The sequence below is a fragment of the Equus caballus genome, chromosome 17 (genome assembly GCF_041296265.1).
Source record: "Equus caballus isolate H_3958 breed thoroughbred chromosome 17, TB-T2T, whole genome shotgun sequence".
Lineage (NCBI taxonomy): Eukaryota > Metazoa > Chordata > Mammalia > Perissodactyla > Equidae > Equus > Equus caballus.
The window spans coordinates 91,754,256-92,022,333 of NC_091700.1; the positions used below are offsets into that span (position 1 = coordinate 91,754,256).

Below are 268,078 nucleotides of genomic sequence, written 5' to 3' on the forward strand. Positions count from 1 at the left end.
TCAGGTACAGGCCATCAAGCTTCTGTGGGTACCACTTGAGGCCAGGGGTGGGGACAAAGCTGTCAGAGGGATCCAGGTTCTCAAAACCAGTACTTATCTCTATATTTTGTGACATCTGACAGCTGAACCCTCACAGCTATTTGAAACTCTCTCCCTTTAGTTTCCATGCCCTCCGAACTTTCTGGTCATTCTCTCTCAATCTCATTTATAGGCTAAATTTCCTCCGACTCACACTTCAGTCACTGGAGTGGGTGGGAAGAGGGCTTCTACGTCTGTGGCCCTCTCCTCTTGTGACTATGAGGAGGCAGCACAAACTAAAAGAAGATCTCATGCATGGGAGGATCAAACACAGAGCCATCTGCTTTCCTATCCTGACCTCCCAGAACAACTGCAAAAATCTACTGCAGAAATAAAATATATCAGTTTAGAAAGCACTTCATGAGGAAACTATATGACTTCATATGATTTTATTTTTCAAGAATACCACAATAGTGACCAGCCTTCCACTCTGGAGGAATCTAGATATGGTAATATCAATTTGGATGAACTGGATTGAAGGGCTCTAAGAGTGACCCCAACAACTTTTTGGATGAACTCCATATACTGCAAGAGCTTGAAATCTTTGCCACCAGAGGGACTCTGAAGTTTCTTTTCCTTAAAGTTTTTTGGGGAACATTCCAGCGAATGGTTTTAGGTATAATCTCCAGAGAGTCTGCTGGTGTACAGGCATAAAAAAATGGCTGGTTTTGTTGTCTTTCAGAATGGAAGTTGATATCCTCCTGGTGAGGTTTTGATGTTGACTTATGTTTGCTTGGGAAATAATCTGATCTTTCTGGCTCATAAATATACACTTTCTTCTTTCTTGTGTGTTTCCCTTTACTCTGTGTACAACTGTAATCACAGTCCCAATGAATGTTGTTCTTTCGAAATAAATCAAATTTGGTCTTCTTTCTTTCTTTGCTTTCTGGATGCCTGTGAGGTTTGCCTTGGCTTTTTGCAAGATGTAATTTAATATTTGATTCTGTTAAGGGAGCGAAAGAGTAACTTGTTCTGCTCCCTGTAGTCCATGAGAACTTCTCTTCACTGAATGAAATATAAGGTGATACAGATGGAACTTCGACAGCATTTAATGAACTGTGACACAAACAATCAGGAGATTGAATTTTGGAAGATGACCTGTATTTCTTGCTTTTGTAGGATTTGTAGTTAGGTGGTGTCACAATCGAGGAATGTTTTCTGCAGCCACTAATATAATGGGAACCTGAATCTTCATTGTAAAATGGTTTCAAATCAGTTTTGATTTTTTTCATCTTGAAGAGATGTTTTAAAGGAATGCCTTTCTGTAATTCAAGTAGAATTTTTTGTGATTCCTGACTTAAATAAGGGTTGGCTTCTAAAAATATGCATTCTTCACTATCACGTAATTCAAGAGGTGAGCATTTATTCAAGTTAGTGGAACTCTCAATTTTTGTCTGACTGTCAGTAAAATAGTCAGGAATCTGAACTGAATGAGAGTCAACTAAACTAGGGGCATTTTTCTGAGTCTTTAAATCAAAAGATTCATATGTATTTATTTCTTGAAACCATACATGGTATTGTTTATCTTTTTCTGGAGTCACACGAGATTTTAACTCTGAAAGAACTGCAGTATCTTTCTGCACTGTGCCATGTTGATCAGGGTCAGAACACACATGAGTTGGTTCGAGGAATTTTCTAGTCAATGACGAGTTTTCATGGGGACTTTGCATTTTGAAAGAGATATGTTGTTCTAATGATCCTGTATCAATGGAAAGACCACCACTTTCTCTACTATCATCTCCTGATTTACACATCGCAACTGTGTTTAATTTAAGAGTATGTTTGGGAAGTGCATTTGGCTTAGGAAACATACTTTTGCCCCGAAGCCCCAGGAGAAAACGAAGGTATTTGTATTGTAGATCAAGATCTATTTGATGAAGAGATTTTTCCTCAAAAAGTAACAAAATTCTGTTTCTCCGTTTTGGTATTTTGACACCAGAATTAATACATTTACATGAAGGTTTCCTTCTCTCCTGAGCATCAGCCATTTCATAAGATTCTCTCACAATTCTGGAAAAGGCTTTCATTTGAATCTCTAATGTTTTCTTAGAAAAGTGTATAAGAAGTTTGTCTTTTTCGTCTACTGAGTAATTTTGGAGAATATGAGGCAATGGCACCTCATTAGCAGAAGTCACTAAAGATGTTCCACTTTCTAGCTTATCAATACACTTTAACTTTCTAATGCTCTCCTCACTGCCACTTGAAACATTAACGATCAGTGTCTTCCTACAGCTGATAGGAGGTGAGTCATTTTGGCATTTATGTTTTAAGTTGAGTTCTATAGTATCAATCCCTTGTAGAGACAAAAAGCACATTTTTTTATGGCTTGGATAGAGCCTCGAACTATTACCTTCTGAAATAGCCGATTTTGGATAAAAGTTGAACTTTGTGAAGGATTGTTTTGCTCTCTCTGGTATGAGATTCAGTTTTATTTCAAGTGCTTTTGACTCTAAATGATTAGTGAGCTTATTTGTTTCTTTGGGAGTCAAACGTTCTAAAATGAGTTTGGGCTGCACTTTGGGATGTATTTCCGTGGCTGTTGTATCTGGACCTCCTACAGAAGGTTGTGACTGCCAATCATCAGGTTTCTGGGCTTTAACTTTTTCTAGCATATCAGCATAAATTTTGTCTTGGATCCAATTTTTTACCTGAGATTCAAAGACATTTTTAATTGCTTTATAAAGAAGAAGTAAACTTTCCACACTTGCACTATCTGCCACTATTTCTATTTCATTACTTTTCTCTTGGGGTGGTACAGGCCCAGTTCCTGGGAACGTTTTTTGTTGCTGGCCCTTTTGTGTGGTTGTGTCCCGTACAGGTTCACTCTGATTTGTATGCTCAGGTCGCCAGGTGCACTCCGTGGTATCGAATGGCTGAGTCTCACATTGTGGTTTCTCTACTCCTGGAGGGGAAATATTCATACTTATGTTACTTTTCATGTGGGTTTCCACATTTTCCTTTGGAACTTCAGACATGGATGGACACTCTGTGGGTGTCAGAATGGGTTTTGGTGCCTTTTCCTCTTGCTCCACTATAAGCAAGTCAGGTTCTTTTATGGTCTTTGAGATACCATGCTCTGGAACAACCCTTTCTTCCATTTGTGGAGTTAAAGTTTTTTCATTTATTTCACAGCTGAAGTTTGCTTCTGATTTGACACTAGGAAGTTTTTGCATTTGTTGCTCGTCCACCATGAAGGGCTGGGAATCTTGTGGAACTGTGTTTGTAAAGTTCTGGTCCCCATTTTTCGCAGTGTTTGAGCTGTTCCTCTTAACAACTTCACAAGTGTTTGGTGATTTCTCTGGGAATTTAGAAAAACAGATTATCTTTTCTCTTTTTAGGTTTGTCTCAGATTCTACTGTTTCTTCAGTCTGAAATGGACTCATCATGGAAATAGAAAGACTTCTGATAAATATTCCTGAGGCATCTTCACCCCATGAAATTACTTTCTCTGGTTTGTTAAAGTCATACTCTAACTTCATTCTATTGCTTGGAGTACCACGTCCTGTGTTGCCAAGAATCTGTGAAATTGGATGGTTCTGGATTTTCATAGTTGAAAATATGGGGCTCAATTCTCTTTTCAAATCTGCTATTGTTAATCTGCCTTTCCGACCATCAAATTTGGGAGAAAGAGGAATATAGGCATAAAATGAATTCAGAACATGTTTTTGAAACAATTTTTGTGGCTGAATGTTTTGTTTCGCACCAGATGCTTTCAGTTCCTTTTGATGTTTTTGCTTGATTGAGCAGCTGTTTGCCATAAGATTGATTGCCTGAGTTTTAGTTTGAGATTCCTCTGTCTTTAGAGATGGAGCTTTCAGGTTTACAGTATTGCTTGTGCCCACTTTTATTTTCTCCTTCTCCAGATTGACAGTCGTATGTCTGTGCATTTCTATTTTGTCCTCTTCCAGATGGACAGCTATGTTTGTGTCTATTTTTAATTTCCCTTCCTCCATTCCTAATTTTTTCTGCTCCAGATTTATAGTAGTACTTGTGTCAGTTTCATTTTTTTCCTCCAGATTTCCAGGTTGAATTGGAACAGTCCAGTGTGGGGGAAGAGACTTCTGAAGTGATTCTAGAATGCTTCCCTCCTGTTCTGGAACAAGCAATGCCTGCTCCTTTTTTCCTCTTATGGAATCAAACTCTGTAATATCCATGTGTCCTCCTGGTAGTATTTGTGTTCCAGGGTACACTGTGGTTTGCTTGTGTACATCTATTTCCAACGGTGTCTTCTGCTTTCCATTTTGAAGTGGAAACTTAAGAGAAAGGCTGGAGTTTAGCCTGGTCTTGTGTCCACTTTGAGACCATAGCACCACTTGCTTTTTCATGACAATTTCTTGTTCTTCTATATTTTGGGGGTTATTTGACTCTATGATAGTCATTTTCTCAAGTGACCTCTTTGTCTGTGGTGCTGACACTGCGGAAGAGAACATTTTGTTCATTTTATCATTATTTTGTACATCTTTCTCTGGCTTATTAAATTTACATGGATCTGCAGATCCTAGAGATGCTTTTGATAAAGTTTCTGGTTGGTGGGCCTCTCGCTTGGAAACAGAAAATCCTCTTGAACTTACGGGGGTGCCAAATGTGATATGTATTTCCTTGGATATTTTCCTTGGCAGTGAAACTAAACCCTGAGGATTCATATTACGGTTTAAGTTATCCATTATTTCAGTTTCTTTCTTCAGATTTTCAATTTTAGTTGGATCCATTGTGGGGTAGGAAAGAAATGTAGTAAATGTTTCTGTTTTGTAATTTTCTGGCTGAGCCTCTCGCCCTGTAAAAAAACATTCCAGCCTTTTTCCACTTCTCATGGTACCAAATCCTGTGAAATAAATATCCTCATGCTGTGAATTTAAAAGCAACTGACTCAAATCTCCTTCGGATTTGACTCGTGGAGGTTCCTTCCTTCGCTGTACACTGATCATGAAGTTTGAGGTCCACTGTTGCATTGCCTCTTCTAGTGGCACAGGGGGTTCTGCCTTTTCAACAAGGATTTCACCATCACCAGCAACTGGCTCTCTACTTGCTGCTTTCTGGGTATCTGAGGATTCCTGGAGAATTTGCTGTGGATGGGATCCTGTAATTCCTGGTGCACCTTTGTCTACTTCACTACTTGAATCTAGAAAAAGGGGAGGTGCTGATGGGATGGAAAGAAAAGTCCGTGTCAGAACCGTACGCTGCTCATCTTTACCTTCGTGCACTCTTTCCTTTGGCTCTTCAATATTCACGACAAATTCCTTTGTTTTAAGGATACGTGAAATTGGTGAAATCCTTGCCTCCTTGTGATGCATCCTGATCCTCATATCTACTGTTCTCACTTCATATTTTTTTTCTTTCTGTGACATAGATTGTTTTCTTCTTCTTACCTCACCACCAATTGCCTTTGTCTCTGCTATCTTGTCTGCATCCGATAATGCTGAAAGCATTAGTGGAAGTAGAGAGGGTCTTTTAATTCCAAGCATTTTTTCATCTACCTGTGTACCTTTGTCCAATGTAAGTTTAGTTAGGGGTTTGGAAACATAAATTTGTCTCAGCAGTGAACCAGCTGGTTTACCTTGACCTTCACATTTCTTTTGTTCTTGCCCTCCAATGTTCAGATGCAATTCTGTTCTATGGACTATATGTGAAGGAGGAGATTGCTTTGACTTCAAAGTTATGTCTGTGGTATGCATTGCACCTCTCATATCTACCGTTTTTTCTCTGTCCTTCTTTTCTTTCTGAGGCTTATACTGTTTCTCATTTTGAACATCTTTCATGATATCACCTCTGATTGACTCTGTAGGTACTACTTCCCCTGCATTGGACATTCTCTGCAAAACAGAACTTTTAAGCATTTCATCATCTACTTGTATTTCTTTAGACAATTTGAAGTGAGGGAGAGATGGTAACGAAGTAGAAAATTTGGTCAGAACCACATCTGGTTCATCTTTACTTTCCTGCATCTTCTTTTCTTGATGTTTGGGGAACGTGAGGTTTACTATTTCCACTCCATTCTCTTCCTTGCTCTGTGGCATATGTTGTTTACTTTCCTGTGGACTGATTAAAATATCATGAGTAATTGGCTCTACACATACCACTTCTTCAGAATCTGACAATTCCTGTAAGTTTAATGGGGACAAAGAGGATCCTGTTAATATCGGCACGCTTCCTCCTTCGATTGTGGTATTCACGTTCAGGTGAGGTGGGGAAGATTTAGATGCACAAGTCTCAGTCAGCATGACATCATCTGGCTCCTGTTTACCTTCCTGAACCTTCTCCATTTGCTCTTTAGTTTTCGACTGAAGGTCACTTAGATTGTATGTAAATAAAATAGGTGATTTCTTTCCTTTCAAATACATATCACTCAGATCCACTATACTATTCATATCCACATTTTTCTCTCTCTCCTTCTCTTCTTTCTGTAGCACGTGCTCTTTGAATTCTTTTATATCTTTCGAAAGTTCTCCAACAGTTGTTTCTTCATGTGCTATTTTTGCTGCATCTGATGATTCCTTGGATTGTAGTTGTGAGAGAGGCAATTTTTTAATTCTTATCATGTACCCCTCTCCTTCTGTTATATCAAATTTAAGATATGGTAGAGTAAGTAAAGAAATACAAATGTCTTTCAGATTTGTAACTAGCTTGTTTCCATCTTCCTGCTCTTTAATTTTCCACTTCAATTTTCTGGTATCAAGTATATATGAAAGTGGTAGTTTCTTTGCCTTCAGATCCATACATTTTGGGAACATTTTGTCTTCAACATTTGTTTTGAGTTTATCTTCCTTGATTAACATATGCCCATCAAATAACTTATTATATGCTTTTTTGCCTGAATTGGATGGATACTGAATCTTTAGTGGTGGAAAATAGGATTTTGTTATTCCTACTGTGTCTTCCTTTTCATCCATTCTAATGTGCCATTTTCGGTCAGATGGAGGAGGTAAGGAAGCATAAGTTTCCCTCCTTTCTGGCTCACCTTTGCCTTCCTGCACTTCTTTCCCTTGCTCTTTAATATTCGAAGGTGGTCCCTTTCTGCTGAGTAGGTGTGTAAGTGGGGATGTCTCTGCTCTCAAAGTTATTGTTTTGGAGAATATTTTACCTTTCTCACCTTCTGTTTTTACTCTTTCCTTTGCCTCTTTATATGGCACATGTTGGTTAGCTTTTATTATTACATCACATAAGCCAATACCTCCACTGGAATCTGCATGTCTGATTTTACCTGCACCTGATGACTTGGGGAGCTGTAACTGTGAAGGAGAGAATCTTGTACTTGCAAGCAAGTCTTTGTCTGCTTTGGTTCTTGTATCCCATCTACTGTGAGAGGGAGAAGGCATGGGAGGAGGAGTTTTTGTCAGAGCCACATCAGGGCCCCCTTTTCTTCCCTGCTGCAGTTCTACTCTCTCCTTACTGCTACACTGAGGCTCCCTTCTCTTGCTCAGAGCATCGTGCTCAGTGACACCAAACACACAAGGAGGTGGTGATGTCTTTGCCTTGAAATCTGTGCCATTGGGGTGTGTGCAGCCATTCATGGCTACTGTTTGTCCTCTGTCGTTTTCTTTCTGTAGCACGTGTCGTTTACCTTTCTTTACACGGCTATCAATTGATTCTGTAGATGCTATCTGCCCTAAAGGCAATGAATTTTGAGGCTCAAGATGTGGCATGTAATTGGTTACTCCTGATTCATCTTCCTCTTCTTTTATTGTGTCCAATTTAAGAGGAATTGAAGAAGTGGTGAGAGGACAGATTTTGCTCTGAAGCACAACTGTTTCCTTGGTAGCTTCCTGCCCCCCTTTTACTTGCTCTTTGATGTTTACTTCCAGTTTATTTGTGTTGAGTATATGGAAAAGGGGTGATTTCTTTGCCTTCAAAGCTACATACTTGGAATGCATTATGTCTTTCTCAAAAATATTCGCTATGTCCTCTCTCTGTGTCACATATTTTGTTCTTTTTGAATCACTTGACATATCGTTCAAAGGTGACCCTGCATATTCTAATTTCTCGGCATCTGATGATTCCCTTTGCCATGAGGGTGGAAGAAAGGGTCTTGTTACTCCTTGTTTCTCTTCCTTGTATTCTATACCTTTGTTTAATTTAAATTGAGGGACAGAAGGTCCTGTCAGAACCTCATCTACTTCACTTTTTCTTTCCTGTACGTGTCCCAATTCTTCTTCATTTGTCTGTACTTCTCTAATTTGGGGGCCACAATCCCCAGGGGTTCCAAGTACATGTGGACATGGTAATATATAATATTCCATGTTGACTATTTTTCTTCTATCCTCTCTTTTCTGTGGCTCGTACTCTTGTACTGCTTTTACATCATTTGAGATATCATCACCAATTGATGTGGTATATGCTATTTTCTCTGCATCAAATGATTTTTGTAGCTGCAGATGGCAAATAGCAGATTTTGTTATTCCTTGTATGTCTTCCTCTCCTTCTATTCTTGTGTCCAATTCGTGATGAGTTAGAGAAGATTCAGAAGCCTGATTTGTGGGCAGAACTGCTTCCTGTTTACCTGTACCTTCTCTACCAGCTTTCTCCTGCTCTTTAAGATTCAGTGGTATGTCCTGTGAAAGTACTTTCTTTCCTTTCAAATCTTTATCTTTTGGATGCATTACTTCTTTCTTGTCTGACCTCTCGATCTCTTCTTTATGCGGCATATTTTCTTTGACTTCTTGTACATCACTTGTGATATCACCCTCAGTGGACTCCTTATTTGCTTTTTGTACTGTATCTGATGATTTCTGGTGTGATAGTTCTGGAAGAGAGTCTCTTGGTACTTCAGTTACAGAGTCTGCTTTTTTAATTCTTGTATCCAATTTTAAATGAGAAGGAGCAGGTATGGAAGTGCTGGTATTGGTCAGAACCCCACTTGGTTCACCGTTAATTTTTTTCTCTTGCTCTTTGATGTCCAACTGGATTTCCTGTGAAATTGGTGATTTCTTTTTCTTCAAAGCTATGACTTTTGCCATTTTTACCCTCTCTTCTTCTTCCTGCATTATATGTTCTTCATCTTTTTTTATACTGTTTGAGATATCACCATAAATAGACTTTTTATATGCTATTTTTCCTATATCTGATGACTCCTGGAGTTTTGATCGTAGCAAAGAGGATCTTGGTTTTATTAGCATGACTTGTTCTCTTCTTGTTCTTGTGTCTGCTTCAGAGTAAGGCAGAAAAGAGATGAAAGCACAAGATTTGCTCTGACTCTCAACTTGTTTATCTTTATCTTCCTGCATCTTTTTCTCTTTTTCTTTGATGTTCAACTGTAATTCCTGTGCAACTGGAGACTGCTTCACCTTCGAAGCTATTCTTTTGGGGTGTCTTATTTCTTCCAAAGCCATTTCCACTCTATTATCATCTTTCTGTGGCATATATTTTGCTTTTTTAATACTGTTTAAAATATCATCAGTTGGCTTCTCACATATTCCCATTGCATGTGATAATTCCTGGAGTGTTAATGACGGAAGACAGAATCCTGTTATTCCTCGCATGTACACCTCTTCTTTTATTCCAGGACCCCATTCCAGGGGAGGTAAAGAAGGAATAGAAGCATGAGGTTTATTCTGAACTATATCTAGATCACTTTTCTCTTCCTGCATCATTTTCTCTTCTTCTTTATTGTTCCACTGTGGTTCTTTTCCATTCAGTATGTGTTTAAAAGGTGTTCTCTTTCCTTTAAGAGTGATACATTTGAGGCCCATTATATCTTTCACATAGACTATATTTTCTCTATCTTCCTCCTTTTTCTGTGGCAAATGTTGTTTTGATTCTATTACATTGCTTAGAGTAGCTCCATTAATGGACACTGCAAATGATGTTTTCCTGACATCTGATGATGCCTGGAGCTTCAATGATGAAAGGCAGCTCCTTGGTATCCCTGACTTATCTTTTCCTACTTTTATTCTTGAATTCAAATTAGGATGTGACAGAGAAGGTAAGGAAGTACACTTGTTTGTCAGTTTCATACCTGACTTACTGTTACCTATCTGCACCCTGCTCTCTTGTTTTATAATATTTGACAGCATAGGACATTTCTTTCTATCGAGTATATATGATGGTGATGATTTCTCTGCCTTTAGAACAACATTGAGATTCATTATTTCTTTCATATTGACTCCTTTTATTCTATCCTTTTCATTCATCTGCGATACATGTTGTTTTGTTCTTTTTAAATTATTTGAGATAATCCCATCAATTGTCTCTTTATTCAATTTGAGGTGAGGTGAAGAAGGGATAAACTCATATATATTTGCAACAACTGAATCAGATTTACCCTTTCTATATTTCACATTTGCTGTTTTCTGTTTTATGTTCTGCTGCCATTCCCCTCTGTTGCTTGGGGTACCATAGTCAGTGGTATTGAATACTTTTGAACATACTGATTTCTTCAATTCCAAAGTTCTTCTTTGGGGGCATATTATGCCTTCCTTAACTCCTTGTTCTACGCTATCCTTTTGTGTTTTACTTTCAGGCAAAATAGGCTTACAGATAGAAAGAGAATGTAAAAACACTCTAGGTAGACATACTTCTTTTTGTACCTTTTGATATGTCTTACATGTTACATGCACCTTCTTTCTGCCTCTTAGCCTAGGGGAGCTGCTATTTGATAGTGAATCAGTTGCCTGTGCCCCATCCAATGATTCCTTTCCTTGTGGAAATGAAACATTCAGATATTTTACAGTGTTACTGCATGATTCTAAAGGTAGCATTGTGTTTTGTTGTTTCATTTGATCTGCTCCAGACTCAAATGGCTGGGTGTACCATGGAGCCATTCTAAACAAAACCTGTGGTCCACACTCTTCTTTCTCCCTAAATTTTGCCTTGTTTAGGGCATTTCTCTCTTCAGAATATTCTTCATAGATGTCCCAGGTACTAGGTGATTGCTCCATTTTTATGTGCAGTGGAATAGGTGTGGAAGCATGTTTAGGTTTTAGGTCTGCATTTAATCCAGTTTTATCTCTCTCTACATCTGTCTTCTCTTCCTGTTCTTTACCAATGCTTAAAGCAGCATGTCCTGCAGTATTAAGTGATTCTGAAATCATTAACTCTTCAACTGGCAACTCCATTTGTGTTGGTTGTACAAGACTAAGCCTTGATACTCTGTCTATCTCTGTTTCGAATCTGCTCTGCCTTTTAATGTCAGAAGTATCTGATGTGAAGTAAATGGTATTTGGAAATGTATCAACCACATTTTTACCTTGCCGCATCTCTTTCATTTTGTTTTCTAAATTGGATCCAAGGTTTTTCCTGTGTTCTGCGGTAAACTGCCTATTGGTTTTAAGGATCTGTGAAATTGGTGGCTTTTTTTCCATAGTTAAACATTTGGGATTCAATATGATTTTCTTTTCTGATAACTGCACTGTGTTTATCTGGCTTTCTGAGTCAGATAAAACAGCTGTGAAGAAATCTAAAGGTCCCAAGAAAGTTGTGGCTAAGTTTTCCCCTGACTTTGCCTTTTCCTCTGTAATATGACCATCCAGATTTTTGTGAAGTGTTCTGTTATATAGAGTCCCCCTTGCTGCTGCAAAAAATGAGTGTTCATCAATCCCTGATTTGGGTGGTGGAATCTTAGCTCCCTCAGTGGCACAGAGTAACGCCTCTCCCGTACTTTCATTCCATGGCCTCTCTTTCATCTTGTACTTGTATTTTTGCTGCTTTTTCTTTCTTTGGCTTTCTTTAAGACATCTTGTGCTATTAAGCAACTGTGAAATTGGTAGTTTCTTTGCCTTCAAAGCTACATGCTTGGTACTCATTATACTTTTCTTGCCTACAAATTCTAATGTGTAGTTCTGGCTTTGGGGTTCAGATGAAACACGGCTAAAAAAATCTAAAGGTTTTAAGACTGTTCTTACTAAGTCATTTTGATTCCACGCCTTTTTCTCAGAAATAAGACTTCCATATTTGCTCTTAGGATTTCCATCCCAGAGACTATCACATTGTACTGAACCAGTCTCTGATGTCCCTGCTTTTGGAAATGGAGTCAGTAGATCTACCATACATTTTGTTCCTTCTTGGGTATGAGGACTTATTTTCACCGTGTCAACTTGAAGAACATTCATCATGTGTCTAGAAAGAGGATCCAAATCAGTTTCTCTAGAGTGTTTTTCTTGCCTCATCTTTTGTGCTGTACAAGATAAATTCCAAGTCCTTCTGCCTTCTGAACTATTCAGTTCAGATTTTGATTTGCAAGGGACAGAATTTTTCATAAAATGGTCATTGAAACTGAAGTGTGGAACTGATCCTGATAACAATTTCTGGATAGTTTTCCCTTCCTTTTCATGTTGCACATTCATTTTCCTTGTGCTGCTTGATCTGTTTTGTCTATAAGTCATATTGGCCCTCCATGCTTTCCCATCACATGGTGATTTCTCTAGCTCTAAATAGGTATGTTTGTGCATTTTTACTCTTGGTTGATCCATCTCTGTTTTTGGTGTGCTATGCATTTCAATATTCATTTTGTTATCAGTTGAAATAGGTATGGGAGACGAAAATATGTTAGTTACACTTTCATTTGGTTGCACATCTTTTATTGTAGATTTCAAACTGCATTCCTGCTCCTTTCTACAGTATAGATTACCATGCTCAGTAATGTTAAGCATCTGTGAACAAAGAGCCTTCTTTGCCTTCATGGTTACATGTTTGGGACTCTTAAGAGCTTTTCCTTCTGGAAATTTAAATAACTTTTTCTGCCTTTTAGACTCACATAAAACAGATGTCATGGACATTGTTAGTAAATCTCTTTGCAACTCTTTATGTTTCTTGGCAATATGACCACCCACTTTCCTTCTAGAGTTTTCATCACACGGACCTCCAAGCACTGAGTTCTCTGACTTGGTAGGTGGGATATTTTGATCAACTATGTATTTTATTCCTTTTTGAGTTTTTATGTTTTCCTCTTCTTCTTCAAGTTGTAGGGAAACTGCGCTGTGAACATCCAGCTTCTCTGTAGAGTTCCCGTCAGATATAGTACTACACTTTGTTTCATCAGTTAAAAGATCGTCAAACGTTGCTTTCCCTGATTTTGGACACAGAATCTTTCCTCCTATTCTATACAGTATGTCTTTTTGTGGTGAGATATTCTTCTTCAGCTTTTGGGTTTGAAATGGAATCATCAGAGGAGAACAAATAGACTCCAATGGGTTTTCTGAAACTAGCATTTCTTGCTGCACTTCCTGCTCTGTAATAAGCATATTTCGATCTTTTCTACTTCCTGTACTATTCAGGAATTGTAGACCTGCTTCAAATAAAACTTCATTGCCTTCTTTCTCTTTTTCATTTTGCCATCTTGATTCTGACATGTTGCTTGAGATACTCCATTTATTAACAGAAGAAGTATACAGTCTTTTCCTGTCATCTGGTTTTAGCTGTATAATGTTGCTTTTTTTTCTGAATGAGCCTTCCTCTGCTTTTACTTTTTTATGCGTGTTGATGGCAGGGGAAGCAGGTGTAGGTGAAAGAAAGGTATGCATAAGTATATTTGACATACCTTGAGATATTTCTTTGGCCATGTTTTCCAAGATGTGGTCTTGTTCCTTTCCATGGCGAAGGGCACCAGATCTAGTGATACTGATTGCCTTTAAAACTGATGCCATCTGTGCTTTCCCAGTTCTAGACTTAGGGATTTGTGCTGCATTTCTCTGCCCTTTAAGTTCAGATGAAGCTGGCATGGAGAAATCAAAAGACTCTAGGCTTCTTGATTGTAAAGCCTTTTGTAACTTCATCTTTCCCTTTAGAATAGAACCAGCAAGTTCTTTTCTAGAGCCTTTTTCAGATGGGATGTCACTCCGTGCTGTAACAATTAAAGATTCACTAACTGATTTCCCTGGGAGTGGAGATAAAATCACTGGACGCCTTGTATGTTTTAAGCCTTTTTGTGTTTTTGTTCTTTTTGGTAACTTCTCAAATGGAAATGAATTCAAAAGACAGCAAGAAACAGAATGTAATACACTCTGTATAAAAAGGATTTGTTGCTGCAGCTCCTGAGTTATGGTAAGTGATTCTGGGATGTTTTTCCTGACTGAATTCTTCAGTTCTAGATCTGATTTCACAAAGCGAGACATCTTCCTTTTATGAGCATTGAGACTGAAGTGTCGAGAATTCTGTAGGGCTGCTTCTCTACCTGGGGCTTTGACTTTCTTTATGCCATTTGAAGCACTGCCCCTCTTATCCCTGGAACAGGCACACCAGGCTCTCTCTCCACCTGATGATTGCTCTTGCTGTTGCTGTTCATGACTCAGTCTTGTTTTCCACAGCATGTTTGTCTCTGCTTGTGTTCTATTATGTATTTCCATGTCAAGTGAAACAGGCATGGGAGAGGAAATGGCCTTTAGGATTATATCGGACACAGGTTTACCTTGTTTCATCACAGTTTTGCAGTTGCATTCAGATTGCCTTCTATGGCTTGAGGTACCACATTTCATGATATTAAATGTCTGGGAAATCAGTGCCTTCTTTGCTTTCAAAGCTACACATTTGAGATTCATTTTATTTCTCTTGTGCATAAGTTTCAAATTGTCTCTCCTTCTTTTTGACACAGGTAAAGCAAGTGTGGATAAATCCAAAGACTCCAGAATCATTGCTGGTAATTTTTGTGCTAATCCTTCCTTTCTTTCTACAGTAAGATCGTCCAGTACCCCAGAGAATTTTATGTAAATTAAAAAGTCAATAATCTGTGATTTCAGGGTCTTTGGAGGTAGGTTTTTTAGACAGCCATTCCCTGAGATATTAAATATCTGTGAAATTGGTGCCTTCCGTGCCTTCATAATTACACATTTGGGACTCATTTTACTTTTTATGGTTCTACATGTAAATGTCTTTCTCTGCCTTTTAGATTCAGGTAGATCAGGTGTGGAGACATGCAAAGACTCCAGTGCATTTGCTTGTGGATCATTTTTATACTCTGCCTTTTCCTCTTTACTGCAACTGTACCATTCCCCTGTGTGGCTCCCATTGCTTGGGACACCATGTCTCATTGTATCAATTAAGGCTTGACCAATCAGTGATGTCTTTGACTCTAGAAGAGGAAGTTGTGAATTCACTGAACTCGTTGTGCCATTTTGTGTTTGGAGGCTTTTCTTTGCCGTTTTAACCTGCATTGGATCTGTAGGCTGCATTTGTTGTGGGACGTCTTGTTCAATAACAAACAGAATTTTCCCGCTTCCTTGGTTTTCTGACTTCTGGAGGTCAAGCTTCTCCCTCTGGCCTGAAAAGAATACAAAATGTTGACTGTGCTGCAGAATTACTTTTAATAACATCTCTTGTTCACTTTCTTCTTCCTCTTTATCTTGATTGTTGGTTTCTTTGGTGTCATCTAAAGTAATATTCCCTCCTTGTGGTGATACTGCTTGCTTTACTTGCTTGGAACTAAGTCTTTTTTCTTCCAAGATGTCTTTTTCTCTTTCTGCCTTGCTATACATATTAATGTCAGGTGTAAAAGTCATGAAGGAGTACATGTTATCTGCCATTTTTTTACCTTGATCCACCTTGTTCATTTTGGTTGTCAAGTTACATCCCAATTCTTTCCTATGGTTTGGGTTAGCACCACCTTTGATATTGAGTATGCATGAGATCGATGGTTTCTTTGCTTTTGAAATTCCACATTTGAGATTCACTAAAGTTTTCATGTCTGAATATCGTTTGAAGTTTCTCTTGCTTTTAGATGTAGATAAAGTAGGCAAGCAGAAATCAGAAGTCACAGTCTCTTTCTTTTCAATACCACCAGCTTGTTCTTTTTGATGGTTTGCACCAGATGGGACACCACATTCTCTTGCAGAAAATATGATTTTATCAGTCTTGCCTTCCTTTGACTTTGGACGAGAATACCTAGCATAGCTCTCTAGCTTTCCAAATTGAAACTGATCCAATATAGGGCATGAGGCAGAACCCAAAATAGTTTGTGTAAAATGTATTTGTGGTTGTACCTGAATATTTTTACTTCCTGGTTGTTTCAGTTCCTCATCTGATTTGACAAGTTCATAATTCTTCTTCTGATATGCATTGAATACGAAGCCTTGGCTATTCTCTGGAACTGGTAAATCTTCATGTTCCCCTTCTACCTCCTTCCCATCTTTCACACCATTAGATAAACCACTCATATCAATAGAACCTGGGCTACACAATTTCCTTCCATTTGGTGATTTCTCTTGCATTAATTGCATTTGACCAAGACTTATTATCTTTTGCCTATCTGTCTCCACATTTAATCTGCTATTCATTTTGATGTTGGGCAAAATAAGCATGTTGAAGTGAATAATATCCAAGAGTGCATCTGTTACATTTTTATTTTGCTGTGGATTTTTCATCTTCGCTTTAAAGTTGCATTGCAGTTCCTTGCTCTGTCTGCCATTAAGCATATGTGAAATTGATGGCTTTTCTTCCCTCATAGTTCTGTGTCTGCGACTCACTGTTATTCGTTTCCTTGCTAATTTCAATGATTTTTTCTTTCTTTTAGATTTAGAAACAAAGAGCTCAACAGAATCAGAAGACTGCAGGAATGTCACTTGCAAATCTTTTGGTAACTCTGAATTTTCTTCCACAAAAGAATTTCGTTCCCTTTCATGGTTTCTACCAGATGGTAAGCCACGCTCTGTAGTGTTCAAAAGTTTATCAACTGATGAGTTCCCTGCTTCTGGAAGTAGAATCTTTGGACCCATAGGGGCTGTTATGTCATTTTCTGTTCTGTTGGTTTTCTGGAGCTGCTCAGCTTCTCTAGGAAGCATCTGGAGGCCAGTCTGCAAAGTAGTTTGTGTAAAGTATGTTTGGTGCTGCACATCTTGCTCATTAACAGGCAGTTCCTGTGTTAAACAGTCCAGTGCCAGGTCTGGTTCATCAAGGTAGGTCTCCTTCCCTTGACATACATCAGGCCAGAGATATTGGGTATGGTGTGAAGCTGCTTCTAGCAAAGTTTTTTGCTCCATTTCCTCTTCATCTTGCACTTTTTCTTCTCTGTCATGGAATGCACCATTCTTACCAAAGAAATCAACATACTGTGGTCTCCCTTCATCTGCTAGTTCCCCTTGCTTTAACATAGTATGACAGAAGCTGTCTGTCTCTCCTTGTAATCTGTTATGCATGGGAGAGTAAAGGGTATTTAGAAATTCAAACAGCAATCCATTAGCTTGGTTGATCTTTTCAAACTTGGCCTTAAAGTTGGAGTCCAACTTCTTTCTATGACCTGTGATATTAAATGTTTGTGAAATTGATGGCTTCACTGCCTTCATATGTACAGACTTGGGCCTCACTGTACATTCTGTGTGTGAGAATCTTACTCCATTTTTCTTCACTTTAGAATGAGTTAAAACAGGCATATGGCAATTAAAAGTCTCTGGGAAAGTTGATGGTAAATCTTCTGGTAATTCTACCTTTGCTTCTGCAAAACAGTAACCCATTTCCCTTGTATTACTTCTATAACCTGGAACATCACTTTCTCTCGTTTGGTTTAAAGGATCTCCAATCAGTGATTTTTCTAATGTTGGAAGAGGCATCTCAGAATCTGCAGTGCATTTTAACTCTGGTTGTGTTGTTAGGCTTTTCATGTTCTCAATATGAGGTGGATCAATTATGGGGGAGTACATAGACTCCAAAATGGTTTCCGCAGATGTGGGTGGTCGATGCATTTCTTTCTCTGTTTTAAGCTTCTTCTCTGGATATGCATCCAACCTGAGGTTCCAGCTCTCAGGAAGGACTGCTTCCTGTGGAGCGTCTTTGTCTCCTCTCACTTCAGCTTGCAATTTAGCTCCTTCTAGTGTGTTTCCAGAGTCACTTCCTTTATTTATGGAATCTGAACACTTTTCTTCCCTTTCAACTTGTGATTTCTCTTGTTTTAGCTTGGTATAACTGTGATTTTCTGCATTTAATCTGCTGTGAGTTCTAATATGAGGCAAAATATACACATGAGGGTAAATAACATTCAGAAGCACATCTTCCTCAATGTTATCTCGAAGGATCTTTTTACTTATGATTTTAAAATTGCCTCTCAATCTTTGTCTATGATTTAGACTACCATGTCTACTGATATCAGGCATCAGTAAAATTGCTGGCTTCTTTGCTTTCATAATTACACATTTGGGACTGAGTATACTTTTTGTTCCTGATAATTTTTTTCTGATTTTCTGCCTTTTAAAACATGATAAAGGAAGCACGTGGATAATGAAAGAGCCCAGGGAAACTGCAGGTAAAACTTTTTTTAAGTCTTCCTTTTCTTCTGCAATACGATCATCCAGCGTCTTCCTGGAGCTTCTACCAAATGGGACACCACATTCTGTTGTTTCAATTAAAACTTCACCAACTGGTAAGTTCTCTGGCACTGTAGCAAGATTCTTTAGTTCTGCAGTTTCTCTGTCTGTAGGTCTATTAGTGCTTTGCTTCACATTCTCAACTTCAAATGGATCCATCGTGGGGCGTGGATTAGTACCCAAAATCGTTTCTGTAGAAAGAGTTTGTGGTTTTACCTCTTGCTCTCTATTTTGAGTTTTTCTACTTCCTGAACTGCTCTGTTCTATTTCAAATTTGACATATTTGGACTTCTGCTTTAGTTGTAGGCTGAATCTGAAATCTTGTGGCAGCTGTGGAACTTCTTCTTGTAAAGCTTGTTCCTCTTCCTCTCTGTCATGTTCTTGTGGTTTTTTAAATACACATTTCTTCTCAATATATTTTACATTCCATATTTTCTTTTCTTCTGGTAATTTCTCTTGCTTTACCACTGAATGACTAAGCTCTATTCTTGATGTATCTGTCTTGGCTTTTAATCTGCTAAGCATTTCCATATCAGGTGGTTGAGAAATGGTAGTGTTGGTGGCATTGTGAAATGCATCAGCTATTCTTTTATCTTGCATATTTTTTATGTTGCTTCTAGAGTTGCATTCCAGTTCCTCACTTTCACTTAGATTATCATATTCTGTAACATCAAGGATTGATGGTTTCTTTGCCTTCAGAATTACATCTTCTGTACTCTCTTGAGTTTTTACAATTGCTAATTGTTCACTGCTTTTACGCTTTTTGGTTCCTAGTGAAATGAGCAAATTGACATCTGAAGACTCCAGAACGATTTCCAGAAAATCTTCTTGTTCTTGTGTATTTCCCTGTGGAAGGCACCTCTGCATCTCTGGTGAACTAGTTGGTAACTTCTCTCCATTTGAAAGTGGAAGATGAGAATTCTCTGTACTTTTCAGGTCCTCCTGTGTTTTCATTCTTCTGTTTGATTCCAGTTTGGGAGAGAAAACAAATTTCTGCAAAGGTTCTGATATATCTTCTTCTAAAGGCATCTCATGCTTTGGAAAAGGCAGGTCAGAAGTTTTTTTCCTATTTGGGGCATGAAACTCTGCAATACCAACTTCATTTGCTTGTGTAATTGGGTCTTTAAAAGACTTTTTATTCTTCCAGTTTGCCTCTATTAAAAGAAAAGGTGCTTTTAGTTGACAGTTATTGACCATGAAAGGCTGTTTCAGCTGAGGTGGAATTTTCAGTGACATGTTTTTTAGTCCTTTATTGTCCCCACCATGCTGCTTTACATTTTCAGTCTTGCCTGAGGTTCCGCTTTTCCCAATGGACTCTGCACAACTGCCTTTCTCTGCATCTAGTGAGACGTTTTGCTTCAGCAGAAAATGTCTACATCCTGTTAAACCTGGCGTGACTTTCATTAGTTTTTTCCTGCAATACTTCTTCATATAAGGAGGAACAAGCTTGGAAACATAAATAAGATGCAATGCTCTATCTGATACACCTTTCCTTTGATCTAGTTCTTTCTTCTTAGTGTTATACTTGCCTCTTAGCTTGCTTTCTTTTGAAGCGTGGCATACTGTAATTTGAAATACCTGTGAAGTTGGTGTTTTCTTTGACTTTTGAGATGAAACTTTGAGACTAAATTTACTTTTACCGTGTAATGTTTTTCTTCTGTTTTTCTGCCTTTTGGTGGTAGGTGAAAGAGGCACTGAGCCATATACAGAATACTGGTTTAATTTTGATGAAGGAATTTGTTTCTGGCCCTTTAGCTTTACACTTTTTAGCTGTGGCATCTCTTCTGCAACTGATTTTGGACTTACAGTTAAAACTAGAGATCTGGCATTCTTAAAAATAGTACTTTGTCCCAGGATTGAATATTTAATCTTGTTTGAATCTTCAAACCAAACAGAATATTGTGCCTCATCTAACTGTTTTTTATCAGACTCTAGGCCCCTGCTTGAATCTTGACTCTGAACAGAATGTGGGACTTTGACTAAATGTTGACTCCCATCCATGTCTTGGGTCTGGAAGGAATATTGTGTGTTGCTGGAAAATGGTTTCTTTGTCAAATCTTGAGGCATAGAAAAGTACCTGGCCTTGATATCAGACTGGCAGTTGACTGATTCTTGGTTGTTAATAAATCGTTGGGCTTGGCTAGTAAATTGAGCTTCATAAAAACCTTGATTCTGAATAGCATTTTGTCCTGGAAAAGAAACTTGTGTTTGGGCAGAAATGTCCATTCTAAAAGAACGTTGATTCTGGATCAAGGACTCTTGAGATCTTGAGTACAGATAAGTAGTTTCACTCTCTAAGACAGCTTTGGATTTTAAAGGAATTTGATTTCTCACATTTTCTTCCAGAAGTCTGACTTGGTCTCTAGAAAGAAATAAATGGGCAGACGGGCATGATGCCACATCTAGATCTTCACTTTCCATAGTGATTCTAGAAGTTCTTGAAAAGTTAAAGTCAGAAGAAAACATTAAATTTTTAGTTTTGTTGGTTTTCATCATTGAAAATAATGTCTTTGATGAAGATTGTATTGCTTCACGTTCATTTTCTGGATACCCTCTATGGCTTAGAGAAATTTCCTTTGCTTCTGAATGAAGCAGTGACAAAGATGGGTTAGTCTCATTTGAAGACAGCATATGACTTTCACTAAAGTGACTTACTTGATATTTACCTTCACTGCTACCTGCCCATGTTATTTCATCTGCTGATAAAACTCTGTCTTTGAAGTAACCTTCATTTTCTTCAGATGTAAGTAATGAAGTGCTTGTTCCTTCTGAAAAGTCATCAGTTCTGAAATATAAGAAAAGAGTGTGCAAATGAATTGTCACTTAGGAAATATTTCTACAAGAACTCTCTTCTAGATTTAAAAAAACCCAATTTAGTTTATGAAAACATAGCTCAATATAGAGATAAATTGGAAATTCATTATCCACATTACACTGTCCAGACATAATTAGGATAACATTTCATCAGGACTAGAGTATGAGTATTCACTTAGGAAAGCTGAACAAATAGTGAAAATATAAGATATAAAAACAATTAATTTTTACACATTTCAGGAAAAAAGAGGAAGCTGAAATCCAAGACAGATATTTCAACAATGTAATATTGTGATTTTAAACATAACAAAACAATACTAGATAATTTTCATATGTTGAACCAACCTTGAATTCCTGGGAAAAATCCCACTTGGTCATGGTATATGATCCTTTTAATATGCTGCTGGGTTTAGTTTATTTTGTTGAGTGTTTTGCATCCAAATTGATAAGGGATATAGGTACCTAGCTTGTATACCTATCTGTCTTTCCCACTCTACATATTCTTTTGGTGAACCTCCAGGTCTGATTTTCCTCCTAACTCACTGGTAGCTCCTTTTCAGTCACCTTTGCTGGTTCCTCCTCTTCTTCCTGACCTCTTTGAAGTGTCCAGGGCTCAATCCTTGCTCTTCTTCCCTTCCCACAATCCCTTTGTAATCTCATCCTCTGTTGTGGCTTTTAATACTGTCTATATGCCAACAACCCCCAAACTTATTATGTCTACCAGACATCTCTCCCAAACCACTTACTATCTCTATTGGATGTCTAATCAACATCTCAAATTCAACAAATGCAAAACAAAATTCCTGATCTCCCCATCAAAATCTGCTCCACTCACAGCTTTCATCTCAGTTGATGAAAACTGTATCTTTCTACTTGCTCAGGCCAAAATCTTGGAGTCATCTTTGCCTCCTCTCTCTTACATCCACACTCTGTTGGCTCCACTTTTCTAAGTACATCCTGAAACCAACCACTTCTCACCACCTCCATTGCTACCACCCTGGATTAGCTCACCTTCATCTCTCACTTGGATGACTTGCAGTAGCCTGCCATTTGCTTAGACCCTTGACCAAAAATAGTCTATTCTTAATACACCAGGCAGAATGATCCTTTAAAAATATAAGACAGAACAGATAATTCTCCTATGCAAAACTCTACAGCAATTCCCCATTATTACTCAGAGTAAAAGCACTGTCCTTAGCATAGCCTACAAGGCCCAACGGTGATCTGGTCACCTATTACTTTTCTGACCTCATCCCTGTATGTCACCCCGCCTCCCTGCATCGGCCATCCTGGCCTTCTTAGTGTTCCTCAAACGTTAGGCACACCCTGCCTTAGGGCTTCTGCCCTAGTTGCTCCCCCGGTTTGGAATACTTTTCTACCATATCTATTTGGTTAACTCCATAATCTCTTCAAAGCTTTACTCAAATCCTACCATATATATTGCAACCTACCTCTTCTCCCCTACTACTGGCACCCTGATTCTTCTTACCCTATTCTATCTTTTGTTTTACCATAAAACTTAGCACCTTCTGACATATTATGTAATTTATTTATTTACTGCGTGTTAGTTTATCATCAGACTCCCCTCTGGCTAATATGTAAGGTAGGAATCGTTGTCTGTTTTGTTCACCAATGTATCTCAAGGGCCTAGAACAATGCCTGGAACATAGGCCCTCAGTAAATATTTGCTGAATGGCCATCTTTGCCTCTAGGTTTCTGATTGCTAACCCTCATCCACAACAAGCTGACCCAGACATACAACCCATCCCTTTCCTCAAGTTCAATGAGGGGGAAATAAAATCCACATACACAAACCACCCATACACATAAACTTTAATAAAAAGTTGGAGGCAGAAATAGAAGGGAGTTGATTATAGCAATACAAACAACTCCCACTTAAACATTAGGCATGTCTTTCCACTTCTGAAATGTCCTTTGGCTTCTCCCCACCCGAGAATCTCAACTGACCTTTGAAAATTTGAAAAGAATTCCCCACACTCCTAGGAAAAGACTGATAGTTCTATAGCCATGGTAACACGTAAGTACCAGAAGTGGTTGTAAATCAAATCAATCAATGTCATATAGTCATAGTATAGTCCTATAGTCATAATGACAAATAAACACCAAATTTGCTTTTAAACAATTTTATCTATTAATGATAACTCGCTTCAGGAAATATGTTTCTGAAACCAACCAGTCAGTGGCAGCTTCAAGCTTTGAAAGTCAGGTAATTGGTGGCAGACTCTCCTAGGAACACACTTCTAAAGCTGAGGTCAACCCTGAAACAATTCATTCCCCAAAACTTGACTGATGTAAGATCAGCAGTTTGCTTTGCTCTCTGAGACTATGCCTGGCCAGCACAGCTCTCCCTGATTCCAGATACTAAGTGGTGGTCTCATCCTTTGACGTCCCTTTATGCCATTGACTCCTGAGCCTCACACCATTTCACCTGCTCCTTCCTCCTCTCTGCCCACCACTCCCACCTTTCTCTTCTCTCCCATCTCATAAGCAAGATAAAATCCACTCAGTCTCTGATGTGATATACTTTAATCATTTTGATGCTTGAGCTTCTACCAATATTCAACCCATTTTATTTCAAAATAATTTAAGATGTTCTCTGAAATACAGTTCTGTCCCAGAAAGGAATTCTAGAGCCAGGGTAAAATATTTTTGCTTTGTTGTACACAGAGTTTTAACTAATCTTCATGATATTCCTAAGAGGTAATTGATCTAGATGCTATTTTGAAAGTAAGGAAATGAAGGTATAATGAGTTTAAGTAATTTGCCCAACATCATGCCATCATTAAGAGGTAGAACTATGACATAAACCTAGACCTCTTTAAATTCAAAACGTGTATTTCTTCACTACAATATGCTGCCACCAAAGGAGCCATATCTCTTCCCTAATCCTTTTCCCTCAACATCACCCTCCTAATCTCTTCTCAATTACTTTCCCCTAATACCTCCTGGAAAGGTGCCACCTAAGGATTAAATCCCACCTAGGCAGGAGTGGAATAATGGCACATAGGGATAGGGAAACTCTTGAGGTCACCTTGATTCTGAAGCTAAAAATCCTTTTCTCCTCATTTCTTCCTGTGGTCTCCTTTCTTGCCTATCAATCCTCTAGTTTTTAATTACATGTGAACTTCAATCACAGTGTACACCTAATCCCTGTATATCTCAAACACTGATTCTTGGTCTGTCCTGTTGACTTTTGGATAGTCACTTATTCTGATTCAAATACTTAGGTGCTCCAGTTTGTGCTGGCATTCCTGTTCCCAACCAGCCCTGGCCAGGCTTCTACCTACTAGTACCTCCAGATATTGTTACTGCTTCCCAGGATACCCACCTTACGACTTGAGGTGCTATGAAAATAGAGCAATCAGATTAAATGAATAAAGCCCCTTTACACCTGACAAATGAAAGAAATTAGACTAAAGTCAAGTAATTGTCAGATTCATTCTCCACACAGCTACTGGTGAGCTAGCTGAAATACAAAACTGTGTCACTCCTATGCTTAACCACCACCAGTGGTTACTAACTATCCTCAGAATAAAATCCAAGCTTCTTAACAGGGTATAGAAAGCCCCCCATGATCTGACATCTGCCTGGCTCTTCACATTCATCTCCCACTACTCCCTGACTCAACCTCAGCATTCCAGCAACTCTGAAATAATCATAATTTATTGCACATACCCTGATGTTTCTTATTTGCTTGCCTCTGCTCACGTCTGGAATGCCTTTCTTATCCTCCTAACCTGCTGTCTTTTTCTGGCTAATTTTCACTCATCCTTTAAAATTCAGCTCCAGTACAACCTTCTTCATGAAGCCATCTCCAACACCCCTTGCTGGCTTAGGTATCTCCTAAAAGCTCCCACAGTATTCCTATCAGTGTGTTACCATACTACAAGGTAATCATCCTTAATGTACATATCTCCTACACAAGAATATAAACTTATAAACTTGTTGAGAACAGAGACTATCTTATTGTTTGTATTCCAGTATCAAACACAGTGTCCATTGCATAGTGGATATCTAATAATTGTTGAATGGATTTTGATGAAAACAATTAAAACACTGAGGGCAACAAGAGTAGTGCTGTTAGTATTTAATCCCAAACTCTGATCTATCTTTAGTATGCTGATGAATTCAGATTGCATAAAGTCCTTTCATGTCACTCTTGCAGCACCTAGCTCAGGGTTTGCTGGGATCACAGTAGCTGCTAAATAAATATTTTTTCAATTGAATTATCAGAACTAGTGTTTCCTATTTCTTTGTGTGTACTGGAGAGAGAGGTCGGAGTAGGGGAGCAAATCACTTAACCTCTTTAAGCTTTATTTTCCGCATCTATAAAAACAGTAATAATACTACCTACCTGGAAGGATACTTTCAATAATATATGAAAAGCCATTAACATAGCTTGGAACAGAGTGACCATTTAAAATCAATGTTAGATTGAATTATGATGTTGAACATCTGTGGTCCTCTACACATGTGGGAAAACCCTTCTCTGTTATTCAGATGTGAATGCAATTTTGAATAGAACAATACCAACCCATTTCATTTAATTTCAAAAATTATCACTTACCTTTCCTCTGAAGATGAATGAATTGACCAATTGTCTAGAGAAAAATGGGAATAAAAAAAGTTAGAGAACCAATGGAGAAGCTCAGGCTGAATCAGTTTTATATTAAAATATGAAATTGTATGATATTTACCAAATTTCATGCTTTTCAGGCAACTGTGTTCCTTCTATTTCAAGAGAGACAATAAAATGTTAGGGGAGTAATCCAAATATCAAGGTTCCACAATTTTATAAGTTATTCTTACATGTGATTTTGAGAAATGGAGGAGAAGGAAATCAGCCATTTGTTCTTACCTCCTGGGCATCTGAATTACTCTTTTCTGGAAGTGCAGGCTTCTTCTGAAAGGATGTACAAATCTTTATGAGTACCATCTCAAAAATAATTCCTAAGGAAATTATAAAGAAGATCGCTATCCAAACATTTTGAGAAATCCAGGATTCTAGAAGGTCCCATAATGTCAAAAACGTACTATCTCCTAATCCACCCTGTAGGGCTTTTTTAAAGAAATAAAATTGCTTCAACATTATTATGTAGTATGTGAAATAGATTGTCTCATTCTGAAGTCCTCAATTTCAGATGCCCCAAAACACACAAAGGTGGTATGACCATCTCATAACCACATGCAACGCTCTGCCAGAAAAAAATTTCCAGGGCTGCTCAGAGTCTTATCAAGTGCAGCAGTGATTGTCCTGAGCCTAAGTCAAGTGAGGTACGTGTCATAGTGGGTGTTTAACTGAGCTCACATCAACTTACTTTAGCAATCATGAAAGTTCCTTGGTAAGACATGTATGGCGCTATAAGTAGTTTATAATTAAAAATTTACAATAACCCCCTATTTATTTCACAATTCTGTAAACAATCCCCTAGCACAGTTGGAGCATCACCACCTTGTAATTTAAAAAATGGAGAACAAATTTGAATTGGACCTAACTATTTTCTATTACCACCAGGAACAGCATATATTATGCTTCTTTGTGATCAGGAGTATACGAATGTAGGGTTGCCACATTTAGAAGAAAAACACCCAAACTGGATGTCCCAGTTTAATTTCAGATAAATACCAAATAATTTTTTAGTATGTTCCATTGTCACTATGTAGGACATATGATAGCTTGTCTTTTATGGGCCTATTTTTTCTTAAAATAGAACACCTCATATTCCTTTTTGCCAGAGAGGCCTGTTGGCGAAGTTCCTCTTCAACAATCTACTGATACGCCAAAAAACCAAAGTTAGACTTTGGAATGGTCTCCTGGTGAATTTCCTTTTCACAGTCTCTAGTGATTCCAAGGAGCAGCCACATGTGACACTTCCTGATGTCAGAATTAGGGTGGGGCAGAGCCAGATCTAATTACTGCTCACTTTCCTTCAAAGTCTAGTGCAGTTTAGGGGCCAGCCCAGTGGAACAGTGGTTAAGTTTGCACTTTCTGCTTCGGTGGCCTGGGGTTTGCTGGTTCGGATCCTGGGTGTGGACCTACACACTGCTTGTCAAGCCATGCTGTGGCAGGCATCCCATACATAAAGTAGAGGAAGATGGGCACGGATGTTAGCTCAGGGCCAGTCTTCCTCAGCAAAAAAAGGAGAATTGGCAGCAGATGTTAGCTCAGGGCTAATCTTTCTCAAAAAATTAAAATAAAAATGTCTCCAGTAGTTTAATCACAAGTAGACAAGAGAGTCTGGACTATCAATGAGAATGTTAATACTACCTTGGATTTACAGCACTTTCCCTTTGAGGATGTAATTAATTAATACTTTCTTTGCCTTTACTTATTCAAGGTGGGTTGAGGAAAGAAGTATTACTCTTTACACCAGAGTTAACTGTTTAGGCCTCCTCTATCACGTAAGTTTAACTGAGTGCAAGATTTATTGAGCTCTTACTTTCCCCAAATATTGGAGATAATGAAATCAATGCCACATCCTAAGTGTCAGAGTTTACAGTCTTCCCATCTACTGGACCATAGCCTGTATTTACTGGACCACAAGTATTTACAATCTTTATTTAGGTTTAACTGTGATCTTGGGGTTTGTCTTTGCAAAAGATAGCCCTCCAGAAGGCAAAGTAGGCATTCATTAGTTCTAGAAGAAACTTCAGCAGCTCCTCTGGATTTTTCTTGGATAAATACACTCTCTTCTCTGACCCCACGCAAATATACAATCTGGATGATTTTATTCTGCTGGGTTTTTCTACAAAATTTAATGCAGCTGGCAAAATATTCAATTTCTCTTGCCTGATAGCAGACATTCTCTAATTCATTTAATGTTAACTACCTTAAAGGGATTCAGTGCTTTAATACTTTACTTTCTGGTTCCTTAGATCTTTCAGAGCTTTTTGGCACTGAATCCCTAATTAGTATAGCACAGAATAGCTCTTCTAAGAACCGAAAAGGAACTTCTGTGTATCACTCTTGCTGATGGCTTAAGTTTGCATACAGGTAAAGAGTATTCCCCCTCCAGGGCTCTGTCATATTTGTTACTTATGTACTTGCCTACTAATAAAAATACATTTACCTAGTTTTCAGCATAGACACCTCATTCCTTTATACTAGAAACCCTTCCACGTCAATCTCAAGTGAGCAGCATAAAAAGTAAATGCTAGATTTAGTTTTTAAAATCACGAAGACAAAAAATAAAGAACACCAGAGAAACCCCATTCCTAACAGTAATATAGACACTACAAGAAAACACTCAGAAAACAATTCTATTAAAGTTTTAAAAATCCATTATATCTACCAATGTCACATTTTTTGAACTATTTGGACATTGTGAACCAGGTTTTTGTTCTTTATGTATCAGGAAAAAGTCCCAATAACAGGTGTATAAGATAGCAATATAAAACCAGAGATTGCTCATAATAGTTAGAAATTCTCCTTCTGTAAATATCTTAGTTCATACAACAAATACTTATTATATAATGAATGTTTAAGGCACTGAAAAAGCCACTAAAAAGTGCTTTATGAACACAAAGATGAGTAAAAAACATTCCCTGACTTGAAGGACTAATATAATGCAAGTGGTATGGAGCAAATATGTCAATAACTTACTGAGAAGGCAGAGTGTGATTAACAAAACAAAGAGAGGAGGAAGATACTATGTGGGTTTGAAGGAGAGACACTTGATTGGGGTAATTCAAGGAAAGCTGTAGAGAGAGAAAGAGAATTTAAGGGCCTTAAAGGATGAGTAGGATTAGGTAGCAGGCAGACTAACAGAGAAGAAAGTTTCAGGAAGAGGAGACAGAAAGATTTGTTCCAAAATTCTGTGTTGTCCAGCTTAGCTGGAGTACTGTGTACAGGTGCAGAATATGTGGGAAAATAAAGCTGAAGTGTTGATAAGGCCTATTGTGGAGAGCCTTGAACTAAGGACTTTAACCTTAATAGTCACCTTTGAAGATCCACCAACACTTTTTGAGTTGGAGGTGTCAGTTGGTTTATTGAAGCAAGGAGACAATAAAATAGGAAAATCAATTAGGAAACAGAAAGAGGGGGTAGAATCAGACTTTGAGAGACTGCAAATTCAGGATTTGGCAACTGAAATAAAGAAAATAGATTCAGAAGGGTGTAGAAAAGCTAATGGTTGGGGAGAAAGGATTTAAAGATAATCCTAAAGCTGGTTTGTCTAGGACGTTTTCTCAACCTGGGCACTACTGACATTTTGGACTGGATACTTCTTTCTTATGACTGGCTGTCCTGTGGACTGTAGGATGTTACCAGGATCCCTTTCTTCTACCTCTGAGATGACAGTAGCATCCCCAGTCATGAGAACCAAAAATGTCTCCAGGTGTTTTCGCGTCTCCCATGGGGCAAAACCACCCCCGCTTGAGAACCACTGGTCTACATGAATGGTTGTGCCATTAACCTGGGCCTACCAGAGCAAGTGCCAGGATAGCTCTCTGACCATAATCTCAAATTTGAAGGGGCTGCACATTCTCCCACCAAGGCATGGCAAATCTGTGGAGCAGATGGGACCTTTTCACAAATGTTCATTTCAGCCTTAGACATATCACTCATATCTTTCTCTAGGAGTTAGATGTTCCCCACCCATAACTAGGGACACAGTTCTCAAACAACAAGCTGTTTCACCAATCAGGAACAGTAGTTTCTTATAGACAACTGAGAGAAAAATCAACTTTAAATGACCTTCTACATTATCTCTATATTTGTAGTATCTTTGAATGGTCATCCATATTATGCCTATAGTTTAATTTGAAAACTTGAATAACTACAGAGCCTGGTTAGTAAATTTTTAAATCTTTCATTCATTGTACTTTCATATTATGGTCTGCTTTATAAGTTTTCCTTTGTATTTTCCTTTTTCTCATTAGTTTTGCTTCTGGTTTACAGTATTTCCCAATTCATTTTTACTTGTTAATAGACCATGATTTTATTTGTCAGCTCTGGATATTTTTTATCTGTGTATAGTATTTTGATATCAGTCTTATTTTAATTATGTTATTTTTAAAAATTTAGGCCTTGTTCAAGATATTATTTAATCCAAAAGTAACTATTATACACTGAATGACACAGGAATTTTGATTTTGTAGTTGTACATGATTTCATCCTATAATATAAACAATTTGGACATTGTTATCTAGATTTTCATTCTTTATGCACTATGTGGAAAAATCAACAAATAATTAAAATCCATTGACTCCAACAGAGCTGCAGGAACGATGGACCTCAAAAATCTGCAAGCTGCCTAGGTTACCCTGGGGCCATCTGAAAGCCCTAACATTAGAGCAGTAGGGAAGCCAGGGACAGGAATTAATTTACTCTAGAAAATCACTCCTCACAACAAATTTATCTATATCTACATCTAAATATCATCAGCCTCATCACATTTTGTGGCCTTTATGGGAAATAAACTATGTTTCTAATATATAACTCAATACCATTCAAGTCCAGTCCAGGTAATACCTAAACTTCCTAAGACAAAATTAAGTGCTCTAACTCTGCTTAGATACAGCACAGATGCTAGTCCCACTATTTAGTCCTTATTTCATTCTCCCCTTAATGAGAGAGGTCTGGACATCAAGTTGTCCCACCATATTTAAGCTCCAAATGTTTACTCATCTTTGCAAAGCTAATGAGGCTTTGCCTCTAACAGGCCTTGAGTAAACATTTCTTGAAGGAACGTTATTTCATTCTAAAAACAACGTTCAGGGTCCCCATATTTGAAAATGTATCCTCATTCCTATCCCTTGAGATTTATTAAAAGATTAGGTGAACAGATGTATACATTCTATAAAACTGACTAAATTTACTACAGTAAAGCAAGTGTTCTTTTCCTTTTTTAAAGATGACACTGCTCTGAAAAATTAGAGTACTCTCAGTTGCACAGCAATGAGACAAAATTTTCTTTGTAAAATTCAAATGTTTAATTTTTTCAAAACTATATTAATGAAAATAAATTATATTTAGACCATCTTCAATATTTGTATATCATCTTTATACAAATCTAACAGTGCTTTCAAAAGACATTAACTTCACAATTAACACGTTTTAAAAATGGCGGAACATTAAAGAACATTAAATTACTCTGAAATATATCTCATAATGCTGAGAGGTATGCTGTTGTCAAATTAACTGTATTTGTATTCAAAATAACATGGCTTTTAACTAAAGACGATTATTTCTTGTCCATTTCAGTGATTTCCTGGATCCAAAACAAAATCTGTGTATTTATTTCTTTGAAAACATCATTTGTTGACCGTCCTTTTACTGCCATGGAATGATTTGCCTTCTCAATCCAGTGGATTTTATTAGGAGCTTGCATTTTCTGTGCCACTTTTTCCAACAAGTTCTAAAGGGAAAAAAGAAGAGGATACTAGACTAATGCTGTATTGATGTTTAATAAAGATTCTCTCCCGCCCCACCAATACTGGTATCCATTCACCAAATATTCATTAAATACCTACTCTACAGACAACTTTTGAGGCAACGGAATGTGCAAGGAAATGCCCACAGAAGTGGCAGTCCACGTCTCTCAGATACAGTACTACCACAGAACAGATCAAGTATTCACTACTGACGATAAAAAGTTAAGTAAATTGGAGCAAAAAAATCCTTCTAAAAATTTTTCCCCAAGGAAATTATACGCTCTGGGAAATACATTAATATTTAATAATATGTACAAGTTACTAACTTTTTCTTAAGAGTGAATTTTATAACAAATTGAAGAACCTGCTTGAATGCTGAAATGATAAACCAAACATAGTCTAGTAATCCCAAAATCACAAGATTCAGACGTTAATCCTTCATTTCCCAAATAAGAGTTAATCCATTTACCAACTCTCTTTCCAGGGAGATGAATTTTGTTAGTATGTTTATATTTTTAGGTTCTCCAAAGCAACAGGGTAACTAAGGCACAAAATTAGCATCCTTTTAAAGAGACTGACTTGTTGCAGGTAATTATCTTGTTCCCAAGACATTTCTGTCTTTCACTCTTTCTCTCTCAGTCCCACAAACATGAAGTTCTAATTCACCTTTTCACACATTTCATCTGCTGAGCCTGACACAAACAGGACAGGTTCTTTTATACGAAAGAGATCTTCATCTCTAAGTTTATGCTGCTGCTTTGGATGGTGCAGTGGATAAGAAATACAAATGAGACCTCGAACAAAATCATCAGCATCATCTGGCTCAATATGACACATTACAGAAGCAGCTGCTCTTGAGCCCATTGAACGACCTAAAACCAATTAAAATTAAGTTAAGTTTAAAATGTAAACATTCACATAAAGTAGTGGTGATAATGTGGCAAATTAGATTTCATTTACTGTTCATTCATCATATTTGTATATCAACAAATTACTTAACTCCAAAACATGGCAATTAACAAGCTGCAATACACATAATGCACATCTATAGCTTTAGGAAGAACTAAAAACTAATCCTAAATCAAACTTTACAAAAAAGGACTTATTTTTCTAAAGAATACTTAAAAGAGGTGAGGACAATCCTTGTGAAGGAATCATTTGAGAGAGAGTGATTCAGGGATATAAATAAAAGGAGAGAACTTTAGATTACAATACATATATATGACATTTAAAATATGCTTTAAATATATAAAGTACATTGATGTTATCTAAGGAAGTGACTTACCAAAACAAAAAAATCCTAAATTAGCTTCCTATCATCAATTAATTTTAATTCTCCATTACCTATTCCTATATTAATATGAGTATATTTAAAAACAAGTATTCACAAATATTGCAACTTACCTCCAAGGAAAACACCTGCAAGTTGGTATTCCCCTGAGGTCCTTAGGTAATTCTAGAAAAATCCACCAAAAAATTATCAATTCTTCCATAAAATATTCCACTGGAAAACCAACATTTATTTCCCATCATTACTGAAATGTATGAAAATCTTTGCAAAGACAACCAGAAAATCTTAAGGATTCTTCTTGAATGAGATAACCAGTTATTTGCTCTTCTGGTCATGCCTTCACTATCAAATCATATGTTGGGTAGTATAGGCAAATATGTGAGCAAAAAATCACTTTACCTCTCTAAAAAAATTCAAGTACTAAAATATTTTTAAAGAAAAAATTATTTTTAAAAAAGCCAGTAAAAGCTTCCAACTAATATAAAATTTGGTAATAATAATACTAAGATCTAATTTAAAGCTCTGAAAAACTTAAACTTGAAATAATTTGGATTAAAAGAAATTTCAGATTTTTTATCCAGGGATTTTAGTTTCTAAATAATATACACAGAAAATCATGCTGTATTTGTACACTCATAGTACAGTGGGCAAAATATCCAGAACTATATTCTAAAGTTATATAATTCCATTAAAAAAATTACATCATAAGTAGCTTCCTTGGCAGTATTGTGGAGGAACATTTATGATGTGAGCATTCATCTCCATGGAAACTAACTGATGCAGAAATCTGACCACTTTCATGTACTGTTGGGTCTCTAGAATACCCATTAAAAAGATTTTTAAATTAAACCAAGTGACTGCTAATAAAATTTCTTAAGAATTTTAAAAGACTCCTGTTGTAAGTAAATATAAAGAAATTTTCTTACCAAAACTGATTTATATGCCTTAATTCTATGTACAATATTAAGGCCTTTACAGGTAAATCTCAGGCAAAAAAACCCATGAGATGCAAGATGGGATGCCAGTGACATCAAATGAGGAAGATTCATATCTCCTGACGCTCCATGTGTAAGAATTATTCCATATGTTAAGCTCTTGTTAGGTACCAAACAAACAGCATCTAGTAATTTATTTCCAAAAGGTATTTTTAATTTAACCTGGAATTCAAGAGAATAAATGGATCAAAAATTACTTCCTTGCCTATTCAGACAACTGAGTAACTATACAGGTTTGTTCTGCGAGACCCATGATTCAAGTCATGGTCTCCAATAAAAAGCAGTGATATTAATAATAAGCTAATATTTAAGAAGTTCTTATTGTGTCAGGTACTCTTATAGGTCCTTTATATGTATTAACTCATTTAACCTTCCTAATAATTCTATGAGGCAAGTACTATTATCATCTCCATTTTATAGAAGAGAAAACTGAGGCATAGTAGGTTAAGTAATACGCCCAAGGTTATACACACACTAGTTAGGATTCACACTCAGGCAGTCTGCTCCAAAGTCTTTACTCTTAACCACTAATACCATACTGTCTTTCACACTACACACTGAAAATAAGAAAATTACTCTGGAGCCACAGAACTACCCCCCCCCCCCAAAAAAAAAGGAACCCTGAAGATGCAAAACATATGAAAATATGTATTACCTCTGTATGACTCATTTTCACTGCTGAATAACAAACTTAAAGTGCATTACATCTGAGAAGCAAAGGACATCTCCCTGAAAAGAAGATTCTGTTGTGAAAGGTGGGTTGGCAGACATGGATATGACACAAGAACTATGAAGGAACACATTCAGTAGCTGAACACATTTAGAATGACTTCTCTAACTGGTGTCTTTACATGTGCTTTATTTAATTAATTATTTTCAAGGTTCCTACAGGCACTCAGAATTGGTTATAGGGCCAGGTGGGGAGCTGGCCGATGTTACATAAAATAAAGCCAATGTGAGATCTTGACATGGAAGGTTTAAGAAAATTCCTATCAAAGTAGGATGCTGTATCTTGGCGCATATATAATATTTTTTCCCCTAAGTATCTTTATTCTTAACAAACTATCTTCAACTTAATTTCACAGCATCTTTCTATTAACCCCTTTCCTTCATGACTTTTGTTCCCAAGTCTTCCTCCCACCCTGTAACAGAAGTATACACCCACACCCTTTGTCATGCAACTTTGCAGAGCCTCCCATCTGCGCCTGATTGGCTTTGGGCTTGGCTATGTGACTTGCTTTAATTACTGAAATATACATAGAAGTTTCAATGTGCCACTTCTCAGCTGAGGCTTGGCAAATTACCAGAAGCCCTGGTGAACTCTCACTCTCAAGCCATGAGAAAAGTATGCTCCAGGTATTTTTGTTTTTTCAACCTAGATCCCAGAATGAAGACACATGGAGCAGATCTGAACTCAAAACTAAACTCTGGAGTCAAGCCTAGTCCAGCCAAGATTTAAACCACTGAAGAACCATGAAATGTTGACCTGAAGAACCAAGAGCATGAAATGTTGTAAGCTCGTAAGCATTCTTTCCTACTGTAAGAGACCTTTTATTGTTCAGGATATTACCAACATCAGGATCTCCATTATTCATCTAGATTTTCCCCATTAACATTTATTCATTCATTCACTGGATAACAATATTCAAAATTCAAAAGGTATCAAAATATACAGTGAAAAGTCCCTCATTCCACTTTTGCCTTGCCACCCAGATCCCCCTCCAAAGGCAACCAATATTACCTTCTTGCACATCTTTCCGATATTTTATTTACATATATATATACACACACACACATCCTTTTTCTTTTTATAAACTGGTGAAACTGGTGATACATTTTTCTGAAACTTCTCTCCCGACTTATATATCTTTTTTTTTCCTGAGGAAGATACGCCCTGAGCTAACATCTGTGCCATCCTCCTCTATTTTTTTGTATGTGGGACACCTCCACAGCGTGGCAGGTGAGTGGAGCATGTCAGTGCCAGGGATCCGAACCCATGAACCCGGGCCACGGGTAGAACTTTAACCACTAAACCATGGGGCCAGGGCCCTTAACATATATCTTGATTACTCTTTTCTTCAAACAATGGACTTCTTTCATTGTTTTTTATGGCTGCAGAGTATTCCAATGAGGGTGGCACATAATTTATTTCATCAACCATCTATTAATGAACACTGATTCCAATTTGCTAAAACAATATTGCAATGAGTGGCACTGTACTTACATTATTTTCACATATGTGTAGCTATCTCTCTAAGGTAAATTCCTGGAAGAGGAATTACTCTGTCAAAGAGTATATTGATTTGCAATTAATTTTTTAAGGGATACATTTCATTTTTGAATAGGTAATATATGTACATGGTAAAAATTTCAAAAGAACAAAAACGTAAATAGTTAAGCCTCCTCACGTTCTTTTCCCCCAGCCACTGAGTTCCTTTCCCTTCCCAGATGCAATCACTGTGATCAGCTGATTGCGTATCTTTCCATACATGGGTGCAAGTGTGTACAAGAATTCTCTTATTTGAGCCTGAATGGTATTAGTCTGGCTGTAAAAATTCTGGGATTTCAGTGGGAGAAGGAGGATGAAGGACTTCAGCCTTCAGTGTCCGTGTTTTCATAAACACTCCCCCATAATTAACTGTGCCTGGGGTCCCCCGGTTCAAAGATCCTGTTTTATCTTCTCAAGAGAATAGCCTCCACTCCTCTGACCGGAGAAAGGCAGTCACCCACCAGTGTGCACTGGGGAAGGAGAGCTAGATATATAATGACTTCTCAAACAGATTTCACCTAAGGCATCTCTATTTAAGCCCTCCACATCCACCCCCAGCACCCTTACCTTCATTGCTAGTTCCCTAGGTGTCCGGGGCTGCCAGTTTCCATGCATTTTGAAGATTCTTTGGTTTATAGAGAATCATTCCACAGTATTCCCTGCTGCTAGTTTACAATTACGCTAAGGTGTGCTAAGACATTTGCTTTCTAGAGCCTAATATTTTATTGCTATCCTTTCCCTTCCCATTCTCTCCATCCTTGTGGGCTTCTGTCTTAAAAAAATGCATTTCCTGTAATTTCAGTGAGATGTCAGAAGTAAAATTAGATACATGTATTCAACCCACTGTCTTAATCTAGAATGCTCTACTATTCCTCAACAACTGGTTTTTTGGTGTTTTCTCAGGAAAACTCTCCTCCCTTCCAGATTTCACGATGAACAGTCTCTGTTCTTCACAGCTGCTGCACACCTGGCCTACTTCGGGAACAAGAAACTGTTCCAGGATGGAACCCCACCGCGCCTGGTCTGGACGACCGACGTTATCATCTCGGGCTCCAGATTCAGACCGGGAAGGGGTAGAAGCCTGGCTCAGCCCCAACGTCTTCGACCGCAGACGGAGACCCCACCAGCAACCTGACGGAGCCGCCGCTGCGATGGTGCATCGAGCGTCTCAGTGCACTCGGCAGCGTCCCCGTCGTGGGCACTCGAGTGACTTTTAGGACTACGCTCAGAACGCAGTCAGCGGTCACATTTACTCTGAGGGGTCAAAATGCCACGCCCGCAGTCACTCTCGGTGGGAGCAGCGCGCGGGCTGACCCGTTGCATCCCCAGCAGGCCGCTGGAGGTCGCGGGGCACCCCAAACGCTAGGCGTTCACGCCTTCAGGGGGGCGACGATCGGCCAGGGCAGCGACGAGCACCCGGCGCTCAGAGGAGGAACCCGGAGCGGGCCTCCCGGGGGTCTGGGACTCGAAGGCACCCGAGGAGCGTTCTACCAGCTCAACCCGCGCTCGGGCGCCGCGGCTGGCCGGGGGCGTCCCGAGGGCCCGCCGCCGAAGCCGGCTCGCGTCACCCGGCGGCACCCGTCCGGCTCTCCCTGCCCGCCCGCCCCCTCACTCCGGCCTCTGAGTCCCCAGCGGCCGGTGCCCGCGGGCACCGAACCTACGGCGAACGCCTCACCGAGCCGATCAACAGCCCCGAGGGCCACGGCCGCGAGCCCGAAGCACTTCAGGCGGGGCCGCCAGGCGCGCCGGCAGTCCCTCGGAAAGCCGTCCTCCGTGTGGCGGCGCCAACCACCACCGCCACCACACTTACCGGGAAAGGAAAGCGGCCAGGAGCACCTAACCGCCCTCACTCCCTTCAGGGAGCAAACTACCACACTCGAAGCGACCGCCTCGACCCAGCCGCCAGCGCGCTCCGCTACTGCGCACGCGCGCGCTAGCCCCGCCCCCGGGCGCACCGGCCGGCGCGCGGGGTCCGCTGGGCGCGGGAGTTTTCCCGCCGCTGCCCGCGGCGACCCGGCCGCTTCTGCTCCCCAACGCGCGGGGGGCTGAGGAGCTGGCGCCAGTTGCTGTTTCCTCCCCGATCCACTCGGCTCTGGACGCTTTCCCATCCCAGCCGCTCCACTGCAATAGTGCGCAGGTGAAAAACCTGGGGTCCACTCTGATTGTTCTCTTTATCTCACAACCGGCAATCAATGCGTCGATCCTCTTGGCTCTACTTGTAATATATGCCCAATCCAACCACTTCTCATACTTCTGCCAGACGGGTCCAAGCCCCGCTATTATCCTGGCCTGCGTTATTGAAGTCGTGGGCTAAATGGTCTATGTTCCCACGCTTGCCCCCACCTCTTCACCACGTTATCAACACATGGGCCACTTGGACCCTGTTGAAACGTACAGCCACTCAAAACCTTCCAAAGGCTTCCTATCTCCTCATAATCAAAGCCAAAGGCCGTACAGTGTCTGCCAAGGTTTTATATGAGTGGTCCGTCACCTCTTACCTCTCTATTTCCTACTATTCTCCTTCCCCTGGCTCCTTCAGCTCTAGGCACCTGGGCCTCTTTGCTATCCTCACACCCAAACCCACCAGACATGCCCCCACTACCAGGCTTTTGTCCTGGCAGTTGCCTCCTCTTGGAGAGATCCCAGTGGCTAGCCCTGCATCTCCTGGAATCTTCACTCACATGTCATTTTCTCAGCAAGGTCTTCCCTAATCACCTCACCCACACTTCCTATCCTTCTACTCTGGACGCTAAGGTACTATGAACGTGTCTGCTCCCTGGACTGTAAACTCCCCACGAAGGCAGGGGTTTTTATTATTGTTCTTTTCCCTGAATCTCCTGTGTATAGAATAATGCCTGCAAATCAATATTTTTTGAATAAATCAATCTTCCCTAAGCCCAGTGCAGTTGGTAACTGCCATCTTTTCTGTCATAGCGCATTTAAGGAAGTAAAATCCAGAAAACCAGTGTTATTTATCTCAAGCTTTTTCCTGAATTACAAAGTGCTAATTAACATTTCTTGTCTCCTAATTTTCTAGCTATGCTTTTTAGAACAGCTTTATTTACATGCCATAAAATCCACTCACTTTAAGAGCACAATTCAATGATTTTCAGTAAATTTACCACCGTTTGCAACCATCACCATCATCTAATTTAAGAACATTTGCATCACCCCAAAAAGAAACCTGTGCCCATTTGCAGTTACTCCCTGTTCTTACCCTTAACCTCAGGAAACCACTAACCTACTTTCTATCTCTATAGATTTGCCTTTTCTGGGCATTTCATAGAAATGAAGTCATGCAATATGCTGTCTTTTCTGTCTAGTTTCTTTCACTTAGAATAGTTTTCAAGATTCATCCATGTTGAAGCATGTGATACTACTTTGTTCCTTGTTGTAACTCATTTTTTTTATTGCTGAATAATATTAGATTTTATGGATAAACCACATTGAGAAATGTACCTCCATTTATGGATAAACCACATTGAGAAATGTACCTCCAGAAGCCAGAAAAGGTAAGTAAATGCATTCTCCCCTTAGGGCCTCCAGAAGAAACCAGCCCTATCAATATCTTATTATCCCAGTAGCACTGATTTCAGACTCTAACTTTGAGAACCATAAGAGCATAAATTCGTGGTGTTTTATTTTTATTTTTGTTTTTTTAAATGCATTTGATAATTTTTTTTTCAGGGAAGGATTCACCCTGAGCTAACATCTGTTGCTCATCTTCCTTTTTTTTCCCCCCCTCTCCAAAGCCCCAGTGCATGGTTGTCTATTCTAGTTGTACGTCCTTCTAGTTCTACATGAGCCACCACCACAGCATGGCTACTGACAGATGGGTGGTGGTGGTTCTGAGACCAGGATATGAACCCTGGCTGCTGAAGTGGTGAAGGCACCAAACTTTAACCACTAGGCTATGAGGGCTGGCTCTTGGGTTGGTTTAAACTACTAAATTTGTGGTAGCTTGTCACCTCAGCAGTAGGAAACCAGTACAAAACTTTGTGGAAACCAAAACTTGAATTTTACGTAAGTTTCCTATATCTTGAAATATTATTATTCTTTTGGTCTTTTCAACCATTTAAAAAATGTTAAAATCACTCCTAGCTTGCAGGCTGTACAAAAAAAGGTGGTAGGTCATGTTTGGCCTGTGGGCTATAGTTTCATGTATCCTAAATTAACTATTAGTACAATTAATCCATCCATGGATTAAAGTAATAATATATAGTGACCATAGAGTTTTTATAATGTTTCAGAGTTGGAATACTATTACTGTAATTCATTGTGGATTAATGCAACTAAAACAAAGCAAAATAAAACATGAATATTTACATAGATGTCTAAAAAGCATTTAATAAAATTTAATGCCCTTTCTTCTTAATAAGTTAGTATTTGAAAATTTAATTTTTTAAATTATTTTTTTTAGAAAATTTAATATTTTGATAGTGGTTGTTTATCATAAACTATAGCAAACATTTTGCTTAATAGTGAAAAATCAATAACATCTTTGATCACCCAATCTAAGGTAGCCACCACCATCCACCCCTCTTTCTCTATGTAATACTGTTTTTAATGATCAAATCCATAATTATCTTATTTTTTTACTTTTTTATTTTTATTCTTCTTCCAGAAGAGACAGTGACTATTCACTGCTATATTCCCAGAGCCTAGTACAATGTCTGGCACATATTGGGTACTCAATAAATACTTGTTGAACAAATTCCCATTCATGATGGTTTATTTTATGCGTCAACTTGGTTGGGCCAGGGTGCCCAGATATGTGGTCACACATTACTCTGGATGTTTCTGTAAGGGTATTGTTGGATGAGATTGACATTTAAATCAGTGGACTTTGAGTAAAGCAGATTGCCCTCCATAATGTGGGTGGGACTCATTTAATCAATTGAAGGCCTGAATAGAACAAAAGACTGACCTCCTCTGTGCAAGAGGGAATTCTGCCAGCAGACAGCCTTCACACTTGAACTGTAACAGGTTTTTCCTGGGTTTCCAGCGTGATGGCCTTCAGACTTGAACCACAGATTTTGGACTTGCCAGCCTCCTTAATAGTGTGAGCAACCCTTAAAATAAATCTCTCTCTCTATATGCACACACATATTGGTTCTGTTTTTCTGGAGAACCCTGACTAATACACCATTGAAGTCTGAAACAAAAATGCTTGTTATCACAATTATTCAACATTGTGGTAGAAGTCCCAGTCAATGCAATAAGGATAGAAAAGAAATAAGATTATAAATATAGTAAGAAGATACACTGTCATTTTCAAAGATGATTAGATTTGAGAAAATCAAGTGAGGTTTATCAAATCTGATAAAACAGTACAATAAGTAGTTGGGTACAGAACATAGAAAAAATTATAGTTTTCTTAAACTCATTAAATAACCAGCTAGAAAAAAATACTATTTTAAAAAGTAGCCTAAACAAAATAGGAACAAATGTGGAAAATACCTAAGAATAAACAAACTGTAAAACATTCAAGATCTTGTATGAAAAAACATAAAATTTTACTTAAGAACCCAAAAGAAGACCTGAATAAATGGAGATATGCACCACTTTCCTGGGAAAACACAAAATTATAAACTTTTTAGTTTCATCAACTGTTCAAATTAATGAAATTTCACTTGGAATTTTTTGTTTTACTTGCACATAGCCTATCTATTTTGGGTTTTTTCCTGGGAAAGATTTGTCCTGAGCTAACATCTGTTGCCAATCTTCCTCCTCTTTTTTTTCTCTTTTCCTCCCCAAAGCCCCAGTACATAGTTGTATATTCTAATTGTAAGGCCTTCTGTTCTTCTATGTGAGCTGCTGCCACAGCATGGCTACTGACAGATGAGTGGTGTGGTTCTGTGTCCAAGAACTGAACCCAGCCCGCTGAAGCAGAGTGCACCGAACTTTAACCACTAGGCCATCAGGGCTGCTTCTCACTTGGAATTTTTATAGTCCTTGATTTTAAAGTTCAAATTGAAGAATAGATGACAAAAAATTAAAAGAATAATTAAAAAAAGAATAGTAAGGAGGGATCTATACTAAGGTATCAAAAGATACTAAAAATTTACAGAATCTTACTTTAAGATAATTTGGGGAGCCAGCCCGGTGGCACCGTGGTTGAGTGTACACGTTCCACTTCAGTGGCCCAGGGTTCACCAGTTCGGATCTCAGGTGTGGACATGGCACTGCTTGGCAAGCCATGTTGTGGTAGATGTCTCACATATAAAGTAGAGGAAGATGGCACGGATGTTAGCTTAGGGCCAGTCTTCCTCAGCAAAAAAGAGGAGGATTGGCAGCAGATGTTAGCTCAGGACTAATCGTCCTCAAAAAAAAAAAGGATAATCTGGGAAATGTTTTTTATATCTCAAAGTGGGAAAATCTTTCTATGCAAGGTGCAAAACCAAGAAATCATAAAATAACAGTTGAAACATCTGATCTCATAAAAATTAAGAACTTCTATACTAAGATAGGCACTGTGAACAAAGACAAGGGACCAAAAAGACTGGGAGACAACATTTCCAACAAACTTAATGGGGTTGATGTCCATAATACATAGAGTTAACACAAATCAGTAAGAAAAAATTTTTTAAATTGAAAAGTTGATAAAATCCCTGAAAAGTCAAAGATAATAAATAAAAAAAGATATTCAGGGGCCAGCCCCATGACCGAGTGGTTAAGTTCGTGCGCTCCGCTTTGGGGGCCCAGGGTTTCGCTGGTTTGGATCCTGGGTGTGGACATGGCACTGCTCATCAGACCACGTTGAGGCGGCATCCCACATGCCACAATTAGAAGTACCTGCAACTAAGATATACAACTATGTACCAGGGGGGATTTGGGGAGATAAAGCAGAAGAGGGAAAAAAAAAAAAAAAAAGATTAGCCACAGTTGTTAGCTCAGGTGCCAATCTTAAAAAAAAAGAAATTCAGTTTCATGATCAGGGAAATTAAAAAAATAAGTTTTCTACTCAAATTGACAAAAATGAAAAAGATGACTAATGATGTGGATCAAGGCTGCGCCAGGGAGGGAAGCCCAAGTTGTCCTGGCCTACATACCAATCTATATGACCCGATTCATATCTCAAGTTATATGACCACACAATAACCAGACCCCACCTGCACTGATACCATTTTAATGACTTTTTGCATCATCTCTCCTTTGTCTAGTAAAAATAAGTCATGTGCCCATGCCTTATAAATTTAGCCCTAACCCTCAACACATTGCAGCCCCTCACTGCCCGTGGGTCCTGTCCCCATGCCTGCAGCTCTTACTGCCCAGGGGTCCTGTCCACATGCTATTCTCTGAATAAAGGAGCACTACTACCAGAGCTTGAGAGTCCAAGAAACCTTTCTTTCGACTCTTTGGCTTGTCCAGCCCACATCAACTAATATCCAGTCTTGCTGAGTACATGGGCAAATGGGATTTAACACCCTAGTAATGGGATCATAGTTTGTATAGTCGCTTCCTGTTTTGCTTTATCTATAAAAATTTAAGTTACCCATAGCCTTTGCATCAGTAATTTCGCTTTGAGAAATCTACCCCATAGTATTACCAGCTTGCAGCCTTCTTTCTGGGAGAGCTGAAAACTAGAAACAATCCTTCCTACATAGTAGAAAGAATGGAGAAGATGAACTATTACCATCTGAGTCCCTGATGGATCTATCCTCCAAGTTTATGGATCCAAGAAAATGGATAGGAAGTCTACTTTTTAACAGTGGTTCTCCTGAGAAGAAGATAGGGATTGGAAGGAGTTGATTTTCTTGTTATTATGAGCATATGTAACTTTTATAATCTTATTAAAAATAAAGCACTACTTTAAAAATTTTTTTTGGAAATAATTATATATTCGCGGGAAGTTACAGAAGTATGCACAGGGAGGTCCTTTATACCTTGCATTTGGTTTCCCCCAGTGGTAACATCTTGCTTACCTATAGTATCAAAACCAGGAGCTTGACGTTATACAATTCGTAGGGCTTATTCAGATTTCATCAATTATATATGCACTCATTTGTGTGTTTGTGTATGTGTGTGTGTGTAGTTCTACGTAGCTTTATCACATGTGTATATTCATGTAACCAGCTCTGTAATGAAGATATAGGACTGATCCATCACAAGTACCCCTCACACCGCACAGTTATAGCCACAGCCTCTCTCCACATGCAAAATATCCTTCTTAAGAAAGATGTAATGAAAGGGATCCGTGATGTACCATTGAGTGGAAAATTAAGTTGCAGGAAAATTTTTTGGAAAGGGAAAAGTTTATATACATTTATATGAGCACGCATAGCTTTCAATTTAATTTCTTATACCCTAATTCAACTATTCAAGCTGAAAGTCTGGTTCTCTAAACCAGACTTTGAAAGATGCTGACAGTTGAGACTTGCCAAGTTTATCGTCTATCAACAGGTCACATATTCCAAGTTCAACAACCAAAGTCAGTCCTCCTGTATTCTTTATTGGAAGCCCAACTCTCATCATTTGAACTTAGACAAAAGATTTATAAGACAAGCAGGGATGTAGTATGAATGTCATCCTGTCAACACCTACTATTCACTTGTTTTTACAACCAGAGGTGGTGTTCATTAGAGGAATTCCTTCTATGGCTAATGTGTCATTTAAAGTCCAGGGAACACACGGGCCATTTGTGGCAGTGCCACTGTGATGGATTGAAATGGCAACACTGTCGGGGTAAAGAAGAAAAGATTTGTATAATGAGAAACACATGTTCCAGAAACTTCTAGAGTTGGTATTTTTTGGTAATAAGTCATAAGGCTTAATTTATTAGAGCCTCAAAGTGAAGGAAATAATAATTCTTCAGCCATTACAGCTGTAGTATACTATTATACTGCTGGTATAAAGCAGAGACAGCATCTTTGCTGATTAAAAATAGTTTTTGCCTGTTGTCACTAATCCTCTTGGAACTGATCTTTGGATATAGTGTGTGCTGGGGATACAATTGTTTTTCTTCCATATATGAATACCTGTGATATTGTGATTTATAATAATATATATTTTGTCTTCATCCTGTTTTTGGCAGAGCTCCTAAAATCCTTGGAATTTCCTAGTTGATGAGAGTGATAAAGGTGTATTTTGTTATGTTAATGAGGTGAGTTTTGAGAAGTACCTAAGAATTGGGGCTGGTTGCCAGGAGAACCCACCATCTGATTAGAGGGTTGGAATTTTTAGTCCTAACACCTCCCCGCTACCCCACCCCTTCCAGGGAGGAGAGAGGGGCTGGAGGTTGAGACAACCGCCAGTGGCCAATGATTTAATCCATCATGCCTATGTAATAAAGTCTTCATAAAAACCCAAAAGGACACAGTTTGGAGAGCTTTCAGATGTGTGAATCTGATGATTCCTTGGGTCACGGAGCAGACCTCAAAGTCTACAATGACAGAAACCCCTTTTTTCAGGACCTTGCCCTATGTATCTTTTCATCTGGCTGTTGATTTGTATTCTTTAATATCCTTTGCAGCAAACTGGTAATCTAGTGAGTAAACTGTTTTCCTGATCTCTGTGAGCCAAACTAGCAAATTAATCGAACCCAAGGAGGGGGTTGTGGGAAGCGCTGATTAATAGCCAGTTGGTCAGAAGCACAGGTAACAACCTGGACTTGGGATTGGTGTCTGAAGTGGAGGGCAATCTTGCGAGACTGAGCCCCTAACCTGAGGAATCTGATGCTATCTCTGGGTAGAGAGTGTCAGTGAGCTGAATTGTATGACACCCAGCTGGTGTCTGAAAATTGCTTGATGGTGTGGGGAAAAGACCCACACATTGGAACTGGAATCAGAATCATTAATGCCAATTGAACCAGCTACATTCACTGAAATGTGCAACCTTTCTCCAACTGTCTGCAGTTCTTGATGGCAGACTGAGCTTCCACATTTACATGGGTCTGTTTATGCCTCAATATTCTGTTATGGTTCTATATTTTCTATCCCTGCACCAATCACATGGCCTTAAATACCTCAGCATTATTAAAAGTCTTGCTATATCGTGGGGAAAGTTCTCACAATTCATCCTTCCTCAAGAGTGTTTAATTTTTCTTGGACATCGTAGGTACTTTTCTTAAGGAAAAGCTTGTAAAATTCCACAAAAAAAGGGGCAGGGTATGTTTTGGTTGGGATTTACATTGAATCTGTATACCTTGTCGGGGAGAACAGACATCATTAATACTGATTTTGCCAATCTGTGAACACGTACTATCTTTCAATTTAATTACTTTTTAAAGTTTTCATAATTTTCTCTGTAAAGGTCTTGTCCATTTTTGTTAGATTAATTCCTCAAGTAGGCACTTGACCGTTTTCAAAGCTATTATAAGTACTATCTTAAACATTTAAATTTAATTTTCTGTTACTAACTAGTATATTGAAATGCAAGTGAATTTTATATGCTGGTTTTGTATTTAGCAAATGCCAAATTTTCTTGTTAATTCCAACAATTTATTTGTAGATTCGTTTGGATTTTTGTGTACTGAAACCTATAATCTGCTTTTAATGACGATTTTATTTATTTTTCAATGCTTCTATGTTCTACTTCTTTTCTAGATTTATTGTGCTAGCTCAGACCTCCAGCGTTATGTCAAATAGTAGTATGTGAAGGTCTCAAGTTCAAGAGGAATCTTTTTAGAGGATGTAGTGGGTTCAATAGTGGCCCCAAAAAGATTATGTCCAAGTCCTAATTTGCTTACCTGTGAAATGTGACCCTACTTAGAAATAGGGTCTTTGCACATCTAATTAAAACTCTCAAGATGAGATCATCCTGGACTTAGGGTGGGCCCTAAATCCAATAACCATTGTCTTTATAGGAGTCAGAAAAGAAGATACAGAGACACACAGAGGGGAGGACCATGTGAAGACAGAGGCAGAGCTTGGAGTGATGTGTCTACAAGTCAAGGAATGCCAAGAATTGCCAGCAGCCACTAAAAGCTGGAAGAGAGGCCTGGAGGAGAGGCATGGAGGGAGAGAGCCTCCAGAAGGAAGCAACCCTGCCAATACCTTGATTCCAACTTCTGGCCTACAGAACTGTGAGAGAATAAATTTCTTGTTGTTTTTAGTCACCAAGTTTGTGGTAATTTGCTGAGTCAGCCCTAGAAAACTCATACAGAAGATAACGTAAGAAACTGGCTTAGTGACCTGGTGATAAGGAAGGATTTCTTTTTTTTTTTTTAAAGATTTTATTTTTTTCCTTTTTCTCTCCAAAGCCTCTGGCACATAGTTGTATATTCTTCATTGTGGGTCCTTCTAGTTGTGGCATGTGGGACGCTGCCTCAGCGTGGTTTGATGAGCAGTGCCATGTCCGTGCCCAGGATTCGAACCAACGAAACACTGGGCCACCTGCAGCGGAGTGAGCGAGCTTAACCACTCAGTCACAGGGCCAGACCCAGGAAGGATTTCTTAAACAAGATACAAAAACCACTAGCCACAAAAGAAAAGATTGATATATCCCTCTATGTTAAAATCACAATCTTTTGAATGTTAAAAGATGCTGCAGTACAATTTAAGACATGTCATAAATTAGGAGGTATGCAGCAGACACAATCAACAAAGTACTAGCTCCAAAATGTTATTTCTATGAATCTACCACGAAGTCAAACAACTTAATAGGAAAATGAGCCAAAATAAATAAATAGAAAATTTACAGGAAAAGCCACACCAATGGCTCATGACCGTATGAGAAGAGGGTCAGCCTCATTAGTAATCACAGAAATGAAAATTAAAACATGAGTTACCATTCATACCAATCAGATTAGCAAAAAATTTAAAAGGCTGATAATATCAAGTATTAGCAAGGAACAAAAGCAATCAGAGATCCTTTACACCGCTGTAGTCTAAATTGGGACAATCAAGTTGGAAAGCTGTTTAACTTGAGTAAAATTGCAGATGTACATACTATAAAAGCCAGTAATTCCAGTCCTAAGCAAATGTGGTCAAGAAACATGAATAAGAACATTCACAGTAGCTTTGACTGGAATTGCAAAAAAATTGGGAACAACCCAAATGTCCATCTACAGTAGAAGGGTAAAAAAACCCAATCCTATTCATATGGTGAAATACTGTCTACATATACAAATGAATGTACTGCCACCGTATGCACCACTGGGCAAGTCACAACAATATTTTCGGTATGATTTCATATATTAATTTAAAAATTGATACTGCTTAGGGAAGTACTTGTAGGTAGTAAAATTATAAGTAAGTGCAAGGAAACGATTATCACAACCATCATGATGGTGGTTACCTGGGAGCAGGTAATAGGGTTATAGGGTGAGGCACAGAGGGCACTTCTAAGGAACCAGCAGCATTCCACTTTTGAAACCATGTGTTAGTGTCAAAGCAAAACCAGACTGGACAGTAGTTAAAGTGTAAAAACAGATGTTATTCACGGCTATTGCAATAGGGGAAAAGAAATCTCAGTATAGAACTGGCTCAATTCTGAATGCAGCAGGGGCAAATGGGAATTTATAGCCAAGGTGCAGGGTGGGGCTCAGTGGATGGAAAATAACTAAGAGGAAACATCAAGGGTGAGTGGGGATCTTGGCTAATCTGACCCAACAGGATTCTTGCTGAAAACAAGCCAGAGTGATCAGAAGTCACCTGGGGGATAGTGGACCAGGAACCTGATTAGATAAGGAGAGTGATCAGATATGGAGGATGGTGACTCTTACTAAACTGACTTATCAGGGTTCTTGCTAAAACTGGATTTTACAGGGACGTACAAAGATGGGCCTAGAAGGTTCAGGAGCTTGACTAACATCTGATCAAGCAAAGAATCTGTCAGTACTTACATGGGTGTTTTCTTATAGTTATTTTCAAGCTGCAGATGTATGTTTTATATTCTTCTGGGTATATGATATATTCCATAATTTAAAAAAATGTATAACAGATTATTTAACTGGAAGATGGATGGAAAGGCAACTATTAGGTAAAGAGATTTGTAGGACATTATATTACTGGTTCAGTGTTGGGATTTGTAGTTCCTTTATAATTCTCTTAATCACATTTCAAGGTGATTTTCATTCATTTAGTCATTCATTCATCCATTCCATATTTATCGAGCCTTTCTAGTTGCAGGTACTCTGTTAGATTACACAGAAGAGGAGCATGGTCTCTCTAGTCAAATTGCTTAAAATCTGGTACGGGAGAGAGACACCTGCCTAGAAGATACCACATAGCACGGAAAATACAGTGATAGAAGTTTGCAGATGGAGACATTCAGAGGAGATTCCTGGAACGAGCACTGAAGGATATCTAAGCCTGAAGAAGAGAGGGTCATGGCATTCCAGGCCAAGGTAAGAAACAAGGCATTGAGAGAACAGGAAAGGAGTGGTTTTGCTGGACTACAGGGTACATATGAGGAAGGGGTGAGAGACTGGATTAAAGATGCAGGCAGAGGCCAGATTATGAAAGGCCGAGTAAAACATCTTAGTTAGCATTGGGTTTGGCTGTGAGTATCCAAATTAATATCCAAATAATAATGGCCTAAAGACAGAGGTTTATTGCTTTGTCATGTAGACCACATGTCTGAGTAGGTGGTGGCTACTGTGATGCTCCACACTGAGTCCAGGACCCAGACTCCATTTCTTTTTACTGCTCCATGGTCCAAAAACAGCTAATAATTAGCATAACACAGGGCTTTAAAATAAGTGGTTTTATTATAAAATTCTAAAAATGTGCTGTAAAGGACAGTCATGGGAATACTGCATAATAAGAAGAAACATATCTTCACAATCCAGACAATTACAGAGCAGATTTTATATTGTCCATGGAATTAATATTTAAAAAACAGTCTTCTTTTCAGTTAACAAGAGTCTTCGGAGCACCATTATTTGAAGGGAAGGTATTTTGCGTATCAGAGTTCATCTTTGGTCTGCAATTAAGAAGCAAAATATTTAGAGCCAGAAAGAAGTCTTACATGAGTCAAGGAGGCTTACGCTGGTCTATTAATTATTTTCCCTTGAAGATGAAAGAAGGAAAAAAGGCCAAGTTACTGCTAGAGGCTTGTAGGGCCTAGGAGTATTGTTGGAATCACCCATGAGTCAAGTCACATTGTGTTTTACAGAGCTATTGATGGGAAACTCAAACTTCTAAGGGTATGTATTACTGTAAAGGGCCTTGTGTTAGGGATGCTATCAGTGAACGGCTCGAGCAGACAATAAGGAAGAAATAAACAAAGCTTTCATTCTGGTCCCTAACTTCCACAAATCAGTGGAAGATATGATTTGGCATCCATTAAAATCACTTAGACAAAGATAAAAAATAAAAAAGAGGAGTGGAGGAAGGAAGCTGCCCAGTTTCATTTGGAGCCCACAGAAGCGTTCTGATACCAAATCACAAAATTCTTGAGGGGGTATGCTTCAATTCTGGCAATTTCTCTTTTGGCTTTAACTGATTTTATGGCTTCCCAGCACTGAGAAGGGTTAATGCTGATGAAATATCACTTCTGAGGTCTAGTTAGTTAGTGGCAGATCAGTTCTCCAAAAAAACAAAACAACCAAAACTCTGATTTATAGCATGTACTGTTGTCATGGTGTAACTACTCTCACCAGATTCCAAACTACTAAAATTTCACCACTGTGCAAAATTCCTAAATCTCAACAATCAGTGAGCTTGTATGACCTGGTTCCATCACACCACTGTGGCTAGTGGTCCTCTTATTCCTTTTAAACCCCCTTGAGAGGCAGACATAATAATTGCCAAATCTGCCTTCTCAACTTTGGTTACAATACCACAATTTTGAGTTTGTGCATTCAGAGACATGGTGATGTTGCTTAAAATAATGTCGAGCTAGCATATTATATATATATAAATAATATATGTTATATATTATTTATATTATAAATAAATAATATAATCACAGTTTATACAATATATATTCCTTCAAACAAAAAAGAACTATAATCAAAATAACCCTTCCCTGCCACATGATGTCTTCATACACAACCATGCACACACTTGAAGATAAGAGACTGGTTTTTGGTTCTTGCTTTGCTATAATCCAGTTAGATGATTCTGAGCTAAATTCTTCTTTGGATTTAGTTTTGTTAACCATAAAATGAAAGCGTTTACTGGATGAGTTCTAAGGTCTTTTTAGCCTGACAAGTCCATATGTGAATCTGCCTTTTATAAATGAAACAGTACATAGTAGTTATCAACAGACTGCTTTTAAATGAATAATCTGTTAACATGAATAATCATGGCCATATATTTCTTCATCTCTAAATTTGGGATGATGAACTTTGCCACACTTATCTCACAAGGAGATGAGGCTACTAGATGATGCGTGGGAAAATACTTTTCAAACTGGAAATCCGTATTTAAATGCCACATGATCTGAATTCTCACATTAAAAGGCCTTTCTCACTTGCCAGGAGCTCCTGTGTCTTCTCACTTATCTTTCTTTCACCTTGTTGTTATCTATTGTATCTGCCTCTCAGGTAGACTGAATTGCTTAGAGGCCCTAGGAGGAGCTCAAATAGCTGTTGCCTGACTGAAAGACTAAAGGGATAAATGAGGACTTGGGTCAGCGCTAGTCCTTACTCTGACATTGGCCAGAAGGTCAGTTCCGGTTACCTGTTTCCTATGGCACGTGCAAGGAAAGAGGTCATCCTCGGTCTGTGGTTCTACCCTCTTCATGCCCTCTCGGATTTGGGGCTCACTCACTTGTAAACTGGCATATTCCTGTATAGGCAACAATACAAAAGCATTCCTTATATAACACTCAAAGCACTTTTACCAAATCAGATACACTGGAATTTGCCAGAATATGGTCCATTTAACTCACATGTGTCAACAGGTGATATACAAAGTCCTCCATACCCCACTTAAACACCCAACAGCAGAGCTTCTGAGAGGTGGCTGTCCTTTGGACATTGACTGCCTATTGCTAAGCGATCTCTATTCTATCCTTCATTTGTACAACTTGCTTATTACCACCTGCTGCCTTGTAGTGAAAATAATTGTGCACGTGATCTTCCCTATTCTGGGAATTTGAGGACAGAGACTATTTCTGCCTTACCCACCACGGTTTGCACAGCATCAGTCACCATCTTCAGTGATTATGTGCTCCCTCTGGGTTCCGCTGTGGGCTAGGTGTTCATGCTCTAGTGTCTGTGAGTTGAATGAATGAACACTACCCTGTGGATCTTTAGGAATTCAGATAGTAAATCCCCCCTTCTGCCCCCAGGGCCCTGCTCCTTCAGTTGACACATTTCACCCTGCTATCTCTTCACCATCCCCGGGGAAAGTTAAAACCAGTGCAGACCAGAAATAGACCAACTGTGTTCTGTAGCAGAGCCTAAGATATGGGGCTCAATATCTGCAATTCTCAGATAAAAAAATTTTAACTTAGATTTAGTACTATTATTAGCAAATTACTTGTTTACCACTGTATTTTTTTTAAAGGAAACTTTCAAATTGTCAGATATGCTTTGATTACAATCTCTAAATGCTTAGGTCCCGAAAACAGTTTCCAAGAGAAGTCATGGCTCATAGGAGGTCAGCACAACGGGTCGAAACATACCTTGCACTGTTTAGACAAAGAAACGGTAAGGCAGCAAGCAAGATTGTACAAAGAGAAAATAAGAATGTGTACACAGTAACTTTACAGGATCAGATGACGCCAATTTCCCAACCATACAGCACACAGTTCTGCCATTAACACTTTCCCCTCAATGTTGCAGCATTCTCCATTAGCGAATCTTGGTTTCGTACTATTTTCAATATTATTTAATATTGGTCCATGGTTTTTTCCCAAAGAGGTGTACATATATCTCCTTATATTAATATACTTTTAGAAATTAAGTGAAATATTAACATGCCACAGCTCTTAACATGTCTAATTACAAGTTGCATGTCTATTTTCTTAGAAAATACTGACCTGGAAAAGTTTAAAATAATAACAGAATATGTCATCACCCATGAGATTATTTCTTGCAAATTCTTGTCCTGCTTTTGCTATCTTCTTGGCCTAGGGGGGAAAAATCCTTTAATTAAATGTTTTGTCCTATGCAGACATACGCAAATCAATCTTCAGAGTACACGTATAGTGGGATAATAAAGGGAAAAATATCTTTGGAGGCAGTCTTATGTGGTAAAGGGAACATTTAATATCAGAGTATGTTTGTTCAAACTAAAGGTAGGTTTCTAAGACTTGAAAGTTTGATTTTTTGAGGACCCTCCATACTGTTTTCCATAGTGGCTGGAGCAATTTACACTCCCACCAACAGTGCACAGGGGTTCTCTTTTCTCCACATCCTTGCCAACACTTGTTATTTGTTGTTATTTTGATGATAGCCATTCTGACAGGTGTGAGGTGATATTTCATTGTGGTTTGGATTTGCATTTCCCTGATAATTAGTGACGCTGAGCATCTTTTCATGTGTATATAGGCCATCTGTATGTCTTCTTCATAAAAATTTCTATTCAGGTCTTTTGACCAGTTTTTAATCAAATTGTTTGTTTTTAAACTTTTTTTAATTTATTTTTTGAGGAAGATTAGCCCTGAGCTAACATCCGCCACCAATCCTCCTCTTTTTGCTGAGGAAGCTTGGCCCTGAGCTAACATCTGTGGCCATGTTCCTTTGTTTTATATGTGGGATGTCTGCCACAGCATGGCTTGGTAAGTGGTGTGTAGTCAACACCCGGGATCCAAACCGGTGAACCCTGGGCTGCCAAAGAGAAGCATGAGAAACCAACCACTATGCCACTGGGCTGGCCTCAAATTGTTCCTTTTTTGATAATGAGTTATGAGAGTTCTTTACTACCATATGATCCAGCAATTCCATTTTTGGATATTTCCCTGAAGAAAACAAAAACACTAATTTGAAAAGATATATGCACCCCTATGTTCATTGCAGCATTATTTACAATAGCCAGATATGGAAGCAACCTAAGTGTCCACTGATAGAAGAATGGATAAAGAAGATGAATGGATAAAGAAGATTTATCCATAAAGAATGAATAAAGAAGATTCCGCACACAATGGAATATTACTCAGCCATAAAAAGGAATGAAATCTTGCCATTTGCGACAACATGGATGGACCTAGAGGATATTATGCTAAGTGAGCTAAGACAGACAGAGAGAGACAAATACTGTATGATTTCATTTATATGTGGTATCTAAAAACATAAAACAAATGAACAAACAAAACAGAAACAGATTCATAGATCTGGAGAACAAACTGGTGGTTGCCAGAGGGAAGGGGGATGGGAGAGTTGGTTAAAACGGATTAAGAGGTACAAACTTCCAGTTATAAAATAAGTCACAGGGATGTAATATACAGCACAGGGAATATAGTCAATAATACTGTAATAACTATGTATGTTGACAGATGGTTACTAGACTATCATGATGATCACTTCGTAATGTGTATAAATGTTGAATCACCATGTTGTACACCTGAAACTAACATAATGTTGTATGTCAACTATACTTCAATTAAAAAAAGAAAAAGGCCTTGAAAGTTAAAGAAATCATATTGGACCTTCTAGAATCAAGCTTCTCTTGTAGAGAGAAGGTAAACATTAAAAGAAGTAACAATGACTTTGCAAAGTAAATGCAAGATGAATCTTGATGCACTGCCTTAACAATTTTCAGCAATTAGTTTGAAGTTTACATCATGCCGTGTCCCTCATTTTAATCCACCAAATAGTTAGTTTTTACTCCTGCCAGGATGGCCGTCTTAATTTTTATCTTGCTAGTAGAGATGAGGCAGTGCTGGGGGCTCAGATCAACCTGACTAAAAGCGAGAGCAGAATCAAGGCCAAGGTCTAGCTTTTTGTTTCACGTGCAGAGTGGACAGTTAATGCCTGTGCTCACCCTGAAGGGAACTGTGCTAGCCATGGGGAAGCAGCATCCTATTTAGATGAGAGGTCTATATCGAGCAGCCCGAATGCTTGCCAGGCACAAGACAATTAAAATGAACCTGACAGTGGCGTACACAGAGACTGACCTTACCTCTTCATCGTGATCTTTTGCCCATTTAAGTTTTTCTAGGAGATCGCTCAGGTTGCTTTTAACTGGAATGTAGTGTTTCCAGGGCTGCAGCTCATTGTAGAAGTGTTCGTAGTAGATGGAGTCCTGCTTCAGCACAACACTGTCACCGACTAGCAGATAGGGCAGGCGATACGCTGCGACAGTGCCATCGACGTTTATTTGGTATTTATGCTGCAAAACAGCAGTGAAGTATAAGAACCTCCACTAAATTTCCTTTTCTCCATTCTCTTTATTCTCCTCCTGTTTCCACAAAAAAACCCTCATCATCCTCAGATACACACTGGCCAGATCTTGCCCTCTGCCTTCGCCATTTAGTAAGTGCTATTATATAACACCCTGATAAGAGCTAATGGCTTATTTTGATGTTCTCCCAAGTTTCATAAAGGGGCGAGAAGTCTGACATTGAAGCAGCCAATAAACTGTGGTCCTTTGGCCACAACCTAAGGAAAGACAGATTTATCATGACTTCGTAATCCCTCTACTACTTTACTGATTGCATGCGAGCACCTGACAACGGCACACTCTCTGCCATGTTAACCATACCTTTTAACTATCAGATGGCCACACACAAGTCTTAAGGAAATTAGCAAGCCCTGGGGCGAGAACATCTGTGAATAAAAATATTCACTGCACTGTGGTAATTAATAGTCTTTAGCTGCAGCAAATTCAACAGGTGGGAACAAAGCAAAGGCCTGAAAGAACACCCTCTCAGGAGGGAGGGCTGGATCAGCTCTCTCTGGTTATAACCATTTCTTGCAAAAACCTTTGTGATATGCATGTGGAAGAAACACTAACCATTCAAGTGAGGGGATTCTTTAGGTCCATCTGCTGCCATGTAACCCAGCAAAAGAAAACCTGGCCATCTACCGCACAGACAGAGCTTGCTAATCACCTGCCTTCCCACATACAGAGGACAGGTGATTGCTTTTGTCAACCTTTCTCCCCATCACACGGGGCTTCAAAGAACCTAGAGAATAGGGCAGTGTCCCACTGCCTGAGAGAAGTTGTTAGAAAAAGGATCCCTCCCTGGGAAACATGAGCAATCCACATTCTACACACAGAATGTACTCCCCAATCCCAGAATTCCCAGACAGAACATCTGGGTTTCAAGACATTTCCCCATCAGAAGTCCTGCTAAGAGACACCTGGTTTCTATCTTCTTTAGTCTGTTGCGAGGCTATGGTTCTGGGGAGAAGTATTTGTGAAGTCATTTACATGTATTTATTAATAAGAAAAGATTTGGAGCTGAAATGTGCTTATCTTGAGGGTCAGTTGGGGAAAAAATTATAGTTCTACCCAGGTCCCAAGCTTCCTTGATGCATATTTAATGTCAGGGCTGGGGACTGAGGACAACCCATGTTGCCAAACCAGTCCCCGGGGCCCCATGCCTTGACAGTCACTAGGTTTTGTGCTCATCTCTCCCATCCTCTAATTTATAGGCCTCCACTTCCCTCCCTCAAATGAAGGTATTTGGAAAAACAAAAAGGACTGGCCACGGACAATGTTATACCTTGAAGAAATCAAAAAATGAAATGTGTTTCACAATGGGACCATATAGGCTTTCATCGTGTTTAAAGAAGAAAAAGTTGGTGAAAGCAGCATCGATGAGTTCTGGGTGTTTTCTGCTGAGTTTAACCAGCTCCAGTCTCTCTTTCCGGCTGTCTCGCCCTCTCCAGACGGCTGTGGAGTTTTTGCTTTCCCAGGGAGGACCTGTGTTCCCTTGCACAGACATCATATCCAGACTTACTCTGGAAGACAGAAAGTGCAACAGATTTTCCTCCCAAACCGTCACCTCACAAAGGCTGTTGGGAAAGAACTCACCAAGGAGAGAAAACCAAGTCTCTGGGTCATCTGTGACCCATCTCTCACCGGCCCATGGTTTCTAGAACAGAGTCAGTCAAGTCATAGGTGGGCATCACAATATCCTTGGAATCCGTGGAACCACACCAGGAAAAGATTGGATGGATGTGTGAACTGGATTTCTTTTTTTCCAAAGGCCAGTCTCCCAAATTAACAAAAAACTCTGCATCTGGCATCTTCACCTAGGAAAAAGAAAGCAAAGAGCTCATTCACATTTCTAGCTTTACGTAATACCTTCTATTTACCAATGTGTTGGGAAAGGCAGTCTCGTGTATGCAGTCTTTGTTGGCTACATGAGGATGGGCCTTGGGCCTGGCATACTTCCTTACCAAGACATAAGGAATCCTTCTAGTCTGGGCTGGGCTTATGGCTTTGTGAGGGAATGTACTCTTTTTGTTCTGTTTAAGCATGGGCACCAATGACCCTCAGGCATGCCCCGAGTTTGTGGACCCACAGGGAGGGTCCAGGGAGCTTCTACTGCAGCAGGAAGTGAGGTGCACGCAGCCACACTGCCAAGTGGCTGCCAAGTGGATCTGCTGGCTATGGGGGTCCACTGCATTGCCTGTGTGCTCTCTCTCCTCTGCTATAAGTAAATGCTGGACCACTTGAGCCTGGTGTGCCTGCTGTCTGTTCCCAGCAACCTCGAATCCTGCACTGCTCTCTTCCCTGGGGGGCACTTACCTGCCTTTTAACCTTGGCTATGCTCATTAGTTACATTCTGTCCCGTGGCACTGCCAGACCACCCAGTGAGCAATGAAACACAATAAAAATTAGAAATTGGACCGAATGAAAGGCCAACTTTACAACCTTCAGGTAATGACAATTACCTTGATTTGAATAGTAGGTAACTTTTCAGAACATTGTCATATGTGTAAGTATACTAGATTTTCTTTCTATGGTGCCCAAATTGGCCAATAAATTTGCTTCCAAAGGGATGAAATGACAAAGGTAATCTCTGTTCTCATGTTGACAAGAGACTCTAAGATGATCAAAGAGAGAAAGAGAATTACTAGCAAATAATGACAACAAATAGCACTTGGGACTCTAACTCTAGTTCTTTGTTAATGAGACAGATGCTTCCATTTAAAAAATACACCCCAGCAAGGTGGTGGGATCAGGATTTGAACTCTGGAAACCCAACACCAAAGTCAGCACTAGTAACTTCCAAGCTAGGCTGCCTCTACTGGGAAGTGGCACAAACATGTTGAAAAGACCTGTTTTATCTAGACATGGGAAAACACTTAGGGTATTTGTAAAATGAGTTATATTTTTTAGGCAAGAACTGTATTGGTCAGTCTGAAAAGCATCTTGAGAAACTGGAGTCCTGAAGAACATCATTTTTCCATGGAATGCAACAGATGAGCAAGAAAAACTTGCCAGCACTCTGATGTCTTAGCTTAAAGGAGGCAAAATATTGATGCTATATAACTACCTACATTCAGAATTAACTTACTGCAAATGCTTTGCAATCTAGAGAAGGGTACTATGATTTTCCATGAGTAATTTAGTCAAGACATGCACATAGATTATTCAATAAACAGCTGTTAAGCAATTGGTAAAAATGTTGGTATTCTTTTTCATATCAGCCATTTTACTATCACTGTCAAAATACTCCTCTAGAACCCTGCTAAAGCACATTATACCAAGGAAGAGGATTCAGCATATGGAAAATCTTGTTTGGGCTCAAAGTAGATTTAGTACCAAAATGATTTTATTATAAGACACTTTTCTCTATAAGGTATTGCTATGGGTTGAATTCTGTCCTCCAAAAAATATGCTGAAGTCTTAAACCCCAGTATCTCAGAATGACCTTATTTGGAAATGGGGTCATTGCAGATATAATTAGTTAAGATGAGGTCATACTGGAGTAGCATGGCCCCTTAATTCAATATGACTGATGACCCTGTGAGAAGTAAAGACATGGAGACCCAAAGGGAGCAAGTCATGTGACAACAGAGAGCAAATGGAGTGATGCAGTTGCAAACCAAGGGATGCCAAGGGTTGCCAGCCATCACCAAAAGATAGGAAGCATTCTTCCTCACAGGTTTTAGAGGGAGCATGGCCCTGCTGGCACCTTGATTTTGGACTCCAGGCTCCAGAACTGTGAAAGAATAAATTTCTGCTGTTTTAAAGCCATGAGTTTGTGGTACTTTGTTGCAGCAGTACTAGGAAATTAATACAGGTATCCTACATGACATAAAACTTCAGAATAGTATTACAATAAAGTTCTACAATAGAACACCCCTGATAGTGTTATTTTTATTTTGAAAAATTATATTGTATGGGCCGGCCCAGTGGCACAGCAGTTAAGTTCACATGTTCCGCTTCTTGGTGGCCCGGGGTTCGCTGATTCGGATCCTGGGTGCGGACATGACACTGCTTGGCACGCCATGCTGTGGCAGGCATCCCACATATAAAGGAGAGGAAGATGGGCATGGATATTAGCTCAGGGCCAGGCTTCCTCAGCAAAAAAAAAAGAAAAGAGGAGGACTGGCAGTAGTTAGCTCAGGGCTAATCTTCCTCAAAAAAAAAAAAATTATATTGTAAAACCTGGGCTTAAATTGTCTATTACACCTAAGAGAAAGGAAATACTTACTTTTCTGGTCAGAGAAAGTAGTATGGCATCCATGAAAATTCTAAAACCTACATGTTCACCATGAGTCTTGATATAAACCTAAAAGAGATGAACATGTTTTTATGTTAGTCTAAAAGTACCACAGGCTTCACTAAGGTAAAGCTTATCACAATGATCCTCAGACTGATTTTTAATAAACCTCTGTAGCTACTTGTAGCCAAATGGACAAAACAAAGTAACTCAAGACAAACAGGCAAACCTCAGTGATGAATTGTACCTTGTTATCCTTCAGGGTATAGTGACACAAGCTCTGCCTTTGTCCAAATCTTTTTGGGATTTCTGTTGCAATCTTTTCTGGATCAACGGTAGGGAAATGTGCCAGATCTCTCTGAATCTGGGTAATGGTTTCTGGGCAGCTCATCTCCTGTAGCCAGGCTGCACTATCTTCCAAAGGACAGTCACAATTCTCGTGATAAACCGGCCCTAGTTACACACAGGTAACAAAATATCACAGTAATAATTTCACTCAGCATGCAAAGCATGTAACAAATAGCCATAACACGGCTTCACAAATTTTGCCCAGTTAGATAGGAAGAACATTTTGATGGAAAGAGTATTTTAAAAGAAAAACATTTTTTATTACACTGGGGCATCACTAGTCAGTCAGTTCTGACAGCTCTTCACAGTAAAGTCTTGTGATATTTTCAGAGTCAGGCCTGCTTTGCACGAGTTGAAAAGAACACCAATGAGTACTATTTTTTGCCCTACAGTGGCTATTATAGTCCACTATTCTTTAGATTTCGTGTACTTAAGAATAACCAAACATTGGTGAAAGGATATCAGAGGAGTATATCCATTTTAATGAAAGACAAAAGTGATATGAAATTAATATTTCAATGGTCTATTATACAAACAGGTTCTTAAAGTGTCTAAGGTATTTTTCTCAATGGGTGAATTGTCCTCAATAGCAACACAAGTAAACAAAGTACCCCTACTCTGCTTGGTATTTTTTTTTTAAGTATTATAAAGAAGCAAAGGTCACCCTCAAAACACTCCACTTCATTAATATTGTAATGAATGAATTATAAGTTTATAGAAATCATACTAACATAGCATAGCAGAACCTGAGTTGAGATTTTACGGTCATTCCTTTCTACAATTCTCAGATTCCCACCTGACCCAGGCAGTAGTAAACAGTGGAATACCTTTTAAAGGTTTAGCCAGTTATACTATACCATGTGGTCCTGGCGGATGTGGGAAAGAAATCTAGAAATTTTTTAAAATGTTTGCCTTTCTTGGAGTGGGGAGACAAGGGAGATCTCTGTCTCTGTATATCTACTGCTTCCCCACTGTTTCAGGTCACTGTCTCCTCTGAGAGGGAACTATACGGCTCTAGGTAACAAAGCTGTACTCTCCTCCCATATAATAAAATATGGGAGAATTTCTCTAGAAAAATAGTAGCAGAATGAAGACAAAAAACAACAGTCAACATGCCTCCCTCTTGTTCAAGCCTTCTCCCTTCCTGAAGTGAGGGACAAACGTCAGTAACACTTGTCAGTTACTTAAGTCATACATCTCCAATTAAGAAAGTGTCCTCTATGACCATAGCTATGGCTTGATTATTCTTGCAAATGCTGTGTCTTCAGGGAGCAAATTCTCCAGGAACATGTTCCTTTCTCTTGAGTAAATTATAATTTTCATTCAAATCTTGCATTTCTCTCTTACCAGGACTCTTAATTTAGCTCTCAAGTGAAATTTTTCAAATGAAAAAAATATCATGCTAACTTCTTTTTGTTGATTGAATGACATACATTATTGTATTCAAATACTGTTGTTTTAAAATTATGTTCCAAATTACCTTTTAAAATATATGGAGATTTGGCTACATGTTGACCTTGGAATTTAACCTCTACCTTCAGATTTTTGTAGCTTGCATACATTCTGTATCTTACTATGAAGGACCCATCCTTTCGGTCTAAAACCTGGACTCCAACTCTAGTGAATTGTTCATCTGGGGCCGAGATTTTAATCTGGAACACCTTTTCACCCGGAGAAGATGTGAACCTGTGATAAGAACAATAAAACATACAGCCTATTTTAAGGAACAAACACACAAAGATTATGCTCTTCAGTCTGTGGACCTTACTATTCTCCTCCACATTCTCCCCCTAACATATGCTTGCTGCTTCTCTTTTATGCTTTTAGTACCAGAATTAATATGATGGATCAGAGATTAAATAAAAGAAGAAGAGGATGACAATGGCCAAGATAACAAAAATGTTTCATTAGAAAAATCGCAAGAGGGGCTGGCCCCGTGGTGGCCGAGTAGCTAAGTTTGCGCGCTCCGCTGCAGGCGGCCCAGTGTTTCATTGGTTCGAATCCTGGGCGTGGACATGGTACTGCTCATCAAACCACGCTGAGGCAGCATCCCACATGCCACAACTAGAAGGACCCACAACGAATATACAGAAGAATATACAACTATGTACCGGGGAGATTTGGGGAGAAAAGGAAAAAATAAAATCTTTAAAAAAAAAAATCGCAAGAGAATATGCTACGACTACTAATCTATGTAAACACAGAATATACATATGCATTCCATATATAAAAATATTCTTACCAACCTACCATTTATTTCATGCCCCTCACATCTGGAAATTTGTGATCAAATGGTGCCTTAAAGATAAGGATCTTTTGAAAAATCTCTCTCAATGATTCTTTAAAAAATCAGTACTATAAACCACGCCCAGCCATGGGCAAAACCCAGTAGGTAGTGTACCATTTAAGTGACATTAAGTGACATATAAGTTTTTGTTTGAGTGAGTGCTCTTGCTACTAAGATTGTTATGATGGAATTAGTCCCCTAATTGTACTATTTATAACCAAGTGACAAAATTTACAACCTTCCTTTTCTTTGCTTTGGAAAATTTCTTATTCCCAAGATTCCCCCCGCCCACCAAATAGACACTGTCAGCATCCACCAATAAAAAAGACAATCATCTCAGAAGTTTGTGAATTCTAAAAATAAGTTTTAAGTATAATTTTAATTGTTGAATTCAATGGAATGAAATAAACGTTTGTTACAAACACGAGATTCATACGTTGATACTTTCCCTCTAAACTCTAAAGTTTCAAGTAGTGCTTCATGTTTCTCTTTGGGTTTCAAAACATGCTTACTGGCTGCTGTGTACGTGAAAACAGAGGGCAGCACCAGAGAAAGACGAAACCAACCAAGTTTTTAACAACTGGGTTTAAATTCCTTATAACAGCTTATGCAAAAGTAGTTGGACACAGTACTTCCAGCAAAGTGCAGGGGCTTTGTCTCCCTCGTCGTGTGGGAATCTCTATCAAAATATTCAGGAAAAGAGCTAATTCGGAATTATTTCTAAAGCTACAGGGAAAAACTGATTGGGACGCGGAAAGACTGTTACAAACAGATGTAGATAGCGCCCAAATATCCTGGAATTTAAACTGCTGTAGAGAAACGAGCTCTCAGGCGGATAAACTTGAAGAGAGAAACCGTAAGTTTTAACTGCAGTTCAAAATAGTTAGGGAGCCGTTTCTCGACTTACTTATTTCCTGATGTATCCACCGCCTGAATATAGAAATAGCGCGCGGGAAGGACGACAGCTGCTTTTAGCCCGGGTCCCCATATTTCGCTCTTCTCTGGGCTCAGTCGCCTTTCTCCACCGGTCTCCGCAAGCGCTGGAACTGTCCCCAGAAAGAAGCAGTAAAGCAGCAAAACGCTAAACATTTACAAGACGGACTCTCGAAATGACCACGGATAAATAAAGGGTAAGACGTGGACGGAACCAGCCGCGGCTTGGGCAGGGGCACGCTGGCCGATCGCAGCAGCAAACCCGGCTCCGAGGGGTGTCGTTCGCTATGCTGGGCAGGCGCGCGGGTCTCCACTTTCCCCAGGAAAATTACAACCCGAGCGCTGGCTTGCCCAGCTGAAGGACGCCAGCACTTCTGCTGAAACCGGCAAGAACCACGCTGCTCCTCTTTCTCGGGACAATGATAAACTTGCGTTGCTCTTGCAACTGAAGCATCATTGGGGGCGAATCCGTCTCAGGTTCCAGCCCAAGGTGCAGGGCGAGGGGATTGGCCCACGCGTCGGGCCGGGCTGAGTAAGACCTTCTCCAAGTGGATGGCGGAGTGGACACGCGTCCCGGCGCCAGGGCTTCCTGGGACGTGTAGTTCGCGACAGGACTAGAGGAAATCCTGCCAGGTCTTACCATCTCTCATTTATTTACTTTGCCGTCATCGCTTTCAGGGAACAGAAAAATACCAGATGCCCAACAGAGGGGCAGCCGGGTCTGGAGGCACACATAAGATATATATATTTTAATTGTCACCATATCCTCCGCACGTGCAGAGGGCAGGTATAAAACACGATGAAAGGAAGGTGGTGTCAATGACATCTGACGACTGGTACCGCCGGGCACAGCCGTCCAGGGCGCTGTCCCCGCGCGCTCCAATGGGACGAGAGACGCCAGCCCCAGGGTAACTGAGGCGCGTCGCGGGCCTCGTGCTGGAAGCTGTGATCCGGGTCCGGTGCTGGGCTGCGCCGCGGCCGCAGTGACCCGACCCCACCGGACAGACCAGAGGTACTGGGGGCTATGGGTAGGGGCCGAGGTGGCGGCCCGCGCCTTGCGCTCTGTGCGCCGGGCCCTCCGCGGAGCATCCCGGGCGCCGCGACCAGGCCTGCCGTCCGCCTGCTCTAGGCGCCGCCAACGCTGCCTGGGCTGCCCCGGGCCATGGCCTCTCCCGAGCCTTGTGGCCGTCCTAGTGGAGGCCATGCGTCGGTGCCCGTCCTCCCGGGAAGAAGTAGGGGTGAAGAGCCAGGCCAGAAGGTGGAGGGAAGCGCTAGGGAGAGAAGGGACGAGTCCTCTCGGGAACAAAGCCCGATTTGGAGGGGCCCGCGCGGATGCAGCTGGCTCCTGCTCTGCGCATCTCCACGCGGTCGCCGTCCCTTCGCGCCCGCCCGCCCGCCCCGGGGCCAGGGTGGCCACAGGACGTGTCACGGTCAGCTCCGAAACCGAACTCGGAGCCTCCTCCTATCCCCCCCCCCCCCCCCCCCCCCACGCTCTCGACTTTGCCAGCCGGCGCTAAAACCCAGCTAGGCCGGCGGCCCTGCCAGCCAAAGCAGGCCTGCTCGGGGCCAAGGCGGGGGTTTCTTTTTCGCAATTGTCATTAGTAATGATATCAACTCGTGCATTCAAAAGCTCGAATCGGGGGCTCCCTCTTCGCCGGGGGCAGTAAATGCCCGCGTCCCACCTCCCCAGGAGCCTGGGGCACCCGGAGCGTCCCCGGGTCCCCGGGTGGCTTGGAGGCGGTCGCCCCGCCCGCGTCCGCCCGCTCCCCCTCGCGGCTTCCGGCGGGAGGGCGGGCGGCAGAGGGGCCAGGAGGCCTCGGTAACTGCTCGGCTGCTGCGGGAGCCGAGGGGGACCCCGGCCCTCAGCGGGGGGCGGTGGCGCGCGGGCCGGGGTGGCCGCCGGCGGGGCGCGGGCAGGGGGCGCAGCCGGGCTCCTTCCTCTCAGCTGGCGCCGCCTCCGCACACAACGGCTCGGTGCTGCGGAGACCCGCCTGCGCCACTGTCGCCTCCGTCCCGGCGGCCTCCGAGCCCGGCGGCGCCGCGAGCGTCGTAGCGGAGGGCGGTGGGAACTTCGCTCGCTTCCCCCGGAGCCTGGGCTCGACGCTGGCCCGGGCGCGGGAGGACTCCCGGTATCCTTCGTAGGCTGGCGGCCTCGGCCGGGAGAGGGCTGGCCGGGGAAGGGGCCTGCAGGGCGTGGGGAGAGGTCCGGGGCAGGGAAGGTCCTTGCTGGCTGGGCTGGAGAGCTTGCTGGCTAAGCTGGCTGGGGCTTAGCGCGTCGGCTCTGGTTCTCGGGCCATTTTCCCCCTTAGGAAGTCACTTACGTGCCCCTGCATCTCAGTGGCCTTCGTACAGACTACAGATCATAATAGTTGTCATATGTGGAGGCCTTTACTGAAGAGACTTTTTAAGATGTTTTATTCTCTTAGCAAACTTGATACTTAAAAATACAGTTTTAGAATATAACCGGAAAAGTGTGTGTAACCTAGGCGATGAATATTGGCCTTGCAAATAGAATCTTTATTTTACAGAACACTTGGTTCCAGTGACTTTTAAAAATCGTTACTCTAGTGGTGCATTTAAAGCTGGTCATGTTATAAAATTTTGTTTGCACACAGTTAAAACAATACTTCTGTTGCTTGGGACATGAGTTTATGAATAAATCATTAAATTGAGCCTCAGGTCCTGCAGTCATTCTTATTAGTAAATCTTAATATAGCATCAGCCTCACTTACTTGGATTAGGGAACCTCAATTCTCACAGGTGAGAACCAGAGAGGAGAAGAAGAGGTCTCTTGGCTAAAACTCCAGCTCTTGATTTATAAAACTACTTTTGGTAAACCCTCCTGGAATCTAGGCTCCTAATCCGGGGCTTACCATAATGCCTGGCCTGATGTAGGCACTTAAAAATAAGTCTTTGTTGATGAGACTTCTACAAATGCTGGTTACTGGCAATACAATAGTCAAGAAAACCATACTTGCAGGAGGCAGACAGTCATCATATCAACACAGACACACACAAATGAAAAATCGCAACCTGTGAAGGAAACGTTATCAGAGTATGCACAGGATGACCTGGCCCAGTTTGAGGAGCAAAGAAAGCATCCCTCAGAAAGTGACATTTGAGCTGATGTCTGAAAGATAAATGAGAATTAACTAAATAAAGGAGGTGAGTGGGAGGAGACAGCAGTCAGAGAATGGAAAGGTGGTCAGTGGAGGAGAGTGGAGGGCACAGAGAGAGGAAGTGGGGAGAGGGGGTGTGCTGGAGTTAAGGTAGAGATCTTGGGGCTGGATCAGGAGTTGGTTTTTTATTCTGAGAGCAGAGGGTTTTAGGCAAGGGAGTTGTTTGATCATATATATGTACAAGCTTTATTTTCTAATATCTATGCACAGATCAGATTAGAAATGGCAATTCACAGGGGTGGGGGAGCTAGGGGTGGCAATCGTTTATAAAAACAGGGACAAAAGGAGATACAAGCTGTGGCAAAACTGTGCCAGCTGCAGGCTATTCAGTGGAGGGACAAACTGCCCCTCTGTACCTTAGTATTTCCTGAGGCTGTAATTACAACATAATACAATAATTGAGGTCTATAATGATTCTGTTATTAGTAATAACTTGTGCTTAGTTCACTTGTAAGAAAGCCAGAGAACACAATAACACAAGTGCCCTTGGCCTCATGGAGCTCTTACTGACGGATAATAGGATCAGACAGATAATAGGAAAGAAAATAGACACTAACAGTGTTTGGGTCATGGGATTTGGATAATTTTTATGTTCTGTAGTATCTTTTGGTATTTTGCAATATTTCCTCTAATTTGTTTGCTTGTGTAATAAAATCTATAAATATTACGCAATTTTTCAAAGAGAAATGTCCATAAACAATGATTCAGCTGAGAAAGTTTTTATACCACTCTAAGTTACTCTTGGCTTTTATTGATAGTCAATTAAAATATACTCTTATGTTGATGATCTTTGCTTTTTTTTTGATAAAAATGCAACCAGAGAGATCATTCTTGTTCGGTGACCACTATTTAAAAGCAAACAAACCCAAAACACAAACAAACAAAACTGGACTGTTAAGCTTTTTATTAATTAAGTGTTACATTCTTTTTTGTTTTTAGCTTCCAGGAAGCTCAGCCCTCCCTTTTGTGCGAAAATGCAGTAATTTCCCTTTGCCTATGTTTTTGGTAAGAATATTCCCCTATATATGTTCCAAATGACCATCCTTCATAACATCTCCACACTGCCACACAGAGAGCTGGTGCCACAGACAAAATTCCATTCAGTCTGAGGAAGGAAGCTCTGGCAAAGTGGAAGCTAAGCTGGAGATGAAGAGATAACAAGGGCAGCACTTGGAACAGTCCTGTCTCCCCCGTCAGACTAACTGGTGCCTTCTGCTCATTGCCCCTTACCATGACCATATACTCTCTTTCATTCCTCACTCTACCACAACCCACCCACACAACCCAATGCCACAAATCCATACCCACCTCTATCCACCACACTGGCGTTTAGAGAAAGGCCCAAGGAAACAGATAAGAAGTAGAAAACACTCTCTTGGACATCTGTTAAGAATCAGAGAAACCGACTCTTCAGAAAAGCTCAGAGTTTGGCCTGTACAACCTTAGGTACTGAGATTCTTTTTGCATCTTCCTCTACTGTCACCAACACACCAGGAGATGAGGAAGGAGATAGCATTAAAGCTTCCTGTCTAGAGATCCACTACACTTACTCCTAGGATTTCTTGACCAAAAAGAGAAGGAAAGTTTCCAAAATGAAATCATTGGAAGTTCCATCTTTGGTGGTGAACGCCTGCCAAACCAACCCTCCTGCAAATAACTATAAACTCTGCACGAATTTATAAAAAATCACTACCTGAAGGTTTGAAAAGCATTCCTTAAAAATTAAAAGAAAAATGGAATCTTCTCTAGGATATGTGGAGTCCTCTTTGTATGGAGCTCTGTTTCCTTAAATTACAGGAAGGACATGCAGTACCTTCACTGGTTTCTTCTCACACACTCAGGGTACCTGGGCTCTTACGGGAATCATCATCTTTATTTCTTATTGTCTTAGTCATAAGTATTTGTCATTCAGTATTTGTATGATAGATTTTATGTCATCATTTCCGTGTAGCCTATGAAAGTTATTCTCATTTCCAGTTTTTTAAGTAAGCAAATGGACAGAGATATTTACTGGTAAAAGTCAGCTGCTCACCCAGGGTGGGTTGCAGCTCTTGAGTACTGCTCCATCGCTAGAACCCTGTGGTTGAGCATGCTCTGCCCTGCCTCGGGTTGCCTCCTACACCCCCTGTAATGGTTGGATTCACCAAGGTCTTCCTTTTGTTTAAAATTCAGCTTCCTTGAATGTCCTCAGTTGCTATTTAAACTTTTCTCTTTTTCTTCTCCAAAGGAATCGGTTTAGACTCGAAATTCAGATTTTCCTGGGACTGATCAGAAGTTAGTGACTACCTGGATTGGATCCTGTTTTTTGTCAGGTGATGATATTTAAAAAATTTAAATTCTGTATTTTTTGTTGATTTAAATCTGTGACCATTATTCATCATGTATCCTTTAAAAAGCCCATATGCTTTTTAAATAAACTTGTAAATGCATTGTTCTTCTAGACAGTTTTATTGAGATATAATTCATACACTTATACCATTCACCCATTTAAAGTGTACAACCCAACAGCTTTTAGTATATTCACAAATTCATCACCACAATCGATTATAGAATATTTTCATTACCCCCAAAAGAAACCTCATGAGCCCCAACTCCCTCCTACCCTCTGGCCTTAGGTAACCACTAATCTACTTTCTGTCTCTATGGATTTGTCTATTTTGGACATTGCATATAAATGGAATTATACACAATCTGGTCGTTTGTGACTGACTTCTTTCACTTAGTACAAGGTTTTCAAGGTTCATTCATGTTGTAGCATGGTTTAGTACTTCATTTGTTTTTATTGCCCAATAATATTCCATTGAATGGATATACTACATTTTATTTATCCATTCACCAGTTGATGGACATTTCGATTGTATACACTTTTGGCTATTATGAATAATGCTGCTATGAACATTTGTGTGCACATATGTCTTCATTTCTCTTGGGTATGTACCTAGGAGCGAAATTGCTCGATCATATGTTAACTCTATGTTTAAACTTTTGAAGAACTGTTCTTCTGAAGTAACTGGACCATTTTGCATTTCCACTAGCAGCGTATGAGGGTTCCAATTTCTCCACATCCTTGACAATCCTTATTATTGTGTCTTTTTGATTATAGCCATCCTGGTGGGTGTGAGGTGGTATTTTATTGTGGTTTTGATTTGCATTTCTGTGATGACTAATGATGTTGAGCATCTTTTCATATACTATTGACCATTTTTATATCATCTTTGGAGAAGCGGCAATTCAACTACTTGGTCCATTTTATTTTTTTTAATTTTATTTTTCTTTTTCTCCCAAAGCCCCCCAGTACATAGTTGTGTATTTTTAGTTGTAGGTCCTTCTAGTTGTGGCATGTGGGATGCTGCCCCAGCGTGGCTTGACAAGCAGTGCCACATCTGTGCCCAGGATTCGAACTGGTGAAACCCCAGGCCGCCGAAGCAGAACGCTCAAACTTAACCACTTGACCACAGGGCCGGCCCCTACTTTGCCCATTTTTTAATTGGGTTATTTGTCTTTTTTATTATTCTAATGCATTATTTTAAAATAATTTTTTAAATAAAATGGATGGTCAGTGATCATGACTCCAGGCATATAGTAGTTGTAAAATAAATATTTATTGAATGAAGGCATATGGAACACTTGATTTTTTTTTAGGGCTGTTTGTAGTGTCTGATGGATTGTTGATCTTTCTTCCTCTTTTCTTAGGAGCCCATTTTGCAGCTTTCAACTTCTTGTAGACTGCTGTAAACACTTGTCACAGTTGTTTTTCAAGAAACAGAGTTGCAGCTTCTTCCTCATAACAGAACTTTTATAGTTACATTCAATGCCTAACGTTGCAGAAGCGGAAAGGGCAAATGATTCTGGAAATGGTGAGCACCAATCTGAGAGAAAGTCTCCTGAAGAGAATCTACAAGGTGCTGTACAATCTTTCTGCACTCGTACCTCAGGAGCGCCCTTGGGTCCCAAAGGAGATCATCACTACCCGTGGAGCTGTCCAGTGACCCACACTCGGGAGAAAATTTATGCTATCTGTTCAGATTATGCCTTTCTCAACCAGGCAACCTCAATCTATAAAACTCCAAATCCAGCCCGCTCTTCTTGCCTCCCTGATGGTCCCTCTTTATCTGCTGGAAACAATTCATCAGTGTACATTGGCATCCCGACGAGTACATCAGAAATCATCTACAATGAAGAAAATAGCTTGGAAAACTTATCCAATAGCCTGGGCAAGCTACCTCTCGCATGGGAAATTGATAAATCTGAATTTGATGGGGTGACCACAAATATGAAACACAAATCAGGTAAGGGAGGAGGCATGAAGTACACGTGTGAAAATAATAAGAAAACAAAGAATATATCTTGTTTAACTTTGCCATTAAATATGTTTGCCTTTTATAATACCGAATGTTGTCTGTCAATTAAAAAATTGCGCATAGGACATTTAGTTCATTAATGGGTTGCCACGAGAAGCTTCAAACATCACCTTTGCGTTTTGAGAGTTTTGACAAATCTAAGAACACTGTAAAATGCAGGCATTATAGATATGGTAGCTTAGAAAAGGCTAATGACGTGGCTAGAATAACATACCAGTACTTTGTAGCCTTGCAGGGACATGAACGCATATTTCCCGATTAAACCTCTAGTTTTCTTTTCTACTGTATAACATTGTGGGTTTTTTGTTCCTGTTAAAATTTCTTGAGCATCCAGCAAGGCCGCCAGGTACCACTGAGTAGGTTGTGTACTGCACAATTTAAGAGGGTGCTGTTCACCTAGGGTGCAATGCACAGCCTTCCCAGTTGCGTTGTGGTGGTCCTGTGGCAGATACTGATGCTTTTCGCTTCTTTCTTTTGATCTCACGGTAATACAGGAATTTTACGTGGTAGGTATCCCAATTTTATAGATTAAAAAAAAATGATGCTTAGAGGGAATAAATTGCTTGTGCAAAGTTGCACAGCTAGTAAGAAATAGAACCAGGATTTGTCTTTTACTTCCAGGTTTCTTGCATCATTTTGTACAATCTCCATAGTTCTTGTTCATTTGCAAAATCAGCTTCTTTCACAGAATGTTATGTAAATCTGTAATTTTTATGGCTGTCAGGGGAATTTCACTTTGTGTCTGTATTTATGGGTGGTTGGTCTATAATGTTTTTTGTAATATCTTTTCCAGATGTGGGAATTAGGGCTGTGCACGTCTCCTAAGAGAAATTAGGAAGTGTTTTCTCCTCGTGTTTTCTGAGGGGTATTAAAAATCTCTGTCATATTGGAGTTGTCTCGATTCCCATTAATTCTGTCAAATTTTAGTTTATCCATTTCATCTAAGCTGTCAAGTTTGTTGGCACGGAGTTGTTTCTACGTCCCTTTTATCTTCTAACGTCTGTGAGGTCTTTCGTGTTAATTCGTCTTTCAATCCTGATGCTGGAAATTTGGGGGTTTTTTTGTTTTTCTTTTTTTTCGGTCTAGCAAGAGGTTTATCAGTGTTGTTCATCTTTTCAAATAACTGGCTTTTAGCTTTGTTAGTTTTATCAATTGTTTTCTATTTCATTGATTTCTGATTTTCATTATATCCTTCCTTCTGCCTACTTCGTTCTTCATTTTCTAACTATTTTTTGAGTTCATAATAGTTTATGTCATTGTGAAATTTCAGTTGTACATTATTTCTTATCTGTCACCACATAGGTGCTCCCCTTCACCTCCTGTGCCCACCTCCAACCTCCCTTCCCCTGGAAACCACTGAACTCTTTTCTTTGTCAATGTGCTTGTTTATGTTCCACATATGAGTGAAATCATCTGGTGTTTGTCTTTCTCAGTCTGGCTTACTTTGCTAAGCATAATTCCCTCTAGGTCCATCCATGTTGTTGCAAATGGGATGATTTTGTCTTTTTTTTTCCTGGCTGAGTATATATATATATACCACATCTTCTTTATCCAGTCGTCAATTGATGGGCACTTGGATTATTTCCATGTCTTGGCTATTGTGAATAGTGCTGCCATGAACATAGGGGTGCATATGTTACTTTGGATTGTTGATTTCAAGTTGTTTGGGTAGATACCTAGTAGTGACATAGCTGGGTCATATGGTAGTTCTATTTTTAGTTTTTTGAGGAATCTCCATACTGTTTTCCATAGTGGCTGCACCAGTTGCATTCCCACCAGCAGCATATGAGGGTTCCCTTCTCTCTGCACCATCTCTAACATTTGTTATTTTTAGTCTTAGTGATTATAGCCATTTTAACAGGCATAAGGTGGTATCTTAGTGTAGTTTTGACTAGCATTTCCCTGATGATTAGTGATGTTGAAAATCTTTTCATGTGTTTATTGGCCATCTGTATATCTTCTTTGGAAAAATGTTCATATCCTCTGCCCATTTTTTGATCAAGCTGTTTGTTTTTTTGTTGTTCACTTGTGTGAGTTCCTTGTATGTTATGAAGATTAACCCCTTATCAGATATATGATTTGCAAAAATTTTCTCCCAATTGGTGAGTTGTCTTTTTGCTTTGATCCTAGTTTCTTTTGCCTTGCAGAAACCCTTTAGTCTGATGAACTCCCGCTTGTTTATTTTTTCTTTTGTTTCTCTTGTCTAAGAAGACATGGTATCCAAAAATAGCCTTTTTAGTTTGATGTCAGAGAGTGTACTACCTATGTTATCTTCCAGGAGTTTTATGGTTACAGGATTTATCTTCAAGTCTTTGATCCATTTTGAGTTTATTTTTGTGTATGATATGATATGATGGTCTACTTTTATTCTTTTGCATGTGGCTGTTCAGTTTTCCCAACACCATTTATTGAAGAGACTGTCTTTTCTCCATTGTATGTTCTTGGTACCTTTGTGAAAGATTAGCTGTCCCTATATGTGTGGTTTTATTTCTGGGCTTTCTGTTCTGTTCCATTGATCTGTATGTCTGTTTTTGTGCCAGTACCATGCTGTTTTGATCACTATGGCTTTGTAGTACATTTTGAAGTCAGGGATTATGATGCCTCCAGCTTTGTTCTTTTTTCTCAGTATTGCTTTGGCAATTTGGGGTTTTTGGTTGCCCCATATGAATTTTAGGATTCTTTGCTCTATTTCCATGAAGAATGTCATTGGGATTCTGGTAGGGATTGCATTGAATCTGTAGATTGCTTTAGGTAGTATGGACATTTTAACTATGTTTATTCTTCCAATCCGTGTGCATGGAATCTCTTTCCATCTCTTTATGTCATTATCTATTTCTTTCAATAATGTCTTACAGTTTTCATTGTATAAGTCCTTGACCTCCTTAGTTAAATTTATTCCTAGGTACTTTATTCTTTTTGTTGTGATTGTAAATGGAATTGTGTTCTTGAGTTCTCTTTCTGTAAGTTCGTTATTAGAGTATAGAAATGCAAGTGATTTTTGTAAGTTGATTTTGTACCCTGCAACTTTGTTGTAGTTGTTGATTATTTCTAATAGTTTTCTGATGCATTCTTTAGGGTTTTCTATATGTAAGATCATGTCGTCTGCAAACAGTGAGAGTTTCACTTCTCACTCCCTATTTGGATTCTTTTTATTCCTTTCTCTTGCCTAATTGCTCTGGCCAAAACCTCCCGTACTATGTTGAATAAGAGTGGTGATAGTGGGCATCCTTGTCTTGTTCCTGTTCTCAGAGGGATGGCATTCAGTTTTCCCCGGTTGAGTATGGTGTTGGCTGTGGGTTTGTCATATATGGCCTATATATGTTGGCCTATATATGTTGAGGTAATTCCCTTCTATCCCCATTTTGTTTAGAGTTTTTATCATAAGTGGCTGTTGGATCTTGTCAAATGCTTTCTCTGCATCTATTGAGATGATCATGTGGTTTTTACTCCTCATTTTGTTAATGTGGTGTATCACGTTGATTGATTTGCGGATGTTGAACCATCCCTGTGTATGTGTATGAATCCCACTTGATCATGATGTACGATCTTTTTGATGTATTGCTGTATTTGGGTTGCCAATATTTTGTTGAGCATTTTTGCATCTATGTTCATCAGTGATATTGGCCTGTAGTTTTCCGTTTTTGTGTTGTCCTTGTCAGGCTTTGGTATCAGAGTGATGTTGGCCTCATAGAATGTGTTAGGAAGTGTTCCATCTTCCCTAATTGTTTGGAATAGCTTGAGAAGGATAGGTATTAAATCCCCTCTGAAAGTTTGGTAGAATTCCCCAGGGAAACCATCTGGTCCTGGGCTTCTATTCTTTGGGATGCTTTTGATTACTGTTTCAATCTCTTTACTTGTAATTGGTCTATTCATATTCTCTATTTTTTCTTGATTCAGCTTTGGGAGGTTGTAAGAGTCTAAGAATTTATCCATTTCCTCTAGATTGTCCATTTTGTTGGCATATAGTTCTTCATAGTATTCTCTTATAGTCTGTTGTAATTCTGTGGTATCCATTGTTATTTCTCCTGTTTCATTTCTAATTTTATTTATCTGAGCTTTCTCTCTTTTTTATGTGTGAGTCTGGCTAGGGGTTTGTCAATTGTAAACCTTCTCAAAGAACCAGCTCTTTGTTTCATTGATCCTTTCTACTGCCTTTTTTGTTTCAATAGCATTTATCTCTGCTCTAATTTTGTTATTTCTCTCCTTCTGCTGGCTTTGGGCTTAGTTTGGTCTTTTTCTAATTCAAATAGGTGTAGTTTGAGATTGTTTATTTGGGCTTTTTCTTGTTTGTTAAGGTGAGCCTGTATTGTGATGAATTTCCATCTTATGACTTTTGCTGCATCCCATAAGATCTCCAGATATTTTTTTATTTCTCCTTTAATTTCTTCAATGATCCAGTTCCTGTTCAATAGCATGTTATTTACTCTCCACATCTTTATCCTTTTCTCAGCTTTTTTCTTGTAATTAATTTCTAGCTTTGTAGCATTTGATCGGAAAAGATGCTTGTTATTATTTCAGTGTTAAATTTATTGAGGCTTCCTGTGTTTTCCAACATATGGTCTATTCTTGAGAATATTCCATGTGCTCTTGAGAAGAATGTGTATTCTGCTGTTTTTGAATGGAATGTTCTATATATGTCTGTTAAGTCCAGCTGGTCTAGCTTTTCATTTAATTCCACTGTTTCCTTGTTGATTTTCTGTCCAGATGATCTATCCATTGATGTGACCGGAGTGTTGAGGTTTCTGACTATTATTGTGCTATTATTAATGTCTTCTTTTAGGTTTGTTAATAGTTGCTTTATGTGCTTTGGTGCTCCTGTGTTGGGTGCATAGATATTTATAAGTGTTATTTCTTCTTGATGGAATGTCCCTTTGATCATTATATACTGTCCCTCTTTGTCTCTCTTTACATGCCTTATCTTGAAGTCTACTTTGTCTGATATAAGGATTCCAACACCTGCTTTCTTTTGTTTGCCATTAGTTTGGAGTATTGTCTTCCAACCCTTCACTCTGAGCCTGTGTTTGTCATTGGAGCTGAGATGTGTTTCCTGGAGGCAGCATATTGTTGGGTCTTGTTGTTTAATCCATCTCTCCACTCTGTGTCTTTTTATTGGAGAATTCAATCCATTTATGTTTAGGGTGATTATCGATATATGAGGGCTTAATGCTGACATTGTATCACTCATTTTCCAGTTCTCCTGTGTTTCCTTTGTTTCTCATCCTGTGTATTTTGGTCTACTAATTGAGTTATGTAGTTTTTTATGTTGTTTTTCTTTATTTTCTCCTTATTTATTATTTGTCTCTGTTCTGCCTTTTTGTTTAGTGGTTACCCTGAGGTTTGTATTCAAAATCTCATGGATAAGATAGTCCGTTTTCCGATGGCCTCTAATTTTCTTAGACTAAACTGATTCAGTCCCATTCCTCCTCCCCTCCTAAGTTGTTATTCTCACATCTTCTTCCATCTTGTCTTATGAGTTTGTGGTTAAAATGACAAGATTATCTTTGTTTTTGTGTTTTCCTTCCCTTTGTCTTTAATGCTACACTTGAGTATTTCCTAGCCTGCTCTGATTCTGTCTACCTATTTGTCTCCTTACTCCGTGCTTTGTGACTCCTTTGTCCCTTTTTTTTTTTCAGGTATGAGGACCTTCTTGAGGATTTCTTGTAGGGGCTGTGTTGTGGCTATGAAATCCCTTAGCTTATGTTTGTTGTTGAAAGTTTTTATTTCTCCATCATATCTGAAGGATATTTTTGCTGGATAGAGTATTCTTGGCTGAAAGTTTTTGTCCTTCAAAGATTTGAATATGTAATTCCAGTCTCTCCTAGCCTGTAAGGTTTCTGCAGAGAAATCCACTGAAAGTGTCTTGGGAGTTCCTTTGTAGGTTATTTTCTTTTGCTTTGCTGCCCTTAGTATTTTTTCTTTGTCATTCAGTTTTGCCAGTTTCACTACTAGATGCCTTGCAGTAGGTCTTTTTACATTGACATATTTAGGAGATCTGGCAGCCTCTTCCACATGGATTTCCTTCCCTAGGTTTGGGAACTTCTCTGCTGTTATTTCTTTGAACAAGCATTCTACTCCATTATCCTTTTCTTCTCCTTCTTGACTACCTATAATTCTTCTGTTGCATTTTCTAATTGAGTCAGATATTTCTTGGAGACTTTCTTCATTTCTTCTTAGTCGTAGTTTTCTCTCCTCCTCTATCTGGAGCATTTCAACATGTCTATCTTCGATTATGCTGATATGCTCCTCCATGGTGTCTGCTTGAGTGTTCAGGGAATCCATATTTTGTTTTATTTCTTCCATTGTGTCTTTCATCTCTAATATTTCCTATTGATTCTTCTTTATAGTTTCAGTCTCTTTTGTGAAGTAGCTCCTGAACTCATTGAGTTGTTTCTCTACATTCTCTTTTACCTTGTTGAGTATTTTGGTGATAGCTGTTTTGAATTCTTTGTCATTTAGATTACATATTTCTCCGTCCTCAGGACTGATTTCTGGGTATTTGTCATTTTCTCTCTGGTCTGGAGATCTAACATAATGTCTGATATTGCTAGAGGGAGTGGCTCTGTTTTTTTGCATCCTGGTGTTATTTGGTGACAGTTACCACTTATTCCCACTGGGTTGGGGTCAAGAGCCATGTATTCCAAGCCATCTTCCTTCAGCCAAAATCCCAGGGGATGGAGCAGCGCTGAGCAGGTTGGGGGAGGGGCACTTTCTCCTGCATGCTCTTGGGGCTTTCTCCCTCTGCGCTTGCTATCTGCTCTCGTGGGGTGTTGGCTTGATGAGGTCATCACCCACGAAAGCTTTTGCTGCCCCGGTGGAGGGCTTTCCTCTAGGCTGCAGCAGCCCTCGGGAGTCCTTGATGTTCCTGTGAGTGAACGTCCCCTCCCCTGTTCCTTCCCTCTCGGAGGCTGCCCGTGGTCCTGGATTGCAGTCTTTAGGAGCAGGAGCGAAGTTTTCTCTTACCCCATTCCACCTCCTCCAAGCGGGGGCTCCAGCCTCTCTGCCTGCCATCGTATGGCTGTGTGGGTCTCTCTGACATTTTTGTGTTGTGTTTGGATGTCCTCTGTTGGAGTATGAATGTCCTTTTTGTTGTATATTGGAGGGGAAAGATTACTGGAAAAACTCACTCCACCATGATGCTGACATCACTCCCTAACTTCTTAAGATGAAAGCTTAAATCATTGATTCGAGACTTTTCTACTGTAAGCATTTAATTCTCTAAATTGCTCTCTAAATAGTGCTTTATCTGCAGCCTACAAATTTTGATACTTTGTTTTTATTGTCATTTCATTTGAAATATTTTCTAATTTTCCTTGTGATTTCTTTTTTGATACATGCATTAGGAGGAAGTATGCTATGTAATTTCCAGATGTTTGGGGTTTTTCTAAATATTGATTTTTAATTTAATTCCATTGTGGATAGAGGACATATGATCGCAGTCTTTTTAATTTACTGAAACTTGTTTTATGGCCCAGCAAGTGGTCTATGTTGGTGGATGTACCATGTGCACTCAAAAAGAAGGTGCAGGCTATGGTTGTTGGGCATTGTGTTCTGTAAATATTTATTGGGTCAAAGTGTTTGAAAGTGTTGTTCACGTCTTCTTGTTCACTACTTAATTTTTTTTCTCCCTTTTTGTTTTCCTTCTTCTTCGTTTCCCCCAAAGCCCCCCCAGTACCTAGTTGTATATTCTAGTTGTGAGTGCCTCTGATTGTGCCACGTGGGATGCCACCTCAGAATGGCCTGATGAGCAGTGCCATGTCTGTGCCCAGTATTTGAACCAGTGAAACCCTGGGCCACCAAAGCAGAGTGTGTGAACTTAACCACTCAGCCGTGGGGCTGGCCCCTACTTAATTTTTGGCTTGTTCTGTCAATAGCTGAAAATAGGGTGTTAAAAATCTCCAGATATGATTGTGGAGTTGCCTTTTCTCCATTTAATTCTGTTGATTTTTGTTTTCTTGGTATTTGAAACTTTGTTATTAGATGCACACACATTTATGATTTTTATTTCTTCTTGATGAATTGACTTTTTTTTATCATTATGAAATGTCCCTCATTATTCCTGGTGATATTTCTTATTCTGAAAGCTACTTTGTTTGATATTAATATAGCTACTCCAGCTTTCTTTTGCTAGTGTTTGTAGGGTATATCTTTTTCCATCCATTTATTTTTAACCTGTGTCTTTTTATATTTAAAGTGAATCTCTTGAAGATAATTAAGTATATTCAATGAGTTATTTATTTCAGATGTTATTTATTTTAGTTCTAGAAGTTACATTTTTTTAATAGTTTCTGTTTTTTATCTTGGTTTCACTATTTTTTCATTCATTGTCTATCTCATTTTATCTATCGCATAAAGCATAGTTATAATATCCACTTTAAAATCCTTTTCTCCCAATATTAAGATCTGGGTCATCTCAGAGTTGGTCTTATCTTTTTTCTTGAGAATGTGTCACATTTTTCAGTTTCCTCACATGTTCGATACTTTTGGATTGTATCCTAGATATTGGAAATATTATGTTATGGTGATTTTGGATTCTAGTGTATTTCTCCAAGAGTGTTTTATGTGTTTTTAATGTTATCAGTTATTAATTTGGTTCAACTAAAACTGCAAATTCTGTCTCTTGAGGACATCTCAATCTCAGTTCAATTGTTTTAGCCTGAGCTGTGCTATCTCGGGTCTGCTCTATGCATGTATGGTTCAGGAGTCAGCCCAAGATTTGGGCCAAATTTGTATACAGAATTTGGGCCTCCCATTCTCAGGCTCTCTTCTTTCTGGGGTTCCCCCCCACCACCTCACTTTCCAGTGACAGTGATTGCCCTGAACTCTGTCTTGTGGTTCCTTAGGTCAAAAAAATGGTGGATATTGTACTTTTATTTGCTATCCTCATACCTCTCTCTAAAAGCCAGTGTGGTGAATAGAGGTGTATGTGTGTGTATGTGTGTGTGTGTAAATATATATATGTAATTTTGGTGTTGGGGCTTTACAGGTGTGTTGTGGGTAGGGTGAGGAGGAATGGAAGAAGGAATACAGCAATGACAAGGCAGTGGACGAAGGTTACTGGAGTTGATGTGATAGAAGTATTCAGGCATTGCTCTTTATGTTCCCCTCTCAAACTCAGCTTGCACTTTGTCAGAGCTTCCTTCTCTCATTTTGAATGGAATTTTGCCTGTGGGACCAGCTCTCTGTGTGGCCATGTGGGATGTTATGAAAGATGCTAATTTGGATCATAGGTGCTTACTTATCCCAGGGGCTCATGGGAATGAGCTAGAAGAGAACAGAGGACAGGCTCTTGTAAGCCTTAGAGGAAAGTATGAGGGTACAGACCACTCTGTGGGCCGCTAAGGTCACAGATCACAGTGCTTCATTAGCCTCTAAAATTTTAAGTGGCTGGGAAAACTACTCAGAGAATCAAGTCATTATTGGGTAGTGAAGACATCGCAAGATGTGGTGAAAGGAGTTTTTCCATCTTCTCACTCTCTAAGATTGATGTTATTAGTAAGAGAAATTTGTCAGAATGAGATTTTGCTCATGTTTGTCAGTGATTGTTCAGCTCTGTGAAAAATTTTGTGTTCTCTGTGAAGACTTGGGAAGAATAACTAGAAGGAAGGGAAAAAAAACCCTTGTTTCTGGATATTACAATGTTTGTGATTATGACATTTTCCAAAAATTAGAGAAATTCCCTGTGTGACAATGGTCTCTGAGTTCCAGCTGGTTGTAGGTGCCAAAGGGTTTCATTAAAGAACATCTCAAATTAATAAAATGGATCCCTTTCCATGTTTGTTTTCTTGGCATGTATCTATATAATCTGTGTTTTACAACTTATGAATAACTCAAAAATAAATTACTGTATTTTATTTAATTTTATAACAGATTTGATTATTTCATTTAAAATGTAATATGTGTGAAAGTTATTAAAGTATTTGAGCATAACTATCTGAAATGTTAATAGTATTTTAGTGAAATGAAGCTTGGATGTTATTTATTATTTTAATTTATGAAATTTTTTTGACTGGGTAATCCATTAGCATGGTTCAGAAATTAAAGTGTAAAAACTAAACAGGGTGAAGTCTCACTCTCACTTTTCTCTCCCTTTTGTTGTCCCCACATAGGTAACCACTGTTATTTGTCTTATGGGTCTTTGGGAGAATGTGTGTGTGGTGTGAGTATGTGTGTGTGTGTGTAACGCAGAGAAAAAGACTTTGTTTTCCATTCTAGTCACTGGTGCCAAAGTTTCATTTTAATAATGTACATATCTGCATCATTCTTAATCCACTTTGTGGCCTCTGTAGGCCTGGAGATATTTTTAAACACATGTTACATCATCGTATTATTGGATCTACTGCTTTTACTTTCTTAACAGAGTTACATTAATATGGTTTTATTGTTTTATAGAAAGGATTCATTTTCTGGAAAGTGATCTAGTTAAATATTTTACTGTTGGTTATTTGATTTTCTAGGTGTGGCTAAAGATTTTTGTGATTGATTCTTTTACTAGCTAAGCGACTAGCCCGGGAATTGTAATATAGGAACCTGATAGGAAATAACATTCATGGTTGTTTAAATTTGCTTTTATTCTCTCTCTTTCTTTAAGGTAGGGGAGTGTTCCTGAAGATTCAAGTATTTCTTCAATATGTTTGCAAATATAATTTTTTAAGCTAGTGGCAGTTACTTTTTAATTTTGCTACATAATTAATTGTATTGCATTGCAGTTTACTTCATCTTAAACATTTTGCTTATTTTATACTCTTGTATTCTAGGCAATGGAAAGAAACAAATTTGCAAGAAAAAAACTTCAGATAAAAAAGGAAGACATCAAAGAGAGTGGCCTCAGTATTCTCCTCTTGAAGATATTAAGCAGCGGAAAGTGTTAGACCTCAGACGATGGTAATCTCTAAAACTTGACCTTTTTTTTTACCTACCCACAATACCATTGTCATGCCTAATAAACACTATTTCCTCAGTATCTAACTCTCAGGCTAAATTCAGATTTCCTAGAGTTTTCTGAAAATATCTGCACACTTGGTTGTTCAAAGTGGGACGCACCATGAACCACACATTGTATTTGCTTGTTGTGGCCCATAAATCTCTCTTAATCTAGAAGAGTCTCCACCTCACTCTTTTTTTTTTTTTTTCAAATTCTAGGATATTGACTTATTGAAAGACTTGGCCAGATAGCTTGTGGAATGTCCTACCTTCTGGATTTGTCTGATTTTTTTCTATTAGTTGTCTAAATTATTCCTATAACCTCAATATTTCCTCTAAACTGGAAGTCAGATATAAAGACTTGGTTAGATTCTGGTTAAACATTTTGGATAAGCATACTGCCTAAGTGATCCTGTGCCCTCACACTGCATCACGTCAGGAGGTCCATGGTGTTTAGTCATCCAGTATGGAGATTCTAAGACTGATTACTGTTTTAAGGTGGTGACAGCCTTAGCCCACATCATAAAGTTATTTTATTTTCCTTCTACAACCAACAAGTAATCTGTAGGGTGACAGTGGTGCCTGGCTAATATCCAGGTTCCCATTGACTTTTCACCTAGCGGTTTTAGCCAAACCCATTGAACAATCTCTGCCTGAATCCTGGTTGCGAAATGGTGATGTTTCAAAATTCTAGCGTTTCTTTTGACTTTGTTAGCTGGCATTCTTCTAATAAGAAGAGTCCCCACTTACTAACTGGGACTGTTTGGTTACCTTAAAGTACAGTCCCTATTCTAAAGAAAGAAAGGTTTAATGCTCAATAGTTTTTAAATATTACTAATCTCTAGTTTTTAAAATTCTTTTGTGTGAGATTTTAGAAATATTAGATTTTTATCACTTAATAAACACTGGACCCTTTACTGTCTGAGAATTACTCTGAGAATACAGAGATGCACAAAACATGGTCTTCATTCTTTCAAGATTTAAAATCTAATTGAGAAGAAGGGCCTAAGCATAAAAATATAGAATATCTCAGCCAATATGTCAGGCGATGGGTATGAATAAACAATCAACATGAGAGGAGGTAATGATCACCAAACGGCTTCACTGAAGAGCTGGGTCTTAAGAGAGAAAACCTAGAGGATAGAGGGTCTAAAGGTCTTTGAATGGATGGTAGAAAGTGCCTGGTGTGTTGGTAACGAAGAGTAGACCAACTTGTCTGGAGTGAAGCTCAGAGAAGCTAAGAAACTTGCTCAACCCCTCATGGCAAAGGAGTAGATCTTGTATTGATCCTGGAGAGAGCCAGACTCTGAAGTCCATGCTCTTTCTTTATATCACAAGTCATGATCTATTTTTTGGACATAAGGCTAAGGATTTAGATTTTTCTTTTCTGGGGGAGAGATAAGCCATTGATGATTTCTTAAGAAAAGGGTATTTTATGAAGGTAAACTGGCAGTTAGCATGTAGAGTGTATTGGAGAGAGACACTAGAATTGAAAACATTAATTTTAGTTACTTTGGAGTAAGGCTTTGCCCATTTTTGCTTTTAAATCTTAGATGTAAGATTTGTTTTAACAATATATATGAGAAATTATATTTTAATAGTATAACACATGAGGCCATAAAGGCTTGGATGAGGAAGGATAGATGAAGAAATACCCTGAGGGGAAAGATTACCAGAATGACAAGCTTATTTCCCACTAAGAATATTACAAGATCAAGGTTGGAATGGAAAGATCCACAGAAGACAGTAGAATGTTGATAAAAGTTTTAAGCCTGTTATGAACAAGACCAGTAAACAAGTTTGGATTGATGAAGAAGTACGAATTGTTTTTTTTCCTGAGGAAGATTCGCCTTGAGCTAACATCCATTGCCAATCTTCCTCTTTTTGTATCTGAGCCACAGCCACAGCATGGCCACTGACAGAAGAGTGGTGTAGGTCTGCGCTCAGGAACTGAACCTGGGCTGCTGAAGTGGAGTGCACCAGACTTAACCACTAGGCCACTGGGGCTGGCCCTGAAAAGTCTTAAGGGTGCCTAGGGTTGATCCCAAGGCTTTGTGAAGAAGTGTTTAAGATGGAAGGGAGAAATTTAAATACAACAGAGTATGATCTTTCTACTCCACTCCTTCCCTCAAACCCATTAAAACAATAACAACAAGATGAAACAGGCAAAAACTGTCTTCCCTGAAACAAAGAAATAGCAGCATCCCCAAACTACAGGCTCCAAAGCACACTTATCAAATCCTGTGCCCTAGTGGAGAGAAGACACTGAGAGCTGCACAGAACACTGCTGGCCTCAGACAAGGCAGGTTTCCTTAAAGTTCATGTGATGGTCCTGAAACCATCCAGTGACCCTTTGATTAGATCTAGGGGTGTGAACAGTCACATCAGTGGAGAAGCATCAGTGTTCTTTGTGGAGACCCAGTTTAGCACTCCAGGAATGCAGGGAGGGTTGCAGAAGGAGACATCATGCTGATCACCACTTTATTATCTTACCCCTCACTTCCATCTGAGGACACTGCCTCTGGTGGATTGCTGGGAAGATGGTGATTGCAGTGGGACACAGGCCACATACTTCCTGATTTCAAAATGTATTACAAACCTACAGTAATTGAAACAGTGTGGTACTGGCATAAAGACAGACATGTAGACCAATGAAACAGAATAGAAAACCCAGAAGTAAACCCTCACGTAACTGGGCAAATAATCTTCAGCAAGGGTGCCAAGATCACAGAATGGGGAAAGGACAGTCTCCTCAGCAAATGGTACTGGCAAAAGTGGATGTCCACATGCAAAAGAATGAAGTTGACCCTCACTTTACACAAAAATCAACTCAAAACGGATTAAGGACATAAATGTAAGACCTAAGACTATAAAACTCCTAGAAGAAAACGTAGGGGAGTATCTTCATGATATTGGATTTGGCAATGATTTCTGGAATATGACACCAAAAGCACAGGTAACAAAAGCAAAAATAGATAACTGGGACTATGTCAAACTTAAAAACTTTTGTGCGTCAATGGAAACAATCAACAAAGTGAAAAGGCGACCTATGGAATGGGAGAAGATATTTGCAGGTTATATATCTGATAAGGGGTTAATATCCAGAATATATAAAGAACTCCTACAATTGAAGTTGCAGATAATCATGGATTTGGTGCAGCTAGGAGTTTACACTGAAATTTTAGTAATTGGTGTCTAAATTTATATATGATTAATTTTTTTCCATTGGCTTTAACTAGTAGTCATACTTAGCCATCTTTATTAAAATGGATGATTTATTGTTAGGCATTTATGATATGTTTAATAAATCTAAAAATATTTTAAATCAATAAAGATTTTACATTGGTTTAAATGATCAAAGTTTCATTAAGTTAACACTTTTAGTTACCATGAGTGTTATATTTTTATTATGCACATTTTGTGTTCATTCAAGTGAAAAAACCAGTCTTTTGTTTTTTCAGGTACTGCATAAGCCGACCACAATATAAGACTTCTTGTGGTATCTCCTCATTAATTTCTTGTTGGAATTTCTTATATAGCACAATGGGAGCTGGAAGGTAAGTATGCTAACTTATTGGTATCCCCAAACCCCAAATTCAAATGTTATTTTGTGTTGCTTTCTTTATAATGGAAGATTTTTAAGAATAGATTTTTCATAAATTGAGAGAAAGCTGCTGTGTTTTCTTATGAGCCTTTTAGCTAAAAATATATGCATGTATTATTTTTCAATAAAATAAAAATTAAAAATATTACTAAAATTGTTTGCAAATCAGACATATGAACATTAAGACAGTTTGTATTTGCATATGACAGGAATTGTAAAATGAAGGGCAATGTTTCTTTTGTAGTCTTCCACCTATTACTCAAGAAGAAGCTTTACATATTTTGGGCTTTCAACCTCCGTTTGAAGATATTAGGTTTGGCCCTTTCACTGGAAATACAACACTTATGAGGTATGAAGTCCTTGCTTAGAGGCAATACCTTACTTTTAGTTCTGCAAAATAATAATGTTCTAGATGTGTGTTGGTAATAAACCATGTATCCAGCTGCTGGGCCCTAATCTCTAGTAGATATGCCCGACTTGGGCTCTGCCTGAATTTCTCTAGAACTGGAATAGTCCCCTTTGTTATGGAACTGTTGCTATGAGCAAATCTTCTTGTTATTTTTCAGATGGTTCAGACAAATTAATGACCATTTCCATGTAAAAGGATGCTCATATGTTCTGTATAAGCCTCATGGGAAGAATAAAACAGCTGGAGAAACCGGTAGGTAAACATATAGAAGATTCACACAAACGTGTGTGTGCACATACGTCTATCTGCTTTAGGATCCATCTCAAAGATTGGCTGTTTTGATTCATGGGACGTTATGGAAACCCTAAACACAGTCTCTTACTTTTATATCTCTTTATCCAAGGAGGAAATCATAATAGTAATCTGTACAGCACTTTTCAATAAGCAGTTGAATATTTTTAGCTCTTTTCATCTTTGCATGTAGAACTTTTAGAACTTTAAGGTATGTCATAAACACTACTTTAACATGTTGCTTGTATTGTTTGGGTCCATGGTGTGTGTGTGTGTGTGTGTGTCCGTGCTGGTAAAACTCTTTCAGGAAGTGGCGTGGAATTTGCAGTTCTTCCTGAAAGGGAATGCAAGGATTTTAGAATATTTGATGTTAGACCTGCGTAATAACGTATAACAACAGGACAATGGACTGTGAAAGTGACACACTTCTATCATAGAACAGTCTTGGTTATAACAGAGAGTAATGGAGTTGATCCTAAGGATTGTTTTTTAGTTATATGCTAATTAAATAATTTGCATTATTTAATAACTTCCATTTTTTAAATTGTGTAATAATCTTTTGACTTTATAAATCAGAAAACTGTAATACAGCATTAAAGAAAAAATTTTGACAGTCGTTAAAATGATAAGGAAGACTTTATTCAAGACTATTGTAATAAGGATATGGCAATAGGGAGAGAGATTGGGCTCAACCCTGAATACAGCAAAGGCCACTGGGAATTTATAGTCAACTAGCAAGGTGAGGAGTCAATGGATGGAAAATTACTAAGAAGAGGCATCCAAGGTCGAGGGATTCTTGCTAAATTGCTCTAACAGGATTCTTACAACAGGCAAGCCAAGGGCTTAGACATCAAGGGTGGGGGATGAGGACTTGATCAGATATCAAGGCTGGGCGATTCTCTCTAAACTGACAGGAGGATTCTTGCTAAAACTGGACTTGGCAAGGATGGACACAGAAGCCTTTGACACAGAGAGACGACTCAATAAATGTTAGCTTTTATTCTTACTGGTTGAATTCTGTGCATTTGCAGGGGGCCTGTCCCTAAGGAAAGGGTAGCTATAAATGGTGTATTCATACGTTTTTCTGTTTCTGGTGAGACTCTCATTACACTTCTCTCAGTAATTGATCAGGCAATTAAAAACTAAGGAAGGATATACTTCCCAGGTTGCTAAATTTTTTCTTTAGCTGTGTTTGATTTACTTTTTGTATTCTCCATTGAGTTTGAATTTTTCAAAAAAATTCAATCATGTTTTTCATTCCATAAATATCTAGTTCTTTTTCCAATCTGCTTTTTTTTAAAGTCTCCTTTTCTGGGGCTGGCCCAGTGGCATAGTGGTTGGGTTCACGTGCTCTGCTTTGGTGGCCTGGGGTTCGCAGGTTTGGATCCCAGGCGCGGACCTAGCACTGCTTGTCAAGCCATGCTCTGGTGGCATCCCACATAAAATAGAGGAAGATTGGCACAGATGGTAGCTCAGGGACCATCTTCCTCAAGCAAAAAGAGGAAGATTGGCAACAGATATTAGCTCAGGGCCAAACTTCCTCACACACAAAAAAATAAATAAAAATTCAAAAAATGTAAAAAAAAAAAAAGATAAAGTCTCTTGTTCTTTACTCATATTTTCAGACTATTTTTTAAAATACATTAAAGCTTTTTTTCTATATTTAATCTAATATCTGAAATTTGAGTGTATCCGATTCTGCTGTCTGTTGTTTCTTTTGGATCTCACTTGAGGTGCCTTGTTTCCTTATGTGTTTAATTTTTTAAGAACTGTAATCCATTAATTGGATCTATTTCTGTGGAAGGCTTTGAGGCTTGGATTGAATTTAGGAATCTTAAGAATCCTCAGAGAAGATTTGCATTTAAATTTGCCTGTTCCCTGGAGAATTGGGGTAGTTATTATTTAAATTCTGTAATTGAGGATTTTTTTGACCACATAGGTTGCATAATTTATACTGACTTATGATTATGAATTCTTGGGGGAAATTTTTTCCTCCTCTGTCAATCCAAAATTCAGACAGGCAGATTTCCTTGGTCCCTGTTATGTGTGGTCAGTTTATTTCTCATTTACCTTTACATTGAAGTTGTGCAGCCTCATGGCGTGCCAGCTTTGCATGCGTTCTCCCCTTAAGACTCTTGTAGGGGAGGCAAAATTTTACCTCTACCCATCTTAGGTTTTCAGCTGAGACCTTTAACAAAAGGGCAAACTAGCAAGAAAAAACCCAAACAGCTTATTAACATGTGCAGCACACATCAAGCAGGAGAAATCTCAACAAAAAGTAACTCAGCAAGGTGGATTAGAATCTTGGCCTAAAAAGCATCTTCAACAAAGAACAATAAATCTGTAGATAAATAACAGGACAAAGGAAAGCAGTTTCAGGCTTCCAAGGGCAGAAACCTGTGGGAAAGTAAATACATGAGAGGAAACTGATGGAGTAAGTTTTATTTGTAGATTCCTCTGGTTGCCATCTTGGGGCTAAGAGTCTGTCTCCAGTAAAAGGAGCATCTATAGCCTGCCTTTAGGCAGAAAAGAGAAGGATTGAGAGAGCTTTTCCTGCATTTACTACTAATTGCCTTTAGCTCAAAATAATTTTTATGTCAAAGGGCCTATTTTGGGTGACATATTCTGTTTTCCTTCCCTCTCCATCCTGGGCAACCCCAGGCTTATTTCCTGCATACTTCCTGCAGCCATCAAAGTGGAACTTTAAATTTTCTACGGTTTAGCAGAAACCCTCAGGACAAAAGCTATCTTTAAAGTTCACTTATTTCATAGAATCCCTACTTTTACTCCTTTTCTAATCTCTGGAAATTTTGTTATGTATTTTAACAGATCTTTTTATATTTAATCCAGTATTATAACAAAATACCTTCTGACCTTCATAATAAACACATTCTCCAGATTATTTTGAAACTAATGATTGTTTGCTTATTTACAAGACAATTTTGCCACAGCAGTTAAGCAAATGTAACATTTTAAAGAGTCTTCCAAATTTGTTCCAATTCTTTTAATGAATTGACCTGATACTGTTTTCTGAATTCCTCTACTATGTTTAAACATACCTCATGTCTTTTTCATTTGAAGAATGGAATAAGCTACAGATTTCTCTCCTCTCATTCCTTTTTTTTGGCTGGGGGAGAGGGGTGGTTACTAGAATTTCTTAAAATAAATTTTAATAATATATTTTCCCAGTTTTATTTCTGTTTTTATTTTTCCTATTACAATGCTTGATTCCTTACTGTTTCTTTTTCTGTGTGTATTTCCTGAAGGATAATTGATCTGACTATCCCTTGGAATTTACTTGTCGTCCTCTTCAGTAATCAGTGGTCCCACGTAAGCCTGCTTTACTGCTGAAGCTTTGCCTGCCATGTTAGGCCTGGATTCCTCTTATTTCCTATCATGCTGTTTGCAGCTGTCATTTGGCCCTTGGCATATGCTACTTTATATATATGTTGTATCTTTTTTTTTTCATGAGGGAGATTGGCCCTGACCTAACATCTATTGCCAGTCTTTCTCTTTTTGCTTGAGGAACATTGTCCCCAAGCTAACATCTATGCTAGTCTTCCTCTACTTTGTATGTGGGATGGTGCCACAGCATGGCCTGATGAGCGGAGTATAGGTCCATGCCTGGGATCTGAACCTGCAAACCCCGGGCTGCCAAATTGGAGCACACGAACTTAACCACTACACCACTAGGTCTGCCCCTATATGTTGCATCTTTTTAATGTGTCTGTCCAGCTCCTTGACCATAGGAACTGCTCTCAATAGCACTTTGATTCCATATATGGTGCCCTAGGACCTCACACATGTTCCCCTAGAACTTCTGATTGTATTCAGAGGGAGGAGCAGTACCTGTGTCAAGCAGAAGTCTCTGTTCTCTCTCATTGTGGAAGAAAGGGTTGTAGAGATAGGCTTTTCTCATTTGTCTCTGGGATGTTCAGTACTGAAAACCATTGCCAGTTGTTGCTGTTCATTTAAAAATCCTTTGTAATGTATCTTCTCTTTTTGTTTAAATTATTTTTTAAGCACTGTTAAGCCTGTTTCCTCAATAGGCTTTAGGTTTTCCTGGGAACTATGCTGCTTTGACTTTGTAACTCCCCAGTGCTTGCTGCAATGCTCGTTTCCAGGGGCCCTCAGTAAATGTAAACTGAGCTCATTCATGGAATAAAAGCAAAATCCAGAGATTTTGATAGAAGTTAACAGATTTAACAAAGTATTTGTTTCAGAGATATAAATACAATAAAAGATTGTGCTATAAATTGCCAACGTTAGCTTCCTACTATTGGTTCACTTATTATCATCATTATTTACATTATCATTCAGGTAACTTCAAACTGTTGGTTCATTTAGCAACCAACATTTGTGCCAGGGAAGTCCAGATTCATTTTTTTTTTATCAGCCAGCTTGGAAATTATACTAATATTCATGTATTTCATTTTTATTCTATTTTAATTCATTATTTTTGCTTAACAGAGAATAGCTACCTCTGTCCTATCTGAACATAACTCATATGTACCCTCACCCTGGCCATTGCTACCAGCTTACTATAGTGCCTTAGCACATCTCAGGTGGACTGTGTGTTCCTCATCCACTGGTTTTCTCCAGTTCAAATTAGGCACAAGACCAGATGAATCTTTCTAACGTGCAGTGCTAACAGATACCTTTCTTCTTTAGGTGCTCTCTAGTGCTCGCTTAAAGCATAAACTCCTTAGCACCATTCAAAGCCAATACAGATTGACCTTCCACTGCTGTCCAACATGTACCAGTTGTATTTAAAAGATGCCAAGGGACTAAGAGCCTTGCAAGATGTTATGTTGCTGGATTACAGAATCTGGTTCATGTCTTTGAAGGTGTAAAAATACATTCTAGTAAGTTCTTCTAGAATTCTCTATAGTTCTTCTATAGATGATCAGTCTTTACAGAACAAACTCAAAGAACATCAGCATGTTGATATATTAACTTAGAGTGAGAAATATAATACCAAAGGCACGAGAATTCTCTTGTTGGCTGATCAGGACATATGCTCCTCCTCACAGTACAGCGGGCTGGCTAATTCTAGTCGTTTTTTCCTCTTTTCTCTATACATACAGATCATGGGCCTACATTTGGTAGTAGTTGCTCATTGCTTAAGTTTCAGATCTTTTGGATATACTCTGGTCTAGAGTGAACATTGTTTTGAATTTAGTTTCCATCTGTAACACATTTATATGTCTTCTCCTAAGTAGATTTACTTTCTTGGATGCCTATCTTAATGTATTAAATACTGTGTTTACTGTCTTTTATTTCAGAATGTGATCTTTTTCTGACCTTGTCCTGAAATCCTGGGGGTGCCCTCCGGTAGGCCTCTCTATACTGACTATCATACCCCATATTCTAAACCGGACTACTTGCTGTTCCCTGATTATTTCCCTTCTCCCCAGTGATTTGGTTTCTCTTCATGCTCTTTCCTCTGTCTGGATTGTTGAAATCTTGCCACTTCATTAAGTTCTGTCTTGAGTATCCCACCTTCTTGATTCCTCAAGCCTAATGTGCTCTTCTCCTTTGAATTATGTCCCTTTTTTGTGGCACTGTCTTACTCTACCCTATTTCAAAGTTACTTGTTTCATCTTCCTTATGAGGGAAGCTGGAGGTACTGTGCATCACTTGTCTTTTGTTTCCCTGCACTTTCTTTTTTTTTTTTAGGTATGCTTTTTTGGTGAGGAAGATTGTCCTTAAGCTAACATCTGTTGCCAATCTTCCTCTTTTTTTTTCTTTCCCCAAAGCCCCAGTACATAGTTGTATATCATTGTTGTAAATCCTTCCAGTTCTTCTATGTGGCATGCCACCACAGCATGGCTTGATGAGCACCATGTAGGTCCAGGCCCAGGATCCAAACTGCTGAACCCCGGGCTGTGGAAACAGAGCACGTGAACTTAACCACTATGCCACTGGGCTGGCCCCTCCAGTTTCTGATATAGTTAGTAGCTGCTCATAAATTGCTTACTGAATTAAGTTAAATGAGATTTTCTTCTTAACTGTAGACCAGTGACTCTCAAATGTGGTCCCTGGACCAATGTCAGCATCACCTGCTAACTTGTTAGACATGCAAATTCCTGGTCCCCACCCCAGACCTACGGGGTCAGACACTCTGGAGGTTGGTACAGGTGATCTGTTGTTTAAAAGTTTGAGAACTACTGCTGTAGTCTTCCTAAAGAGGTGCTGTCCAACTCTTTATCAAGAGCTTGGTCTTACACTGATAGGATATCCTGAATATATTCCAGGACATTAATGTAATTACTATCCATAATCACACTAAATGTCAGCTGTTTTGTATTACATTTAACTTAAGAAAGGAGGAAAGTGTGAAATAGGTAAAGATTTCCATTAAACAGCTATAATAAAAATTCTTTTTATTAAAATTTCTCAAATTGGGCTTGGTTGGGCCCTAGGAATTTCTATGGCAGTGCCTCAGGGCTGGTGGGGGAGAGGAGTGGGTACCTGGATTCCCTACTTCCTTTTTGGCCACAGAAACTCTGCTTTGATCCTTCTTATGGAATAGCCTGCCCTGTAAACTTTCCTTGCAGAAGGGATTCCGTGTCAAAAAGTTTGAGAATTATTGCTCTAAATCAGAAGTTGGCAAACTACAGCCCATAAGGCAGCAGCCTGGTTTGTACATAAAGTTTTATTAAACACAACCATATCCATTTGCTTACACATTGCTTTTGGCTGCTTTTGTCTATGGGTGCTTTCATGCCACAATGGCAGAGTTGAGTAGTGCCTGTGACCCACAAGCCTCAAATATTTACTACCTGGCCCTTTAAGAAAAAGTTTGCTGATCCTTCATCTAAATCAATCAGAATGTTTTGTACCTTGAAGTAGAGAGAAAAAAAAATCCCTGAGTGCACTAAGCCCATAAATATTACTCCATAGAAGAAAAACCACCTCATGTCTTCTAGAAAACTAGGACATGGTCAGAGTATTTGTAGCAGATAAAATTATGGGAATATTAATGAGAGCACACTTTCTTATCTATCTCATTTGCCCCTGAAATCCTGAATATATTCCAGGACATTAAAGTAGTTACTATTTATAGTCACACTAAAGAAGTCAGCTGTTCTGTATTACATATGACTTAAGAAAGGAGGAAAGTTTGAAATACTTAAAGGTTTCCATTAAAATTAATAATAAAAGTTCTTATTAAAAAGTTTAGTTATTTGGGAAAACTTATTTGGCATTTTCACAATTTTTAAAAGATTTAAAGAGTTTTTTCTATACCAATTATGTGTATAAACATCTTTTGTATTCATTGAATTTATGAGGAATTTAAATCCATATGTTTATATTTGCTCACCATCCTGGAACCTATCTAAAATCAGGTTCAACTCTGAAAATGAAATATTGACCGTCTTCTGAATTTTAGCTCTTATACTCTTCATTTGGAGCTGCCCTTGGGTGTTAGTTTTTAATTTGTCAGGGTAATTGAACCAACACTGCAGAAAGACTTATTTATCCTTTGGAATAGAGATTTTAATAGAAAAGATTGCCTTGCTGTGCAGGTATGCTCTGATGGTAGGCCATGAAGTGAAAATCTATGGGAAAGGTCTACATGAAACCTTGGAGAAAGAGTTTAAGACAGAAATGTTGTCTCCATGGAATTCACAAATTTTGTGTGTCTGCAAGGGTGGGGGTGGGGTCCCGCCTCCTTGGCTCTGTTACAGCCATTTACCTGCTGTTCTTAGCGGTCATCAACTATTTCAGTGGTCGGAAAGTCAATCAGAGAAACCATTACTTGCAAGCTTTTATCTGCTTCGACTATTTTTAGGATTTCCAGTTTTAATGGGTTATTTGTTCATGAATAATTTAGTTTCTTCCAGGAGATGCAAGTTAATGAAACCGCAGTTAATGGCCTTAAGTATTGAGAGCTGATAAAGCTTGTTTCTTATGGTAATACTTTCGAAATTACTTCACAACTAATATAGCTTTGGGAAACATACAAGGAGGAGCAGTTATAAGAGAATGCCATGGTACTATGAGTCTATCTCAAGAGATGTTCTCATCTCATCACTTGGCTTATGAAAACTATTCCTCTAGTCTGTGTAACTTCTGTAAAAAGATTAAATTGTGTGTTAGTAGCGGGGAAAGTTTCCCTTTTGGGAACTTTATTATCTGGAATTTATATTTATCCACATACCTCAGTGGTCTTCAAATTGGGATGTACCCACTACAGGAGCTGTGCAAGGTGATCATGGTGGTATGGGAAGAACATATCAGAATGTATATATTTTAATGTAATTTAAAATTCCTACTTTTTGTATATCTTTTATAAAGCCATATTAGTACAGCAGTAAATGCACATAGTTTATAAACAAAAATGCTTATAATGGGCATGCCTATTCAGAAATTTCTAGTGACAGATGTGTACAACCAGAAAAGCTGAGGCCATTGCTGTATACACTAGGTATTACGTTTTATACAGTAATTAAATTTCACAGACAAGTATGTATAATATTAGAAGGTTTTGGTAAGCAAGGACATATTTCAATTCTTTAGTTTGCTATTCAGTTTATCTGAATTTCAGTCTAAAGGGTAAAACTCAAAATAAATTAATCAATTTATTGTGTGTCACCAATAGCTTTTCGTTTTCCCCAGCAATGTCAGTGTGATTTGCATAATGTCTTTTCTGTATTTCAGTCCTTAACTAGTCATTTGTGTGAAGCATAAACAGTGCTTTATGGTCCTTCAGTTTGTTTTCGCTTTTTGTAGCTCCAGGGGCCTTGTCAAAGTTAACTCATGGACTGAAAGATGAATCGCTGGCTTATATCTATCATTGCCAAAATCATTATTTTTGTCCAATTGGCTTTGAAGCAACTCCTGTTAAAGCTAATAAAGCCTTCAGGTAAGCATTTACGAACTTTCTGTGGATACTTCATCAGGAAAATGTGTTTTAGAAAGCGTTTAAGAAATATTTAGTGCTTAGAAATTGGACGGCTTGGTGATTTGCTTTCCTTACATCAAGTACTATTCTGTAAACATTTGAGCTTATTCTTTTGCAGAATGCCATTTGGTTAATTGTGCTCTTACGTCATCTACTTAGATATTGTTGTTCAGAGTCATGACAAGAGAAAGTCATTTGAAAAATCGCTTTTATGTTTATTATAAAATGATGTTAAGGACTTTACATTATTATGTCTCAGTGTCCTCATCCAGTGTCCCACATGGAAAATGTATTATGGAATCTGGTGTCAAGAAGATTGTCATAACTGAGTACATTAAAAAGCACTTCCTTTCTTATGGCGAAACACAGGGAATTTATCGGAGTTCCACTTTCCTCCTGGCTACAAGGCAGCCCAAAGCTAATATTTTTTTTTTTTTTTTTTTTTTTTTTTTTTTTTATTTTATTTTTTAAAGATTTTTTTTTTATTTTTTCCTTTTTCTCCCCAAAGCCCCCCGGTACATAGTTGTGTATTCTTCGTTGTGGGTTCCTCTAGTTGTGGCATGTGGGACGCTGCCTCAGCGTGGTCTGACGAGCAGTGCCATGTCCGCGCCCAGGATTCGAACCGACGAAACACTGGGCCGCCTGCAGCGGAGCGCGCGAACTTAACCACTCGGCCACGGGGCCAGCCCCCCAAAGCTAATATTTATTTAAATTTTTTAAATTAAATATTTAAATGTATTTTAAGTTTATCATCTATATATGTTTACATACAGTTAAACTTGTATCTTTTTAGAAGAGACAAGCCATGATTAAGAGAGGGTGACTGAATTTTAACACTTTTTTTCCTCCTTGGCAAGTTTTCTTCATGATGGGTTGAGATAATGCCAGGATAGTTAGAAGCAAAGGAAGTGGTGTCCTATTTGAGAATGAGGAAACAGAAGCCGTGAAGACTGAGTAAAGCATCGATAGGCACAGTTATTCTCAGCCGGCTGAGGTTCCGGTTTGACTCCTGGGTGGTGGCATTGGTAACTGAGGAAGGGGAAGAGGCAGCGTTGCTCTCTTAGTGAGGGCCTAACGTCAGGCTGAGAGAGCATGGCTGGGCCTCGGGGGGATAGGCTGAGCTCTTTGAGGCTGGAGGCAGTAAGCCTTTGAGTCCCACTCGAGGCACTGAGTGGGGGAATCCTGAGACAGGCAGGAGCCAGCTGGGAGAAGTGGGAGGCTGGACGTTGGATTTTTGTGAATGAGGAGCACGAGAGAGACTACTTGGTCTCTCCGAATCCTGAAAAGCTTTATTCATCTCTCTGGAGGTGAGGCATATTGCTTTTCTTCTATAGTTGCATTCTGCAGCTTCATCTTTCTCCAGACATCTGTCAAATGTAAAGCATGAAAAAGTAGGTACTCCTACTTTGTACCGTCTAGTGGAGAGTTCCTCACCTCTGCCTGTACCTAAGAGTCACCTGAGATGCTTTTAAATCTGCACCAACCCTGCCTGCGCTCCACTCCAGTCCTACTTGAATATCTAGGGGTGGGATTAGGGCATCAGTATGTTTAAAAGTTCCACAGGTGGGGGGCCGGCCTGGTGGCGCAGTGGTTAAGTTCTTGTGCTCCGCTTCAGCAGCCCGGGGTTCACTGGTTCGGATCCTGGGTGCGGACCCACACACTGCTTGTCAAGCCATGCTGTGGCAGGCGTCCCATATATAAAGTAGAGGAAGATGGGCACAGATGTTAGCTCAGGGCAAGTCTTCCTCAGCAAAAAGAGGAGGACTGGCAGCAGATGTTAGCTCAGGGCTAATTGTCCTCAAAAAACGAAAAAAAGTTCCACAGGTGAATTGCTGCTTTAGGGTTTTATTTTTAGGATGTCTTTTGAAACTTTTTGAATGCACAGTGAAAGGAGAAGAGTAGCTGAAGAATGCTGGTAGCATGCTAGAATTTTTTTTTTTCCTCCAAGATGCTGAGAGGTGGTATATTTCAACTTTTTTATCCCTAGATTTAGTAATAGGGGATCAAGGCCTAAATGTATGCTTTCTTTTCAATGGCCTTTAGACATTTGCCCCAGCCTAAACTCCAATATCTATTCTAGCAGTAAAAATGCCACCTTTGAATAAACTTTAGTATATCTTTTATTAATATATAGTTGAAGCAATATTTTCAAGAGAGCTAATGACTTTTATTAAGCTTACTGTGAATGTATTTCATATTTAGCAGGGGGCCCCTCTCACCACAAGAAGTAGAATATTGGATCTTAATTGGAGAATCAAGTAGAAAACATCCTGCTATTCATTGTAAAAAGTATGTTAACTTCCTTTTTTTTTCAATTTCTGCTAAAAAGCCTGTTGGAATTTTGATTAGGATAGAATCCATAGAATCCATAGTTTAGTTTGGGGAGAATTACATTTTAACAATATGGAATCTTCCAATCTATGAGCAGAGACGATGTCTCCACTTAATTAAAGCTTTAATTTTTCTGAGCAATGTTTTGTATTTTTCAATATGGAATTTTATATGTATTTTGTTAAAATTTTCCCTAAGTGTGTTATGTTTTTTGGATGGCATTATAAATTGATTTTTTAAAAAATTCACTTCCTGGGCCAGCCCGGTGGTGCAGCGGTTAAGTTCACACGTTCCGCTTCTCGATGGCCCGGGGTTCACCAGTTGGGATCCGGGTGTGAACATGGCACCGCTTGGCAAAAGCCATACTGTGGTAGGTGTCCCACATATAAAGTAGAGGAAGATGGGCATGGATGTTAGCTCAGGGCCAGGCTTCCTCAGCAAAAAGAGGAGGATTGGCAGTAGTTAGCTCAGGGCTATTCTTCCTCAAAAAAAAAAAAAAAAAAAATTCCCTTCCCAATTATTTCTTGGTAGTTTACAAAAATACAATTGATTTTTCTACATAGGCCTTAAATCTTGCATCTTTACCAAATTAACTTATTAGTTCTAGTAAGTTTTGCAATGCAAAGCAATTTGTAATTGCTTTGGATTTTGTATACAATCAATCATGTTGTCTGTAAGTAAAGATGTTAACTTTTAAATTGTTTGAAAATGTACTTGACTCTAATTAAAAAGGAAATATGGAAAGTTTCTACTTTAGCCTGTAGGATGTCATCAACAGGTTGATATTTCATAGGGAGAGGAATCATTTTTAAACTGAGAACCTTAGCATTAGTTGGATAAACAGAATCGTCATAAAAACAAGACTTTATTAAAGCTTAGTAGATGGAACAATCCTGATATAAGAGACTTGCTGCCATGGTAATATTGTAGTAAATTGCTCATGTGAAAAGTTCCATTACAATGGCATTTTGTACTTAAAGAAAACTGTGCTTTATTCTTCCCCCTTAACTACAGATGGGCAGATATCGTTACTGATCTAAACACTCAAAACCCAGAGTATCTAGATATCCGGCACTTAGAGAGGGGGCTACAGTATCGAAAAACAAAGAAGGTAAGAACACCATTATATCTGAAGGTATTTAACAATTTGCCAAAATGCAGTATTTTACTGAGCAGTCTAGGTTGTAAATAACAGAAACCCAGTTCAGACCATCTTAGAAAAGTGAAAATTACTTTAAGGATACAGGCGTGTCTTTAAAATGGAATGGCAAGGAGTATAGCCTGGATTCAGAGCGTACTGGTACCAGGTCGAAGAATGGTTAGCAGGGGTCAAGTAGCTAGTCTGACTCATTCTTCTGGGAGTTATATGTTGTTCTGGTCTCTCTTTTTGTCTGATTACTTACTTCCTAAAGATCATCATCATCTTTATCTCTCTTCTAGATGAACAGGCTAGACTGAGACTGGCCTGCCTCAGGCCTAATTCCAGTCTTGGCCCAACTTGGGTCAGGTGTTCACTCCTGAGACAAATTAACTGTGGCCATGGGGCAGAGCCATGTGTACAAACAAGGCTGCTGGGGCCGTTCTCAGGGAAAGGTAGAGTCTGTGGGCTGAGGAGACATTCCATCGACATATTCCTACTGCCACGTGAGACTGTATTGGAGAGAGAGGAAGAGGAATGATCTTGCTGTTTGGATTAGGCAGATGGAGAGGTGATAGTGTGAGAGTGGTAGAGAAGCTTATGAGGGAAGGTATTTTGGCTCTTGTGGGCATTGCTATTTTTGTAAAGGCAGCTGGTCAGGAAGAATGCAGGATAATGTGATCTGATGATGTCTAAAAGGATAAGTAGTGAGAAGAGGGACAAAATAAGGGAATTCATAGAAACCCACATATTAGTAGAATTCATTTCCTGTCATTTTCTTCACTCAACTTTTTTTTCTTCTCAGGTTGGGGGAAATTTGCATTGCATTATAGCATTCCAGAGACTTAATTGGCAAAGATTTGGCCTTTGGAACTTTGGATTTGGAACCATTAGACAAGAATCACAGCCTCCCACACATGGCCCGGGACTTGCCAAATCTGAGAGTGAAGACAATATCTCAAAGAAGCAGCATGGGCGTCTGGGACGGTCTTTCAGTGCTAGTTTCCATCAGGATTCGTCATGGAAAAAGATGTCCAGTATCCACGAGAGAAGGAACAGTGGCTACCAGCGTTACAGTGATTATGATGGGAATGACTGATTATGCTGGGTACTGAAAAACTCGTGTTACACACGGAACCGGTCTATACAGGACTGCATTAAGACAGTAGTAGATTTTACTAAGTCTATATGAAATAGGCACAGGTCTTGTGGTAAGAAACATAACCTTGTAGTTCTCCAGTAAACAGGCTTGTTTATGATTATGATGGGTGATTTCAGATATATAAGCAGATAAGCACAGATTATTGTCTTTTTAAATTTAAGAGTATATAAACATTCTGGACAATTTCACAAAATCCAATAAAATTACATATAAATGAATCAAACACAAATTCACTTCATAGCATCAGGATTTGAAATACTTAAGCATGAAATGATTTCTTACATCATGATCCCCAGAATTTGTTGCCAGTAGTTTTATTCCTAAGCTAAAGATGTAAGGCACCATCTGCCTTTAAAAAAGAAAACATTGGGGCTATTGATTTCTAGTTTTCTCTCATGGTTAAAGCTCATTTAAAATTATTTAGTGAGTCTAGTAATTCTTTCACTTGTAGCAGTATCTTGCCTGCCTCATTTCTCTCCTGGTTAACTTTCTCAGGATTCTCAATAAAGAGGCAAAAGTGAAAAAACTCAAGAAACTGATCTTTTCTATTGGTGCAAGTGGGTGACTTAGTGCATTGATTCAGGATATTCTTGATTTTCTTGACTTGGTACGTTACTACCCAATATTGACAAGAACTTTAGGTCTTGAAAGACTTCTGTAAGTCTACAGTAAACCTTGTTTTAGGGATAGAGTAAAAGAACAAGTGGTATCCAGTTTCTGTACCCAAGGTAATCTGTGAAATGTGATCTTCGATATCTGATTGGCCTCTCAGTATGGAGTCATCTGTTGATAACGGCAGTAAAGATGCATTAGGATGCCACGTCACTCAGAGGGCAACTATCCATCTTTCAAACTCTGAGCTGACTCCTTTTTTAAACCATGTAGACAACTAGCTGTTTGAAGTGAGTGTTAAATAGTTCAGAAAGTATGTATTTCATATATTTGAGCTCCTCTCTTGTTGCTTTCCAATTTTCTTCTGCTGCCAACCCGTGACTCATGAAGGACTAGGATCTCTTTTTCTTTCATTTCAGGGGCTGGTCCAGGACTCAAATCAGTAACTTGATTATTACAAGGTGCTGAATATGTTGGTAACCATATTGCAATACACCTCAAGGAGAGGGTTCAGATTTTTATTTTTAAAATATTTTCATTTTCATCTCTTTTGAATTTTATATCCATTTATCCACTCAGACATGCCTAGCCTACAGAAGGGGATATATATTATGAAATGGTCATTTTTCTGAAGAGACTATTTTGCTTGAAATGCAAAGGACTGAAAGAGATTTGTAGGTTGCTGATTTTGTTACTTCACACTGGAAGTTTTAAGAAGTTTTCATCAAATAAAGTTTTGTTTTCTACTTTTAATCATGTGGATGTTTTGAACCTTTGTTTTAGGTGGAGAGTACCCTTATAATTCTGTTTGAAGTACACAACAATTTGCCTAAGTAGTGTGTTATAAGAAGCCATCTTGTGTCTGATTTTTATAATCAATGGAACAATACACATTATGATGACTATAATTTTAGATTTCTATAAGACTTTATAATAGAAAATAGAAAACTTAATTCTTATATTAGCTTGAACCAAATGAAATGTCATTTTTGTAGGTTAAACATGGTTGAATATCAGCAATTTCATTGAGTTTGACCAAATATTTCAGATGAGGTAGGCAGGAAGAGCTGGAAGTAAGGAAGACAAATGCAACATAAAGAACACAGTGACACCTAGGAAAAGAGGATGAGTTTATACAGATTACGTATTGGCCATAAACAATTTTTATAAAGTCTTGATATATATGATCACTTAATAATTTGGCTTACAAGTTTGGCAGTTATTAAGAGCACACTGAGGACTACTTTTCCAGAAACTATAAGCAAGTTACTGCACACTTCTCTTTCAAGATTAGTAACATTCCTGTCATATTTAATTTCTTGGTCAGCTCTTCTTAGAAGTCTCCAGAGAAGCACTGAAGGTTCAAATACTGGATCTGCTCTTACTAGCTGTATCATGTTGGGCAAGTTAAGATGAATTTTTCTGTGCTTATTTCCTCATTAGTAAAATGAGAATAACAGTATCTACTTTATAAATTGAAGACTAAATAAGTTAATATATGTAAAATGTTTAGAACAGTGCTTTGTAAATAGGAATTGCTATTTAAGTGCTTGCTATTATTACTACTCCAAAAGATGTACATTTTACTGTTCAGAATCTTGATAGAGAGCCCTTTAAACGGTACCTAAAAGAGCCAATTCCTTGTAAATCAAATATCCACCTTAGTTGCTGTTCCTTCAGAAGAATATTTGTATTCAAGAAATGTTGCTCTGGTTTTAAAAGCATTTATAGTATTCAAATGCACACATTGGCTGTTTGTTTTTGCCCAGCTCTCTGGTAGTAAGAAATGTTCATTTAGATCAAATCCTGAAATGTTCCTTTTCAGTACTATGCCCCATCATTAGGGCAAGCTGGTGCAGCAGCTCTAACACTTCCTAACTTGCCTTCTCCCAGACACTGGAGGGGCTCAAGCAAGGTACTCTAGGATCCATCACACTCTCTATCTCAGTTTTACTCGTAGGATTTTCTCCCTCAGTCAGTCACTCAACAAACTAATTTTGAGCACCTTTAGCTAGTAGGTGTTTCATGTTAAATGTTAAATTTACTGATCTCAGAGCAACCCCAAGAAGACAGTGGCATCTCCATTTTATTCACAGACTCTCACTGCTTAAGAAACTTGCTCACGGTCATAGAGTGTCTTAGTTTGCTAGGGCTACCATAACAAATACCATGGACCAGGTGGCTTAATCAGAGAGTTATTTTCTCACAGTTCTGGAAGCTAGAAGTCCAAGATCAAAGTGGTGACAGGTTTGGTTTGTCCTCAGCCTTTCTCCTTGGCTTGCAGAAGGCTGCCTCTTGCTGGGTCCTCACAAGGTCTTTCCTTTATGTACACATCCCTGGTGTCTCCGCGTGTCCAAATTTCCTCTTCTTATTAGAACTCCAGTTAGATTGGGTTAGGCTCACCCTAAGGGCCTCATTTTAACTTAATCACCTTTTAAAAGGCCCTACCTCCAAATACAGTCACATTCTGAGGTACCGAGGGTTAGGGCTTCAACATAGGAATTTTGGAGGGGGACAAAACTCAGCCCATTAATACGCGGTTATTATGTAGCTCAGATGGGATCTGGACTAACCTCTGCCTGACCTGAGAGGAGGTTCTCTTTCAGCAGGGTGCAAGATGCACTGGAGAGCTTTAGACTAGAAGCTCAAAGAGTTCATTTAGGTGTATTTATGTAATTCCTGTTAAGTGCCAGGAGTAGGGGATATAAGTCAACAAAATAGTTCTTGGCTTCAAAAAGTTTACAGTCTACCGTGGGAGGAGACAAAAATAGGCAATTATATTAATCTGTAAAACACAACTTGGAACAATTTCTGAGAATTACTTCACACACGGAGTTAACGCAAAAAAAAACCTTTGTCAGGATTACCCCTGATAGACTATTTAGTTGTGACTAGGTCAACTAAACGTGGCTACTGTGAATCATCTCTTTGGGCATAGAAATAGTTTTGTTAAAAACTAATTTTTGATAGAGTTTTGTCATAAAGGATTGCTTTAACAAAATTACCTGTTCATTTAAATCAACCTTTTCACTCAATTTGAATCTAGTTTCAATAGTTCCAATTTGAACCAATATGTATGATAAGACTATCATTTATTAACTGCTAGTGCTAAGTACTTGGCTTCGCATGCATCACCTCTGATCCTAGGCAAAATAGCCTGCGAGATTGGTTTTATGCACAGTTTACAGACAAAGAAACAGAAGTTCTGAACAAATGTTTACTCGGACAAAGCTCAACACTATAATGTGGTGTGGTCGGGATCTGAGTCTTGGCCTGACCAGTCCAGAGCGACCGCCGTTCCAGGAGATACCCTGGCAATTAGTTTCCTGTCATTTCCGACCTACAAGTCATGGAATCCTAAATTTCAGATGCTAGAGAAAACTCTACTTCAAGGGTTAAGGCTTTAAATCACATTACTATCTAGTTACTACAAGTCATCGGACAAATACTAAATTAAAAACACCAACAAAGACTCCCCCTTCCTGTTGTCACTTCACGTGTAAAACACAGTATAAAGTTTGCACAAGGGGCGGCCCAGTAGGGAGAAACTGATACTGAAAAAGAGCGCAGAAAACCGTCACCTCAGCAAACACAGACTTGGCGCATCGTTTCAACGTTTACCCGCCAAAACACGCCAGCGTGCAGGAAGCACAGAGCTAACGCAACACCAACGCTGGGGCTGAACCGCCCCCTCACTTCCGGAGTGCAACGGCGCAGCAAATATACGTCCACGCAGTGAGGCAGGACTTCCGCCCTGAGCATTGTATTAGACGGAAGCCGTGAGGCCCCATTTCGGGAGTGTTTACGCACTCATTCGAGAAGACTTTAGGCAGCGGCGGAGGCACGTCTTCTGGCTGTTTGTCTCGCCGGCGCTGTGCCCTCGCCCCGGTCTTCCGTTAGAGTGCAAACGTTTGGGCCGAAGCACGGGGCGAGACGAAGAGCTGCGTCTTCTCCTCGCCACCGGCCATTCTCTGGTCCCGTCTGTCTTCCGGGAGGCAGTGTCAGCCGCTGGGAAGTGCTGTTCCCGCTGGTGCCAGTTTCCTTTGGAAAACCTCTGGCTCTTTATTATTTTCCATCTTTCCAGAGTGGGAGCGGGGGGAGCTCTTCCCGGGGTCAGGGGCGGTGGTGCGGCTGGTTGTAGGATTGGGATAAGAAGTCTCCCGCGACCCCGCCCCCGAGTTGCGCTCCGCGGACACCCATGGGAGTTCAGGGGCTCTGGAAGCTGCTGGAGTGCTCGGGGCGCCAGGTCAGCCCGGAGACGCTGGAAGGGAAGATCCTCGCCGTGGGTATCCTTAACGCGGCTTCGGTGCTTGGGATGCAGTGATGCGCGTCGGGTGCTCACTCCGCGTTCTCCATGGGGCGGCCGCAGAGCGGTGTTGGGGGGATGACGGTCTCACCCAGGGCGTAGCTCTAGAATCTCCTTCAGGACGTTCTCTTTCAAAGTGTCAGCTTTTCTCCGGCTTTGCAGTCATACTGCTCTGGATCGGAGTTCAGGTTTTATCACTTAGGGGCGGTACTTTACGCCTCTCTCTGCGTTAGTTCTCGCGTCTGCAAAGTGGAGGCGACAGTAGTATCTACACACGGTTGGTATGAAGAATAAAGGGATTATTTAAATGAAAGAAGCTAAGAATAGTGCGTAACACTGTTAATACTGTAAATCTTAAAAGTATTATCTTAGTTGGGAGGTCAGCATGGAGAAAACAAAGGAGACTTCCTTCCAGTAGTTTTCCCTGCTGTCCTGAGTCTTGCTCCATTTATGTTTATTTATTAGAGAGAGGAAGGGTCGTGTGGACCAGTGTTTGACTCTGTATTTGTATTTACATACGTACATAACTTTATTTTTAATTAAAGTTTTTGGAATACGAAATTCATATAGTACAACATTAAAAAGATTTAAAAAGTTATGCAGTGAATTATTTTTCTCCCAGCCCTGTGATGGACTTTTTTAAGGACTGTTGTTTGTGTGCATGTTTGGCTGGGGTTTTGTGTGTGTTTCTTTTAGAATGAAATGTGTTTTTTTCATCATCAAAACATGTGAATGATATTTCTGAAATTTTGGTCTTTTTATTCAAGCATTCGTCGCTTTTTTTTTCTTTGAGTGTGTATTCTGTTTCAGAAGCTGGTGGTACCTTACACCAGTTCCCTGATTGGGAATCTATGAGCCTAGGAGCTCATACGCTGGGTGAAGAAGAGAGGCATATAAATAATTGCTGTGGAGTGGTAAATGCAATGTAAGAGTAAATGGGAGTTGAGACAAAGGAGTCATTGGCTGAGGAGCCATTATTCTTTAGTATGTAGACAATTTATACATAATGGAACGCTGATAATTTTTTAGATAAAGTAAGATTATTATTTTTTTGGCAAAGTGAGTAATCTTGAGATAATCTGTATGGAATTTTGGCTTAGTTAAAAGTTTGTATGCGGGGTACGTTGGGTGAGGGAAAGGAAAAGGTTTTTTTTTTTTTTTTAAAGCATGTGTGCTGTTGCTGCCCTCTAGTGGGTCCTCAAATCACTGCTTTGTAAAGATTTTCTTCCTAGAACTGTATGTGAATGAAAGGACAGTTTTCAGTGACAGGAACCCTTAAAACTTCAGCAAAGATTTAGGTCATTATACTTTGCAACCCGTATGAATGATTAGTAACTTGTAAAAGTATTGATATTACACATGTAATTCAGCATTCTAACTTTTTGGGAGGTTGTCGAGAGTAAGGAAAGGTAAAGCATTTAATTTAGATTATCTATTTTTAGATGGCTCAGAGGCTCTTTTGGGACATGAAATCGTTTTAACGAGCTTATTAGGCTTTTCTGAGAGAATGAGTCATTTAAAGAGGACTATCAAAGATAATTCCACTTATAATGATAACTTCATATATATATGTATATATGTATATGTAAAAGGAGAATATTTGCTTGATAACTTCATATATATATGTATATATGTATATGTAAAAGGAGAATATTTGCTTGTTCTACAATTGATTTTGCTTTGTTTCATTTTCATGAGAATTCAAATATCTGAAATATATTCATATTTTTTTTTTGTTTTACTTGTTAGTTAAGAAATTACCTATGACTGTAACAGGTTCATAATTTACTCTTGGATCCCTATAATAAATTGTTGGCCTTTTTACCATCTATAGCTGAGTGTTTTATTTATTTACACAATCTAAGTGTCTTTGTTCAATAATGAAAAGTTAACATGTTAACTTTTGTCTCTTATGGACCTTAACATTTGTAAAATCCATTTAAATCTCTTTATGCATACTAATAGAGATTAATTAAATTTTCAGCCACCTAACAATAGAACTAAAGTAATTCACTTTTTGTTTCAAAATGTTATTGGTCCTTTGGGTCTTATTGTAAAATGATTTTTGGCTTTGCTGCAGATTTAACTTTTCTGGAATAAATTTAAAGTTGCCTTTGATAAACTTATTCAAATTAGACATGAAGAATTATGCAGATATCTTCAGATTACCTAATTTTATATGTTCTTTAAGGACCTCAAGCTGCAATTCTCAGCCCTAGCTGAGAATTGGCACTACCTATGATTAATTAAGAAAAAAAAGACCCATCTCAGTCTCTTTGATTTAGAGTTTTAGACATATCTGTATTTAGTAATCTATGTTTCAGAAGCCTCATAACCAGTTCTGAAGGATAGCAGAGTTGAGATCTGAAATTAAGTTTTCTCATTTGATTATAAAATCTAAAGTAATGGGCTAAATAGAGACTTGTTTAATCCTATACAGTACTGTAGCAAGCAGAAGCGTTTATCCAATGCAGGGCAGAGCTAGGTCAACACCAGATCCTCCTTCCAAGATGGATCCTTTATCCGACCACTTCTCGTCATGTCTGCCACTACCATCTGCTTTCACTTGGGCTATTGTAACTAGTTTTAAAACTGGTTTCCTTATAGTTTATTATTCACATGCCCACCAGGGTGACCCTTAGGTCATGTTCTGGAAACCTTACAGCGTCTGTACACACACATCAACTTCTGCCATTGCTCCTCTCACTGTGCTCTTGCCACATTGCCCTTAAACAGAGGTGTGCTTCTGTCCCAAGTCATTTGTATTTGCTGTTCCTCTTGTCTCTGCTGTTCCTCTTGAGAGTTTACTCCCTCACTCCTCTTGTTCATTCAGGTCTCTGTTACTTCTTTTGATAGGATTTCCCTAACAATTGGAGCCATTGACCCCCCAGTCACTCTTGTCCTTTTACTCTGTTTATTTTGTTCTTGGCACTGACTGGCAACCTAACGTATTGTATAGCTATTACTTTATTTTTTAATTGTCTATCTTCTCCATTAGAATGCAAGCTTCTTGGGGATAGGGACCTTATCTGTTTTGTTCATGGCTGTGTTGTTTGCTGTTCTATCCCTAGGATCTTGGATGTGCCTGGTACATAGTAGCAGTCAAATGTTATAGGAATGAGTATAATGATAGCTTACTTTACACTAGTTATTTTGTTGCATAATGTATATTCAGTTAATTGTTGGTGGGTCTCATTTTTTCTGGTAGTAAGTTAGGTAATGTACATTCATTTAAATATTTAACTGTTTAACTCATTTACTAGCAGATCCTTGTTGCTGCTTCTATGCCCTGTGACAGGGAGGGCAGTGCACAGAAGTGTGGTCTAGACATGCCATGGAGCTCACAGTCTGGTTTTCTCCCCCACTGGATTGTAAACTCCACAAGTGCAAGTGCTTTGTTTTGTTCAGTGCTGTATCCCCAGGGCATGGAAGGATTTCCACCAGGTAATAAGCAGGCGTTTTTGAATAGGAGTGTATAGCTGGAAGTCTTTATCTGGGCTGAGGCAGTGACCCATAACTGAGACTTACAAGTAGGAGATTACTAGGACAAGAGAGGGAGAAACTGCTTCAGGCAGAGGAAGGAGCATGTCAGAAGACCTCGGAGGCAGGAAGGAGCTTACTGATTTCCAGGGTTTGAAAAAAAGCCCAGTGGCTTGAAATGAGCAGAGGCCAGATAATTCAGGGCTCTTGCACCCCGAGAAGTTGTAGATATTATCCTCAAGGCAATGGGAAGTTTTTGAAGGGTTTTCACTGAAGCTATGTTGAAGAAATCTAATACATACCTTCAAGATAGAGTAGAAGGTAGAATTGATAGGACCTGGAAATGGCTGGATGAAAGGAGTATATAGGATGACATTCCAGAATTCTGGCTCAGTGAATGGAGGTGCATTCACTGAAATGGCATGAGCAGCCTAGTGAGAAGACATTGAGTTCAGTGTTGATCACGTTAAGTTTGAAATGTCTGAGGCGTCAGGAGATGTCAAATAGGATATCCAGTCTGGGGGTTGGGGAGAGCTCTGGGGCAGGCATGCACATGAGGAGAGAGTGTGGTATGGGGTGCTGAGCCAGCCTGCGTAGCTAGAGCAGGCAGGAGGAAAGAGGAGGGCCTGAGTGGGGTCACTGCTGAAGTCAGCACTTCAGTGGTGAGTTCGAGGAACTGGCAGAGATTGAGAGCAGGAAAACCAGCAGTGCCATGGCCCTCTGACTTAGGACAAAGAGAGACTAATCTGTTAAAAAGGGTTTTTTAGAAAAGCTTAAAAATAAGAGAAAACTCCAAGAGGAAAACATAAATTACTTGTAATCACAGCAGAGATAACGACTCTTAATATTTTGATGTCTGAACTTCTAGTTTTTTATATTTAATATATTGCGTGTGTTACAAAACGGAATTATACTTTCCATACTTTTGTAACCTGTCTTATTTCTTTTAATAATAATTTGTGACTGTCTTCCTTATCACTATATATGCTTCTGCCAACTTCCATTTTTAAGGATTCTTTGGTATTCCAGCAAATCAGTATATCGTAATTTAGTTTTAAAAAAAGACCTGTTGGAAAATTTTTGCCTTAAACATTGTTTTGTAAACATTGTTTACATTGTTACTTTTTCATATTTTCATTATTATAAGCAAGCATTCTTACAAGTAGCTCATATTGTAAATCTGTGATGATTTCCTGAGGGTAAATGTCTGGAAGTGGAATTTTTGGGTAAGATAGAATGCAAGTTTTTTGCTATGAATTGCCAAATTGTTCTCCAAAAGAGGCAGGTTAATTTACTAAAATTCTGTGGCGATCATTACTTTTTTTAAAGAAGCAATTCTTTGCAATTAGACCTTTTAAAGGATACATCTGTCTATGTAAGGTTTTAAAATTCAGTATGTGAATAGTAGTAACAAGGGCTCAAGTGAATTTAACTGACTTTAGGTAGATTTTATCAGTGCTAAACATTTCTCAATTTCCAATGAATTGTGATGAGTACTTAGTTCCAACATTTGGATGATCTCAGTTATTAGGAAACTGAAATTCTGAAGGGGAGGGAAGAAGTTCCAGAATGTTTTCCATTAACAATTCTTCCAGATATTAGCATTTGGTTAAACCAAGCCCTTAAAGGAGTCCGGGATCACCATGGGAACTCGATAGAAAATGCTCATCTTCTCACTTTGTTTCATCGGCTCTGCAAACTCTTGTTTTTTCGAATTCGTCCTATTTTTGTGTTTGATGGGGACGCTCCACTGTTGAAGAAACAGACTTTGGTAAGAGTCAGCTATTTTTTTTTTTTCTTCCTGCATTCTTTGAAAGAAAGAAAAGTTCACATACAAGTTTAGTTTTTTTCTTTCGAATTTTGGAAATCAAGACTTATTTTGACATACGTGCAGTTTCATTTCAACTGTTTTCATTTATCTTGAACAAATAAACACTTTTTCTTTTAAAAAAAGGTTTATTTGTGAGAATACATCATGGATGCAGTGATACAATTTAACTTTTCATAAAACTACTAAAATTCTTACAATTGAGAGTTTTCTCTTTAGAGTATCTTCTCAGGTATTTTCCACGTATTCCAGCCGTGCCACTGAGCATTATTGGAAACTTATTGGGGAAGCGCCTCCCTGAGTCTGAGGTCAGGACCCTCAGGGATAACATGCCTTCTTTCAAAGGCGAATTGGATTTCAGGAGTAAGCAATGTTATGAGGGGCCAAGTGTGATTAAAGTGGACTATCAAGCAAGGAAATTGGACAGGATATAAAAGAATGAGAATGAGTTTCTTTATTCTGAAAATAACTTAAAACGCTGTTTGAAAAATGTTGTGAACTTTGGAGTAATTGTTTACCCCCTGAATGACAGCACCCATTTGGATATATGACTTTGATGTGTGAAAATGCCAACTCATCACTTTGTCATCTTACCAGACAGATGCTGTCTCAGTAAGTGAGGACGTAGGATACAAGTAAGGGTTTGTAAATGCTCGGGGACATTGTAGCCTCAGTAAAAGGTCTAGTCGTGAATGTTGCAGTTTTTAATTAGCCAAGTACTGTACCTTTTGGGAAGGAATAGGAAGGCAAAGATGTTTTGGTATTTCTGCCTTGATTCAACCATAAGCACAAAGACTATTCCGCTTTTCCCTACTTGGACATTTCTTACAAGATATTTCTATACATTTTAGGATTTCTTATGACATACTCTTGAATGTTGAAGGACAGAGTTACATATAAGTAATGTATTCTTGTAAAAATCAGTATCAGAAATTGGTTTTAGCATAACAGTGACATTTGAAGAATAAATTAGTTAATTAATATAATAATCCCTTTTGGGAAGCATTTACTTAATTATATATCATTAAGCTTTAGGCTTCTTGGGGACATTAAAGGACATTTGAAAGAAACAAAGTAAATAAATTGTTTCCAAATGTGTTGTAGAATAGCCAACCTATTAGGTCATGGATGGAAACTCTGGGTGTCCTTTACAGAGCAGAAACCTAAAGATACTGAGACAGCAATTAGGAGGAAATACTGAAATAGGCATGGTCTGAAAGCTTAGACAAACCCAATTCTGTGGAAAAAATCACAAGTGTTTTTAATATACTAACACCCTGAAGTAAAATCTTACATTGTTTCTTTTTACAGGCTAAGAGAAGGCACAGAAAGGATTTGGCAACCAGTGACTCCAGAAAGACTACAGAGAAGCTTTTGAAAACATTTTTGAAGAGACAAGCTATCAAAAGTGCCTTAAAAAGCAAAAGGCAAGAGGGAAAGAAATTACATACATTTTACAAATTTTAATTTTTGCGTTGGATTCCTGTGGTTCCCTTTCCCTAATTTAACTCTCAGCAGAAAATAGAGGCTGGGGTGAGAGGAATAAGTGGGATGTCCATTTGACCTAGTAATTTGAAGTTGTGAAAGTTCTGTCCTGTGAGAATGATGAGGAAGGAAAGTGGTAGTGTTGCATTGCAGGCATGTTTTACGTTTTTTTTTCTTTTCTTTTTTTGTGAGGAAGATTAGCTCTGAAGTAGCATCTGTGCCAGTCTTCCCCTACTTTGTATGGGGGACACCTCCACAGCAGGCTGACAAGTGGAGTAGGTCACACCTGGGATCCAAACCCATGAACCTGGGCCACCAAAGCTGAGCCACTCAGCCATCGGCCTGGCCCCCACATTTTACTCTTATAACACTCTGCTGGGTGCCTGCAGTTGAGGCTGTGGCCGAGGCTCTAAGGAGTTCCCTGTTTCTCGAGGCTGCACTTATTCCCGCAGCAGCGGCCTGGGCAGCTGGGTCGGCAGGGGTGACCCCTTGCCCCTGTGTTTTCACCTTCTCACCTTCTCAGTAGGGTTGGTGTAATCAATGGAGGGGTATGATTGAGTCAGACCTCTATTTCCTGTCATCTAAGTCCATGTGTACTTTACAGAGATGAAGCACTACCCAGTCTTACTCAGGTTCGAAGAGAGGATGACATCTATGTTTTGCCACCTTTACAAGAAGAAGAAAAAAATAGGTAAATGTTTATTTAAAAATATTAATTATGGCTGTATTCAGACAGATTTAAACCTTTATGTTTCATCTACCTAAGGCGTGTGGAAATTAACACATCTGAAATTTGTATTCTTGACACCTTTTAGAATATTTTTTAAAGACTAAATTTTTTATTTACTAACTTTTTGTGTTTTGATGGTTTGGGAGGGTTTGTTTCTTTTTCATTCTGTGAGCCTGTGCTAGCACTGTTGGTTTATAGTTCGCAATGACATGAATTTTAGTTTTTCTTACACGTGCTATCTGCCTGTTTCTCAGCTCTGACACCAGCATCCTAAAAGACCACACACAACATCTTCCTTGCTGGATCTAGTAGATGCTTTGCAGTTGTCAGCCGCTCTCAGCTTACTGGACTTTGTGGCTGCAGTTAATGACAGCGTCCACCTGCGCTGTTGTGCTGTCTTGGAACCTCTCTGGCCCCTCCTTCTCAGGCTCCTCTGTGGACTCTTCCTCAGGCTGGCTGTTAATCGTCAGTAGCTTCTGTGGCTGACTTGCAGGTGGAGGGTCAGACAGTTTATCTCTGCCCCCCACCCGTCCCCATTCCCTTTCCAGGACCTCCCGAAAGGCCAAGTAGCTTTTGAATCAACCCAGTTCTCTTTATCTTCATCACTGCCTCCATCATCGTGTCTCTAGGTTACTGTAATGGCTTCTGAACTTCTTTCTCTGTCTCTGTCTTTGATCTTACCCTTTTGCAGCAATCCCTCCCTGGCAAGCCCTGTCTCTGCTTTGTAATGTGGAATCTGTTAGAACCCAAATCTGATATCATCATTTCCTTGCTTAAAACACTTCCTGGCTTCTCATTTCTCTAGGAGAAAGCTTCAACTCCTTAAGCACATGCTTCTCCAACCTCATCGCTTTCCCTCTTCATCCACAGGCAGGCTTTCTTTTCCTCCTTTTCAGATGCTTGTGGAACTTAGTTCTTCTGCCTGGAACACTTTTCTCTGTGAACTTTCCCCGTACCCTACAACTAGACCCCTCACGTTTTTATGGTGAAGTCCAAGCAGTGCAACTGCAGGAGATTCCTGAAAATTTTCAGGACCTGCCAGATGGGGGTGAGCTAACTCTCCTTATCACACCTCCAGCAGCCTGCTCTTCCCTTGTGATGGAGGCTGTTACATCATATTGTAATTGCTCATTTAAACGTGTCCCACACCAGACTGTGAGACCAAAGACGGCACATATCTTGCCATCTTATTCATCATTGCAGCCCTTATAACTACCAAGAAATATTTTTGTAAATAGTCATTAAATCACAGATATTATAAATCTATGCTTGATTTTCAGTTCAGAAGAGGAAGACGAAAAAGAATGGCAAGAAAGAATGAATCAAAAACAAGCATTACAGGTATTTAAATAATATTTGAATTCAGAATTTATTCTATTATAGGAAATGAATGACATGAAAATGAATAATTTAAATGAGGTAGTATGAATTTATGGAATTTCCTGATAGAAAACAAAGACAGATGGCTTCTTCTTGTGTTTGTTATGTACGTGTTCGTGTGTGTATGTGTGTTTATGAAATACACATGCATCCATACACATATATATGGAATTATGTATATTTAGATACCCAAAATAAGCCATCTTTCTTTTCCAACCAACTGATCAACCAACTAATAAGTAAATAGTAATACTGCTTGTGTGAAAGTGTAGAAAACATACCACCCATAAGTGACTAATAGTAACATTATGGAATATATTGGTCCATTCTTCCCTCAACCCCCTTATAGTTGAATATCTATGTGTATGGGTATGTGTATGTATTTGGGTATGTGTGTATATGTATCAAACGTACCTGTCTACGTATATATATAGAGATGCATGTCAGTGCATATATTCCTGTTATCTATTGCTGTGTAACTTAGTAGCATGCAGTTACTATCATCACTTATTATCATCGCCGTCTCTTACAGTTCTGGTAGTTGTTGAGCTCAGCGAGGCAGTTCTTTCTCAGCATCTCCCACGTAGATGCAGTCAGCAGTCAGACTGTAGCTGAGACTGGAGTCCCCTTTTGAGGGGCTTCCTTGCTCGTATGTCTGGCAGTTGATGCTGTCCGTCAGCAAGAACACCTGCCTGTGGCCTCTCCATGTGGCCTGGGCTCGTTCACAGCGTGACACTGTGTTCCAAGGACAGGCATCCCAAGAGCAAATGCCAGGCAAGAACTGTGTTGTCTTTTCTAGCCAGCTTTGGAAATTACGCAGCCTCCCTTCCCCATATTCTGTTCCTTGGAAGCTAGTTAAGGCCAGCCCCTATTTAAGGGGAGGGGAATCAGACAAGAAGAGGGTCCAAGAACCTGTGGACATATTATAAAACCAGCATCATACATATTTCAACGAATAACATTTTTACAAATTGAGGTTGTACTGTATATACAAGTTTTTAAAATTTTTCGCAAGTTTCTTAGAATAGCAGATAACATTTCTTGATCCCAAAGTTCATTGTTTCTTGTATGCTCATATTATTCTGGTATCTCTCTTAGAAGACTTTTGAGCTAAAACTTTGGGATCCTTCAACTCATGGAAGTTCTGCATTATTAATGCAGCAAGTGATAACCATCTTTGGAAGACCATGGACCTCATGGTCAGAAAGACCTGAATTTAAGTTACTGGCTGTGTGATCTTAGACAAATTAACATCTCCAAGGCTTTCTTCTCTATTTTTTTGTAAAACAAAAATAATATCTGTGCCTTCCACATAGGAAGCATCAGTGAGGGAAAGCATGCAAAGCTCTGAGCATGACTGGCCTGTCCTAAGTACTGATTGGTTTTCACATACACACACAACATACACACACACATACATACAGGAAAGCAAATTGTGTTATTTTATCTTCTTTATTAATGAAGAGTTTTAAAGTACTTTTGGTAATTAGTTAAAAGAAGAGTTTTACACTTTTCCATGTTTGTGAAATTTCTCACTTTTAATTTTTTGTTAAGAGCAAAATAAAACTAATCTAATTAAGGGAATTATAAATATTATTCGAATTCATAGGCTCATTCCTGCCTCAGGGCCCTTGCACTTGCTGTTCCCACAACCTGGGATGCTCTGTCCCTGATCAGGCATTTTGGTGTCTTTCATGTCTCTGCTCACAGGTCAGTTTTTTAGTGAGGTCTTCTCTATCTATCAAATAAATTTTTTTCTCTTCCTATTCTCCTAATCAACTCTCTTGTCAGATTAATGTGCTTTATTTTCTCATTGTTGTCTTGTTCAATTATATGTTTATCATATGTCTTACTCCATTCCTAAGAGTAAAGACCTTGTTTGGCATGATCTCCTCAGTACTCTAGCATGTGGAACAGGCCTGGCAGATTAGGGGTGCCTAGTAAGTATTTTTTATTTTGAATAAATGAACGAGTGAATGGATACATTCCCTAATCTGCATATTCACTTTGAGGCCTGTTGCAGATTATGTCCAACTGTGTTTAGTCTATTGTAGGTTATGTAGAACTCTGTTTATGATATAAGCACAAAAAATATCTGTCATGATGAATAGAATTAAGTGTATGAAGTGTAAATTTCATGGTGTTACGTTTTACTGTTTCCAGGAAGAGTTCTTTCACAATCCTCAGGCTGTAGATATTGAGTCTGAAGACTTCTGCAGCCTGCCCCCCGAAATAAAGCATGAAATCTTGACTGATATGAAAGAATTTACCAAGCGAAGAAGAACATTATTTGAAGCAATGCCAGAGGTGAAATACACAACAGCGCATTAATGCTTAGATTAAGAACTTCAGCAAAATTTTTCATTAGGAAAAAAGAGAAAGTTGATAAACATTACTTATACAACATCCATTTCCAGTAAACAGCACTTGTGTATCTCGGAGATCCTATGAAGCATCATATATTTATGTTTGAACTTATAAATACTTACTCAAAGAAGCCTTTCTTGGCTTTCCACCCAAGACCAGGTCTTGTCTTCTGCTCTGTGTTCTCATAGCTCAGAGTGTGCTTAGTGGTTCAATTCTTAGGTTAGTTCATAATAGTTATTTTAACCCCTCATATACATTGTCTGTAGAATATTAATAGTAGTATAGAATCTAATCACAATGGAAAAGTATGTTCTAACTTGAAGTTTAGGTATCTCTTCCTCTGCTGCAGGCCTAGAAATGCAGTTGGATTTCCATCTTCCCTCTCCCTTTTTCTGGACAGTGGTCATAGGGAATTTAGTGGTAAATCCTTCAGCTTGGAGCATCTCATGGTGGCTCCACAACCACAGAATGCTGGAACCGGGACGCCTGCGGAGTTGGGTTGGGTTTTGTTGAGCATGTCTCCTGTACATACTACACCATTACTTACTGCTGTCTTTATTGCTGAATGACTTTTGTTTCCCTTTATATTGCTACCAGCTATTATTTTTAAAATTGTTCTCCTTTAACTCACTGTAGGATGCAATATAAATTTTAAGGCATTATTATTCCTAATGAATTGATGTAGTATTTATTTTTCTATAGACTTTTGGCCATTTCTTAAATTGATACCAAAAATATGAAAAAGGCAGGAAATATTTCATTTCCCATCACTCTTTTCCGTTTTTCTGTGAAGAATATGAACATAGGAAAATACTAAGGTGCACAGAAATGAGATACAAAAGACAGAATGAAATTTATTTTCATTTCAGGGGAAAAATCCAGGGTCAGTCTGTCAAGCTTTTTATTTCTTAAGTGTGAGAAGATCTCTGGCTGATTATTTAAGAAATAGAATTTGGGATATATAAACAATAGTGGGGGAAGGAATGGGAGGAGGAGCGAGAGCCTCTAATTGTTTGCTCCACTTTATTCTCTCTCTGTCACCACGGAACCTCTGGGATTGGTAGAGTAGGGTAGTATGGCATAGCAGCTCATGGATCTGTAACTGATGAGAAGGGAGGTTCTAAGTCATCCAGTTTGGACCTTTGTGTCATCTGTACATTGGGCAAATGCAATATTGATAGTAGTAGTGATGCTAATTGATCACAATAGTAGTAAGCATCATAGTAATAGAAACAATATACTATAAGGGTTAGCAACTCACTTTTGGTCGCAGATCTACCAGTTACTAGCCATGTGGCTCCAGGGAGGTTACCTAACCTGTTTAAGTCTCAGGTTCTTCATCTGTAGAATGGGGATAATGACATCCGTCTCATAGGGTAGTTGAGAATAAAATGGGGTGATATATATAAAATCACTTAGAAGAATGCCTTACACAGGAAACGCTTTATAAATGTTAACTATTATTATTCATAACTGTGATTGCTATGATTTACTGTGTTTCTTTTATGGGCCAAGGACTGTACCAGGCACTTTACTTTCATATTTATTTGTATTCTTGAAGGTTGTCTATCTGTTAAGCCATAAGCAAAATGTCACAGTGCCTGGCATGGATTACATGCTCAATGAATGTTTTTTGAGTAAATGATTAAATCATAAATAGTATCCATGATTTCTTTTGCCCAGTTCTGTTTGTTTTAAAGATTATTCTTTAATAAGGCAGTTATGGTTTTTTCTTAGTATTCAAATTTTACTTTTATAATATGAAAATACCACCAATGAAAAAAATCAATTACTTTTTGTCCACTTTTGGGGAAAAGGATGGAAATATGAGAATGTTATCTATATTTAATATAAAAACATCACTTTATTATTTATTTTGCTTTAGGAGTCCAGTGATTTTTCACAGTACCAGCTTAAAGGTTTGCTTAAAAAAAACTATCTAAACCAACGCATAGAAAATGTTCAAAAGGAAATGAATCAGCAACATTCAGGGCAAATCCAAAGGCAGTATGAGGACGAAGGGGGCTTTTTGAAGGAGGTAGAGTCAAGGAGAGTGGTCTCTGAAGACACTTCACACTACATCTTGATAAAAGGTATTGGGCACCATCACTTATTTCATGGTTGAAAACCAAAAATATCCTTTGTCTCTGAATTCTGTAACCTCCCACCCCTGGATAATATTAATGAAGTCTTACTTCTGTAATAATAAATGTATATTGGTATTAATGGATTAACTAGTATCGTACCAACCCACTTTCAAATTAACTGATGAATTAATTCTTAGTGCTGACTACATGAAAATCTGTAACTTTTCTTATGAGAACCCGTATTCTCTTATTCATCTTACTAGAAGTATATGACCACACTGTACAACTAGGTAGTGAGAAATGTTTTAATTTTTCTTAAGGTATTCAAGTTAAGGCAGTTGCAGAAGTGGATTCAGAGTCTCTTCCTTCTTCCAGCAAAGTGCATAGCTTGTCTTCTGACATGAAGTCATCTCCATGTGAAAAACCGAAGCCAGAGAAAGAGCCTGATGCTGCTCCTCCTTCTCCAAGAACTGTCCTGGCTATGCAAGCCGCCATGCTGGGAAGTAGCTCAGAAGAGGAGTTGGAGAGTGAGACCCGGAGGCAGGACAAGGAGAAGAATGCACCTGCTACTGTAGAACAAGGCTCCGTATCACCTCCGACTCTCTTAGCTATTCGGAAAGCTCTTGATGATGATGAAGACGTGAAAGTGCATGCTGGGAACGATGTACAGAAAGGGGGCTTAGAGGCGAAAGAACTGCTTATGAACCGTTCTGATGAGGAAACTGAGGAAGGACTTAAAGCGAGAGATGGAAAAGAAATGCTGTTGACAACGGTACCTCATTCAACCGGTGTGAACTTTGTAGAGGAGCATGTAACCAGCGCTAATAGTGAAAAAGAGCCCACAGACTTGGCTCGTTTATCAAGAGCTATCTTTTGTCAAGGCAGTGAATCTAATGTTCTAAAAGAACAAATGCCATTAATTCATACGGTGAATGAAGCCTTTCAGACAAGCGATGGGTCTACAGTTAAGGATAGAAAAAATCCATTTCCTTTACCTGGGCGCCAGGGTGAAGGAGAACTGACACCAATACCTCCCACAGGTCCAAGTTCTGTATCAGGGAATGCAACACATACCAAAGTGCTTGAGCCACAACAGGATCTTCATCCGTCTGAGAGTAAATATGATTCCGCTGTTCTTTCAAGTGATGATGATGCAGAATGTGAGAAACATCCTACTTCGGAAGTCATTGGCACTGTCAGTTTGCAAGAAGTGAGTAACACACCAAGCGTCCCTTCAGAGGCTATAAGTAACTTAGAAAATGTGGTATCGTTTAATGCGAAAGAGCATGAGGATTTCCTGAAAGCCATCCAAGAACGTGAGACAATGGAATCTGCAGGCCAGGATTTAATTTCAGCTCCAGAATCCATGGAACCAGTGGAAATTGACTCTGAAGAAAGTGAATCTGATGGTAGGTGTTTCTGCTCTTCCGGAGATAAAGAATGGTAGGATTTCATGTCTGCAGGAACGAGAGATCCTTTAGTCCAGTTCCCGCTTTGTACGGATGATGAGCTAGAGACCCAGAAAGGTAAAATGACTCTCCCAAGGACATGCAGCTAGTAACGGATTCTTGACCTTTCCTATTTTGCTATTCTTTTAGTTGTTCTTTTTAAAGGAAGGGAGTGCCCTAGTTGGAGAAGGTGAAGGTGAGTTTCCCTTTAATTTTTTTAACTTTTCATTTTTTAAATAATTACAAACTTAAAGTTGAAAGAATATTACAAAAATTCTGGTTCCTTCACCCAGTACTTCAGTGGCTAGCATTTTACCACATTTGCTTTATCATCGCCGTCTTTCGGTCTGTCTTTCTCTCTCTCTGTATATGTACACGTGTGTATTATACATCTGTCTCTATACACACTTATATACAGTTGATCCTCATTATTTGCAGATTCTGTATTTGCAAAATTGCTTACTCACTAAAATTTATCTGTAACCCCGCAATCAATATTCATGGTAGTGTCTTTGTGGTCGTTCACAGGCGTGTGTAGGATGGCTAAAAATTTGAGTTGCCGCACTGAGGATGAACAAGCTGACACCCTGCCCTCTTGTTTCAGCTCTCCTACAGAGATGGCCAGAGGGTGGAGTCAGGAGAGAGCAGTGCAGTGTAGACTAAGAAGCTCCAGCTCTGGGGCCAGTTAGTGGGCTTTGAATCCAAACTCTGGCACCTGTTAATGGCGCCGCCTCAGGCGAGTCTCTTAACACTCCCGAACCTCATTTTCCTGTTTATAAAATAAAGAAAATAGAATCAACCAAGGTGGGTTGTTTTTAGGATTTAAGATTGTAAATTTATTTCCTAAAAGGAGCAGTGATTCAGTATTTACGTATTTAGTGTTCACAGTGACTTTATAGAGCATAACTCTGAATAACAAGAGTCGACGGTATGCACGCACACACATGTGCATGTGCCTGTGTCTTTTTCCTGGTGTCTGCCAAGTTTCTCCAATCTAAAGTTACTATTTCCCCTTTGTAATTAATAAGTATTTGATGGAAAGGAATTTTTGAGGCTATGTAAATTGCTGTTCCTGAACAAACCTTCATCCACTTGTGTTGGCATCCATTGATGATTTTTACCTGAGTAAATTATTGCTATGATGGTTGCCAAGTGGTGGCTTTCTAGCTCCATCATTCCTTATATATTTATTAGTTGGCATCCTACTATAAGGAAGATCTTCCCCTTCTCCCCATTTATTATTTTATCAGTGTGGACTCATGGAGTCCTGTTTTATTTAGTGAGTTATAGTACTATCATAATTTACTTTGTTGCCCAAATTGTCCCAGCTTTGGCCAGGGTGGGGAGTCCTGTCAAACTGACTCCCATGACTTGACAATTCCCCATTATATTTTGAGCATTTCTTTACTTTCTGATCCAGATGTTCCAGGTTTATCTTATACATTCTCTACCCTGTCCCTGGATCCAGCCATTTCACCAAGGAACCCTAGTTCCTTGTAATGGAGCTTGGTATTTAGAAACCAAGATCTGGGTACTGAGTGTGCTCACTATTACTGGGCTCTCATTGCTTCAGGCCTTCTTAGCAACAGAGCCAGGAAATACATTTATGTATCCACACATGCAAACATGCACACACACCTATATTTATTTCTCTTTGTGTGTGTATCCGTAAGTTCACACTGATATCTACAGTTCCAATCCAACATCACATTTCATTCTAGCCTCCACCTTTCTTATTATTTCCCTTTCTAACAGTGAGAAACCTCCCATTATCTTCAATATGTTTACTTATTTGCTTATTCTCTCTCTATTTGTAGCTATCTCCTGATCCCACTGGCCTCCTCCTTTGTCCTGGATGTCTCCACGGCCCCAGGCGCTGAGATCCCCAGCCCCCTCCATCTTGATTGTGTCCTCAGACCCAGCCCCCTCTGTCTGAAGGGAAGATAGGGAATAAATAATATTTTTTAAAGAAAAGAAAAAACACAGGAGAGGAGGGGAGGAAAGTGGAAGATGAAAGCTGTTTCTCCTGAGTACTTATCTAGGATTCTTTCCACTAGGTCACAGCTTTATCCTTTGCTATGTCCATAGTGAAATAAACAACCTACATGATTGTTTTCATACCCTGATAGTTCTCCTTTTTGAATCGTCAAACGGTAGTAGTTCATTAGAGAACATATTTCTATAAAGCTAATATGCAAATCTTTGAAAGCTTGGTTCCTAATTTCAAAGACAGTGCCAGTTTATCTAATTGAAAAGGCTTATTTTGAAGTTAGAGGCATTTATTATTAAATTTAATAGTAATATGTTACTGTTACATGTTTTCTATTACATTCAAATCTTTTCTTTTTAGGATAAAACATTTTTCAGGATGCTTTGGAAAGCTCTTGATTTCAGGATAACTTTAATGTTTCAGTTGTAGGTAAAGTGACCTTATTATTTTGGTACAGGAAGTTTCATTGAAGTGAAGAGTGTAACTAGTAATGATGAACTTCAAGATGAGTTACACGAAGCTTCCAAACCTCCCTCTGGACAAGGTGAAGAGGAACTGATAGGAACTAAGAAGGAAGAAGCCACTGGTGACTCTGAAGACCTAAGAGACAACTCTGAAAGCGAGGCCTTGGATGTTGAGCCACATGAAGAAACTGAAAAAGATGCAGACGATTCATTCAATGAATGGCAGGATATTAATTTGGTAATAATGTGACATTGTGTTTTAAGATAGTGCTGAGGAAGCTGAATTCAGTAGATTTTTGAGTTTTAAGGAGTTACTGGATAAATATGTATAAGCTGTTTGCATGCCTCTTCTTGTTCTTGCTGATGGCTCCTTTTTTATGTAGGTTGCTGTCTGGGATAGTCTCCGCTTTCCATGTGATTTAGTGAGGGAACTCTAAAGATATTGCAGACTTGCTCAGAAATCCAAATGGAAAACTTCATAAGGAGAAAAAGCTTATTGGTAATTCCAGCCAGACTAAATGTAGGCTTTTGGGAACAGATGCACTTAATTGGATTATTAGTATAATTATCTACAAATGAAATTATTTTATAGGAGGAACTGGAAACTCTGGAGAGCAACCTTTTAGCACAACAGACTTCATTGAAAGCTCAAAAACAGCAGCAAGAGCGGGTTGCTGCCACTGTGACAGGACAGATGTTCCTGGAAAGCCAGGTAAGTGTACCAGTGTGGGACTCCAATGATAATACCTTCCGATATTTTCTCTCAATCAGATTCTCTGAGGGAATGCATTAAAGGCACTGTTTCAGCACTGGCCCCATTTCCGGGTCAAGCTCAGGTGCTGCATTCAGTGGGCGTCACTGTGTGTCTGTGACCCTGCAGGAACTTCTTCGCCTGTTTGGCATTCCCTACATTGAGGCTCCCATGGAAGCAGAGGCGCAGTGTGCCATCCTGGATCTGACTGATCAAACTTCTGGAACAATCACTGATGATAGTGATATTTGGCTGTTTGGAGCACGGCATGTCTACAAAAACTTTTTTAATAAAAACAAGTTTGTTGAGTATTACCAATATGTGGATTTTCACAACCAGTTAGGTAAGACTTCAGAGTATGATTGCTTTCTGAAATTTACCTTCAGAATGTGTGTTATGAATTTTTTTTCCCAGGGAACTAATTTGATGCGTTAATGAAAATGGTATGCCTATACAAGCTTTCATGTAAGTGATCTTTTGCTCATATAGAGGAGTAGGATTTTTAAATTAGAATTAAGTCATTAAAATCCTAGTAAAGTTGAGGCATTTTCTGCAGGTTAACCATCTGACTGGTTCAGACTCTGACTGGTTGCCTGGATCTCCAGGGTGATCTGAAGGTGGTAGAGGGGGAGGCAGGTGGGAGCTCCTCCCGCTGGAATCAGGAGCCTCATGGTCCCATTGGTGTTTCTGGCAGTAGTTCTTCATTCTCCCATTCATCCAACAAATATATACTGAGTGATTCCTGTATGCCAGTTATTGTTCTTGGCAGTGGGGAAACTGCAGGGAATAAAACAGTCTCGTAGGAGAAACATGATGAAAAAATAAGTAAATCATAATTTGACAGTTAGTGGTATGTACCATATAGTAAAATAAAGCAGTAAAAGTGGATAGAGTGACCTGCAGTCACAGGAAGTGCATGTGCTGTTTTATACAGAGTGTGGTCAGCAAAGGCTTTACTAATAGGTAACTTTTGGGCTGGGACCTAAAGGAAGGAGGAAGCAAATGTAGTAGATATCTTGGGGATGAGCATGTAAGACAAAGGGACTAGAGAGTGCAAAGGCCCTGAGGCAGAAGCTTGCTTGGTGTGTTCTAGGGAAGCAAGAGGCGGTAATAGGCTGAGTTGTGTCTCCCCACAATTCGCAGGTTGTAGTCTTAACCCCTGGTACCTCAGAATGTGACTGTATTTGGAGATAGGGTCTTTAAAGAGGTGACTAAGGTTAAATGAGGTCATTAGGGTGGGCCCTAATCCAATCTGACTGGTGTCCTTACAAGAAGGGGAGATTGGGACATAGAGGGAAGAGCAAACACAGGGAGAAGATGGCCGTCTGCAAGCCAAGGAGAGAGGCCTCTGAGAAACAGTCCTGCCAGCATCTTGTCTTCAGACTTCTAGCCTCCAGAACTATGAGGAAATAAATTCGTGTTGTCTAAGCTGCTTACTCTGAGTACTTCGGGATGGCAGCCCCAGGAAATAAATATAGAGGCCAGTGTATGAGTGAGGAAGAGAATGGCAAGAGTTAAAAGAAAGGAAGGAGGAAACCAGAAATCAAGTAGGGCCTGGTGTGCTGTAGAAAGTGTGTGCAGGTGTACTGGGCGTGTGACGTGAGGGAGGAGAGCATCAAGGATAACTCCCCATCCTGAGCAGCTGGTAGAATGGACTTGCCGTTAATGAGATGAGGGAGACGGGGGAAGGAGCTGGTGGAGCAGGGGAGAAGTGAAGATCTGGGCTTGGATGTGTCACATCTGCGATGCCCGTTAGACATCCAGAGGGGATGTTGAGGTGACAGTTGAGTATATGTGACTAGTTCAGGCGAGAGACCTGGGCTAGATAGCTAAATTTGGGGGTCAGAATTTAGGTGGTATTCAAAGCTGTGAGGATGGATGAAATTTTAAAAATCCTAACATAATGCCATTTTCAAAAAGAATCTATTTCAAATATTAAAGGAGATATTTTTGGATGTTGGAGGAGGATATTTGTACATATATATATATAATTTATATAACAGTGTTTATAGGTGTTATGTAATAAATGTTTACAAAATAAAATAAAAAATTTAAAAATATGTAATAATTTTTATTCCTAGGATTGGATCGGAACAAATTAATAAATTTGGCCTATTTGCTTGGAAGTGATTATACAGAAGGAATACCAACTGTAGGTTGTGTTACAGCCATGGAAATTCTCAATGAATTCCCTGGACATGGCCTGGAACCTCTCCTAAAATTCTCGTAAGTTCTTCCTTAATTTCTTTAATTCAGTTGTAAATACCCAAATTAACAAACAGAACTATTATTACATCACGAACTGTCTCAAATCATTTTTCATTGAGAAAGCAGGAGGAGGTATTGGTTGGGGTTACTAAAGTTTATTTTCCCTTTTCTAGAGTTCTGATGAAGTCAGAGACAATTTTTTTCCAGTGGTGCCAGACTTAGCCTAGTTCAGAGGTACAAAGCCTGTCCTGTGAGATTTCACAGGAGTGTAGAAGTTGACGTTTCATTCCTTCAGACGTTTATTGAGTGGCTGCTCTGTGTCAGACGCTGTGCAAGGCTGGGATAGGAGAGTTGACTAGGTCGTAGGCCGTGCCCTCCAGGAGCTCCCACACCCTTGGGGCTGACAGAGCAGCAAGTACACACTTGTGTTTCTGTGTGCTGAGCATTCTGAAAGAGGTTGGCCAGAGACGAGAGGGGCACGGAAGTATAATGCCAGGAATTTTCTATCAGGCACTGCTGTCCTTTTCCTCACTGTGTGTGCAGTGTGATTTATTCAGTGGTGGGGTCTCATTCCTTCCAGAACCCAGAGTTGTGCTGTACTTGGGGTACACTTTTCAGTTCTGGATATTCTGAGATGGGAGTTATGGATACATCTATGAAAGTAGTTCTTTCTTAAGGTTGGCCCTTGATGGCATCTCTTTTTAAAGAATGGAAATATAATTCACATACCATAACTTTCACTCTTTTACAGTGCACAATTCGGTGTTTTTAATCTGTTCACAAGGTTGTGATGGCATCTTTTAACCATGAGTTTGTCATGAGATACTATTTAGCAGAAGTTGATTTAATGATTCTTTAGCGTTCTCTCAAGTTGTATCTCCTGTGTTTGTAAAATTCTGGGATGTTTGCTCTAAAGAATCAATGATTGGAATTAAAACCTAAATACGAAATTTTTTTCCCAGCTTTACTGAAGTATAATTGACAAATAGAAATTGTATATATTTAAGATGTACAGTGTGATGATTTGATATATGTCCATTGTGAAATGATCACCACAGTCAAGCTAATTAACACATCCGTCACCTCACATAGTTCCATTTGTGTGTGTGTGTGCTAAGAACACTTAAGATCTACGCTGTTAGCAAATTTGAAGTATATAGTCCAGTAATCTTAATTATAGTCACCAGGCTATACGTTAGATTTCCAGAACTTACTCATACTGCATAACTGAAGCTTTGTGCCCTTTGACCAACGTCTCCCCATTTCCCCCACCTTCCAGTCTCTGGCAATCACAATTCTACTCTCTGCTTTTGTGAGTTTGACTACTTTAGATTCCACATATAAGTGAAATCATGCAGTATTTGTCTTTGTGTGTCTGGCTTATGTTACTTTGCATAATATCCTCCAGGTGCATCCATGTTGCAAATGGCAGGATTTCTTTCTTTTTTAAGAATAATATTCCATTATTCTACTTCAAATATATATGCAGTCCTGCACTGAATAGCAATGTTTTGGTCAAAATGGACCTGATATACAACAGGGTGTCGTAAGATAGTACCATATAGCCTAGGTGTGTAGTGGGCTGTACCACCTGGGTTTGTGTAAGTGCACTCTCTGATGTTCACACAATCACCTAATGACACATTTCTTGGAACATATCCTCATTGTTAAGTGACACTTGACTGTACCACATTTTGTTTATTCGTTTGTTGATGAATACTTAGGGTGTTTCTTTATCTTGGCTATTGTGAATAATGCTGCATTGATTTATGGGTGAAATTGTTTTAACGATTGCCCTCCTCCAGCCTTAGCACACATACTAATGTATTTCATCTTGTGCTTTTTAAATCTCTCTTCATAATTTTTTTATTGTTGAGGAAATTTATATACTATAGGTAAGTTATTAGGTAGCTGATAGATCGTGGTATGTAAATAATTTGAAAAACTTCAAACAACTTTATAATACAAATAATAAAGTAAGTAAAATAGAAATATAAAATATGGATTAAAGAAGATGATTACAGTTAACATTTTGGGTCATGTGATTTTAGACTTTTCTATGTACATGTGTACTCATATACACTATATATACACATGTATACTCGTAAGTGTGTGTGTGGTTTTTTTTTTACACGAATGGGATGATGCTGTATACCTTTTATATTAGCTATGATCAGTTTGGTGATAGAACAAGGCATAGTATCAGCAATGTGTAGATTTATATCATTGTTTTTGATGGCTCTCTAGTGGTTTGTTTTCTGAATGTATCATGATTAATTAATTTAACTAAATGCCTAATATTATTTCTGCTTTTTAAAGATTTTATTTTTTTTTTTATTTTTTTTTAAAAGATTTTATTTTTTCCTTTTTCTCCCCAACGCCCCCCGGTACATAGTTGTGTATTCTTCGTTGTGGGTTCTTCTAGTTGTGGCATGTGGGACGCTGCCTCAGCGTGGTCTGATGAGCAGTGCCATGTCCGCGCCCAGGATTCGAACTAACGAAACACTGGGCCGCTAGCAGCGGAGCACGCGAACTTAACCACTCGGCCACGGGGCCAGCCCCTTATTTCTGCTTTTTAAAAGTATAAACAAACATTGATTTGAGGGTCCATGTATATGTATATTTATATCTTTGTGTTCTTATCTGTTTATTATTTGGGGATTAATGAAAATGGCATCTAACTTTTCAATTTGTTTTCCTAATTATTAGTGAGACTGAATTTTTTTTCTTGTTTATTGACAGTTTGCATTTCTGATTTTCAGTGTTTTCTAACGCTAGATGGCACTCCTGCATTGATGAAGTGAATGGCCTATTTATGCCATTTTTCTTTTCTTTCAACAGTTTTTTTTTTGTTTTTTGCCAGTTGACTGGTTTACATTTTTCGATTCAGCATTAGTGATTTCCGCTTTGGTCTTCTAGCTTGTCGATGGCAGCTAGGAGCAGCCTCAGCCTTGCCTGGCTCAGGAGGGTTAGGACAAATGCAGGGTTAAGGAGCAAGAAGAGCAGTCACATTGAGAATGTGGCCTTGCTTTCTTCACTGCTTCCTCCTTTTCCTAAGCCAACTCTGGCTAGTGTCTCCCCCTTTAAGGTAGAGCTACTCCAGGCCTGCAGGCTGCGGTTAGCCAAACCGTGTGTGGTTTGACCTACACAGTGTGCTCTTCTATGGCGCTTTCATTTTGAATTGGCTACCAACATTTAAATTGGGGAGATTCCACAGAAAATTTTGGATTTTCTTGGGGGAAAATGAGATGTGAAATACTGGGCCCCAAGGCCCAAATAGCCCAAAAAACAGCTGGGGTGGAGAACAGCAATTCTGCCCCACTGACTTGGCCAGGACAGCAAATCCTTCAATTTTGCCATAGTTGCTACCACTCCCTATTGTGTCCTGCACAGCTAAGCTGTTGTGTTAAGTGCCTGGTCGTCTTGCTTTAAGGACGGGTGATCCTTTTGGTTTGATGAACTCACAGTATGTTGTGCTGGTCCTCCTAGCAGGCAATCATGATTGCTATTTCAAAGATGAAAATTCAAAAGAGAGTAGGGGATATAGATATTCTCCCAGTGCACTCTAGGAAACAATATTGGAAAACTGATAAAGAAAGATCTTTTTTTCCTCTTTGCCTTTTGATCCTGCAATGAAGACTGCAGTCAGTGTTTTCTAACGCTAGATGGCACTCCTGCATTGATGAAGTGAAACACTCCCTGAGCCAACAAATCTGAGTCAGTTGCTAATACTAGTAAGTCTGAAGTGGTGAACATGAGATGCAGGGTTTTGTTAGGTTCCATTGAATGCACTGATTGGTGAAGTTTACATTTATGTTTTTAACTTTTATGCCGTTCATTTTTCTTAATTGTGTCGTGTAAATGTTTCTGGTTATCTGTTGCCACATTAACCTTAGTGACTTCAGACAGCAACAGTCATTGATTTTGCGCTTGAATCTGCAGTTTGGTCAACCATGTGGGCATGTGCTGTCTCTGTTCCCTGTGTGTCAGGGTGCAGCTCAGTTGGGTTAGAGGATCCACTCAAGATGGCTCACGCACATGGCTGGCAAGTGGTGCTGACTGTCAGCCGGGAGCTCAGCCAGAACTGTGGGCTGGGGGCCTTGGACCCGCTCCATCTGGACCGCTTCACAAGCTGGAGCTTCCTCACAGCGTGTTGGCTGCTTCCAAGGAAAATATTCCAAGAGACAGGATGTGGAAACCACAGTCTCGAAGGCTGGCACAGTGTCACTTCCTCAGTCACAGAGCCTGCCCAGCTCAAGGGGAGGGGACCCGGACCCCACTTCTCGATAGGAGGGGTGTCAGAGAATGTATGGTTATCTTTAACCTGCCATCATAGTTTATGTTCATAAGGGAAAAATTGAAAAATGAAAAAAATATAAAGAAGAAAATGAACAGCTGTATTCTCACTTGGAGCATTGCCCAACACACAGTAAAATAGTAGTTGTTATTTTTTATTATTTTATATATCTGTTTACTTTTTCTCTCTTTCTCCATTTACATGCATTTTTTCCAAAATTGGGATTATGCTTTATATAGAGTTATGTCCTGCATTTTAAAAATTTAACATGTTCTTGGCATTTTTACATTTTATTAAATATTCTTGGGTCCATTATTGTATTTGATTTGAGTTAAATAATACCAAATATGTTACTTCCATTTTACCACTGAGAAAGAGACCCAGAGAAGTTGTCACTTTTCTATGAGTGCAGGCTCTGGAGGGAGAGTGTCAGGCCCTGACTGTATGGTCCAGGCTGTGCAATCTTGTGCGAATCGTCTCTGTTTGGGCTCAGTTTCCTGGTCTGTGAGGCGAGGACAGCAATAGGACTGTGCTCATGTGACGATTGGGCGTGTAGAACAGTGCAATGCCAAGCACACAGTAAGCTTTCACTGTTTCCCATCATTATATATTGTGGTTAATGACACGAAAAATATGAAATTGGTATTCTTGGGTCGTAGAATTTGTTTTGGAGTCACGACTTGAGTTTATGTCTCCTTACTTAAATTTAGCTCTTCATCTGCAGCGCATCTACTGTGTCTTATTGCTTTATAAAGACATGTTTCCTTTGCCTTATAGAGAGTGGTGGAATGAAGCACAAAAAAATAAGAAGATAAGACCCAATCCTTATGACACCAAAGTGAAAAAAAAATTACGCAAGTTGCAACTCACACCTGGCTTTCCTAACCCGGCTGTTGCAGACGCTTACCTCAAACCTGTGGTGGATGACTCCAAGGGCTCCTTTCTGTGGGGGAAGCCCGATCTTGACAAAATTAGGGAATATCCTTTTCCTTCGTAAAATATAAAGGAAATTGAGCCAAATATGTGTTTTGGTTTGAAACTTATAGAACATGATCTTGGATCAGTTTTTTCTTAATATTTCATTTATCTAAGATGTGCCTTTTAGTTCCTTTCTCTTTCTTCTTAGTTTTTTGTGTGTGTGTGTGGTAGAATACACATAACATAAAATTTACCTTCTTAACCATTTTAAGTGTACAGTTTAGTGGTATTAAATACATTCACATTGTTGTGCAACCATCACTGCCATCCATCGCCAAAGCTCTTTTCATCTTATAGAACTGAAACTATTCCCAGCAAACAATAACTCCCCATTCCTTCTCTTCCCAGCCCCTGGCCATCACCATTGTTAAGTGCCTCATATAAATGAAGTCATACGCTGTTTGTCTTTTTGTGACTGGCGTGTTTCACTGAACATAAACTCTTCAAGGTTCATCCATGTTGTAGCATTTCTCAGAATCTCCTTCCTCTTTAAGGCTGAATAATATTCCATTGCATGTGTACACCACATTTGCTTATCCATTCATCTGTCAGCACACACTTTGGTTGCTTCCACATTTTAGCCATTGTGAATAATCTCCTTAGTTTTATAGAGGATCTTTATTTGAAATAAGCAGTAAATAAGCATTCATAGATACCATGACATATTGAAGTATTACTCTGAAAGAATGGAAAAGATTACTATTGTTCTTTGTATTACTGATGTTCCTTTGTGTATATTTAAATAATCATTTGCATAGATGTTTAAAGGTTTGCAATAGAATTAATCTAACTACAATTTTTTTCTCTCAGAGAAATATGTATGATATCTGAAACTTGTTCTTATTCTAGGTTCACCTTTTTTCATAGTCACAAGTTTCTGATGTCCTAAAATGAGAGTTGGATATGTTTATCTTAAAGGATATTAAAAAGAACACAGTGCTAGATGATTATGTTAGAGTAATTTTTGTTATTCTTTTGCCACTTCTATCTTTAGAAATATGGAAATTTTTGGAGATAGGGGAATAGAATCAAGGGTAGTTCTTGGGGCCTTTTTATTTGTCACTTGTTTAAATGTCTTTAAAAACATGTATTAGTCTTAACTGCCTGCATGTTTTGTCAGCGATATTTTGGCTGGAACAGGACGAAGACCGACGAGACTCTCTTTCCAGTATTAAAGCAGCTAAACGTCCAGCAGGTAATCATGGTAGCTCTTTTTCTCAGTTTGGGATAAAGAGTAAACTTAGGAAAGCTGTGAGTGGCAACTGTTAAAGACCAGTTACTCTTTTATCTTAGGACATATAACATACATTATAAAATTATTATACTTTAGGTAAGAGAACAGAGGAAAACAGAAAAAGAGGAAAATTGGACATTGTCTTCATTTTCTAATGTCACCCTTAGGGTTGGACTTTGGTGTCCTTTTGATTCACTTTGACTTTGGAAAAAACCAATCTAATAATTGATTGCATGCTAAGGTGTTTTTGGTTAAATATTGTACCCTTTCAGAGTTATTTTCATTTTTAACAAATCTAGGAAGTGTCCAGTCCAAAGCACTTCTGAGCATTAAAGTCTCTTAAGTGCTAACGCTCTTTAATTCTATAGATGAATCATCAAAGGTGGATGTTCTGTCATTATAGTATATCGGTGGGAGAGATTTTGAAAAGAGGCCTTTATACGGCCCTCGGCTCCCCTGTGTGGGTAACCACATCTTGCTTTAACTGTGAGTATGTTCCTAACCATACAGAAACCTCCCACCCAGGAGCCAACCCATAAAACGTACGTATAAGTAAAACATTTAGCATATCCTATAAGATAGAACCTGTAAGATATATATTCAAATTAAATCCATTTCCATTAGGTTGAGTCAATTTTGAAAAAAACGTGAACAAAACTGAGGTAGACGACATTTCCAGAAAGAGTTTCCCATTGTTTGTTTGCTGACTTTCATACGGGAAACCTCATATACCAACAGACAGGAAAGTCTAGTTGGCTTCGTGACTGATTGCTCCTTAAGTTTAGGTCAATTTTGTTGTAATATTTTTCCCTCTTTTCATTGTAGAAGTTAATATACATTTTTTTCCCCAAAATTAGAAAGTGAAAAAAAGTGATTTGGAATTAACTATCTACTTCCTCTAACACAGATGTTAACATTTAGGTTTATATTCTTTTATTTCCCCCTCCTTCCCATATGCATTTGTTATCACACATAAATGCCTATATATCTAACTTCTCCCTCCCACTTATTAACATAAGGTTTTTTTCCTGTGTATTGTATAGTTGTCATAATTTCAAATAACCGGGTTACATTTCATCAAAGAGATTTAACTTAATTGGTTCACATCACTTAGTGGGCCTTTAATTTTCAGGTTTTCATAAATAATGCTGTGATGAACATTAGACATGTAACTTTTCCCAAATGTAAATATTTTTTAAGAATATCTTCCTAAAAGTGGATTTGCTGAACAAAAGACATGACTATTTCTTATGGCTTCTAATATATAATACTATGAAGTTTCCTCCTAAAGGTATCATGATGATAATGTTTCTAAAAGAAAGAAAGAGTGGAATTTAGAAACAAACCCCATGAAATTGTGTTGCTCTAAAAGGTGATAATATGTTTGGCTACTGGAAAATATTTGACTCTTTGGGTACCTAGGAAGAGATTTCTTATTTGAGATGCAGACAGAGGAGTTAGTTGACGGAGGAGGTGCAAGTACTGCTTTAAGTATAATCTAGAAAGTAAAATTTACTGTCAGTGATTCATTTGGGAGGGATTGGCTTTGGAGAGAGAAGGAATTAGTATTCTTTGAAAGAGTGCTCTTGTGCCGGTGGATCAAGGTAGAGCTCTTTGATTTGCTTCAGAAACTTTACTGACTTGTCTGATTTATTATTATTTCATTTCATTTTCTAGACACAGCTCCGAATTGATTCTTTCTTTAGAGTAGCCCAACAGGAGAAACAAGATGCTAAGGGTATTAAGAGCCAGAGACTTAACAGAGCTGTGACATGTATGCTGAGAAAAGAAAGAGAAGAAGAAACCAGTGAAATAGAAGCAGTTTCTGTTGCCATGGAGAAAGAATTTGAGTTCCTTGATAAGGCAAAAGGAAAAACCCAGAAGAGAAGCATAGCAAATGAATGGGAAGAGTCATCAAACCTGAAAAGAAAGAGGCTTTCAGATTCTAAACGAGAGAATGAATGTGGGGGGTTTCTGGGGGAGGCCTACCTCTCACAGTCTTCTGATGCATCCTCAGGTGAGGATGCCGAAGGTTTATCTTTAATGAACATGCAGAGGGGAAAAGCAGTTCAAGAGTCAAAAATCAGTTCTTCAGGTTTGCACAGCACAGTGAAACCTGTTCCTGTGAGGGACGAAGGTGCGACTACAAGCAGCTCCAGTGATGATGATGGAGAGAAAGCGAAGCCAGCCCTTGTGACTGCCAGATCTGTATTTGGGAAGAAAAGGAGGAAACTGAGAAGGACAAGAGGAAGAAAGAGAAACCTAATTTAACCATGTGAATTCTCTATAAATGTTAACCACTTAACATTGCGTAATGAATTTGATGTGAGGAAACAATAAAATTAAATGTATCTGTACAGTCTGTATTTCATATGTGATTTTAAAAAGTATGGATGCTAAACTTTACATTTATTTTTCAATGTGTTACATTTTCTAGTGTTTTCTACTTCATTGACTATTTCCTTGTATTTATAAGCTTTGTCTATTCATGTTTCTATTATCATACAATGATACTTTCTGACAACATTGAAAAAAAGAAAAAGAATTTATATTGATCAGTACTCACGCTCGATATGCATCCTTCTGAATTTCCAGCCTAGGAGAGAAGGAAGATATTCGTCTGCTGTGGTTACAGCAAAATAATCAGGAAACCTAAATGGGGTGCAGGATTCCACCTGTGAGCATTAACTGTGTGGGGAAACCCTGCACCTGCACCGTAATGTTTGGCTTTTAAAATACTTCAGTCATCAGAAGCTGACTTCTGTGTGAGTGGATGTGGGGGCTCAGGGCTGTAGTTGAACCAGTGTAGGTGGGTCAGCTTTAGGAGTGGCTTCCAGAGGTTGATTACTATTAACAGACATTTCTTCAGAGTGGTCCAGCCAGGGTTGCTTTATGATTGCTCCTGCTGAGACCGCTCACAATAACAACTCACAAAGTTCTGTTTGCTTAGAGTTGAAAACAATCTGAGAGCAATATTACCAATTACTTTGAGCTTGAGTTCTTCTGTTTTCAGAGGTATGCTCTTCCCAAGTCTTTTCTGGAATCTTTGGTATTTCCATCTTTACACATTTCCTTGCCTCAGCCTTTGAATAGTTCAAAGTCCTCACCAATGAAAACCAAGTATAAATAAATACCTTTCAACAATCTTTGAGTGACTCCTGGATGCTTCTTAAGGCTCTCATTTATGGTTACTTTTCAGCCTAACTCCTCAAATATCTGGACTACAGCTGCTGCTTTGCGTATTTATTCCTTCCTGATTTGAAATATGTCTTCTGCTTCTGTCTGTCTGCTCCAGCAGCTTTCTTCTAAAGTCAACAATGACTTCCACATAAGTAAACTCAGATCTTTTCTTAATGCTTCTTTTCTCTGGAGGTATTCTAAGCAGAACACTTTTTTGGATGGAAGAGGGGAACATTAATTTTTTCATGTTACACTCATTTCTCAGTATGAAGTGAAGTAGCTTCTCAAAGCTACTTATAATTGGGAGTTTTCTGCTCATATGTTTGTATGTAGGATAGCAGTAGATTTGCTAAAATTTAACTTTGTTGCCTTTAATGGATAATTGACATTTGTTTTGCACTGCAGTTGCTGGGGTGAAGGCCAAGCTCCTGTAAAAAAGAGATGTTTGCACAATGGCCTGAATAAGCTGAAACATTATTTTTCCCTTACTCAACAGTCTAGTCAATCTGACGTTGTGAGGCAGGTGCACCATGAGGTCATCCAGGGTCCCAGGTTCAGTCATCCTCCAGGCTGCTGTCTGGCTTGAATGGTCTGTACAGGATCACTGCTACATCTGCGTTTCAACCTGCTGGAAGAGGAAAGAACCAAAGTCCAGGGCAAGCAGAATGTCTTATGTTAAATGTGACTAGAAAAGTCACTTCTGCTTTCATCCTGTTGACTTGAACTGAGGCATATCCTTCAGAGTATACTAGAAATACTCAGACATTACATTTTTGGCTATGTGCCCAGGAAGAGGAGAAAAATGGATATTCAGGACCATTAGTAGCTAACACCATAGATAGAGTATTTATAGAACAGTTTGATGTTATATCCTTTTTTCGTCTTAATCCTGTGACCAACGTATATCCTTTTACAAGTGAAGAAATAGGTTTAGAGAGGTTAGCCAGATTTATGAAATTCACTTATCTAGTAGGAAAAGTTGTGATCTGAACCCAAATCTTAACTCAAAATTCAGTGTGTTATTTTACCTATAAAACAGGTTGCTGTTTAAAACAAACGGCAGCAAATCAAATTTATCATTATTCCAAGCAAGTTGGTATACTTATAACTTGTTTAGGATGATGACGACCATATACTTTTTCTATAAAATTATCTTTCATTTTACCTTAGATTTATCTACATTTGCTGTTAAATTCATCTGAGTTCTTTACTTTATTGTATTTTCAGTTCTGTTCTATCTGTTTGACTCATTTTTATGGATTCCAGTTCTCTGGTGTAGTTGTCAACATCTATTTTTTGAACATCTTTGTCACGGTTACTTTAAAGTCTGTGTCAAACAGCTCCAATACCTGGGTTAGCTGTGGGTTTCTTTCTATTGTCTGTTTCTTGGTATGACTAGTAAACGTTGAGTGAATGCTGGACACTGTGTATAAAACATTGTAGATGTGGCTTTTCCTCTAGAGAGGATTCCAGAAGGTGTTCTGGCAAGCAGCAGAGGGGAAGATGAGCTCACTTTAATCAGGACCTGGTGGCTTCAAGGCTGGTTTGCAGTCTTTGTAAGACTCTGTCTTCTAGTTTCCCCTCATTCCTAAAAAGTAGTTTTCCGGGGTGTTTCTTCTTTTGAGCTTTGCTTTTAGCCACTTTGTCCTTGGAAAATTAGCCCTTGCCCTAAACATTTACTGAGCAAACACCCTAAGTGAAAAGCCAGTGCTGAGTGTCAGGCTTACTTCTCTGTCTCTTCTTTCTGGGATCTTGGGCTCCTAATGCCTGGCTGTTTGGCCAGCTCCAAACACTTCTGTCTCCCCAGTTCTGTGAGACTGCCTAAAGTTCTGCTGGGATCCTTTCTTGTCCTGTCTTTGGCTTCTCAGCCTCTTCAAACGAACAATCAATAAAACCATGAATTCTCGGCTGCCTTGGCAGCTCTCTGATGCCTTCTAACAGGTGTGTGTGTGTTTAAAATCTGCTTTTCCAGTCCTCAGAAGCAGAGGTCTACTCTAAGCTACTTATAGCTGCAGGCAGAAGTCTTTATGTACTTTTTAAACAGTTCAATATACCTGAAATAATCATCGTCATCACGTCAGTTTAGATGATTCATTTAGGGATTCTCCCTCTTAAGAAATCCAGCATTGAGGTTTCAGGATCTTTTTAAATCACTCCTCGAAAAAGACAGGTAATTTTTATTCACCAAATCATTTTTATTCTTGTTTTTAAAAAAGCAAAAAAGAGTGTCCTTTGCCAAGAATTAACTATAAATAATAATTTTCATTGTTTAGGATTTTGCAGTTTCCAGAATGTTTTTACCTACCATATTCATCCCACAAATGTATATTGTGTACCTTTTATATCCCTGTTTTATAGATGAGGAAGCCAAGAAACACACTTAGTAAATGCCTAAAATCCCAAGCTAATTATTGACAGGAATAGCTAAAATCCAGACCCTCATCCTGTCCAATACATTAACATGACCTCGATGCAACTTTGTATACATCATTGTATATAAGGTATTTCTTGGAAGCTGTACCTACACTCCTAAGTTTATTTAACTTTATAATATCACTTGATTTTTTTACCTATAATAATTTCTTATTAAGGATATTTCAGTGACCAGGGAAATTTATCCGTACTCTGAAATGCAACCCTGCCTGCACATGTGCAGTTGCACAGGTGGCAGACCCCCGCAGCCTCCCTGTTCAGTCTGAGTAGGAAGGAATCCTGGTCATTTGATTCCTGCATCCAGAGCTCTGCTGGACACGTTCACGTACATTCTGGTGTGGTTGATTCTAAAAATGATGTTCGTACCCAGACGGGTGACATGAAAAAATGCATGACCTCCGTGTCACAGGACGTCATAGCTGTGGAGTCTTAAATAACTCTTGGCATTGAAGTTAAAAAATGAATCGCTTAGCTCAAACAGTCTTCACTCACTTGCAGGAGTGGTTTATATTCACCCATTGCCTCCATTGCCTCCATCTCCGTTCATGAGACACGCACATGGAATAGTCCTGCTGCTCTTCAGCCCCCTCACTTACGGGCATTCCGTTGTATAACAGAGGCTCTGAAGCTGCAGCTGTCAGGATCCTAATCCTCTCTGCGAGCGCTCGCTGCCAGCGTGTACAGTAGTAAACTGCGTGCTTCGGTGCTCGCCTTTCAGGCACTATCAGAGGTCTCAGCAGCAGAACAAAAGTTGTGGATGACACTTTTTAACCTTCTAGAAACTCAGCTAACTCGTTTAGGTATGTCCAGACTTAACATTTAATAAATGTTGACCTTCAGGCAGGCATGTATAATAAAGACTGTTTCTTTAATGGAAGAGAAGCTGAACTGAAAACAAAACGTGTGACCACCTTTGCTATTGTTTAGCTGTGTGACCTCAAGGATATAATTTAACCTTTGATTTTCCTCGTTTGTAAACTGTAGAGAAAATAATTTGACTTCTAACTTACTGAGGCATACTAAGGAAAAACGTGGTGGCCATGAAAAGTGTTTTGGGATCCTTGGAAGAAAGGAGTGCTCCATAGATTCAGGCAGTACAGTGAAGATTATTATATGACCCCAAACTGGCATGTGAAACAGCAAAACGCTGTTTTCCAGAGTTGGAATAGCAGTTTATTCAAGCTTATTCGCGTGATCCGCGCTATTCGAGAGGCATAAAATACTTTAGTTTCTTCCATTTTAAATATGTTTGCTAAGATGGTATGGATCCTTTAAAGTAGAAGCTATTCAAAAGACCATTTGGCAGCTGGGCAATTTGACACTGGGGACATGTGAACGGTACACTGACAGGAACAAGTGAACTTCACATTATTGCTATATAGGAAGCTTTATTTCAGATTAATACCGTGGTTTTCATTACATTGAACAAAACCCATTATCTCCAGGGTTTTAATCACCTCTTAAATGTTAGGACTGCTGTCTGACTAGTCAATATAAAGACGATGCTTTCTTAGTGATAGCTGAGGTAGTCTTTGGTGAAGAATGTGTTTTCTTTCTCCAGGAGCTTCTAAAATTTTTGACTCTGAAGCCTTTGTTCAATTTTTGATTGGTACTAGATAGATTACATTTTGATGGTCATTCTTAAATCATGATTTATTAATATATGCTATTTTAATATAACTTTCTCTGCTATATTTGACGTTAGCCTTTATTAGGTAAATGTAGAAGCACTTAAGACACACTTTGAATTAATTATCACCATTTGATATTTTAACGTATTTGCATAGTTTTCAAGAAATGATCAAGAAAACATCAATATATAGCCATCCATTAGTTCATCACTTAATGGATCCAGAAGCTCAAAAAGGTAAGTTATTTTATGTTTCTTTATGTAATTTGTCCAATTCTGAGAAGCAACTAATAGAATATAAATGGTTACCTTTGCAGTGTTCACTCATGTCTTCAAGAGAGCTGGGACATTCATCAATTGCATATTCTATCTTGGCTTGTGTTGGCTAACTTGTAAATATCTCTAATAATGTTTAATGTCTACTGCTCTATATGTATGGTCCTGATATGTTAGAGAGAATTTTGACAGCAATAAATTAAATATATAGACTTGCTAATACTTAGAGTTGTTTTTCTTTATCTGCAAAAGTGGAATAAATTTTTTTCCCAAGTGCTATACACTAAATACGTGATTGTGATTTCTAAGTTATTTATTTTCAAATAGGTAGGTTACAAGAGAGATAAAAATCGTTTTATTTAAAACTACAAGTTTTTATGAATGCTTGCATGAATGATGATTTTAGACTATAAAAACATTTCTAGCCCGAGTTTATGGTTCGTCTGATGTATTAATTAGAGTCGAATACACAATGCAATTTGACCTCTCAATGTAAGGAGAATTTAAGTTTGAATTCTACTACTAGTGTAGTTATTTGAAATTGACCTACCGTTTTTACATCGTCTTAAATACCTAGTGTGACTTTGCATAGATTATACAACTATCCCCATTGTCTTGAGATAAAAAGTGCAGACATAACACTGTGACATACACTAGAAGAATTATCACTATGTTTTTGTAGAACAGGTGTAGGAACAAATTTAATTATCTTGGCCCTTTTCTTTCTATTTCTCCTTTATCTACACACTGTGGATGTTTTCTAAGGACTATAGTCTTATTTTTTTCCTTTTTTAGGCATACCAGGTGTCCTCTACCTAGGTGAGTATGTCTTCAGGCCAAGAGAGCTGGGTGTATGCCCAGTGTTGGCAGCCTGCGAGGCTGAAGCATGAACGGTTGTACTGTAGTGATTTTTGCAAACCTAAACATTTAAAGTTTTAATCACTTAGAGAATCCAGCCATTTAGATGATTTGAATGAAAAGGCATTTTCTTTGTGGTTTATGAATAAGATTTCATCATTATCATTACCTCTAGTAACAATGCTTGGTTTCAACTGTGCGTACAATAATTTGGCAAATTACAAAGGAAAGAGAAGTTCAATGTAAGGTTGAGACAGAACTAGTATTAAAATATTTTATAACATGAATAAACACACCCCATATTATCTATATAGCCAATTAAAGCTTTAAAAATATGTTCACAGGCCCAGTGCTAAGGGGATTAAGTGTGTGCTGTTGGGGCAGAGTCAGATGGCATTTTGTTGGAAAGACTTCCACTAACCAGAGGAACGCTCAGTTCTCAAGTACTGGAGAATATTGACTTTTCCTATCCTAACTCTTTTATGCTTAGTTTGTTGTGCTAGGAAAGGATGGAGCAAACCTGTAGCCCAGTTCTTCTATTTCAACAGTGGCCTGAAGATCTAAGAATTATGGGATGTCACTTAGTTATACACACATTAAAGTTAGGACTATGGTAGATACTAAAAATTGCTCTCTCTGTGCTTTCTAATGCTATGTTATAGTCTAAGATGTCTAAAACCTCATCAATATTAACTATTCCAAGTATTTTATGTTGCCTACCTCTTGCCAACAGCCACTCTCCAGCTGTTCACTCTTGTAAGCAATGTGTTATAAAATAGTGGAGTGTTCCTCAGGGTCTGGAGCCTTGCAGCAGGTTCATCTTAACCCAAGGCTTAGTGGTTCCTGTGCACAGTGACTCCCAAATCTGCCCCTCCAACTGCTTACTTGATGTCTTCCACACTGTTTTATGTTAGCTTGGCTCCTTCAAGAAGCAGATGCCAAAATGGGATTAGACATGTGAGAGAGTTATTGGGGTAAATGTTTGTGGAGGATAAAGAAGGAAGGAACAGAAGTAGGCAGGGAGAACTCTCAGGTCACAATGCAGGTCTGACACTTGTGAGAGGAGAGAAAGAAGGACAGTTTGGGAAGGAAGAGCCTCAGACAGCAACACAGTTCTGAGAAAGTCTTACGCAGGCCGAGGGAGTCCCCCAGCAAAATCCACCCTCTAGAGGAGTGTCCTCTATGGAACGGGAATGGGTTGGCTTTAGTAGGCAGCCCCAAGGGAAGCATGGCCCTGAGGAGCCAAACGGACAGCAGCTGGCCCTGTTGGGCAGCTATGCGCCCTGAAGCATGTTCTCTTAATCTGAGCAGCACACCTCTGTGGGCAGCATGTCATAACACAGATTAATAGGCATTAAAAAAGAATTTTCCCTTGCAGATTTGCCCCTCTGCCTATGTCTTCTCTCTCAGGTTATGGCAACACCATTTCCCTGGCTACCCAGAAAACTAAAATCATCCTAGTCTTTCCCCACTCCTCACACCCTTCATCATTACATCCCATTGGTTTCGCTTCCTAATAGATTTCGCATGTTTGCAGCATTAGTTGCCTTGATTCAGGTTTTATTCTTTCTTCTCTTGGGATAAAATGAAGACTTCTAGCAAAAAGTGTTTTGTGTTTTATCTCACGCTATGACCCCCACTTACCCTATATTCTAGTTCTCAGAGTTTCCCAAATGGGAAAATTGATCGATAGTCTTTTTGCCAGTGGACTTTTGCGCGTCATTTCCTGTGTATGGCGTGTCTTGCCCTCTGTTACTTGTCTGACAAACTCATAATCATCAAGGCTCAGGTCATTCTTTCCTGAGCTTTCTGAGACAGGGAGCGTTCTCCTTCTAGTTTTGAGTTAACTAGTTAAGTCTCTGTTACAGTACTTATATTTATATTCACAGTGCCCAGGTACTCAATAACTGCGTGAATGAATAAATTAGCTATAACTGAGGCCTGTTGACTGGACTTAAACTTTGCTCATTAGTGATGATCTTGTATTTCTGGTCACCCATGGGTCGACTCTTTATAGGACCAAGTATAATGTAGTACTTAGGTCCACGAAAATCTTTCACGAGGATCTTCATAAATCTTTACAGAGTTGGATTAATGGGTAGTATGACTTTTATAAGCAATATTGCCTTAATATATGAAGAAGAAAGTTTACTTGAGTAATTCCATTATTGTTTAAGAAACATATCAAACTATAGTCTGAGGCAATATATTTAATATACTGGTTGGAGTGCTATAGCACATATAATTACTAATGTGAGAATCATTTACAGTGCATTTTACAGGTTTAAAAAGTAACCTGAATAAGTATCTGCTAAATAAGACTAAAATATTTGCCACATATTGAATAAAAATAACTCTTAAAGATAACAATCTGCCTCAGATGTCATTAAAACTCAGATTTGAATGTCAAGTTTGAAAGTCAATTGTTGCGCTGGAGGGGAGGTCTATCGCTACTTCAAAAGCTCACAAATTCATACTTGGCTCCTAGACCCCATGCTGCTGCCTTAGTTCAGACTCTTGCATCTTTTGTCTAGATTATTGCAACGGTCTTCGAATTAGCTTCTACTGTAGCTTTCAGCTGCTGCTGCCAGAGGTGGGTTCTTAAATATCAAATCTGATCGTGTCAGTTCCTGTCCTAACAATCGTTATTGGCTTCTCCTCACCTTAGAGAACAAAAGTCAGCATTGCCCATAGCTCTGATTCCAACCTGCTTCTTCAAGCTTATTTTCTACAGCACCCCAACATGCACCTCGTATACCAGTTCCTCCGATCTTCCGACGGCTCCCCGAGAGCCTGCCTCCACGCCTTGACAGATGTTTCATCTCCCTTGACATTACTTCTTCCCTTCTCTGCCTGGTAGCCTTCCTCGTCCCTCCAACTCAGCTCAAATGTCTCCTCCTTGAGAATGCTTTTCTTGCTTTGACCAACCAGTGGTGCTTCCCACAGCATTATATTTCTTTTATTGCATTTATCACACACCATTGGCATTTGTTTAGGTGTCTGTACCCCACTATGATCCCAGTAGCAAATTTTGAGTACAACTAATTTTAGTTCTTTTTTTTTCCTCACTTGCATCCTGAGCAGTCTCAGCAAAAGATGAATTTTCTTTCTTCTGTAAGTGTAGCATCATTTATCCACCTGAGTAAAGTTACAGCCTCTGTATATTCTTGAAATTAAGCAGAACTTCAGCAAAAAATATTTGTGAAATCTTTTCAGGAATTAGTTTCAACATAAGGGCCCAAGACCTTGACATTGCTGAGGCGCTCAGAATTCTATCTTTTAGGTTAGCCTGTGACCATTTACTAATCTGAAAATATCTTTGACATCTTTTTTTTTTTTTTTTAAATCTCTAGGTATTTCTAAGAAGCACATGACATTCTTCTTTGAACAGAAGATTCAGTTGAATGACAGGCTCTTTCATTTAGTAGAGGGGTTTTTACTTTAAATTTTGCTGACAGGTTTTCATGACAGCCCTCAAATGGAAGCTTAAATTCACTTGTCATAGCTATTAAAGAATTTTTTTTTTGGTGTATTTCTGTGATCTGACCCTTCCATTTATTATTATTGTTATTGACCTTTGAAGTATAAAAGAGAAGAATATAGACAGAGCCTCTATTTTTGAAGAGTTACTGCAATCCAGCCTCAGAAGTCAATTCACTGTTGAATTTTTCTCTTAAGAAAATCATCATCATAATGTGGCAGAATCTTGCTAATTTTCACTTCATACTTGAAACTCCTGTAGTTCTCAGGAGAACGAGAGCACTTGGTAGATTATATTCACCATCAGCAAAGATTTAATAGTAGGAAAATGGTGCTGAGACTTTTTTTGTATCAAAAAGCATTAAAATAGATAAGCCCAAGATAGCAACATAATTGTAATACTGTCTTGATTATGTTTTATTTACAATCTGTTTTAATATTTATGTTTCCATATTAAATTCATTAATAAAATAATACTCTAAGATTACAGTAGATAGCTTTTATCTAAAGATACAGATCTCGGAAGTTTTCTGCTTTCATGTAGGGAAGCCAGGATTCAACATTTTCTGTAACATTACTCGGTTTTAGTTATTTGTCCTGGGGCCTAAGTGTTAGATAACGAGGAGAGATTATGTGTGGAAAAATTATTCTTCAGAAATGTAAATTAGAATTCCATTGTATAATAATGCTGTTAATTTTTGGAGGGAATTGTTCTTCAAATCGTAACTAAATACCAAAGTCTACTAATTCACTGATCTTCTCAAGATTCAGCCTTTGTTCAACCAATCACGAAGCACGCACTTTGAGGGACGCATTCTTTGTACCTTATGTTTGGAACATAGATTTCTTTCTCCCTTTTGTTACAAGGCTGCTTCACGGATGCCCTTACAATCGCGCAGCTCCTTCCATTAGATTTCAGTTCAGAGGTTCTTGTCGTCAACCATGAAATCAGTGGTGATAGGGCTAAACCTAATATAATTTTTAATTGTAATAACTTTTTATATAATTTTAATTGTAATAATTACATACTCATGTATATATTTTTAAATCTTATTTCCTAATAAAGATAAAGATATCATCATTCTTAAAAAAATGACTAGCTCTGTTCATTTAGAAGGCCAGTCAAAAAGCAGGAATCATTTATGATACAACTATCATCACAGTTATTAGGGCAACAGCACTAATCTGGTCAACTAACCTTTAAAAGAAAGTACAAAGTCAGAGATGTCAGTTTGTAGCAGTAAATATTCGTTGGCAAAGTTTTTATGTCAAAGATTGGAACTTTAGGAGATGCTCCTGGGATTTAGTGTACTCTAACGTTTATTAATCGCTGATACCTAGGTGACTTGTCAAAGAAGTGTTGCATTTACAAGGGGTAAGCGAGGAGGCCCAAGAGGGCACCTTCAGCTAAAGGTCAAGGAAGCAATTAAGGTTCTCTGCTTTTCCCTACAGAACTTCCACAGCACATGTTGCCCCCTCCCCACCCCCCATCTTAGAAAGGCAATTGAATATAGTGAAATGAAAGTTAAAGTTCAAGTCAAACATATTACCAGTATTATTTGGTTCTCTGAGCTCTTCCTGAATATGAATGCACACCATTGTTTAAGGAGAAATACAGTGAAAAATATTAGAAGAGGTGGCTCTTGCTGGAGAATATCAGTTTTTCATCTCTGTTTCCTCTGCATCTCTGCCAAGGCTCAGTGTTTGTGGTGGTGATAGAGTTGGGTGGTAGATTGGGCCCTTCCTACAGTGTGTAGTGGAGTTGGAGTTCTTTTTGGGAATACTTGGTTCTATCTGAATCTTAAGCAGGACTCTATTAAGGGATCACAGAATTTAAGACAGGAAGTCAGATTGGCTGAAAGTCCCTGCTAGGATTGTGGCCTCCAAGGGGAGTTTTCAACAATGGCAAACTTAATCTACCTCCATCTTGCCATTGTACTCCCCGAATACTAGGGAATGATATTATTGGAGCTCATGGGACAGAGTCCGGCAACATCTTCCCTTAGGACTCAGGGACTCAAGACCCTCTTGCTCCCATTCTTGCCCCACTGCTATGGAGAAATTTGAAAGTGTCTTGAGGTCTTCGCTTACTCTTGAGTCCAGAATTTTTAAGACTGGTACTGGACTCTTTATTTTTTTTTTGCATATTTCCCCCTTTCTTAAAATATTGGGACATGTTTTAAAAATGAAATGTTGCTCATCTGCAAGCTTACTTTTAGGAATAATAGATTTAAAAAATTGCTGGTGTCAGATTTTGGAATTAGGAGGAATTTTCAGTAATCAAATTTTCTAATTGCAGAATGGGCACCTTGTGAAGTAGCTCATTCACCCTCGTTGGAAAGAGATTGAACAAGTGGGGCATGTAATTTATGCCCAACATGAACATGAGGTTCCCAAACTAAGTGCAAAGTTAAACTAGAAGGCATCCAAGGGATTTTCCATCTTGACCTTCTAGGATTCTATGACATTTATTTTTGAGTGTTACATCTGTTTTAAAAGTCTGAATAATTGCAAGTTTGGAAAATGTTAAGGTTTTCAACTTTTTTTTTTCTTTTCTTCTTCTCTCCAAAGCCCCCTGGTATATAGTTGTATATTCTAGCTGTGAGTGCCTCTGGTTGTGTTATGTGGGATGCTGCCTCAACATGGCCTGATGAGCCATGCCATGTCCGTACCCAGGATCTGAACTGGTGAAAACCTGGGCCACCAAAGCGGAGTGTGTGAACTTAACCACTCGGCCATGGGGCCAACCCCTTAACTTTTTTTTTTTTTTTAAAGATTTTTTATTTTTTCCTTTTTCTCCCCAAAGTCCCCCAGTACATAGTTGTGCATTCTTCGTTGTGGGTCCTTCTACTTGTGGCATGTGGGACGCCGCCTCAGCATGGTCTGACGAGCAGTGCCATGTCCGCGCCCAGGATTCGAACCGACGAAACACTGGGCCACCTGCAGCGGAGCGCGCGAACTTAACCACTCGGCCACGGGGCCAGCCCCGCAACCCCTTAACTTTTTAAAAATTTCCTACGAGGAACTTGTCTTCTATGGAGACTAGAATGAAAAATTTTGTACTTCCCCGAAATTTATTGGAAATACTTCTATTTATTGTTTGTTTATTTACTTATTTTTGGATCTTAGGAAAGAGTTGTGATTGAATCATACCCATCAGGTCATGGTGCACTCTCATCATGAAAGGTGCAGCTGCTGTCTGTATATCTGTCTGTTTCATTCATTCATTTATTCATTCCTCTTTTACCCGTTTCCTACTTCCTTTCCATTTCCTGCTTCCTCTTGGTAACCATTTTACTGTGTTTGATGTTTATCCTTCTGTTCATATGTGTTTTCATAAAGCACATACAGTTTTGTGTGCAGTGTTTTAATTTAAATAATGGATATCATATTATAGATATCATTATACAGTCAAGCATTGCTTAGCGACTGGGATACATTCTGAGAAATGCACCGTTAGAGGATTTCATCAATGTGCAAACAGCATAGAGTGTACTTACACAAACCTACATGGTATAGCCTGCTACAAACCTAGGCTAACGGTACTATCATATGGGACCACTGTTGTATATGCGGTCTGTTGTTGACCAAAACATTGTTATGTGGCGCATGACTGTATAGTTTTTTTCTACCCTGTAGTATCCATGTTGCTATGCATAGATCTAGTCTGGGCTTTGAACTGTAGCATGGTGCTCCAAGGCATTTACCTACCACATTGCCCTAGTAATGGATGTCAGATTGCTTCTCCCCACGACAATCACCACCACCACCAATGTTGTGATACATATTTTCATACATACGCATTTAAGGACTTGTGTAGAAATTATTTTTGGGGGGTGCTGTATACACAGGAGCAGTATTGCTGGGTTATAGGATATTTGTATACTTCATTTAACAAAATACCCTAAGATTACTTTCAGAATGAATGCAGCATTCTATATCTTTACCAGTGGTACCTGAGGTTCTGCTGTCTGCACAGCCCACCATCACTCAGCATTGTCCAGCTTTCTAATTTTTGCCAGTTGAATGGGTATAGAGGGATACTTTGTTGTTTTAATTTGTGTATATCTGTGTTTGAATATCCTCATATTGTTTTGTGGCTTTTTTTGGCTGCTTCTGTAATCTGCCAGTTTATATTCTTTGCTCATTTCTAAATGTAGTTTCTATCTTTTCCCTTGTTAATTTGGGGATCATACAAATTTCTTGTGTATTCTAGATATTAGTCTCTTTTCGGTCTCAGACATTGTAGAATATCTTCTCTCACTTCTCATCTTTTAATCTTGTCCATCATGTCCTTCATTGAATAGAAATCTTCACTTTTGATATAAGGATCTTCATCACTTTTGTGTATTGCAGGTTTTAAGAAGTTTTTCTCCTCCCCAATTTCAGAAAATGTCCTTCTCTACTACTAAATATTAAATTTATTTATTTTTGCCTTTCACGTTTAGGTTTTTAACCCATCTGCAATCCACCTTTATAAAAGATGTTGCATAGAGGTCCAGTTTTATTTTTCTCCATATAATGTGCCAGCTTAGCTATCCCCTCTGTGTATGCTGGTCTGTCTCTGAGGTCCCTGTTTTGCCTATTGGTCCATTTATCTCTTGCACCAATACCATACTGTTTTTGTTATGGTGGCTTTGTGGTATATGTAAATATCTAATAGAGCAAATCCCTCCCCTCCTTGTTCTTCTTTTGCAAAGTTGACTTTTCATGGATGTTTACTCTTCCATATAAATTTTGGAGCGAGTATATCAGGTTTCTCAAAAAATCTACTTGGAATTATGATTGAAATTGTATTGAATATATGATATCTTTATAGTATTGCTACCCCATTTAGGTGTATAGAGTCTCTTCCCATTTATTCATATCATCTCTTATATCTTGTATGGAAAAGTATTTCAAACTGGTAAGTGTGAAGTTGGGATTGCTGAATGTAATTTCAGCCTGAGGCGTGTATAACAACTTTGAAATACATGTTTAGAATGGCAGACTTTTAAAGTTATGTGCTCTGGATGTAAGTGATGATTCTGTTCTGCATGAGAAATCAAGAACTGCAGCCCTACATACTTTCATTGGTCAAGTTCTCTCTGAGGCTGGACTTTGCCTAGCTCAGCAGTCACATGCGGGCTGAACTTTTAAGGCACAGCCACCCCTCCTACTTGGAAAAAACATGGCCCAATAAGATGAACAGCTTTCCTTCTCTTGTAAGGGGCAGCTAGTAAGGAGTCTAGAAAAGGAGAAGAACATGGGAAAAGGAGCCAGAGTGTTTTAATATGTGGTTTCATGTGTTCCCTGACCACTCCCCAACTGGGGCTGTTCAAAGATGCCGTCTTCATCCTTAGCTTCCAGTCCTTTCTTTGGAGTGACAATCTTACTTGCTTAGTTCACAATGATGTAACCTTTCTGTAGTACATATCTCTAACCTACAATTTAGCTGTCGCTTCAGTGCATACACAGTGTATATACATGACTCCACAATTATCTGAGTTTTCTCCTTTGTTCTGTTACTCATGAAGTCCTACTGGTTTTGCATCCTAACACCTTTGGTTTTGTCTCCTCTTCTCCATCTCTATTGTATTAAGTCAGGTACCTTTGTTCTCACCTGGATTATGACTGGTAAATTTTATAACTGGAATTCTAGCTTCTGGCCTGAATGATGATGATGATGGTGGCAACAACAGCAATAATGATCATGACTATCACTACTGATCACCATTGAGTTCTTACTTTATAGTAAAAATTTCATCACTGCTTTTTATGATTATGTCATGTAATCATTCTAATAACTCTATGAAGTCTGGGCAATATTATTATCATTGGTTTAAAGCTAAGAAAACTGAAGTTCGAGTGGTTAAGCGTCTTGCTTGTCAAGGGGAAGAACTGTGATTTGCACCCAGACTTCTTAGAGGGAAAGCCTTGGTAGTCATTGTTCCTCCTTTTGGAGCCTCTTTGCATAATTGTCTCTTCCTTATCATATATATCTCAGTTCAACACTACCTTTTCGGAAAGATCTTGCCTCACCAAGCCCTCACCAGTCACTCTCCATTGCATCACTATTTAATTCCTTCACAGCCTTGACAACCCTCTGAAACCATTTTTGTTTGCTAGAATATAAGCTACATAATAGCAAAGATACTGTCTGTCTTGTTCATTACTGTACCTCAGGCACCCAGGCCAATGATGGCATAGTAGGCCCTTAGGCAGTGTTTGTTGAGTAAATGAATGACTCATTCTCTTAATTATTACATGATATTTCCTCCAGTCAGTTCTCCACATCGCTACCAAATCCACCCGTGTCGCTTTCCTGCTTAGAGTTCTTCATTGGCACCTCCATTACCTACAACAGGAAACTGAAACTCCTCAGTATCACATGTAAGTGATGCTTAGTCTCATCTGTCACTCACCTCCAACGACTGAACTATATAGCATTATATATGTATTATGTATTTTATATTATACTAGTGTATACTATATACTGTTATATATAACAAAAACACACAGAATATAATAAATAACATAGAATATACTACATATTCTCTCATGTCACATTCTTTCATGGACCCACACTTATGCAAGTGCTTGTCCTTGTCTTGGACTTTCTTTTCCTCCACTGTACCCTTGTTATCTTTCAGATCTCTGCTTAAAGATACCCTCTCTGTGAACTTTTCTATGAATTCCACAGGCTGACATGGGGTTCCTTTTTCTGTGTTTCATTGGGCTTTCCTTTCACCCTCATTTTGGCAATTGTTGTATAACACTGTGATCTTCCATTCGCATGTCTCTCTCTGCACATCTGTAAGCTTCACCAGCACAAGGAATGTATCTTTGAATCTTTTTATTCCCAGTCGCTAGACAGCATGTAGACTATAGTGAATGCTCAATTAATGTTTGTTGAATAAATGAATGAATTCCTTAGCCTGTCCTTTGGAACACGTCTTTTCTGCCTACTGACAAATCTTACCCCTATTCATTCACTCCCCTTCCCAAGTCTGATCTCTCTCTCTCTTGCTGCTGGCTTCCTTTCATCTGCTTTCAGATACTTTCTTTCCTACATTTTCTTAGCGTGCTGGATCTCTATCATACTCTTCTTTATGTGATGGCATGTAGTTATTTCATTGACTCATAGAAATTCAGTTGTACAGTGGCCCTAGTCCAGTTAGACCAAACATCAATTCTGATGTTTCCCTAAGATCCTGAAAGAGTAGTCATCTGGTTTCTGTTTGATAACTTCTGGTGATTAATTGCTTACTGCTTTCTGAGGCAAACCATTGCATTTTTGAAACGGTGTGATTTTAAGAAAAATATTAAAAATCCACCTTACTGTAACTTTTCCCCGTAGTTTCAGATTCTACATTCTGGGAACACACACATGCACACCCACACACACATTTTTATCTCTTCTGTTTATCAGTCCTTCAAATTTACAAAAATTCTTGAGTTCCCTCAGGTCGCTTCTTCGTTGTGATGAAAATGCTGATCTCCCCAAACTGTCCTTTTATGGCTTCAAGATTTCTCACCTCCTAGTTGCTCCAGTTTCTTAATACCCTTCTAACGTGGGGCTTTTCAAGCTGAACACAGGGGTACAAGTATGACCTGACCAGAATTAACTAGAACGGAGCCTTTATCTCCCTCGTTTTAGAAATTGTATTGTTGATATGACCTGGGTGTAATAGCTTTTTTTATAGTTGCTTATACTTTTGACTTGTATTGAGCTTGCAGCCAATTAAATCTATATGTCTTTCCCTCTCCAAAAATAGTGCAGCCTGAATGTGGCCTTTACTCTTGTCTTTATTACGTATCATATTGTTAAGTCCAATCCACTGGAATAGCCCATCAAGATATTTTGTATCACATTTAGTTATCTAGTAAAATTCCCCATCAAAATCATATCGTATGAAAATTTGATCACACTCTTAAGATAATCAGAAAAACCAATAACAAAAATGTTGATCAGGGCAAAGCTGAGAATACACCATTTATTAGAAAGGTTTATCCAGGTGGGTGTCAAAGCCAAGCGCTTTGGGGGCACGGTGGAAAACTAACTAGCATCCAATCCAGAGTTTCCTCCTGGGGATGTCATGAGATACCACCTGTATTACTGAAGTTCAGATAAATTGTGTCTATGCAGCTCTAGTTTTCTTGAGGGCAGGGACCATGTCTGTCTGGCCAACTGCTGTCTTCCCATCATCTGGCACTCATGTGGTGCTGAGCCTGGTACAGAGCAAGCCTTCAGTACAGTTTTGTTGAGTAAGTAAATGGAATAAACAAGGAACAAAGGTTCTTCTGGCTTAAGTTTTAAAAATGAATCTTTGCTCTCTCATCTCTTCCTCTTTTTAATGAATTGTAAACTATTTTTTCCTTTTCTTGGCTTTTGTAACACTATTCCTTCCTTATACTTGAAGTTCGGTCTTTATTTTCTGTCGTCTCTTCTGAGGAGAACTAAGCTGCTTTCATTTGTGTTGGGGTGGTGGAAGATGCAAAGAGCAGAGAGAAGACTTGAAGGATCAGTGGGTTTAAAGGATCAGTACAAGAAATGAAGTTTCTCTATCAGTGCAAATCTTATTTTAGATTAAAGCTTAAACCTAAGACACTTCCTTTATGAAGCCATCCCTGATAACCTTCACGACAGTGATTTACTCTTCTTTACTTAACTCAAGAACTTTCAAGTCTGTACCACACAATCCAACATTCCAATTACACTGTGATCTCGTCTTATCATTCAGTTTCATGACCAAAATATAATAACACTTACAATAATAATAATTATTATTATAGTTGTAATGATTATTATTATTTATTGAGCTGTATGTAATTATAGACAAGATGCTAAGCACTTTGCATACATTATCTTATTTAAATCTCCCACCACTATTTGATGTAGGTTCTTCTGTTTCATATTTTACAAATAAGAAAATGGAGGCTTAGAAAGAGATGTATATCTTGCTCCATAAGTAGTTTGTAAATTCTTAGAGACGATTTGTTTTTAAAAAATTACATCATAGCTTTTTAACAGTTTAGAGAGAGTCCTTTGGAACAACCGAAATAGGAGCTCAAATTTTGGCTCCTTCGTTTACAAGTTTTATGAGCTTGGTCAAGTTAATAAAGCTCTCTGAGTCTTAGTTTTGTTATCCATAAAAGTGCAAATAAGAATGTCTAATTCACAAGATTTGTTGCAGAAATTACATGAAGTATCATATATAATGCATTTAACATGGTCTGGCATATTAAGCATGTGCTCAGTACTTGGTAGTTAATATTGCTTAAATGTTACACAGTGTTGCAGATGGTAAGATGCCATGAGTTGCCCCAAATATATAATATATTTTATATTATAATAACAAGTTGCCCCAAAATAATAATATAAAAATAAGTAATAATAAAATAATACAAGGGCATTGTTGGGTGGTATTAAATATCTTTTATCTGAATAAAGGCAGGTCATAAAGGATGTACTACTATACATTATTGAAATAACTGGAATTGCACTACATAGCCAATATGAAAGTTGAAATCTTATATTCCATTGCCAATCCTTTCTCTTGTTCTAGATGAGTAGATTGGTAGCCCTTAAAATATATTGCTTTTAAGAAAGTATATCAACTAGTATTTGTTTCACGTCACATTGCAGAAATGAATAGTGATGATGTCAACTTCAGTGAAAATCAGAAAGATGTTGCTGTCCTGATATATGAAACGTTAGCTTATATTGTGAGTTATTTTCAAATAGTTTCCCTTACTATTGCATTGCACCTAAAGTCAATGAATATTCAAAAGTAACTTAGAATAGGTAAGAATCCTGCACTTGCGTTAGGTTCTTCTTTTTCATACTTTTACTAACATAACCACAACCATTGCCTTTTTCTTTTCCTTTCAGAGAACAGAGAAAATGACGATGACAAGAAAGTGGTTGCGGAGATCATGGCAAGATGTTTTGCTCCAACTTTAATAACCACCACTTCCTGGGAGGGGTTTCATTTTGTCGGTCATGAGATTCGGATTACGGAAGCCGTGGATTGTTACGGTGCTGTTGTTTGGCCATCGGTATAATTTCATACAAAATTTTCTACATTTCAATGATTTTTCAGCCAATATTGCTTATTATTATGTACTATTTGGAAGAAGAAAATAAGTTCCACAGTTCTATTTTGTGACCTCAAACAACACTAAGATTTAGAAATCATGAAATTGGGAAAATACTTCCACCAATTAATTCTATTTCTGACCTGTAGGGTTAGTAAAGAGTATTGTTTATACCTTCAGGTTTTTGTGACTCTAAGAGTTTAGATTAGTAAACATTTTTATTTCCCATTTAACTGACTCCATTTGAGTTAAAGAGTTAGAACGAAATCTGTACCAGTCTCAACACACAGAATATGAAAGCCCACTACTCCTTTACAATTGTCCCACAAAGGGTGTAGACCCCCCACCACAATCAGCCCCAATTCCACATACATCTTTGAAATAACTATTATTATTAACTTGCTTTCTTTAAAGATAATCAAATCTAAGCAACTGAACTCCATATTTTTAGTTATGTTTTCTTCCCAACAAGCCCCAGGGACCTTTTCTAGCTTAGATGTTGAACCTGACAGAGGATGTATTTCTGTTGATAATTTTCTGTAGTGATCTGTATGTATACACACGTATCCTCACAGGTGCACACACACGTCATAACATTAGTGAGATATTTATCTAATAGAGTTTAATTTTACTTTCTGTTATTATTTGCCAAGCACCACTTTCTCCTTTTTTTAAACTTTCATAGGCTCTTGTTCTATGCTATTTTCTGGAAATGAATGTAAAACAGTATAATATGGTTGACAAAAATGTGATTGAAATTGGAGCTGGAACAGGGCTGGTCTCCATTGTGGCAAGTTTACTCGGTAAGTAGGTATTTTTGATTGAATGGGGTCAGATAATTTAATATCAAATATCATTAGCTGTTTTACTATCCTGTTTACTATGACCTGGGCCTATTTTTAATTCCTTAATTGTTTGACTGGGCTTCACTAAGAAACTTTACCAATTTTTAAGTCATCTTACTGGTTTCTTTCAGAATTTTCTGTGAAGATGTATTAATTCTCCTCCTGGAGTGCTAAGTCGCAGTGTGTTCTAATTGGAGGTGCATTTAAGCGTCCTGGCTGTTAGAGGAGGTGTGTGAAATACTAGGCATAGGCAGAATCTACTGCTGCTGACTCTGATGTTCTTTATTTAAAATTTAGCCCTATTGTAATGTTCTCAAGTAGCTGTATGTTCCTTTTGGGTTTTGAAGTCTTATGCTTTTATGAAAAAGCACTGTTAGACTAGAGAAGGAGTATTAGAAATCATATCGAAGCCACATCTGCTTCTAATTTTAGGTGTTCACCCTTGAATTTATTTTTTTCAGTTCATTTCTTTTCTTCTTTTATGATCCCTTGTTCTCTCAGTAGCATCTTCTTTTCCAACTAAATGTGTGATGGTCTCCATGTATGCCTGAGCCTGCTCCAGTTCAGTCTTTTTGTTGTTGTTATGTATTTCATTCATTTAATTTAGCTGCCTTCTCCGATGTGCTACCCAAATCTGTCTTGATTTCCTTGGTCTTCAGAAGTCCACACCTGCCACTCTAAAATCTTGAGAGGAATGCAAGACTTAGCAATTTATAACTTTCTAAAAACTGGAGAAATACGACCCTTAAAATCCTTCCCACATATTTTTTAAAGAAATTGCTCTGTCCTGATATTGGTTTCCAAAGTCACCGTTCCGCTTAGTCTGGAGACAGTCAGGCACTATTGGTTTATACCTGAAGGCTTCCTGGTCTAGGAGCAGAGTTTGTGTTTTGGGAAATTATTTGTTTCATTAAAAAGAATTAATCCTTTTGATTTGCTTGTATAACTTGAAACAAATATCAAAAGATGGGAGCTTTGTTTAGTCAGTATTCTAAAAGTGATGGTGTTTACCTCTCTAGACGCAAAGATGTTACTAGTCAGATAGTTTATATTCACTATGGCCATGTAGGTATTCTTTGTCTTGGGATTTTAGAAAGATTTGTTGAAAATGATAAGACACCCACACTAAAAGAGGAAGGTTCATATTTCTGTGATTCTACCAATGATATGCATATTTCCCTCTCATTTTAATGTTTTCCACTAAGTACAATCCATGGCCAGAGAAACTTGCCATTGTGGTTAAGGAACGGGCTCTAAACTCGTCTGGGCTGGTCTCTTCCGGTTCTGCTTTCCCATTCCTTACCCAAGTCTGTCTTTGTCTGATGATGTGGAATTGGCCAATCCTAGATTTATTTACATATTATCTTCAGGCTCTGCTGCTGCTCAAAATTCACTTTAAGGGACAAATTTTACTGGTTATTGGGTACTACAATTTTGCTCCTTCCAATTTCTTCCTGAAAATGACCATCACTATTCACTTTTAATTCAGAAATTATTTATATCTTTGTCTGAGCATTCTATCCTGCATCTATGAACTTTGGCTGGATGAGCACTATATACATGTTGTGGCTAGGTTTTAAACAGCTTTTGATGGGAAGATTTACGCTATTATAATGGAGTCAAACTGAAAACTTGGGCATAAACATGGATGTCATGTTACTTCCAATGTAATGCCATTGAAAATGTTTTTTTTCTCCCTCAACTTCTCACGTTTGAGCACTTCCTGTATGATGATAAGATGCCCAGGGTGTTATATACACTCATTTTGTCTCACATGACTTGGGCTCAGAATTCTTTTAGGGAAGAACCTGTTCATCTTTCAATCCTGACTTCTGATTGTCCCAACGAGGGTACCAAATATTTTGAATTTCCCTTTCTCTTGATTATTTTTCTCCTAGCATATAGTAGGTAAATAGAAGATAACAATAGCAACAATAACAAAACAAAAAACCAGTAGAACAGAAAAATGCAATGGAGTGCAAAAGTGCCATGGGAATCTAATTATTTTTAAGGGGCAGCATAAAGCTGCCTTAGCATCCATTTTGAAAGGGATTTCCGTCCTGTGTGTACTGACCGGTCTTTTCCTTAGGGCTAGCAATTGTGCAGAATTGCAAATGCATATTGGCTTGAAACCTAATTGCTTTACTTTATCCCATGAGGGTTACTTTTCCTACTGTCCTTTGTTTCACAGGTGCACATGTGACTGCCACAGATTTACCTGAATTACTTGGAAACCTGCAATATAATATTTCCCGAAACACCAAAATGAAATGCAAGCATTTGCCTCAGGTTAAAGAACTCTCCTGGGGTGTAGCTTTAGACAAGAACTTCCCCAGGTCTTCCAACAATTTTGACTATATCCTGGCAGCTGACGTTGTCTATGCTCATCCTTTCCTGGAGGAACTCCTCATTACCTTTGACCATCTGTGCAAAGAAACTACCATCATATTCTGGGTCATGAAATTCAGGTTGGAGAAAGAAAATAAATTTGTAGATAGATTTAAGGAGTTGTTTGATCTAGAGGAGATTTCTAGTTTCCCTAGTCTGAATATTAAGTTGTATAAAGCTATGAAGAAAAACCCGAGGAGCGCAGGATATCCTCAAAGCAGGGCCTGGAAGGCTAAGGCAATTTCTAGTAGATTATTACTTTAAGAAAGACCCTGGATAATCTGACATAGCCCTGACTTTCCCAAGGGGAGACACACTCACCACCCCCACCCCTCACACACACATTTGCCACACCCTAGACAGGGATTTTCCCAGATATAGCACATGGGTCTAGAGGATGACACAGCCATGCTATGTGGTCATTGGTTAGGACAGTGTCCTTATATTTTCCTTATCCCTCTATAGCACCATTTATTATTATGATCATTTAAATAAAGGGTATGATTATTGTTATTTTTAATGTATAACTGTAAAATGGTGGTTTTTAATAATGATATCTCTAAAATGAACATTCTTATTGTTTATAACACTAGCTTATATGATTCTCTCCTTAGAAATAAAGAAATGGGCAATAGTGAGATCTACAAATAAATCTGAAAGGGCAGATACATAATGTAATGATAAATGTTAGATGATTGTGGTCATTGTTAGTGCCAGCTTGTAGGTGGTCTGTCATCTCTGCTTGGCAGGGTGGGCCTCCAGCACAGCCTCTGAAATCAATCAAGCTTGTGGATTTGAGGTTATAGGCAAGGACGTTCACTCTAGTAAATGAAAAATGAGTGGAAGCAAGCATAAAAATAGTTGAGATTTTGGAGGAGTTATTGTTTTATTTGTAAGCCAAGTACAGTTATTCTATATCGCAGAAACAGAAATAAACATAAAAAATTTGGGTTGAAAACACACATGAAAAGATTTAGGCTTCTAATCTCAAATAACCAGACATATGACTGGTTTTAAAGTTTAAAGCTTTTATGATGCCTATTTAGAGCTAGATATTTGAAATCCTATGTGATTTTTTCACATGGGCCTTAGAGATTAGAATAAAGTCTGAAGTAATTAAAGTGAGTGCGAGGAGAGAAAAAAATTATAATTTTGTACCATGTAACAAGACTGTTTTGGTTGGTCACTGCTCTTCAGTGTCCCCAGTGATGTTTGTTAGGCTGTTACTGTGCCCTCAGGCTGATGCTTGCTCTGTTAAGCCCAGCTCTTTCTGCTTTGCTGGAGTTTCTCAGTCTATTCAGGGTTGAGCAGAGCTGAAAAGATTATTTCCTAGGGCCCTGACCTGTAAGCCAGGATGCAAGTATGCATCTCCTGGATTTTTTGCCACGTGTGGTTCATAGGACCATCTCTCAATAATTCCCAATATTCACTCGGCCCTTTATGGTTCTCACAGCCTGATAGGCAGGTAAAGTCATTTAATCGTCACAACCATTCTAAGAAGTCTAAGTAATATCGTTATCCCTACTTCACAAATAAGCTGAGGTGGAGAGGGGTGGAGTGAGTTGCCTCAGGCCATGCAGCTGCGGACTGGCAGCCCTGGGGCAGCCGGGTCCAGGTCTGTGAATCCAGAGCCTGTTCCTTCCCACTGTAGAGCCTTCATGTATTTAAAACAGTAATTTCCAAACTCGTTCTTAGACGAGTGAAGTCATTTCTTCAAAATGAAATCTATACCCAGAAAGATAAGCAAATACATTAGGAAAAGAGGAGAAATGTCTCCCCTTTAAATCTTCTCTTATTTCCTGCCTTAACTGGGGGGTCAGGGTAGGCTCCTTTAGAAGGTGACATTGAAGCAAAGCTGGAAAGAGGTGAGGGAAGGAGCAGTGCAGATATCTGGGCAAGTGTGTTCCAGGCAGAAGGCACAGCCCTGCAAGGACGTTCAGGCAGGAGTCTGCCAGTCCTCTGGAAGAAACATCAAAGCCAGTGTGCTTGGAGCCAGGAGGAGCAGGGGAGACTGGTCGGATGTGGCGTCAGAGAGGCTGGAGCAGGACTAGATTGTGTCAGACCATGGTGCAGGCTGGGTTCTCTGGAAGCAGACTCTGAGGTGGAATTTGGTGTGCAGGTCATTTGTTAGTGAGTGCCATTGGGATTAAGACCTGTGGAAAGGAGTAGGACAGAAGTAGACGTCAAGGTGCAATGCAGGCCCAACTGCGGCCTCAGCTGACTCCATCACCCCCCCCCCCCACCCCCCGCCCCATGGAGCGCTGGACCTAGAGTGGCCTTTCAGAGTCACCCTGGCTTGGGGCTAGATGTCTGGGCCTTGATAACCCCATGACACTCAGTCGCTGGCCCTGGGAAGGCTCTGTGACCTTGGGTGAGGTGACTGTCTTTTGGCTGAGGCAACCCCTGAAATGTTGACAGCTGAGGGCCATGTGACAGCAGCACTCCTAGCCGCCAGGTATCAAGTCATTCTGAAGGGAATCTGGGCAGCAAATCGCAGTGTCCCCCACAACCTTTAAGGCCATTGAAAGAACTTTGGCTTTTCCTCCGGTGAAATGGAGAATCACTGGATGGTTTGAAGGAGAGGAGTGAAATAATATCACTTCATGTAAGGACCACTCCGGCTAATGTTTTGAGAATACCATGAAGGGGCAAAAGGAGCAGTTGGGAGGCTGTGGCAGCCATCCAGGCAAGAGAGGATGGCAGCCTGTAGAGGGGAACGTACCCTGGAGGTGGAGGAAGTGGTTATTTCTAGACGTGTTTGGAAGCGACAGCCAACAGACCTTCCTGCCATATTGAACATGAGTGTGAGGGAAGGCCGACTCTGAAGTGTTTGTTCTGAGCTACTGGACGTGAAGTTAGAGCCCTCAGCTTAGCGATGGTTTGTAAAGCTCATTCACGGAGCAAGAGTGAATACACAGAGAATAAAATAAGGACTGAGCCCTGAGGCTGGCCAACATGAGGAGATTTTTTCTGAGCCCCCTCGCAAAGTTGTATCTGTTGACTCTGAAAGATATGAATTTACTGCCCCAGTGGTCAGTAGAGTTCCAAGTTCTCTCAAAGCTGCCTCAGAGGCTCCTAAGAGTGTTTTAGGTACAGCAGCAGGAATCTTGAGTTAACAAGTGGAAAAAGAGGAGTCTTCTGCTGAAAAACGTTTGAATACCACTACTAAGTTATTTGTAGGTAGAATAGATAAAGTGTCCTTCTTTTAAGACAGTGTGAGGACCAAACCAGCCATCCGGTTCCTAATGGTTCCCCTGCCTTTAGGTATCAGTCTTCAAACACAATGTTCAATAGCCATTGTCTTAGTCTTTTCATAGCACTCACTTGCAGGTTTTAGCCCCTCCAACACATGCCTCTCCTGCCTCACTTCATTCTGTGTACTTGTCTACTACGATCTTTTGCTGCAGTTTCTTCACACCTTTCAATTCAATTCAATTCTATGATAATTTAATTTCAAAAGATATAATTTGAGTAGACTTTTTCTATCTTACAATTTTTCTTTTATGTCTAGGAATTGATTTGTTAACTTTAATCCAAGGGCATTATACTGTCTTTATAAAGCCCTTACCTGGCTTTTTTTTGGACAAGTTAAACTATCTTACTGAAAATCTCAGTCCAATTCTTGCAGTGATGTTCCAGGTTTCTGATAGAATAAATGTACTGATTGTCAAGGTTTGACTAGAAGTGATCACAGAATAGTTATTGCTCTGTAGTAGACACACCAACTTGCTAGTGGTAACTCTGCAGCTTAAGAGTTATATGTGACGTACATATAGCCACAAGAGTTTTTGTGCCTCAGACCTTTTCAACTGCCATTAGGAGACTAAGTACTGCACCAAATCTCCTGTCTTAGCACTTGCTGATCTATCCTAGTTCATTGGTAACAATTTTTGTACACTAGAATTTAAAAAAATTGGTCTTCATTCCATATTTATATCCCGTTCTCTTTTTTGGATAAAGAACTGTGGTATTGCGTAACTTCCTAACAGGTTTGGAGCCAGTGGTGTCAACTCATTATTGTGGAAGAAAAAAATGAGGAAACATAACAGGATGGAATGTTCCTTTTTTTCCTCTAACTCCTCAGATCCCAGGAGCTTGGTGTTCTCTGTGAATGCCTGGTCTGTATAGACGGAGACCATGTCCCACTTGTTTTAAGCAGTGCCATTGGCGTGTAAGCAAATAAATAATTTCTGAATATCCTTTCAAAGTAAAATGTGTCCACTGGGTATGATTTTAAGACAGGAAAAGATATGCATTTACAAATTTTGAAAAGAAGCTGGGGACCCTGGGTTCTAGACATAAAAGAATTAAAGTCAACTTTAAGGAAATCAGATAAGTAAGTCTATTGATAAGCTTAGAGGAAAATTAATATATTGTGCCTCTTCTTTCAACTCCGTTTTAACTTAGTTTTCATAGAAATCTGTATGTGGAGGAAGTAAAAATTGTCAAATATCTGCATTTTTTTCACGAAATTATAAGGCAATAGTAAGAAACAAAATTGGGAAAAAAGCAGGCAAATATTTTCACAAAATGTCGGGGGTTATGGGCAAAGCAAAGTTTTAAAACCATAGACACTCGTGAGTGTGTTTGTTTGTGGACCCAGTTCTTTATATCTTCTTTATGAAGCCTGGAGATAGTTCACAGATGATTTCCACATACAAGTTTTGGCAGTTTTGAGTTTGTGGTATGAAATTCAGTCTAGAATATTGCCTGCAAGCTCAACTTCAATATTTGCTCTGCTTCTTGCTTCCACATGAAATCATAGACAGTATATAATTCTAACCTCTATAATTATGTGGTCGTATTAATGGGACAGTTGTGTCTTAGGTGGCCTTGCTTAGCAGCAATTAGTTCTATGGTCATATTAACTCCTTTTATTAAGAGTTCTGGGCTGGATATTAGCATTTCCTCTGACTGTGTGTAGCTGCGTAGTATTCAGATTGCTGGGCCCTCACCACCGATGGCCTATTCTGTTGAACTAACCTTTAGCTGCTATCATGAACAGCGTTTTCACTGGGAAAGTTCAAAAGTAGGGGTTTTTCCTCTCAATTCTCTCAATTTCTTTGTTTCTAAGGCAATTGTCTTTCCCTGAAATCTAATCAGGTTTCAGAATTGGCACTCAACCATCAAGGAATTTAAAAGCATCAGTAAAAATGAAAACAGATGTCCAGGTCAATTTTGTGATAAATAGCATTAATAGAAAAAAAAGAAGAATATTGGATATATGCTGCCAACCACTAACACTTTATCATACCAAAAAATATTGCTTGGTTTTCTAAACAAAAGCACAAGCTGAATAAGATTAAAACAGGGCATTTAAAAAATATTTTAATAGTTAGGTGTTATTTCATAATGCCACAAATATAGGACACAGGCTTCCGAAAATTAGTTATTTGGTAAATGCTAGATTTTGTAGTTTAGGTTTTGAGAACTCCAATATTTTCATTGTCCACAGTCTATGCAGCTCTACTCTTCTTTGTTGTAATTTTAAATTATAAATCAGCTCCTTACCCTCACTGGATTTTTTGTGTCATGATTTAATTTGGGTTTCTTATCTCTTTCTGTGTTTCCTTTGTTGGAAGAACATAAATCATAATGGCAAAGGTTGTCTCTTTGTCACAAACCATCATAAATAAGCCCAAAGAACAGGCCATAAACATGTAAGAAATTTTTAGATTAAAAAACATGAGTGATGTTTTCTACCCACCTGGCGTTCAGAGGTAAAAGTACAGTCTGCAACTAGTAAATTATTAACACTTTTCTAACCAAGGATTTCCTCCTTTCTTAGGATGTCTGTGATTAATAGGTAGTCAGTTTAAGAATTAGAAGGCTGTCAAACATGATAAACACATTTCATGATCACATATTGAAAAAAGAGTTGAGGAATAATTATAATAAGATTATAATTACTTTAATAATTATTCATTATTATAATAGGATACAATATATAATAAGAATGTCCCGCATTCTTGGTGTTGGGGGAGCAAGGTGCTAGAGCCGTTGGGAACTGATTTCATATTTTTTTGAAGGTAATTCTAGGAGGCTTAAGGCAATTATAAGACTGCAAAGCAACTAATGCAACTACCTTTTACTTTCCTTGGATTTTATTTTTTCTTCTCTGGAAAGCCATCTAATGGCTGTCATTCGTTCATTCAATATTTACTGAAACCCCACAATATGCCAAGCAGAGGCTGCAGACACACAGTGAACAAGGCAGAGGGAGCAGTCCTCCTGGAGACTCAGGGTTCAGTGCACGTAGGCAGACTCAGAGAATCAACGCACGGAGAGGGAAAGAGACATGGTTACAAAGCAGTGTTAGATGTCCTGATGGGAGGGGAACTGACCTACAACCAGGGGAGCAGTAACCTGTAGCTGGGCAGAGGAGGTGGAAAGAGGAGAGAGGGGTCACATTCTGGGCAGAAGGAATAGCATGTGCGAAACTTTAGAGACGGATGAGAGTGACCTATTTGAACTACTAGCTGGAAAAATTGTAGCTTCTATTAACCCTTCCTGCGATAATAACTCCAATTATGGAATACTCACTGTTTCAGCCCTATTTTAGAGATTTCACACATAGCATCTCACTGAATCCTCTCGGCAACCCTCGAGGTATTAGCTCAGATTACACAGGAAGAAAATGAGGCTCAGTGGGGGTAAACAACTTCTCCACCGTTACAAAACACACGTGTGTGGGCTGGGCTGGGACCCTCGGTCTCTATGGCACCAAAACTCTTGCTCTTTTCAGGGTACCACCTCGTGCCTTGTGTCCGCTTGCCGCTCAGCCCTGCAAAAAAATCCTGAATTTGAATTTTATTCTAGCTAATCCAGAGCAATCAGTTTAGTGAATATTGCCTTTATTTACTTCCTGAGCACAAATTAGCATAAGTGGGACACTGTTGAGATATACCTGCATAAGATGAACTCCTTTTCACAATATATCATGAAGAGTATGATTTTATAAATGTATATATATATCCAGCAAATACATAAATTTTTCTTTGCAAAGAATATTGGACAAATATTAGATTAATTAAAGACATGTAGTGATTTAGAACAGCTAATGTTGGGGTCAAAAAAGACCCTCTTGTACAACGAAGGTGCTGAGGTGGAAGCAGAAGTTATTCTTTTTCTTGAAAGATGGCTCAGGCAGAATGAAGTGACGGAAGTGTAGGACTCAGAAAAGGCCAAGGAGGCGGGGTTGAACTTTAGAACATCATGGGATCTGTCAACGATGCTAGTGTTTACAGGCCTGTTACTAGGTGGTAAGCTCACTGCATCAGCACAGAGGTAAGCCCCGGGCTGATGTGAGCACCCTGGTTCCCGGAAACCACCTCTCAGCAATCTTTCAAGGCCAGGGCAGTACTGACTCAGGCAGCCTAGTCTTCCGAATCCAAGGAAAAAGGCAAAGGGACCCTTGGGGGAGACTGGAAGCACACCAGCATCTCTGCAGCAAAGTGCTTGGCTCAGTGGAAATGGCCTTTGGCGTCCCTCAGCCTGAGGTTCATCCAGTGGCAGGCACCTCCATTCTGGGAAGTTGATATTGCCCAGTAAGCCTCAAACCCTGGCTGGAGGCCTTGACAGGTGACAAGATGTAAGCCGATGCGGGCGTGGGCAGCTCAGGGCGCTTCCATGATGTCAGAGGAGGACAGGCTGTCAGAGGCTGTCATGTGAGGACAAAGCTCAGGGGACTGTGCCAACTGCCACTGGAGAGCGATGTGAGCCAGAGTAGCCATGGAATGTCCTAGAGTCCAGAGAAGGGAAAGTAATGTATGTAAGACTTCTGGTGGGAAATGGCCTCCCTTGGCAGTTACAACTTCAAAGGGAGGATGATAGGGATGGAAACTCTAGGGAGAAAAACCTCAAGGTTATTAAAGCAAAAGAATCACAGGATAAGTTTCTCTCTGGTCGTCTTTTTATTGTGTGTATTCCTGGTGGATGTTTACATTGACCAGCAGAACCTGAAGCCTGATGACTGACGTCTCTACTCAGCAAATGACTGAATGTGGAGTCTGATGAAGGGAAGAAGGGGAAGCCACCGTCTCAGGAAATCTCAGCTCGGATGTGCTATCATCTACCTCAGATTAAACACTGGCTTTGATTCCATCTTAGGCTTCAACCACCTCGGTGAGAAGCGAAGGATTTGAGTACCATTCCCCAAAAGCTCCCAGGATAAAATCCGAGTCTGAAATTACCTAAGATTGCCACCGGGAGGCCCCAGTGATCTGTAAAATGAACTTTCCCATCTGAATAAATAAATGAAAATAAAAGAAATGATTTAAACAAGTGAATTGAATTATGAAAGATTATATGCAAATGCATCAAAAGCGGCACGGGGTAAATATACAACAGTATAATGTGATAAATGTGTGGTGCCATCCTCCTTAATTAGGGATTGTTTAAATTCCACCCTTGCCTCAGCACTGTGCACACAGTATGAAATGAACTCTCCAAGAAAGGAAAAATATAGGCTGATTTTCGGTTCTTTGAATGCTATACAGGTGTTCAACGGCTGCGTGTGCGTGCATGTGTGTGTGCATGTTTGTGTATGTGTGTGAGGGGGGAGGGGAAGACAGGGAAGAGGAGAGGAGCGTGAGAGAATGGAGAGAGGCAGCTAGAAGAGACTACACCATGGGGGAAAGAAAGGTTTTCCATTCCTACAGCCCGAGGAGAGGAAATATCTGGCCAGACTTGTCAGTTTTCGATTTCTGTAGTACAGTGGTTCTCAAATTTGAGTGGTATTAGACACCTGGAGAGCTTGTTAAACACAACTAGCCTGGCCCCATCCCCAGAGTTTCTGATTTAGTAGGTCTGGGTGGGTCTGAGAATCTGCATTTCTAACCAGTTCCCAGGTGATGGTGACGTTCCTGGTCTGGGACCACGCTTTGAGAACCGCTATTGTCATACATTACACTGCAACCTCCAGTGTTAATCACTTGAGACTAGGGCATTTTGGCATATAAGGGAGATGCCTCCGTCTAATTGTTCTGCTGTATCCTCTATTCATTTCATCTGTATGTGATGATTCATATCTTAAAATGCACCCTCTTCCTGGGATGAATGCTCTTCCCCATGAGAGCTTCCATGAACCCCCGAGGTAAATTCCTGCAGGCTCCAATCTTTCTAAGTTGTTGGGAAGACAACTTTATTCAGCATTCCATGATACAGACTAACCTTTTTGCTTGCACTTCATGTTCTCTTATGTTTATGCACCATTATGTCCATTTTAAGTCTAACACTTTAAGCGTAGTTATAAATAGTCCATGAAGTGAAGAAGTGAGAAAAATCGTACAGAGATTATTTCACAGTCAAAGGCTAAAGGGATATTTCTTGAAATTCTAGCTTGGGGATTCTGAATATAAAATACTTGTAAGCTATTAAGAACAGACAGTGACAATGCTTAATTTTATTGCTACAGCATGTAATAGCTCCATATTCAGATGGGCTCTTAATTAAAAAATGTGTTGATGCTCCTAGTACCAGAGATTTGACTCCCAACACTTACGTTGTCTTTAGAGGGAAAGTTCTAAGATACACAAATAGTGATAGTGTTTGGGGTAGGATTTGTGGTGGCACAAAGGTGTTTGTCAGGCCTGGGGTGGGAACAGGGGGAGCTCAGTCCAGCAGAGTCCTTGGTTTCATCACTGTGCATGAGTATCTGGGTAAGCACCCATTTGTCGTCGCCTTTCACCACCTGCCAGATAAGCTAGAAGATGTTGGCATTGGTGAGATTTTTTTTTTTTTTTTTAACACAAGTAAATTATTCTGGCAGTGGGGTATAGTACTTTTTCTCTTCAAATTTTTGATGAATTACAGTCATATTCTTCCCTGCAATTGGCATACTAATACTTCCAACTAGATAATCTCCATGAAGCAATTTGAAAAACTGGAATTCATCATCATCATTGTAGAAAACTAATTTAAAAATAAAAGCGATTAGAAAATTCTGGAAATGGGGATGGAGGGAAGTGTTCATTTTCTCTTTCCTTATATGAGAACACACTCATCATGTTGAAACATGTTGGCTCAGAGCAGTAGTTCTCAACCTGGGCCGTCAATCAGAACCCCTGGGAAGCTTTAGAGAAATGCTGTTCCCTGGCCCTGCCTCAACCCACTGCATTAGAACCCTCAGGTGTTGGCATTTTGGTGCAGAAATCTGTATTTGTTTAAAGCTAGCCACAAGGTTCTCTTGATTGGCCATTTTGGGGGAAATATTGGTTTAGTGTATGTGACTAATCATGCCCAGAGTGTCCCTCTTTGGCTCTTACTGCAACTCTTCATGGCTTGTGAGTTACTGAATCACTTATGAATTCCAAGTTTTTTCATTTCATGTAATTGCTAAATACAGAATTTTCCACATGAAAGCCTCCAACTATATTGAAACCGACCTCAGACATATCCTAGGATGCATTTGCCCTGGAGCTAAGTCAATACAGATTAATTAATTGTTTTTGGAGGAAAGAAAACAGACTACCTCACCACAGCGCTGGAATATTAATTGACCTAATCAATAGAAGTTGGAATATTGCCATGCTAGACACAAACTACATGCTTTGCTCAATGAGGCACAACACCACCATTTTCCAAAATCCTGAGAAGTTCAGCTTCCCAGAACAGGGGTTCTACTGTTCACAAGGCAGTGGGCTAGTGTTATCTAGAAAGGAAAATTCAGCAGGGAGAGAAAAATGTCAAGCTGAAGGGAAAAACCAAGAGTGACTGCCTGGGTCCCGAAGGGGGCACCCTCCCAGGTTCTCAGCACTTTCGGCAACGTTTATTATTTCCAATCTTTGCATCAGTAAGTTGGATGAAGGAAAAAAACTTGACAACAATGCCTAACATTGTAAGAAAATAACATTACATAAAAACGTACACAATGTGTAAAGAGTACATGAAATGTCTCTGTATTATTTTTACGACTACGTGTGAATCCACAATTATCTCAAAATAAAATGTTAAAAAAAGAGATGTATGTGTATTCAGATGTCTTTATTTACATATGGATGATGCACACAAAACTTTGTGTCCTTCCGTCTCCCCACCACCATCTTCTATATGTCAATGACTAGGATGCATGTGGAAAGTCTTCAAACAATGCAGTACTCAGGTTGTAGGCACATTGAAGTGCATGTGGGTTGTCTCATAATAACAGCTACCCTATATTGATGGGTTTCTTTGAGCCAGGCACATGGCTAAACTCTTTATATTCATCATCCCATTTAATCCTTATAACAATCTTGTAGCTAAATAGTATTATCCCATTTTACAGATGAAGAAATTAAAGGTTAGTGGGATTAAGAGCCTTGCCTAGGTCACAATAGGCTATAAATGGTGAAGTAGGGATTTGAACTTAAGTTAGACATTGAAGTCCAATCCTTCATGGTTTTATTTACCATCCTATCTGTAAGGTAATGGGAATCATACCATCTGGCATCAAATCAAGCATTTTTGGCTTATTGAGCTGCTTTAGAAGAAACTATTGGTTCCAGGAATGATTCAGAATTCCCATGCAAAAAAAGTTTAAGCATAATATGTTATGAACTAACCAAACACATAGACTAATAGGAACCTGGAATTTCAAGCTACCTTAGAGGTTAAGTGTCTGACTTCTCACTTAGTGCAAAATCATCGTCTAAAGTATTGCTAGCAGATGGTGAATGGGAATTCTTTCAGGGAGGGGACTCCTGTCTTTGACAAGGCAGTGTATTCTAATTATGAGAAAGTATTTCCTTATATGGAGCTGAAATCTACTCGCCTCTTATCCAATGAAAAATAAGCCTTTCCTATAAAAAACAAGCCTTTTCTACACAAAGGCAAGGAGAGGAATACAAGATAGTTGTCTTTTTCACGCTAAACATCTCCAGTCCTTTTTCAATCACTTGTTATTTAGAATTTCTTTGAGAATCTTGATTACATTCCTTGGACATACACCAATTACTCCTTCTCCTCTTAAATTGTGGTCTCCAAAACTTGAGGCAGTGCTACAGAGGTGATCTGACCATCCAGAGAGCACTTTTTCCGAGCATACTTTAGCACGGGAATACAAGCAGCGCCTCTACTTCATAAATATTGTGGGAGTTAAGAAGTGTTGCTTCTATGAATCTGACTCATTGGTCCACAGGAAACATGGTACTGGAATGCCTTAGGGTATATGTGTGGGTCCAGCCAAGGAGAGTACAATATGTGGGATTTCCGGTGGAAATTTCTACCTTCTATAAACTTAAAGAATTATTTGCTTTGCAAGATCAGAGTCCAATGTTTCTCTTTTGGTAACTGATGAAGTTACTCAAACCCGTGCAAGGGTTGAGCAATAGGTAAGAGGGAGTGGTCATCCACCTGGAGGACCTGGGAAATTCTAAGTACCTACCTGAACTTAGCTCCCAGCTGAAGGGTCAAGAGGATATATGATCTTTATATTTGGCATTAGGTATTTTTCCTATATATGCAGATCCATTAAGGAATTTGAAAGCCACATTCAATATTTTTCAAAAACCATTTCTGTTTTCTTCAGAAGGCTCAAGTTAAGTCATAGTAATAAACCTGCTTTGGAACTTCTCTTTTTAAAAGAAATCCTACTTGCTCTTCAAAATAGACTGATCATTTCAAAATAGCACAGAGCCGAAGATAGCCATATTGACCACTAGAGTTGGCATATTTATGTCTACTTTTTATTTGGGTTGAATTTCCTAGGTCCGTTTATATTTTACTATTGAAACAGATATCAATCACAATATTGTGTAAAAAATATTATACTTTTCACTTTTTTAAAAAACAGGTAAGAACAAATTGGTATTCTTCCATCTCCAGGGTTAGCAGAAGAATATTACATTAGTCTTATTATGGCTTGACTCTTTGCATTGTTCAGGAACTCCAGAGGCTGGCTTGGTCTTGAAAAAGGGGGCGAGGGTTCTTAGTCCAGGAGAGTTGATGCAGGTACTGTTAAGCAGGCAGTGTTCTTTCACCATCTGTAGGGCTCCAATTCTCCCGATGGACCGCAGAAGTGACCGGCTCCTGCAGGGAGTCATAGGAGCCCTCGCCAACATTCCCTGGGGTCTGTGCTCTATGTCCAGTTCTTTGGAGATATCCTTCTGTTGACAACATGTTTCCAAGCAGAGCATAGACCCTCCACAATATTGTTAGGGAGAAATTTTTATTTTGCAACTTTAATTCCTTCTGGAGAAATTATTTCTCTTGACAGATCATCTTACCATACTATCTTGTTTTAAACTATTTCAAGTGTTTTGTGGAAACAGGTACATACAGATGTGAAAACTTAAATTTATTTAATTTTATCATGATGCTAAGGATTGTTAAATGAAAATGGCCACTTAGCTGAAAAATCTTTAATAGACACTATTTCTTTCCTTTGTCTTGGTCAGCATCTGCATGCATGGTATTTTATTTTTTATTAGGGGAGCCGTGGTTGCTATGTCAAACGACCTCCACAATTTTTGTTTTCTTTTCCTTTGACAGCAACTTGATGATGAATCCTTTAGGTTTTTGTACCTTATTGCTTTGATGGTTTCCAGGTTATGATTTAAAAAGAAACTTCTGCTAGAATTCTTGTTTTTATTCACTGAAGAAATACATAAAGACCTAATAAGCTGATTTGGAATGTTAATAGACTGTCAGCAATACAACCAGGCGGCTGTGATTAGATGTCAAGAAACCTGTTGAATCGGGAGTTCGATCCTTAAAACGTTTTGTGCGGGGCTCAGGAAGAGGAAATTATTTGCCACCAGCAAATCCTGTCCAGGCAGGACCGAGCCGGAAACAGCATCCACGGTCTTGCATCAGAGAGGGGCTCTGCAGGCTGCCCAGTTTGGCACGTCTTGTTTCTGTTTTCTTCAATCTCTAAGAGAGTTCATCAGAAAAAGCTCTTTTTGAATCTCAAGGCAAAGTACAAATGCCAGGCACAATTCATATGGGATTTAAATTGGCTCATGCTTCAGGTTATCTTTGGTATGTTTCAGATGGTAAATTGAAGAGGAAAAAGGACATGGCTTTGCGGAGGCAGAGTAGATTCTGAGCAGTCTATTTGAGTGGCTGTCCTGATAGGTGTTACCAAGAAATACAGTAAGAAAAATTAAGCTCTTTACTGTGAGTGCAAGTAAAACAATTTAGTAATCAGTTTACTTGGGTTACCAATTTTAGTCAACAAAAGCAAAAATGAAGATTCTCTTGCAAACAGGGATTTACCTACACACATCAAGTCTGGAGTAAACTATTGTTTAGAAAGCAGGACAGAAATATGATTTTGCATGAGAACAGCATGGATGACTTATAGTGACTTTTGAGAACCTTATGAAAATGTCTTCTGACTTCCTTGTGTTTATATTTGTAACATAAACATCATTAATACACATCTTTTCCTTAATTTCCTGGGATTGCGAGAGAAAGAAAGAGTAAGAACAAAGAACAAAACCTTTGCTGGAACCAGCTAGGAAGTAGGAATGATTTTACTATGTAGTTTTGATACAGATTAAAAACCAAATGAAATAGCTTATTGTGCAAAACCATGCTTAAGTGGCTTATAACTTTTTAAAAATACCTTTTCCTTTTGGAATTGAGTAAAACTCCTGCATAATGGAGTACTTGTTAACTTCAGTGTAAATAGAAAAATTTACCTGGTATTGAGTATTCAAAATGCCTGAGGGGAAGCTTGGGAAAATGTGATTTTCAAGTACATTTTGCACCAGGCAAGAGACTATTTGCATAGCTATGTCCATCCATCTGTCCATGTATTTGAAAGTGTGTGCTCTGGGTGCCAAAGGCAAAATGAATAATGTACAGGCCTGGATCCCCGAAGGCCTGGGGAAGAGGAGGCAAATGTCTGCAAGGCTGAGGGAGGGGCCACCACTGGCCCAGACATGCCGCCGCCACCATTATTTGTCTCATATTCATGTGAAATGGGTTCACCTTTCTATCATTGTTCACTGTTTCTGGACCTTGAGTGGTTGCACAGATTTTTGAGCTCCAACCTTAATAAGAAAACTAACGTACACTCTTCTCAGGGAGATAAAATTGAGATCGCATTTAAAATCAGGAAGTTAGGAGTGAATGAATGTGGGGCTTTATCATTGAAATGCATTTTCCTCCTTAACTCCAAATGTCACGTTTGCTTTCTCATACACCATAGGCACAGGAAACAGAAAGTATATGTTTGCTAAACTATAATATATATACATATATTTTTAAAGATCGGCACCTGAGCTAACATCTGTTGCCAATCTTTTTTTTTCCTTCTTCCCAAAGCCCCCTGGGACATAGCTGTATCTTCTAGCTGTGAGTGCCTCTGGTTGTGCTATGTGGGACGCTGCCTCAGCATGGCCTGATGAGCAGTGCCATGTCCACATCTAGGATCCCAACTGGTGAAACTCTGGGCCCCCGAAGCAGAGTGCGCGAACTTAACAACTTGGCCACGGGCCGGCCCTTAAACTTTGAGAGAATACTTTCCTTGATCTCTGAGGCTCATGTGGATTAAAGTATTTCTTGTCATTTTCTGACACAGATCAGAAACATGTCGTTTGCTCATGCCTTTAAGCATAAAATAGTTCAACATAGTGACGAAAATTTTGAGATAATTTTGAGGGCCAAGTGTCTCTTTTTCGGAGTTAAAAATAGAGGTTCTAGTCTTCTTCTGAAAAGCATTTCTTCAACCATTCTGTTTCCTTGTCAGACACCTCAGAGTTATCTTCAAGTCCGTCTTCTCTTAACTTACAGATCATTTAATCATCAAGCTTTTCCAATTTTACCTCCTAAATATTGTCCTTAAAATAGCCATCAAATAGTCTCTCTGACTTTATTTTTCTTTTACTCCAATCTATTTTCCATACTGTATTGTTTCTAAAAAACAGAATCTTCTAGTATCTCTCTGTGAACATTCATTCAAAGCTTTATTCATTCATTCATTCAAAGCTTCCAGAAGGACACTCAGGGAGTGAATGGGAATAAGAGGGACACTGACTGAACTAACAAAATTAGGTAACTTGTCCTGCAGCTGGTCTGATCTGCTAACTCCCTTACTTCACGCTTTGGTGGTACCTTGTTGCCTGTAGATTGAAGTCCACACTTGTTTCTAGGTAACACACAGGCCTATGTCAAACTTTCTTATGCAAGCTTTCTTAGTTTCTATCACTTTTCTGTCTCTCTCCTTCTACCTTATCTGCCTGCTTTCTTCTCTACCCTGTTCCATTTCCCTTATGAACCTGATGCTCAGTGACCTATTCCTCCCCAGGGTCACTGTGCTCTCTCTCAGCACGTTCCTTGCTCTTCTGTCTGCTCACTCAGCCTGGAACACTGTTCCTTTCCCATCTGGGTTTCCTGCTCTCTCTATAAAGACCCAGCTCGAATGTCTCTCCTCTACAAACTCCCCAGAGCGGGTAACCCCTCCCCTGTACTCTCTGAGGTAGTCTAGGATAGCTATTTCACATTGTTTTGTCATTATTAGTTCTCATCTCTACCCTCTCAACGAAGTTGAACTCTAGCTGAGGCAGAGTCCATGCTTTTTGTCTTTGTGCCCAAGTGCCTAGCACAGGGTCAGACACATGCTAAGTGTTAATAAACATTTGTTGATTGAATAAATTAAAGAACGCCACCTCTCTAGCTAATGTTACACATTTTTCATTTTGCTCCAGGCACTTTAATGTTTGACTTTAGCCAAGAACATCAAGTTTGGCTGAAAGGAATGAACTCAATCAGTTGCTATAAAGTCTATTGCTTTTCTAGCCTTTAAGTGACCATCCAGCTATTTATCCATTCTGTCATATGGCAAACAGTGTTGGGCATTGTCTATGGTCAGGTGTTTTGTCAGTCATTAAGACTAAAAAGATGTGCAGGCCAGGTATCTCATTGACTTCATCCTGGATTCCTTTTAGAAAGGGAAAGGAAGCTTAAAAAGAACACGTCTCTCCCCTTACCATCTGTGGTAACTTCGCTTCGTCTGGCAGTGTTGTGTCTGGGTTAATTTTTCAATTCCCCAAAAAACTTGAGTGAGTTGAGGGCAGGATCAGTTGACACATCGATCTAGTTATAAATGGTCCTGAAAGGTCCCTCTTGATTTTGGCTAATGTCTGGGCTTAGGCATCTCTGCAAGGCTGAATTATTTCTAGGTCAACCATTTCTTGGTCTTTTTCTCCCAAGTGAATGCTCAAAAGCTCAGATAAAAAGTATTTTCTAAGTAATAATAAAGCAAAGGTGGAAAGTGAATAGTTTTCATTGAGTCTCAAACTTATTGTTGTTCTTAGGAAGACAGAAGGGCATTGACTTATATGCTGATACTCTAGCTCACCTGGTGTGACGTTGTTAATCAAATACCCACTCTCTTTTCTACTCCTCTCTGCTCAGCCTTCAGAAAGTGCTGGCATCTGAGTTAAGTGAAAGGGAGGAACAAGTTTTATAAGGTGGCAGAACGCCAACATTCCTTTTCCTTCTGTTGTCTTGTGAGTGATGCCAAGCAGCCAAGTAATCTGGTGGCCACTTGTAGCAGAGGAAAGGATTATTAATTGTTCCCTGGCATTTCGCTCAAGGATTTCTCGAACCACTGACTTAAAGTAGCTATGGTAGAGATATTAGAATGACAAACACAAGAGCACTTAGTAGAATTAATATTCTACAAAAAGAAACTTGTGCACAGGTCTTGTTTTACTTAATTTCACATCATCCCTCTCGTCTCTTGTGAAGTAGGTAGGATGCATAAATACAGAGAAGCAAAGCTAAGACAGATGGCCACATCTCCTCCCAGCTACCGGGTGACCCCGTTGCACAGTAATGAGAATAGACAGTATGGCCTTTGTGGCAAGGGAGAAAAAAACGCTGACAGAGCACTTGCTTCGATTGGATTTATATTATGGGAAGAAACTGAAAGTGAGAGGGAGAGATAGGAAGGGGTGAGGTAATATGGGGTGAAGACGGGGAGACCTATTTATGACTGTTCAGTGGTCATAACTCAGCAGCTTTGTTTTGCCCACTCAGTGAACTGACCTTCCCCAAAACTCTCGTTTGACAGCCTCAGAGAATAAATTCCTCCTTAATCCACCTCCTCGGCCTGGCAGAGGCGGCAGGAACAGAGCAGCTCCACACAGAACCAATAAGTTCACTTCCAGAGGCGAAAGGGTAATTCGTTCTGCCGGCTCACTCCATCACTGACCTCTCCGTTCGACTGCTGCCCAGGGTACCAATTAGTGGTAATTGCTGCCGTTGGTGGTGAAAGATTCTGTGACATGTCTCTGCTAAGAAGAGGGCGAAGACCCCTAACTCATTTCATGTAGAGTATGCCCATGAGAGGAGGTACTTTGGGATAATTCAGCAATAAGGCTGGGCTGGGAAAATGATCATTACCAAGAGCACAGTGGTTTTCAACAGGCCTGTCTCATTACAGTCCACTAACAGCTACTGAAAATCACACTTTAATTAATTTTCCCAGAAAGAGGAATTATGCTACTTCTTGTCCAGATCTTACTTTGATGTGGAAGGGACCCAAAAGTATCCCCAAAGTAAGAGTCAATCTAATTATGTCTGGGGTAAAAATTCTCTGCTTCAGCTCCACCTAGCAAAGCAGCAGGAGATCTTTATGCCCAGTGAAATAAATTTTTAACAGACTTGCTATAATGTGTCAAAGTTTCCTGAATAAAGTTGAGTAAGCATTGCTTTCAAGATCTTTCAATTTGATGGACAAGAAAATATCAGTGTAGGAAGTCAGTCTCCACGTATCATTGCAATTAGCCACATTATTGCAAGTGGAAAAATCCTCTCACTGGGGATTGGTGGCCCCCAAGTCACATTTTTAAATTAATCTAAAAAGAGCTGCTGTGTATTAGCCAAGAAAAAGTTAAGAGTTTTCTGATTTGCCCATTATACTGCTGAAAAAGGCAGTTCGTTTCATATATGTATATATTTTAGCCAGAGCCAGCTTCAACAATTGCCAACTGTCAGTTATAAATAGCTTTCCCATTTGAAACAAAGCCTCATCTTTCAAATTGCTACTTTCTTAAGCAAAAAAAAAAAAAAAAAAAAAAAAAATGTAGTGAACTTCTTTCAGTGCATACCAGCTGTTCCAGATGTTATGATTACACATTTAGGACTACATTCTGAACTAAAAATACATACAGGAGACTGACTTACAACCTCTTTAGTAAAGTAACATCATAAATTATGTTATTTACCCCTTAGTTATGTTCTAGAAGTGTTTGTGAGTAGTTTGTAAGGGAAAGGATAACTTGATACTCATTTTTCCATGAAACCTATTATGATTAATAATAAATTTCACTAATAAGGTTAGAACCTAGCCCATTAGAGTCTGGTCTAGACTTTGTTTTACTTACAATGAAAAATAATAAAAGATCCTATTGCTCTCATATTTATAAAAACAAAAAGAAAATAACTAAATTGAATAACAGATGCTTTTAAAAGTGGGACTGGAAAGAATTTGATTAGAGACTGAGAAGTACAAAGTCTTTGGGGGATTTTCTGGGAAGACGTAGGTATTTTCAGAGGCTGTAGGATCCAACAGTTCCTAAGCTGGCCACCAGATGGCCATATCAGACCAGAGCTTTGTGTGTAGACACTGGTGTGGTGCAAGGGTGGCGGCAACAGCAGTTTCAAGGTGGATTTGGCATCAGGTAGAAAATATGCAACTGGCCAGCTTTTGTCTTTGCTGCGTCTCCTCAAACAGTGCTCCATCTCAAACATTCATCAACCAGTGTGATATTTTGGAAATGGAACTCAGATGATGACATTTTCTTGCTCAAAACTCTCCAATGGCTTCCCAGCACTGGTAGACAAACTCTAGACTTCTTACCAGGGTTACAAAGCCCTATGTGACTGGCCTATGTCTGCATCTCTGACCTTATCTCAGAGCATCCTCCCTGAATCTGACTGCATCCTAGACACACTAGCCTCTGTGCTTTTTGAAAGAGCAAAGCCTGCTCCCTAAGGGCCTTTGCTTCATTGTCCTATTTGCCTGGATGCTCTTATTCTCATCTTCAAATGGCTACTTCCCTCTTGTCCTTCAGATTTCAGCTCAATGTCACTATAGAGTGAGTCCATTTAATCTAAAGTATTAACCCAACTGCTTTGCAATTCATTACTTTAGTTTAATTCTCTAAGCTTTAACTATGATCTATTTCCTCCACTCCTTCTTTCCTGTTATTTATCTATCTATCATTTATCTATCTATCATAGGTGATCTGTCAGTTCCTTCCCCACTGGAATGCAAACCCCAAGAAAGCTGGAACTTTGCCACATTCATTGCCATTTGTCTCATCACTAGCACGGTGGCTGTTCTTGTATAAAGAAGGAATGAATGTTTGAGATATTTATAAATTAGGCTTTTATAGCTTAAGGGGTACTAGTATTGATAATTCCTTACAGTAAAATTTGCCATAATTGATTTAACTTTCAGTTTTTTCATCTATATTTTTGTGTTTTCATCAAAAATTTACTGAGGAGAAATTAAGTGCCAAGCATTGAGATAGGTACTAGAGAGAATTCAGAGCTGAATGTTGGCAACAAAAGTTATATTTTTGGAGCTGAGTCTCTATGCTAAGGGCTTTACACATATTATCTCATTTAATACTCACAACAATACTCTGAGACAGGTTCTTTAATCCCTAATTCCATTTTACAGACTAGGAAACTGAATTAGTTAAATAATTCACCCAAGATAACATGCCTATTCAATTATGGATCTGGGACTCAAACCTGTTAGGAAACAGTCCACCCTGAAGGAGTAGGCAAAGAAGACAAACAATGGACTTAGACTTCAAGCATGTCAGGTAATAGAAGAATTAGACAGTGACTACAACAAGGTTAAAGTCATAAAATAAGTTATCAAAATGAGAACAAGACTATCAAAATGATCCAGATACATTTGACAACCGAATAAAATTTTTAGAATTAAAAAAGACATAGTCATTGAAATAAAATCTCAGAGGGTAAGATAAAGTCCAGATAAAGCTAAACAAAGTTAGTGATCAGATGAAGAGAGGATTAGTGAACCAGAAGATCGATTAAGGAAATTATCAAGAATACACCAAAGAAAGGTTAAGAGATGGAAATATATTAAAGAAGTCTAGAGATGTGGAGGACAGAATTAGAAGTCCAACATATTTCTAGTAGAAGTTCCAGGGTGAAAGAAGAGAAATAACTGGGAGGGAAGTATTTGAAGAGATGATGACTGAAACTTTGAAAAAGTGGATTAAGGGCATATGTCTTTAGATTAGGAAATTCAATGTATCCTGAGCTGAGTAAATAAAATAAATTCACATCTAAATACTTCAAAACCCCAAAGGCAAACAGATCTTAAAAGCAACCAGAGAAAAAGATATAGTGCCCCAACAAAAGAATAGCTGTTAACTGACAGAAACTTTATCATCAGCCAGAATAGATGCTGGAATATAATGCAATGATATTTTCAAAGTGCTGAGGGAAAATAATGGTTAGCAAAAATTCTGTACTCAGTTAAGTGATCTTTCAAGAGGCAGGGCAAAACGAAGACGTTTAGAGATAAAGAAAGGCTGAGTAGCTTACCACTAACAAAACTCTTCATTAAAAACACCAGTATAAGAGGTACTTCAGGAAGAAGGAATCTGAACCCAGAAGGAAGGAGTGAGATGTAAGAAAGAATGGTAAGCTTGTGGGTAAATATGAATAAGCATTAACTGAATAAAACAACAGAGACGGCAATGGATGTAAAAGGTGATAAAATTAGGATGGAATGACATTTCTGCACAATCATAATATATAAGATGGGAAGGGGGTGTCTGGACTTAAATCACTCTAAAATCATCTAAGGTTAGATATACTGATTATCTTTGGATCTTAAATATGCTTTTGACTATGCTGAGGTAACGAATCAACGCTGAAATTTCAGGGTAACTGCCTTTGAAGTGATGACTCAGTATTCCAGGCTTCTTCCCTTTGGGACACTACTGCCTTTAGCATGTGGCTTCTATGCACACGGTGAAAGGGGAAGAGAGAGAAGCATCACACAGGATGAGGATAGCCAGGCTTGGAAGTGGAGTGCCGCACTTCTGCCCTCACACTTTGCCTGGATATCATTCCCATCATCTCAACTTAACTGTCCTGTTTTCGCCTGCCCAGAAATGGGGACAGCTTGTCAAAATATGAAAACACCAAACACTAAATGAATAAAAATAGAATTTATAACTTTCAAATAAATAGAGGAGAGAAAAGGAATAAATGAAATGATGAAACCAATAGAAAGCAGGAAAGGAGGAAAAATGTAGAAAAAAGATGAAAAGAAAGCATATGGGAAGATGGCAGAAATAAGTACAATAAATATAATTACATTAAACTTACCACTTATTATCCTGAGATTATCATAACAGATTAAAAATTCTTTACTGTCAGGGCTGGCCCGGTGGGTGGCATATTGGTTCAGTTTGGCAAGCTTTGCTTCAGTGGCCCGGGTTCATGGGTTCAGACCCTGGGATGGACTTACAACACTCGTCAGCTATGCTGTTGCAGCAACGCACGTACAAAATAGAGGAAGACTGGCACAGATGTTAGCTCAGGGCTAATCTTCCTCAAGCAAAAAAGGAGGAAGATTGGGGGCCAGCCCTGTGGCCGAGTGGTTGAGTTCACGTGCTCTGCTTTGGCGGCCCAGGGTTTCACTAGTTCGGATCCTGGGCATGGACTTAGCACCACTCATCAAGCCATGCTGAGGTGGCGTCCCACGTGCCACAACTAGAAGGACCTACAATTAGAATATAAAACTATGTACTGGGGGGCTTTGGGGAGAAGAAAAAAAAAGAGGAAGATTGGCAACAGATGTTAGCTCAGGGCCAATCTTTAAAAAGAAAAGAGGACCATTGGCAACACATATTAGCTTAGGGAAAATCTTCCTGACCAAAAAAAAAAAAAAAATTTACAGTTAAAAGGCAAAAATAAAAACACCAAGTCATCTGTATATTATTTACAAGGGACATATCTAAAATATATGAAATTAAATAATATTATATTATGAAATGAAATATGAAATTAAATGAATTAAATACATTAAATAAATATGAAATTAAATAAATATATATAAAATGTACGAAATTAAAAGGCAGAGAGAGATATTCCAGCTAAATAGTAACCAAAAGAAAGCTAGTCTGACAATATTAATAGCAAGCAACATGGGCCTTAAGGCAAAAAGCATTGTTAAGGCTAAAGAGGATTACTACATTTTGATAAAAGGAATAATTCAGGAGGAAAATATAAGAATATAATTACTTTAAACGTGTAAATCACCTAATAATGCTGCTTGTATTCAAACAGCAAAAATTGACATAATTACAAGGCAAAATTGATAAATCCACCATCATAGTGATAGATTTGTAGCACATTCCTGTCGGTAATTGGTAGATCATGTGAAGTAAAATTGGCAAGGTTATAGTAGTTTTGAGCAACACAGCTAAAACGCTTGATCTAATTTACCTGTAGACAACCTGCTCCAATGCAGGATAAAGAACTCACATTTAGGAAGATTCTGCCATTATTTCTTCAAGAGATGAAGACAGTCTAGACAAAAACAGTATGGATGGATTGAAAGGACAGAACTAGTGGTTAAAGCGATAGAATTTTCTACTTACTGAATGTAGGAGTTGGAGGAGGGGGAAAGTGGAGTTGAAAATGATTAAAGCCAGCCAGGTGGATAGTGATGCTACGAACGGCGAGAACAAAAAGGAGTAAGGAGGAAGTTCAGAGGGGAGGGTGGTGGGTTCCACTGGGATCTCTTGAGTGTTTTTTTTTTTTACGGATTGACACCTGAGCTAACAACTGTTGCCAATTGTTTTTTTGTTTTGCTTTTTCTCCTCAAATCCCTCCAATACATAGTTGTGTATTTTAGTTGTGGGTTCTTCTAGTTGTGGCATGTGGATGTTGCCTCAGCATGGCTTGATGAGTGGTGCCATGTCCACATCCAGGATCCCAACCAGCGAAGCCCTGGGCCGCCAAAGTGGAGTGCGTGAACTTAACCACTGGGCCACAGGTCCGCCCTGGGATCTCTTGAGTTTAAAATGCATTTCTAGTAGAAAGCTGAACCTTAGCTCCCCAAACTTGTTTCCTTTGAGGAATCTTCTGGCACATTTGGCATTCCATATGTATTTGTTCAATAATAACATTGCTGATTCACCCATGTTTAATAGATATTTGTTAGTAGAAATGCTACTTGATCCATCAGATGATATTTAGGAGGCTTATTTTATTAGACAGTGTTTACTATTAATTGAATAGAGCACTTCAGTAAGTAAGAGCTTTTCCTTTCAAGTGGGTTATAGAAGTAACTATCAATTCCTTAAGTGTGATCTGTATCTTGAATCAGAGATAATAATAATAGGCCTTATTTGTAAGCACTTGAGAGATTATGAGCATTTCCACATATGCTATCTGTTGTGATTTTCACAGCAGTGCCAGGAGGTAGATAGGATAGGATTTGACAACTATACCCATTTTGCAGATGAGGAAATGGAAGATCAAGTCATGTAATGGTATCCTTGACCTGAAGTCTCCTGTTGGTTTTACAACTCAGCCTTTATAGGGTGGCTCATAAGCTGGAAAGGTTGACATGAAAGAATAGCCACCTTCTGTTTTCTTTGGTGCTTACTGCAGAATGCTTTGTGCCCTATCTTATCCCTCGTCCTAGGCTTGCTGTTGTAAGGTCTCTATTTCTATGGGGAGGTTTTGCTTCTGGAGCCCATGGACAGGTTTACACAGGCACAGACATTTTTGCGTTTGCTTTCTATTCAGTCTTTTCTATGCTTTTTCCCCTCCTTCCTTCCTGTGTGCCTTCCCATACTGTAATAGATGGAAAGATAAAAACTGCAATTCCCAAGTGGATTCTGTTCTTATGACTGAACCTTGACCGACAGTGCATATGTGCAATTTTCTGGGGAGAGGGCCCACAACTTTTATCAATTCTCAAAAGAGTCCAGAATCTACCAAAATTAAGAACCACTGTAAAGAGAGATGGGAATAGTAGTAGGAAAAATGTTTCAAACAATTATTAGATTTCTCTTTTGCATTTCCAACCTTCCTTTGAATTTATCCATTTTTCTCTGTAGAGGCCATGATGTCAGTTAAGAAGTTATATATGCCTTGGTGAAATAGCAGAAGTAGGGAGGAGAAACTTCCAATGTTCCATCCTGTTCATTCAGGAGCAAATGACACCTAGGTACTAAGTTTCCTACGGTCAACCAAAAGGAAAATGCCCCTAGTACCCTATACCGTATTTGATATTTATGGAATGAAATGCAGATTGTACAAATTCAGCTTCTAAAGGATGAAAGGTATTAGAATAGTCCTTGAATTTGTTCATTTTTTTATTCTTTTCAAAAGTCATTTGCTTCTGTTGGAATTAACACAGACAGGTGACTGAGAAGACTTTGAAGTGGGTTTTTGCCCCTTTGTGCCTCTCGGCTTTAGTTCTTTCTCTCTTCTCTATTTGAAATTTTTTCCTCTTGTATTACACTTTCCAGACTCATCCTCATCCTCGAAACTGAGCTCAAATGTCCCTCCTTTGGGAAGATAGCCCTTAACCCACTCCTAGTCAGATGTAATCACATTCCAGTCTTCCTACCTAGATTGTGTTCTCCTTGAACACAAGAACCACGCCTTTCCATCTTTAAAAAGTTCCTTTGTAGCACCTAGCATAGCATCTAGCACACAAAAAATTAATATATTTTATTTTTTCAAGTTGTGTGAGTAAATATCAGCAAAGTGTGAAATGCTTAAAACTCTTTTGACTCAAGATTTCTGAAAATGCATTCGTGAAAAATGAGTGAAAGTTGAAAGGAAGAATGAAAGAATGATTTGGTAGCCTAAAGATTTGACTGTGTTGTGACCAAATGGGGAGCCCCCTCATGCACTCTCAGCTCACAGTTTTGGAAAACAGTTCCAGCAGCCTGCCTATCAGTTCTTCCTCTGGCCTTAAATTTTTCTCTCTGGATAAGACCTGAACATAAAAAACTCTTGTGTGCAACGAAGAATTCACTACAGTGAATAGTGAATTAGTGAATAGTGTAGGAAATTGTCTAAAAAAATAGAAAAGCAGTAGGATAAATGAATTTTTTTTTCTGGGTTGGGAAACCTATATAGTAATTTTCTCAGTAAATTCCAGAAGTATATGGGAAGGGAGACTTCCCAGAAAAACGAGAGGTACTTTTCACCTGGGTCCTCTGCTTACAGAACTCCTTAACGGGCAAGTTGGTATCTATGGAAATATTAGTATACCTTAAAGTCTAAGATTAATTATCTTTGTTGATGCTAACTTTGTAATTTGACACAAGAGATATAAAGATGTTTGGACGTAAGTCTTTGAGGTTGAACATGAAGAAAGACCAAGAGGTTTCTACTTGGACAACTCACAGACAAACTTCACATTCAGACTCACTTTTTTCTCCCGACATGCTCCTTATCTTGGAGAATCGCTTCATCTTCACCTATTGTACAATCCCAAAGTTATATGCATACTTTTGATTGACCCTTCACCTAACCAGGTGCCCTGCTCTGCCCCGCGTCTGCCTCTTTCCCTTCCTTCTTTTGTATTCCTGCTCCCACCATTCCAGTTGTAGGCTTTGTCATGTCTTCTCTGGAACATTCCCTAGTTCGCTACCTGCGTTCCAGTCCACCCCAATCTATCCTTAGATTTGAAGTCGGCATGAGGGTTCTCAGCACAAATCCAGAAATATCAATTCCCCCTTAAAATCTCTTAATGGCTTCCCATTGCCTTCCTGATAAAATCCAATCCTTAACATGGCGAGCAACATCTTCTGCGGTCTGGCACTTGCCTACCTTGTTCTCCACCCTCCTTATCACTTCCTTCCTTGAACTCTATGCTTTCGTCTCTAGAATGATCTCCAATTCCCCATGTGTTCCATGCCCAATCACAGTGCAGTGCCTTTGCACCTGCTGTGGCTTGCCTTGCAGTGTCTATTGAGGTGCCTGGTCAATTCCTACTCATGTTGAACCTGGCAGCCTGGAAATCACTGCCTAGGAAGTTAGCCCTGATTCCGTTTTCTGAATTAAGTGCCATTTCTGTGTGTTTTTATAGCATTTTGCATTTGTTGCACTTATTGCAAGAAATTGTATTGTTACTGTTGTTGAAAAAAACTTTAAAAAATTCCCCCAATATCCTTAAACTTTAGTAAGTGCTTGGTATATAAAACATACTTAAGAAATGTTTAATAAAAGAACAAACTCAGACTTTCCATTACATAGCCATGTGTATCACTGTCAGACATCTGTATTTTCAGAACTTTGGGTTGAGTATACTGTAGAAATCTTATTTCTATGTTGTAGTATTTTATATAAGTGGCTGAGTAGAACAAAGTTCCTCAGTCCCTACATTATCTTCTATTGCATTCCATTACCAATTCCATTTCTCTATTCTTTGCCTTCTCTCATCTTCATTTAGAATGTAAATATTTTAGGGGCTAGCCCCGTGGCCGAGTGGTTAAGTTTGCGTGCTCCGCTGCAGGTGGCCCAGTGTTTCGTCAGTTCGAATCCTGGGCGTGGACGTGGCACTGCTCGTCAGGCTACGCTGAGGCGGCGTCCCACATGCCACAACTAGAAGGACCCACAACTAAGAATATACAGCTATGTACCAGGGGGCTCTGGGGAGAAAAAGGAAAAAATAAAATCTTTAAAAAAAAAAAAGAATGTAAATATTTTATAAAACAGATGTTGGTAAAGAAAACCCTCCAAATTTGTATTACAGGTAAGAAATGAGATTGACCTAAATTTAGTCATGAAGAATTCTTGAGAGCCAGCATTCTGAGTGTCTCTTCAATGACCCAATTTAAATCACTTTGAAAGGAGAGAAACAAAGAAGTCTTTTTTTCATTCTGTCTCTTTGCTTGCCTGCGCACGTAATGTATACTATGAGTTTCTAGGCCTTAGTGCCTAACACCAGAGCTGTAAAGGCATTTTAAGATTTAATTCCATTGCCATGTTTCTGACCATCACAGGGTGTCATGGAAATGATCTGTACGCTGTGCTGTTTTCTGGAGTGGATTGGCCTGTAGCCCTTTCCCTCTGATGGGTTAGGAGGAATCGGGCATGCTTCATTCAATGCTTTCTTTTTCCTTCCGTTGCTCTCAATGTGCTTTAGCCCTTCACCGCCTTACGACTGGATGGCTGCAATCCCTCTCCGACTTCCTTAGGCGACAGCATCCCCATCGGAAAGTGGGTCAGGGCCACTGTGGCCACTGAAAACCAGCAGTGCTAGAGAGACAAGCTAAGGTCAAGAAAGCTGAGGTCAGTACAGGTCTCGTTGGAAAGAGGGTTATGTGAGCTATGCTGGGAACATGACTGGCAAGTCTGATCTGGCATTAGGCAGCATTCTGGACTTGAGACTTGACGGGCAGATGGGAGAACACTTCAACAGGGCTACCTATAGCATGAAGAATACTCAGAAGATTAGTAGCTTTGATAAGGGGCCTCTGTAGACTGAAGTCTTTTATCCAGGGCAATTCCAAAATAGCTGGCTCTATCTTAGGTGGAGACTTACTGCTCTTAAAGCAGCCTCATTAGCTAAGGAGAATCCAGTTCCCTTAAAAAAAGCTTCTCCTCATATAGCTGCATGTCTTCAGGAAGTGAACAGAGAGGAGGAGCACAGAGCCGGACTTGTGATTCTCCCAGGGGTGCTTGTTCTAGGGGATGGGATTGGATTAGCCCTGAGGGGTGGGGAGAGGGTGAGCCTGGATGAAGGAAGTTGTTCATTTTTCTCCTGCTTGGGTTTCTGACTCTGAGACCAAGTGACTATATGGAGCTAATGGGCGAATTCGGCCTAGGGCGTGTTGATAATTCCCATTTTCCAGTTTTCCGTAAGTCTTCCTGTCCCTCCCAATCTCTTCTGCACATCGTCATCAGATAAGCCTTCCTGAAATGTGGTTTTCCTGATCTCAAAAGCCTTTAATGACTTCCCATTTCTGTGTGATAAATTCCAACCCTCTCAGGCTGATATTCAAGAACTTTTACTATCTGGCTCCAACTGACCTCATCCCCAACACGGATCGTCCACCCAGTAATGCAGGTGTGCTCACTGCTCCTGAAATACTCCACAGCAGTTCCCGTCTTTACGATTTGTTCAGCCTGCTATCTCCTACTTAGAATGCCTTCCTTAATTATCCTCCACTTAGGCAAAATCCTAAGGATAAGCGCTCACATCCTACCTGTTCCATACAGCCTTCTCTGATCACTCTTGAAGTCTTCCACCCCGGTTGGGTTCTTGTCTTTCTTTCCATAATGCCTAACTGAGTTTGGTGATTTCTGATGAGAATGAATGAATGGAAAGAAAGCAAAACATAAAGGGTGGATGTGGAAGAACTGTGCTTTCCAGAAGTAAGCTGTCTAAACTTCTTCCAAGAAATGAGTCCCTTTAAGACGTACATCTTTTGCTTTGCCCTCTTGAGTCTCAAATGTCTCCCTCTCTCAGCATGGCACTTTTTCAGGATACACTGGGGATATTTTTGCACCATTGACTTTGAACAGACTTCAGGGACTCATGCGGTGGAACATTCTCAGGGCATGCTCAGTGCCTTGAGTCCAGGACATTCTCAGTGACTTGCAGCTATCAGATTTCTTTCCAAGTATGCGAACACTGCTTATGTAATTCTGGTCTCAAAGGTATTCCCAGGACACTTGACTATCAGAAAGATGGCACATATATATATGAGAGCAGGGTAACTAGGAGAAAAGTTCAAACAGTCCGTACTTTAAACTCTGAAATTGGTTGAGAAAGACACAAGACACAGGGTCTTGGGGATGTGGGCCAGGAAGGTGGGTTGGCTTGGTGGTAGAAAGTCCTCATGAATACACAAAGGTATAAGTTAGATCTCTAGGCATGTTTGCAATGCATGCTCTACATGTGCATATCCCATATGTGAATAATGGGAACGGATGAACTTTCCAAAATCTTTAGACAGATGGACTTTGGTCTAGCAGGCTCAGAAGCATCCAAATAGTTCTGAAGGCATTGTGTAAATGTTTGCCTTAATGCAGCAAATGTTCTGTGGATAATATCTTCCTGCAGCTACATCAAATGGAAATTGAGCTGCACATTTTCTTAGCATCTTAGGCCACGATACCCTGTGTGTTTAACTCAGAACTCTTTAAGCTATAATGGAGTGTCTTTAATGGATCATTTGGCATATGTGGTGATGCTTACATGAAACAAACCTCTAAAAAATTTAAACTAAACCTTTTAGAAGTCCCCACTAGGGAGCACAGTTGTATTGAAAGGTAACATAATTTGTGATATCAGAAGCCTTTTGTTAGTTTCTTTTAGAAAGCATTTTTCTTTTTATTTTCTTGACTTTATTTTCTTCTTTTTTTAAAAGAAAATTTATTATTTGACTAAAGGAAACATTTTAAGATGCACTTATTTTTTCCAGAAATCACATATGAAGGTAATAGACTCTCATGGTTTCCATCCAGCCCAAGTTACATACAAGTTATCTTTTATCCAGGTTTTCTCACCCAGTACTTTTATAGGTAAAGTTATATCTTGGCAGGAGTGATGGTGTGTTGGGGGAGACATATGCTGAGACATTCAAATTAATTTGCATGTTAAAGAAATGTTTAGTGTCTAAGTTGTAAACATTTGAAAGAGATTTTATTCTGAAAGCATTAACTATAATAAGTAATTTTTAATGAATTGTGGTCCTTATATATTGTTAACTAGTATGATGGAATTTAAAAGTCAGCATTTTGTTTTATGTACATGTATATATGCATTTATTTATTATGATGAAATTGGCATTTTTTTTTTCATTGTTTTGAGTAGAGGTTAGTAGATTGCAATATAAATCTAAAAGAATTTAGCAAACAAATTGTCCCACATGATCGTGTATTTCTATTTGCATGAATGAGGTTTGATGACCCTTATGACATACAGGCTTAAGTTGAAGACAAAGTGCAATCTCGTGTGTTCCTGTAAAATTTTTAATGATCCATTTAGGTGATTGTAGATGCAATTGTAAGGAATATTGTGTTCATTTTTCATTTGCTCATATAAATACAGCAATTTATTTTATATACAATCTGGACACATAACTCAATTATTATGACACAGTTACCCAAAAATATCTGGGCTCTGTGAATTAAAAAATGTTCTTAATAACCATGTACTTCTTTCTGAAGAACCTATAAAAAGGAACGATTGCTTTCCAGAGAGGCAAAGAATAATTAGAGAACCCTGAGGGGAAAAAATCTCTTCTCTTGGCTTAGGTCTGGACTCATCCATCTGCTGCCTTTCTTTTCACCTGTCTAAGAACACAAACCAAGAGACTCATATTTGATTTCTGCTATTTACCACCTTTAGGATGAACCCCATAACTTCTTACATAAGGCTCAGTTCAATTAATACCTGAGTCAAGCCTGGAATTCTTCCTTAGAGCAAGTTATTGGGTTAAGATTCTAGAGTCAAAGACCTCAGTGATCCTTTTGTTACCTGGCCTGCTCACTCCATTGGGACATTAACCACAGCCCTGCTCAGAATAAGCCTAACACGGTCTCCTTAGCTTACAGGAAACCATAACGAGATGAAGGAGGAGATGGCTGAGACAAATAGTTGAAACCAGTCAAAACAGTTGAAGGCAACAGGGCAGCCAGACTTGACCTGTCATAGACCCCGCAGCTCATTTCACGTTCACTGTAATACATTACCGTGCTACATAACACACCCACTGGCTCCACGACAGTTTATAATTGCCATGACAATGGCAGGATATAACTAACTAAGGAAAGAAAAGAGGTAGCACCTTTGTTCCCCAGAAAAGCCTGTCCAGTTTCCTGAATAACTATGAATATTTCTCCCCTTCATTTCCTCAACCTCTTAGAACAGCTGCTTACTTGCCCCAAGGAAGAACTGAGAAGTTGATTTGTGAACATAGTTCCCACTTCTCCATTCTCTGGCCATTGAATAAAAGCTTGTGCAGTTGAACATTCAGCTTTGCTTTTGTTTCAAATCCATGACACCAAAGAGAAAAGGACACTCCAAAGAAGGGATGGATTGTGGGTACAAGACCCACCCGTGGGCCCCTCCTCAGAGCTCCTCTGAGTGTGGGTTGAAGTCCCACTGGAGTGAGGTGAAATTGGTAACACTTTGAGTGTCCCTTTATAAAAGATGGCTCCCTTCAAGCCTGGAATCAACAGCAGCTTTTCTTGGTAAAGAGCTGATGCTTTAATTGCTGCAACTACTATTTTATTTACCAAGAACTGAAGTAATGCTTACACTTTGCCAGATGCATGCAAAACACCTTACAAATAATTAACTCCTTTAGTCCTTGCAATCACCTTAAGATAAATACTATGACTATTCCCGTTTTACAGATGAGTAAGTAACCCACCTGAGGTCACAGAGCTGGAAAGGGGTAGAGCCAGCGTGTGAACACTGACAGTCTGCTTCAGAATCTGGGCCACAATCTCTGCTGACATTATACCATTCTGCCCTCCTACGTCACCCTTCTGGAGCCTAAACAGTCATGTGCCCTGACTGGTATCTCTAAGCCAGTCCTGGAGGACGCTCTTCCAGAATCATTATGCTATCCCAGGAGACATTCACATTATACCACCACCTTCCCCCCTTCGCACCTTACAATCCAGCCCCGGTGAACATCTCGCTCTCCCTAAACTCGGTGGGCTTTCTCAGACCTCTGTGCCTTTATACTCTGCTTACTCTCCTCTTAGGAGACTTTTCCCTCCTCATTCATAAGCTATCCACCTAGTCACTTTTCAAGGGTGTAGCTCACTTGGCACCTTTTTTGACTCTTTCTGCCTTCTGGCAGACTTAAGCACAGATGCTGTGTACACACACACACACACACACACACCCCGCCCTCCCTACCCCAACATTTTTTGTGGCCCTCTTGTGCCTACTTTAAGCCTGATTTGAGTTTTTTTATCCTGAATCTAGGTTTGAGGTCTGGTTCAACAGGCCCTGGAGCCTGATAATTCTGGGTCATAAGTGTGGGGCCCAGGTCCCACTCCCTCCTCTAGTGAAACCCTAGAGAATTTCAAAAAAGCTGGCCACCCCTTGAGCAATGGCTCAATACCATTCTATGCTTGGCGTACTCCTTCTTAGATGGGTTGGCCAATCTGTTGAAATAGCTCTCGTAACCATAACAAATTGTTCTGGAATGCAGTCTTCCAAATACAGATACATCCCGAGAAAGACCTAACTGTGCTAACTTTGAAAGGCATTGGTATTTACGGGAATCTGACTAAGATGTGAAAAACAAAAGCAAAACCAATGCCCCCCCCAAACATTCCACTGAGAGAATATTGATTTCATACTAAACACACCTATCATATTCTCGTGAATACATAATATTCGTATTTCCATATGGGTTGGAAATACTAAATAGTTAATAGCTTCCTCAGCAATTTGTTTCTTGTTATGACTTTTTCAGTAATCTGTAATAGTTTTGGCAAAGTGCAATAACAATATGTTCCTACAATCATAAAAATCTATAATAGTTCTTTAGTTAGCCTGGTTTTGATATTTGAAAAGTAGAGAAATTAATTTCACATGCAAACAGAGGATAAGAAAATGTCAAAAAAACAGTTTACAAGTCAAATACGTATTATAACAAAGTAGTCAGTGTTTTAAAAGATTCTCTCAGTAAGTACCCTTAAGTATACCTAGGGTACTGGTACTCCTAATTCCTGACTTCTTTTTTATTGAGGTATAATTGACACATAACATTATATTAGTTTCAGGTGTACAACGTAATGACACGATGTAGGTGTATATTGGGAAATGATCACCACAATAAGTGTAGTTAACATCTGTTACCACACATAGTTACAATTTTTTTCTTACAATGAGAACTTTTAAGATCTACTCTCTTAGCAACTTTCAAATGTACAATAGAGTATTATTAACTGTAGTCACCATATTGTATATTATATCCCCATGACTTACTTATTTTATGACTAGAATTTTGTACCTTTTGACCCCTTCACCCATTTCACCCACGCCCACCCTCCACCTCTGGCAACTGCCAGTCCTTTTGCTGTATCTATGAGCTTGGTTTTGTTTGTTTGTTTTTAGATTCCATGTGTAAGTGTGATCATATGATGTTTGTCTTTCTCTGCCTGACTTATTTCATTTGGCATAATGCCCTCAAAGTTCATCCGCGTTGTCATACATGGCAAGATTTCCTTTTTTGAATGGCATATATATATGCACCACATTTTCTTTATCCATTCATTCATTGATGGACATTTAGGTTGCTTTCATGTCTTGCTCATTGTAAATAATACTGCAGTGAAAATGGTGTTATAGTCCCTGACTCTTTAATATGCCATATTACCTCTCATTTCATTGGGAAGTAAAATTTCTTAATAATTGTATGAAAAGGAAAGGAAATAAATATTTTGGGTCAAATAAGCTACCAGTCTGGAAAATCTTGCCTAAGGGGAACCTGCACTCTGAATGGTTCAACTGCATCAGGGACTTTTCAGGTCAAGCAGAAGCGAAAGGTGCTGAGAAGTGAGAGAGAGACTTGGTTGTCAGCATAACCAGGACTTTCTCAGTTGTATGCTGTGAAGTGTGTGTCTGTGTTGTCCTGCAAGATGATTTCAGAAGCGACTGAAATCACATGAAATTTTCCCTTCTCCTTCACCTACAGACAGTGTGGAGCTATAGTCTGAGAAAAACCAAAAAGAGTCAATAAATGATCAACTGCAAAGTTTTTAAGGAATATTTGGATGTTGTCTTTCAAAAAATTTACCTGTAGCAGAAGAGATTTGAATTTTATTCTTTACCATTTGCTAAGTGCTATTAAGCAAAGCTACTTTTTGTCTTTTTGTTGTTGTTAAGTGTTTACTTGTAGATTTCTGGTGGTTTTGATGAAGCGAGGTTTTAAAAGTAATTTGAAAAGTGGAATGAACACATTACTGTAAAATGAAGTACACAGTTACCAAGGATGGTTGACTTTTAACTCTTACCTTGAATGACTTCGCTATTGAATTAAACATAAACTCCTTTTGTCAACAGATGAAATCAAGTGAAAAGCCATCTATATGCCACGTGTTTCTTCCCAAGGAGAAAGAAACCCTCTTACCGGTAACTGATCTAGCCACAAAGGGGTTCATGCCTTATATTTCATTTACTAAAGTTCTTGAAAATGATATTTGTTTAAAAACCTTTGTAAATATTCCTCTTCTATGCGATAAAAGCTTCTGTGCAAATTCATAAGTTGCTATAGAAGGGAGGTCTAAATCTATGTGCTGGCACTTGTAAATTTGAAATTTTGCACAAACAGTAAGCACAGCCAAGTGAGAAACCACCACCCATCTCCCGATCTCAACCTGAATTATTTCATCCACTTCCTACCTGGAAGTCATTTTTTGCCCCCACTGCATGAATTAAGCAAACAAGACCAACGTTGGTACTTTTGACAGCTTACAAGAACAAAGGCTCTTGCGCTGGGGCTTTCATGGGTCTCATCAGCAGACAGTTCTTATAAATCCTGCATAACAGATCTTTGATTCTTCCTCAAAAGTTTTATCCTATTGCAGTTGATACTTGTCACCACAGGAGGCTTGCTGCTTGCAAATTTCTCTATTGCCATTTTCATTTCCTCCTCAGTAATAGAGGCAATCAGTTTCTCATTATCCAGAAGATCCAGTTTTGGCATTTTAATTTTAGCCAGAATTTTCATAATCTCTCTGTTATCAGCTGCTAACTCTGATGCAAACATCAGTTTGGAGAAAAAAAGAAAGGAACGTTTTTACATTACTACTATCTAATGATCAGATGTAGCACCTTCTGAAATAAAGAACTAGGGTTTTTCTGATTTTGATTCTTATTAATATATTTGTTCCTCTCGACATTGGCATACTTATTTATAAAATTTGATAAAAATTTATTAAGAAAATTGTATCACATAACAGTGCTAACCTTTAACATTCATCAAATTTCTGCTTTAGGTACGGAACCACATTAGGTATCAGGATCACGGAGAATAGGTTTAGGTCTTAGTGGAAAACATTTAGTGCCTTTCAGCAAGAGAGGAATTTTACTGATATGCAGCATAGCTGGGCCCCACCCTGAGCACTGGTCTCTAGTAATTTTGTGCCTATCTCAACCACCCCGCCACCCCATCCCGCCATCCCTTATCCTTGGCTTTGTGTGTTTTAAAGAATAAGAAGAATTACTATTTAAGAGAAGAGATAATATATATGAAAAACAAACAAAAATAAGAGAAAAAACCTCATGTGCTTCATAATTCAAATTACTAGACAAATTGTATAAAAATAAAGAAATAGCTGGGGCTGGCCCGGTGGCTCAGCGGTTAAGTGCGCACGTTCCTCTTCGGTGGCCTGGGGTTTGCTGGTTTGATCCTGGGTGCGGACATGGCACTGCTTGGCAAGGCATGCTGTGGCAGGTGTCCCATATGTAAAGTAGAGGAAGGTGGGCATGGATGTTAGCTCAGGGCCAGTCTTCCTCAGCAAAAAGAGGAGGACTGGCAGCAGATGTTAGCTCAAGGCTAATCTTCCTTAAAAAGAAAAAAAAATAGCTTTATTGTGGTAAAATACAGAGTTCTTTAAAAAGAACTCTGGAAAACAATCTGTGAATGTAGCCTTTGATATTCATTTGGTATTCAGCAGTCAGGGTCCAACTTTCAGCTTACTTTTTAACACTAATTTGTGTGAACATGTCCAAGTTTCTGTATGATTTATCTGAGGACGTTTACTTAATGTTATAATTTCCTCTCTTTTCCTAATTTGGTTTCTAAGTGATTCATCATTCATTTTTTGGACCTGTGTTCTTGATGGCATCTCTATCTGCTTTAGGGGAGAATTTCATAGGCTCTGAGGGCCATGCAAAGACTTTGATCTGGTAGGACAGCAGCCTATGGGCCTGGCGCTGGGCATGGGGCACTCTCATAGTCTCTGTTGGAATCTGTAACTCTGATTAGTTGGAGAGGAAGCACTGGGATGCTATAGTTATTAGGAAAAGCAAACGGTTTCCCTTGTCCCCTTGAGGGCTGCAGCTGCTTCAACTTGAGTCAGCAGGATACAACAGCGACACAAAGAAATATGTTTTACATAAGAGGAGAGAGACAGGCACCAGTTGGGTGGCCTTCTGCTCTTCTGCCTGTGGCTAAGCTCAAGGTGCCAATTTTTTTTCTAATTCCGCAACTGCTGCTGCTGAGTGAACAGGGATGTGGCCAGCTGAGAAAGAAGGTTCTGTTGGAGTTGGTAGGTGGTGATGTGGTGTGGGGGAGGGGGACCCAGGGAGTGTGGCCCAGAAGGGTTGTGGTGAGTTGTTGAATGGAAGCCTGCAGCATACATTTATTGGGTACCTGTGAAAGGCATTGTTGTAGGCATGGAGGACACAGGTGGGTGGCAGGTGGTCCTCACACATGGGAGACTCTTCTTGTGGAAATCAGTGTAATCACACACGGGTGGTGCTATAAGAGAGAGCCTCTCCCTGGCGCAGTCAGAGGAAGCTTCAAGAAGAGGTAACCCCTGAGATGAGGTTTGTGGAATGAGGGGTTCACCAAGCGAGGAAACATAGGGAGGGGATGACATGAGCATTCCTGTTGGAGCTTCAAGAACCTGAAAAGGCACGAGGTCCCGAGAATCCAGGGTATGTGTGTGGAAGTGTAGTAGCAACCTGGTGTGACTGCAGTGTAAGGTGTATCAGAGAGAGGTGTAGGGAAGGAAAGTGGAAATGTGAGTTGGGGTCAGAGTGTGAAGAACCTTCTATGAGTGCTAGTAAGTGTGCATTCTATCAGAAAGGAGTGAGGAACTTTTAAGCAGGCATTGGCGTGGTAAATCTCTCTTTGGAGAAGCTAACTCTGGTAACCTTGGAGGGTGGACCGAAACTGGAGAGAGGCTACGAGCAGGGAGAATTATAAAGGCCTGTGGATGATCGATGCTGAGGACCTGAACCGACACCTCAGTGGTATTGAGTCAAGGTACTGGATTTGAGATAAAACCATGAGTTGGAAGCAATGGGGCCTAGAAAATGGGGGGAAAAAGTTGAAGGTTGACTCTGATGTCTTGAATTTAGGGAACCGGGAGATGTTTGTGCCATGACAAAGGGGAATGAAGGAAGGAAGTGGGTTGGATTAGTATGGAGATGTGATTTCAAATTGTGGAGCCCGTACTCCAACTCAACCCAAATACAGAAACATGCCAACTTCTGGGATCGGAGCCTCCCTCAGCATGACCGCTATGACTGACAGAGCCTCAGAAGGCATCAGGCTTTTCTGTGCAATGAATAGGAGGACAGTGTTAGCAAGGGATATTTTTTTTCCAACAGGAGCTTAGTTTTTTGAACAATTTTTAGATTTACAGAAAATTGGGAAGACAATACAGCAATTTTACACATACCCCCCCAATCCAATTTCTCCTATTATTAACATCTTAAATTAGTATGATACATTGTAATGATCATGGAACCAACAACGATACATTATTATTACTAAATTCCCTGGTTTATTCAGATTTCCTTAGTTTTTACCTAATGTCCTTTTTCTGTCCTGGCATCTCATCTAGGATGCCATATCATATTTAGTTGCCATGCCTCCTTAGGCTCTTCTGGGTTGTGACAGTTTCTCAGCTTTTCCTTGTTTTTGATCCCCTTGAGAGTTTTGAGGAGTACTGGTCAAGTACTCATCTCTCAATTAGGATTTGTATGATGTTTCCCTCATGGTTAGACTGGAGTTATGGGTTTTGGGGAAGAAGATCACAGAGGTGAAGTCCCCTTGTCATCGCATTGTATCAAGAGTATATACTATCAACACGACTTTATAAGTGTTGATGTTGACCTTGACCACCTGGCTGAGGTAGCGATTGTCAGGTTTCTCCCTTTCTGTACCGTATTCTTTGGAAAGAAGTCACTATGCACAGCCTACGGTTGAAGAGTGGGAAGTTATGCTCCATCTCTGGAGGGGGTAGTGTTTACATAAGTTATTTGGAATTCTTCTGCACCAGATATTTGTCTTTTGTCCCTGTTTATTAATTTATTCAATCATTTATTTTTATCTGTATTGACTCATGGGTATTTATTTTATAATTTGAGTTATAACCCCAATACTACTAATTCATTTTCTTGTCCAGATTGCTTTAGGTTTGGCCATGGTGAACTCCTTCTGTTGGCTCCTGTTCCAGCAAGCTTGTAAGCACATACTACATGTTAGTGTTGTGCTCTGTGCAAGTATGAGGGCTGGGAGACTGGCATGTCCGTCTGTGGAAGGCGTAGGGCATGGGGCAGCAGAGGTTGGGAGGGCCCAGAGTTCTGAAGGCTCAGCAGGAAACTTTGGGTTACTCTGTGTAGCAATTGAAAGGTTCTCAGCATTCTTAAGCATAAGAGTGATATGGTGAATAGTGTGTTGGAAGACTACTTTGGAAGCTCCATGAATTACATAGTTTCATTCATTGATTCATTTAACAAATGTTTATGGAAACTCTCTTCTGCCACTTGCTTGGAAATGAGGGTGGGACATGATGGGGAAAGAAAACTAAAATTTACTGAGCACCTGCCTGGTACATGGTGTTTTACACGTTAGATTTCACTTAATTCCCACAGCAGCCCAACGAGGTAAATATTGTTTCCAATATTTTATGGATAAGAACACTGAGTTCAGAAAGGTTCAGTAACTGGCTTAAGGCTACACAGCTAGTAAGTGGCAAAGCTGGGATTTGAACCCAGATTTGTCTCACTCCACGTGAGGCTGGTTAAGAAGGCCACCAATTTTTGCCACTTCTTTCATTGAGAAGTGGAGTCTAATTTGCCTACTCCAGAATCTGGACTGATATTTTAGTCTTAATTAGACTTACCTGAATTCAGCAGAAGTGAAATTCTGGAACTTACAAGGCTAGATCAAAAGAAGCCTAAAGCTTTCTCCCAGGCCTCTCAGAACGCATGTTCTGGGGGAAGCCAGCTGCCATATGAGAGGTCCAACTGCTCTGAGACTGCCCTGCTGTGAGGTAGCCCAAGCTAACTATATGGAGAGGTCTGCCCAGTTCCCCGTTGTTCTAGCCATCTTAGCCCAGGCACCTGAAATGTGAGTGAGGAGGCTTTCTAACGATTCCACTCTCAGCCAGCATCTGACTGCAGTGTTCGAGAGATCCTGAGCAAGAACCACCCACCTGAGCCCAGTCAACCCTCAGAACAATGAGAGATCATAGTACATTGTTGTTTTAAGGGGCGGAGTTGTGGGGTAGTTTGCAGCAAAACACAGCTGGCACACCAACAAACATAGATTTTCTTTCTCTGCGCTGCCCAGCCTCTCATAGTGCCTACTGTCCTGACAAGGATTCTGGATTGAGGCAAAAAAACATGAGCGGCCATCACATTAATGTATTGAAGATGCTGTACGGGCCTGGCTGGAGCTGGTGCTTGTGGACAAGGAGAAGAGGCAGGACTGGGAACCATCTTAGGGAAGAACTTGCGTTAGAGCAGAGCAGAGCAGAGCAGAGCTGAATTGCATTAGAGCTCGTCGAGGGGAAATTGAAGAGTTTGTTGTCAGACAATCTTGAGTTGGCAATTCTTTCTCATTCCCTAGATGTCTGACTTTGAGCAAATTACTTTAACTCTCTGAGCCTCAGCTTCTTTATCTTTCAAGTTTGGATGATCCGACAATACTGATATCAGGTGCAATGAAACAACAGCAGGTCCTCAATGAATGTGTTCCCATGGTTTTTAAGTAGACCTCTTTCATAGTACCTGTTGCATTGCATTTTAATTTTTGATTTTCTAGTCTGTCTTCCAAATAGACTTTGAGATTCCTTAAGGAAATGAGATTGTGTTATACATTTTTGTGTTCTTGGTGGCTTGCAAAGTAAACAAAGTAGATATTCAAACAGTTGTAGAATGAAAGAAGGAATTGATATTAATGAATAGAGCCTCATCATGACAGAGAAATGAAAGAAGGATGACTAGCCTCTTTGGTTAGGAGGTCAGAAGTAGCATGGTTAACAGGGGGAAATCAAGGCAGAAAGAGCTCTAAGAAGAACAGGAAGTTGAGTAGTGATAAATGCAATATTAAATGAAGAAAAACGTTTCAAGGGATGTTAATAAGCTCTAGAATAAGATTTTAAGGAAGAAATGGGTGCTGCAGAACTGAAGCAGCAGAGGCGTTGTCAGGGTCAATGGAGATACAGATAGCCATATGCACAGATATTTATTTTGTCCTCTGAGAAGTGTGTTTAGAGGAAGGTAGATACATTAGTTTGCACATTTTTTAAAGAGCTATTGTCTACTCATTCAAGCATTAAATATTTGACTCATCTAGTATAATCCAGGAAGTGTGTTAAGCACGGGGAACATTGCTGTGATCCAAACAGGTAAAATGTTTGTCTCTCATCAAGCTTATAGTTGAAAAGAAGACAGATGTTGAACAAATAATGAACGAGATGAATATGTCATTATTAATTGAAATAAACTCTGGGAAGAGATAGTATAGAGGCTGCCTGTTTGTCACCAATGTCCCCTCTGCCTGCCTTTAATAATAGAATGCCTGAGTTTTGGTTGAGAACAACACTAAACACCTATCATCTCTTACATCTTGTCCAAATGACTAAGTTCTGACCAATGGGATATGAACGGAATTAGTTTTACCACTTCTGGGGAGTGTCCTAAAAAGGAATCACGTCTATTCCCTTGGCCCTTTCCCCATTCCTGTGGCTAGAGGATGATGAGCACTGAAACGGCAGCCTTCGATCCCAAGATGGAAGCTGCATTTTGAAGATGGCAGAAACTCCCTTATACCTTTGGATTACTGTGACAGAGAAAATAAACTTCCATCTCGTTTAAGCCATTGTTTCTTTGGATGTCTTTGTTATTGTCACTTAGCGCATGCCCTAACTAATACAGGAACCTATGAAAGAGGGTAAGAGGGGAACCCAGTCGAAATGGGAGTGGAGGGGCAAGGAAATCTCAAGTGAGGCGGTATTTGTGAAGTGGAATGCTGAAAAAGTAGAGTGTTCCAGGTAAAAGGAATAACACGTGTGAAGCCCCTGAAGTGGAAAAAAATGACACATTTGAGGGACAGAAAGAATGAGTAAGGAGTGTGGGAGAAAGTAGGGGAGAAGCAGTCAGGGGCAATCCTAAATGAAATAGGAAGTTGCTGAAGGGTATTAAGTACTGAGGTAGGATAGCTGGATTTACATTTCCAAAAGATCCCTCTGACTCTATTGGAAGGATTGGGTGCAGGGGGTAGATCATTTAGCCTCAGCTAGAGATGATGGCAGCTAGTACTAGAGGTGGAGATGGAGAGGGAGGGAAGCGATGGGTTTGAGTAATATTTGAAGGTAGAATTACCAAGTCTTTTTGATGTATAGGATGTATGTCACTGAAAGGAAAAGTGTCTTCAATATCATCCCCAGGTGTTGAGAAAGAGGAGACCAGAGGGAGAAAAGGATTGGCAGAGGAAGACCAAATGTTCGGTTTCTTTTGAACAGGGTATGTTGGAAAGAGACAGAAAACCAGTGTTCAAATCCCATCATTGCCGATTTTCAGTTGTGTGTGACCTTGGGAATGTTAGAATTTTACAGACAAAGAAAACAAGGTTTAGAGGTTAAGAAACATAAACTCAGCATTTTGAACTTAGAATCCATGGAAGTAGCATGCCATAGTAGAAAGACAATGGGCTGTGGAGACAGATGCTAAGTTATGTTACTTCCTTGTTGGGTGACCTTGGCAAAGTCACTTAAATTCTCAGAACCTCAGACTTCTCATGCAAAAAAAAAAAAAAAAAAATTAGAAGGCTTATAGGGATTAAAATGATAATTTTCATAAAACTCTTACAAAGGTGTCTGGCACAATAAGTGATGCATAAATGCATCCTCTCTTTGTCTTCCTCCGAGTTGTTTTCTGGTTGAAACTTACACTAGGTGTTCAATTTGTGTAGAGATCAGATAATTTAGTCCTATACTTTTATACCAAAACTCAGAAAGAGAGAAGGCTGACAGACAGATCCAGGCCACTTTGCCTGGACAACTGTAGTCATGTAGTGACCCTTGTTCTCCCTTGGTCTGAATCCTCAGACTGGCAGGTGACTGCCCAAGAGGACATTGAACTTGGACCCTGTGACTCATTGGTTAACATGTTCTTGTTTTCAGTTTTCCAGAAGGTAAGAGTGACCTTCTGGAAAAGTTATTATGAAGCTCTAATAGCGAGATCTGAATGCAACTTCAACAGACGTCATCATTTTTTAGGTTTTTTTATTTATAGAATCTTCACCTGGCCTCCTGGAATCCAGGGACATTTACTCATTGTACTGTGAGGAAGTGGTCTGAGCCTAAAGCAAGAGTACTACTTTCAAAGTAGAAGGACTAAATAATTAACAAGGGTACCTACTCAAAGGTGAAATTTGGCCAAGGTGTTAGGATCAGTACCTAGAAAAATGCCTGAGGAATATCATGGATATTTGATGAACGTACTTGGTTATCACTGTGATTTAAAGATTCATCCAGTGACCTGGAAATTCTGAAGGATGGTTTTAAAAAGAAGATTTTCTTTCTTTCTTTTTTTTGGTCATCTCAGATTGTGGACGATTGTGCAGAATGGATTCCATCTGTAGAATTACCCACAAGTGCTGTCCTCCATCTTAGTGTGACAGGGGAAGAGGGGGCGGACTCTGAGGTAGCTGGACAATTATCTGGAGCTTGGTGAGAAAGCCTCTCCCTTTGGCACTTTGAAAAGATGAGGGGATGTTGTGTGGTTTAGATTGAAACTTTTGAAGCTCAACCCAGGAAGCTGGCATGGTGGGAATTTGCCTATAGAGTGGTGTAATTTGATCCTATTGGGAAATAGGGATTTGCTTTTTACAGAGTTTTGTCTTTATCAGATTATCATAATGAGTTCCTTCAACGTCTCCTTAGGCATTAATCTTGCACCTGTCGATGGTGGGGCCTGAGTTTTCAATACTCCAGGTACCGCTTTCATGTCTCATTTCTGGGTTTTAGCAATTCTCAAGCAGAAAGCCTGACATTCTATAGCCATATCTATGCATATTTACTTGAGGCAGGAGATATAAGGAACAGAAAACTGTTTGCTATTTATTTTTAATTTTTTTAAAAAAGAGTAGCTGAATAAACTGAGGGAAATGGGAATGAAACTAAATTGTGCTAAAGAGAAATTATATTTTTTTATCCTTTGGACTTATTTTTTTTGTACAAGTAGATCATCCATAGGTTAAGATAATTATGAAACTTGGAATTTATCCAGCTGTGTAGTGGGTAATTACAAAATTGCTTTGTTTAATTATGTGGTATTTTATAGGAGGGCATTTTTAACCTTTGTCACTAGCGCCAAATGGAAGGAGACACAGCTCTTCGTAATAAGTATCATAATTCTAATTGCATCTAAAGTTTATTTAGAAGAAATTCATCTCTAAAGACATGCTCTAATTTGTGTAATTTTTTTTAGTAGGTGAAATTGCTGAAGTAAATTGGTTTGTGGTAACAAAAGTAAAACAAGAATAACTGCTTGTTAGTAGTCTGCTCTACTATTCAAACTCCCTGAGTCCAGCTCGGCAAATATAGATGCTGCCAATTCATTTCTGAAACATGAGGCAAAGCCTTATGTAATCAAGCGGCTCATTAGAGAAGATCAGAGGATTTCAAAGTACACTTTAAAAATCAGAAGTAACACCTGATATTTAAAAAGGAGATCAAAGTGGACACCATGTCCAGAGATCCTTTGCGTATATTATCCCTCTTTGTTATTATCAGAAGTGTCTTTCATTGACATTCACAGTAAGTCTATGTACATACTAATGATAGATTAAACAGTTAAACCACCACATTTATTCATTCAATATGATTATTGACTGACTTATGTGCAAGGCAATGTAAACCCAGCCCTGCAGGTAGTGTCTTTTTCAATTCTTTTGTCTTTAAAATGTAACTACTAAGACAGCACTTTAAAAAAAGAGTCACGATACCTTGTATGTTATGTCCTGGGGATGGGATAGTCTAAAATAATTAATAGAAGTAGAGAATATTTGAAAATTTATAAAGGTTTTAAAATGTGAATTTAACTAAATTTAAACATTTGATAGAGTGGGTTCTACCGAGAAGAAGACATGTCCTTGAAAAGCCTTCAGCCTAATGGGAGAGATAATAAATGCAGTTCCATGATATTCTAAGAGCTATAGAAAGTAAGAGCCTAGATACTATGTGAACACAGAGGAGAGGGAAATTCCGCTGTTCAAGGGCATCAGGGAAGGCTTCACATGGAGGCAGTTTGAGTCACAGCTTGATGGGCAGGTTTTGAAGCATGTAGATGGAGAAAAGGCGTTCTTCATGGGCGACACTGTAGACAAAGGCTGGAGGCAGGGAAGTGCTTAGGAAACAGAAAGCATGTCAGTTTACCTGGTGCTGAACGATGCATAAAATGATTATTACATGAGTGGAGAATAGGCAGAATGACGAAATGAGATGAAAATGTATTATTATTGGAATTGGCTCACAGAATTACGGAGGCAGAGAAGTCCCATGATCTGCCATCTGCACTTTGGAGACTCAGGAGAGCTGGTGGAGTAAGTTCCAGTTCCAGTTTGATTCCAAAGGCCTGAGAGCCAGGAACATTGATGCACAAGGGAAGAAGAGGATAGACGTCTTAGCTCAAAAAGAGAGCGAATCCACCCTTCCTCTGGTTTTTTGTTCTTTACAGGCCTATATCGAGTTGCATGATGCCCGCCTGCACTGGTGACGATAATCTTTACTCAGTCAGCAGATTAAAATGCTAATCTCTTTCAGAAACAACCTCACAGACACACCCAGAAACAACACATTTTAACAACTATCTAGGCATCCCTCAGCCCAGTCAAGTTGACACATAAAATTAACCATCTCAGAAAGTAAAGACTTCAGTTTATAGTCCTACTTCTGAACCATATGAATTTGAATGCCGTTTACCATTTGGAACCTTAGTTTTCTCATTTCTAATTTCCACTGCATTGTCAGAATAAAGTCACTTTCACTACAATGACAAACAAACCTGGAAATCTCAGTGATCAAAAACAACAAAGATTTGATGTTTCCTAACATCCCAGTCTAATTTGGTTGGGGGCTGGCAGTGAGGCAGAGTAGGGTGGGAGCTCTGCTGCAGGAAGACTTTCGGGCACTGCATCTTGGGATGTCATCATCCTTCAAATAGGGTGCCTAAATTCACCACAAAAGGGTAGGGAGTGTGGGAGACTTTTTAGAGGCCAGGTCTATAAATAAGCTAAATCTGTCCACATCATTGGTCAGAACTAGTCGCATGGCTCCACCTAGATGTCAGGTGCTTAGAAATCAAGTCTTTGGTGGGCCCAAGAGGAAAATGAAATGTTTTTGGGGAACACACAACAGTGCTCTGTGAATCTCTAGTGTTATTATGAAGATAATATATGTGAAAAGGCTAGGGTAATGTATATGAAATAATATACGTGAAAGGGCTGGAGTAATGTAAATCACTTCTCAATATGTTAGTTTTTTAAGACTGGAAAGATAGATTGGGGCCAAGATATCAAGGTCCTTAAATTATTGTCAATTAAGGAATTTATAATTTACTCCATAGGTTATGAGGTGCACCTAAAAACTTTTGAAGAGGGGCGTTACTTAAACAAAATTGTACATTAGGAAGATTGAACAACTGTCTGTAGGCTTGAGATTCTGCAGAAAACTGTAGACAATAGTCTTTCCCGGTTGTTGAGGAGGGATAGGGCCTGGATTAGGGCAGAGGCAGAGGTAATGTAGGGAGAGTAAGAAGCATTACAGTGGGCTAGGACAGTTTATTAGTCTTGTATCTGCAATATCTTCCGCACAGTGTGTGCCATAATATGTGTTAAATAAACATTGCTGAATGAATCGATAGTGACTCAATGAATGGATGAGTCAGTGAAATCCATTCTGTAGAACCGTTAGTTTTATATCTTACTGTCTTCTCATGTGGACCATAAATTCGTTGAGGTTGGGAATCGTTCGTTTTCTTCTTTCTGTTGGAAAGGTGGTGATGTGAGCACAAATAATAAGCACAGATAATTCAGGGGTATGTGTGGCAGTCAATGCTCATACATGCAAATGGGTGGAGAGGGCTTTGCAGCTGCTGAGGATTGTCCTGGTTACACCAAAACTAACACAGAAACGAAGGAACAAAGCCCATGAACTAGGGAGACATGGAAGAGAGAGGGACAGAAAAGTTGTCTATGTGGTTTAAAATCTGTTATTGATTTTAGCATAAATTTCTAACTCCTCGGCATGACATTTTAAATGACAAAATATTACTTTGTTAAAATCCAGGGGATTATATGAAGTGAGCACTACTTACTTCAAGAAGCTAAAAGAGTTGAAATAAATGCATACTGTAAAAGACTATCAATGATTTTACTAAAGAAAAACTATAATGACAAATGTGTTTGCTTTTCAATTTAAATGTAAAATCTATGTAAACAGAATATTGCCTATGTTTAGTATATTGTTTTGTTTAACTCTAATTTTTTATATAATCCTCAGGATTTCAGTAATTTTGTAATTGCTTCTGATAAACCATTTAAACATTTCTTTTGCATTTCTCTGTTTTTTCCAATGAACTTTTTTATCCATTTCAATGAAATGGATTGGTGCTAGAGAATTTCATACAAATTAGCAAATGTATTTCAAACTGTATGATATAGTTATCATTTCAATAACAAAATGAAACATTGATTTATTGATTGAATAAATATTGATCGCATGTCTTCCATATGACAACTCTGTGCCGGGCTGAGGGATTCAATGGCAAATTTACAGACAGCAGAGAGCCAGCACACTGAATCTTCGCCCTTCAATAGGTTGAAGCAGATGATGATGAAAGCTTCCAAATATTTTTGGCCGAGAGCTTTTAAATGTGGGAAATATCAATTTTCTCTGCAAATTTTAAGGAAATGACCTTCACATTTATATTACAGTGTGTGCTTGTAATAATTATTAGACCATTGTTTCAGTTATACAGTGGCCAAGAATCAAAGGGCTGTTAACTTTGTCTTACTTAGTTTCCTAATCCTTTTAGTGTTAGAGTTGCAAGAACTTGCATAGATGTCTCCACAATGTATATATATGATATATATGCACGCGAATATAATACACAAAGTACTATAGATATCTTGCTACATTAAAATAATATAAGTATGCTAAGCTCCATTTGCAATAACCTAGAGGGTAATAAAACTCTAAGTGCATTCTTTGGCAAAGTAAATAGTATCTGAATTGTATAGGGTAGATCTCAAACCTGCTGTGTTCAATTGTGATATATGTATATATATTCAGTATTCAGTTTATATATATTCAGTATTATATGAATTGACCTTGGAACAGTTTAGTCAACCAGACACGAGGATGTATGACTTAAATGTTCCTGTGCAAGTAATAGAATGATTTATTAACTTGTAGGTCATTGGAGCAGAGAACAGATGTACATAAGCTTTTATGGAATTTCACTTTTTTTTAGGTCATGAAGGTTTAGAACCATAGAATACTAACCCCATAGTTACATTTTAAAAGGAAATCCAGCCAAAAATTAATTTTATTCAAATATAATTTCATTTGTTTGCTTATAATGACACAGCGACTTTCAAATGGATTAGACAAACATTACTCATATCAGGAGAAATAGAACAACGATTCCGGGAAATGATAATCAGGGTTCCCCAAACAAAGGATATCTGATCAGATTAGTTTGGGCTAGGCTGTGTGCTAAGCTTCCCCTTTGGTGATTCAAAGCATTTATTGCCATATTAAAGTATTGAGGAGGGCTTCAGTGGGAAAAAAAAAAACCTATTGAACTTTGCTTGTAGTTAACAAGCTAACTTAATTGTGCAAAGAATGTCTATTTTTCCTGGCACGTCAATTAACACTCGAAAGAACAGTTTTTCTTTAACATTAGTTTAGGAAATACTGCATTACTTAATTCAAAGATTATGGTTAATATTATTAAAAATTTTAACTCCAAATGGATCCTAAGGCCAACCTGAATACATTGGTTTAGTTTCATGACTGTGTGTAAAACCCTTGATGATGATCTGGCAACGTGTTCTACTTAAATTTTCCTAAAAGTTCTGTGTGGTCATGCCTTCTTCTTTTTTTTTTTTTTAAAGATTTTATTTTTTCCTTTTTCTCCCCAAAGCCCACCTGGTACACAGTTGCATATTCTTCGTTGTGGGTCCTTGTAGTTGTGGCATGTGGGACGCTGCCTCAGCGTGGTTTGATGAGCAGTGCCATGTCTGCGCCCAGGATTCAAACCAACGAAACACTGGGCTGCCTGCAGGGGAGCACGTGAACTTAACCACTCGGCCACGAGGCCAGCCCCGGCCATGCCTTCTTAACCTTCCATGTGCTCTTCACTTTGTCTTCTAGGATGCTCTTATGCCTAACTTACATGAAGCCTGCAAGTCTTAGCTCAAGCAGGTGGAAAGACCCATGAAACAGTTCCCCGATCCCAACTAAATGTCAAAAACTGTGAAGGTTTTTAGCTTTTACCCTACCTTCAAGCTAACGCTTTAGCACGCCACAGTTTCATAGATGCTGGTAGAAGACACGACACTCCTGGGTAAGAGATAAAGGACTTTATGACTCCCTGAAGAGCAAGCAGCATGTATTTCATGCTCACATCAGTTCCTTCTGCCCTCCAAGCACCATGGGGGCAACACAGAGAGTCCTGGATGCTGCACACGTACTGGGTTTGCTTCACAGCTGAGAAACCCAGAGCCTTGGGAAACCCATTCCTCTATAATAAAAGGGCTGCAAGGAAACCTGTCCAATATTTGCCCAAGAGGAACACAATATCCTTGTTATACTGCTCAAAAAACATTTCACCTCTCTGCTCTAGAAGAAGCCACTACTTCTATCTTCTAAGGCTCTTCACTGTACAGACATCCTTGAAAAGAGAGAAAAGGCTGTCAGTATCTCTGCTCAGAAGATGTGAAGAAATTAGAAAGAGCCGTGCAGAAGTGTCTCCCAGCACTAAAGTCTAGGCCATCAGTTTGTGTGCTGTTCTTGAATTACTGTACCCTCCTGCACATTCTATGATTATAGCACTTATTGAACTTGCTTTTCTGGAGGGGCTGTGCTTTTACTTCTGTATTTACTGCATCCGGCTGAGTTCAGATACAGAGTAGGTGTTTGGCAAGGTTTTTGAGATATAGGCTATTGTCCTTTAAATATTTTATCAATTAATCTTCAAGTTTATTGCCCCAACTAGCCTGGGAGAAAGGACAGAAAAATGGACTAAGTGGGCTTTCACTAAAAGTCTCACATGGCTTTAGTCACTTGGGGAAATTTTCCCTTTATATATAAGCACTAGTGCGGCTGCAGCTTTAGTGTACGTAGCAGGACTTAGCAATCCATGGCTGTCAAGTCAGAGCAGGAACATAGCAACTGGAGTGCTGGCAGCCAAACGACAAGAGCATTGGGACCAAGGTGGCGATTAGCCACAGCGAGGGACAGAGCCGCCATACCAAGCGGCAGAGATGGAGGACTTTAGGCCATGCAACACCTGAATAGAATCTTAAAAGATGTTTAGTTTTCTGGTCACAAAAATGGGAAGGGGAAATGGAATAGCATGTGGGAAAGAATAGAGATGGAAACATTATATGATGGGAGAACCCCCAAGTAATTTGATGTATAGATCTATCTATCTATATATCTATATCTGATATTGTCAGTGCTGTGCTGACTCCTAGTGAGCCTGCACACAGCAGAGTGGAACCCTGCCTGGTCTTTTTGTGCCACCTTCTCACCTTCCGGCGCTGTATCAGACAATGCTCCACTGTTAGTCATAAGGTTTTCATGGACAGATTTTCCAGAAGTGAGTGATCAGGTCCTTCTTCCTGGGCTCAGTCTGGAAGCTCCACTGAAACCTGCATGGGTGACGCTGCTTGTATTTGAAATCCTGGTGGCATAGCTTTCAGCATCACAGCAACATGCAACCACCACAGTATGACAACCAACAGAAGGTGATATGGTTCCCTGTCTGGGAAATGAACTCGGGCCACAGTGGCGAGAGCACTTCACCAATGGTCAGTCCACCGGGGCTGGCTATCTATCTCTAAAGATATCTCTCCGTGTATGTTTAGTACACACAGAGTTGGGGGGAGATGCAACAGAAACTAGCCAGAGCTCAGGTAGTGAAGGGCACCTATCAGTGCTTCTCAAAATGATAGTCCTCAGGCCACCAACTGTTTGTTATGGGTCTACGAAGAAATGAGTGAAAACGGGAATAAATGCTTAGAAATCTTCATTACTTTAGAGAGTATTTGTGCCTGTTAAATCTAACCATAGAAATTTTGGGCTTGTATTTTGTATGTTTCTGTTTTCCGTTAAATTTTCCCAATAATTGATTTTTATTGTGATTTACAAAAGTATGTTCTGTTATTGATACTCGGTCAGGAAACACACCGGTTCTTAAGCCCAAATGGTTTGGAAGATGAGGCTTTTAGTAGTGAAATGGTTTGCAGGGCTTTCCCATTTGCACTGATTTCTCTGGTGCCGGGGGGGGGGGGGGGGGGGGGGGGCGGGGGGGATTCACGGAGGTGATGCTAGAGGCTGGATTTAAGTGAGATGGTGGTGGCACCTGTACGCGAGAGGGATGGTGAGGGCCTGAGCTGAGGGAGCAGCAGGCAGAGATGCCAAGAAAATGGAAGATTCAAGGCAGCAATGGTAACAGTTAACCCTTGTCAAAGCCCTTGTCAGGTACCCAGCACAGACTAAGTGCCTTCCACAGGTTATCTCATTTGATCCTCCAACAGCTCACAAGGCAGCACTGTTTTATCACTCCCATTTTACAGATGAGGAAACTGAGATGGAGATTAAGGGATCTGTCTCTGGTCACACAACTAGTAAGTGGTGGAGATGAAACCTGAATCCAGGTAGTCCAGCTCTTTTTTCTGTTTTGTTTAAAAATTTTTTTTCAGGTGTATATGGTTATATATTTTGTTTTCTGTGTAGATTACATCATGTTCACTACCGAAAGACTAATAACAATCTATCACCACACACATGTGCCTAATCACCTCTTTTTCCCTCCTCCCTCCTGCCTTCCCCTGTGGTAACCACCAATCTAATCTCCAATGCTATGTATTTGTTTGTCATTGTTTTAATCTTCTACTTATGAGTGAGATCATGTGGTATTTGTCTTTCTCCCTCTGACTTATTTCACTCAGCATAATACCCTCAAGGTCCATCCATGTTTTCACAAATGACCGGATTTCATCATTTCTTATGGCTGAGTAGTATTCCATTGTGTATATACCACATTTTCTTTATCCATTCATCCCTTGATGGGCACCTAGCCTGCTTCCAAGTCTTGGCTACTGTGAATAATGCTGCAATGAATATAGGGGTGCATGTATCTTTATGCATTCATGTTTTCATGTTCTTTGAATAAATACCCAGCAGTGGAATAGCTGGATCATATGGTAGATCTATTCTTAAATTTTTTTTTTTTTGAGGAAGATTAGCCCTGAGCCAACATCCATACCCATCTTCCTCTACTTTATATGTGGGATGCCTGCCACAGCATGGCTTGCCAAGCAGTGCCATGTCCGCACTCAGGATCCTAACTGGTGAACCCCGGGCTGCCGAAGCGGCATGTGTGAGCTTAACTGCTGCACCACAGGGCTGGTCCCTATTCTTAAATTTTTGAGGAATCTCCATACTGTTTTCCATAGTGGCTGCACCAGTTTGCACTCCCACCGGCAGTGTATGAGGGTTCCCTTCTCTCCACATCCTCTTCCTGTCTTGTTAATTATAGCCATTCTAACAGGAGTGAGGTATTTCATTGTAGTTTTGATTTGCAGTTCCCTGATAGTTAATGATGTTGAACATCTTTTCATGTGCCTGTTGGCTATCTGTATATCTTCTTTGGAGAAATGTCTGTTCAGATCTTTTGCCTGCTTTTTAATTGGGTTGTTAGTTTTTTTGTTGTTGAGATGTATGAATTCTTTGCATATTTTGGATATTAACCCCTTATCAGATATGTGGTTTGCAAATATCTTCTCCCAATTGTTAGGTTGTATTTTCCTTTTGTTGATGGTTTCCTTCGCTGTGCAGAAGCTTTTTAGTTTGAGATAGTCTCATTTGTTTATTTTTTCTATTGTTTCCCTTGCCCGATCAGACATGGTACTTGAAAATATGCTGCTAAGACCGATGTCAAAGAGCGTACTGCCTATGTCTTCTTCTAGAAGTTTAATGGTTCCAGGTCTTACCTTCAAGTGTTTAATCTATTTTGAGTTAGTTTTTGAGTATGGTGTAAGATAATGGTCTACTTTCACTCTTTTGCATGTGGCTGTCCAGTTTTCCCAACACCAATTATTGAAGAGAATTTCCTTTCTCCATTGTATCTTCTTGCCTCCCTAGTCAAAATTAGCTGTCTATAGATGTGTGGGTTTATTTCTGGGCTCTTGATTCTGTTCCATTGATCTGTGTGTCTGTTTTGTGCCAGTGCCATCCTGTTTTGGTTATTATGGCTTTGTAGTATATTTTGAAGTCAGGGAGTGTGATACCTCCAGCTTTGTTCTTTTTTCTCAGGAATCCTTTGGTTCTTCGGGGTCTTTTGTTATTCCATGTAAATTTTAGGATTCTTTGTTTTGTTTCTGTGAAAAGTGTTGTTGGGACTTTGATAGAGATTGCATTGAATCTGTAGATTGTTTTAGGAAGTGTGCACATTTTAACTATGTTAATTAATTCTTCCAGTCTAAGAGCATGGAATATCTTTCCGTTTCTTTGTGTCTTCTTCAATTTCTTTCAATAATGTTTTATAGTTTTCAGTATACAGATCTTTCACCACTTTGGTTAAGTTTATTCCTAGATATTTTAGTCTTTTTGTTGAAATTGTAAATGGGATTGTATTCTTAATTTCTCTTTCTGCTACTTCTTTGTTAGTGTATACTAACACAACTGATTTTTGTATGTTGATTTTGTATCCTGCAACTTGACCATATTCATTTATTATTTCTAAAAGTTTTTTAGTGGATTCTTTAAGGTTTTCTAAATATAAAATCATGTCATCTGCAAATAGTGACACTTTCATGTCTTCTTTTCCAATTTGCATCCCTTTTTTTTCTTTTTCTTGCCTGATTGCTCTGGCTAAGACTTTCCATACTAGGTTAAATAAGAGTGGTGAAAATGGGCATCCTTGTCTGGTTCCTGTTCTTAGAGGGATAGCTTTCAGGTTTTCTCCATTGAGATGATATTAGCTGTGGGTTTGTCACATATGACTTTTATTATGTTGAGGTACTGTCCTTCTATTCCCATTTTATCAGAGTTTTTATCATAAATGGATGCTGTATCTCGTCAAATGCTTTCTCTGTGTCTATTGAGATTATCGTGTGATTTTTATTCTTCATTTTGTCAATGTGGTGTATCAAGTTGATTGATTTGCAGGTGTTGAACATCCCTGCATCCCTGGAGTAAATCCCACTTGATCATGGTGTATGATCTTTTTAATGTGTTGTATTCAATTTGCTAGCATTTTGCTGAGGATTTTTGCATCAGTGTTGATCAGTGATATTGGCCTGTAATTTTCTTTTTTTGTGTTGTTCTTGTCTGGTTTCAGTATTAGGATAATGTTGCCTTCGTAGAATGAGTTAGGAAGCCTCCCCTCTTATTCAATTTTTTGGAAGAGTTTGAGAAGGATAGGTATTAAGTCTTCTTTGAATCTTTGGTAGAATTCACCAGGGAAGCCATCTTGGGCTTTTATTTTTTGGGCGATTTTTGATTACTGTTTCGATCTCCTTACTGGTGATTGGTCTATTCAAATTCTCTACTTCTTCTTGATTCAGTGTTGGCAGGTTGTATGAATCTAAGAATTTATCCATTTCTTCAAGATTATCCAATTTGTTGGTGCATAACTTTTGATAGTATTTCTCTTATGATCATTTGTATTTCTGAGGTGTCTGTTGTAATTTCCCCTCTTTCATTTCTGATTTTATTTATTTGAGTCTTCTTTTTTTTCTTGGTGAGTCTAGCTAAAAATCTGCCAATTTTGTTTACCTTTTCAAAGAACCAGCTGTTAGTTTCATTGATTTTTTTTCCTATTGTTCTTTTAGTCTCTGTTTCATTTATTTCTGCTCTGATTTTTATTATTTCCTTCCTTCTATTGGTTTTGGGCTTTGTTTGTTCTTCTTTTTCCAGTTCATTTAGGTGCACTGTTAGATTGTTATTTTGGATTTTTCTTGTTTGCTGAGGTAGGCCTGAATTGCTATAAACTTCCCTCTTAGAACTGCTTTTGCTGTATCCCATAGATTTTGGCATGTCGTATTTTCATTTTCATTTGTCTCCAGGTATTTTTTGATTTCTCCATTCATCCAATTGTTGTTCAGTAGTATTTGTTGAATCTCCATATATTAGTGGCTTTTCTGATTTTCTTCCTGTAGTTCATCTCTAGTTTCATAACTCTTTGGTCAGCAAAGATGCTTGGTATTATTTCAATCTTCTTAAATTTATTGAGACTTATTTTGTGGCCTAATATGTGATCAATCCTGGAGAATGTTCCATGTGCATTTGAAAAGCATATATATCCTGTGGTTTTTGGATGGAATGTTGTATATACCTCTACTAAGTCCATCTGGTCTAATTTGTCATTTAAGATCAATGTTTCCTTATTGATCTTCTGTTTGGATGATCTATCCATTGGTGTAAGTGGAGTGTTGAAGTCCCCTACTATTATTGTGTTACTGTCTACTTCTCCTTTTATGTCTATTAATAATTGCTTTATATATTTAGGTGCTCCTATGCTGGGTGCTAGATGTTTACAATTGTTATATCCTCTTGTTGGATTGTTCCCTTTATCGTTATGTAGTGCCCTTCTTTGTCTCTTGTTACAGTTTTTGTTTTAAAGTCTATTTTGTCTTACATAAGTATTGCTATCCCAGCTTTCTTTTCTTTGCTATTTGTGTGGAGTATCTTTTTCCATCCTTTTACTTTCGGTTTGTGAGTGTCTTTAGGTCTGAAGTGTGTCTCTCATATGCAGCATATCTACAGGTCTTGTTTTTTTCTCCAATCGGTCACCTTATGTCTTTTGATTGGAGCATTTAGTCCATTGACATTTACAGTAGCAACTGATAAATATATACTTATTGTCATTTTGTTACCTCTTTTCTGAGCATTTTAGTAGTTGCTTTCTTCTCTTGCTCTCTTCTCTCGTGGTTTGATGGTATTTTTAAGTATTATATTTGGGTTCCTTTCTCTTAATTATTTGTGTATTTATTATAGGTTTTGGTTTGTGATTATCATGAGGTTCATATACAGTAACCTACACGTCTAGCAATCTATATTGAGTTGATTGTCTCTTTAGTTTGATCTCTTGCTAAAAGCTCTGCTCTTTTACTCCCCTACTCCCACATTTTATGGTTTTGATGTTATATCTAACCGCTTTGTGTGTGTATCCGTTACCATCTTGTCACTGAAATAGATAATGTTAGTACTTTTTTCTTTTGACTTTCATATTATCTTCATAGGTGTTTGATCTGCTACCTTTACTGTATTTTTGCCTTTACCAGTGATTTTGTTGCCTTTTTTGGGGGGGACAGTTTTCTTATTCCTATTTATGGTCTTCTCTTTACCACTTAAATAAGTCCTTTTAGCATTTCTTGTAAAACTGGTTTCTTGGTGAAAAACTCCTTTAATTTTTGCTTGTCTAGGAAACTCTTTATCTCTCCTTCCATTCTGAATGATAACCTTGCTGGGTAGAGTATTCTTGGCTGTAGGTTTTTACCTTTCAGCTCCTTAAATACATCATCCCACTCCCTTCTAGCCTGTAAGGTTTCAGCTGAGAAGTCAGCTGATAGCCTTTTGCACTTTTCTTTGTATGTCACTTGTTGCCTTTCTCTTGCGGCTTTTAGGATTTCTCTCTTTATCTTTAATTTTGGACATTTTAATTATAACATGTCTTGATGTGAGCCTCTTTGGGTTTATCTTGTTTGGTGCTCTCTCTGCTTCCTGTACCTGGGTGTCTGTTTCCTTCCTTAGGTTAGGAAAGTTTTCAGCTATTATTTCTTCAAATAGATTTTCTGCCCCTTTGTCTCTCTCTTCTCCTTCTGGGACACCTATAATATGGATGTTAGTGCACTTGATTTTGTCCCAGAGTTCCCTTAGACCGCTCTCATTCTTTTTAATTCTTTTTTCTTTTATCTATTCAGCTTGGGTGATTTCCTGTAGTCTTTCATCCAGCTCACTGATCTGTTCTTCTGTATCATCTACTCTGCCATTGAGTCCCTCTGGTGAGTTTTTCATTTCCAGTATTGTATTCTTCATTTCTGATTGGTTCTTTTTTTTATTTTCCAATTCTTTGTTGACTTACTCACTTTGTTCATCCATTCTCCTCCCAACATCAGTGGGCATCCTTATGGCTTTTTGTTTGAACTCTTTGTTGGGTAGATTGTTTATTTCTGTTTCATTTAGTTCTTTTTCTGGGATTTTGTCCTGTTCCCTTGCTTAGAATGTGTTCCTTTGCCTCCTCATTTTGCCTCTTTCTCTGTGCTTATATCTGTGTGTTAGGTGGGTCAGCTACATCTCCCAATCTTGGAGAAGTGGCCTTATGTAAGAGACACCTTCAGAGGCCCAGTAACATGCTTCCCTTCTGTCACCAGTTCCAAATGTTCCAGGAGTGACCCGTATGTGGGTTACATGTGTCCTTCCACTGTGGCAGGGTTGCTCTTGCTGCAGGTGCCCAGGAAGTCTAGGCCGTCCCCTTGGCCAGTTGGTTGTAATGCTCAGCTATGGGGGACTGCTATGGACCCTTCAATCACTTTATTGAGTTTGGGGAGCTCCAGCACAGTTGGTTGTAGGTTCAATAGCACATTCCTGTTGCAGTTTTTCTGTTAAGTGAGTGGGCCTCCAGAATGGCTGGTTGCTAGGCTCAGGGGCTTACAATTGCTGTAAGCCTGTGGTCTGCAAGGCTGCTGTCAACTCTTCCAGGATTGCAGCTGAGTGGGGCTGGCACCAGGCACAGGAGCACCCAATTGTTTCAAGCTTTGGAAGGCAGGGCAGATTCCCTATGTTGCTGTTTGAAAAGCACAGGTCTGCTGCTACTGATAAGCCCCATGGCCCACAGGCCCACACACACTATCAACACCATCCTGGCCCCTGCACACGTCCTGACCCCCTGGAGTGGACCCAGTCACCTCACTGTAGAGGCCCCAACACCCTCCACCAATGCCCCACACATTCCACAGGGGCGGACCCACTTGGCTGCCTGCAGAAGATCAAGGCACCCAGTCTGTGCAGGCCAAAGAGTTGCCAGAGGGTTTGCTGTTGGGTGTGGCCAGTTCCTAGGGCTGCTGTCTGCCCTGGCTGAGCTGGATTAAATCAGTGCTTTAGAGGGTGGGGCAGACCCAGTGCTAACAGGCCCCGAGAAGAGCTCCAATGGCATCTGCCAGTGTCTGTGTCAGCCTTCCTGTACTAGGTCACAATAAGGGCTTCCGCCAATGTCTCAGCCCACAGAGAGGTCTCGCCTCTCACAAAGATGCACCCAGAGCCTATCAGATGAGTCTCTTTTCACCAAAGGACTGTGAACCTTTCTTTCTCGTGATTTTAGGTTGCTTTCCTAAATGGGTGAATTTGTGCATGGGTCCTTTAAGAGCTGGTTTTATTCCACTTATGTTTGATAGCTTTTCTAGGTGTATTCCCCATTGTAGTTAATAGCCAGTAAGGCCTGATATTATGAGATTTGTCCCAGTTGTCCTCAGTGTGAAGGATTCTTGTAGCAGTAACGTGCTGCTGCTCAGGTCCCCCGCTCCTCCAGGGAAGGCTCTGTACCATAGGCTTGCTCCTACCTGGCTGTGAAGCTTTGCAGCTTGCAAAGGTGGCTTTTTTCTCTCCAGACAGGAATTCCCGCTTCTTCCACCTCAGTCAGGACTGTCCCTTGTTGCGGGAGTTCTTTTTTATCCAGTTTCCAGTTCTCTTTCAGGGGCAATTGTTCCAAGAAAAGTTGTAACTTGATTGTGTTTGTGGGAGGAGGTGAGTTCAGAGTCTGCCTATGCCTCCATCTTGACACCAACCAGTCCAGCTCTTAAACATGGTGTTGTACTACCAGGCAAAACCCACGAGACCTGGTGGTGAATTCTCTCAGCAAAGTAGGGGAGAACACTATGAAGGTTTACGATCTGACTCACCTGGTTGTTGGTGCTGATGGGCCCAAGACAGGGGTTGGAAGAAGAAGTGCAGCTCTGATAAGAGGCCAGAAAGGTAAGGCGTTCATCCATGGTTTGTGGAGTAAAATTGCAATTAATTCACTGAAATGGAATTAACTGAATTAGATTATTAAATAACCTTTTACAAATTAAAAAATCATAGAGAACTATGACATAATCACTTTGCTAAGTACTTCAACCTAATTCTCCACCATGACTCATCAAGTGGGCAGGTTGAATATGAATGGGCAAAGAAAAGGAAAATTTGAAAATGACCAAAATATTTCCACAGGTTGGATGATTAGGAAAATGTCAAGAGAAAGATTCTAAAAGGGGAGTAGGTTTTGCTTAAGGAAGGGGTTGAGTGTATCAAAAATTTATTGAATGTGTGTTAGGAGTTGACAGTACATTATCTGGTTTAATCCCTATATGAAGCCTATCAAATTTTTATTATTATTTTTATTGCAAATAGGAGGAAGCCATCTTGGCTGTCTCGTTCCTCTTGGGACCCTGAGTAGCTATGGGAAGAGGCCCAGCCTAGCCGGCTAGATAATTACAGACACTTGGTCTGCTTGCCTTTGTGGTCTCAGCTGACAGCCAGTTAACTCTGAGAAGCAGAAGCCTCCAGATGACTGAAAGCTGACTGCAAACACATGGGTAAGCCAGCCCAGCCCACCAGAATTGCCCAGCTGACCCCAGCTGAGATTTCTGACCCGTAGAATCCAGAGCTAAGTAGATGGTGGTGGTTTTAATCCACCACGTCTTGGGGGTGATTTGTCACGCAGCAACAGATCACTGACGCAGAAAGTCATTCATAAATGTGACAGTTGAAGACTTTTCAGACTTAAGAGTGAATGAAATCACCAAAGGAGAGAAGTATTGAGATTTGAATGCACTATTTTAAAGTTTATGTCATAGAATTTTATTTACTTTAAAACAATCCCACCTCACAGAAAAGTTGCAAGGACAGTTCAAAGAACTTCTTCTTGTTTCTCTTTTTTTGTTTTCAATCATTTGATGCCGTCATTCCTAAATACACTCATCAAAATCAGGAAATTAACACTGAGGCATTACCACTATTGAATCTTCACACCCCATTCAAGTTTTCTAGTTGTCCCAATATAGTGCTCGTTAGAGAAAAATAATACAGTTTAGAATCATGTGTTTCCCTTAGTTGCCAACTCACAACCCTCCCAAGGTGAACGCTTTCCTGACCCCACTTGGGGTCTGCAGCTCACTTTAGGCCACTGAGGTCCCTTCTCCTCCTTGATCCTTGCATAGTCTCACCTGCTCTGCCTCAGCTAAGGACTTTAAAACTGAGTTGATTGGGAAGGAAATGAGAAGAGGAAGGGCAGTTAGATTGGTGGAAGGCAAAAAGAATGGAAGAATGGTCATGATAGGAGCCAGAAAATCCCTTTCATGATGGTTCTCTGATGGAAAAGAGCAGTGCTGTCCTCCACTGCAGTGAAGCCCACACAAGAAGATCCAGAAGAGACTTTGTAACCCGTGGCAGCATTTTGAATAGCAATATGCAAAATAAATGCAAATATTATATTCTGGGCTCTAAAGAAGAGATCCGTCATAGATGAACCATTCATCAAAAGGAATTAGAATATTACCCAGAGCTCAAATATAGGGCAAAATTATCTGGGGTTTATTGACTGTATACCAATCTGTGACTACTGCTCGTCAGGTCAAGGATCTAGGGAGGGGTCATCTTATGTTCCAGCAGTGAACCCACTTTTGATCTGGACTCTTTCCTGTTTTTCTCTCACCTCCAGTAAACACAGATCAAAAAGAACACTGGCTTGTCAGCGATGAATTGAAAGCTAAGCTATTTTGAGAGGTAGTTTTCAAAGGTAAACACTTTTCAGATTTCAGGAAACTGATTTTCTTTTTTGTAAATTCTTCTTGAGGTAAATCGTTTCCAGAAATGGAGTTGAGGAATGACATTGATCAGGGCAGTGGGAATTGTTTTTCCCTTCAAGTGTTTCTGGGGTGGTTATCATCTCTTTGGCTTTTGTCCCATATCTTGCCTGAATGGCCATTGTCTTATTGACTCTTTGCTGGTATAATTTGCATGCATTTTCAGGTGCCTCATTAAACATTTCTGGGTTGCTGATATCTTTTGTGAATACACAACACTTTTGTTATTAAGTACCCACAGAGAATTTGGTAATGTTTCAGAAGATTTGGTTTCGTATTGGAAATGCTCCTACAGTCTCCTTACCCAAGCAAAGGAGAACAAGTGCAAGGAGGGAGAGAATGTGCTGCGAACGAGAGATGCTTCATACAGTTCTTCGTGCTTTCTGGAATAGTCAGCTGTTTTAAGCAGACCATATGGGCCTTTATGACCTGCATCTCAGTGCACTAACAGAAGCAGCATAGTGAGTGAGTGTGTGTGTATGGATGAGACAGAGACAGAGAGAGAGTTTGTCAGTTTGTCTTTTACCAATGGAGTTTATTTAACAGCACTTCATTGTACTCATATGTTCTTATTTTCACCCCCAAACATCCTGCCATTTTTGTTTTGTTCTCTTTATCTCACCTTAATTTAAGAAAAAGCGAGAGAATTTGAGATAATTAATTTTCAGTTAATGTCTACATCTTGAAACATATTCTGCTTTTCTCTGGATGTCTAAAGATTAGATTTCAGTAATCGCATTTAGGCCTTTTTGAGCCAGATAGAGAAGGTAGCTGTGTGTGGAGTCACGGGCTGTCGGCATCATTCTGCAGCCTTCTTCAAGGTGTTCTAACTGCAGTCACTTTCCTCTAATGGTAACTCACAGAAAGCCAATAACATCCTCAATAAAAGGGTTAATGGTATTTTCCTCTCCACTGGGGCCCTTAGATTTTGCTGAATCTCTTTCCAGGACTGAGGAAATCCTATTAATGGCAAAGTAAGAGTAGAGAATGCTGCACCCGTCGGTGCTCACCCTGGTCATGGGTGATGGCCAGTACCGTATTTCCTCTCAGAACCCATCTGAGAGTCATTTGAAATCTATTCCCATCCAACCCTGGATTCAACCAAAGGAGGGATGTCCCTGTCAAGACTGCCCAAAGAGTAATCGAATTCAACCTGCAATTGTTCAGGTTGCCAAGCATTTCCAGGGTTGAGTTCATAGGGAGTGTTTTTCCCCCTTTTGAATTAAAATTGGGAGTAGAGGTGGACAAGCAAAGCCGCTCAGAAAGAGACTGTGGGAATTCTTTACAAGTACAACTTTTGGGTGAGATACCTCCCTCCATTCCTGCCAAGAAAAAAAAAAAGGCAATAACTGAACAAAAGAGGAGCTGTGTCTTTCCAAAAGGGTTTCAGAATAAATAAAACATGTACTTTACTTCATTCCTTTTCCCTGTTTTGCACTGCCCTAGAGCAGTGCTCCTCAAACTTTAATGTGCACACAAATTACCTGGGGACCTCGTTAAACTGCAGCTTCTTACCCACCACGTCTGGGGTGGGGCCTGAGATTCTGCATTTCTAACAAGCTCTTGGGTGAGGCTGATGCCATGGGCCACCCTGGAGTAGAAGCCAGAGCAGGACTTCACAAAGTGGGGTCCTTGGACCAGCAGCATCGCCTAGAAACTTGTTAGAAATAGAATTTCTGGGGCCCCAGCCCAGACTGACGATGATAGGTGGAATGACTCCCCAAAGATGTCCATCCTGTAATCCACAGGTCCTGTGAATACGTCACATACAAGAGGAACTTGGAAGATATAATGAAGGTTTACGGACTTTTAAGATAGGGAGATTATTCTGAATTATCCAATGGGCCCAATTTTATCACAATGAGTCCTTAAAAGTAAAGGACTTTCTCTGGTTGGAGTCAGAGAGATGCAGCAGAAGGGAAAGTCAGAGAGATTCAAAGTGTAAGAGGGACCGGCCCTGCTGGAGGGGCCCCAAAGAAAACATGGGAAGGAATGCAGGGAGCCTCTAGGAGCAAAGCTTGGACCTTTACTGACAGCCAGCAAGGAAATAGGGATCTCAATCATCCTACAACTGCAAGGAACTGAATTTGGCTGACAGCCTGAATGAGTTTGAGAGCAGATTCTTTCCCAGAGGCTCCAGGAAGGAGCGCAGCACTGCTGGCACCTTTATTTCAGCCCTGTGAGACTATGAGCAGAGCACCCACTTGAGCTCTGCTGTATTTGGGCTTCTCTTAAGAACTGTGAGTTAACAAAATTGTGTTTTGAAGCCACTAAGCTTGTGGTAATCTGTTACAGCAGCAATTGGGAGCATATAAAGACTGAATCAGAAACTCTGAGTGTGGGGCCTGACAGTCTGTTTTAGCAAGCTCTGAGAGTCATTCTGATGCATGCCAGAGAGAGACTATGCTTTAGAGCATGCACAGAACCCAATGTAAATGGGGTTCTGCCGCTTAATATCTGTTGCAGCATCGGCCATTCTTTCCAATGTCCCTAATCTTAAGTTTTCTCATTTGTAAAATGGGGTTAATAAAACAAAGTGTCAGTGTGAGAACTTTGATCAGAGTCTCTGGTAGAATATTTAATATCCTTATTATAGTAGGTCCTTCTTTCCTTCCTTCCATTTTTTTTCATGGACACACTACATGCAAATAATATTGATGATTCTGATGTCAGCTTTCTGAGGCTTAGGGCTTGGAACTTGACCTTGATTGTCATTGTGTAAATATGAGCTGGAAAGGAAAAACAGAATCACAGGAAGGAGCTGCAGGTCTAATTTATAAGCAATTGCCCTGCTTAGCTTAATTGCTACTCTTCAAAAAGAGAACAATGAATATGCTTCCCTTGTTTTTAGAAAAAATTCAGCACTATTCAAATCTAGATATAGAACATTTCATTCTAAATGTGACCTTTTAATCATAGCAAGAGTCTAAGTCGCTTCCTTACATCATGCAGTCTTTGCATTGGGACCACAACAGCTAAAATATGTTTATATTCTGTACATTCTTAAGAATGCAACCTACTAATTCTAATTTGCTAGTCTACTGGGGTTCTCTAATGCTCATTAATTTTAAAAATTTCAAGTGTATTTTCTTTCGTTTGTGTCCTCCTCTGAGCTTATCCCTGCCCATCTTATCCCTGCAACATGTTCTTAGGGATCCTCTGGCTGAGTAAAATGGGTGTTAATCTAGACTAGGTACTGCTATGCACATTTCTCTCCCAGCCTGCACCACGTTCCCTACTGCTTCTGTAATAGCGTTGGGTGTTCCCATAAATCCCTGTGGGGAGGGTAAGGTGCACTTTAGGCTTCTGTTGGCATTCAGGTTCTGAACACAATCTGAATAATATTAGACTCCCAACTGCCCTTTCTACTCTGAGGGCTGGGGAGGAATGAGGAGGATGCGTACCTTGTTGCTAATTCTTTCTCCTTTCTCCAGTCTGCATGGGGAGGTGCTTCCTCGGATGATTACGTATTCTTCTTCTCCATGATCGCTACAGCCTTTTCTTCTTGACCATCAATCACTGTGTGATGAAATTTGTTGATCGGATTTATTTTGCAAATGATGCAGTTTGCAAAGTCCCAGGTTCATAGTCATTTTCTATTGCTGTCTAGACGAGACTAAAACTCTCAATCAATCAACACTTCTAGATTAATTTTTCCCTCTCTGTGAAATAAAAAAAAGTGAATTAAGAGTTAAATTAGGCTTCCTGGCTTATGTATTTATTAATCAATCAACCCTCCACATAATGCTAAATTAATGTTTATGGTACAATATCCGCATACCGATTTCTGTGTCTGCCAGCTCGAAAATAGTGCTGTGCCGAAGCAAGATTCCATCTGCGGCGAACATTTTTATAATGAGCTGCAGCCTGGAAACATTGAAACTCATTTAAAAAGTGACCTGAATAATCTCTCAGAGAAAATTAAATGGGTTAAAGATCATGAGAAAGAAGTAAATATATATTTAAATGGCATCAAGATGGCATCTTTTCTTTACTGTGCAGTTCTTGGCTTTGCTAATATACAACTGCGTCTGGGTAACTTGAGGAGGACTTGGGGGGGGATTCTACAACTTACAGATGCTCTTCCTTTCAATAGACGTATAGCTCAAATCTCCCGTGTCCATGTCACATTTCTTCTTATTACGTGTATTAAATGTTCTTAGTGCCCAGAGAATTATGCTAAGTATTTTTTTATGTGTAACAAGGTCTGATTTTCTCTAACAATGGGCTGTAGAGTGGAAGGAAGTTGCCTAAAGTGTGGTCCTCAGATCAGAAACATCGACATCACCTGGGAACTTGTTAGAACTGCGGAATCTCAGATTCCAGATCTTCTCAACCAGAATCTTCATTTTAACAAAATCCTAGGCAATTTGTATGTATGTTGAAGGGTGGGAACAGCTGGAGTGAAAAAGTGGCTGGGAGACGGGGATGTGGGGACCATGGAGAGCATGAAGGACAGAGGTGGTAAAAGACAATAGTGGACTGAAATGTGCTGCTCACCTGCTTGCCATCAAGTCGTGAAGGGTTTGTGAGGAGTCTTGTGTGCTTTCTTGTCTTCTTGTCCCGGGAGTCACTAGAACGCATGTGTTTAGAGTTTAGCGGTTGAGTAGATTGGAGGGTGTAGCTTATAATTATACACTCACGGAACAAGTATATGTGGCTTGCATTCCATTCTCCAATATAGTGTCTTCCGAATTTAGCATGACCTTGAATAAGTGGTGTGGCTAAAGGAAAGCCCAAGGGTTTTTTTGCTACACAGAATTTAGGTTTTAACTCTATCCCTGATAATATTATTAATCAGGTAGACAGTTTCTTTGTGTAAAGTAAGCAAAATAGCAGTGCTGTCACAGGATTATGTGAGATGATGCATAGGAAGCTCAAAGTTCCATCATCAGAACCAAGTAGGCATCTAACAAATGTGTTTTTGCTGCTTCTTTCCTACCGATTATTCACTTGTCCGTTCCATTTTTATTGTCATTTAGATGTAAATATATGTGTACAAATCTGTCTGTCATCTATTTATCCTTTTTGCTTTTTTCTACCTATCTTTTCTTTCTCTCTTCTGATATAAGTAATCATTTTTTGTCTTTCCATCAGGCATGCCATCTGCACTATCTCCACTCCTTTTCCCACCTAGGCAAGTGAAGACATGGAGGCAAGTCAGGGACTTGGGAAGACGTATTCCAGAGAGCTGAGCTGGCAAGCTATTGACTGCTATTGTAATAATATATTGTGTGAATTGTGTCCAGCCTCAGGGGCTACTATTTCTTCCCTCCTAGAAGATGATTGACACTTCCCAGAGCCCATCTTATCCCTGCAACATGTTCTTAGGGATCCTCTGGCTGAGTAAAATGGGTGTTAATCTAGACTAGGTACTGCTATGCACATTTCTCTCCCAGCCTGCACCACGTTCCCTACTGCTTCTGTAATAGCGTTGGGTGTTCCCATAAATCCCTGTGGGGAAGGTAAGGTGCACTTTAGGCTTCTGTTGGCATTCAGGTTCTGAACACAATCTGAATAATATTAGACTCCCAACTGCCCTTTCTACTCTGAGGGCTGGGGAGGAATGAGGAGGATGCGTACCTTGTGCGTGTGTTCTTACGGGGAAGGCTCTTGTGTCCAGGTGTCTTCAGGGAATCAGTATCAGGATCTTGACATTGAGAATGAGATTTTGATACTAAGGCTGATCCTTCAATAAGAACTGGAATTATTCCCCGCTGAGTCAAACTGCTCATTTATCTTATACGTGACAAAAATCTGCTCCAGCATATGGTTTCACCTTTGATAGGAAAAAGAAGTCATTTTAATTGCTAGCTAAGACTGCTGGGTTAGTTTAATTTGCAGGCTCTTTATTAACTGTGATCTATTTCATTTAAAGCAGCAATAAATGAGATTTGGTGTTAGCATCCCAATTATTACATCTCACAGGCATTGTTAGAGGACTCGAGGTCACCCGTTTGAGACTCTGACCTGCTTACACTGAAGAACTTAGCATACTTCAAGTGTAGGCAGAGTTCTCACACATAGTAGGTTCTTAACAAATGTTTGAAAACTTAAAAAAAGTAGATGTGTCTACATTTGTCCCCCATTTCCTTTAATACTCTTGTTCCCATGGAAGAAGGTGGGTAGGACAATTTCCCCTCGTTAAATCTCTCAAATTAAAACATGTGGCAGCAGTTGCTGAAAATATTCAGGTATTGGAAGCTGTACGTTTGCTTTTAGTGAGTTAATCCAGCCCATACCCTCATTCTACTTTATTTAGATGAAGGCTAGCTGGAGCAGTAGCTACTTCAAATAGCGTTCCTATTGTGAAATAGAGATGAATGACAGTTTTTAGCTTGGGGGATGTAAATTCTGTTAATCTGTCTTAGAAAAGAGACAGCATGTTTTGATGGAAAGAATATAAGAGCAGAATCCTTGAGACTTGTGTTCTTGTTCCATTTCTGCTCTTCACTGAATTGTGACCTTGAGCAAGTCACTTATGTCTCCAGATCTCAATTATTTTACCTGCAGAATGGGAAGCTAGAAATGGAAATCTGTTTAGGTTCCATCGAGTTCTCAAGGTCTGTCATTGCTTTTCATGTTCCACTCAGGTATCAGAGCCTGGATTCTCATTTTGTTTTTAATCTCTAACTTGCTGTTTAACTCAGGCCATTCATTCTATGTCTTCATTTCCACACGTCACTGTAGTTTTGTGAGGGATGTTTTCCTGAGTTTTAGCCTTTAAATGGTTAGTTGAACACATTCTTAAAGAAATAATGAGAATCTTTTTTTTGAGGAAGATTAACCCTGAACTAACATCTGTGCCTATCTTCCTCTATTTTATACGTGGGATACCTGCCACAGCATGGCTTGATAAGAGGTGCATAGGTCCGTGCCTGGGATCTGAACCTATGAACTCCAGGCTGCCGAAGTGAAGTGCGTGACCTTAATCGCTATGCCACCGGGCCCGCCCTGAGAATCTTTTCTTTTTTTGTGGTAACATTGGTTTATAACATTATATAAAATTTTGAGCGTACATTATTCTATTTTGATTTCTGCGTAGATTACCTCATGTTTACCGCCCAAAGACTAATTACAACCCATCACCATACACATGTGCAGTGTATCCATATGTCGTCTGGATTACCAATAGAGATGGAACATACCTTGCCTCCTTGAGATGACTTGGAGAAGTTAGTTGCACATGGCACGTTGCACTGATGTGTTTTGACATGCGTGTGCCCTCGGGGTCCTTGAGGGGCCTCAGCCCCTATCCTCAGTCAAAGGCATGGGATTATCATAGTGTTTAGCTTCTCAGTCTTGTTCTCCTTGCTGTCAGTTGTCACTTCTTATGCTATTGGCTACCAGGGGAATGCAGGTAACTAAACTTAAAACCAATGTCCCTCACTTTATACATCACACTAAGCCCATAGCTTCTGACTTGAGGGTGACTCCATTTCTTTTTCTTGAGAGGAAAGTGCATGGACTTATTGACAACAATTTCCTTTGCACTTACAGGCCTTTAAAATTGACTTATTTGGTTGATAGCAGTGACTTGAGTGTCTAGAGTTGCTACAAATCTAAGAAGACGTTGGAGGGGGGGTTCCTATACATGAATGTATGCAAATATGTATTCAATAATATGTGTGTTCAATATAAAAATGTACCATGTTTAAAAAATCTTTTAAATCTTAAATAGCACTTAGCACAGTGTCCTGTATGTGGTGGACAGCTAATACAGTTTGTGAAAATACAATCTGAACTTGATCATATGGGTTATAGATCCCAATTCACATATATCTGATGGTCATTTAATTTTTTTATTGTATTATGAAGGGATATATATATGTCCTGAGATTCCTCAGGCCTCCCTGGGTTGTGGGTACAAATGGGAACACTTTAACAGGAACAACTCAAATTTCACTTGTCCCGAGATGCCCACACAGGACTTTGAGCACGTCAGAAATTTCACAGATGAGCTTATAAGCGTGTCTATTACTACCAGATGCTAACACAACCCCTTGACTTTAACAAGGCAGCCTCTGAGTTTTGCTATATTTGCAGATTGGAGCTCTGGGGGTGACAGAAGCTGCATTACATTTTATTGTGACGTGGAGAATGATGGCTGCTCTCTCGCTTCTGTCCCACTCTTCCCCCTACCTGTTATCATCATCATCATCCTCATCACCATCATCATTATCATTATTTTTGGTAGAAGGGAGAGCAGTGTTTTCTTAGGCCTCGTGGTTTTAGTGACACAGCTTTTTTGGTTCCCCTCCCGTCCCTCCACAGTACTCTCTCTTTTTCTAGAGGGCTCAGTCAGGTGTTCAGAATGAGCTAAGTCGGAGACAAAGTCAAGAAAAGAACCAATGGTGCTGAGAATGCTCTGGCGCAAACGCTTTCCTCTCAGTCGTGCTCATTCTGCCTGCCTTCCCTTCCCTTTGATGAGGCCTCTAAGAGGCCCCTCCTTAGTAGCTCTTCCAAGTAAGCTGCTGACGGGCTAACTGCCAATTCACTGGATGTGCCCAGATATGTGTGACTATCAACTTCAGCTCCTGCTGGGATCCAAAATATATGGAATCTCAAGTATGCTGGATATAGTACACTTCATGTAGAAGCTCAGCCATGAGGTGATATGTCTACAGTATATTTAGCCTTTCACGATGCAGGTGTCGAGGGACAGTTTATGAATTATTCAGAGCTTTATTTTACCTTCTCTATATCATATCATGGTGCCTGCCTCATGGTGAGTTCATACTTTTTAAACTCCACCAATAGATAGGCAGAAACAGGGAGAGAAAGCAGCTTAAATATTGTTTTAGCAAGCTGTCTGGTGAAGGAAGAAGGTAAAATGATCACATGAAATGAACTGTTTGAAATCAGTGGCAGATCTCAATTATCCATTGACTCCTTGTTTTCCCTGAGCATGGGGCTAACAGAAGATGGAATATATATGCACATATATGTCCACATACACACCAGTTGCCAAATGGAGCATGTTCTTTTCATTCCACCGGGAATATGGCAGAAAGATCAAAGACTAACTCCTGCTGCTTTTTCATTCCTCAATTGCTGTTGAGGAACAGTCTCTGTTTTGTTTCCATTTTGTAGAATACACATTGTACAATTTTAAAAGTGAAGCCAGAATGTTAGTGGAAAAGACCATGTGAGTGTGTGTGTTCTGTTTTCCACAGCTGTCATCTTTGCAAAGACGTTCTTAAAAGGTACAGAGAAATCCAGAGCATTACCCATGATACACTTAGGCACTTAGCCTTGAGCTCTGCTCAGAATGACCTTCTCAAATCCAATAAACAGTAGCTCTATGACTATTTTATTACATGCTGTGATGCTCACGGTCATAAGTGCTTACCCTGAACTTTGGCCCCTTTTTGGTTTTCGAAGTTATGAATCAGTGAACTTGAAGTGACCCGTATAGAGAAAGGCTGCTCTGACCTGCTCCCAAGGTTTACCTTTGTCCAATGTCCCGAGCAGAAGTAAAAACTTATTCCACAAAGTGTGTACATCTCTGTTGTAACTAGTAGAGAAGAAAAGGAAGGATGGAAGAGTAAAATTCAGAGGAATCATATTTCAAATAAACTTCTTTGAGTTATTAGAAAAACACTAGGTTTTGTGATGGTGAGATACATCCCTAAAAATACTACCCTGAAAAGAGCTTTATCAATCAATCAGTTGAGCAACCAACCAACCAATCAATTAAGCAATCAGTAAGTGTGTTTGTGCACCTATTATTTGTTCTGGATCATTAGATTTACTAATGAATGAATGCCTAAATTTATTTATCTGACAAATATTTATCAATAGCCTTCTTTGTATTAATAAAGCATAAGGTAGTAGGAATTGCCAACACAAGAAGGCACAGACATGACCCTCAAGAAGCTCCTGGTTTATTTAACCATTAATGTCTGGTTTAAATACTACATTATAGGTGTGGCAATAGAGATATTTTCAGGGAATTGTGAAATTCATTTATGCACTTATTCATTCATTCCTTCAACTTCTGTGATGTTCTAGTGATTGTGTTAGGGTCTGAAAATAATATTAAAGACAGAACAAGTGATTACCCTCATGGAACTTATATTTTCATAGAGGAGAAAGGTGTTAAATAAGTAAACAAACAAACAAATAAATGGATTAAATAAATATCAGAAAACTGTGATAAGTACTATGAAGGAAAGCACGAGATTTACAAGAATGTATAGCAAAGGTCCCTAGAGGTCCCTAGAGGTACTCATACAATGAGGCAAAAAAATCTGCTTTGAGTTGCCAGGTATCCATGTGCCAGGTAATGTGTTCAGTTTTGAGAGGGTCCATCAATATCTTAAAGAACATTAAGGCGCATTGAAATCCCATGGTTGACTGCACACAACTGGAATGTAGAGCGGGAAGGATGCTAGGAATCAGTGGTCTAGTCTTCAGTCTTGGCTTAGATACTAACAACCTTATGACATCATTTAACATTTCTAGGTCTTGGTTTTCTCACTTGTAGACTGAAAGCATTGGACTGGGTCATGTGTAAAGCCCTATCTAATTATAAAATTCAACGTTCCCAGTAGGATAAATAATTTCCCACCTCTCTGCAGAAGGGACAATTTCTACATGGAGACAAAGTATGTGCATGTGCTTGGTAAAGCCTAGAGCACTGTACAAGACAATAGCTGAAGGAATTAGGCTGACAGATTAATATGCATGTGCTCAGACGTATAACACAGGATTTGGAAGAAGGCATGGTTACCAAAGGTACCCCTTCTCCAAAAACCATGTGCCTTATATGGTTCATAGGTCTGCCAACTTTTTAAAGGTTTGATGGAGGAACCACCTGTGTATATCTCTTGTGAATTTACAAAACACTTGTGCATTTACAAAAATTGGAAAAAATAACAATGGGCATCCCAGGGTGGGAGTAGAAAGAAGCAGAAGAAGTAGTGGACAAAGGTTCAAGATGGAGTGAGTTGGGCACTCAACCAGGAATTAGAATATTTGGGTTTCAGTCTAGATTTTGCCATTCTTCAGCCTTGACTCATTGAGCAAAATACTGAATCTTGCGCCAGTACCATCCACATATAACTGCAAGGTAGAAGTTGCCCTGAATTCGTGGTGTTTCAACTTCATGTATAGCATCAGATACTCTTTCCAATCAAATCATGCATGAAACTCCAGTATGCCTAACCAATAAAAGTGAAGTCATACTGGTTGAAGAAGGTTTGAAGACCTGTAGCCCCCCTAACCGGACCTTTCTCTCTCATTCCTAAAGCAACTCTGAGGCAGGAAGCCAGGCCTTCTGGAAATTCAGTGTGGAAGCCACTGGACTAAAGAATGTCAGTGTTATGTCAATAACGATCTGGCAATATCGTGCATGGTCCTTTTTAGTCCTCACCGTCACCGACTCACACACTAATTTTTCTCTTGTTTGTACTAACTTATTAAAGAAAAGAACATTGATGTGCAGAAGAGTCTTTCTTGAACAGTTTCTGAGCTCTGGTGGCTTTTGAGTATTGGCAAGGTTGACCACAGTTCCCTGCCTCACTCTGTCCATATTACAGCCACTCTTCTCTAAGGGAAAGCTGGCTGGCATTTAGAGCAATCTGGAGGGTTAATTACAGTCCACACCAGTGATTTAATCCTGCATTAGGTAAAGACGCTGTACAGACTGTGGAACACTTGACTTATGCAAATATGACCTTACACAGATTGGTCTATGAGGCCCATAATAACATCTTAGAGATGGGAATTCTCGTTATGCTGTGTGTGGCTGATTGCTGCAAAGCCAGGGTGCTGGGCAGGCAGCTGCCACCAGGCAAGGCCCTTCAGACTTTGCTTTCATGTTGTTCTGTTTTCCCCATGGATTTCTGCTATGGCTGCATGTGTTATTTCAGCATCATTCATGTTATTACCTCTTTTATGGCATTCTAACTGTGATTGAATGGAAACCAAGCAATAGCAAAGGGTGTATTAGAAGGACAAAAATGAAAGTTTAAAGAGGCTTAAAAGTGCCAAAGCCTTTGTTCCTTTGTATGTGGATTTTCTTTGGCTACCTCAACATTGAAAAGTATTTTGCACAAAAGCACATGCATAAAAGAACACATGAAATTTTCTGCTCGTGTTGTAATGCTTAGGAGTCGAGGTCCTGGAGCTAGACAGATGGGGTTCTGAATTTTGTCTCTTCTCAGCTAGGAGAACTTTGTCAAATAGCTTGATGTCTCCCAGCCTTAGTTTCTCATCTGTAAAATGGATGATGACTCCAGCACCTCATAAGATTGGCCTTAAGATTAAATGAGATAGGAGGTCGGCCTGGTGGCGCAGTGGTTGGGTTTGCACATTCCGCTTCAGCAGCCTGGGGTTCACCAGTTTGGATCCCAGGTGCGGACATGGCACCGCTTGGCAAGCCATGCTGTGGTAGGCGTACCACGTGTAGGGTGGAGGAAGATGGGCATGGGTGTTGGCTCAGGACCAGTCTTCCTCAGAAAAAGAGGAAGATTGGCAGCAGATGTTAGCTCAAGGCTAATCTTCTTCTTCAAAAAAATAAGATTAAGTGAGATAATACACGTAAAGTGCTTTGCTTTCTGCCTGGTACTAATGAAGTCCTACAATTCACTGTTAAATTTCATTCTTCATCCACAATAGTGATAACATTTCCATTTCATAAATAGCTCCTGCTTTGGTATTGCTATGAATTCTTTTCAGTATTTACAAAAGCTGAATCTGAATGGAAAAGTTAGCAATAATGCAGATGAAGGATTAAATTAAAAAATGTATGGGATACATTCAAATGACAAATAAAACAAAGAAATGTTGTAAACTGATGGAAAGTGCAATGATTTTTGATTTTTAGTGAAATGATGTGATTAGCTGTGGGCGGTTCAATAGGTTTGAAATTTGTCCCAATGTTCAAAATGTAAAAGTGAGAGATTGGGAAGGCTAATGTTGTTATAGAAGCAGCAAAAATTATTCTAAAATGTTGCGAATAGTTATAAGGAGACAACGGCATTGCACATAGCAAATATCATTGTAAATAAAATTGGACAATTTTAAAGAATGATATCAAAAAGAATGTTTTAAAGGCAAGAAAAACATTGTCATGATTAAAGACCACAAAACTAGTCATGCATTCATTTTTTTCTTAAGGCTTAATGTGTTAGCTAAAGCTAATACAAGTGCTTACTTACCATTTAGAACATCCACGTGTACTGGAAGGTCTTGGCAAGGCTTTGTATGTATATTTATTTGAGCCGAATGTGTACTGCAAGATGGCCTTGGAGTAGAGTGAGTGTGAAAAGGGGTGTGGGTGTGGATCAACGTGATTAAACCCAGGACAGGACTGGAATATGGGGTTTTTATCTCTTGAGATCTTTCGCAATGGAATAACCATCGGTCCTCATGGCTTAGTGTTGCCTGAGGCTCTCTTTCCATTACGTGAGTTTATATTTTATTCTCTTAACTTTCATATGCTTATAGATTCTCCCAAATTGGCTGCTTACATTCTTGTTTTGCTCATACTTACTTGAAATACACCTGGATCCTTTTGAATAAGACCTCACTTAGGCTTGCTAAAATGAAAGTTTTATTTATTTACTTTTTGCCAAAATAACCCACTTTTGTCTAGCAATTGGGCGGGCAAGACCTCAGAAGTTGTAAGTGGACACTGCCTAGGCTGGTCTTCAGTCTCAGAACCCCACTGAGCACAGTAATCTTGCACCTGCTCCACTCTGACCACTGGGGAGTTCAGTCCCTCTGCTTTGCCCAGTGCCTACAATGAGGAGGACTTCAACATGTACTCTTTGGACAAATGGAAAAAAAAGATTGTGGTCAAATATGCATCTTTTCCAATAAAATCAGTTCACGGCTAAATAGTTAAGAGTGAAAAATGGTACGTGTGACAGTACTTACAATAGCATTCACTTGCTGAGTGTTTACTGCTTGCCCAGTATGACGCTAAAGTTTATATTCATTTAATCCCCACGACAACCCTAGAGGGTAGGTAATATGATCTTCATTTTATAGATGAGTAAGAGTATTTTAAAGCTTGGAGAATAGCCAGAAGATAACATTATTGTTGCAGTCGAGCTGGAGCAGCGGTGGTTACAGAGTGACTTGGTGACTGTAATTCTGTCCTTCCCTTGCGCCCCAGTTGTGAAGGACGTAGAGCAGACCACCACAGTCACTTCCTGGGCAAGATGTTCTCTGGCCACTCATTTTTGGTCTTCCCACTCTGGGTAACACCCTTATTTTAGACATTTCTGTATTTTAAATTATAAACCCTGAGATAGGTGTTTTTTCAAAATGGCTTTAGTTTACCCAGACACATTCCTGGTTCTTAGCGTGTCTCCTTTTTCAAATTCAAGCATTTTAAGCTGATTTACTGCTGACCTTGGATGAATCAACTGTTCTCTTGGAGTGAGAATTTTGCCTCTTGTTCCTTAAGCAATGCCCTCGAGTGCTCTGTGAGACATAAATAGCCAAAACGCATCCTGGCATCCTGGAATGATACTCTAGACTACTCTCTCTTATTTTCTCTCTCTCTACATTATATACTTGTGAGCCCCAATCCCACCAGTAATAAAAATATCAATCGCACTGAAAACAGTTGTGGTCAGAATAACCCTAAGGAAGAATTCTACAGGAAATGTCACTGCAAGTCAAAACGCACCTCCACGAACAGGGTAGTTGTTTACTCCTAAAGTATTTGAACCCACCTTATATCCTCCAGCAGTATATAAATAGAAAGTCCTTTTCTTACTAATTTTAAATCAGAAATTATTTGAGGCTAACAAAAAATCAGCTCAAGCTTATTTGCAATCATTAATTTCATGCAGATTTTTAGTGCTTTATAAAAATTACCCTGAACTATGGACCTGTGAAGAAAATTCATGAACAGATGTTCTGGGTTAAGTTCAGAGACGTTAGATTTCTAGAAAACATGTTTCAAACAGTTGGCTCACGCATAGGCACACCTTTTAATTACACTGAGCTTATGATAGGTCAACATTTCAAGGTTTATCTGAATTGTGCGTTACCTTGAGCACTGTCATCACGCTAAAGGCAATCATTGACCTTGAAAGAAGAGAGTTAATCACGAAAAGCAATTCAGCAATTGGCCATGCCACTAAATAACTGAGAAGGGAGAGAGAGAGAAAGAGAGAAAGGGAGAGAGAGAGAGAGATCATGGTTTAAAAATGTGATGCTAATGATTCTGCATAAGTAATCCTGTGCTTTATATTCTTTCCAAGGTGAGATGGACATGCACGGAGCCACCCATATTTTCCTTTCAGCTTTCCTTGGGCTGTATTTAGGAACTCTGTTTGTGGCTATATCTTCACTGTGTGGAGTAAACTGGCTCGTGTGGGGGTAAAACTTGCCAGCATTGTGCCTCATGTGTACGAGACAGAAAGTGAGTGCTGAATTCAGCTAACCCTAATTTCATTGAGATCCTGCTCCAAAGAAGTATATGTTGGTGGCATCACCACTCAGGAACTCAACTGCACATAAGAACTCATTATATGACTTTCTCTGTTTTTTTATCTTTTTTTTTTTTTTTTAAAAAAAACTTTCTTAGTTTCTCCAGGATGAGGAAATCATTCTTAATGTAGAAAGAGAATTGTCTCACATTACTTTTTAAGGCACAAAACAATTTTCTTTATCCTTCTCATGGTACTGAGAAGTATTCCTTGTTAAAATTGTGGATTATGCAAATGGGTCCTTAAACAACGTGTGAAGTACCTTGTCTTTGGAAAGTGCATCTCCCGGTGTATCCTGAGGGGGAAGGCGGTTCAGCCAGAGACCACCTGCATGCCACAGGTGCATTTTGCTTCCCCACATACTGTCCCATCTCTGTTCCTCTGTCCACTAAAAAGCGCCTGCGAGAGCTCGCTCAAGCCCAGCCTCACCTCTCTGACACGGGCGTCTGTGAAGAGGGACTTGTAAGAATTCCTGCCAAGCAAGCGACAGAATGTAAAGTGGTGCATGAATATGAAATAGCAGCCATTATCAGTTGATGCCCCTGTCTTTGAAAAGAATCATTCCATTCACTGTCAAGAGAATGAGGGGCAATTTGAAATGGCCTGAGGTAAGTGGCATTTCATATATTGCCAATCAAATAACCTTGAACCTTTCTCTGCTACTTGGAATTCTTGTTCTTTTTCTTCTTTCTCCATCTCCGAAAATTAAGATGATGTGTATAAAACCACTTTTCAGTCTACAATATTGCACTTTATTCTCCTTTCTCTCCCCGGGGAGGAGAGAGATGAACAGTTCTGTGCATCAATCAAACTGATTGAGACTTAGAGTGGGGAAAAGTGAGACTCTGTCACCAAGTCCAGAAGACACTACAGTGTGTCGGCTTCAGCGTAGTAATTGGTTCTCCTCTCCTCCCCTTTCCTCCAGCGTTTGATCCACAAATGTAGCCTCATCTGAGCTAGGAAGTGTGAACCTGGATCAGAGCTGCCAGACGTAAAAAATAGAATTCCACAGGAGCGTGAATCTGGGGCTGTTCCATCTCCTGATTCTCACACATGGAATTTGAATATTTGATAGAGTGGATCTCTTTGGAGCTCCTGGTGGATTTTCTCTTTATCTGAGCAGAAAGCAACCATGTGTGAATGCATACCATAGCAGACTTCTCAATCCCTGCAGTTTGTCAGTGAGCATTTAGTGATGGTGTACATTTTCAATAACATTGTAGATACACTCATATACCCACAAATGCGATGAACATAAAACATTTTTCTTTCTCAATCTGACCTCCCCAGCTATAACAGGCATATCAAAAATCTACCCTTTTTGGACAGGACAAGTCTCACCCCTAAGCAGTCATTCTTTCCCAATCATACTTTCTACTTTCCAATGCCTATACCTTTATTTATGCTGTTCCCACCTTGATGACTCATCCTCCCTCCCAACATCTCTGTCATTATCATCATCATCATCATCATCATCATCATCATCATCATCATCATCGAGCCTCATTATATAACTTCAAAACCCAATTTCAACACTATCTGCTATACGATGACAATTCTTTTGTTTTATTATCTCCGCCCCACCAATGGAAGTGATTTCTCCCCTCTTTTGAAGCTTAATAGCACTTTGTCTCTACTTCATGGCACTTACTCTATCATATTCTGTACTATACTCTACGGTTTCTGTTTTCTCTATTCTTTTAAATTCTAGGATCTATGCAGGCAAAATCATCTTTGATTATTCATGCATTTACCACATTGTGGCAGAAGGATTTAAGCAGGCTTACAAGCAATTTACAGCAAAATAAAAGAAATTAAAAACAGAGGAATACGGTGAGGCCAAGGAATTTTCTTTGTAACTTGACAATATCTAGTACGGTGCCCTGCAAGCAGAGGGGTGGGATACTATGAGTCCCCCAGATGGAAGGGTTCTCCACGCTTCTGTGACCAAAGCACCAAGAGCAAGAATTTTCTCAAGCACACCAGGGCTTGGGCGATGTATTTTGTTGCTGTTTATGTGTTCAATACCACTTATAGCTATTTCTGAGCAAGTCAATGTAACAAACATTAAATAATATACTTTTACCTTTAGGATCTGCCTGCAGTGAGGTAGAATGAAGCGAGGTCAGTAAGAGAAAGTGAGCAAGTGAGCCTTGATCTCGGTATTGGGTAAAGTGATACATTGATTGGCAAACAAGAGCCATTTTTTGTTTGGAGAATAGTTTTGGCAAATATGTAAAGGCAGCACCAAAAACGATGTGTGCGTGTGTGTGTGTGTGTGTGTGTCTTAGCTGATTAGAAGGGTCAGGTTGAAGGTTGCTGAGAAACAGTATACTGACTGGTTACTGTCGCCAAGACAGAGGAATAACAGAATAGGAGAGTAGATGATAGCTTTTAAGATTATACATGTTTTTATTATGTCATTGTTCTTTCCCTTTAAATTCTAATCCACTAAAAATTAGGGTGACCAAATAATTTGTTTTCCAAACTGGTACGTTTTTGAGAGTGAAAGGTGACACCGTGATTATTCAGGACAGCAGGCATGATCCCAGACTGGCTGTGACAGTGACTGATCTGTATGTGCAGCAATCAACAGACCAATGCGATACATAATCTTTTCTTATCCCCCAAATATTTTAGCTTTATCTTCAATTGCTTTTGGAAAAGTCTGATTTTTTTTTTAAAAAACATAGCCTCTCAGAATCACATCTGGTCAAAATCTGTTTTTCCATATATTAGGTGCACAGATTTGCTTTTCTGTAGTGTTTTCCAGACACCTACAGGAGTGTTGAATTACCCCACTGATTTCTTTGGTACCTCTTCTGCGACTTTTTTCTCCCTCTTGACTTCCCTCTGAATAATAGTTTTGTGATTGTTTTTCTGTTGTCCTAGTTCATCACATTTCCGTTTCAGGGACGTTGTATTATGATGAGCATGGCTTTAATCTATGGCTGTGGTGTTGATGACTTTCTGTGGCCAGTTGAAATTCAATAGTGCTTGAGGTGAGGTTGATTAAACTGACCAAGAGGCTGGATATGAGAAAGACTATTTTCACTACCCATAAGGAAAATTAATAACAACAGCATATTAGAGTCCATTAGTTTCATTTGGGTAGAATGTGCTGCTAGAAGAGTGGCAATTTGAATGGCAGGTATGTCTAATAAAAAAAAAAGTAAAGTTTCCCCTTAAAGCTTTGTCCACACTGACAAAGAGAAATATAGCGTTATTTATCTGGAAAATCCAGGCTGAAAACTTTCACTACCAAGGACTAAAATTATAGTGTCTTGAATCACCTGTATTGATGGCTAACATTGATTAAATTCCCTGAATTATTGCCTAAATCTTTATTTCATTTATCTAGTGTAGAAAATAATGCAGGGGTGCTCTATAATGCTTGGCAGTTGAATAATGCTACTCAAAGGATTTCTAGTCTCTTAAAATTTTACCCCCATTTTGGGAGCAGAGAGTGGGAACAACTGTAGTCAAAAATCTAAGCATGCAGTTTGGAAACTAAGAATATGACACTTTTTTGTTTTTTACCTTATTACAATTTTGAATTGAAAAAATGTTATCTTAGCATTAGAGAGTAAGCTGGGAACAACCGGAGCTTAGGAACTCACTGTGTTTTTGTTGTTACTGTTGCTTAGGAAAGGGGAGCCAGCTGAATTGATGTCTTACATGTCAAGAACGCATAATAGTCTGCACATAAATAGCATATTAGTTGTTTTACAGTATATAATAATCTGTAAATGGATACTGATTTACTATAAAAACAATTATCCCTGTACAAAATGTCTCAATAGGTTTATTGTGTTTGCTTCAGATCAAGGATCAAACCTGGTTGCATAAGAGATAGGAACAGTTTGCCTACTTAGGCTGTTACTGCTCGAATCTGAGCTTCTCTGACTGCCAAACATTGGTTGATAATAGACACTTTAGAAATATGTCAAAAGAAGCAGAGAGATGGGCTCTGACAGCATGTCCTCTTACCACTGGCAAAGACAAGGACTGGCAGGAAGAATCCTTCCCTTTATGTAATTATGTCTGGGGAGCTTCAGCAAAGCATAATGATTTTTGTGCTTTCATTTTTAAAAGCCAAATCCTCTGTGCATTTCATGCTTAGTTCATAATCAGTTTTCACTTTTCCATTGCTCAGAGGAAACAGGAAGCCTGGGTTTTAGATACAGACAATCAAAAATGGTTATTCACTTTTCATATGTTGCTGTTGATTCTTAATATTGTACAAAGCCAATCGAAGGCCATCGTGAGGAGGGTTGAAATTGCCTAGAGAATGATGTCAGCTCACAAAAAATATGAAAGAGAAAGGTTTCTGTCTTCATTTGGAGCAAAAATTGGCAAGGACTTTGTTATTCGGTCAGGAGCATAGTCATCTGTCAATTTCCACGCCTCTAATTTCATCTCAAATCAGTTTTGGACAAGAACTAACATCAAAATGGTGATGTTTTAATTCCACTTACCTGATCTGCTTGGTAAATTCAAATATGTTAATTACTTTTCTCTGAGTGCTTTTCTCCTTTGGAAAAGCTATGAAGGAATTAGTCCTTATATAGTTTCTTGCTTCTTCAGTTGTACATAACTCCTTACTAAAATCACAACAGTAAACGCAAATAGACAGATTTTCAAGCAAGGAAAGAAACTTTAGTTTAGAATCTACTGCTCATTCTCTCACCAAGTATCGGTCTTCTTTTATGGACCTAACTCCTCGAAAGAGATAAGTGGAAAATTTTGGAACCAGTTCCTCAAAGAGCTTAGCATCTAATAAGGGAGAAAATTGTGCAGGTCATACTTGTCAATCTAACAGAGATATGAAATTCTGCAGGAGAGGTGCAGACTCAACCTTCCACGATTTTAGACACCATTTCTATCCAGGTGGGCCGGGAGAGATTTGTGGAGGAGGAGGCATGGAATCTGGGTCTTGAAATACATTCAAGATTTAGACACTTGGAAATGGGTCAGTTATCCAATGGAATCTATTAATTATTAGTTACTATTAGCTATGATTATTATTAGCTATCCATTGCTGTGTAACAAATTACTCCAAAAGTGTAGTGGCTTAAAACAAAAATATTTATTATTTCCCACAGTTTCTGTAGGTCAAGAGTTGGAAGCAGCTTAGCTAGGGGTTCTGCACAGGGTCCTCTGGAAGTTGCAGTCAAGCTGTTGGCCAGGGCTTCAACCTGAAGGCTTGACGGAGACCGGGAGTTCAGCTTCCAAGATGGCTCATTCTCATGGCTGTTGGCAGGAGGCCTTAGTTCCTCACCATATGGGTCTATCCATAGGACTGCCTAAGGGTCCCCATGACATGGAACCTGGCTTCCCCCAGAGCCAGGAATGAAACAGAGAGAGAGAGAGAAAGAGAGAAAGAGAGGATGATATGAAGGAGGCAGCACCTTTTTATGACCTAATTTTGAGGACCATTAACATCACTTCTGCTTCATTCTATTTGTTAGAATGAGCCACTAAGTCCATCTCACATTCAAACGGAGAAAAATTAGGTTCCACCTCTCAAAGGGAGGACTATCAAAGAATTTGTGGACATATTTCTAAAACCTTCACAATGGGGTCGGGGAACATGAGGGGAGAACATCCAACTTGGGGGAGGGGGCAGGTCATGGCAAAGATCAATACTTGGAGACATGTGCAGGGAACTTGAGATAATCCAGTGTGGAGAGTTTCAGACTAAGATGATAGTGGGAAATAAGACAGGAAATATAGAGGGAAAGGATTTAGACACTATAGGGCAGGGTGGAGAATCATGGAAGGCTTTAGAGCAGGGTAGAGGCATAATTACAGCTATGTTTTAGGAAATTAGTCTAGCAACAGTCAGAACTAAGGTTGGGAGTGTGGAGAGAGTGAAAGAGGGGACCAGACAGGAGGCCATTCTGGTCATGCAGGGGGATGGACCTGGAAGGGGATGGTTGGAACGTGGTTCCAAAACAAATACTGCTCTTCTTCTTTCAGACTCTACATAGTACAAATAACTATAAAGTTCAATCCATTTTTATGTGTCTAATCCAACTGTTAATGGAATCTGCCTATGTTTTATATGCTGTGCCTTATGGAGCTTTTACTGGGTTAGTGAATTGAGCTGTAAGCCTGATGCGTGGCAGCAATTCTTTCCGTGCTGATTGAGAGCAGTTTGTCCCTAGGATGGCAATTGCACCTAATACCCACAGGGCACATTCCTAATTGAGTCTGTCTCTTAACTGTAGGGAGAGCTTGATGTTATTGCTAGACAAAAACCATCCTAAATTGGAATTCTTCATGGCAAAATTGCTACCCTCTTCTCCCTTAGTTACCAACATCTCCATTACCAAGTATTACATTATTCTTCCATAAGCACTTGAAGTGTTCTTTTATTCAACTTGTATATTCATGTACTTCCATTTGTGATATAGACACTAGCTGGGCTTCTTGATGATGTCCGTTCTTATCACAAAGGCAATCCAGTGCACTGAAAAGCCAGGTACGTGGGCAGAATCACCAATACTGACGCCTTGACTTACCCCATTGTTCTTTAGGAAATCCAGTAATTCCAGATGAGAGGAATAATTTTTTCTCCTTCTCTGGATTTATATGAATTTATGAATCTTGAAGAGTATAGCATTTAATCATTTTCCTAATCGTGGATTGAGCATTATTAATTCATTTTCTCACCAACTTGATGCAAGCTCACAGAATGTATGGACCATTTTGTGCATTGTTTTGACTGGGAGTGGAGGGTTTGTGCCCAAGACATTGTGGGTGTTTACTAAACTCTCAACTGAATACTGATTAGGTGAGACTGGTCCTGTTTATTTTATCTTCTCAACATATACATCCTCCACACAAGAACTTTATTCTCTCCCTTCGTGTCTCTAAATCCCAACTGCAGTTTAACGCAAGAGTTGTAATTTATAGCACCTGCCCACCCCCTCTTTTATCTTGGCTGCCTTTTTGACCCTATGTAATAACTAGATGAAGACTTGAAGTGACCTTTAATTTCCCCAATGTCCACTTATATATGGATTAATCTAAATGGTGATAATATGCTTTTCTGCAAATATCTGTGATTCTGAATATTTGCTTGTTTCTCTGCATTGTTAATTATTAATGTTACCCAGGAGGTAATGCAGTGTAATTCATTGCCCATTAAGTAGAGCTTCCAATAACATCTTATATGATTTTTAGGGTGTACCAAGTTTAGCAGTGAAACAAAACCATTTTTCATACTGCTTTTATGTTACTACTTATTGCCAGTGGAGTATTCTGAAGCCATCAGAGTATCTTCCAACTCCTGGAATATGGGTAGATACAAACTGGAGGTGAGGGGCTTAAGATCTAGGCACATCTTTCTGCTAGGTCATTTTATAGGTAAGTTGTACAGTTTGAAGGAAACCATGAATAACAGTTATATTTTGAGGCGATCAGAGAGACTTCCAGCACAACTCTTTCATTTTACACATGAAAAGAGTTGAGATGCAGAAATGTAAAGTGGTCTCTCAAGGGGCCAAGTCCCAGCAGATCAGCCGTGACTTAAAACAAGTTTTCTGGGTCCTCTGTTCTATCCAACAAAACAAACAAATAAAAGAACTCCTCACCTCTCAAAAAATCCCTTCAACCTTCTCCTTAAATCCAAAAATATGACACTAACTGAAACCAAGATGAGAAATCTTCATTTGCTAGTTTTTTAAATCTTCCAAGTCATCAGCTTCCATAGAAGTGGTAGAATGGCAGATAGGCATCCTCTTCTACCTTTATGTCCTGTTTCTTACCTTCACACTTAAAGTAGTGAGTATCAATCACCATTTACTAAGTAAGCTTACTTGCGAGAAATTGTCTACACAAATATAGAGTGGAGTAATGAGCACGAGGACTTAAATTAGTATCAGAAACTTGGGAATTTCTTTCAGGTATAAACACATAAAATATATTTTCAAAATGTAAGTATTTTGGAGCACGCTAATCCCATAACAATGCCAGTTTAAAAAATAATTCTGGCGGTAGTGCAAAAACTTTCATAGAGAATTTGGGCTTTCAGGATGCTCTCTAAGAAGGGGGAAGGAAGAGGAGGAGGAGGAAGAGGAGAAGTAACAGAAGGAGGAGGAGGAGAAGAAGAAAAAGAAAGAGAAGAAGAAGAAGAAGAAGAAGAGGAGATGGAGGAAGAAAAAAGAAGGGGAAGAATTATGTGCTTGAAGGATGCAAAGGTGACAAGAAAGCATTTTTCTATATAGCCACAAGCGGATGTGCATGTCGTTAGTGTTATTAGGGTCAATTATAAATAATATAATTTATGAGCTTTCATTGTGTCTTAAACTAAGCCATATTTTTCTATCATGGATTATATGGTCATCACCGTGATAGAAAGTTGGAGTGAGCATATTTGAGAAGGTGGGCAGTAAGTCGGACATTGTATACAGAGGACTGGGGATGGCTATACTGCTTGGTAGTTGAGAATGGAAATTCCTGAAATGGAAATTAGTAAATTTAACTATTATTTGAGGGAGGTCAATCAGGTGCTTTAGGTGTGGGAATCCTTGCAGGCTAGAGGGATATGAGTTATATAGTATCAGCAGCAGGGAAAAAGACAATCCCCAGTGTCATGGAGGAGACAAAATATGGACTTGAAGCAGGCAAAGTAGACTATTGGTGAAGTCATAGTCCCAGTGTTTTGACAAGGGATGACAAGGCTTGCTTGTCACTAATACACTTCTCTAGTGCCTAAAACAGTGCCTGGCACATAGTGGGTAATCAATAAATATTTAAAGAATAAATAGACTAGGCATTAGTTGTAGCATCATGGAGAGCTGGAGAGATATGATAATATTAAGGAAGAAGGAGAGCAAAATTTTCAAATAGAAACAATATACAATTGTTCAAATAGGAATAATATGCAAAGTTCAAAAAGAATCTTAATTTGAAGTTTCCCAAGATGATGGATTTAACCGTATTTCCCTAAGAGCCGATGGTGTTTGAGGGCAATGGCGTTGGATGTGGGAGAGAATATCTGGGATCTGAGAAGTAAAGCAGCCTCAAGCAGTTATGTTTCCTTCCAGCATCAGTTCTGGAACCCATTTAAATACTTTGACATTTTTATGCTTCAGCAGAGTCTCGGAGCCAAAGACCTTGAGGTCCTTTGAAGATTCATTTCCTATGATGCAGTAACCTCTAGCACCGTGTTCACGTTCCAAGAAATGCTTAATATTTAACATGTTGCTGATTTCCTTAATCATCTTTCAATATCAGTATCCCGTGCTTTATCAGATAAGTCATTTTAGCTTGTGGCGGGTGATATTGTGTAATCCAATCACAAAGCATCCATCTCTGGTGATGTTGTCTTCAGTGCTGATTCAGGATCTTTCACCAAATTCGAATGTACTGTCCCGTGCCCAGGGAGGAAGTTGGAAAAAGGTTACAAGGTGAATATTGATTTGCTGTCTCATCCAGAAATTCTGAGATTTAGTCTCTGACAGAGTGGATGTGGATTGTGTCCTATAGCTGGTTATACAACATTGTGGTGTGGCTATTTGCAGATATTTTCAGACTTCTTTAAAAAGACTCAGGAAATACTCCACTTAAAAAAATTATTTGAAGTAATGTGCAAAACAAATATCACCACTGTATCCCTGAGCTTTACTCTGTTTCTGAATCTGTCCTGTGGGGTGGGGATTGAGGACTGGGTCAGGGATGGAGTGGAGTTCAGTTTCTGTTATCCACATTATTGAGGTAAAAAAAAAAATAGTGCTTTTGGTCATGTCCACTTTTGTGCAACTGCATAGAAGCATTGAAATGCTTGTGTCAGGTTGTCCTGCTTTATCGCTAGATAAATAGAGAAAGAGACTTTAAAAAAGAGCCTCTCACTTTCCTTAGGACATGAAGGTTTTAGGGCTAGCCTCTACTTTTACTCATTTTATGGAGACTCCATAGATTATTTTGATCCAGAACTCATATTCTTGCCACAGCTGACTTGATTACCAGGATGTGACATAACGCGTAGTCATTCAGTTCTGGAGTCTGGTTAGTTCCCCTGATATGCAGTCTAGAATACTCCGTTGGCGTTACTTTCTCTATCGCAGAAGATTTTAAACTGAAGACTCAGCTACTTAAAGAAAGAGCCATGCCCTATTAGCAACAATGTCTTCCTGTGTCTTACTGGGATTGCCCTCTCAGGTAAGTGTAAATAACAGCACTATATGACGTGTCTGCACGATTGGTAGCACTTCTACCAATAATGTGGATGGAGTGACTATAGCGAGGACAATAAGCTCTCTTCACTGGGAACATCTGTACTTGTTAAGTCACACCAATGGACAAATTTTAATTTGTAAAGGAAACAAAATATATCCAATACATACTAAATGATAATCTTAACAGAGTGTTTTATTGCCATTATGCATAAATGATAGGGGAGTCGGCAGGGCCCTAATATATCTATTCCATCTCTTCAAGTCTTCAAGGGCTTGGCTTGCACTAAGCTGGTTTACTTGGACTCTCATCCTGTCAGCCAACAGTTACGTGGTGAAGGCTCCTAGAGGAAGTTCTGTTGGATCTGGGCGCTCGTTATTTCCTCAGCACGAGCCAAACAGAGACAACTACAGTTTACACTCTAAGGCACTAAGCACATCACAGGAACATTCAAGAAAAGTTTGGAGAGTGAAGTGAGGAACTGTAGCAGCTGGAATAAAGAGAACTTTTTGGTCATCTATTTTTTTTCTTTTTGGTGTTCATTTTATTTTTTATTTCCCTCCAGCTTTATTAAGGTACAACTGACAAATAAAAATTGTATATATTTAAGTTGTATAAGTGATGTTTTGATATACATTGTGAAATGATTATTGCAATCAAGCTAATTAACATATCCATCACTCCACATATTTGCCCTTTTTTTTGTGGTGAGAAAACTTAAGATCTAGTCTCTTAGCAAATTTCTAGTATACAATACAATATTATTAACTATAGTCAGCATACTGTACATTTGCTCTCCAGAGCTTATTCATGCTGCTTAACTGAAACTTTGTTCTCTTTGACCAACATCTCCCGATTTCCCTCTGTCCTCAGCCTCCAACAACTGCCAATCCACTCTCTGCTTTTATGAGTCTGACTATTTTAGATTTCACATATAATTGACATCATGCAGTATTTGTCTCTCTATGTCTGGCTTATTTTACTTAGCATAATGTCCTCGAGGTTCATCCATGCTGTTACAAATGGCAGGATTTCCTTATTTTTAAGGCTAATTTGCTGAGAGTGTTTTATCATGAAGTGATATTGAATTTTGTCAAATGCTTTTCCTACTTCTCTTGGGTGATCATATGGTTTTTATCCTTCATTCTGTTAAAGTGATGTATCACATTTATTGATTTGTGTATATTGAACCATCCTTGCATCCCAGGGATTAATCCCGCTTGATCATGTTGTGTGATTCTTTTAATGGGCTGTTGAATTTGGTTTGCTAGTATTTTGTTAAGGAGTTCTCATCTGTTTTGGGAACAAAAAGTAAACCAAGCAGAAACCAGCTTGAGGTCTTTTCTACCTAACATGGAAAATGCAGAACATAAGCCTTTTCTGTGGTTTGGAAGTGGCTCCTATGCTGGCAGATTGCTCAAAAAGTGGCTTAGGGAGTTAGGAAGTATAGGAACTGAGGACTGAGAATTGCTTACTTTAAGGAGAAATAGCCTGTAATTTTCCAATATGGAAGTTTACCTTTAATTGACAGGAAAGTTTTGGACTAGGGAAGGTCAAGCATTTTAGTCCTTCTGGGCCTAAATAGGCCTGGTGGATGATGATTCGATGTGATGTTGACTGGATCACAGGGCAGCTTCCCTAGGCAAGCAGAAGCCCTTCATTAGATTTTTGGTGTTTTAAGTCACAACACTCAGAAGTGCTTTTGAGGAAACCATGTTGTCAAGCCTTATTCTCAACTGGATATATATTTCTGGAGCAAAGTTAGAGCCACATCAACTTTCAGAGATTGGAAGAATACATATGCTATTGAGAAAACTTTGGGAAAATGTTCAATAACTACTAAAATTCATTTTGACATATTCAATATTTAAATACCATTTTCATCATATTCAATATTTAAATACCATTTTCATCATGAAAAGTCTCATGTGATTGTATAAGAAAAAGTTGTGAAATGCTTTTAATTTTGTGGGTATCTTTATCTGCTCATCCCTGTGAGTTATCTCTGCAAGTATTTGCCTTTGGCTGATTCTTTACAACCCTGTGGAGCTAAAAGTTAACTTTTAGAAAACTGATAATTCAGATGAAAATTTCTTTCCAGAGAAATGCAAATTGTGTTTGGTGCAATGTAATTGATTATTGTCCCTCTGGGTATTGTCAATTTATCGCTACTTGTAAATTTATTTCAGCATTCTTTATTTGATTTTAGATATCTGTCTTTTTATTTTTTAGTTGCATGAGTCCTTTATATATTCTGAATACAAGTCCCTGTTATACATATGATATGCAGGTATTTTTTTCTTAGTCTGTGGCTTATAATTTCATTTTCTTAATGGTGTTGTTTGAAGCACAAGTGATTTCAACTTTTATAAAGTCTAATTTATCGTTTGGTTGGTGTACTCTTTGCCGACCCAAGTCATGAAGATTTTCTCTTATGTTTTCTTTTAGAAATTTTATAGTTTTAGCACTTTTATTTAGGTCTATGATCTATTTTAAGTTAATTTTTCTATGGTGTGAGGTGAAGGCCTAGATTTATTATGTGTCACATGAATATATAATTGTCCCAGCACTATTTATTGAAAAGTCTATTCTTTCCCCATAAATTGGGTTGGAATCAATTGACAAGAATTGTAAGGGTCTATTTCTGGATTCTCACTTCTGTTCCATTGATCTGTCTGTATATCTTTCCTCCAGATATATTTTTATGTTAGTCTTTAGTCAGAACTGGGATATTACCAATTAGTAACTGTTTCTAAGATTTGTGACACTTTCCATCTTGAATGGGCACTAACATCTTTTGTATTTTTGTTTTCCTTTTTAATAGCAAAAGAAAGCCCTTTAGAACTGTCCTCTCTCATGCCCTCACACTCTGTAACATTTTCTCAGTTACCTTTAAACACATGTTGGGGCCGGTCCTGTGGCCTAGTGGTTAAGTTTGTGCACTCCGCTGCTGGAAACCCAGTGTTTCATTGGTTCGAATCCTGGGCGCGGACATGGCACTGCTCGACGAACCACGCTGAGGCGGCATCCCACATGCCACAACTAGAAGGACCCACAACTAAGAATATACAACTATGTACTTGGGGGTTTTGGGGAGAAGAAAAAAAATAAATTAAAAAAAATCTTTAATCGCATGTATGCGTACATTACGAAAGCAGAAAGACAGAAATGTTTGGCATTGAAAAACATTCTGATTTGGATTCAGCCAGATGATGAGGGATTGATTTAGCAATTTGGGGACTTTCCTGACCACTTAACACAGCTGACATCCTGCTGAAACATTTTAGCTGGTTGAGGATTGAGATTAAAACCTCTGGAGTATGGTTAGATTTTCTTTTTAAATTGTTCATACTTTTTTTCATTGTGCTTACATTTTGCCCAAGTTTTGAATAATTCCCTTAAGACAAATTCCCAGAATTTGAAATACCAAATCTAAGCAGGATAAACATTTCGTTATGTCAATGTGAAAATAAACGTTTATTTTTCTGGCTCAAATGAGCCAGCATGCACAATATATTATGAAGAGTAAAGAGATAGCTATAGATATTGAAAAGTATAATGTAATTGACATTATACATATTAACTACATTATACACAAAATGTAGTATATAACCATAATGTAATGAAACTCATGTAATAAACATTTTAATCTCTTGATACTTACTTTCACATTGCTTTCTAGAACAAAGTACATTCTTATATGTGGAATGGCTTTTAGCTAATAACAGCAAGGCTTACAATTATCTCACCCACTTTTTGTAATTGTTCCCATTAAGGACATGAATATTTAACAAATATTCATTCAATGGACACTGTATTTTGGGTACATCTCCAAAGGTCGGGGATATAGCTGTCAATACAACGAAGACCCTGCACTCGTGGAATTAACATCCTAGCAGGAAAGACAGATAATAGTAACAAACATGTATAATAGTGGTGAAGGCTGTGAGGGTATCCAAAGCCAGGTCAAGCACAGACAGTGATAGAGTAGAGGCTGCAGGTGGATATGTTAGCGAGAGTTGCCAGGTAAGATCTTTCTAAGGACGATTTGAGTGGAGACTTACGTGAAGTGAGGGTGTGAGCTGGGTAAATATCTGCGAGGAGGAAAACAATGTAGTTAGAACAGAGTGAGCAAATAGTTGGATATGAGATTACAGAGATCGAGGGTGGATGGATCATGTATGTCTTTGTATGCCAAGTTCAAGAATTTGGATTTTATTCCGAGAGTACTACACAGCCACAGAGGATTTGATGGACTAAAGAGTGATATAATCTTATTTGAGGTTCTAAAAGTTTCTCTGGGCACTATGTATCATTTTTGTCTGAAGGCGGACAAAAGTGGGGGCAGGAAATCTAGTTAGGAGGCTATTTTGAGGTCCAAATGAGAGGAGTTGGTACCTTGGACTAGGATGGTGGAAGCGATAAAGAAAAGGTTGGAATTTGGTTAGATCTTGAAGGTAGAGCCAACAGGATTTACGAGGGGTTGAATGTGAGGTGTGAGAATAAGGTAGTAGGTTTTTGGTCTGAGCAACTGTCAGGTGATGGTACCATTTCCTGAGATGTGAAAGATGGAGGAGGAGTATATTTGGAGGCAAAGATGAAGCAGTTAGGAACTCTATTTTGAATGTACAAAGTTTAGAATCCTGAACTTCTCCTGATGAAAAAAAAAAATCAATTCATAATGTGCTCAGGAGGAGCCAATGTTTTGTCTATAGAGCTTTTGAGGAATTATTCCACGGTGGGAGTCCATTCTCAATAAAGTATTTATCTGAAATGTAGTTTATCCTATTTTAAAAGTTAGTACACATTTTATCCTGTCAAATTACAGACTCATTTGTTTATTGGACATTTCACTTTAATAGTATGCTAGCTACCTATTTAAAAAACTGCAAGTCTGGTTTTCTTGGGTCAGTGCTTTTCACGAGGAATACATAGACTTGAGATATATCAATTCTATCTCAGTCTGCCTTTATCCTCTTTACTTCCTTGTAAAACAACAATCTGGAATCAATGATAGATATATGTGGCTTTTTTTTTACTTTTCTCAGGCTTTGATTTTGTAGGTTTTGGTTTTGGACTAAACTGCATGAACTGTATGAGTATAAACCCATAGTTGTAGTCAAACAGGCTAAGGAATCCTGCCAGATAGAAACCTAATTTTTTTTTATGTGTATTTAAAAAGAATGCTTTCTGGTGTCTTTTATATTAGTTTCTTAAAAAGCATGTGCTACTTTTGAGTGGGTTGGATAACTTCCCTTCTCCTGTAGAAGACAGAAATTCTTTTTTTTTTTTTTTGAGGACGATTAGCCCTGAGCTAACATCTGCTGACGATCCTTCTCTTATTTTTTGCTGAGGAAGACTGGCCCTGAGCTAACATCCGTGCCCGTCTTCTTCTACTTTATATGTGAGATGCCTACCACAGCATGGCTTAGCCAAGCTGTACCATGTCCACACGCAGGATCCGAACCGGTGGACCTCGGGCTGCCAAGGCAGAAGGTGGGTGCTTAACTGCTGTGCCACAGGCCGGCCCCGAAGCAGAAATTCTTGGATGGTGTTAGGCTTTTATTATCTTGAACTGAGATTGCCCTGAAAAGATATATAATGACCCTAAAGCTAATTGTCACTGGAAAGAAGGGCCACAGATCAATATTCTAAAATCAAAGTTACAATTTTGAGTACTCCTTTTCTGACATGTAATTGCTCCACAAAAAATAATTGAACAAGAATTTGATGTACGGGAGTGTTCACTTTATAGCTTCTTTAGGAAGGTGCTTCTCATTGCTCTAAGTAAGGTGTTGAATGGGTGCGTTGTTGACATTTTTCTTTGAGTACAGCTAATTATATTCCATTCACTGTTAAAGTTTTCTAGGGTGAAATGTTGTGTGCAAGAGAGAGGAGTAGAACTTTGGGTTCTGGGATGCTCATTTGTTTTTATGGCTCATAATAATACTTTAAGGAGACTCTTGGTCCTGCCTGAAGTTGCCTTGGCTAATCTTTTCAACGAGGAGCAATGGTGTTCTCATCAAGCATGAATCGTCGCTAAGCTCCACAGTTTTCAGAAGAGCTGTCAGATTTACCTTTGGCATGATTGGTAACACAAACAGGTTTGTGCCTAATGAACAACACAGGCTGACTGCCTTGATATAGACGTCACACAATATTTTTTAGAAACTCAGTTGGAGGGATATTTAAAGACTATGCACTTCATCTGTTCCTTCTGATAATCTAAAATACACCAGGTTAAGTCACGTTGGCAGAGAACTGGGTGCCCAGACCTCTAAATACTGACCTTCTGTAGCATTGCTTTATGGTAATGTTGGTATCATAATCTTAGCCTATAATGATGGCCAACATGACAGAGAGCCATTTGAAACTTACAATTAGGTCAACCGTGAGGATATAGTTGAATATCTTGGTGAATAGAGCACAAAGCCTTTTCCATTTCCCCTAAGTTCTTCTTAGCTCCCCACAGCCAAAATTGTTCCCTAATTTCTCAGGAAATGGAACAGATTCCCAGCCTACATTCTGCCCTCATCCAAATACCTACAGTTCTCCAATTCTATTCATTAAAAAATTATTTTTCCTCAGAGATTCTTTTCCATTACTTTTTGATGTGAATTTTCCTCCCCGTTTTGTTGCTGTACTTGAGAGATAGAGGAATAATATGTTTCTTTTCCTCACTTCTAAGATTCGTACAAGAAAGATTGTATCTTCTCAGTTATCATTAAAAACATCTTGGCTAAATTGGTAAGTCAAATTGTTTTTTTGTTGCAGTTTTAATTTTCACTTTTTTGATTAATTACTGAGGTTGATTTTTTCCCCAAATATTTCTAAACCATTCTATGTCCTCGTTTGTGAATGTCATGTTTGTGAACCATTTATCTGCTGGAATCTTAGTGTCTTATCATATTACTTACATAACCTCATCATATACCAAGGAGCTTATCCTTGGTGCAACACAATTAGATATATTTTTCACCTTGTTGCTTATTATCTGATAAGCTTGTATTTTGACAAACAGGAAATTTATGTTTTCATGCAGTCAAATCTGTCTTTCCTTTGTGATTTCTTCCATTGCTTTTATGTTAGCTGTCTTTCCATGCAAATTTTAAAAAATTTACTCCTTGAGGGTTTGGACACGGTGGTATATAATTTTTACTAAGTTTGTTCCATAAACAGGCCTAGTATAGTGCTTAGGGCACAAAATATGCACAATAATATTTGTTGATATATTGATGTTACATTTGATTAATCTACAGAGTTTACATTTCCTGCAAAGTTACACTGCAAATTTTTAACAGGAACACATAATATTCATTTGCATCAGCATTTCCTTTTGGACATTTACAGAGAATTTAAACAAAGTCATGCTTTTGGGCAACATTAGCAGAAAACCACTGCCTTATCGATATTCTTGTTTGAACAGAAGGAGAGCTCTTTATCATATCTTTCAATTTGCCTGGCTCACCAAAAATCACATCTCACTTGTGTCGAGGCTCTTGAGTCCAGCTGTACCACGTGAAGCACCTGGCAGAGAGATGGGGAAGGATTAAATTGTAACATGATTTCACATCTAGTGAATAGATTTCTATCAATTTTTTGTGCATGACTGTGAGATTGTTGAGCCAGTTAGAATTACTTGGAGTCTTAGAAGACTAACTCCCAGAGAATATAGAAATCCTAAAGTTAGATGGAAGTCTCAAGTCTTAACAGAATTATGATTAGCTGCGGTGGGGGGGGGGGGGGGGGGGGGGTTGGTGGGGGTGGCAGGCAGGAAGAAACTCATCGCCAAGAATCCAGAAGTAAAGAAGGAAAAACTGTATTTTGCAATGAAAAACAATCACACCATTGTTCTTTTGCCTCACTTCACTGTACTAGTTAAATGTGAAGGAACGGCAGTTTTACAGAAATCAGGGTCACTACTTCTTGCCACATCTTAATAAAGCATGTAGACAGAATAAGCCAACATACATATTTTGATAAATATAAATACATGGCAAAATCAATACGTCATTTTCACTCCCACTGATTAGTTGATCATAATTACCTCTAAGTTTGAGAAATGACTCCATACAAAAATAAGAGAAGTTCTTATGGGTACTCTATCTTGCCCTTGGCTTCTCCATAGATCTCTGATCCTGGGCTTCCTACCAGCAAGCCTGAGCTCCCTCCTTTAGGCCAAAGCCACAGTGAGAAAGGGCATCTTCTCTGGCTCAGTTTGTTGACCCCAGTGGTGAGAATTTCCTTCAGTACCTTCCATCAGGAATTTGGTCCTTACGCTCTTCCCAGCTTTTGAATGACTTCTTACTTCCATCGGCCACCCTAACAGGGATTAGGCCTTTGTTTTCCTTTGAAGTCTTGGGGCCATTCTGCTGACTTCCAGTTTAGATTTTACCTCTTGTATGAGTCTGTGTCCAAGGTGACAGGGAATGGGGGCAGGGTTTTCTCAATGCCTTGTGACTGTCCAGTACCCTCAGAGACAGCACCATCAGGCAGCCTCTGCTCCTGTGACGTTCTTTAGCTTTGACTCCTATTCATGATTGAGGGCTGAGTGCGAATTGTTTAAGGGAAAAGGAGACATCCTGGATTTTTCATCAGGGGCTGGTCTGCCTACCACTTGCTCTAGTGTCCTAGAGTGGCTAATTATAAAACAGCAGTGGTTTCCAATGTGATTCAGAGCTTGGCCCCTTTCTTTCATATTCATTCCAAGTGACTGACTATTGTGGGGCGTTGTCTGCTAATTTCAGCCAGAGAAGCTGCTATCAATCAGAACCCAGCAGGATTAACATTGATAGCCCGACCGCAGACCCAGAGACCCTGGTCTCCTGCATCTATTCTCTTGACAAGGAGTCTACGCCAGTCCATATTATGCACCAGATCTGCAGTGTGATGAGCAGCAGTTAGGGTTACTTTCCTGAACTGGACCCTCAGGGGAGATCTGGGCTGCTGGCATCCAGGGAGCGGCTGGAGTGGAATGGAATGGGCAGCTCTACAGCCTCAGTCCCAGGAATTACTCGAGGCCACTGTGAAATGAAGGGATGTGAGCTTCTTTTTGAGTTTTAAAAACTTTATTAATTTATTAAGGTATTGCGGCATGACTGTCAAATAAGAATTGTAAATATTTAGGTTGTACAATGTGATTTTTTTAAAGATACACAATGTGAAGATTTGATATACATATATGTTGTGAAAGGAGTATCACAATCAAGTTAACACATCCATCATTTCACATAGTTGCCATTTGCGTGTGTGCTTGAGTGATGAGAACACAAATTTCCTCTTAGTAAATTTCAAGCATACGATACAGTATTATTAACTATAATTGCCATCCAGTACATTAGATTCTCCAGAACTTATTCATCTTATAACTGAAATTTGAGCTCTGAATCCAAACCTCATTCCTTCTCCCAACCACTAGAGGACAGGGTTGTGGGTGTCGACGCAGTTCTTGCTGGGCTTCTAATTTTCCCTCCGTCACGTAAGGCTGGGAGGGAGTTTTAGTGGCTGGTAGATACCAATCTGGGAATCCTGAGCCTTGTATTAATTTCTCCCAAAAGGTAGCCCCAGAGACAGTAGAGAATTGCTTACTGTCAAGGCTGCTTTTGAGGTATAGAGGTAGTACAAGGACAGTTGACATTCAGTGACAGCCATCTAGACTACTGCTACCCCGAGCAGCTGCAGCAAGCTGAACAACGCAGTTCACGACAAAGGGAGGCACTTTTCCTATTGCTTTGAGTTTCCAACCTCTATACCGGGTTGAATAGTGTTCGCCTAAAACTTATGTCTGCCTGGGACCTGTGAATGTGACCTTATTTGAAAACAGAGTCTTTGCAGATATAATCAAGTTATGATGAGGTCACACTGGATTAGGGTGGTCACTAAATCTGATATGATATAAATCTGATATGACTGGTGTCCTTATAAGAAGAGGGAAGTTTGGACACACAGACACAGACACACAGGAAGAATGCCATGTGCAGTTGGGGCAGAGATTGGAAGTGGTGCACCTGCAAGCGAACGAGCACCAAAGACTGCCGGGCACAACCAGAAGCTGGGAGAGGCAGGGAAGAATTCTTTCTAGAGCCTTCAGAGGGAGCATGGTCATACCAATAGCTTGATTTCAGACTTTTGGCTTCCCGAACTGTGAAGAATAAATTTCTGTCACTTAAAGCCACTTAGTTTGTGGAAATTTGTTATGGCAGCTCTAGGAAATTAATACAGACTCCCTTAGCAGATGATCATCTGGAAAAATATGATTATTCAATTCAACTGCAGATAATAAAAGCCTCTCATGTGGTTGGCACAATCAGCTCCATGGTCACATGGATAGGCTCTGGAGAGGGGCAGAATATTGACAAGGCCAGCTGGTGAGGTGGGTGATGATAACCGGGCCAGTGACTGGGGCCCATTCAAGGCCATTGGATATTCATGGCCACGCGGAGTTCTGTCAGCCTCACATTAGGGCAAATTAGGATGCTGCATTATACACCACCTGCGATACCTGTGTCCAAGTTAAGGGCCTCTCATGAGGAAATCTGACTTCCTAAGCACCTCTGGAATATTGTTAATCTGACTTTTTCTCTGGTCTATCCATTTTATATGTACAGCTAAATATTAGTTTATTTATTTATTTTCCTTCTGTGGTTTTCCCTCCCCGCCCCCCCCCCCGCCTCCCCACCCCAGCATAGAGTTTGCCTACCTTTGTGTTTCTTGCCCCAGGAAAATTTTGTGGCAGGGTGGAAAGCAGAACCTGTTTGCAAAACTTCCTGGTTTTTTGTTTCCAAAAGCCCAAGTCCCAGGGGGAGGGAATACCTTACAGAAAGCAGCAGGGTGGCTTGGAGGAAATATGACCAGAGAAGAATTTTCCCCAGACTAAAAGAAATTTCTGAAGCTAGTGGGTGAGAAGGGTGAGAAAAGCAGCAGGAACTTTCCAGATTCCCCGGGGTATTACCCAAAGGATGTGAGAAATCTCCTGAAAGGAGTGGCTGGCTGGTGCGTCCTGGCAAAGAGAAATCATAAACAGCCTCCGGAAATGTGCCCCTGCCCTGGGCAGGTCCAGGTGCTGCAGAAGTCTGCTGGAGAATCGTGCAGCAAGAAGGAAACAGCTCAGTTGGATTCCTGCGCAAGGCACTGAACCATGCACGCATAGCCTGGACTGGCAGGTGGACCCTGGGAATGACTCAGGTTTCCTGCAAATATGGAAGAAAGCAGGCTCACAATTGCAATTAAATTGATTTATAGATGGTAAAGATATGTGCCGTTTCTTGCACATTTGAGTTTGTGGACTGAAATTCATACCCCTATGTGATATTTTTTTCTAGTGGAAGTTGAGACCTACCAAGAAGGCACACTTCGTTTGCAGTGGGCATCCATCATAGCAGATCCATTCTCCAGGAGCTCTTCCACATCCTTACACTGTATCACCAGGTTTCCAACAGCAGACCCCACGGTCTCTTGAGGTTGGAGGGTACTCTTTGAGGCCTCCCACATTTGTATTTATTCACCACCAACCATCCACAAACCAACGGCCAAAAAAAAGCATATAAATTGGGTACTTGACAAATCCCTACTGTTGTTATACCTTTTAACTACCTATCTGCCTACCACAAAATAGCATTTTAGGGGCCGGCCTGGTGGCACAGCCGTTAAGTTCACACGTTCCCCATCGGCAGCCCGGGGTTCGCCGGTTCGGATCCTGGGTGCAGACATGGTGCTGCTTGGCAATCCATGCTGTGGTAGGTGTCCCACATATAAAGCAGAGGAAGATGGGCATGGGTATTAGCTCAGGGCCAGTCTTCCTCAGCAAAAAGAGGTGAATTGGCAGCAGATGTTAGCTCAGGGCTAATCTTCCTAAAAAAAATCTGCAAAAAACAAAAACAACAAAATGTTAGCTGCACCTCATCCGCATAGAATGCTGTTTTGGCATTATACCTCATTCCTTCTTTCTACTTCATAAAGCTTGACCATCCTGGAGGACAGCCAGTATCTGAGTGAAACACAGGTGTCTTAGAAGGATCTGGAAGTTGATAAAGGGAAGATCCAATATACAAAGTGGGCCAGGTCACGGAATCATGCCTGATTCTCTTCTCAGTACCTCAACTCTACCTGCCTATGCCAGAAGTTTTAGAATGTTCTCTGGGCCCCTTTGAGGTGAAAGGCCATCATCTCTATGGCCTATAGATTTCAGTTGCCCTCCTTGTTGTTGACTCATCTTGCTTTTCCTGATACACCAAGACTCTGCCATTCACTTTAACTCCGATGACTGGCTTGATGAGAGAGAGAACAGTAAGTGGTACAGGCGGTACTGGACTCCCAGTCACAGAGCCTGGGCAGTCCAACAGGAAGAGTACTTCTCACTGAAGGGATTAGGAGTCCCACAAGGCTCTCCCAGGTGGCTCACAGAACCCCAGAGCATGGTTTGCTATGTAACTGGGAGTGGGGTGGTGATGGCTGAAGCAACACTCCCTAGCAGCGACTTCTCTCACTCCAGTCTCTGTGGAGGGCATGCTGCAAAAAGTCAATTTCTTTTTATTTTGTATCCTGAATACATGCAATTGCTAGAATTGCCTGAATCACTGCATTTTGGATATGATTCATTCATTCATTCATCAAGTATTTATTGGGTGCCTATTATGTACCAGGCACATTTCTAGGCCATGAGGAAACTTTAGTAAAAAATATAAATGTTGCCTTAATCGCTTCCTTATGGATCTGACATATTTGAACAATTTCTTACTTTTTGAGGCCACCTTATCCAGACTTGTCTTTTCCTTTCTCCTCTGTGAAGACTGGGTCAGCTCCTGAGACCCCAGCCTTGCCTAGAGTCCCAGGTCTTCCCTAGGCTCCAGAGGAAATGCTCAACAGACCCTAACACATAGTCAAATAAATTGTACTTGAAGTATTCATAAGGAATGACTTTGCTCTGGTTTTGGAATGAATCTAGAGTCTAAACAGTGCTACTTAACTTGTTTTTTTGGAGAAGAATGCTTAAGAGTGGGACCATGACTCACAGAAAGATCCTGGCTGAAAGCTAACAAAGGCTTCCTTCTGTTGGAGCTTGAGAGCCAAAAACATTAATTCTGTTCTCTTCAGTGTGTCTGCCACCTTAGCACCTAGGTGATTTATGTAAAAGCCTTTTGTTGTTTCTCATAATATCACAGAACTTTAAACCCAATAAGAAAAAGAGAAAGAATAACAAGGATATTTCTTGGTGAGACGGCAAGAACACCCAGCCTGCCTTCTCAACCTTCACCCAAATGAGATTTTTTTTCTTTTTAATAAAAGGTATGTACTTTCCTAGTCTTTCAACAGAAAAAAAAATATGGGTGTTCCCTTGGGTAAACTTTCTGTTAGGAAAGCAAATAACTGAAGGAAGCGTCTGATTCAAGAAAAGATTTCATAAATACTTCTCAGGAAGACCTGCCTTACTGGGAGAGAGAACTAAAATGTGAAATTTTGAGGTGGATCAAGGCATTGTCTGTCTGCTGAGTGTTCTCGCAGAGCTATCTGCCTCATCTCAGTCTGCGCTCAGCAGCTCTTCCCGATTGTGTGAAGTAGAGGTTCTAAATCCCACTTGGGAGTGTTGATGGGCTTGTCCATCCCTCTTTTCCATCATTCCTAAGATCTAAATCCTGCCTGATGTCATTTTGCTTTTACTCAACAATTATTTATTGAGTAACTACTGTGTTCCAGGCTTAGTGTGGTTGATAATTTCCAAGGTAATGCTTTTTTCTCATTATGGTTTATGGGCAGATATAAAGTGAGTGTTGAAATAGTGCAGATGTTTAAAACTGAATTGCCAAATCTGAGATAAGAGGATTGTTAAGTATTAAAAGGACACAGTTCAACAGCCTGCCAAAATCCTTGGGTGAAGTATGTGAATAGACTTAAGTGCTAATATATACCAACGAAATAGCATTGATCATGAGACAAAACAGTTGATCATGGAATAATGGAATAATACACCCAACACTTTCCAAAGAAGCTGGTGGTCAACATCTCTCTGGCACTGTGGTTGACATTTTCTAAAGCATCTGTTTTGAGGGGTGTGAAATGTTCATAAGTTCATGAGCATTTTTCTGTATAATGAGTGTATGATTAACATATAATTTGTGGGTGGCCACACGGAGATAGACTACTTTAAGACAGGTGTAAAGATTAAGTTTACAAGTTTAAGTATTGCTAAACAAGTCATTTGTTGGTCAGTTTGTGTCTGTTCTTTAAATTCTGAAAGTCTCATAAGAAGAGTTGGAGTCACAGATCCTGGGTCTGAAGGGGATGAGCATCACCGGCAGCGTTTGTGGGCCATGGAACGCCCCAGATTATATGAGGGGCATTTACTTAGACTTTTCTGCCCACTGTGGACTAGTCTCAGCAGGTCTTGGATCTGAGGGCATCTGATCCAGAAAGGTTCATTCTTTAGTTCCCTGCTAATACTGATTGAAGACCACTGGGAAGTGACCAACCTGCAGAAAGTCTTGAAGGGGCAGAGCTAGGTGAAGAATTTGGGAGTGGATTCTCACTCTCATTATACCTCCCCACTTATCTCTCTTCTTAGAGATAAGCCCATAGAACGACAGGAAGCATCTGGTTACTTCACCTTCCCTCGTATAATGATAGGCTAAAGGGATTCTTAGTATATGAGTCATGTTGGCCAATGCTCTTTAGTCGAAAGCTGATGACTTGAGAAGCAGGCAACTCATTGTTCACTTTGGACTTCCTGTTTCATCTTTATGACCATGTGAGCAAATTGAATCAACAAGCGCTTTTTCTCTGAAGAAATTTATAACATTAAGTGCCTATGGAGTAAAATGTGTGGGAAGCAACTTAAGCAATGGGGTCAAAATCTACAGACCAGAAACAACAACACTTACCTTTCCCTCTTCCTGCTGCTCTCCTGCCCAGGGCTCTTGAGAGTGAGAAGAAAGGAGTAGGATGATTTTGTCAGTGGAAAGTAGCCAAACTCGAGGTGAGCAGACTGATGAGAAGGACCAGGGTCAGCAAGTGCTTTACAGCAAGGAAACACTTCATTCAGTTGAAGATCTCCGTTTAAGTTTCAGAGTTTAAAAGCCTATTCCTGTATTTTATTACTCTGTAACCTACAGAAGAATGACACATGGTTACATAAAAAGAGAAAGACGAGTGTGGTGGAAAAACGTCTAAGACTAGGAATAAAAAAACCTGAGTTTTAATTTCACTTTTGTTTCTTATTGAGTGTATATTCTGGGGCAAGTCACATCACTCTTGTGGGTCCTAATTTTCTTCTTTGTGAAATGAAGATGTTAATAACACCCATTTCCCAAGATTTTTGTAAGCATTAAATATATGTGTGCAGTTCTTTGTAAAATAGAATGTCCTCCAAAATCTTTGCTATTCTTATTTATAATAGTGTGATAAAACTTGACCAAGAGAGTGTTTGAGACAGACCTAGTGTTGTTGAGAAATGGAAGTGTCTGTTCTCTTAGGCTGCTATTTTGTTTAGCCCAAACATAAACACCAACATCCATTTCTTGAGAAGTTTAATCTCCTCAACTTGTCAGCCTTGTGCAAATCTTAGTTTAATATTTATGTCATAATAGTCATGTGAGGTGAGCACAAGAACAGCATTTTAAGGCAGCCATAGCATAACCACAAGTATTCCTCTTGATCAATATCAGACAGAAATATGCACATGAAAACCAGTACAAATCAGATATGTGAATTAAGAAAGATCCCCAGTTTAGAAGCTGATATGTTGAATATAACATCAAGATAAACTAGTGTGTGAAACCAAGTTGCAGAACTGCTCACAAGTATGTAGATAATTCCAAGGCAAGAGGATCTCCACCTGTTTGGACGAGCCCTCAGGTGGCTGGCATCAGTCTGAAGTTTAGGTAAACTGGAGGATACAGTATTTCGATGGTTGGGTTTTACAACATCAGTCTTCATGCAGTACACCTAGTTTGCTTAAACAAGAAACATTTTCAACGTCATTAGATGTCCCCAACCATATTTCATGTTTATGAGGACCATATCAGCTCTCTCAGCTACTGGTTGGGATCCATACGTCAGAAAACAAGATTAATAAGGAAAACCCCATTTTTCCTGTATTCTAGGTCTTGCACGTTTACGAGCAATTAGGTAGATTTCAGGGTCAGCATAAGAATTTATTTTTATATCTCTGGATTCAGTTTGGATAACCCTGGTGAATAACAGTAGACCCCCAAGAAGCAAGATTAATCCATTAAAATGTTAATGTAGCTTTTACTTCCATCATTTATCATCACCTTTCCATCTTTTTACTCCCTTAGAATAATCTACTAATAAGAACATACCGTAGTCTTAGAAGGGGTTAAAGTAAGATATTTTGCATTTGACATAGATGTCCAACTAAATAACTGAATACCTTTTTTCTTTTGACACATGGAGCTCATTGTGCGCCTTCTTGAGAGAAAGTTTGATTTCTTTAGCCAGGCTTCTGTTTTTGGCTTGAGCATTTCTGTCCCCAGCAGCCCCACCACCACTCTTAAGCAGAAACCTCAGCCACAGTACTCAACCAAGAAGTGGCAAGCCTCCAAGAAATATATTTCCCCCAAATACATGGCTGGGTAGGTCTGGTTTATGTTTGGTTCACCTCCGAGCATCTCACATGTAACTTCTCCCTTGAATGAACCAATGACAATACAGCAAAATCGCTCCAGGACTCTGGAATTCCTGTCCTGAGATCCACCACTTCAGCCTTTGTCTTATGTGATAGCTTGGGGTTTGCTGACAGAGAACATCAAAGAATGGGGACCAGGTTGAGGACAGTTGGCACTATCTTTAATCACTTGGTGAAAGCTCAGGAGGATTTGTTCAGATTCAGCTAAGTAAAAATCCTCCACTTCAGCACCTCATTCAGATAATATGAGAACCAGATGGGTTTCCACAGCTGCCTGATTGCTACTGTCTGATGTAGACGATCGGAATTCTGCACATCTGTGCCACGACATCAGGGAATGCCATGGCCCTTTATTTTACTCAGTAGACCACACGAGAGCATTTTTTTTCCTGATTAATGTAGAAATGAAACCATCTTTCAAAAGGCACCTTGTCCTAGCCATTTGTAAATTAATTTGTTAATGAAACATTACATCAGGGTAGCACTTTACAGTTTACAAAGTGCTTTCATTTCCTCATTTAATCCTTAAAATAACCTTGTGAAATAGGCAGGGCTGTTGAAAGAAGCTAAACAGTTGAGGAGAAAATCCAACGTTCTGCTATTCCTGTCTTTAAATGTTTGATGGTAACTCACACTGAATTATAGCAAAGTATAAAAGACGAATGAGCCCCCTAGAATATGTTTCTTCCTAAGGGAATTATCCTTTTCTATACACAATTTCTGGAACGCTGAATTCTCAGACATTTGCATTGATGCCCGTAACTGTACCGAAGGATGACTTTGTCCCCTGGGAATGCGGGTTGAGGGTGAGTGTTTGGGAGGATAGTTTGAATTGCAGGTTACAAGACAATCTTTGAAGTCACATTGTTTTAAGTCTTGAAATACCATGTTGATTTTGAAAGATATCTTTTTATGTGCTTATGTTTACCACACAATTTCGAGGGAAATTCACACACCAGAAAGACATATCATACTTATATGCAACTGGTATCTCAGTTTGAGAAACTTAGAATACTTAGCACATAATATTTATTAAAACAAGAACAATTTCCTTAGTTCTTTTTCATATGCCACTAGTGTCCAGCAAACAATATTAGATTAGTATTGAAATAGATTTTTCCTTAAATTGTTTGGGTCTTCATCCACCCTCTGTAGTTAAGATGCCCATGCTATTAACGTAATGGCGAACTGGCATCTCCATGGAGAAAAGCCACATGTTTTGCAAGCTCTGATGACTTAGAGGTAGTTTTCTTGAGTCAGGAGCTGAGCTAGGCCTCGCAGCAGCTCCTCACAAGCAAATGTGGTAACGATGCAATTCTTAACCTATGGAATCAAGTCCAAATTTCTTTGAAAGGGAAACAAGGCCCTTCATCACCTGGTCCCACCCCATGTATCTGTTTTCATCTTCTGCCACTTGTGCTTTTTGCTCCTCCAGTACTTGAGTTCTTGTAGTCTCTGAACACATGAGAATTTCTCGTGTTTCTGCACTTTTGCACATTTACACCTACTGTTCTCTCAAACATTCTCCTGCCCTACTAATGAGTGGGAAACTCCTCATCCTTCAAGTGTTACTTCCAGCATGACTCTTCCTACAGCCCCGAAGCTGACAAGGGGGTCCTGTTACGCCTCCACTGCGCTTGGACATCTCACCATGGTCCCAGGCATCACATTTCTATTGTTTGTTTGTTTGTCTCCCTAGTAGATTACAAAGTACTGGGAAGCAGGAGCCGTCTCTCACGGTGCCTGGCACAGAGTCCGTACTCCAGTGATTGTTGAAGAATGGATGAAGGACTGTGTGATTCTGCAGTCGTCATTTAAAAGTGGCTTTTTCAGATGTCATCTCACAGCAGCAGTAAAGAAGGAAATACACCTTTGTTTTTTCTCAAGTTATAGAACATATTAATTATTTTGAAAATTATAATCTTGAATATAAAATTCTTAAAAAGTGATTTGACTGCACTTTTGGGGTTTACTATAAGCAATATTTTGATGAAATGCCATTAGGAATGTTCTATAAGGATAGAGGATAATAAATGTCCTTACAAAACACTAAGTTATAACAAATCATAATGTGCTCACTAAGTTATCAATTAAGTGCCTTCACTGATAATAGGATTTATAGGTTAAGATAGAGTAGGAGAGAGAAAGTTGTAGCAAATATAGTGTCATATAAATAATATTGGTTATTTTACCCAGATTATTACTTCGCCTTGCTGTTGTTGGTAAGGATGGAGTCTTTGGAGTAACTACTTTTTCTCAATTCTTCTGAGCTATATTATGAACTCGACTTGTTAAGGGCTTTAATGTATGACTGTGTTATCACAACAAAGAAAGCAGGATAATTAGGTCAGAGCTGTGGATAAAGGAAGGAGCCTGAGTCTATGATGCTCTCTCTATTTTTGTTATTAACATTAGAGGATGTTGTAGCTCTTGTTATATGAAGCTCCAGAGTTAGAATTTTATCAGTCATGCTGATCCGATCGATGGGCTTCTTCAGTCTTGCTCTTTTTCTTTCTTCTCTTTCTTGGATTATGGATCAAAGTTAATACCGTTTAAAACAGTTCTCATCCCTTGCCCATTTCGGACTGAGCAACATTAAGTGAAAATTGTAGGATAATCAAGGATGGGCTGTATCAATAGGATTGTCTAGGAGTCACAAACACACGTGAACTCTATCTACTTCAGAGGATTATTAGAAAAAAATGATCTAAGGTATGTGAAATACCTGGAATCAAATTAAAGAAGGTATTTAATTTATATGTTCAGGAATGGCATTGTTTCTTAGTCCATTCAGGCTGCTCTAACACATACCATAGACTGGATGGCTTATAAATGACAGAAACTTATTTCTCACAGTTCTGGAGACTGGAAGTCTGAGACCAGGGTGCCAGCATGGTTGGGTGACAGCCCACTTCTGGGTTGCAGACTTCTCATTGTATCCTCATATTGGGCGCTAGGATTTCAACATATGAATTTTGGGGGAACTCAGACATTCAGACCATAGGGTATTGGATTATATATGTATGTTCAGAGTTTTATTTTTTATTTCTTCGCAGCCAATAACATTTCAAGACTGGAAAAGTAGTTTGTGATTATAGGGAGTATAATCTTATAATCTTACTTTATAGGCAGAAACATCCCCTTAATCTAATGCTTTGTAACCACAGCCACTGTGTGTACAGTATGCATCTGAAGTATGTCAGTGGAATCATATACTTCAGCCAAATGGTTCTGATCCTTATTATCATGAGGAATGATGATTTATGTGATGTTAAAAGTCCTCCCTCTTTTTATGTTTTTGATCAATACAAGTATTTTCCATAGTAATGCTATATGGCATAGAGTATCCAAAGACGGCCCCAGTGAACTATGCCTTGGGATATTCGCATCTTTGTGTAGTCTTCTCCCAGAAAGTCTAGACTTGTCTGTGGCTCTTGCTAACCGTGGAATGCAATGGAAGTGACACTGTGCCAATTCTAGGTTTAGCTTTAACAGACTGACAGCTTCTGCTTCCTCCCTCTGGAACATTCGCTTTTGGGGACTCCTGAACCACCATGTGAGAAGTTTGGCTATCTTGCTGAAGAAACCATGTGGAGAGGTCCTGAGCCTATAAGGAGAGGAAGAGGGGCTCAGTCTCCCAACATCCCAATGGAACCTCCAGATGACTCCAGCCCCAGCCAACAACTGATTACAATCTCATCAAAGGATCCAAAAGAGACCATCAGAAGAATCTCAGTCAATCCCCTGAATTGTGAGGGGTAGTAAATGATTGCTGTTGTTTTAAGGCACTGGGTATCGGAGTGATTTGCTATGCAGCAATAGATAACCAAAAGAGGATCAGAATATCAAAATCATTTCACAAAATCTCTGGTATAAAATATATACTAGAAAATGATTTGTTCTTGGTTTCTGAGAGGGATCATATTGCTGTTGGGCAGGCTGAGGCTGTTGGAAGCCTTGTTCAACTCTGATTTAAAGTAAACATTTTACTGAAAAGATCCAATAGCTTAGTTGCAAGGGTCCGAAGAACCCAAGATGACCCATGTAGATCAGACATAAATGATGCTTTCAGGGCTTCTACTCTCACCCCCATGGAAGGTTGGCCTCAGAAATCAAAATCCTTCCCAACACTGTTGTGTGTTCCCCTGCCCTCAGGCTTGCAATCAAATTCTTGGTAACTTGTTCTAATACGCATAGTCTCTGTCTTTGTCAGAAGTAAAAGGAATAGAGGGAAGGATAAGATTACGATTTTGTGAAAAGATTGAACCTGCAAAGACCTGGGGCTGGATGAATGGGTGAGAAAGAGTGAAAAGAAAAAGGAAAAGTGTAACTAAGGTGAATGAACTCTTTCTTAAATCTCAGATAGTTTCTTATTTCTTATAATTTTGGTAATGCTTTGTACTTACAAAGCTCTTTGTGATTTTCAAAACCTTTTTTTACCTACAGTACATCATTCAATTCTTATAACAATCCAGTGAAGTAAACAGGACATTATTCCTCCTAGTTTAGAGATTTGTTTAAAAAATTGTTAGGCAGTGGGCATCCCCTTTTTGGTAAACTCTTATATGGAGCCACAATACATAAAATTGATATCAGTGGAGCTATTCTGATTCAATTGGGGGTAAAGGGGGGCATTGGAGTCAACTTCTTCTTGCCTCTTCCTCAGTCTGCTCTTCAAGATCCTGTAGCAAACCCCAGGGCACCTCTGTAGAACTAACACAATACTCAACCCTACATTTTGACTTGATCCCAAACTTGATGAAACAAATATTCTTTGTTTGCCTGAAGATTTCTTCCAGTTAACATTACTCATTTTGATCCAACCTACTTCTTCTTTTGTCTCTGTGGATTTTCTGTTTGCTCAGCTGAAGCTCCTACTGAGTGTCATTTGAGATTCCTGCTCTTTGTGGACTCGTGGTGTAGACTGACATCTTAGATCATGATCAGCAGTGCCATCTATCTATTTGTCCATCCACTCACTTATCCACCATTCATTCTTCTATTCATCCACTATCCATCCATCCACTCATCCATCCATCCATCCATCCATCTGTCCATCCATCCATCCATCCATCCTCCCATTTGTAAAGCCTACATCCATTCACTCACCTCCATCCATCCATCCATCCATTCATCCATTTTCCCATTCATCCACTGCCATCAGAAAACATGGAGGAAAGAATAAGATATACCAAGATTATAGTATATATCTATTTATCTATCTAGCCATCCATCCACTTACCTCTCCACCCATCCATCCATTCATCCACCTATCCAGTGAACAACACAAAATATTTGCCTTCATAAAGCTTAAATATCAGGAATAGACTATGATTCTCATTTGATTATGAAGTTATGAATAAATAGGCTTCTCACTTCACTGGATAGAATAATGCACATATTTTTAAAAGTAGATTAATCACAGTGCTATTTCTGCCTTCCAGGGCTTCCATGAGTATTCGAGAGATAAAACACTGAGCAGTATTTCTTGGAGTTCTCTGAAGAAAGATGCCAGTGGAACAAAGAACAGCACAGTTAATGCTCTCAGTAACTTACAATTATGGCCCTAATGCAAGAACCAAAGCTGATAATTCAGGTCCAGAGTACCAAATTCCATAATGATCCTCCAGAGAGGAAGAAATGGAAGCAAAGTTGTGCCAAAAAAGATTTATTCTAAATTTAAAAAAAAGAAAATTATTTTTGGCTGCGATAGCTTTTCTCTGTCTGTCCCTAAAAATGGGGATGGTTGGCCATTATCAGTTGACTGGAAGAAACCGAAGCAAGCTGCTGAATTTACAAGTGGCTTTTTCAAAGAAGTTTACAGCACAGGGAATTGGAATAATTTGTCTACTACTCACCGTCACTGCTGAAACTCGGATTCGTACAAGTGCTGGGAAAAGGTGAGGAAATGAAGTAGTTTTTTAGGCTCAGATTCAGGAAAGAAACCTACTCAGACTCTGGATGTAATGTCTGATAGGAAACAGTGTATTCCCTTGCTACTCGTGGAAATGCCACTTGATAATGAGTTTTGACCCAATTTCTTTCCTCATTGCAGCATAATAATTTCAATCACTGGGGACACATTCTGAAATCTTTTAAAAAATTATTTCCCTTGATTTAAAAAAATAGCCTCCTTAATCCAACCTAATCTTATGCAGCATCCTATTCTTACAGTATATTTTACTCAAGATTACAGTGGTCTTGACTCACAAAATACTCACCTTTAGACCAATTGTCTTTTAAGGATTTTCTTGGGGCTTAGTCCTGGATATGTTACACAGTCATGGAAATTCTATTTACATATTATTTGCAGAGCATTTATATGTGTTCACCTAGATGGGTTTTTTTCCCCCTCAAGTTACTTTCAAGTTAAAATGTGCTCAATGATATTCTTAAGGCTATTTCCTGACTGAAATTTGTTGAAGTTTTTATTCACTCATTCACTTTTATTTTTTGTGTTCTCTAAGTAACAGAATGGGAAATAGGGCAGAAACACAGCATTCACACAGTAAGAACATCTAAAAACCACTGATTTGTGTTTTTTATAAGCTGTTTTTCAGAATGTGCAATGATTCTCATTTATGGGAGGGCTGCAAGGTCAAATTTTTTAAACAGTCTCCAATTCCAATTTGGATTCATTTGGAAGAAAGAATTTCAAAGGACAAAAAGAGTACAAATGAGGAGTGTCATCAGAACCAGTGGAATCTAGTGGAAAATGATTGGATTTGAAGCAGGTGAGAGTTTAGCCAAGCACTAATTCTTATTCTCTAGGTGAGCAGCCAAGTCGAGACCTCTCTGAGTCTCCTTTTCCTTATCTGTAAAATGGAAGTGGCAATTAAATGGGCCAGAAAGACCACAGAAAGTTTTCCCAGTTTCCAGGTAGATAAGGATGATAAGTCAGATTGCTTTCACATTGGTTTACTACCAAACTAGCAAAAAAGCAGAGCAAAGGGTATATGTGACATTCAGGACACGAAGAGTGGAACTGGATCTCTGATGTTGTGCCCTGTTCCCCAGGAAAGCTACGAAAATTAGAGGTCCCAGTTGCCTTCATAGCATTGGGAATCCCCCTTTTACTCAGGCTAGCAGTGTGAGGGGGGCACTTCCATAACACCGTTTTTACCTTGGTTCTCCAGCTCTCTTCTGGACTGCCTCTCAACCCCTTTTGTATTTCCTTTCTTATACTTGCCTAGTGGATGTCAGAGTTGCCTAGAATTCCTCCTGCATCTTTCTGCTCCCCTCCTTCTTCATGATCTTCTTTGGATGATTTGACACCATTTGGCAAACTTATGGTTCCGTGGCTTCCACTGCCACCTACATCCAGAAGACACTCAAATTTATCTCCAGCTTATATCTGTAGCCTTGGTGTCCTACTGGACACTTCTACTTGAATATCTCAGAGGAAACCTGAATTCAATCAGTCCAAACTCAATCACCAAACTCAATCCTCCTCAAACATATTCTGTTTTAGTGAATGGAACCATCGTCTCCTCAGTCTTTGAAGCCAGAAGTTTGGAAATTCCCCTGTGTTCCTCACTGCCCTGTCCTGCTTCAGCTACCTCTCTTTCCATGCTATCTCTTACTTGAATTCCTCCTATACTGCTGTCATAGACATTTCTGTAATACTCAAATTAAATGATATGATTTCTTTGTCTGAAATGCTATGACTCTATGCTACTGTAAGGACAAAGTCTACATGTCCTTATAAGACATATCAGACCCTCCATAGTTGGACTGCTGCCTCCTGTCTTGTCCTTGTTCCCTGAGACCTCTGTGCTCAACGAATGCTCTGTCCACTGCCAGTGAACCAAGTTCCCTGGGCTCAGCATTTTCTCTCTCACTTATGAGCCTTTCCCCTCCACTGCTCTCTCTGCCTTAAATGCTTTTCTCTCTTTTATCCCCGTGGTAAACTCCTTCTTGTTTTCAAAACTCACCCCAAGCTCTCTTATTTTCCAGACTACTTGACTGGAATTTCTCTTTTCTGACAGCACTCTTGAAAGACTTCCTTCAAAGCACTTGTCCCACTATCTTGTAGGTGCTGGTTAATTTTTCTCTCTCTCCCTAGACCTTTTAGTGTGTTTCTCTACAGCAGGGACCCTTCTTACATCTATTCATCCCTGACCCCAAGCATATTGCCTGGCACATAGTAAGAGCTAATAATGCTTTTTTTTTTTAAGTGACTGTATTTAATAAAATACCACTCAACACATTGCTTGCATTGTTGTTTCGAAACTGTCTTGTTAGTAACATTTTGTTTGTGCTAAGGTTGTGTGCCAACCACACTGAAAGTCGATGTGAGAAACAATATGGCTGGTGGCTCTTCACCTGCCCTCATCATAAGAAAAGCAGGCCTGCGATTTTTTTTCTTTTTGACAAATGAATAAATGTTAGATGACTGAGAAAGAAGCAAATAGACAATATCACGAACTGGACTGAAGCTTTGAGGGGCCATGGTCAGTCTCCTCTCCCATTACTGCTGCCAATGAGGCTGCCTTAGAAGGAATTTTCCCTCTATTTAAATTTTCTCCAGCTCATCACCTGCTGAAGCTA

The 268,078-nt window shown here is 39.3% G+C and overlaps 7 protein-coding genes across 29 annotated transcripts; 4 read left to right on the plus strand and 3 right to left on the minus strand.

The window, feature by feature from the left end:
• Positions 1-409: 409 nt before the first annotated feature.
• Positions 410-27,017, minus strand: CCDC168 (coiled-coil domain containing 168). Of its 4 annotated transcripts, XM_070240461.1 has the most exons (6): positions 26,845-27,017; positions 25,987-26,031; positions 25,826-25,859; positions 25,696-25,729; positions 20,960-21,078; positions 410-20,875 (listed from the first exon to the last, which is right to left on the minus strand). In XM_070240461.1, the coding sequence occupies exons 3-6, from the start codon at positions 25,833-25,835 to the stop codon at positions 534-536; spliced, it is 20,505 nt and encodes a 6,834-aa protein (XP_070096562.1). In that variant the 5' UTR covers positions 25,836-25,859; positions 25,987-26,031; positions 26,845-27,017; the 3' UTR covers positions 410-533. The 4 variants fall into 4 exon arrangements, with proteins under 4 accessions (XP_070096562.1, XP_070096561.1, XP_070096560.1 ...); XM_070240460.1 differs by having other exon boundaries at positions 410-21,078; positions 26,845-26,966; XM_070240459.1 differs by lacking the exon at positions 26,845-27,017 and having other exon boundaries at positions 25,987-26,395.
• Positions 27,018-29,922: 2,905 nt separating this feature from the next.
• On the minus strand, positions 29,923-38,043 carry TEX30 (testis expressed 30). 2 transcript variants are annotated; one of them, XM_023621814.2, is made up of 6 exons: positions 37,868-38,043; positions 34,444-34,517; positions 33,720-33,950; positions 32,907-32,958; positions 32,169-32,374; positions 29,923-31,486 (listed from the first exon to the last, which is right to left on the minus strand). In XM_023621814.2, the coding sequence occupies exons 2-6, from the start codon at positions 34,456-34,458 to the stop codon at positions 31,313-31,315; spliced, it is 678 nt and encodes a 225-aa protein (XP_023477582.1). In that variant the 5' UTR covers positions 34,459-34,517; positions 37,868-38,043; the 3' UTR covers positions 29,923-31,312. The 2 variants fall into 2 exon arrangements, with proteins under 2 accessions (XP_023477582.1, XP_005601384.1); XM_005601327.4 differs by lacking the exon at positions 37,868-38,043 and adding an exon at positions 36,625-37,716 and having other exon boundaries at positions 31,293-31,486.
• On the plus strand, positions 35,125-58,474 carry LOC111768629 (collagen alpha-1(I) chain-like). Its single transcript, XM_070240057.1, has 8 exons — positions 35,125-35,144; positions 36,982-37,078; positions 37,135-38,194; positions 39,485-39,569; positions 45,092-45,160; positions 46,862-47,080; positions 49,122-49,345; positions 53,912-58,474. Exons 1-3 carry the CDS (start codon positions 35,125-35,127, stop codon positions 38,104-38,106), a joined length of 1,089 nt encoding a protein of 362 aa, XP_070096158.1. The 3' UTR covers positions 38,107-38,194; positions 39,485-39,569; positions 45,092-45,160; positions 46,862-47,080; positions 49,122-49,345; positions 53,912-58,474.
• Positions 49,690-63,241, minus strand: POGLUT2 (protein O-glucosyltransferase 2). Its single transcript, XM_001493228.5, has 10 exons — positions 63,060-63,241; positions 61,346-61,551; positions 59,765-59,970; positions 59,509-59,586; positions 56,922-57,094; positions 56,563-56,800; positions 55,014-55,223; positions 52,933-53,022; positions 51,627-51,734; positions 49,690-49,923 (listed from the first exon to the last, which is right to left on the minus strand). Exons 1-10 carry the CDS (start codon positions 63,239-63,241, stop codon positions 49,906-49,908), a joined length of 1,509 nt encoding a protein of 502 aa, XP_001493278.1. The 3' UTR covers positions 49,690-49,905.
• On the plus strand, positions 63,087-100,756 carry BIVM (basic, immunoglobulin-like variable motif containing). Of its 18 annotated transcripts, none has more exons than XM_070239279.1 (13): positions 64,855-64,904; positions 66,066-66,250; positions 67,204-67,269; positions 68,492-68,576; positions 69,958-70,553; positions 81,380-81,506; positions 85,007-85,102; positions 85,394-85,498; positions 85,716-85,810; positions 94,589-94,721; positions 96,966-97,049; positions 98,106-98,202; positions 99,035-100,756. In XM_070239279.1, the coding sequence occupies exons 5-13, from the start codon at positions 70,076-70,078 to the stop codon at positions 99,326-99,328; spliced, it is 1,509 nt and encodes a 502-aa protein (XP_070095380.1). In that variant the 5' UTR covers positions 64,855-64,904; positions 66,066-66,250; positions 67,204-67,269; positions 68,492-68,576; positions 69,958-70,075; the 3' UTR covers positions 99,329-100,756.
• A 2,649-nt stretch (positions 100,757-103,405) lies between these two features.
• ERCC5 (ERCC excision repair 5, endonuclease) lies at positions 103,406-133,395 on the plus strand. Its single transcript, NM_001427905.1, is given in 15 exon segments — positions 103,406-104,289; positions 109,385-109,560; positions 110,929-111,044; positions 111,707-111,793; positions 113,113-113,173; positions 115,376-115,519; positions 117,465-117,672; positions 117,987-119,075; positions 121,562-121,806; positions 122,161-122,280; positions 122,449-122,662; positions 124,401-124,545; positions 129,602-129,802; positions 130,913-130,997; positions 132,714-133,395. Coding segments are annotated over 15 exon segments (3,573 nt in total). The 5' UTR covers positions 103,406-104,201; the 3' UTR covers positions 133,308-133,395.
• A 3,708-nt stretch (positions 133,396-137,103) lies between these two features.
• On the plus strand, positions 137,104-160,419 carry LOC100063463 (protein-lysine methyltransferase METTL21E). 2 transcript variants are annotated; one of them, XM_005601334.4, is made up of 5 exons: positions 137,104-137,449; positions 138,437-138,516; positions 152,768-152,934; positions 153,659-153,776; positions 156,010-156,730. In XM_005601334.4, exons 2-5 carry the CDS (start codon positions 138,447-138,449, stop codon positions 156,468-156,470), a joined length of 816 nt encoding a protein of 271 aa, XP_005601391.1. In that variant the 5' UTR covers positions 137,104-137,449; positions 138,437-138,446; the 3' UTR covers positions 156,471-156,730. The 2 variants fall into 2 exon arrangements, with proteins under 2 accessions (XP_005601391.1, XP_023477581.1); XM_023621813.2 differs by lacking the exons at positions 137,104-137,449; positions 138,437-138,516 and adding an exon at positions 149,138-149,265 and having other exon boundaries at positions 156,010-160,419.
• The last annotated feature ends 107,659 nt before the right edge of the window (positions 160,420-268,078 follow it).

Coding starts and splice junctions, on each gene's coding strand:
- LOC100063463 (XM_005601334.4), top strand. CDS start 138,447: ATGATCAAGAAAACATCAATATATAGCCATCCATTAGTTCATCACTTA. Junction 138,517..152,767: donor GGATCCAGAAGCTCAAAAAG/GTAAGTTATTTT, acceptor TTTTCCTTTCAG/AGAACAGAGAAAATGACGAT. Junction 153,777..156,009: donor CATTGTGGCAAGTTTACTCG/GTAAGTAGGTAT, acceptor TTTGTTTCACAG/GTGCACATGTGACTGCCACA.
- POGLUT2 (XM_001493228.5), bottom strand. CDS start 63,241: ATGTTTAGCGTTTTGCTGCTTTACTGCTTCTTTCTGGGGACAGTTCCA. Junction 55,224..56,562: donor CATTTTTTGATTTCTTCAAG/GTATAACATTGT, acceptor GCTGTTTTGCAG/CATAAATACCAAATAAACGT. Junction 53,023..55,013: donor CAAAAGATCACGATGAAGAG/GTAAGGTCAGTC, acceptor TTTCCCCCCTAG/GCCAAGAAGATAGCAAAAGC.
- CCDC168 (XM_023621808.2), bottom strand. CDS start 26,217: ATGTTGAAGCAATTTTATTTCTTTAAAAAAGCCCTACAGGGTGGATTA. Junction 25,730..25,825: donor CCTGAAAAGCATGAAATTTG/GTAAATATCATA, acceptor ATTTTTCTCTAG/ACAATTGGTCAATTCATTCA. Junction 21,079..25,695: donor CATTCATCTTCAGAGGAAAG/GTAAGTGATAAT, acceptor CTTATATTTCAG/AACTGATGACTTTTCAGAAG.
- LOC111768629 (XM_070240057.1), top strand. CDS start 35,125: ATGAGAAAAGTATGCTCCAG. Junction 35,145..36,981: donor ATGAGAAAAGTATGCTCCAG/GTATTTTTGTTT, acceptor CCTCCCTTCCAG/ATTTCACGATGAACAGTCTC. Junction 37,079..37,134: donor ATGGAACCCCACCGCGCCTG/GTCTGGACGACC, acceptor GGGAAGGGGTAG/AAGCCTGGCTCAGCCCCAAC.
- BIVM (XM_070239273.1), top strand. CDS start 70,076: ATGCCTAACGTTGCAGAAGCGGAAAGGGCAAATGATTCTGGAAATGGT. Junction 85,811..94,588: donor TAAAACAGCTGGAGAAACCG/GTAGGTAAACAT, acceptor CGCTTTTTGTAG/CTCCAGGGGCCTTGTCAAAG. Junction 94,722..96,962: donor AAAGCTAATAAAGCCTTCAG/GTAAGCATTTAC, acceptor TTTCATATTTAG/CAGGGGGCCCCTCTCACCAC.
- TEX30 (XM_023621814.2), bottom strand. Junction 32,375..32,906: donor TGCAGGTGTTTTCCTTGGAG/GTAAGTTGCAAT, acceptor AATTGGTTTTAG/GTCGTTCAATGGGCTCAAGA. Junction 31,487..32,168: donor CAGATGAAATGTGTGAAAAG/GTGAATTAGAAC, acceptor TTTTCCCTTTAG/AACTTGTTGGAAAAAGTGGC.